The 288358-nt window shown below is 27.9% G+C and overlaps 6 protein-coding genes across 8 annotated transcripts; 5 read left to right on the top strand and 1 right to left on the bottom strand.

Annotated features, from left to right (window-relative positions):
- The first annotated feature begins 121248 nt into the window (after positions 1–121248).
- LOC123291128 (phosphatidylinositol 3-kinase 3) lies at positions 121249–244857 on the top strand. Its single transcript, XM_044871593.1, has 7 exons — positions 121249–121457; positions 143957–144155; positions 233205–233463; positions 234563–234834; positions 239809–240081; positions 240148–240317; positions 241088–244857. Exons 1-7 carry the CDS (start codon positions 121290–121292, stop codon positions 242930–242932), a joined length of 3186 nt encoding a protein of 1061 aa, XP_044727528.1. The 5' UTR covers positions 121249–121289; the 3' UTR covers positions 242933–244857.
- Positions 244858–249496: 4639 nt separating this feature from the next.
- On the bottom strand, positions 249497–259265 carry LOC123303749 (peroxisomal targeting signal 2 receptor). Of its 3 annotated transcripts, none has more exons than XM_044886304.1 (5): positions 259206–259265; positions 251687–251988; positions 251499–251629; positions 250474–250862; positions 249497–250157 (listed from the first exon to the last, which is right to left on the bottom strand). In XM_044886304.1, the coding sequence occupies exons 1-5, from the start codon at positions 259232–259234 to the stop codon at positions 249986–249988; spliced, it is 1023 nt and encodes a 340-aa protein (XP_044742239.1). In that variant the 5' UTR covers positions 259235–259265; the 3' UTR covers positions 249497–249985. The 3 variants fall into 3 exon arrangements, with proteins under 3 accessions (XP_044742239.1, XP_044742241.1, XP_044742242.1); XM_044886306.1 differs by lacking the exon at positions 259206–259265 and adding an exon at positions 252275–252438; XM_044886307.1 differs by lacking the exon at positions 259206–259265 and adding an exon at positions 252076–252209.
- On the top strand, positions 255552–258020 carry LOC123303733 (arrestin homolog). The gene is made up of 5 exons (XM_044886303.1): positions 255552–255857; positions 256566–256904; positions 256961–257266; positions 257335–257575; positions 257638–258020. Exons 1-5 carry the CDS (start codon positions 255693–255695, stop codon positions 257784–257786), a joined length of 1200 nt encoding a protein of 399 aa, XP_044742238.1. The 5' UTR covers positions 255552–255692; the 3' UTR covers positions 257787–258020.
- A 6988-nt stretch (positions 259266–266253) lies between the features above and the next one.
- On the top strand, positions 266254–268134 carry LOC123291082 (the record flags this gene model as incomplete). The annotated part of the gene is made up of 3 exons (XM_044871539.1): positions 266254–266385; positions 267764–267939; positions 268005–268134. Coding segments are annotated over 3 exons (438 nt in total), but the record flags the coding sequence as incomplete, so codon positions are not given.
- Positions 268135–270132: 1998 nt separating this feature from the next.
- Positions 270133–272163, top strand: LOC123291078 (ankyrin repeat and SOCS box protein 3-like). Its single transcript, XM_044871526.1, has 3 exons — positions 270133–270187; positions 270251–270481; positions 270765–272163. Exons 2-3 carry the CDS (start codon positions 270330–270332, stop codon positions 272161–272163), a joined length of 1551 nt encoding a protein of 516 aa, XP_044727461.1. The 5' UTR covers positions 270133–270187; positions 270251–270329.
- Positions 272164–274933: 2770 nt separating this feature from the next.
- Positions 274934–277457, top strand: LOC123291068 (adult enhancer factor 1-like). Its single transcript, XM_044871514.1, has 2 exons — positions 274934–275089; positions 276447–277457. The coding sequence occupies exons 1-2, from the start codon at positions 274955–274957 to the stop codon at positions 277455–277457; spliced, it is 1146 nt and encodes a 381-aa protein (XP_044727449.1). The 5' UTR covers positions 274934–274954.
- The last annotated feature ends 10901 nt before the right edge of the window (positions 277458–288358 follow it).

The raw sequence follows: 288358 nt of genomic DNA, 5'->3' as shown, positions 1-288358 counted from the left end.
CTAATGCATTTAAAATCTTCAAGACTAGGTGTATCTATACATACATCAATTCACAATCGAGGTTATGGTATTGTTATAAATATTTATTTAAGAAACTTTACTTATATCCTTATGTGGGTAACAACTTACTAATGTGCTTAGGTTTAGATACATATTTAATGTATGCCAATTGAAGTGAATTTGGAAGTAGTTGATTTAACAATCGACAATCGCTAAGGGTGCTAAAATTAAATTTCAGTATCCGCAGAAATTAAGTATTAAGTACGTATTTTGAAAAATTATTTTGAAAATGAGCCTCTAAGCCGGAGGTCTTGGGACACTGCCTGGTTTGCCCTATTGTAGTTTTGACTCTGATATTAGCTTCAATTTTTGTAAAAAATTGAATGAACTTGATACCAAAATAAAATTAAAATACCATATAGTTACGTAAGTTATTAATTGAACCATAGGAATGGTATTTCGGTAAATAGTATAAATATTATTATACGCTACTATTATTAATAACTTTTATTGATATTTTACCAGCTATATTTCGCATAGATGATGTAATTGTAAGAAATACGTACAAATTTGTTTAATAAATAAAAATTTACATAAATTATAAAAATTTCAATAAAACTTATATGCCTTAGATATATAATTAGAGAGTGAACCAAAAATTTTAGTCGCCAAAAAAAAGATATCCAAGCGGTCAAATCTTTGAAATTTTTCTCGTAAAACGATTTTAAGGTTTTATCTTGTTTAGCCATTTTTATCTCTATAGGAAAAATTATTTGAAAATTTACATTGTGTTATAATACTTTCCCTGTCCTAAACAAGTATTTCCCATTAAATAATTAATCTGAAAGTAGTTGGTATATTCGACTAATTTCAAAATGGTTCTTTTAATTACTATAAATATACAAAAAATACAAACTGCCGATTTTTGTATATATATTTCGGTAATGCCCAAAAATATACCGTTTTTGAATGAATAAGATTAATTATCAACTAAAAATATTGTTTTAGAAAAATTTGGGCTTTTAAAAATTTTTGATATTAACGAACCTTGAATTTTGAACATTTGAAAAACTTTTTTCTATATCGTTTGTTTGCTCGGTATAAATGTTGTATTAGGAAAATTAAGGTATTTCCCAAATGTGGTAAAGAACTGAAGACTTTAGGCCATGAGCAAATTAAATGAAAATACAATACAAAAATAATATAAATATGGTGATGAAATAAGTGTTAAACGGTTTTAATTTTTTTCTTCCCATCGCTTCCATTATATTTTGATGTATTGTTCTTTTGTTTTAAATGGAAATTTAGTAAAAAGTGCATTTTAAAGTTTTTTTTTTTTGCACTAAAAAGTATAAAACTGCAAGTGACTCAATTTATCGTTCAAAATTTTTTGAACTGTATATTGGTCTATTGCAGACATGGTCGAGTAATTTTAAGTCAAAGTCATCATTGTTATAACTTTATTGTGTGCCAATTAATTTATTGTGTGTTTCTTTATCCAAGTCCACATTACTCATAGAGGAGGAAACACGACGGGTATACGACTCTTTCTCTATATATATCTCAGTTTCTCTAATAATAATGAGATAAGCAGAAAAAATGTTGTCTCTGTGTCTTTCTCGTATTTTTGGTTGTCACTGTTTAGGTTGTCACTGTCTTACTGGTATTTTAGATACAGAAGTCTGAGGGACTCCTTTGCCCATGCATGGTCTATTGTGTCAATAAACAATTAAAAATACTTACTACAAAAAAATGGCGATTTAACCATGGCACAATATTTATTTTCAAGTTTCAAGGTCTAAATGCGTTAAATTCAGAAATCAGAGGGTGTTAAAATAAAAGTGTAATAATTTGTGTTGAATCTCAATTGTTTTGTATGTAATTTTATAACACAGTAAGTGGTCCACGCTATGATAATAATGAAGTAATTAAATAAAATTTCCTAGATAACAAAAACAAATTAAAAATTTTACAAATAAAAGCCAGTAGATAGATAGATCACATAATAATAGAAAGAATAATATCCACAACAAAAACGTAAACAAAAGGTTAACAATTATACAGGTTTTATATTTCATTTTTTTATAACTTATTATTCGTCTTTCATATGGTTTTATTCTTTTTTATTTATTTTTAACTTCCATATGGAATTAATATGGATCTCTTATATAATATTTGTAACGAGTTCTTTATGATCGTACAGAAAATATCATAATAAATCATTTGTCATTTTATTCTGTTTATTTTTATACCCTATTCGTTGTGTGCGTAGTCATGGTAGGGACAATAAAATCGATGCCAGCGCTTCCAGTGAACAATTTTGGCGATAAAAGAGGCTGTTATGACTAATTTGCAATTCTTTACATGTTAATGTTATACAAAATGTCAAATTAATATTATTGAAAAACACTAATTAATTAAACTTGCATTAAAAAATAAATAAATGAATTAAAAATTGTGAAAATAAGAAATCAAATTGAACAATAATATTAAATTTTCAATGTAAGTCATAACAATTATATATGCATCCTTACAATTATATTAATAAAGTAATGTATCGTTACTATGGAAACACCTCCAATAAAACTCACGCAATGTGCGAATATACAGAATGAGGCTTAAGTGAATATCCTACAGTAGTCAAAAGTATAATTTTCTTTATTACTATTGTTGATTAAGGATGTGTGGGCATGGCAACAATAATTGATTTAAAGGCTCAAAATTTTTGTCTGAGTACTTTTACTCAAAGAATATGTGGTTAAAATTTCAGCTTAGGTATCCATGCAAATTTTTAAGAAAAATATTGAAAATTGGTATAAGATGAATGAAAACAAATTGAAACAAACTTTTAATAGAAAGTAAACGTATTAGCAATGATAAAGAACAGAAAAAAACCAAGTGTCTCCATACATATAAGGGATGTACCAGCAGATAGATTTAAGGTTGAAATTATTTTTATCAAATTTTCAACTTGGATGATCTATCAATTTGTAAACTATTTATCTCATTAGTTAATATTTAGAAATAATTTCCTCGCTCAAGTCAATATACGCAGAATGTAAACTAAATAAAGTGCACACATGTATTTATATTGTGTACCTTTCAAACATATTTACTCATAAAATGAGAAAGCTTAATTAATAAGGGCAAATATCTTTCAAGGAATAGTTTGTAGTCTAGCTTACTAAGCAAAACTCCTAAGATTTCTTGTTACTTGTTAGAGTTTAAATGAAATCGGATGGAATGTGTTGTTTGAGGTATTTATAAAATTGTCCAACGATGTTTAAGGTGTACTCTCTCGCTCATGGAGGTCAAACGAGATATATTTGACCCCTACCGATAAGACATGAAAACTAAGTTTTATTTAATATTTAGAAATTTATTATTGAATTTCATGTAAATAATTTAGAATTTGTGCAAAATCTGTTAGATTTTCGAAAAAAAAACTCCAAACAAAAATGACTTCCCGTTAAAATATTTAGAAACAACTTTGGTTCGAAAAATTAAAAAATAAAAATTAACGGGCTTTGCCTCAATTCGAAATGGTTGCTTATCATAAAAAGTAGTACATCTTAGTCAATTTTTATAACAGAATATGAAAATGTGTAAAATTACGAAATATAAAACTTTTGTTTGAACCTTTTTACAATTAACATAGTATCTACCAAATGAAAAAGTCTTGCCTGTTAATCGACAATCAGAAAATTACAATTTTCTAAATGTCGGTCAACGACCACCTCGCTTTATTGAATTTAGCACAAAATCATTTTTCCATTTTTATTCAATGGCCTTTCTGAAGGAAGGAATAATACGAAAATGGATTTTCATCAATTTAAAGCCTGGTAACATAATATTTCTTTGATATCATGAGAGAAAAAGAAAAATGTTTTTATATAAGTTGTCCAACAGAACAAAAAGAACAGATAAGTAAGTCAAAGTCTTAACGATGATGTAATAAGTAAGGTTTTCAAAGGTGTGCCTGTGGCCTATTAAGTTAAAGATAAAAACTGAAATTAAATAATTAAAAAACTTCTAAAGAAAAAAAAAAGTATAATCTTTTAACGTAAAGAAAAAAAAAGCTATTACAAAGAATTTTCGAAAAAATTCCATGAACAAGGCTATATATGTTACAGGTCAAATGAAAAATTTATTTTTTGCATCGTTTTGATTGATAGATTTTTTTATTTGTATATTTTAAAATTTTCCACCGTTTTCATACAAGTTTCTATATAAAAAAACTTCTAGTAAGAGAATTTTTTTTTATTATTGTAAATTTTATAATGCCTTTTGAGATAAAAATAAAAACACGGAAAGTATAAATATTAAAAAATTAGTATAATTTCTCATAAAATACAAAAAAGACACGATTGTCTGTAACCTTAACCGTTGAAGCGGAAACAAAGATTAAGTAATTATTCACTAATTTACTTTTTTTATATTTAAAATAAAAATTTAAATTGAAATGTCATCAAAACATTAATTTTTTTGTTATTAATAGAAAATAATGGAAGTTAACTGTGATGTATTATAATAAGATTCACAAATTTAAGATAAAAAAATTCTGGTAAGAATAACACCTCTATATACAATAATGCCCTTTAATAAAATACAGTATTTTGCTTAGAAGCACATCCAGTTCTCCAGAAGCAAAACCCACTTCAATCATTATGCCCACTTCAGCCACTTTTTCCAAACCAATTAGAAAACCTTGCCCTAAAATTTTCTTATGAATTAATAGTAGCTTGATTATACTACAACCAGCTGCTTTAGTGAGTGACTTGATCGACGCTAGCTGCGGATTCAAAATCCTTATTTACTAATTCTTCTTTATTCTGTTTAATATTAGTACGGTAACATTGATTCCCTCAAACTGAGACTACTTCCAAGGTCTTTTTTTAACTATCTAGTATTTTTTATTTGCTGGGACAAAGGAGCTATGAATGGGAAGGTGTTGCGTACTCAGATCACTTGTTGATAAAAACTATGCCAACACTTGTCTTGATGTCGTGATTAAATGAATGTCCATAAGCAAGGCCGCTTACTTTGTTGTCAAACATGAACGACAGTTTAATCAATTAACCACTCCTTTAATTATATTTGGCAAATTGTCACTAGCAGGATTTAAATCCATAACTCCAGTTCTAATCAAACACAAAGTCATTAAATGGCTTAGCGCTCTTAACCACTTGGAACGATCACTTCCATATAATCGACTCGTACATTGAAGTTAAAAAGCATTTTATTATAAAAATAATATAATCTCCTCTCTATTTATATAATATAATAATATAATTAGTTAAATAAAGTTAAACTAGACCGTGAGCATATGATGTAGCTAAAAATTCGTACTTGATAGTGTCTCGTGTGTCGAATTTATGGGTTGAATACGTTTAAAAAACTGGCTGGCAGCTTACAACTATCGAAAAAGTTCAAAATGGATTAGTGTTTTATAATTTGACTCAATTTTTTAATCGTTTCGACAGTTCGGAAAACTTCTTGCCATTTATTTAACGTATTTTGTTTTGAGTAACATATACGGAAATAGTCGGAGAAAAACACGTAAATAAAAAAACTCGACTTAAATAAATTTGACAGTCGTGACTAGATTAAAATTTGAACTAATTTATTATCAACTTTATTCGTTTCAATCCTCAAAGAAGCAGACAAAAAGAATGATAAATATTTCGATTGATTGTTAGCTCACGATCTATACATTTACGAGCAGTATAATATATAAAAATATATATACCTATTTCTTAATAATAATTATTGACATGAGTTGTCAATTAATATCACAAACGTTCCACTAACACAATTCAAAACACAATTGTGTTTAGTTGTTTAGTGTTTGTTTAGTTTAGATCGTAGTGTTTTTAACAAATTAAATATTACCGGTGTATATTTTAAGATAACCAAGTGTTGAAGTCTATTTGGAATAATAATGATAGAATACATGTGTATTTGAGGGTTTCGATATGTTTTTGTTGAAGGGATTCAAATTTTTAATTATCCCATTATTATTTTAAGTATGTATTGAATATACGGTTGTGGGATTCAGGGATGAACTGATGGTTTATGAAATGAATGTTAGGGTTGTTACAAGGGTAATTAGCTGAAACAATTGGAACCAAGGACATACTGTTATAAAACTTTCCTGGGAAGAATTGCGAATATGCCAAAAATCTGAGTGTGAAAAGGTTTATGAATAATATTACTTCTGGCTAATTCTATTGGATTATGCCAAATAGGAGGTGCATAAATAAAAAAGGAATAATTTTATCCTCGTGATAACTTTGTCCCATATACAGGACAAAATATTTTACAACTGTTGATCACAATTGACAGATGGTTAAAATTTTGTTTTTCTTAAATTTTGAGTTGAACATTAAACTACCTGATAATTTGAAAGTTTAAAAATAAATTTAACCTAATAGTTTTTCAAAATTTCCCGTACATGGCACATAAAATATCATAGTTTTTGATTTTTTGTCATTTAAAATTAAAAAGGAATGTCCCATATTTGGGACAAAAGTTATCAAGTGATGTAAAAATAAACTAAGTGGCTGGTTATCATGAGGTTAATATTAAATGTAAGCGCAATATTTAATATTGGCGGATTATACATTTATTGGCCATAATCTATAATATTGTAATATTCCTGTTTTACGTACCATACTGCCGAAAAACAATATTTATTTGTATTACACTCAAAGGCAAAATAAACCGTCCATCCAATTTTGGCAAATTTATTTAGTGATAAGCTGTAGCTTCGTTAATAATGGTGGTATCAAGATACAATAAAAGTAATTTTTAAGTCTACTTAGTTCTGAAATATTCAAAGAAAAAGGCATCACGCTCGGTGCTCTCAAAAGAAAATTGGGTGAAGAAAAATTCTACTTGATTTTTGTTCTTTTTCAAAATTGTCCAAGCGGTAAAAAAATTTCCTGTCCTACCCAATACTAGAATCACTTTTCCTGATTTTTAGCTTGAATCTGGTTTGTTTTTTGTTCTGTATCTCTTAGACACCATTGAATGAATTATCATAAATCTTCTTTTTCTCATAACTCTCGGTATTTTAGACGAGAAAAAATTTTTTGCACACTGAAAATTGATTAGAAAAAGTGCATGTACCGTTCCATATATTTTTCAAGTTTAAATGATACATTATATAAAAGACTCTACGAATAATGTATACACCTTGAAAATTTAAATGTGATAGTGAATTTAATCTGCTACACTTCAAAAGATTCAGATAGATGAAAAAATGAAGAATCGGAATGATTTTATTACGGTCAATTTTAGGATATCATATGAAATTTACTATTTAATCTGTTTCACCAAATGCCTTTCGTTTGTAGTGACATTATGACGAAATTAGAATATAATTTTATTTGAAATAACTCTTAAAATACTGTTGACATTCATTAATTTACTGTTTATACTAAGAAAATTATTGATTGAATAATATTTACAAAAAGTTTGTCCTCGACTAAATGGAGTGTCACTTGAGATGAACTTGGCGCACTTTAATGAAGTAACTCTTAAAGAAATGCATATTAATTTTTTCTATATAATAAATTTATCTGGCTGATGCCAAGATTCTATTTCGTAACTATTTGGTTACATATGAGACTTGTTTTCCACAATTTACATTCTACTAATTTCATATTTTAAAAGGAGAATATTTCGATTGAGCAAACATTCGTACGGAATCCTAATATAATATTAAATTATGCATAGCATGCAATATTTAAATTCTACATAAAGTTTTAATCATCCGTTAAAATCACATGTTTTTGCATGTTTTATGCATGTATTTTTAAATTCCAAAGGTAAAACATTTAATTACCTCAATATGGTAGGTGCAAGGAAGTTGAAGCTATTTATGAATCAAAGACTGTGAAATTACTCAAAAAAATATGTTTATCATTATATGTTTTCGTCAATTAGGAATTCTATCTTTTTGATTGTTTCATAATCTGAAATAATTTTTTTTTTATTCGTTTACAACGACATTGGCGGATCCATCCATATGGGCATGATGGACATGCCCATCACCTAAATAGACTTATGATTTAATAAAATTAAAAAAAACAAAAAACAAGTGAAAACAAACAATTTACTGACTTAATTGTTGAAATACCATGTATAGACAGCGTTGATTACCTTGTCATATTACATACATACATGTCACACATATGGAATTGATATTCCCATATAATACTATACAATTTGCGCTCTCATGGATAATCAGTGATGTTTACGAAAAAATGTTTCAAACAAAAGTTGCTTATACTTAAAATTTTGTCTTATACTTATGTCTAATGGTTTATAAGCTGGACCTATTTTGCTCAAGACCCAATGGACCTATGTTGCTCATTTACGAATTCGACCGCACTTTTTACGTCCTGAGTACGCTGTAAAAATTTCAGCTTAATATCTTTTCTCGTTTTTGAGTTATCGTGTTGACAGACGAACGGACAACCGGAAATGGACCAATTAGGTGATTTTATGAACACCTATACCAAAATTTTGTTGGTAGCATCAATATTTTTAAGCCTTACAAACTTGGGACTAAACTTAGTATACCAAGTTATAACTATTGGAAGAACATTTACTGGAAAGCCAGTGAGGAGGGTGAATCAGATTGCTTTTGAATAATGAATAAATGGGCATCATTCGAAGGGGTTTATTCGTCGCAGAGAAATGTTATTATTTTTCAGATTAATGATAGATGCCTTTTATTCCGAACTAACTTCTACTGTTACATTAACTGCTCTAAATATCCTAAAAGATTATCGAACCGTTATATAAAAACACCTTTTTCGAGTTTTAAAAATACCATTCCAAAACTAGTTTAACTATTCTTTAAAAAAAGTCTCCTACATTTAATGTGACATCTGTATGTAGTAAATGACATTGCTAGAGACTAATTCAGGTCAATCTTATAGCAGAATACAAATAAAGATACTTTCTCATCATAGTATAGATAAGATATACCAAAAGGTTAAGTGTGGTGTTTTAACATCAAATCAAACATAATTTGTGTGTTAATTAATTACAAATTTTCACAATTAATTACAATTTTCTGTTGTGAATCAATAAATTATTATATTGTTGTTTCCATAACAAGTAAATATTAAAAATTTTTAATCAACAATAAATACAGAGACATCATACATATAGCGAACTAACTAAATAACTACTTGGCTTTCTCTATAATGAATACATACATTCATATATTATTTTGATGCAGGGAGTTTGTAAATAATTAAGACCTACATTATCTATTTAAAAAAAAGAAAAAAAAAAGTGACTACAGTAAAATTGGCCGAGCTTAAACCAGGCATGGGCGAGTTATTTTAAGTCGAAGTCACCATTGTTATAACTTTATTGTGTGCCATAAGCTGTATTGTGTGTCACTTTATTCAAGTCCGCTTTGTTCATAGAGGAGGAAGCGAGACAGGTATACGACTCTTCTACCTATCCCAGTTTCGTTAATAGTAATGAGGTAGGTAGAAAAAAAAAAATGTTTTCTCTCTGTCTTACTAGTATTTTTGGTTGGCACTAGTTAGGTTGACACTGTCTTACTCTACTTTAGTTACAGAAGTCCCTCAGAGATAGTTACGTTTGCCCATGCCTGGTTTAAGCAATGTGTATTTCGAAAGTTTTTTCACTATCACTAAACAATAACAACTTTTTTTATTAGTGTAAAAAGGTATTTTTGCGTAGAAATTTAGTCAAAATATTCTCTGTATAGTATACATATACAGTGTATAGGTATACTATATACTGTATAGGTTACATGAATGCTGGTATACGAGAAAGTATCTTTGTCTGAAAGTCGACTTAAGTTGCTATCATCATAATAAAACTAAGCCTGTCTAAAAACGAAAATGCATCTATCTTATGTATTTATACAAGGTGTTCTATAATTGACTGCAGACTTAACTTCCTAAATAAACTTATAAAGACGAACGAAAAATCTAACAAATTTCGATTTGAAGCCTAGTTTTCAAGATAATTAACCAAATCAATTAATAAATTTATTCCATGACAGAGCACTTAGAAATAGAAGGATATCCTTATTGTTGCATTTATTTATCATATTAACTACCTGACTTTTTAAAATTTTACTTAAGGCCACCCAGTAGTCTGTGTGTATTAATACATAGTTAGGTAATTGCTGGACGGGGCTTAACAAAAGTTTAAAAGTGGTATAGATAATTTGATAATTAAATGTAACGATAAAAACAGAAATTGTTGTTGTCTATATCGTTTATTAATTATCTAATAATGAACGTCTCTTTTTAAATTTTTTTTAAACCCCATCTTCTATTTCTAGGTCTAAATTTCTTTCTTATAATGCTTATTCTAAAATGTATTATTTCATTGCGCTTCCACCATAAAACTATAAAAGTTTTCAACAATCTTATTATTATTAAACAAGAAGTTTGCTGTTTGGCTTAGGAACTTTTTAAATTTTCGATATTTTCTTTGATGCATATTTTTAAATCGATACAATGTGATTCGGAAGATTGTGTCAAATCTTACCATTAATATTTTACAAATTGCCTTCACTTGTGTATCAACATCTAACAAGTTAGGTAAATTAGGTTTAATAACAAGTACCTATAAATAAAAATATTATATACACTAGTGTTGTATTTTAGCGCTTAGTTATTATTACTTATTACTTTAGCTTAAGTAAGTAACTATAAGCTTAGTCTGCTGCTGGTTATAAACACAGCAAAACATACATACATATATTTTAAATGATTGTTATTTTCTACTGCATTATTGTAGGGGAAGGTGTAGTACCTAGAATAAAATTTTTAAATTGTGTGTTTTATATGTCATTAAAAAAATCAAACTATTTAAAGAAATGGTTTTTCTTAACATCATGTATTTTTTGTTGTTGAGAATTTAAATATTTAGATAATTCAATCCTAGCAGTCCAGTCGAAAATGATTTGCTTATTACTCATACTATACGTATTTATATAACAAAGGTTATAAACCAAGTTGTTTTACTGTTACTGTACTTTTACACAAACTGTCTCACACATATACTAGGAATGAATACACATATACGTTCCTCCATTAAAATAATCCTATAAATGTTAATATTTTTTGAAAACTCAATAGTGAATAAATTTCATTCTTTTTTATGATTCGAAATAAAATATTCTTTCAAATATTAGTTTATGTCAAAACGGTAAGTCTCCTTGACTGGTGAAAATACTACGTATGTTAAAACTGCCATTTTTAATTACAATTATCCTGTGCTGGTAGCCTTAAATTGTTTTCATATTTTAACAGCGTGGGCACTAGACTTTTTATTAATTATATTCAAAGTTATAAATTCTTAAAACGTGACCTGCTATCTTATTTAACAACTATTGATAAAACCGTGTGATCTATGGTACATATATGTAAACTATGGTACAACATCATAATGTTCCATGGTTTTATACTCTAACGTACCTAAAATCACCCCTGCGGATTATACCTGAAGGTATTTAACACGTAATAATTGAGAACCCTTAACGTTTTTCTTACAGGTATCCACTACTATGAAAGTCAAGCAATAGCTTCAACTGGTAATTTTAATGACTGAGGGTGATAGAGACTTCTTTTCTCCTCTTTTACCTCGTTTCGTTTACTGGGTAACAACATAAACTTATACTCATAAACAATAAAAATATAATCGTATTATTCAGTGCATACATATTACCATGTATCAAGGTACATCATGATATCAGATTCAAGGTACACGACTTAAAATTTGGAGGTGACTATATTTGAAACTTTACCTCTCCAAAAGTCAATGTTAAGTTGAAAACTGGAATATAGCGTAACAACTTACTTTCCAATAATGATGTATGACTCTAAATAGACAATCAGAAGAATTACAATTTTTTCATGCAAAAATTTTCATTTTTAATTTATTCGAAAAAAACGACTACATTGACAACCAGACTTCAGTCTTCCTGTATTGTGATAAAATATCCTCATTTTATTATAAATGCTGCTTAATTAATATCAATATCTGTCGAGAAACATATATTAATTCTCTCGAGGTACATTTAACTCTAGGTACTACATGTTACCCTAGAGTTTAGAATTTCTTGTGTTCGTTATTAGTTAGGTAAACCAATCAAGTGTATGTATTTATTTGTTGATTAGTTTCTTATTATAATAAATACATATTAATATTCAGTTATGTGTAGAAACAATAATCTATTATTATTATTTGTGATGTATGAACAGAGATAAAAAAAGAATCTGCTTGATTTAATCAAATTGTATTCAATGTACCAGAATTGTGGCTACACTTCTAGATAAATATATTTAAATTTTGGTTCATAGACAGAGACACAAAACAAAAATCATGCATCGTTCACTGATTCTCTCTAATTAATACAAATTTAGTTATTTTCATGAATTTATCGTCGAACTTTGTAATTCACTCACTTTTTTTATTATAATAAAAAACAAAAAACGAAGTACAATTAATTGTTTCATTAATATGCAAATTCTGTTAATCTAAGTTTAAATTGCTTCTTGAATCATTAAGATACTAAATTTAGCTTAAGTACAAAATACACTTGGAGCATGTGGAGCATTTTCGACAACGTTGTTTTAAGCGTTACAAACTTGGGACTAAACTTAGTATACCTTGATATATATTATATATATTACAAATATATATGGTATAAAGATATGGTTGATATGGTTGATATGATATTATACCTTTTTGAAAAAAATATCGTTGACATTTACAAATTTAATTACGTGGAGGACAAGGCTATTCTAGGTTTTTAATAACTTTATAGAATTTGATTTCAATTTTTTATAAAAAATATAAGTTTACAAAAAAACTAATTAATTTGAAAATTTATTAGTAGATGCCAATTATTGGCATTGATTACCTTTTTACAAAAAGTCGGCATTGATTTGAAAAATTCATGGAACCAATATTTTTTACTTTAAATTAGCTCTTTGTCATTGGTAATAAATGAGTTTGGTTACAATGTCTTTGCGTAGGTGAAAATATATTTTACAATGTAAGTGATTTTTAACCCCCGAACCAAATAGAGGTATTATAATAAGTTTGACCGCTATGTATGTCTGTCTGTGGCATCGTAGCGCCACGGATAAACCGATTTGGATTACTTGAAAGTAATTTAATGGGGATTGTTCTTAGCTATGTTTCAAGTGCGAGATTACCTTACCAGAAAAATTTCTCGGGTTGTTTTTTAAATTTTGTAAATATTATGTTTTAATTTGAAAAAATTTGTAAATTTATTTCAAATTTTGTAAAATTTGTAAAAATTATTGAGTTTAATCATAGTTTAATCATATGACACCAGTTATTACACTGGTGCCTTTTTTTTGCATAATAGCGCATGTGGCAATAAAAATATAGGTTTTTTCGTTCGAAATAATTTTGTCAACTTTAAGATAAAGCAAAACTGATGTAGTGGCCGAGCAAATGAAAAAAACTTCTGAATATGATGCAAACATACAAACACATTACAAAAAAACCCAAACTTAAATGCATGTTTTAGGAGTAGGTGAAACTATTTAAACCGTATTTTTTAAGCTTATAGCGCAATTTTTGGTAAAATAAATGTTTGCCTTTCATTTTTTCTAATAAACCAATATATGTACTTTAATACTTCACCTGTAGGCTGTATGTATATTACAGCCACGAAGTCCATATCCTTCTTCAAATATTTTTTTAATACTTATAATAAGTCACATTTCTGAGTCACTCAGTAATTTTATATAATATTACTACAATTCTTTGTAACTAGAAAAATAAATAATAAATATCTCTTCTCGTTGTAATCATAAAAGATGCATGACTTAAAAGATGATTAATATCTTTAATTAACAGCTAGTTCTTCATCAAAACGATAGAATAAAAGAAAGAAGAATTAATTAATAATAAATTAATATTGACTTTTTATTTATAATGTATAGGAAATATCCATATTCTATCTATATAATCACCATCATCTTCTTCATAGTTCTTCATCACCTCAATTTTAAAATATTTTGACATATTGAAAATTAAATAGACACTAACAGAATCCGGGTTTCAAACAATTAAATACTGAATATTAGCACGATTATTATTTTATATTGTTTAGAGATTGTTTTAATTAAGAAGAGGCTGATCTTAAGAAATTTATTAAGTATAAAGCCAGTGTACAGTCAAATTAATAGTTGCAGATATTAGATATAGTAGCCTAACTACATTTGGAAAGAGTATTATTAAGCGCTTTGTTGGTGCAAGGCCTAGTAAGTTTTTAATTGTTATGTTAAAAATATAAGTTTTTTGTCGAAATTATAATGCGATTTTCAAATTTTCACTAATATTTTATGGAAGTTAATGTATGATTGATGCAAAATAAAAATAAGCGATTCTTTTGAGTGCCTCCCTTATGGTCCTAAACATTCAACTTCCCAGATGATGAAAACAACAATCCATATCTACCTAAAATAATGCATTATCAATTAGTAAATTAGGACACAGCTGTGTAACTTATTCGTTGGGTTCGTAATCATGGTAGGGACATCAAACCGACTTCAGCACTCCCGATGGATAATTTTGGCGGTAAAGGGGGCTGTTATGACAAATTTTAATTGTTTACATATAAATAGTACCTATAGTTAATATTAAATTGAAATTATTAAAAAGTAGCAATTAATTTAATTGAATGTTTAATTTGTTCCAATTTCGGAAAAAATAGCAATTAACAATCGTTATAAGCAATCTTGGCATAATTGTTTTTACTGCAGTAGCTTGGATTAATCGATTTTTTGAAACAAACGATTGATTAATGATTTAATATGTTATTGGGCAAAATAAGGAAACTCAATTTTTTTGAGTGAGAAGTGCCTACCTGTTGCCTTCTCAATTATTTTTATCTTTACGCACGAGTTATAGCTCGTGGATATTCAATCTTTAATTAGCAATTGTTATTTATTTACCCAAACATTTTATCAAAAACTAATCAAATAGTAACAATATCAAGGGACCAAGTTTATTAATTGATTTTGATATTTTGAGATTATTAACTGCGATAATAAAATTTTTTTTATTGATTTTGATATTTCGATCCTAATTAAGAAAAATGATTTTTGAAAAATATGATGCGTATCAATTAAATACACAAGAGTTTACTATATTTGTTATACTCAGGTGTACCAATACTTCTTGGTCCCATTTCTATTATTACTCATGATTTTCGAAAACGAATTATATCTACATGGGTATTGTTTTCGAAATATTAAAAATAGTTCAAAATGGAGCCAAAAAATTTTGTAGGAAATAGTTTTGTATATGAAATTTGGTAGAAGATTTGTGAGTAAATTAAGTTAATGGTTCATGCCAATCTTTTTAAAATGTATCTATATTAAATTATTCTTAGAAGCTCAGATTATATGAACGATACCATCCTTCTAGATTGCTAGATACTCAGAGAGTTAACTCACTTTTAGAATTGTTTTCTTTTTGAATCAAAGAATCCATTTGAAAGAAACCTAGAACTAATAGTTCTTTTACTGAACTAATAGTATTGGTTTCCAATAGTTTATTATTGATTATAATACAATAATAAACCATATAAAAAAATAAATTTTCACGTTTCTCAAATAAAAACAATTGATTCATTTTGAAATTAAATATTTTATAATGAGATTAAATTTTGCAATCAGAAGAAAAAAAACTAATCACAAAAAACCACACTTAAATTAAAATCAATATGATTTTGTCAGGAAATTAATAAATATCATTAAAATTCGGATCGAATTAATTAAAAAAAAAAAATATGGCCTTGAATTATTATGGGAAAATATTATTTGGTACCTAATTAAAAAACAATAACACAAAAAGGAGAAACAGATAAAGTTCTAATTTGCATATGTAATCATTTGAATTTGCATTTGAAAAATTTGAAATAGGGTGTACAAAAGTTGATGTGTTTTTGATATTGTACAGCGTTTCTTTGAATGGTATGAATCTTGTTTAAACTAGTGAACAGGGCAAAGAAATAGACAGCCTTTATATCTTAAAAAACCGTTTGTCAGAAGTAGGTAACGTTTAGATAATAATAACTCTTTCAATCGACGGACTTATTGTTACGTGCGGTCACCAACTGAAATTTGGTGTCTCCTCTCCATAACCTTCATTTGCGTTATTCCAAAATTTATTTTTTAATTTTTCGTTGCTACAACCAATGTAAGCTTAGAAAATGTTGTATATAATTTACGCAAGAAATCTTTGGATTAATATGACTATTTTCCACAGAAGAATAATCTAACTATCTATCAATTTTGAATTTTGGAATCATTTTTTGAAATCTTGTATATAGAGTGCGTTTAAATAATTAAATATGCGATTTTATGCAAACTAATGAGAAAACTAGTTTGTATAAGCATATCGCAGAACTCGAATTGGTAAAATCTTTGTTCGTAGATTTATAAGAACATTTTTTTTGGAGATTTCTAGATTATTCGGTTAATATTTTTTGCAATATTAATAATAAAGTCATGATATTTGTGCTCATTCAATGTTTATAAATGGATTAACAGGTATTGATAATAATAATATAATAATAATAATATTTGTTACCTATGTCTTTGTCAATTTCTTAGGAAAAAACATTAAACAAGTTTTACATTAAATAAAATAATTTATAATATAAGGATTGATAAAATTACAAATAATATATATAGAAAACTATAATATAACTTAAATGAAAATTTTTCATGCATTTCATTAAATTTGTAAATATATTTTTAATTTTATCATGAATTAATATATTATATATTCATTTATTTATTGTAACAATTGTTTAATGTGTTATATTAGCCACTTGAAATGTGAATTAATGATACATTCTGTATAGATTTGATAGTAAGATAAAATTTTTTAAAAATATTTTTTAATTGGTATTGATAAATTTTTTATTTCTTATTTCTTTTTAAGTTAATAAAGTTTAAAGACTCGTTGAATAAGATATTCATGCGAAAATATTATATTAATCTCTTTATATCTATTTTGATATTGAGTTTCAACTATGTTTCTTTAGTATTAATTAGAAAAACAATGGCGGTTGGTTAATTTATTTTACATTAGAAAAATTTGTATTTGGTGAATTTAAAATAAGAATTTTATATTAAGTGCCTGTGTTTACGTTTCTAAAAATGTACCATAAATTCAGAGTTCCATTTGATAGTTTTCAATAGATTTTTATAGTTTTTAATTAGTTTCAAATAAAGCGAATTTAGTTTGAAAAATTAACAGTGGTGGTTGCAGTCTAGAAAATGTGCACATAAGAGCCATGAAAATCTGTTGACCTTTAATTTGTATGAGCACAATTTTTTTAGTAAACTTTGGCAACTGATTACTATTCATAGATGGCATTTGACATAAAATTTGTAAAATGTATGATTTGTTTATATTTCTAAAACAATTATAATTAATAATAAAATTAATAATCAAATCGTTATTTTCATAATTTGATGAAAACTTGAAAAAAAATTATTGCATACAATTTTTTTTCGATTCCTTTGTCGTGTTTGCTATTCAATAATACATAATTTATAACAAAGGAGCATAGTTGCAGCCGGGTGTGCTACTACGCTTCTCGTTATGCTTATTAAATTATTTTTTACTTCAATAAAATTTAGTGTTTTAAATATATGTACATTTTATATAAAACTGTCAAGTATAATTTTATAATTTCCAATAATAAGTCGAACCTTACTTCCTCTGTCAAATATAACGTCTATTCAGTAGTTAGATGATTTTGGCGCTTAGTATGTTTTCTAAATTGTTTTCTTAAGGTACAGTAGAATCTCGATAACTTAAACCTCGGTAACATAAAAACCTCTGTTACTTCAAAGAATACTATGTTCCCTTCCCATCAGAGCCCAAAACCTCTATAACTTAAAATACGCAACCTCTATAACTTAAATAAATAATCTCTGTATAGGCCCTCAGTAACTACATAGAAACATGTACATACCTCTATATTAACTAGGGTACATAGAAACATGTACATACCTCTATATTAACCTTTACCTAACATAGACCCTTGATAACTTAAAACCTCTATAACTTAAAATATTTTGTGTTTCCCTTGGACTTTAACTTATCGAGATTCTACTGTAGTACTATCGGTAATAAACTTTGAATTCAGAATTTAATGAAACTTGGCATATTTTTCCATTATTATATCATAATTAACCAGTTAAATTTTTCAGAGAACTGAAAAAAAGATATTTTAACATTGATCCTGATGGGAAATCACAGATTTTATTTTATTTCACAAACTGGACGTTCAGACTTTCAGTTCTCTCAAGGCCCCTAAAAATTTAACTGGTTCATTATGATATAATAATTAACAACTATGCCAAGTTTCATTAAATTCTGAATGTAAAGTCTATTACCGATAGTACTACCTTAATGCAACATAGCAACGAGTTATTAATTTGGAGCAATCATTTCTTTGAAATAAAAATCATATAATTATTAATAGATTATTACAAAATTTATATCGATTATAGTATACCCCAATTAGCATATAAGTAAAACAAAAAAAAAAACGAATTCCTTACAAATAAAACAAACTTTCTCCCATACATATGAGAAATTAAAAAGCGCAATAAATAAATAAATAACTGATACATATTATAATATTAAATTATATGATAAATCTAATTAGAAAATAAAATATATTCGTATTAAAAACAATTTAACATATTGAAATTTCAATTATGTAAAATTATGTTTATAATAAACCAAAGTGTGAATTATTATTAAGTTATTTAATTGAAATCAAATATAATCTAATTTTTTAATAATAAAAATAAATATAAAAACTGTTGTGCGGTTTTTATTAATTGATTTGATCAAATACTTTGAATAAAATATTGATCTACAAGACATAATAACCCGTTGACTTATCATCGATAATATTATTCTTTAAAAAAATTTATATCTGTACATTAGGGGCATATGGAGTTTAAATTATATAAGTTTTTAGATAAAAGAATAATATTAAATTCTTGAGTAAATTTAATTCGGAGTCTGGGCCAGTTTTTCTTGACTTCTAGCAACTTATGGAAAATATTTTTCCAGATTCAGTCAGCTAGAAGTTAGATAATATTATTCGATAATTAATAAATAGCGATAGCCAAGAATTGATGCAAACTTCGTCTTGTAGAGTCACTTTGATGTCACTTTGATTCAGTTCCCGTTTTGCAATGTGAAAAAAAATACCGGGAAAGAACGAATAAAATGTTTTTTAACCCCCGAACTAAAAAAAGGGGTGTTGTAAGTTTGATCGCCATGTGTGTGTGTGTCTGTGTGTTTGTCTGTCTGTGGCATCGTAGCTCGGATGAACTGATGAACTTATTTTAATTTTTTGGTTTAATTCGAAAAGCAATTTAACGGAGAGTGTTCTCAAGAGCGAGCTTAGGTTTCCGTACCCGAAAAAACTAAAAAATTGGCGATGATCTTCAAAATCGATTCAGTTTGGAAAAGGCATGACACATATAAATAATTACTATGAAAATGAATGATCAAATAAACCTGGTTCCATTCATTTCGAAAAGTGAAATGATAAAATAATTAGGTAATTTAAAACAAAGTCAACTCAAATATTTCAATTTCAATTAAAATATTTTCAAAAATTTGTTCAAAAATGATACCTCTATAAGTATCCTTTCCATCTCATCTGATGTCCTTAACCATCTCTGTGATATTGATTTAAGAAAGAGTGTTATAAGTTTAAAGTGTTTATCTGTGCGTCTGTGTGTTAAAAGTAAATTTCAATTACATATATACACGCCAGTTGACAACAAAAAATTGTAAATTTCTTTTCCTTGACAAATCATTTAAAAAAAATCTTCAATTTTCAACTTTCTACCAAATTTTCATATATGGTGTTTTTACGTCGTACGTTAAACAAAATTGTAAATACGCAAATAAAATTAACTGCTTTTATATGATCAAAATTGAAGTAATAATTTCACTTAAATCAATAAAATTTGTGGTTAATACTTTTTATCATATTGTAAAAATTTTTTGTTTGTATTTCTTAAAGTAATTACTCATTCAATTTCCGATATTTTAAAAATAGAAATATTTAATCAAAAATTTTGTGTTTAAAATATGTTTATCGTGGGATTGATAATATTTTGGCTTCTTTCGGAATTAAAAGAAAGAAATCGTGGCTGTATGATTTGGAATGTAGGTTTATTTGTAATAGAAATAAAAATAAAAATTCACCAACTCAAAATTTAACAGTCAGTTATAAAAATGTTATGAAATATTCAAATTTTTATTATTATTTTTTATATTTTATTCTATTTTACTCTAGAATATGGCTCAGTATAATGTCCACATGCTTTGTACTAGAAACTGTAGGTAGGTTATTTAATAGACTAATAAAATTCTATCTGAAAAAATTGGATAAATGGGCATACACGTGCATAAATATATTAACACTGAAATAAAAATCTATGGGAAAAAATTATAGGTATTTTTTTTTTTTGTAAAATTGGAATTTTCTTCGGAAAAAGAAGATCACTATTTACTGTGCTATCGAAAAATTTCTTTGGTTATGGATATCGAATAAGAATTAAAATTTTTTTTCACAATTGCTTAGTAGGTACTATTAAAATAATTTCATTTTAGGATTCGATATTTAAGATATAAACATCAAAATCCTAAAAAATCAGCGAAAATCAACTAATACAGTTTTGAGTGAAAATATTACTGCACCATCCTTATCCCTATTTATTATAAATGTGAAAGTAAGGATGTTTGTTTGTTACGCTTTCAAGCAAAAACTAGCGAATGGATTGGAATGAAACTGTATAACAATATAGCTCATACATCAGAATAACACATGAGCTATAACTTATAAAGATATATAAAAAAAGAAAAAATAAACAAAATTAAATTTATTCTGACATTTTACTGCTCCATCTATGATTATCATTTTAAACCATAAATAAAAGATTTCTGCAAAAATTTATAATAAATAAATGTCAAACAATTAATGGCCTTCTTTTCTGATATACTCAATGAATAATGACTATTTTTCACTTAAAAAAATTGAAAATTGTGCAAATATTTTACCTGTGTAAAACAATTCCTTCGAGTATCATGGAAGAGAAATAAGTGAGATCAAGATAGGTGGAGGCTATAAAGCGGTGGTTTACTTTTGAACCCAGTGAATCGGAGATGGTGCAGTAATAACATTTCAATTTCAACAAGATTTTGTAAACCCTTATTACGTCTTATATTTATGCCAAAAATTGCCCGTAATTTAAAATTTTTTGGATTTAAAAAATTGTCTGTTTATATTTCTATTATTTTCTTTTCTTAATTAAAAACCTATATAAGCTTCAATAAGGGCTTGAAGGCAAAAGGCTTGTTGACATTTATGTAAAAATTTTGATATTTATATGATAATTATGTTCAGTTACTTGCTTACTCATTAAATTGTAAACATAGGAAATTAAATAAATAAAATTAGGCGATTATTTAATCTTTTACAGTGTAAGTAATTTATAATATATGCCTAAAATAATTATATAATTATTGTTGAATTATCGATTAATATTGAACTGCAACATATAAAAAAATCCGTCAATATAGCTACCATTTCTGCAGAATTTAGAAATTCTTGCTTTTCGAAATTTCGAATTCTATTCTTTCCTTACTTTTCAGGCATACGGTTAGTTGACTGATCAAGTGTTGAATTGTAAAAGAGATCATTGTCTGAAAACTTTTTGATATAGGTATGTGTCATCACAATAACACATACCTATATTCAGATATCAATTATTATAAAATGAAGACTTCAACCATTCATAATTTGTTTTGAGAAACTAAAATGTAAATAGTGTTTTACAAGTCACATGATGTATGGCTACGCCAGACGACAGAAGAAACGTGAATACGTGGGTTATAGTTATATTTTGTTTGAAAAAAAAAACGACACTGTTTACAAGAATTAAAATTTATTGATTGATAACAATCAATCAATATAATAAAACATTGTTTTATATTATTAATTCTATGATACATATTCTGAAATTAAAAATATTTGTAATTTAATATTATTATTAAATTCATGGTTTTATATCTAGTTGTCAAGTTGCTACATACATAGTTAATACGAACTAGAGAGAGAGTTATATAATTTGTTATAATATTTATCACTTCAATTCAACTCTATCTAAGGTTGTTTTTGAATTTGTGTAAAAATATTATTTATTATTCAGTACAATAACATGACCATTAGAAATGTATAAGAAGTTTTTTATATAGTGAAGGTGAAATGATTTTGCTATTGCGGATATGTTAAGGTGTGGAATGATTATGATACTCAGGTATAGTAGTGTCAGTTAGCTAGGCCAATTTCCTCAGAGATTGAAAAAAATAATACATTTTCTTAAAATCGAATATTGCATTTTTAATTTTTTAATAATGTTTATTTTGAAAACAAAGCGTTTAGAAAAAATTTATAAGAGTAATTATTTGCTTAAAACTAATCAAAAAATACAAACATATTTTTTATTTTAAGAAATTTCAAAATTTGGTACGATTTTTCTCATTAACGAACTTGACCTTTAAAATACCAAAACTCTTCTTGATTCAAAGTTTTGTTTAAATCGGACTTAAATGGAATAAATTTTTTCAAAATTCCATCATCAGTACAAAAGCAAAAGCAATTTCTCCATTTCCTTCGGAATTTCCTAATTCTTTCTATATGCAGTACAATTTTAACGTCAATGGTCACCCATGGATAGCTTGAGATGGACTTTTGCCTTCGCTTTCAGACTTGCTTTTGGTCGCATGATTATGTTTTTTCCTTAATAGCCACTAGGAAATTTTTGGTCTCGAGCTTTTAAAACTTAAACCAATACAACAGTTAAGCAACCGTCATTACAAACAATGATATAAGTATATGGAATACACTTTTCATATATTTTCTTTTGATATCTTGAAAGTTTAATTTATCTTAACTTTCTGTTACCCCCAAATTAAATATGGCTGCGCTTGGTGGCCACCATTTTTTAATTTCAGAAACACTAAATTGCTTATGTTACTCTTAAAACTCAGACGAATCCAAGTTCATTAAAGATACCTACTATGCCCTGCAACATACAAACAAAAAACTAACAAATTTTACCTCTTTATAATATTAGTGTAGATTTACTTCAGTAAAATCGTTAAAATAAGATCAAGTGTAAGTTTGGTAGTCAATAGAGAGACCCACAAATTAAAGAGATTGGCATATCTATACCTTTTTGAAAATTTGGCTATATTGTCAATTACATTGCAACAAACTACCAATCGAAAGTGAAAAGTCGATTCGAATAAATTTTTCATTGAAAATCAAATAAAACTTAACAAATAACAAAAGTTTTTAGGCAAATATTGGGTTTGAATGTTTCTTAATATTACGAAGTTAGTTAGTTATAACTTAAAATCGTAATCTTTCCACCTATGATAAATATTTTACGATTTGTACCAATTATTAGCTAAATTTTAATCAAATATAAAGTGTAAGTTTTTAAAAAGGTAAACTTCCACTAAAAGCCATTACACGCTGAATAGTTAAAAAATCATGTGTATTTATTAAATACGTGATTGTTTTGATTAATTCACGGTCGACATAGAACAGATAGTTTTACATATTTTATATACATATGTATATTGTATACCTATCCTGTATATTGTATGCATGTTTGAACAAAGTTAAACTTGATCCGATATATTTAGATCGATATCTATTTTTATTTATTGATTAATTTTCATTTTATCGTGAATATGTATTATATTGACTAATAATTATTGCTTACAAGAGTGAGAGTTATTTTTTGATTTTTTTTTAATTATTGCGTAGTAGAATATTCACCGTCTGGTGGTTATTTTTTTAAATAATTTTAATTGTTTTTATGTTGCAAGAGTTTTATTAAATCTCAACTTTCATTGAACAAAATCATTCATCAAACAAGTAATTCAATCTCTAAGAATTGAGCCTTATTTATGGCAATGAATGTCGTTTGATAGTTATGACATTCTTATTAATCAAGCTGGCGTGCAAGAATGGAAAACAAATTGGTGCTTTTAAAACCGGCACCTAATGCTTTAATGATATTGGCATCGTTATAGTGATCGCTCCCTGTTCCCCGCGTTTTCACACAATGAACAGAGTCTTGCCACAATTTCACACAAAAAGGGGTGGCAATTGACGCAACGAAACTAATTTTAAGATTAATAAGCAATTACATATTGCTTATTGCGTTTGAAAAACTAATTGATATTTGGACTTGAAATTTGGGAAGCTTTTTTTACATCACGAAAGTGCGGGAAAATTAAACTTTTTTCTTTTCCACTTCTTAATGCCCAATAAATTTTTTATTTTAGAAAAGAAAGATCTGATGATCATCAAATGGTGGAATAGTTTTTTATCAAACAGAACTACGAAGTATTCGATTAAACCAGTTGAATTGTAACCGTATTTAAATCGACCTATCCACACAGGCAGATTGGTAGAAAAAACTTCAAATTTATAATATTTCTTTTTTATCTCTCTTTTTATTTCATGGATAATTTTATTTCCTTTTTTATTTAGCTGAGGTCAAAATTAAACTGAAGTTTGCTGCAAATCAAAATTGTTGGAAAATTTACCGTTTTTTTCAACTTTAGAAAATTAATTATCTGTTTTTTGGTAGCAGTAATTTTTTGAATCATTAAGAAATATGCCAGTAAAATTTTACATTATAATCGCAAAACCCAATGTAAAGCTGCTTTTTTGGCATGTTATTTGGAACCCTCAGAGAAGTGCGCTCCAAATTTTCGGACTTTTTTCAGTTTTTCACCAATTACGCAGGTAGCACACAACACAAAGTAGATGAAATCTTCTCATATTCAATCTTACTTTTCTAAATTACTTCGACAACCCTTTAGAATATTTAACGGCCATATTTCTCCATATAAATAATAATAATTGTTTAATAGAAAAAACACAGTTTTTTTAATTTTCTATATTAGTAATGAAAAATTGATGAAAAATTTAATCAAGTAATAAAGTTAATATGAATATTTCATATTAAAAACAAAGAATTAATTATGAAGCAGGTGTTTGGTTGATTGGTAGGTTTTTATTTATAGATTGTATTATAAGAATCATTCAACCAACAATATTTATGTTTATCAATGATTAATAAGTCATAAATATGAAATTTTTTGCTTTAAGGCTAACATTTAATAAGCTAGCTTTATAATATGTAAATTTTTAAAATGAAGTTATGCAACTGATGTAAGTTAAAATGAATATAAAATTATCAAAGGTGTTATATTCATATGTTATATTATAAAATTTTAATTTTGCTCATAATGTTTACAATGAATTAAAAAAAGTGGAAGAATATAATATTGGATCTATGATTACTCCATTCAAATCGTAGCTAATATTTTATTTTCATAATACATCAAGATTCAGAACTGCCAAATTTTTATCGTGATCTGAACTTCTTGCATTAGTACCTATACATCGATGACGCAAGCGTTTTGCACTCAATCTACACGTAAGTACAAGTGGCAAAGGAATTACTTCTTGCGTCTTCAAAATGTCGCTTCTTTATAATTTTTATCGTTTTATCGTTTAAAACAGACTCCTGCATATCAATAAAAGCAATTATGATAATTTTAGTTTGGCCGAATTTTTATCAATACAAAAACTAACTCGATTTTAGTCATTATTCTTCTTTTTTCTTTAATTCCAACCAAATTCAATATGATTCATAATTTAAAGTCTGTGAAATTAACCTTTCCTTTTTCGAAATCATTTTGATTTAACTAACAAATTTGACCAATCACACATGCGCTAATCCTTGTTCGTGGGTGTGTTGATTTTATAGTTTAATTTATTAGGTGCTAATAGTTAAGTAGTGAACTTTATTTTGAATCGTAACAAAATAAACGCCATCATTTCGTAATCAAAATCAAAAAAAATTTTTAGTTGGAGTGGTGTCCGATAATTTATTCTTCAATTTTTAACAGAAATTATTTAGTAAAATTTATAGTTTCGCTAGTGGCGTAGTTAGATAAACTAGGCCCCTGGTACATAGAGAAAAAATCGGACCTCTACCTCGTCTTTTCAGCATATCACAATATAAAATATTTGTTATACAGATGAGATCAATGGATCAGAAAAACTTTTTTTTACAAAATTTCCAGTCAAATACATAACCTCTCTCGCTTTGCTCGCTTTAAATTTTACAAATTCGGTTCATATAGTAGAATATTATAGTTTCTATAATAGGTCATTTGTCAATTCAAACTTAAGTTTAGAAAACCATTCGTTACCTTTCGATAAAGTTAAGAATTATCATAGTTATACCGAATTGTGCTGCAACCTGTTTCATATATGTTTTATCATCATAAATAACGTGAAAAATATCACATGCTTATCAATGCCGTCTTAAATTAAGAGTTCTATTGATGTTCATTAAACATCATAAAAAAAAATCCTGTGAGCAGACTCGAGCTAACGGGGGCCTGGTACACTGCACCAACTCGCGTATTATTCTTAAAATCAAACAAGTAATTTGCACATTTTTCTTTAAATAAATACAATTTAGCAATCGATTATAGAAATACGATTGTTTAAAATTCACATAGAAATTAAAAACAAATACAAAACAGGGTGAGGCAGAAAATAAAAACAACCCGACCGTATTCGGACATAAAATGAAATGAAAGTATGTGAGCTAAAAATTTCTATGGTAACATATGCGAATATTACACTTAATTAACATAAATTCAACAAGTAAATTACATACTTAACGACAGTACAGTAAAAACAACATCACTTAAACTAACTAACTAACTCTATGTATGCATTTGGTAAAATGCATTTCATTTACATAAATAAATTTTTGAATAATTTTAATAACTACTAAATACGTGTTTAAACATGTTTCACATCTATTTGTTTATATAAGATTATAATTATTATTTGAGGTTGTTCGATTAGTAATGTAAACGTAATTATCAAAGCTAATTCATTTATATTTCAAATTACTAAAGGGTTTTCTATTAAGAATGTTAGACTTTTAAACTTTAATTAAAAAAGCTGCCAATGATTTATAATTGAAAGAGTGATAATAGTCTACAGTACAGAGAGGCGGTATAGTTTTGTGATTGACACACTTACGAAACTTCGTGAGTGACTTCATTTTAGTGTAACCTACAACATTTACATTCACGAAAACTTTGAAACGTTTTCAATATGGGGAAGATGTTCAACATGTCAATTAAACGATCTATTGAAAAATATGATTAACCGTTTCCTTTTTACTTGAATGCAAGATATATGAATATGATAAGAGAGAATAATAGTGGTCTACAAAAATATTGGCTTGGTGTGACCTCCACCCCCAACATGTTGAAAAACGGGGGAATGAAAATTTATGAACAACCGGCTAATTTTTACCCAATTGTTTAATAAATATAAGTAAAAATAAATGTACATACTGGCCTACATATTTCATGAGCCGATTTCTCAGACCTGAGACCTACGCCTTAAACAAGTTAGTTTAACGACCATATGTTTTATTATGCTAATGCTCCAATCTCCAAAGTTTTCGTAAATAAAAATGTTGCAGGTTACACTGCTGAAATGAAGCCACTCGCGTAGTTTCGTGAGTGTGTTAGTTCGTTAGCTTTGGGGAAAATATTAATATTCGATGACTAGGCATAAATTTAGTTTACTTTCAATGGTGGTAGATCAGGCATCGCCTTTCGATTATGCTACGTGGCCGTGTTTTCTGATTATTCACTGAACCAGATGAACCAGATGAACCAGATGTAAAGAACTTGAAATAAGCACTCATTGCGTAGTTCCTGTTAAATTTGAATATAAAATTATAACTTTATGTCGCACTGAAAAAATTTACCATGATTAAACAAAGCGTTATTAAAAAACACAAAAACTTTGTTTAAAAACATTTTCAGTGCATGCCCATTTAATGAAACGACCTTCGCAATTAGAACCCTGGTAAAAAAGTATATAAATATAGACATACGGTTAATAAATCCTATTGATTAGACAGGATTATACAACATCTTTAAGGGAAACGTTATTCGATGCCATTGAACATATTTCATTTTTTTAAATAAATGAAAAAACTATTTTGTTGTATGTTAATAATTTGAATATATTTTAACATTCGTTCACTTCATATTTATTTTCTTGGCATATTTCCCTAACTATGAGATCAACGCTGAAAATGAATGCCATTTAATTCACTTTTATGAATACAAAAAGTATTGAAGATACGAATACGTCAAATAGGCAAATAGGGAAAGAAAACAGTTCACTTAGAGAAAAGGTAAGTGATGGTAACGTGAGTATCACAACAACGTAAGCATATCGCGGACGGAATTAGTTACGCCTTAACCAACTGAGCTAATAGGGCCTAGGGACTAGGGACAACTAAGTTTACTAAAAAATTAATTAAAAATATATTAAACCTTTATATTTATTATGGATTTTCACAAATAATCCAAACTTTCTAAGAAAATAAAATGCTATTACACTTTTGCTAAAGACGAAAAGCATCAGAAAGATTGTATCTCCAATTTGCAAATAATAATCAATCGAATGAACAACCTTAAACTTGTTTTATTTTATATATATTTGTTTAAATAATTATTGTTTAAGAAGTAGAAAGCATTTTAATATCTTCTATATGAATGTAGTAAATAAAAATCTAATAAACAATATTATAAAATTGACCTTAATAATTTATTATTTAAACTAGTTACCAAAATTGGGTGTATTTTTTTTTATAGTAATAAGACATCCCTAACATATGAAAAAATTAATTAGTTTTTTTATGATTCTTTCTTTTTTTCATATCTTATTAATAATTGAAACAAGATTGATTGGTAATCTAAATTGATATGAATAATTAATTGAAAGTCAATTAATTTGTATAAAAAACGAAATCGATATTCAAGAGCTAGTATTTTAAATAATTAATTTCTATTTTACTTTTGTTTTTAATTAGATTTTCCTAATAGGTATCTAGTTTTCATTGAATTTAGGACGACACATAATATTGTATATAAATTAAACTTTTCGATTGTAATGGTTTTTTTTTAAATTAACATATAGGCACATAATCTTTTTAAATTTGCAGACTCGTTTTTCCCAACTGGCCTTCCGAAAGTTAAAATTAAAAACACATAAACTGTAGCAAAAATAACATAATTCCTATAGGATGCTCAGGAAATTTATTTTATTTAGAGAATCCGTAAAAGCATTACATGTTTATTTACTTCCTTATGGCCCCATAAAGAAGTGAATAAAAAAACAACCAATCCAAACAACTCCAATATTTATTACAAACGATACTTGTAATATGGGGTATGCTCAAAAGTGATGTTCTCAGCAAGTACATAAAATAACAACCAATCCAAGTCGTTTCGATAATGTGACAACCCTAGAACTAAAAAAAGGTGGTTTAATTAACCCCCGAACTAAAAAAAGGGTGTTATAAATTTGACCTCTGTGTGTCCGTGTGAACCGATTTTAATTGTTTTGATTTCATTTGAAAGATAATTTAACGGAGAGTGTTCTTAGCAAAATTCAAGTGCGAGATAAGTGTTCCGTTCCCGAAAAAAACTAAAAATTTTCGATGATCTTCAAAATCGATTCAGTTTGGAAAAGACATGACATATAATTTGAACATATAAATAATTACTATGGAAATTAATGGTCAAATAAACCTGGCTCCATTCATTTCGAAAATTGAACTGATAAAATAATTAAGTAATTCAAAACAATAATTCAAAAAACAAAGCCAACTCAAATTTTTCAATTTCAATAAAAATATTTCCAAAAATATGTCCCAAAAAGTGATAGCATCAGATGAGATGAAAGTATCCTTTTCATCTCATCTGATGTCCTAGACCATTACTTTGATGATGATTTAAGAAGGAGTGTTATAAGTTTAAAGAGTTTATCTGTGCGTCTTTGTGTTTCTCATTGGCATCGTAACCTCTTAACGGTCAAACCGCCTTGATTGAGAACATTTTATAGCTTCCAAAGTTTCCAAAAATCGGTTTATCATTTGTCGGGGGGTTTTTAAATTTTGTAAATTTCCCTTGTTATGTGTATATTAGGTGCTATATAAGACAGTAACCAGTAGAAAATATCGTTTTCAAAAATTTTAAAAAGGTGATTCATCCTCTAATATTGAAAGACCTTTCTATGAAAATTATCACATTACTTACCTTACTTACTTGAACAGTGATTTTTTTATACGAGAATCCACAAAAATTCCAATACTTGGTCAAACCTTCTTGAAGTTAATAATAGAATTTCTGCAATTTGCTAAAATTCGAAACTATTTTCGTTTAACTGCCCTCTGTGTTTATATTTATATAAAATTACCCGATCCGGCGAACTTCGTTCCACCTACCAGTCGATTCTTTTTTTTTTAAATATTATTCTGCTATTCGGGACACCCCGGATCCTCTTTACTAACACTTAAACTTTATGGTATGGCATTAATTAAGTTCAAATTGACTTTTAATTATTATTACGAACCTTCTGTATGGGAATATAGAAAAGTGTTGTTTTTAGACATTTTCAGGTAATTTTTTAAATTTTTCTCTCCGTAAGAACCATCCTCGTACTTCAAGGAGTATTATAAAAAAAGAATTAGCGAAATCGGTTCAGCTGCTCTCTAGATTTGCGCTTAGCAACTCATTCAGCGATGTATTTTTATATTATAGAAGAAGATTATTGCGCTGTTTGTTTGTTTCAATATCCTAGGCCAAATGGTAGTTGCAAATATATGTATAAGATATCATAGAACTGCGTATAAAAAATCAACGATAGATAAACATCTATTGTTTATTTTGTATACGCTATTTTATTATTTCCATTTATTCACATTAACATTTACGGAAAAAAATCAATTAATATTAATTCATAAATTTTTTTATGTTTTATATTTCAATTCCACACCAGTGATTAACATAAATGGATAATTTGAAGGGTGAAAGTAAAGGAAATAGCTAATGAAAAATATATATCTTTTATTTTTAAAATGCAATGAGAATTTTTCAAGGAAAAAATGTCGTTATAAATTATTTTATATTTCTCTTGAATGAATCATTTATGTTATTTTTATGGCTTATTATTCCTAGAAAAAATTTGCATTTGCATTTGCATTTTTTTATGAAAAGACTTTTTATTACTTGTATTTGTTATTTTTTTGCACTTTTACGTAATTACAAAAAGACTAAGATTAATTGAAATTTTTACCCAGATATACAATTTATGTCATTATGTTGTCCTTGATAGTTAAAAACTATTCGTGAAGCTTTTCACAAGAATATTTTTTATGCTTTTATTTAACTTCACTTGTATGTATGCATTTCCATGTCCTGGAATTTTACATTTTCTCCCACTTCCACAAAAGCTCTAGGGCTGAAATTTGGAACACACTTTTGATTCTCTTGATAATGTTATTTGTGGTAAGTATAATATGATTTTCCAATCGTTTCCACCATATTTGATAGACATGCGTTTTTTAATTTTAAATAAAAATAAAAATAAAATACTGCACAACATTTTATTGAAACTAAAAAGAAGTTTTCTTGCATGACTCTTTTTAAATCTAGCACGTCCAATCGTAGTAGTCTAAATGAAAAAATTATATACTTTGAAAACATTTTCCAAATCTGTAAGTTTTTATTAAAATTTTATTTTTTAAATGCGATCTTATGACAAAAAATTCAGGGTTTATTTAAACTATAGTATGTGGTATATTTTGATATTTTTTTGAATTAGTGGTCATTCACCAATTGGAGCTCTTAGGTCGTTTTCCAGGAGAAAATTCTATATTGAATTATATTCCCGGTGAACGAAATGAATCGATATATTCGCGTCTGTTGCGAAATATTGAAAACTAATTACGAAAAGTATTCAAATGTTGTACAAAATATCGTTACATTGTCTTTAATGAAGTAAAAATGTTATTAAATTCCGATTTTTTCCCCAATTTTGTATTAATTAAATACGTATTTCGTACCAGTACTGACCGTCACTAAATTATTAACGACTTACATTTTCACTATTTATAAGAGTTATTACCATTGGTTAATTCAAACGGACGATGACTATATAATAGTCGAAATACGTATTTATAAAATTTGTTCTAGGAAATAAAGTACAAGTCGGAGTGTAATTCGAAATATCCTAGAGTTCTCATTTATCACCTTTGATAACACTTACATTACTTACAAATTGTATGTTAATCCTCCAGAGACAACTACGGCTTTTAAGAACGCAATTAAAATGACTTAATGAAGCTAAAATATAACAGAGGTTGGGGAACCATGAGAAATGTACTGAAAATGGATATTTTAGCCAATTATGGATACGTATGGCCAATTGAATTGATTCAAATTGATCAGGCTATTCATTCAACTACTTCATTTTAATTGGCAATGAGCAAGCTTTCATGAAGAAAATTCATAATTCAAAGTAACAAAGGCACTTGTTACAAACGCACTTGTAGGATTTTCGTTTAATACTAAATCAAGGTTACAATCTAAATAAAAGCATGTTGTATGTGACCTTCATGTAAAATTTGTTTCATGATTTACGCATCTGTTCTAATAAAATCAATCAAAAATTAATTTTTTTTGTTAAAAATTAATGAGCATAAATGGAAATCATTGAATATTTAAGAATTTAAAAAAATATATAAAATAAAATGATTACATTATTAAATAAAAAACAAAAGTTAATAATAATTTTCTTTTTTTTGTTAGAAATATAATTTGTCTTCATTTAATAACATTTTTTTATTTTTTCATTATCAATAACAAAAGCGAAGAATATGCTTCTTTTATTCAAAATAATAAAATGGATAATTAAGAATTAATCTTTGTGAGATGAATACAATTTTTTTTATAACAGAAATTATCTTCTTTGATTTTTGTTTAATTATCCATTATTAATATAAATGCTTTGTATCAAAATGAAATGATCTCATTTCGTTTGAAATATAGTCTCATATGCGTTAGATTTAGAATCTTGTTGACAGTCACACGCTAGCGAGAAGTGGTTGTTTCTTTCTTCTAACTTCCTCATAATTGCTGTGAAAAACATTAGCAAAAACAGGCGAGGCTGCTTCGTAGCCTCGGTGTAACACTAATGTACGCACATATTGGGTTGACTACTAAATCGAAAGTATATCTTTTTTAAACTAATACTACAATTAATCCATTAAGTGTTGAGTAAAGTATCTATAATATTTAATTCTTTAAACAATAAAACAAATATTTGACTTCAAAAATTAATACCTTAAATTTTCTGAAAAATATCTTGTAAGTAAAGGTGTCCCACGACACCTCTCGAGTTTTTTTTAAAACTAGGAATTTAAAAAAATCTATTTTTGTGGATGGGTTTTGACATAAAGACCTTCTGCATGAAGAGCGGGTGAAACCACAACACCATGGTCTCATTGAGAATATTATTAATATTTCAAGAAAAATTTAAAAAAATTGTTCGTCGGTGTCGGACAAACAGTTTAATATGTGTGATGTTATTTGACCTTCTTCCTAAAAAAACATTATTTGAATTTACTTCATGTCTGTTGCTTCAATTTCATTTCCCTTATATTGAAGATTTGATGTATCCTTTAGAAAAATGAGAAGGTTTGTTAAAGAAGTTTCTTCAATTTTTAATTCATAGAAGTAGGTCATAGTGAAACAGGGAGCATTGTGGAACCACAATAATAATTTTATCGTATCCCAATAACATTTTGAAACGAATTACACAAAAGTATTAAGTCTGGAAACTTTATAACTAGTATGTTAATGAATCTGAAATTTTTTTCCACTGGTTTCCACTACCCTCTATTTAAGGTAGTACTATCGGTAACAGACTTTGCATTCAGAATTTAATGAAACTTGACATAGTTGTCCATTATTATATCATAATTACCCAGTTAAATTTTTATCCTTCAGAGAACTGAAAAAAAGATATTTTAACATTGATCCTTATGGGAAATCACAGATTTTATTTTACTTTACAAAACTGGACGTTCAGACTTTCAGTTCTTTGAAGGTCCTTAAAAATTTAACAGGTTAATTATGATATAATAATGGACAACTATGCCGAGTTTCATTCTGAATCCAAAGTCTATTACCGATAGTACTACCTTAAAATATATAAGGCTTTTACGTGAAAACATAATGAAAAGTAGATATGTAAATTAATATATAACTAAACAAAGTGATGAAATATATCTACTTTCCCTTGTGGAATACTTAAAATATTATTATTTGATTTTTTATCTTAGTATTAAATCTGATTTCAATGATTTATTTTAATACGATCCAAAATTATAACAAACAGCACCTTTTTTCTTTGGAGAAAATTTAATTAGTTTTTTTTTGAAGGTCCATATTCAGTGGTTATAATTCTCTTACCAGATAAATTATACGTATATTTTAGTTTTAAATTCGATAATAAATTGTTTTAGTTATGGGTTTATGAACAATGGAATCAAATTGGCAATATTAACTATAGTACCATGTAAAATTTGGGTTTATTGGCATCAATTGTCAAAGTTAATTTTTAACACATCTGGTTTAAATAACTGGCATCAAATAGGGTGTTCTGTTATTGATAGCAGAAAATTATAACAGTAAATTAAGCTTATCCAGACAAATGGAAAAGCTCTTCGAGGAGAATCGATGCCTAATTCGGGAGATGTGGCTATGGGAAAAATAGAAAGATTTGCATTCACAGACTTATCAAATATTAAATTAGAAGGTGTCACTTAAGAATATAGAGGGGACTATCATAAACACTAATTGATTAAAGATTCATTTAATTGGTTTGCGAATACTAAAAAAAAAAAATATTTTGTTGTCTTTATTTATAAGTTAGTATAAATTTATAAGGTAGTATAAAGTTTTTTCATCATAGACCTGAATTTAAAATTTTTATTAATGAGGTGTTGGCAAGTTTCATCCCTTTTATTTGATGAGTTTTATATATAAAATATGTGAAAATATCTTTGTATTGATTCGATTGAAATCCATCATTCGATCGCACAAAACTTTACACCATTTGATCGTTCTAAGGTACCTATATTTGTAAATGTAAATGGATTTATATGTTTCATTAAATTCATTTTGCATTTTTTTAATATTATCAATTTAATCATTTAATATTTTAATCATTTATCGAAAAAATTTTGATCAATTTAACAATCAATAAATATTTGAAAAAATAATTACTTTTTTTATTATTATTTTATTTAAACAATATTTAAAAAAAATTGCATAATATTATATTTAGATCAAGGTGATTTTAATAAAAGTACCTAACGAAAAAGAAATAAAATAAAACAAAACTAAGTTTTAATAAATAATTATACTTAATTTATTATTGTTTCTATATATTTAACCAATTATTTTAATTTCAAATTAAAGCAATGCAACGTCATGTCTATGTTCATGGTAGCGTATATTAATCAATTTTATAAATTTCACACGTTAAGCATTATTGTTTTATTATTATAGGTACCATCTTGAAAGAATAGCTATTGGTAATCATAAGTGATAAAATACATTTTTGTGGATTTCATGATATCCAAAAATTTCTGAAATACTAGAATCTCGTGATACATTAGTAAGCTCTTTTAACAGCATAACATAGTAGATTGGAATTAAGATCAATTTAGAAAAAAAAATGAAAAAATATATATACTTTTGATGAAAAACGATAGAACAGATGTAATCGAGGAAAAAAATTTCCACCCTTATATTTAGAAAACAAAATGATATAACGTAATAATATCATAATATCATTTTAAGAGGAATTAAAAAATTAGAATTTTGTTTTTTAATACGGGAACGTATTATAGTTAGACAGGGGTCAAGCTGGAGACACTCAATTTAAAATTTCGAAGAGCAACAAGTTTTTACACATAGTCTGAGTGATTCATAAAAATAATTCTTTTCTAATTTTTAACTGACTTCAAACAAAAAAGGAGGAGGCTATCAATTAGACTGTATTTTTTTAAATTTTTTTTTATGTTTGTTACTTCAGAACTTTCGACTGGGTGAACCGATTTTTATGATTGTTATCTATTTGAAAGCTAGTGCTTCCCTTGTGGTGCCATTTTGGTCGAGTTCTGACAACGTTATCCATGAGAAAACCATAAGAGTCTTAAATTTGCATTAAGCACGACAAGAGTACGAATAACTCAATATCACGCCAACCGATTTCGACGATTCTTTTTATAGTAACAAATTAGTTAGTGTACTTCAAATTCACTTAAAAACACAAAAAAAAAACTTTTAACAAAAAGAAAACTGACTTCAAAAGAAAAGCTTTTCCAAAACAAATTAATATGCACTAAAAAGTAAAAAAATAACGAAAATATAATGTTGTTAAATTATTGTTATTTTTGGAGTCGGTATCAACCAAAGAAACAACTCTGGCAGAACAGTTTGCTACATTAGCTTGGCTGACACCTACTTCAAAAATAACAATAATTTAACAACATTATATTATCGTTATATTTTACTTTTTAGTGTATGTTAATTTGTTTTGGAAAAGTTTTTTCTTTTGAAGTCGGTTGTCTTTTTGTTAAAAGTTTTTTTTATTAGTATAATAAAAACTTGTCCTTTAAAAAACATTATTTATTCAAATTTTTATTTAAAACTAAAAAGTATGTTTATCAAATGTGGTGGAAGCGATGGGAAAATAAGGTCAGGATGCATTGTCAAAAATGCATTGTCATCCGATTTTTTACATATGTTCTTCTTATCAACTCTTTCATTGGACACCCATATCATGAGAGTGACTAATCATACATTGTCATCTTGACTCAAACGTGTATCCAAATTTTTATCTCAATCGGTTGATAAAACTTGCTTTAAAATTCAATTGCAAGATTGAACCCGAACGTTTGTGTATACAAAAATTGCAAGTTACATAGCTTATAAAAACAAACAAGGTGTTCAAATTCATATTTATAAGAAGCAGAAGAAGAAGGTCTTAATTTTATACGCACTTTTGATTTCAGACTTACTATATTTTTTAAAATTAATTATTAGTTTCAATTTGAAATTTAATTTATTTTGTAATTATTTGTTACACATGAGCGCGAGTGTTTATTTTTTAATTAATTATATAATATATATTATTAATAATTAAATAATTTTTTGAAAAAAATAAAATATTATTTTAAATTTTTTATTTTATTTAATCAGTAGCAGTATACTTCCGATATGGTTTATACTGTACAGGTATACACTCTAGAAACCATAATAATGTAGTTTGTATTTTACTTTCAAAATTAATTCATTCGATGAAAGCGATAGCTATTATATCTAACTGTGTGAATTTTTTTTTTATTCTCTTCAAAATTTTCCATATTTTGATTCAATAGTTTTACCTGTAAGGAACTTTAAAAATATAAGAGCTCTTAGGGTAGTAGTAAGTCCTGCAAAATCTTCGTTGTACGATAGACCTTTTGTATTAGTTAATATTTCAGGCGATAATTTGTGAAGATATAATGCTTCCAAAATATTAAAATCCAAACCTCACTTAAACATCGAAATTCCTAATTTCGAAATTTGATATTATTTACTTACTTTGTTCTTATTCAAGCGACGACAGTGCGATCAATTTATTACCCCATTTATTAAAATTGATCAGACTTACGCTACCTGGATTCGAACCCGCAACCTCTTAATCAGCAGTCAAACTGGAAAAGGCTATTAATGCCTTACTCACTCGGCCACTGAACCGGTAATATGATAATTGTTAATAACACAATTAGATTGTTTCTACTTCAATATTTTGGTAATAATTAATAAATAACAATAAATTACTGCTGAAAAGTATTCCGTTTTTAGTCAGTTAGTTTTCTCGGAAGTATCTACATAGACTTATTATATACATTTTTCCCAAACACTTCCTCCTTAGTTCAAATGAACTGAAATTTGCCAGCCTCCTTAGTTCAAATGAGCTGAAATTTGATGTATGGCTGTATGTATATACTCGACTTTCATCATTTAGAGAGGATTCACATTGTAAAAAACTCTCTAGATTTTCTCACTTACACAGCCCCTTTAAACTAAGATATAGGTTTGAAAACTGGCCTGTGAGTACAATTGGAGGTATCAACTTCCCAGCCCACTCCTTTATACCGCAAATATCTCAAAAGCTCCTTCAAACTAATTTAGCGGGCTGAAAATTGGTATATAAGAAAGTTGACTAAGCAAACAAGGATGTGCTTTGTGTCGGTCCTCCTTTTTATACAACAGAACTATGTTTTTAAAGCAGTTTTTTCAGAAATATCTTGTTGTTGACAACAGTACCATTTCAATAAATAACATAATAGTAAGAAACATTAACGGCTCAGTGGCCGAGCGAGTAAAGTTGCCATCACCTTTAACCGTTTGACTAATGATTGTAATTAATGGGGCGGTAAATTGATCATAGTCGTCGCTTGGATAAGAAGCGGCTCCACCAACAATATAAATTTAATTATTAGGATAGTTCAAAATGAATAAAGATTAAAAATTATGATGTGGGTGGCCTTTGTAATAGATGGATTTCTGAAAATCGGATTTATTACTATTAAGAAACATTAAATGAGACGGAAATATGACTTTAGTGATGCCGCTCTGTTTCTGATGAGTTTTTTCCATAATACGCTGAAGTAAAACTAATCTAAAATAAATTGGGAGTCAAAAAAAAAGAACAATAATAGGTTTATTTGATGACTAGAACTTGATGGAATGAAATTAAAAATTATTATTTTTTTTTTTACATAGACATCTATAATTATCAAGAGTGTGGTATTTGTTGTTCATTATTCTTAATTAAGATGACTACCAAGTGTATAAAAGCATTATTATTTGTTATACATCAGTTGTTTGACTCAATGAAATTGAAATTAAATTAACAAAAAAGGAAATATTAGATATGTAATTATTACTTTTAATTAGGTCTATACTTTATGATAAAAACAAAATACAATCATACATATACTTACATACGTTTTATACTTATACAAAACAAGTGAAAACAAACAATTGACTGAGTTAATTGTTGAAATACCATGTATAGGCAGTGTTGATAACTCTGTCACATTTCACATACATACATATCTGACATATTTAACTGATATTCTCATATAATGCGCAAGTGTTGATGCGCACTCGTTTGTTTTTTTGACGTCACGTAAATAACAAAAGATACTCACTTTGATATTTATACATACTATAAAATTTGTACCTAATAAATGCCCTCGTGGGTAAACAGTGATGTTAACAAAAAAATGTTTCAAACAAAAGTTGTTTATTTTTTGGTAAGGAACATTTTTTACATTTAAACTTTTATTCTATCTCTAACGGTTTACAAGATGGGTACTACGGACCCATGACCCAATTGACCCATGTTGCTCATTTACGAACTTGACCTCACTTTTTACGTCCTAAACACGCTGTAAAAATTTCAGCTTGATATCTCTTTTCGTTTTTGAGTAATCGTGACCACAGACGGACGGACGGACGGCCGGACGGACGGCCGGACGGACGGACGGACAACCGGAAATGGATTAATTAGGTGATTTTATGAACACCTATACCAATTTTTTTTTTGTAGCATCAATATTTTTAGGCGTTACAAACTTGGGACTAAACTTATAATACTATGTATATTTCATATATACATGGTATAAAAAATAGGTAGCTACTATTGCAATGTGTGTGGTAAGATTATGGAATAGATGGTTCAAGTGTTTTTTTTTTTTTCTTTTTCAATTGTTTTTATTTTTAGAAATTCCATCAATTATCAATATAAAATATAACGCCATATTTTTCTATATCGTAAGAGGAAGGAGAATTTAAAAACCATTTAAAAGGAATCAATTTAAAAAAAAATGTAGAATCATCTTCTATTTCTTCTTCGCTCAAGCAAGATAAGTACTTTATTTCTGCTCTGTTTTCTATGCGGCAATTAGTTAATTCCAATATAGTACGTCCAATTTTTGGTCGCATTAGAGTATTTGTCATTTGTTATTCGAATAGCGTATAGAAAGAGAGAGATCTTATCCTGCGTTCATATAACGTAAAATTTGTATCGAACTCGGGAGGATTGCCTATTTCACATTCGAGTGAGGATATACTGGAATTCAATGTAAATGACTTTAATTTCTAATGAAAGGAAGAGTCTTTACTGATACAAACATTTGCTGCTAGACCTCAAGGACATTTATTCTAAAACACTAATAGGTATTTAGGACAAGTACTTTTCGACGTTGAAAATTTGGTATATCAAACATTTAACGATTAATAATACGAAAACTGATGTGGCTAATTTGAAAAGTATATCGACCAGAAAAAAGTTTTTGTTTGCGTCCTTCGCAAAGGTGATCTAATTTCAAACTTTGTTAATTCAATTTTCCATCGTAATGACAAGGGAAGTCTACAATGAATCGAACATCGAAGTCATAATATCCTGAATCCATATAATTCTAAAATTCCTTAACGGTATTATATAAACGGTTTATTTACTTTAATGTTTAATTTTGACTTTTTTGTTTCAGGTAATAAAAGTAACAATTCTAAATTGATAAATGAAAATACCTATTGTAAGGTAAGTTAGAAAAGAGAATTAGCAAATCAATATTTTTGCACATATTCAAGAAAGTTTTTCAAGATCACCTAGCACAAATAAATTTGTATTTGCGGCTCAATACGACGCTATGACTAAAAACTATTTACGACTTTTGTGTTTACTTTAATAAAAAATAATAAAAGTGATAAAAATTTGATAATGTTGAATTTTGAAGATCAAATTTTTTAGTTTTTTCGGGTACGTAACCCTAAAATCGCACTTAAAACATAGCTAAGAACACTCTCCATTAAATTACTTTTCAAACGAAACCAAAAAAATCAAAATTGGTTTATCCGTTTAGACCCTACGATGCCACAGACAGACACACACACATAGTGGTCAAACTTATAACACCCCTTTTTTTTAGGCCGGGGTTTAAAAATGCACCACTTTCTTACGCTTCAATTTAAAAAAAATTGAATATTTGACACCTGACGTAAAAAAATTTGCTATTTTAGTAAGCATACCTACCGTAATAATATATTATCTCATTCTTCTACACTTTATTTGATACGGTATCCTATAAGAAAAGTAATACCTCCCAATAGGTAATAAAATAATTCCGAATGTAGAGAAGTCGAGTATTCAATAAATTATTGAGAAATATGATATGAATGTGTTTTATTATTGATGATAATGTGTGCAAAATATGGTGCTTTTTGTTTGAATTTAATTACTTAATTAAAGAATAATGATCATTTCAATTTCATAAAACAATTTTTATGTTTTCCGTTTTAAACATACTTAGAGAGTGTTTGTTATTCGTTTTTATTGAAAGTTGTTAAGATGTGTGTATAAAGTTTTTACCTCTATATTTTATTACACAGTAATGTAGATGCCAATCCATTCAAAAATTAATTTTTGGATGGATTGATTTTAAACATTTTTTGACCTATTATGTGTGTGTGTGATAAATGAAAACACCTAAATAATAAAACGCTGTAGCTTTAGGATCCAATCATTTGTTAAACTTAGCCAACAAAGCTTTCGGCTTGTTGAAAACAATCTCATATATTATTTTAACATACATTCATGATATATTATAATCCTAAAAGGCCTGGTATGAAAATAGAGAAAAACTAATTTTATGGCTGTTTTAATTTTTTTTCAAGAGATCGAAATTTTTTTTAAATAGAAACCTTCATGTAAGTTTTAGTATGTAAAATTTACTATAGATAGTCTTAGATAGGGCAAGTTGAACATTGAAGAAATTTGATTATTACTTAGCAGAAAAAATCTTTTTAAACGATAAATTCACAGAAAACATGTTAAAAAACATTTGTTTGAAATACCTATAATTTTTAAAGCCAATATATTTGCTGTAATTTCCAGTCCAAATTTAACATTTTTCATGTTTTTTGAGGTGCTGAATTTAGATCTAAAAGAAAAAAATGATAGTCAATCATGGGGACAGTCGACGAAAGTGAAAACTTAAAACTTTGGAATAACGATGTTTTTTTTAATCTTTTATTAATTATAGTATAAATAAATAAAATATTATAATTAATTTGTAAATTGAAATAATTAATGTGTGCATAATTAATAAAATAAACAAATATTATAAATAAATAAAAAGCAAGCACAAGAGCAAGAACACAGTGCTTTCAAGCGGCCTCCCATCTTAGAACTAAATATGCTCAATGTTGCTTAACTTCAGTGATCAGGTGAGAATCGTTTTGATGATGCCGGTCCACAATTTTTTTTTGCACCCAGTGCTAAGCGTGCCTGAAGAAGTTTTCATTTGGAAATTATTACGTTTTATAACTGTCTTCCTCTTAAAACATTCATCGTGTAAAATTTAAGTAGACGAACATTCAGGCACTATGTGCCAAAATATAAGATATATCCTAAAGAAATGCTAGAACACATGTATTTTTCCAAGTCTCCAACCATAGGACATTAGCAATTTTAATGAGTATATAGAGGTTGTATAGCCCTACACATCAGATTTTTTTTCTACTTTCCGATCATATATATTTTACGGTTTGATAATTTTTATTCTAGTTTTGTAAAAATGATTTATTATTCCGATTCAATTGATGTTAAAATGATTTTTTAAATTTATTATAATTGATTTTGTTGGTTTAATAAAGTTTATTATTAAATAATTTGGAAATATATCAAATTCTGAAAGATTACAAACAAATAATTATAGTTTCGCTTGCATTGTCAAAGTTAAGGTAAAAATAATAGACTTCAATAAATTGATTTATTGACATTAGGCTAAAAATAATGTTCTTATTAATGAAATAATGGTCAAATAGACCTTAATTAATTTGCCTATAAGCATTCACTTTCAAAATGGTTGAAAACAAATTTTACTATATTTTTTAATCTGACCATGTTTTTATACCATGTTTATGAAACATACCAAGGTATATTAAGTTTAGTCCTAAGTTTGTAAAGCTTAAAAATATTGATACTAGAAACCAAATTTTGGTATAGGTGTTCATAAAATCACCTAGTTAGTCCATTTCCGGTTGTCTGTCTGTCTGTCGTCTGTCTTCTGTCCGTCTGTCATCACGATTACTCAAAAACGAAAAGAGATTAGCTGAAATTATAGCATGCTTAGGACGTAAAAAGTGAGGTCGAGTTCGTAAATGAGCAACATAGGTCAATTGGGCCTTAAATGTCTTCAAACCGTTAGAGATAGAACAAAAGTTTAAATGTAAAAAATGTTCCTTATAAAAAAATAAACAACTTTTGTTTGTAACATTTTATCGTAAACAGCACTGTCTACCCGTGGGAGCGCAAATTATGCGCAAATTGTATAGTATGTATTATATGGGAATCAGTTATATATGTGTGACATGTATGTATGTGTAATGTGACAGAGTAATCAACATTGTCTATACATGGGATTTCAACAATTAACTCAGTCAATTGTTTGTTTTCACTTGTTTTATCTCACATTTGCACAGGCATAAATTGACGATAGAAATATTAAAATATACAAAGCATCGATCTAAAAATGAGTAACTTTGTTAGCACAATAATTACACCTGCAAACCAATCACTGAACATTACGAATAGTTGAGAAAAATTATAATACCTTATTAATTTAAAATAGAATAATTTAAAGATTTTAATGTTCTGAATCATTAAAATCTTTAAATTTTTAATGTTCTAATGTAGAATAATCTTTAAAGATACACAAAAATATGTGCCAATTTGAGAAAGTAAGAAAAAATTTTAAAAACTTTAAAAAATAAGTAGGTATTATTTATTAATAACAAAATACGCGAATACTTAGTAATTTAATGATTTTTTAAATGATTTGCTGATTATTTATTATTATTATGATTATTATGAGCATTAAATTTTAAAAATAAATACATTGAGAGTAGTCGATAGTGGCGCCAGTATATTGAAAATATTCGTTCACAAGATATACTTCTGATATTATTGTGATGTATACATTTTTTCTTAAATGGCATTGGCTTCGATAATTAACATTCATGATTTGAGTCCCGGTTTAATTAGGCAATCGACCAAATTTCAAACTTTTACCGAAACCTTTTTTGTTTTCTTGGGATTATTTTCCATTAGCCGTAACCGTTTCATACTGGATTAGTTGAATTAAAAAATAAGTTTAATAAATATAAACCTAAAACAGAAATTTGTGGTCTGATCTTGAAAGTATTATATCTTGAGAGATGATGTACTTTCAAGGTTTCACATTATATTTGTAGGAATGATATTAATAGTTTATTATTGAAAATTACAGTGGTATTCAAACTTTAATATTTTTTTTATATTTTTTATATCAATTTTATACAGTTAATGTATTATCAAATCAAAAAGATTTTTACTATGAGATAAAAATATGTGGTTTCTGGTTCAATAAATTGAGTGCCTTAAAATTTATCGTACTCTTAACTATCAGTGACCCAAAACGTTATTTATTGAAGCGCAAAACTTATTGATTAGATGTGCAATTATTACATATTACTTTGGTTTTAAGAAAATTTCCACATTTTTCAAAAACTCAATTGTATCAAAATAATTGCGAAAACAAAGAAAAGCAAAAGATAGAATCTCTTCAAAAGGAAATTAGCTGAATAATTCACTTTGTAAAGAGTGTTTCAAAATTAACGAAGGACTTTAATTTAACGATGTTTGTGGGTTAAAGTATTAACAGTGCAAAACAAATACACGGCGTGACAGTTGACAGTTAAATGACAGTTGACAGTTTATAAATCTAGGGTTACTAGAACAAAAATGTGTTTCTACTTTCATTCAAAATTTATTAACGAAGATTTGATAACTAAATTTTGCAGTTTTTGTACATGCTATGATTAAAATAATGTAGTTAATTGAAAAGTTTAGAGTGATTTTATGAAATTCTGATTATGAGCATCATTTACCGAAACTGTCGTGGGATTTATCGTTGATTTTTATTTTGTGATTTTTTGAATAATGAATCTTCTGTCAACTACATAAGCAAAAATTGACGACTTTGGAAAATTGATAATTTCGACAAAAGATCCTGGAGTTTTATTCGATATGTTCACTAGTATGCTATTCCATAAAAAACAATGCACTGAATCTGTAGTTAGTTAATAAATTTCGAAGTATTAAAAATTTAATTTCATTGCCAACAATTTTTTATTGTAAGAAGAGGTTTTAAAATAAATACCCCTAGTCTATGCAATTTGTGCGTAGCAAAATTCTTAATAAATTATATAAAATTATATTTATTGAATCAAATATTGAAATCAAGGTTTTTATTAAAAATTCAATTACTTTCAATTAGATTTTTGATGAATTATAAATTAATTAGCATTACATTTGAATAATTAATCAAATATAAAAGTAAATTTTTGCATGGTTATTTTATTTTATAAATAATTTTTTGCTTTATTTTTAAAATCATTACCATTAATAGATATTATATTATCATTAATATGGGAAGGTGCTGTGGCTAGAATCAAAATTTACTTTTATATGTATTTTTTAAAGCAATGCATTGAAATATTACAAGAAAAATTGTCTCTGTTTAAAGCACTGTTATTCGTGCACACTATGTATTTTGTTTGAGAATGTAAATTTTAAACAACTCTACGATCAACGTGGATTGAACATCTTTTGTACCTGAGGTGCTCTTTTCAACAAGTAATCTTTACAGTTTACCCTGAGCGTCCTTTACCCTGCATGATAAGCATCGTTTACCCTGAAAAGCTTCAGATTGTATTTTTTATGACTCCGGGTACATGAGACTTTTTTTCCACTCATACTTCTCTTTATGATACTTTCAAGGAGCAACAAGTTTTTAAATTCAAGGTACATCACATTGTGTATTTGAAACTAAAGCTCCACAATTTTAACGTAAGTTTTAAAACTGAAATATGGTATAACAACTTATGCACTTATAAAACAAATGCAATGGTCATTTAGTAAATAGATAGCCAAGAGAATCAAAATTTGTTTCCTTTCCTATTTTTAATATTCAAAAACAATATTGATAATCAGTCTTGAGCCAATCTGCATTGCCATAAATGTTAAAAGTAAATAGCAATAGATATGTATCGAGAAACTACAGAAGATTCAACGTACATTTGACTAAATCTTGGTACTACATCTTACCCTATATATTTTCGATCTATAACTTAGCAAAAATTATTTCACTGTAGTATGTACAATTTTTTTTTTTTTAAATAGGCGATTTGTTGTTGATTACGGTTTATGTCCAATATAAGTAAAAAGAGATTAATGAAAAGTGAATAACTAATACATAAAAAGCATAGAATTTAATTTATCATCAACTTTCGCAAAAATTATAATTGAATTTAACAATTTTTTCAAATGATGTTTTAAATGTGTAGAAAATTGTACAGTTAAAATAGTTATTACATCAATAACAATAATGTGTTAGGTTTTGGCAAATGCGAATCGTGGATAGTTGCGTATATATATGCATATATTTTTTGTCAATTGTTATACGCATTGTGTACAGCAAAAACTACTTAAAATACTTGAATATACCCACAAAAATAAGCTCCTACAAGTTTCATTACGGAATTGAGAATTTATACGTAGTAAATATTCAAAAATCTAATCGTAACGTAAAATATCGCAGATTGTACACGGTAAGAAATATTTTGTGGATGTCATTATGTCAGTATCCGTATGAATGCCAGATTTTACAATTGAGGGTACAGTAACATTGTGCAATAGTTATAACGGATATCACAATTTTTCTGGTGGATAGTCCTATTTAATTTTTCAATATTAACTCATGATAAATGTAATTATTACTTATGCTAACAAAGATAGGATCTGCCTCTATACCATACCATCTTGTACATACAATCGGGTCATTTCGATTTATCGTCATTTTGGGGGATCTTATTTGTATTAGCTAGCGATAAATTTCAAGATTATTTACTTTCAATCATGTTTAAAAAAGAAACTATTTTTCATTCAATTTTTATTGTCTTGCATTTCAGAATACTTTTTACTTTAAATTTTTTAAGCTTTAATTCATTTAAGGTAGTACCAGCATGAAATCACTTTTCGACAGATTTGGCCGAATTTTTTTTCTCGGGTTTATAATAGCTTTATTTATGAATTCCTAAAATTTCATAATTTTTGACCGTTTAGATCGCGAGATATTTAAAGACAAAGTTCGCGATTTTGAGGGTCATGTCCCATTTAAAGCATGTAAAATGTCCGGTCTCTCCAACTATTTTTTATGATATTATTATATATTGTAGAAAAAGTAGAAAAAAATGTTTATACAATACAATTCTAAAAAAAAAATTTAGAAATTAATTTTCACTTTCGAGATATTAATTTTGACGTAAATTGATCGAAATTGGGACGTTGGCATAATTATTTCCCATTTTAAACGGTCAAAATTTCTGAAACTTTGGGAATTAATAGTAAGCATTATTAAATTCTTAAATTTAATTTTTCGTTAAATTCTGTCGAAAAAAAATTTGTACCATTGCTTTAACATAGAAACTGCAAATACCATGCTGGAACATCGTTAATCATTTTTTATATTCATTTGATAATAGTATTTGTATTTAAAATCAAGGCTCATAACTTGTATTGTCTTTATTCGCTATGAAACTGTCGGTATGACCTATTTTTACTCCCAACAATTACGTAATTTGAGCTATCAGATGGCCGTACTGTAACAAATGGTTTGAAAGTTTGTGCTGGCGTTTCTTTGCCTATCAAAGACATTAAAAAGACAAGTGAATGTAGGCAGGCTAGATTTTTAGAAAACTAAACAATATTTCATCGCCCTATTAGCTCAGTTGGTTAAGGCGTAGCCAACTGAGGGTTCGTAGAGGGTTCGATTCCCGCCGTCGCAACAAAATTGACCTCTTTAATAGTTGTGATGGGCTGGTGTAGTGCATGGTATATGCATGAAGGAAGTGCACTCAGCTTCTGAAATTCAGGATCTGATAAATGAAATTATCAGCGGAAAGGTGGTAAAACACATGTATAGTATCACAATGGGCTCTAAAGCTTAAGTGTGTTCTTCGTGGACAGCCAATTTAACCTAACCTAACCTAACCAAACCTAACCTAAACATTATTTTCCAAACAGGTGATGTTAACGACGACACTAGTGAAATCAGGCAGGCTAAATTTTGAGAAAACTAAACATTATTTCCCAAACATGTGATGTTAACGACGACTTGATTTTTTCGATCGATAATTGTTTCATTTACAAGTCTGATAAATAGTTATAAGCAAAATCCATTATTGGGCTATTTGTCAATCTTAACTGAGAAACAAAATTCTTCGTCTTACGTTTTGTTACTTTTGATTGAAGCGGCAACATTAAAATTCAAGTTTGATACTCCAAACAAACACCACTATTTACAAATATTAAAATTATTTAACTGTACAAAATTTAATTGAATTAAACTCTTAATTTGACTATCATTTATTTATTACTGTACCTAGTGGTTTGAATTATCGTTAATTTAAATTAAATTATTTTTATTTCGAATGTAGAATCTATTCTGTACCTTCTCTCATCATCAGTTTCCCATACAAAAATTTATTCACTTATTTTTTGTTTGTGTGTCAATAATATGAATGAATCTTTTCTTTGGTGGTTTGATGATTTAAATATTGTTTGTCATCAATCATCAACATCGTCGTTTGCAGCGCGAATTACATGCACGTATGAGCAGTTAGTTAAACAGGTTTAATTTTATCGAATTATTATTATTATTTAAATTGGAATAAAAAAAATACTGTTATATCGTTTTCTTTTAAGATATCTCGTACGCACTTAGATCAATCATTCAATTTGTGTTATTTTGTTTGTTAGTCCCAGGCTCCTAATTTGGCCATGTGCATGATAAAATGATTAACTATTTCAATAACTATGTCTCAACTCGAAGTCAACAAAAATTCATACTTATATTTTTGAATGAATTTTTGATTTATCGTTTTACTACAAAAAGTGCAGGTATGTCCGGCACGGGCGCGACATCTAGAAACTAATGTTTACATAAATGGATTATAAGACTCAATTATTTTTGCAGTAACATATTTTGAACGTTTTATTAATTTAAATTTAAATGAATTAATAAAAACGTTTCGTTTTATACTTATTTTAGAGCATTTTTTTGTTAATTAATTTGTAAAAATCAATAAAATATAATTTTTTAAACAATTTCAAAATGTTTTACTTTAACTTATTGTTTTTTGAATTTTTATTTAATTACCATAAAAATATTTAGTTTAACAAATTAAATATTGATTAATTTGTTAAAGAAATAACTGGTTTTATAGTTGAACAACTTGTTTATAAAAATGCACACACAAATTTGAATAATCATGTCAAAGGAATTTTACGAAATTGAGGATTTTACTTTATTTCTGTTTCACGTCAATATTATATTTATAGTCGTAACAATCGGTACAAGCGGAAAAATTTAAAAAAATCATCTTTATAAGAAAATTGTAAAATTGGTAACAAAATTGAAATCAAATTTGAAAAAAAAAAGCTTTTTGACAGAAGCGACCATTTTTAGGGAGAAATTTGAATAAGCCATGAAATAAAAAGTTTCATTATAATAACGGAGTTCCACTAAACGGACAGACAAACATTAATAATAAGTTAACTCTTCGCAAACTTTTTGAAGACTGGCGTGTTTTGCAACAGTTGAATAATAATTATAATGATCAAATATGGATTTTTAAATAATTTCACAACAAAAACTCAACTGTCCGTTTAGTGATAAACCGCATTTATCAAGCCCTTTTTAGCTTAAATTTATTTTTGAATGATCATAACATTCAAATTTTGTAGATTGAAGCTTAAAGATATAATTTTGGTATTGGAATATTACAAATTTTAAAGAAGATATGGCGAAAGCTCAAAGCGAGAGATAGTTGAAACTTAATAAACTATAGCGATTATTAGATTAGAATTTGGAAGACACCATGGCTTTAAAATATCTATCAGTTAACATGTCAGATATTTTTTCATTTGAATCTTCTTTATAGAGTTGATCAGCAATTCTTCTGATAAAGTTCACATTGTTCTATAAATTTTCGCCTTAGTTTAGAATTTAGTACTCATTGAAAAAAGGACTTGATTATTTGTACAATTCAGAGAAAATTTTTTTCTTTCATCCTATTTTCGATTCATTACCTACTATTTTTCGTCTCCATAAAAAATGTCATTCTGTGATTTGTCATGTTGTTGGATTAGAGAGTAAACCTGTCATTGTGTCTTTCCCTTTAGGAAATTCCTGTGTGAAATTAAATTAAATATTATTTAGTTAAGCTACTAGATTAAGGAGCTTTTTATACCATGTATATGAAATATGCCAAGGTGTACTAAGTTTAGTCTCAAGTTTTTATACCATGCATATGAAATATACCAAGGTGTCCTAAGTTTAGTTCCAAGTTTGTATCGCTTAAAAATATTGATTCTATGAAAAAAATTTTGGTATAGGTGTTCGTAAAATCACCTCATTAGTCTATTTCCGGTTGAATGTCTGTCTGTCGTCTGTCCGTCTGTCATCACGATAAATCAAAAACGAAAACAGATATAAAGCTGAAATTTTTATGCCGTGCTAAGGATGTAAAAAGTGAAGTCGAGTTCGTAAATGAGCATAAGTCCATTGGGTCTTGGGTCTGTAGGACCCACCCAGAAAAACGTTAGAGATAATCAAAAGTTTGAATATAAAAAATGTTCCTTATCAAAAAATAAACAACTTTGTTTGAAATATTTTTTTGTAAAAATCACTTCTTACTCACGAGGGCGCAAATTAGGTGCAAATTTTATAGTATTTATTATATGGGAATATCAGTTATGAATGTGTTACTATCAAAGAGTGGATATCTTTCTTTGAAACTGCGAAATACCATGTCTATGCATGGCATTTCAAAAATTAACTCAGTCACTGGTTTTTTTTTCACATGTTATTCCTAAAATCGAAATAAACAATTAAAACATCAATAGAGAACAATTATCAACCCTTCATTACTCAAAACAATTTATTTTAAATGATAAATATTTTCATTTTACCACAATTTCCATTTGTTTGATAAACAGAAGAAAAAAACACATCGAATAATGCAAACATATTTGGAGGTAAATGTTTTAAAGAACAAAATCCTTATGAAAGTAACTATGACGCTCATCACCCCTAAATATACTCAGTCTCCCTTCTAGCAGTAACAGTAATAATAATAATAATGTTTATGACGCATATGTGAATCCATCCATCTCTCATCCCTTCAATGTCTGTTTTGTTTGGGTGATGCTTAAATTAAATTCCCGTGTTAGCTTCTACAATCAATGTTAAATATTTTCTATTTATTGTTGGAAGATGAAAATTAACCTGATACTCCAGGTAAACCATTTTTCAACGAGGGGTTAACAATGTTGCATAAGGGCAACATTTGTAATATGTAAAAACTTTCAAGGTAATAAGATTAAGAGAAGGCCTGCTTTTGACATCTTTTGAAATTTTCGGTCTGTTCAGACCAAACGAGATTTGTGATCTCGTTTGTGACCAACCTAATCTGAGAAAATACTATTGAAATGTAACGATAGTTCGACATTTTGTCTACTTCTTTCTCAAGCTACGTTCAATCCACTAACTTGTCAATGATAAGTCATAGCTTCATCGCAGAAAGAATTCCTTCATAGTAGTACATCGGGTCGAAAAATTCCTTCAAACATTTCTTTGTAATAAACCAAAGAATTTTACAAGCTGCAATTTCCAGAATTCTTTCAATGTTTCCATGTTTTCAAAATAGTTTAAATTTATTGTTTGAATAACAATTTTATATTTTTTGACGCAAGCTCCAAAAAAAGGGCAAAGCACAGAAACATTCAAGGACATTATCTTATTTTTGTACGTTTTCTCTGTCGACAGGTAAACTTTGCCTCCAAGATGTTCTAAGAAGAGATTTTTACCATAATATCTCAACCATCCGCATAAAATCCAATGAGGACAAATTAAAGGTGGATCATTAATTTATGCGTAAAGTATTTTAAGAAGTTTATGCAATGTGTTTTATAATTGACTGCAGAACTCTTGTCTTTCTTATAAAGACGAACGAAAAATAAAAAAAATTTTTCCAATGACAGAGCACTTAGATATACAAAGATGTCTTTGTAGTTGCATTTAATTATCATTTTATCTTTCTCACTAATTTTTATTAAACCCAGCACGGTAATCTAAGTTTATTATTACATACCATGGTAATTACAGGATGGAGCTTAGCAAAAATTTAAATGTGAGGTAGATTATTTGATAATTTAATGCAACGATAAAGACAGCAATAATTGTTATCTTATTGTTGTTGTTATCTTTATCGTTCAACTTATTAATCAAATTATATACCTCACTTTTTTAAATTTTTATTAAATCTCACCCAGTCACGATAAAGACATCATTCACAATCTCGGAAATTAGGCATCAAATCGAAATTTGGTAAAGAGCTTTTTGTTCGTATTTATGAGCTTATTTAAGAAGTCAAGTGCTTTGCAGTCAATTATAGAACACGTTATTGACTTTCCGCAAAATATAAGTCCTACACTCAATACCAAGTCTATCAAAACTATCCGTGTCATAATTAGGTATTAATATTTGACTTTGTAGACATAAAGCTTACTGTTTTGTCACACTGCTATTATTACGAGATACTTCACGTATATTTTTGATTTACGTTGATTTGTAATTGTTATTAGTCTGGTTGGTGTAACTGATGCACAAAAATAAGCAGTACCTATATTTTTTAGTGTTAATAATATTCATTTATTATATTATATAGCTTCAATTCTCAAAGGTTTTGTTGTTGTTGCAATGTATCAAATTTAAATTTTAAATTGCGCTTAGTGTGTTTGTTGTCTCAGTGTAAGCAGAATTAACAGTTGTTAAACACAACTTTCTTCAATACTACAAAAGATTATTTCAACGATAATTTTTTTATTTATTGATGTTAACCTTTTTTTAAAACAATATGGCAGTAAATAAATATACTGGATTTTGTAGGTTAAATTAATCATATATAAATTATAAATTTCGAGTCCTTATTATTTATCAATTGTAAACAAATCATATTCAACTTTCACCCTATGGATTTTGAAAAATTCAAAAAAGGTTGCATTAATGCTAAATCAATAAATTTTTACTTTCGATAATTATTATTCACTCAGAATCTTTGAATTTGATGAGCCTTTATTTTACTTACTAAAAATTTTAAATTCTATAATAAAGTGCTTTAATTCGATTCATTTTGGACAGTCGGGTGCCCCAGACTAAAGGGTTTCATTTTATTAACCCCCAAACCAAAAAGGGGTGTAAAGTTTAATAAGGAATGTTGAATAAATAAGTTTGACCGCTATGTGTGTCTGTCTGCCTGTGTGTCTGTCTCTGTTTTGTTTGAAAGGTAATTTAATGGGGAGTGTACTTCTCTATGTTTCAAGTGCGAGTTAAGGGTTTCGTTCCCGGAACAACTAAAAAATAGGCGATAATCCTCAAAATCGGTTTAGTTTGGAGAAGTTTCTAAGAAAAAAGATAACATGTATATTACCTAGGAAACCTAAATTTTTTTAAATGATTTAGCTTGCCATGTATTTTGAAAATATGCAAAACATTTTAAAATCTGTCAATTTTTATTTTTCGTCCAAAATTTATGTTTTTTCATTCAAAAAAATTAACCAGTGAGTTATCAGAAGTTAAAGATTGAAGTACAAGGAAATTTTATGTTATGTCATATTAATTATTCTGATTAGTCAAATTGTGGATAATGTACGCACATATTGGGTTGAATACTAAATGAGAAGTATGTGTTTTTAAACTAATATTACAATTAATTCATAAAGTATAGAACTAAAGTAGTTATAATATAATTCTTTAAACAATAAAACAAGTATTTGTCTTCTTAAATTAATACTTTAAATTTTTCAGAATTACAGATGCACAGATATGCAAACAGTATCGTGCAAGAAAAATACCAAAATTAAACCTAAAATTACCAACGCAGAGAAATGCAAAAGTGTCGAATGAGAAAAAAAAAACAATTAAAAGAAACTAGTTACATTAAATCTGCAAGTTAGCGTACCTCGAACTAATGTCTATAATTAATTACTAACACAGTTATGTATACGAAAGGAACATAGTTCCTAGCGGATGTCCCACGACACCTCTCGTTTTTTTTTCTGTTATTCACAAAAATCTTTGAATTTGATTAGCCTTATTATTTAACTTACTAAAAATTTTCTATTTTACTTACTAAAAAGGTCGAAAAAGAATGAATTCATAAAAAGTTTTATTGTTGTTTTAGTATTTTTGATAATTTATCTAATACTTGCACTTTTTGAGGAACGCGAAAACTAAATGTTTTTTTCGTTTACTTTATTATAAACCACAGAAAATTTTTGTACAGTTTGCCAATAATTTCCATTTTAACCCTTAAATATCCGATATTCATATAATGTATGTTTGGTACATAAATTTTTCCCCTTTGTTAAAAATAATAAAAATAATTCCCAAATAATACGTCGATATCAACACAACGAAAGATGAATTCTCTCGTATTCCCTTACTATTAAATTAGATTAAATATCCATTCGAGTGGTCACTAGGGTATTTACGTCTATTTATGGTTTACTCTACATGGGTTGGATAGATCTTTTGATTACTAATAATATGACTGAAAAATTTTTAATTGTCGAGGGAAACTGAAAAAAATAAATATGAAATTTAAACATTTGTTAAAAAAAATTTAAAAAATTCGCTAAGAAATTTGAGATTAAATATTAGAAAGAGTAGAATTTGTTGCTGAATATGAGATTAAAAACTTTCTTGTATGAAACTTGAATATGCATATAAAATTTTAAAATTAGGCGTTTAAAAAGTTGCTGAAATATTTTAGCTTTAATTTAAATTTTAACCAACCAAATTTAATAATGAAAACTTTGTCATAAGCTAGAAATAGACAATTCTAGCCAACTCATCTCTTATAAGATTATTATACCACATGCCTGTAACGATAAGTTGACGAAAATCATTGCTAAAGTGTAACCGTAGTGAACCTTGCTGTTTTGCGAATGTTTGTGCTTCTGCAATTATTTTTCAACTTTAAAATAAAAGTATGCTTTATAAAATGATGCAAATGAATTTCTATTTGTATAGTTATAGAGCTATAAAAAAAACAACAACGATAAAACCTTGAGGAGGGTATCCCAGAATAATCACTCATATCTAATTAAATGATATAGAAAGTGAAAATAAACAATTTACTAAGTTAATAATCTACAGTTTGAAACGAATTTTTAAATAAAAAGCTTTTCTCTCAAAAATCGACCACTTTGACTCTCTTTAGAATATCGTATGGGCTATGAAATACCAACAGACCTACTATTTAAAACTCACTACAAATTTTTAACTATAGTGTTTATAGTTTTTGTGAAAATGAAAACTTAAGTTTTGACCTAATTAGAATACTAATGGGAACATAAAGATACTTATTAAAAATGTTTAAAACGAAAGTTGTTTATTTTTAGATAAGGAAGCAATATTTCTAAGCGTTACAAATTTGATACTAAATGTAATATACCTTGATATATTTATTATATATGGAGTATAAAAAGTTGAGCAGGAAAGTTAAAAAAAACGTCATAAACAATGATATCAAATGTCATTCACATTTTTATGTATCTTGGTTTGTTTATTTCTTTCTAAGACTGTACCAAAGCATATTTTTGGTTACTTTTTTTAATACAGTGTCTCAACAAGAATGTAATACTTATTATGAAAACAAAATACACTCTTTATTACATAGCATATTCGCATATTATAGCACATACCTTATCTTATCAATCGTAATTCTGGGATGTCTAACAAATCTTGATTCCAGTTCAAGTTTATGGTTCATCTTTGCATAGATCATTCGGTCTAATAAAATAAAAAAACTGATAGATATGTTTAGACTGTTTTAATTTTGTAATACATTTCAAAATTTCGGATGTTCACCCAAGCTCTGTACTAAGAATATCTAAAACATTATAATATAATCATCTTAATGATTAATTTTTATCACCAAAAAAGGTGATCATTTTTAATAACTAATTATCAAAAAATATGTATTCATTTAATATAATTTCATAACTGTAGTTTTTATATGGTAAGAAAAATCGATTATGACCCGTGTTGTTAGTACCCGTGCTGTAAAATTAAAAATTTGGTAAATAATAGTATACAGTGGAGTATAAATCAATAGTATTTATTTATGTCAAAATTGATGAAGGTTCATTTTAATTAATAATAATACTAGTATGCTTGAAAGTTTGCGACACATACGTTTAAAACACAAAAACCTCCGAGTAATGAGTTTGAACTGATTATATAACGAATTTCCCGAAAACTCCAAGAGACGACGGACATCACTATACCACCCATTTGTAAATTCAATATATTTACGGTCAATTTAAAATGCATATTATTTATGCTTAATGCATATTTTTAATTTCGTATAAATCAATTTAGGTCACAAAATTTCCAGACGCTCTAACGAATGGAATGCAAAAATCCGTACTCAAATCCATCTTACTGTTCTGCGACTAACAATAAAATACGGTAACTCATGTATGTGCAAAGGCATATGTACCGGCACGTCGAACGTACAACGGATCATACTTGTATATAGCCAGCCAGTGGTGTTTAATAAAAGGGCATTAATAATAATAATTAGGTATCTGTAGACGACTCCGTTGTAATGTTTTATATGTAGGCACAATACAATCACCAGCCGACATGGCATAAACTATCATCCTTCTTCATTTTGTTGTCATGACTTCCGTTTGTTAATATTTATATTAATTATTTTGTTTTGTGTTGATTATACAGCAATGTTTTTAATTAAAAATATTATATAACCAATGTATGCAAAATGGCGATAGTTATATAGACCATAAAAAGCTGATATTTAACGTAGCTTAACGTAATTGTGTCTGCTTTGGAAAAAGTTGAACAGTTTTTCATGGAATAACATATAGAAAATTTCGTCAATTTTTTTTAAGGCGCACGATATTTATTTTCATTCTTTTGATTGGCATAAATTTTTAAAACGTGGAAAATTACCTTTAGTCATCAGTGGAATTATTTTCAGTACCCTTCTGGGCAGAATTGAGAAAATTCAAATATACCAATATCTTACGGTCTAGTAGTTGGTGGCTCAGGTAGGAACGTCGAAGGTCAGTTTCCACAATACCGACTAGAGGCTCAATGTGATACCACTTTTATGGCTATTAATTCCTCATATGGAATACATTCTTTATTGCTTTAAGCATTTGAAGCTCGAGGGTTGGCTTAGGGCTTAATTTTGGATAATATTCAATTTTTAACTATTTGGAAGCATATTCCATACACGATTCAAGCAAAGTTTACCGAGACCTTATGAGCGCGTTTTCATAAAACAACTTAAGTTTTTGCATAATTTCAGTTAAACTTGGTCCGAAAACTAGGTCCTACAAAGTTTCAATAAAACTGCAACAGTATTGACATTTTAAGGTATTCATTCCTATTGGTGTTTATATATTACGTAATAAGATAATATTAGTAATAAATTATAATCTAAATTTTGGCTGTTATACTTAAACATTCTTTCATGAATTATTATATGAACCTGTCAAACTGTATATATATTTTGATACTGGTCTTTTATAGACATAGACAAGCAAATTGTTTTTTGACTATCAAATGAGACTTTTTTTGTTTATTTTAAGTGGTTTAGCTTCGTTATTCAATTTTCGGTACAATAAACAGACATTATGATTTCGGGGAATTTCAAGAAGATGTTATTTCGCATAGTTTGCCTTCAGACTCATAAGCAATCATTTCGTAGAATTAGGTTTAAGTCAAAGGGGAGGAGTCTAGCAAAATTACATTTCAGGTTGTCGTTCGGTCGATTGTATATTCCATACTTTGAAAATTTACTAACTGGAATTGGCAACAAAATGAAAAACATCTCTCAAAGAAGATTGAGAAGGATAATAAATGTGAGAGCATGATTATTGATGCGCATGTCCTAATATACAATATAAAACCTGGCGCGTATTTACAACATAATAATTGCCATTTAATAAATATTATTTAATAATTAAACTTAACTTACCTGTGATACATGTCTACTTTAAAATATTACTAGCAAATAAAACAATCGAACCATTTTTTAGAACTTTAAGCAGGTGACTTCCGCCAATACGAACATGCGCATTGAATACCTTTCTCTTTTATTGTGTTTCTCTGTCAGTTGTTTCAATATTGCACATACTTGGTACACGTTGGGCCTATTTAGTAAAATATATGATCTAAGATTCCATACATAATTGCATAGCGTACACAATTTATGGAATAAGAACCACGAAAAAGTTAATTTCAAGAAAGTTGTAGTTTTGATATTTTTTCTTAATGCAATAAGATAGGAATGGAGCACGACAACAGCGGTTACGTCTACTGCGTTTGCTGTTCCTGAAAAAACTGCGAAAATTGCTGATTTTTAAATCATTTTAAGCCAACTTGTTTAAAATAATTTTTCTTGCCCTTTTAGCAATATAAATTACAATTGCCAGGCACTTTGCTGTTGTCTACACAGCGCCTGATATTCTAACAGTTATCTCACCATGGCAAGCCGCGTTAAGAAACTTCGTTCGAAAAAACGCTTTAAAAATAATATAATTTTAGTATGGTATAGTTTTATAAATAAGCAATGAAATTTGAACCGCTCTCAAAAAAAAGTTTAAAAGCTCTCAGTAGATATTTCATACCTACCTAAGTTCAATAAGGAATGATATATCCAAATTTGAGCTGTTTTAAAATTAATTGTTGAATACTTTTCTAAATCTCGTACATCTCCTTCAACAAGTTTCACCTCGCATCGCGCATGTAAATAATTTACATAACATAATAAATATTTTGTATACCCTATTGTTTCAATGAAATAATAATATAATCATTCAAAATAGTAACTTTTAATAGCAATTTATAAGTACATTGCATAATTTGAAATATTCATATACAGTTTTACTAAAATGGAATTCAATTCATAATTCAATTTGAATTGTAGTCAATTTTTTATTTATACATCAGATGTTGTTGCGTATTTTCAATTGCTTTTAAAATTGTATGTATGCAAATATACATTTTCATAATTTGTCTTAAATTTTTGTAAATTTAAATTCAGTTATATAACGGTGTATAGTGATATAACTTTTGGAATAATATGCTGGTAGCTACTTAAAAAAAACCGTTCGTGATAATAGACGACGTCCTATTTTTTATTTGACAGGAAATTAACGAATACTTTATATTTAAATATATTTAAAAGTTGATTAAAAACGAACTTCTTAAAATATGATTATGTCTAGACATAATGGCCAAAATAAAGTTCAATTTTGATAATCAGATTACGCAAATATCGCTCCACGGTCTTCAGGCAGTCAATCACTAAATCGGACGCAATGAATAATTCTTAAAAAAATTTTGCAAATTAAAATTGAAATATGAATTGTTTGTGTATTTATTGTAAACATCAATTTGAAAATTTTATGAAATAAGGCCTTTTTAAGTTTTTTTGTTATCAAAATAAAAAAATTTCGTAGTTTTTTTAACATGTGATTTTATTTGTTACAGGTATGTCGTGGCTATCGTGGCTATTTGATTACATTTCAATATTTCTTGTTTATGGTGGGCATTGAAAAAATACTGTTTTAACTTAGATCGAAGGTAAAGTAAGATGTTTTGTACTTTTGTAAGCTTCCCGAGTAGGTGTACAAGGCTTTCCGTTTTCTTTTTCATAGTAATTTAAATTTTTAATAAAAAAAGTAGTATTTAACTTTTTGTTTGGGTGACAAGCCACGGTAAAAAAATCAGATAATAAATAAATGATCGAAACTTTTAAGGACACTTATATTTGACATTGAATTTAAAAACAAATATAGAACAACTATTCCATTATTGATCACTTGCAAAATTTTTATTGATTGCAAAATTAAATTTTATTGATTTGCGAAATAGATATAGTTTGGTATAAGATTTAATTATAAAAATAAATCGCAGATGAGGACTAAAAAGAGTTCAATGTGTCAAACCCTCATATATTTCAGGAAATTACAGTATGCGTACATTAATAATGTTGTTATCCCACTGGCATCGCGAAAACTTAACAGAGCTAAATAATGTGTATATTAGATATAAAATACTTTTTCCTGATGTCCAAAAAAAAGAAACACCTTTTTTATATGAGAATTGTTTCAAAACAAGTGAATCTGAGGGACCCTTTTTATAACATATAAAATAACCTATATAGGTACTTGTTGAAAATAAATTACGCTGTATTTATTGAATTGTCCTAAATTTAAAAAAAAATTATAAAGTAAAAAAATTTATTAAAATAACTGGAAGCAAAATAAAATAATAATAAAACAATATTCCTGAGTATATAATTTCAATATTAATAAATATAAATAATAAAACAATTCGTTGTTTATTAAATAACAATAAATACATATTTGTTCATTTTGTAAAATAATTGAAAAATAACACGTTTTAATATATAGCTTGTATACACCTTGCTTACTTTTGCAAGAGTTGCTCATAACAGCTTCCTTCAGCTACTAATTTCAAACATTTATAAGGCAAACAAACTTATTTATTGATAATAATCCCATGTAATAAATGAACACAAATAATAAATACAATAATTATTAGTATTATCGATAACTCGACACAGTGTATAGAAATTTATTATTTACAATAATATTATTGATATGATTACTTTTTTAAGTGGGTTCGAGCAAAAACTGTAAAAGAATTTCAATTTTACTTGTATCTACGGTAGAATTGAATGGATAAAACTAAATATGAATGTAGATAATTTTACAACTTAGCTTGTAACAAAACAAAAATTATGTCGGCCCATATATAAAAATTCAACAAAAAACAAAAAACAACAAAAATAAGTTCGAATTTACATTCAAAAAGTTAAAGCAAGTGTTAAGAATGAAGTGTATATTTGTGGTACATTTCACAGCCGGATTGACGATTTCAAAGTGGATTATTTTCTATTGAAAATGAGCTTATCAAACTTTATCCACCCTTACCCTGGTTGTTCATGAGTATGATAATGTTTAAGCTTTGGAAATAATAAAAAATATAGATTACTATTTTCAAATTAGCATATATTAAGAATTTTTGTTTGTTTGTTTATTCTTTGCACTCCCATGGCAAAAATTCGAAAATGTCTCACCTAGTGCATTTGCTATTTCTTCTAAATCAGCAGAAAAAAAGGAGCCAATAATAATAATAGAGACTACAATGCAGTTTATTATATTGAAATAATTTAATCAGCGGTTCGAAATGCATTCGCTGTTTTCATGATTGTGTACGAAAAAGAATCTATAATATGAGAAAGCGTTGAAAGAAATAAAATCTGTAGATTTCTAACTTGGTTATTTTAAAATTTATTTTTCTCTGCGCTTCGAAAATTCGAATATTTTTAAGTATAGCAATAGCTTGTGTGAGACAAGTTAGCTTCTAAAAATTTAAATATAAATACAATTGACGTAGAAGAGACTCACTTTTTGGAATAAGCAGTATCTAAAGTGATATTAATATTCTTTTAGTTGAAATCCTACACTCTGAAAACTAAATACCCTCTTTGTAAGGATAATCCCTATTATATTTTCTCAAGAAGTCTAACTTCTGATTTGCATTTGAAAACATCTATTAATTTTTCGACTTTTAGAAGAATATAAAAACTTTTGGTATTCGTACCGTGCGCGAGTTTCGTTTCCATGACAACGATACACTACTTTAATTATAGAATTGTATGGATGCATATATAATTGTATGGATTGCATTTATGACTTACATTGAAAATTTAATATTATTGTCTCACAAATTTAAATAAATAATTATGATAATTTATATTTGAAAAATAGTATTTGTGCAATTTGATTTCTTATTTTCACAATTTTTAATGCATTAAGTTTAATTAATTAGTATTTTTCAATAATATTAATTTGACATTTTCTATTACATTAACATGTAAAGAACTGCGAATTAGTCATAGCAGCGTCCTTTATCGCCAAAATTTTTCACTGGTAGCGCTGGCATCGATTTTATTGTCCCTACCATGGCTACGCACAAAACGAATAGAACATTTATAGATTAGCAAAAGAAAAATTTTTCTATGTAGCGATACCATTTCAAAATGGTTTCACTTGAACCATTGAGCAAAAACATTCATAAGCAGCATTATTGTATGGTTGCTTTGCTTTGTGATAACATTAAGAACTCACAACTCAATGGAGCACTGACCTCTATAATATACTTATACTATTATTATTAGCTTATCTACTATTAGCAATGGATACCATGTTTACTGTTTAGGTATATCGAACTAAATATTTTCAATTTAAAATTTTAAACATTTTATGTGACATTTGAACGATTTATTTTTGTTATGAATTTTTCTCCGAATTAGTCTTTAATTATGTTTACTTGTGCATTAATGACTATGGTATGAAAGACTTTCGGTATATTGAATACCCATAGTTACGGGTTTTGAATTTTGTTGCAGTGATTTTGTTGAAGTTCAGGAGAGTCTGAATAAGGTAGAGGCCATTTTTAAACATGATGTAACGTGATGTTTTATACGGTGGGATATACAACGCTCCAGAATGTGCAATATAGTAGAAAAACTAGGAAAAGCTAAAACTGCCCTTCAGATAAACTTAAATATTGTCTTTTATCTAAATATGTATAAAAACGACATTGAAAATAAGGGGATAGCAAAAGAAACTCATATTTCAACTGTTTCGACAGTTGCAGATCGTTTGTTTTTTTTCATGTATTTGCATCTTATAACATGACTTGCACACAAAAAAATTCTTAAAAAACACAAAACCGAAAATTACTTCGATTTATTTTTCCAATAGTGTACAAAAAAAATAAGAATTGTTTACGTAAAATGAACGAAACTTCTGCTAGAAATGGTGCTTGTTATAATTATTTCTCAGATGATAGGTTATGGTACTTCATTAAAAAACCATAATTAAAAATTTGGTTTCAAGTCATTTTAAATACTTTTAATCCAATATTTCGTAAAATTTTTAATTATCGACAAATGATAGAATTCGGCATCGTTTTTTCGTCTTATGTTACGAAAAGAGCTCTCATATAGTGATAAAAGTTGAGGGCGGCACGAAGATTGTCAAGGTTTGAAGAAATTACTAATAAAAACTGATCTATCCGATATTTCCCCGATATTTTTATTTGAAGCTTAATTCATTTCTTATTCATGTCTTTTATTTTACCTATATTTAATCAAAACCATGACGGGTGTTTGTGTATCACCATTTCTTTTCGAAATGATGTAGGAATCTGATGAAAATGTGTAAACGTGGAGAAATGCAAAATATTTTTTATTAATTTATTTTTATAAATTTTAAAATGCGTTATTTTCACTTTCCTTGCATTTCCACCATAAAAATTTAATAATTCTTAATATTCGACCCATAAATGGATACACAACCAAAATTGGTTAAAACGACGAAAACGAAAGGTCCCAGTTGAATATCAATCTAAAGACAAACAATAATGCATCGGCTCTAACGAAATAGGTTATAACTACATATCGGTTTAAGTGACCAATATTCATTGGAATTATGAGCAAATGGTGAACAAATATATCGACTATAACGACCAAAACAGTTGAAACCCACTTTTATATATACATACTATGTTAGTCATCATCAGTATGAATTAGTTATTACTCTTATAAATAGTGTATGTTACTCGTTTCTAATTTAGCGGCAATCTACACTTTATTTTTAGCCTTATTAACTTTATCGTGGACTTATTCACTCATACATCCTTTAAAGCAACGAATTCTTATTGGGAATAGTCCCATATATAGTACATACTTTCAGTTTAATATAAAATGTACATATCGGTTATAACAACTATCGGTTATCATGGCGAAATTTGTTGGTCCTTTAAATGTTGTTAAAGCAGATTTTGACTGTATGTCATATTTTTTTAAGGTGTTTTTTAATGAAATTGCTTCCTAGTGATTTGTTATCGACAACTTATATTGGAAACTATTTTATGGAATACGTATAGGATCGTACACAACCGAGTGAAACAAGTTAATAATTTTTTTAAAGAAAAAAATTCATTCACAATAAGTCATACATATATACAACATAATATTCACATAATAATAATTTTTAACCTTCTGTGTCGCTTCGATGCATGGATCGCTTAACTTACTTGCATTTTACTTTTATTATTAATTTACAATATACCTATATAGTACCTACTACCTATTTATATGACTTGGAAAAACATATATGTTTCTGTTGAGTCTTTAGAAATAAATTATTATGCAGTGTTTGAAGAGAGAATTTTAAAAAATATAAAACAATAAAAATATTTTTAATAACAAGATTTTAATTTAAATCAGGTACACTTATGGTCTTATCAGTCGAACAATAATGGTTTTAAAATAAAAAAAAAGATGTAAGATTGTAAAAACAATGTTATATAACTATTTTTTTGTGCGATAAGTTTATTTTCAAAAAGAATTTTGAAGTATTTCTGTTTAATCCAATCCATAAACTTATTTAAGAGTTGATGAAATTTTGTGTTATTGAAAATCGTTTTACTCATGCATACAGGCGAAGTAAGATATAGTTATGTTTCCCTTGGAATCAGTTCTCATCGATGCTCATTGCAAATAAGTGTTACTTGTTCGACCCGTGAGGAATTCCGCTCCCGTAATTACCGTAATACGTGACTACCTTTTACCCGTGGCTAAAAACAACCAACAACCAATTTTGTAGAAAAGTCGTGAAAAAAGTAAAAAATCAAATTAATATTTCGAGAACAAGTACTAAAAATAGTAATTATATATCGAGAGTATTTGTTATTTAAATTTATGATATTATTTCGTTCAAATTATTTGTCTAGCGTGTTTTTTCCTAAGCGGTACATGAGTATATTTTTCGTCAACCTAGACGTAATAAGCTTGAAAATGAGGGGTTAATCATGGAATTTGATAAAGGGATAAGGAAGATAAGAGTAGGACAGATAAAAATTTGCTAGAGTAATAATAATATATAAGATTCTACGGACTAAGCAATTTTTCGTTAAGAGGTTAAATGCAGCCGATAGTATATTCTTGTAGAATAGAAAGTAGAGTTTTATAGTACTTTTCCATGTTATCCCGAATTTTTAATATTCGCAGGCAATACTGTCATTTAAATATGTCCAGCTTTTTATTTATAAAAATAGCCACATTTTTCGATGTCACCTACAACCCAAAAATATGCAATCTTTAATATACAGGAAGGCGATTTATATTTTTTCTATTTCACAAAAATTTACTAGCTCTTGGTATAATTATTAATACTACTCATACGTTTGTGAATTTAAAAAAATAGTTTTTTACGGGAGAATTTATTATTGAAATATGTGAGCGGGTTTTATAATATTGCAACGAATGATACATGATAATCAATAAAACCTGTCACTTCGGATTAATCACCTTTTAATTTAGAAGAGTATTGATGTAGAATTGACTTGATAATATACCTTGTATTCCAAAAATACAACATTTTCCTACTATATCAAACAGAGTAACTCAAACAAAAGTTGGTTATTACGGAGTATCATAGTGACTTGAGATTTGACATTTTTGAAAGGCAATTTCATTTCTTTCGCAGATAGGAGACAGAATCCTAAAAATCGAAATTATGTAATTTCTGAGAAAATTATGCATCCGCAAATATATATGAGCATATCACAAGAAGTGGAGTACTTTTCTCTACAAGCATCTCAAGGAATTGTCCTTCTCGATTCACCTTCTACTCTTTTGATTGTAGTTGTTTTTCTAAAGATCCTTCTTTGAATACTAGGATATTGTGAATCATCGCTTGATAAATTAGTTGTTCAGAAGGCAAACATATATTAACATACCCAGAATGTTTTCTGCTCCCTGCAGTTTTCTATGCAATTAAAACTTCACTGGTAAATTTATTGCAAACTACTAATTTTCCCATGTTCATAGCAAATGCTAATAGAGTCAAAATGCATTTTTTTATAATCAACATGTGTTCCGAAACGCCCCTATTCAAAGCTACGTAAATCAGTAACTGTGTATATGGTTTCGTGTTTGTGTGCAATTGGTTGGGTTTTATCAAAAATATTTCAAAGAAAATTTCTTGATATTTTGATATTGTTGCGATTAAAGCTTTACTTTATGGTTTGGCGGCAAGCATGCTGAACGCCTGGGCCTGACACTGTATGACGACTACTGCAGGAGCTGTCACAGTGGAGACGAGGAGGAGATATTGTATCACCTTCTCTGTCACTGTCTAGCTCTTGCATGAGGAAATGGACTTACTTGAGCCTAAAGTCCGTCGACGTCAAAGCACTCCTGTTGTTCTTCAACAGTTCCAAATGGTTAATGGAGTAGTAGTGGCAGGGGATGGGCCAACGCTTTTTCGATATCCCAACAAATCATATGGCCTAAGTGTGTCCCACCCCGGGACAGGTACTCTAACCTAACCTAACGTAACATTTGGCTTTAAAAGGAGAAAAATTTATAACACGACTTCAGAAAAAAGAGCAACACAAATCTAACGAAAGATACGTTGAATGCAGTTGTTTACATTTTAAGATATTCGCAAGTTACTATTACTATTATTACTAATTTCACTATTATCAATCCTCGAAAAATCAGACAAAAACAACCATAGAAATTTCGCTGTCTAATCGAAGATTGTGTATTTAATATTGTATTTCGTCGAAAGGTATTTTGATAAAACGTATCGAATATCTTTTATTTTTCAATAAAAATGTTTAGTATGAAATCTGTATGGTTTAGTATGAAATCGTTGGAATGCAAATAAAAAAATTGTATGCTAAACAAACAAAAAAATAAAAATACAATACAAAAATCCAAAATAAAGTTTGCATTTAGAAGTAATATTTATTGGCAACTTGACAAAAATTTTAATCATTTAACAAACAACAACCTACATGCAGCCAGCAATGACTACTAAGGTAATTTATATGTTGTGTATGCAAAAATTTATTTTTACAAAAATTTTTCAAATTACTTTGTAATGAATAATTACGTTAGAAGAATGACTGTGACTGCAGTATGAAAATAGGGCATTAAACTTTTTGTATGTAAAAACAATGTATTTTTAAAATAAAACCTCATTTAAAATATTTTTTATTTGCATATATAAAATATTTAAATAATTTGATCTTTTTTTTTTAAATTTTTTAAGAGTATTTCTTTTTTTTATAAAATGTAATAAACAACTAGGTTTAAACATAGGTATCACAAGTGAAAACAAACAATTTATTGAGTTAATTTTTGAAATACCATGTATAAACAGTGTTGATTACACTGTCAAATTACACATGCATACAAGTCACACATATATAAATGATATTCCCATATAATACACACTATACAAAAGTTGTTTATTTTTTTATAACAAAGATTTTTTACATTTAAACTTTTGTACATCTAAACTATCTCTAAGGGTTTACAAGATGGGTCCTACAGACCCAAGATCCAATTGACCTGTGTTGCTCATTTACGAACTCGACCTCATGTTTTACGACCTAAGTACGCTATAAAAATTTCAGCTTGATTGACTGATCATGATTCATACTACTTGGTGACTAAGATAATTAATTTTCATCTTTTATAATATAAAAATTTATTTATAGATCTTTACATTAGTTTTAAGTTGCATTAGCATCATTTGAAATACATCATGAAAGAGTTAAAATTCTATCAAGTAAGGAATCCGTAGATATTTTCGAGCCTAGAGTCCGTGGATGTAAAAATAAATAATTGTCAAGTTATTTACAGTATTTTTAAAAGAATGTGTGTTTGGACCCGCTAGCTGATAATAGGTTGGCTGATAAGTCCCCGGTCTGACACATAAATGGCGTCGCTAGTATTAAATGCATATTATTTTTATATAGTACCAACCTTCAAATGATTCGTGTCAAAATTTGACGTCTGTAAGTCAATTAGTTTGTGAGATAGAGCGTCTTTTGTGAAGTGTTAGTTGCGTGTAAGCGAGTTTTAAGTCAAGTTTACGCGTCGCACACATTATTTTCTTAATGAAAAGTAAATATATTGAAGTAACGGATATTGATTTCTTTAAGTGATACTTCTTAATAGTATTGTGATCTCATTATTAATTACCTGATATTTCTTATAAGTTGAACATTGAATATGTTATTCCATTTATAAAATAATTACCCGTCTAAATAATGTTAACTTAACTGAAACTGTAACTTAGAGTTAGAAATATGAACAGATTTTAGCCTGCGTTTTGATTTCTACAAAACGTTGCTTGAAGATTCGGTGGTAAATTTTGCCATGGCTTTAGATATAATAAGGCCACGTATACTTTCTTCTAAAGCCAGTATCTTCCTAAAAATCTTATTTTAATAATTCTCACAAAGGCAAAAAAAGTTATTTTAATAATTCTCACAAAGGCAAGATCAACTCATAAGTTTGCATTGCTCTTGTACACTCAAAGTGAACGTAAGCGCGGTAACTTTTAGATATGATTTTTTGCGATTCAGATATAATTTTGTATCATAATTTTTAGATATAACTATTTCATTCGTTGATCTCTAATAATTCCCGAATTTAACGAAACATTTTCCGTTTTGTCTGTGATACGCATTGCTTTATTTTTCATGGGTTTATTGCATTCCTTTGTATCTCAGATCTACCACGTGAATGGTTTGATGCAATGAAATCGTTAGCTAGGAAGTTACGAAGAGATTGATAGAAAAAATTCGTAAAATTTAAAATAAAGAGTTATAAAAATGATTAAATCAATTTTTCCATCTTATCAAGCAGAAGCCATGTTTTTGCGATCATTTTCTGTTATTTAGTACATATAGGTATTCTATGAAATACTGGAATAAACAAAGCCACAAGTTTTGTTTTATTTATTTGGCAAACTATGAATCGAATTCAACTTTTATTTCTTTGTATTCATTTTTTAATTGAAAAATAATTTTCATTTTATTTTTCTAATTTTTAAGACACTTTACAAAAGATAGAAAGAAAACTGAGATGCTTTTGTCCATTTTCTAAATTATAAAGAACTTTAAACATTTTTAAAATTTTCTTTGCGATTTTGCACAAATCTGAACTCCTATTACGTGCTCTTTAATTTTCATTATGCAAGGGCGCAATGCATAGACAAAATCTTTATCTGAAGTGCAATTGTGAAAAAAATATTCAATTGAGGCTTTTGACACTTGACTGCTGCAGTGATAAGTAAGTCCAATAACTGATAGAAGCTTTGTATTAATTATATTACGATTAATTTATAATATATGAAATAGCCGTGGTTAGTTCGACTGAATATTGTACATGTTACCAAATTAGATATTTCCTCTTATATTTATGGATATATAAAACGTTTGTCTGTCTGTTCAATAGTATTGTATAAGTATTACCAACTGTAATTATTATCAATACCAAGTGTTGTTGATTCATCATCATCGGTAATAATTATTAACAATAAATAAATAGTCAATAGCCAAACGTGGAAAGGTCAATCAATTACTAGCTAGTATTAATAAACGGAATAAAAAAAATCTATTTTTAAATGTACATTAGTCTCACCCAAAATGGTATGATAGTTTTGGAAAATTATAAAATCAATTTTTTTGGTAACTAACATCAAACTTACTAAAGATAGTTCAGACTCAAATTCAATATTTACAGGCTGCTGTAAATCACTGAATTAACTAGAACTTATTGATTCCTTATCGAAATTCTAAGACGGAAAGTAATTGGATATTTTTCGATTTATCGTACTGTTAACGATTTAGTCATTATCGTTTTTGATTTTAAGAATTTTTCCACAAATATTAGGAAAACTAAAATTTTTATACTAAGTTCAATTATAGGAATGAAAACTATAGTTCATCATATATTATTTTTTCGCTCCAGGCCAACAATTTGAACTTTTTTTAATTTAATTTTTATTTAAAATTTTTCGGAAAATATTAAACTTGAGGAAAAATTGTCCCGCAGACAAATTATTTTAAACATAATTTTTTACAATTTGGTTTCATATAAAAAACAATAATTAATATTACTAGTTTTTATAGGCGTCAACTACACGTCAGGTCGAAAAAGACAATGAAATTTTCTTAGAAGATCTCTAGTTTTTTGTTTGTCTAGTGATTCAGGACATTATAATAACGATGTATTTTTATTTGGATTTGAAATGACCGGTATCAAAAGTCGATGACTTTGTTAAAATCAAAATAACCTTCTTTCTAAGTCTCTTTAGTGTTAAAGTGTGCAAAGCTTTTCTTGGTAAAATTATGTCGACCTTATTATCAAATACACAATATAATCTTTTAAAAGTCTCAATTTCTTAATCATTTTCGTGCGATAGATTCGATTGGAACAGCGCAAATTCGTCCTGTATTAACAACACAATCCGCTATTATTCTCATATGAATATTTATATGAATAATAATAATAATTAATTATTTATCACTAATTTTAAATTTATATCTTATGTAAAAGTAATAAATTTATAATAAAATATGAATAAAAAATATTTTTTATAAACTTTGCAGCACTATAGTATGTATTATGTCATGGTTTAAATTTAAATCAAGTGGAAAACATTACAAATCATTCATACAAGGATTTATTTTTGAACCTCTTAACGTGCCCAAAAGGCTACATACATGTTGTTTTATTTCCCATAAATATTAAGCAAAAGTCGCAGAAGAGTCAAATTTAACGCGCATTTGTTTTTTAGAATTATACAGTAGTAAATTAATACTTTAACGTGCATTGGAAATGATGTTCGTATTGTTCGCGTTGTAAAAAACGGCAAATGCATGATCGACGGATCTTCTGATATTAGCATTAATGTTGTTAGGTTTTGCTTCCTTGTTTTGGCTTTCAACACAAAATTTCATTTTGACTAGTTTAAACCACTCGCATTTGAGGCGCTTATCTGCACGCCCGATTTTGTTAATAGTGCAATATATGATTATTTGAATTATTATAACGATTTGATTTTTCTAACGAGCAAAATTAATACGGATATTGTAAACATAAATTTTAGTAAAATAGATATAGTTATTCATAGACTACAAGCTCATGCTACCGGGAATCATGGCCACCGGGAATCATGTTGAAAAAGATGTTTCTATATGTAAAAGTAGGTTTAAGCACCATCGCGTCAGTTTTGCTTAGTGTATCACCCCTGCACCACAAAATATGTATGGTGTTGCTGGATACTTGCTCTACATGGGTATTCGAAGAGAATTACATAAAAGCTGTACAAAAATGAATCAAGTAAGTTCGGTACTAGAAGTTAAAAAAAAATTTGTTCTCCGGTCAATTTTCGAAGCTTTATGTGATTTATTTCTCTACGCCATTTATGTAATTCGCTTCGAATAATAACGCCGTACATTTTTGCTGGTGTGGGATTCAGACACCAAGGAGTGTAATATTCATATTTGAACTTTACTTTTACATGATTCCTGGTGGGTCATGTCACCCGAATCCCCGAAAAATTTAAGCATAGGCTTGCAGTCTATCATCATAGACTGAACAATATTTGCATGTTTGTTAAAATATTAAATTAAAATACCTATTATCAGATTTGGAACTTTAGATAGAATGATTTAGTAAGGGCACGGTGATATAGATCCTATTTTAAAAATATGAAATGCTTTGCCCAACCTTCTAATTTTCAGATTTGATTTGTAAACTATATAAAAAATCCAAGCTTTTTAATGAAAGTTGTTACCCTATTGATACTTCCTTAACCAAAATTTTTTATTATTAATGAAATTCCCAATACAAGAGCTGCGTAAGCTTAGTAAGTTTTAAAACCAAGATGTAGAACAACAAAAGTTTGTTGATAAGCCGGTCCTTCCGTTATCATCAAATACCAATGCCTCTCTTTTCGATACTGGTCACATGTTGTCTGATTATTTACTGAATCAGTAGTCGCTTTGTGATCAAAAACCCAAAAACGAAATTCTATAATAATTGAACAATTTTTTTTAAAATTATTAATAATAATTGTATGTTATAGATACTTAAATTATTTATAGACTGTTAATGATTTTACATTAACCAATATTTAAAATATTATAAAACTTTCTTTAATAGCATGTTAAAATATTATAAAAATCAATTACTTTTCTCCATCATCAACACACAAAAAAAGACGATAATTTGCGTGCAATTATTTTAATCATACTTCCAGCCTTACTTATTAAAGTTCATTTATAAGTATTTAATTAATTAATTATTTAATAATATATATCATTTTTAATAATAAACGATACGGAAAACACATTCAAAAATCATACTCGTTTCAATGAAGCATGATACTCGTTTTTGAGTCACGTTTTGTACGTAAGAATTTAATTTTTAATATTCTTGGTATAACTTCCAAAAATGGTTATGTGCGCAACTTTTCTTTACAATAAATATCTAGCGCGAGATCAAATTAGTTATAGGTAGTTGTATTCGTGTCATAAATTTAAAATGTATTAATTAATTATTGAAAAAGAAGAAAATATTCAGAGTTATACTGCACAAAATATCTATGCTAAAATTGTTTCCCTTAATCCAATATCACTCCCGTCATTCATTCGGTAATCTTTAATCCCATGATGAATTTACTGAGAACGAATTTGATAAAAAGAATAATTTTTGAAGAAAAATCAAAATAATTGTGATCATATTCATTAATTAGACTATAAATATTTATTGACATATTTCTTTGCAAATTAATAATGATGATTTTAAATAGAAAATAAATAAACATAGAGGCTATGTACCAGTAAGAATGCTTTCAAAAAAAATTATATTATAAATAAATAATAACAAAAATTAATTACTACAAAATTATTTGCATTTATTAAAATTAACAAATAAATAATTCTTAATAAATTATTTTGACTAATAAATTTCAACCTTTTATTCGAAAATAGATAAAATCATATAAGATACAAAAAGTATATACGATTTGAATATACGATTTGAAAAGTAAATTATGTTTTAAATCGAGCGTAAGTGCTGACGGATAAAATATTTTTTCCAAAATGAACTTAGCCGCTTCCTGTTGATCAAAATGTGGTTAAATAATCTCATTCAATTCTTTGAAGGATATTGGACAGCGGACATACAATTAAATTGGTATATGCATTTCAAAAATCAGTTAATGCTGGCTTTGAAAAGACATGTTTTGTTTTAGTCAAATAGATTTTTAATAGGATTTTTATTTTTTTTGTGGTAAAACCAAAAATTGAGTGTTGCTTACAGGTTTACGTATATATATATATATATATATATATATATATATATATATATATATATATATATATATATATTTTTTTTTTTTTTTTGAGAATAGCGATATTTCTGAATTGATTGGTCATAATCACAATTTCTCCCAATCCCAGTCTCAATTTCTGAATTGATTGGAAATCACAAAGTGTGTTCTTTACAAGACTCAAAATATCCATCACAATTTCAAAATTAACTGCAACCTTGAAGTAATTTTTAATAAAAATGTGAAAAAATTTTGTTTTGTGTGGGTGTGTTTCTTTGTGAAGTGCATTGTATTGACACAAGTATATGATGTTGGATATGCAGACTCATGTTACAATGACTCATTTTTTTCAAAATTGTTTTTTTATAAGTCGTATTTTTAAGGAGCCTTAAAATCATACTTGTGACCTAATTATATTTAAAAAAATATTATTTTTGAATATTATATAACCTTTTTTTATAGTTTTGTTTCTGTAACTAATTTCCAATAATATTAAAAAAATCGAAAAATTAATAGTTAAAAATAACTTGTCAACTATATCTGTTAACATTTGGTGAAGTGTTGGTTCAAAATAATGGTAACTTAGCTTAATTTTCTAGAGTATAAAGTTGTTTATAATAAATTCAGCATTATTTGCGTATATCGTATTCTGATATTGGTTATATAGAAGCTAGTTACTCTTGTCCATAATGCACTTAATTACAGGAGTTATTTTATTATTTAAATATGTTCAGTATCACGTACTGAATGTAAATGCACAAAATCCTTACAAAAATAGGCGGGGGGAGTGCCTCCATTTTAAGAAAAACCGTTTTAGGCTATATCTTCATAACCATTCACTTTATACCAAAAATGGTAATAACATTTCCCACAATTCATCTTTATATGTAAGGATATATTGTGCATCATTAGTTTTTTTAATGACATGTTAATGAATTTAACTATTTTCTACGCTTCATAAAAAATTGATGCCAATGTTAATTAAGCCGTAAAAAAGTTATAAAGGTTAATGCAATTATGTTTGTGAATATATTGATTAAAAACCTAAGTAGCTAATTACTAAAAATATAATGAAAATAATCCATTTTCCAAAAAGAAGCCCCAGTGACTACGATAACTTTCAGTGACTACATTAAACACAAGAACTTATGTGATTGCAGCTGAATAGATATGTGAAGTTATAAACACTTAGAGAACATGCATAATTAGTATATGAACTACGAATACAAAATAATTTTTAGGATCACTTAAAATTAAATGTAAAAGAGCGTGGCGGTCGATACCTAACAAATAGATTAATGATTATAACTTAAGCAAGGTGGCCAGAGCTTTTTATACGCTGTGTATGAAATTTATCATTATACCGTATATATGAAATATGCCAGAGTATATTATTTATAGTCCCAAGCTTGTAACGTTTAAAAATATCAATGCCACAAATCAAAACTTTAGTCCACAGCTGTACCAACTGAGCTAGCGAATATTTTTCAAAAGACTATATAAAATGTGTCAAAAAAATTTAAATTTTAAATGAAATGTCTGTAATTTTATTACAGAAAAAATTCATTAATATTTTAAATGGTACTTATCGATGAGATATTTTAAATTTTTTTAACTTATTTTATTAAAACAATAAAATCACTGATATTCAACATTATTTATACCGGGTATTTCAACAATTAACTCAGTTGTTTGTTTTCACTTGCTAATATTGAATTTTATATACTTGAAAATTATTTTTGACTTGTTTTTTAAGCATTTTTCGGTGATTTTAGAGTAGGGTTTCATGTGATCATGAACATTAAATATTGTGTTTTTTGAGAGCCTGCAACCTACATAAATCTCATGGGAGTGTACACACACATATCGTATCTTAGCTAATAAATGATAAAACACGAATATTTTCTCTATAAAACCAGAATTGAAACAGTTTTATTAATAGTCTGCAATCTCCTATCAATACTATGACTGATAATGATTGATTTATTTCAACTATTATTTTTATAAAACAATATACTAAAAGTTGTGCATTTAACCTACTTTAAGACATCTGGTGCAGAGAACATGTTTTTAAAACTGCTTGTAGCATAGGAAGTTTATTATTAACAATCGAAATTAACTTCATATATATATATATATATATATATATACATATATATATACATATATATATACATATATATATATATATATATATATATATATATATATATATATATATATATATATATATATATATATATATATATATATATATATTTGAAGTGAAAACCAAATATTAAGAAAACTTTACAAGAAAGGTCGTTACAAAAATTTCTCTTGTGGTTACATGACTTAATACTCTTTCAACATGATTAATTTTTCAAGTGTACAAGGTCGTTCAGAAAAGTTAAATTACTTAACTTTTAAAATCATTTAAATGTAATTTGCAAGACAACAAAAAATTTATTTAAGTGTTAATCGGTTTTTATGTTGTGAATTTTTTATTTTTAGACGGCATTTATCAAAAAAAGTAAGGTAACAGCGATGTTTATTTAATCAATTAACATTTAAACATGAAAATACTCTTATGAAATCAAGTTTTTCAATGTTGTTTTTTTCTTATTTGAATAAATACAAACTATTTTTACCTGGTGAGCTAATTTAATTCTGAAAAAATTTAATGAAGCAATGTTTAGTTTTAGTCTGTAGACATGTCATTTTAGAGGTAAATTAATAAGACGCTTAGAATATAAACAAGATTTGGATGGAAACAGGTTCAGCAAGTAATTTAAAGTCAGTTGGGACTTGGGTCGACAATCTTTTTTCGTCGATGTGGATTATAGTGGGCCTCTTACAAAAGAAATAATTTTAAGGACATTCACGACATTAATTCTTGAAAATTTTCGCATCATTTTTATACTTCCAAATACAACATTTTTGACACGCTTTTATCAGCATGGTATGTATCTATAGAACGGAATCTTTTAACGCGATTTTCATCCACTGCAAAACGTCGGATTGAATTTAAACTTTGCACACTTATCAAAAAACTCATGCCAAACAAAAATTGAACATTTATTCTATCATGACTAGTATCTCCAAGATTAATCAATGACAAAAAAAAAATTTGATGGTGGAAGCGCAGATAACATTCCATGATATTTATAAATAATTAGTTTAAATAACTAAAAAACAAGCTGAACTTAAAAATAGAAAATAAATAATAGCTTAAAACAATAAAACTATAAAAACAATCTTTTCTAATTAGCTGAAATAAAAAGTAAATAGTAATTTCTGTAAGATCAAAAAGAAGTTCTTAGTATAAAGAAAATCAATCTATCCTAAAATAGTGTGGGGTGCTTTTTAAGATATAATGATTTTACCAATATCTGTCAATAAAATATTTGCAATAATTGAAATCTAGCACGCTTTTATAGGATAAAATGATTATTTTCTGAATCACCCGTTCTAATTGAACTTATTTTTTATTTTTTAGTTGAGCTACTTACGAAAACGCGCTTTTTTTAGTTTTTTTAACTATTAATTATTTTCAAAGCTAAATGAGAAATTGTTAGTTTAGCGATTGTTAAAATTTTTTAACAATTATTTCACATTATTTTATGTTCTGAAATATTATAATCTGTCTTGCAATGGACAGACGTATCATTCGACAGGGTTGGAAGCGTGTTTCTAAAGTCTGCGATAGTGTACTATCGTACGTTTGAATTGCCGATTCTAACAATTAGTGTATTTTGATTAAACCTCTAAGAAAAATACTCACTTATTTTACAAGAAAATTATTTATATGAAAACATATCAACTGGCCATTATAATGAAAATTTATCAAAATTATATTATAATATTGTACATAAATATGCCAAACTGTCAAATAAATTACTGAACATGGGGAATAAATGAAAATTTATGTCTAATAATAATTTGAAGATTGTTAGAACAGGTGGAGTAAGTAAATTTTATTCTTTTAACTCAGTGCTATAGTTTCCATTAAACAATTTGGGACAAAAAATGAAATTAGAGAATTTTTTGCTTGTTTCCTTATTTGACTATTACTTTTTAGATATAAATATGTCCAATGTAACTGATCGACCATATTCACAATAATATCCATTATTTCGAAAATTTCAACCTATATCTGGAAAAATACGCTTTCCTGGCCATAAGTTTACTGTGAATATTAACGTTATAACGTTACAATTTGACGCTGCAGCTGTAAGATTCACGTTTTTCTATGTAAAACATATAGGAATTTTTCATACTAAAGCTAACTCAATTTACGTAGGAGCTTACAAGCAAAGAGGATAAATAATATAAAATACATATGCATATGTAATTTTTCTTTTGTCTCTTTGTTTGTAAAGTTCAGCATAAATTGAGTTCTCTCCATAGGAATTGTAAAAATTTAATACAAGCAAACAAACAAAAAAAAAAAAAAAAAAAAAAATAAAAGACCAGTATTAATTGCGAATAAAGACGAAATACAAAACAGCTGTTTTGGTTTTTTGTACAGTTTTTTTTCAAAAAGAATAAAAAAAAACTTGATATTATAATTCCCCTCTTTGATGTAAAAACATGTAAATTGATGACTGATGAGTCGAAGGACACCTTGCACGGATCATATGGCATGACCACAAATAGTTTCCGCCATGACCGATTAATAATTATTGTATATATTTATAATAAAATATATGGGTCATTGTAACTTTTATTTAATGTAATAAAAAAATCGATCATTGAATTGAGAAATTAAAAATACTTCGATTTCACTTTCGATTAAAAAATAATAACATTTAAAAATCGTCTTCTTTATTAAATTGCAAAAGATAAGCTTTTATTACAAAGTTATTATGAATAATAAGCAAGGTAATACATAGAGTCATTTGGGGTATCGCAGTGAGTCCATATTCAACCTAACGAAATTTGGTAAAGGGGGGGGGGGTTCATGGGAGTGAAACAAAGACGCTGAAATGGCGAACTTGTTTTGACATGACAATGCACCGTATGAAGTTTTATTAACATTTTATTTGCAATAAATAAAATTTTCTAATTTAACTGGTAAATTTTAACATTTTGGCAAATCCTGTCGCTTAAACGTTCCGGATTCTATACTGATAAGCCGTATTTTCTTTGTTTATGAGTAAATTTTTGTTATGAGAAATATTATTTAGGTTATGTTTGTTGCTTGACCAGTATTAAGATTAATTTGGAATTTGGTTTCTTGCGGAAAGTATGCGTACTTACCCCATGCGGTTGTCTACAGTACGAATTTCGAATTTGATTAAGCTTGATTAAAATATATCAAACCAGAATCTATAAAAGTAAATTATAAACTGTGTAAGCTGTGGGTAATTTAGAGAAAGCAATGGTTTTGTATTAAACTCTTTAAGCAAATTATAAAATCGACAGTATTCAATTTACTTCGATAGTGGGTAGTCAAAAAAATTGTACGAGAATACGTAAAACAACATTCTACAAATGTATAAGGTTTCGAATGAAAATTGTATTATTTGAAAAATAATTTCTGCAACCATTTGTTTGCTTTCAAATTCCTAGAAAATTACAGAAACAACTTTTTCTCATGTTTCCTATCCTTAATAAAAAGCAGCGACACTACAGAAGTCTATCCTTCGGTAGAAGGACTAGAAACTACAAGAATTGAATTGCGTTTTGGATAATCCCAATAAAAGGGTATATATATCTTCCTTTCTTTTTTATTTGTATTTTTTTAAACCGAAGATTTGTTTGATATCGAATGTATTACTTAATACGTTATGGAACACTATGAAATAGCTTAGCTCGTTTTCACAATATCAAATAGCTTTCAATTTCTTTAATAAAATTTTCCACTTTCTTTATATCATATCCTCATAATGTCGTCTGAATCAAACGGAAAACGTAATTATCAATTATATTTAATCACTATACCTACTCAGAAAGTCTTTTTATTGCTTAACAGTTATTTATTGCTTAATTAGTATTGATTTGCAAATTGATTACACAGACAAGATGAGAAATTCGTTATCTACTAAATCAAATTTCGACTATGGTGGTCCTCCTATCATATCAACAATATAAAAAACAACCAATATATCCGGTCCTAATATATTATATGTAATTAGTGTTTTTGTTGTCTAATAACCAATAATTTTTATTAATTAGTGTACATGTATTTATTCTGTCAAATTTACATATACTTATAAATAGTTTTAGTCTGGGAGCCATTGAAGAAATTTATATGAGGATAGAATGATGAGGGACTTGCTATGTGACTGTCTTGCACGCCATAACAAACGTTTTATAATGAAAACTAATGGACGAATTGACAGCTTGGATAGTTTTTTCTATAATCTGCCCTCTAATATTTTTGTACCATCTCTTGTCGACTGTTGTCATATCTAATCAAGTTTGCATCTTTATTATTTTATTGATCAAAATTATGTCGAACAAATGAAAAGGAATTGAATCAATGCATAAAGTGTGATATTGAACATAGACTCTCAGTCTATCAACTTAATAAGAAGTAACTCTTTCAAAAACTGTCATCTGACCATATGAACCGTTAATCAATTAAATAATATAAATTTATCTCGGTTTTATATAATAACTGTTTTTATAAAAACTTTTTTATTCATATATTAATTCGATTTCCCATATAAGTTTAAACTAGTTTCAATTTTTTTTTTCTTGCATGAAATGTTAATTTAATTTTTTATCTCAAATTTTGTGCAATATATGAATATAGTACAATACTTCCGATGTAGTTTATTTATTTTTTATAAAAGGCATTAATTGATTCATATGGGATAATAGATAATTCCATTTTATTATGTGTATATCACATTAAGTTGGGTTAATCACAAAGTTGCCATAAGAGCCAAAAAACTTACAATCCCATTCGAATTTGAACCTGGTGAAGACATGGCCAATCCGTAGTTCACAGGGTGCACGTTTTTATCAACGTGCATCCTGGTCACAAAATTTATTTGAAGTTTTATGTGAAAGTAAAACACCAGAAAAAATCGTGCTAACTTGACTTCAAGACAAAGCCAACGCTTAAATCAAAGAATGGATGTAATCACAGAGTTGACTTTCAACATATTTTTTCCGATATTTGATCTGAAGGAATTTTATCTGCAGATATTTTTATCATAAAGATGACATTTTAAAAATATTTCTTTATTGAGTATTTGGGGAGTCATAAAAAAAATTTATATAAGCTTCTTATATAGTACTTGCTTTGATGATGTTTCTTTCTCTGTATTTTAAAGTGATTTTTGAGCTAAATGCTTTGAGCTAGAGCGTTGTGATTTTGTATCTTTGAATCTACAAGCTTCACAAAATTGATATTATTAATATAGTTTGATAAGTCAAGTTAGAAAATAGAACTATGGTGGCAGGGATCCGTCGTGAAGAAGAAAGATATATGAAAAATGGAATTTGATAAATTTCACTCATAAACAAGCTTTTATTAGCTTGGTATATAGCTATGTATCGGAATCCTTAAAAAATGTAATAACACAAAGTTTTTCCGATTATCCGGACCGGGATCTTCAGGATAAACTATTAATTAATATATAAAATAAATACAATATACTATAAATGGTGGAAGAGCAGATAACATTCCGTAATATTATATTTAAGTAATTATTTAAAAAAAAATTAAAAAACAATCTTTTGTACCTAGCTGAACTAAAAAGTAGAAAATAAATAATAGCCATTACCATCAATAAAATATCATGATACTCTTTACCAAATCATGACAATTTTTTAAATTTCTACGTCTTTCTCAATGCAGTTTAGTTTTTTGATATAATAAAATCATATCAATTGTCTTTGGACATCCATTTAATTGGTAACAAATATTGGAAGTAACAAGAAGTCAATAAATAATAAACAAAACAAACAATTTAAAATACCATTTGTTTTAATTGCAAAATATTTTATATTATATAACAAGCAACATTATTAACAACTGAACTAATATAAATAAATACCCACATACAAATAATTGTACAAATGATTTAGTGTCAGAATTGGACAGACGGATAGACGACATAGCAGTAAAGGACGCCTCTTCACTTTAGTTTTATACAGGTAACTATCAAGTGTGGCTTGTGAATCGAACGTAGAAGATTATGTAATGAAAATTACTTCAGAATCAGAAAATTTAAAAAATTCTACTAGAAATTGAAAAATGTGGTCTTTACCCTCCAAAGAGATTTTCCTTCTAAAATATGCCCGATACAGATAAATGTTACAACGAAAAGTTGTTTATATAAAAGGGGCGCATGTTTTCTGTACTTTAGATTATACCTCTTGTTTTAGATCAGTTTAACTCATTTCCGTTACAGGTGACAGCTAGAGAAATACTTTAAGTTATAAAGTTCTTACTTAAAAAAACACGAACATCTTTCCTTGAAACGTTTTTTCGAAATATCATTTTCTGGATTTAATATGTAACACAAAACGAACTTTGGTGCTTTTTTTTCTAAAAACATTCCTTTCAACTCTCCTACTTTTTTTCAATTCTGCCGAGATAATTTTTTAATATCGTAAAAGAAAGTGGATAGGACAGTGAATTTTTCATGCTTTTGGTGGGAACATTATTATAAATCTGTGAAAAAAATGGACCTAATCTGTCGACTATTACATTCATGCTTAAAATGCCTGATAATGATAAATATTTATTTTGATATAAAATATGTATACGAATTTGTGCTTCCATTATTATACCATGTATACATATATGAAATATATCAAGGTATATTAAATTTAGTCTCAAGTTTGTAATGCTTAAATATATTGATCCTATGAAAAAAATTTGTTATATGTGTTCATAAAATCACCTAATTGTTCCATTTTCGGTTGTCTGTCCGTAAGCACGGTAACTCAAAAACGAAAAAAGATTTCAAGTTGAAATATTTATAACGTGCTCAGTACGTAAAAAGTGAAGTCGAGTTCGTAAATGAGAAACCTAGGTCAATTGGGTCTTGAGTCCGTAGGACCCATCTTGTAAATCGTTAAAGATGAAACAACAGTTTAAATGTAAAAATTTTCCTTATAAAAAATAATATAAACAGCTTTTGTTTGAAACGTTTTTTTTTTTTTTTTTTTTTTGTAAACATAACTGTTTACCCACAAGGGCGGAAATTGGTGCAAATTTTATAGTATGTATTATATAGGAATATCAGTTGTGAATGTGTGGCAATCTTAGAATGGATATCTTTCTTTTCTTACGTGACGCCATAAAACAAATAATTGCGCCATCAACACTGTCTGTACATGGTATTTCAACAATTTGGTAACTCAATCAATTGTTTGTTTTCACTTGTTTTAATTCATATAGCTGATGGAATGCCACTGAATTGACAAAATGGGTACTACTTGGCCTTTAAAATTTACGTGTATGTACGATCTGAGATTTAATTTTCTTGTCGAGTTATGTGAAGTTTCTTTAAACGAAAGAACGGACGACGTGGATGACCAAACCATCCTTGTTTTTTTCAGATACGGAATCCTTATCAATAAAAATTGAAACAGCTAGTGCTAGAGAACATAACACAATAATTACATACAGCAAACAAACGAAAACAATTTATTCAGGTTGACAATAAAATAAATATTATATTATAATATAAAACATTTGAAAAAAAGCAGGTGGCCATGAATAACCTTGTGCAAGTGTGTGGTTGGTTGATTCATTCATGCGCAAGGGTTTTTATTTTAATTCCTCATTCATCCACAATAAATAGATACTAAACATAACCTTGTATAATTATAAACAATTATTGTTACAATTATTCGAATTACTATGGTATGAAATGTTATGTATACATTTCATACAATGTTCTTTTTTTGCTCCAGTTTTTTGTATGGACATCTTTTGTAATTTTTTTTATCCTTTTTTTTTATCAGCGTTATTAACCTTTAATTTATTTGTAAATGCCACCATGCTGTTGTCATCACTGTAATATATCATTTGGCGCCGCCATTTAATTTATTCGACCTTAAAAATGGTAATTTCATTGTTTTTAATGCTATAATTAAAATTTTATTTGGTGATTTATATTTGATGTATTTATTGACACAAAAAACATATTTGACACGAAATTAATGGATTACTGAGCTTCCCTTGAAAACGTTTTTCCAGTCATATTCTCGATTTTAAACTCTAGATAGATTAGTAGTTCTAAAAGTACAAAAATGTTACATGTTGATTAGGTTCAGTTGATCAATAGGGTTTTCCACTATTTTGAAAAAAGTACTTCAAAATGTTGATTTTCAATTTGATGACGTAATATGGGTATCATTATACGAAATACCACAAATAAGTTTGACAGATATATTCGTAGACATCTGATTATAATAAATATAAATACTCATTATCTATGTATACATTATACCCAGCTGTCTACACTGAACTAATTGATTGTCTATGACTCATACCGCTATGACATCACAGCAGAGCTTACCCGCGTTTTAGGTCACGTGATATACAGTTTAAAAATTACGATTTTTAATTTTAATATTTTGAAAGAAAAATGTGCTTTTATGACTCGAAATCAGAATATTTTAGAACATTTTTACATAAACTTTAACTTTTTTCAAATTTCATGATTTATTTTTGACTAACGATAATACCCAATAGGAAAAGCTTTTGCATACAGTTTGTAGTATATAAGGGTCCTACGTTTAGCCCAAAATTAGAACAGGTAGAAACAAGGATCGTAGAATGTCAGCTTTGATAAAGCATTCCTAAAATATCATAATTAGATCAATTCCATTAAAATAACTGTTTAACAGGATTGGAGACAAGATGAGACGATAATTTTTTAAGGAATTTTTTTGAGGAATTTGAACATCGTGGTGGCGCAAAAATCATGTCGTCTCTGTATCATCTTACCTTTTTCAGGAACAAAACTATACCGAATAAGCAATTTTTGACAATATTATGCGAACAATTAAATCGAGACAAGACCGATTACAGTACCCGTCTCTACTGAAGCCCTGCGAAAAACCCAAAACGAGCTTATGATCTGACATTTTAAATGAATGTTCTTGAAAATAAGTGGTTTAGAAATCGTGAACTAGCAAAGTTCTACCTTTTACAGGAACCATATTGATTCGTAAATTATTAAATTCGCATACTTTATTGAAGAAATGTTAAAGGTTGCCAAATCAATGGCTTGATCTCGTATTATTTTGGAGCTTAATACAAAATTTTACATTTTGTTCGAAGAGCATACTTTGCTGAGGACATAATAAACTGCAGTGGTTATTCAAGTGCGTCATTATCTTTGTAAAAATATAATGACTTCCTTGGTTACGGTTGAAAAATTTAATTCTAGGGTTAATTTTATCATATAATAATTCAATGCAATCGTGGGAAATTAAAAAGTACAGTCTATCAAACTCTTCTAGAATTTTAACATTCATATAAAAAGTAAATTGTGGCGATTTTTAACAGTCTTGTAAGAAAATACGAATACAGAGTCTTGAAAATGATGTTTTCCCAACAAAATTATGAAAGTAAAGTAAAGCTAGCGCTATTAATTTTATAATTATATCCATAGCTTATGTTACAATATATTACTTGTATTTTTTCTTTTGTTACAGGTAACTATCCATAAAATAAAGAAATAAAACCTTTGCACCTTCTTGTAAGTATCACCACTGAAAAAGCAGAATTAAAGTCAAGGGCGAGAAAATTATGCGTGGTAAATTGAACAGGCTAAATTTTTTCATACGGGCATTTTTTTTTTAAATAAGTGAAAGTCAAAATAATTATACCGAATAAAAACGATTTTTTATTTGAAACAATGTAATGGACCATCAAAAATTAAGATTTTTACGCGTTTGAATGTTGATTGAGAGGTACAATAAAATTCAAAAAAGTTGACTAACTAAATAAATCAATGTTATCTTCTTGTAATGGCCAAAACTTATTTATATATAACTTTCTAGAAGGAATAATCGTATGTCTAATTTTATGCTGACTTCATTGTACAGTAAAATATTTAATGAATAATTTTTCATAAAAATTGAAGACTTTTCGTAGATATGTTAATGGATAGATATGTAGCATAGTAGATATGAGTCATCTTTGTGAAAATTGTAAAATTGAGTCGTCTTTGTGAAAAAAACTTTTTTCCATGGTAAAATAAAAACCATACCTACAAATTTCTTTGACAATCAAACACTATAAACAGATAGGATAGATATTTGTTTATCTTGATTGTACGTGCACTAAAAGTAAAATTCACATGTGTCCAAAAAAAATACACAATATATCAATATTTTTCATCAATAAAATTTATAATTAACCAAAATCTAATCAAAATGTTTTTATTAAGCGACATGGGCCACACAACAAAATATTTCCCACAATTATATTTATTCTTAACATACAAAGCTGTTTATTATTATTTAAAATATACATGTGTTTTCTAAAAATGTGTCTGTTACATTTACTTTAATAAGATTTCTTCTTTTTCTTTTTTTTTTTAAATGACAATAATTAGTGAGTAAAATACTTCTAAATGATTCGTTTTTGTTATTTTCTCATCACTTTTTTATGTGATTGTAGTTTTTTCCCTGTGGTTGTTTATTTCTTTTTGGAACAATATGAGATTAGTTCTTTAAAAAATTTAGTTTAATAAAATACGTAGAATTTTAGTATCGTGTTTATGTTAATGTAAACTGTTATTGTAATAATAGTTATTTAAATTGTTATCTTAATTAAGAGGTTTGTTAGGTAGAACACGCGTATACATATAATGGACAGATAAACAAAAATTTCTCTAATTATATAGCGTTGAAAAACGGATAATCTATTTTTTACAAGCTTTTATTTAACTTGCAATGTAGTATGTATGTGAGTCCGGGTTCAACATTGCATCACAATTTTGAACCAGTTTCCAGTAACCGATTGAGCTGAAATTTTGCATACACGCTTAGTTTGGATGACAATATATGATAAGTCCTGATTTTCTCATCGCTTTCATCATATTTTATATACATACTGTTTTTAGTCACAAGCTTTTATTGTACTTAAAAGTAGAAAATAATTTATTTAAGAGTCACCACATACATGACTATCTTTAAAAGCTTGAGGCGCTCAATATCATACTTAAGTTGCAAGATTCCACCCAGGCAAACATAGTTATATACAAACATTGAAGTGCTTCGAATCATTATTGATATTTTATATTGAGCACCTCAAGCTTTTACAAATTTCTACTTTTTAGTACTTTAGATTTAATATAAGCTTTCTATATTGTGTAAGACAGGAATTTTTCAACGCTTAGGTGGAGCTCTATAAATATCCTTCTAATCACAGAGAGTCATTCAGAGTCGCGACAATGTTTCTAGTCCACGGATAATTTGCAGCAAATTTTAAGCCAACCTCGTACGAGTCTCTTTTACGTGATGCGGGTATGGTCTTACTCCTTTTTCTAGAGAATTGTATATCGTGAATTGAAAGATTAACGATAATATAAACAATCCGTGAAAATAAAAATAAAGCACGGCCCTGAGCACGATCATATAATAAATAACCCATATACTTACTTGCGCTCCCTCCATATTGACTGAATCGTTAGCAGGGCACGTAATTGAGCGATATTATGATTCGGGGTATGATTCAAAAGTATGAGTTTCACTAATCACTCATCCAGAGTATCTTAGAGTATCCTCGCCGAGTATACTCGTCAAAGTAAGCCCAAGTGAAGCTCACTACCACACAATTGTCATACTTCGCTATCTCATTGCTATTGCTGACATCGAAGTGGCAACACCTACTGAAGTAGATTTATATGTGTCTTCCTAGAGCAATTATCTTCATGTTTATTACAATAAAAACATATAATTTTTTTCATAAAAGGATCATCAAATCGAAACAATTTTTTTGTTTGTTTGAAAAAAATATCTCCAGAAATTAACTGCTATCAACAACACAACAGTTTTTTTTATGTAAGTCACATTTGCTACAGAACTACACACGTAATCATGAGAATGCGAAGACGAAGTTCGCTTGTACTCGTCTGACTCGCCCCGTATTGGCTTTGACTAAGGTATAAAAAAAAGTCGCTTATTCAGCGAAGTCGAACAAAGCAAGGTGAGAGCAGACGAGGACAGTGCTTGAAAAACCAAGTCCACAAAATTAAATATATTATCTATCCTTCTTTAATTTGCTCAGACTTTTTCTCTGCCCTGGTACTATAGTAATTCATATTACATTGCACTTAAAGGTATGATAAATAAGAATTTATAAAATTAACAGGATTTTCGAAAATAAGTACCCAGCCTTAAAAGCACACGAAATATGTTCTGGAGTAAGTCCATCTCGTCTATGCCATCCAGAGATTTAAAACTGTCGTATTTAACCAACAATACGAATTTAAACACTTCATACTAAATTACTTAGTTTTATTTTATCTAAACTCTGAAAGTATTAATACCTAATATAGTTTGAAGCCCTACAGTTACAGGATGGAAATCTGTTAAACACTTAAAGCCTTCAAATTAAAGAAACATTAAAATTTTATACCTATGTATAAAAATTGAATATTCGTGTTCCCTTAGGGTTGTTTTAGATCAAATAATTACATGTACTTCTAATGTGGGAAAAATAGTAATTATCATAAAATAGGTACTTTCCACAACGAATAATAATGATTGTTTAATGTCTGTATTAATTATTTAAATTAAAATATTTTAAATTTTGTGTGTGTGAGTGCATGTGTGTAGAATAGAATAAAATTTATCTTATACCCATTGGCAACGTAATCATCTATTTCCGATAATCATTTAATAGATAAATAAATAAATATATACCTCTTAAATTCATAATTTATAGTGAAATTTATATTTCAATAGAAATATTATTGAGCAATCATCACTAATTTGTTTGATAAATGGTGGTACAGTGTAATTCATCAATAATTTATTGATTCTTCACAAAAAATTCATTTTAGTTTGCTGAATTAAAACTAAGTAAAATAATTTACATTTTATTGAAAGAAAAGCCACTTATAATTGATAATCTAACATTAAGTAGTATGTCGGTCAAGAAAATTTTCGGCATAGGATGTGTGTCATTTCAACTAGGTTTTTCACTGAATACGAAAATATTAAAGTTGACAGCGATTTGACTTTTTGACCACCGCTGACACTTTGTACGCTTCTTATTTTAACTGTATGTATTTAGTTGAAATTTTTCGTGCTGCACCATTTGAGTCGGAGAAAGGGGCTGTGGCCGGCGTGACATGCAAAATATTTAACTTTACCACCTTTAAAATTTGTATGTATGATTATTTACACTATGTGTCACAAATATAATGTAATGTTCTAGTAATAACACTTAGAATATTTTAAGTTTTGCGTTATTTTGACTTAGTATATTATTTAGTCGAATATATTTTTTATCTAACCAGAAAAATGACTCCTGCCACTAAGCACTAATTCACTATGATATAGCCTTGGCAGCAGTATAAGTATAATGTTTATATTAGAATTTCGAATCTCTAGAGTGTCTTTTTTTGATCAAATAATGTATCGTAATCACCCTACTCCCAATTTAAAGACGATCATGTGCCGCAAAATCCTCAAACGTATTGTAACCTCTCTGCAGGTTCAATAATTGTCAGGAGCCCTGTATCCCACTGAAAATGAGGCAGGGCAAAAATTCCAATTAAATACACATAAAATGTAAATGTTATATTTATGATATTAATTATATATTTTTTTAATTCTTCTATTTTCCATAGCGAATAACGTTTTATAGTGTATTTCCATAGCATTTTATAATTATTATGATTATAGTATGATACAGTAACAAGATATTTCGAATCATTAAATTTCAAGCAATAATAAATATATTACACAATATTTGAAATTTTTTAAATTACTCTTTGCGCCCACGATATTCAGTACAATCATTAACTTTAAAAACCATTGAACTGAAAGTTTAAATATTTATAACAATAAAAATATATTATGTAATAACGTGGAGATTATAATTTAATAACTTTAAATGTATAATTTACGGTTGCTAAATCGACCGAAAATACGTATTAGTAATCATTTTTAAGCCCATTTAAAAAAAATATATAAAGCAATGTTTTACTATTTTTCTTTTATTAACAGATTATAAAAAGCAAGCCGTTAACGTTAAATGCTTTGTCATACAAAAGTCAACACTTTGAGCACTCAAATCGTGAAAATCTTTGAAAATAAATATTAGGTTTTGGAAAATAGGGCAGATGATAAAGTTTAGTAAATTATTTTGTTTCAGCTTTGATCAACATTGCCATTTTAACAATTTTAACAGATAAATTTCAAGTTTGTATAAACAAGGAAACGAAGCCATGAAGTCGCAGAAGCGAAGTCATGAAGCTCGAAAAATTTTAACAGAAAGTCGGATTTAAAGGCGATTTTCGGCATTCGATTCGTTAGAGCGTCAGGAAATTTCGTGACCTAAATTGATTTATAAGAAATTTAAAATATGCAATTTGCATAAATCATATGCATTTTATAATTGCATTTTAAATTAACCGTAAATATACTAAATTCACAATTAATAGGGATGAAAATGATTCCAAACTTGTTACCCGAGGGTTTTTGGGGTCGTTGAGCACGAATATCGTGACAGAATGGATCTCCAAGGTACTTGGTGCTCCATTCTGTTGCGCACTCCAAAAACCCCCGTGTAACGAGTTTGGACAGATTATATAACGAATTTCCCGAAAACTCCAGGAGACGATGAATCGAATGCCGAAAACCGCATATAAATACTTACAGTTCAAATTTTTCGAACCTTAATCGTTTTTAGTGTTTCGTCTCTGCGTCTAGAGATATTGTTGCAGCCCTAGAAAAGCATATGGTTTTTTAATACTTTGCTAAATTTTGTTCGTTGATGAAGTCTAGATGAAACTAAAATAATTCTCATGCTGAATTTTTCTTAATTTTTGTATTTTGTTTTGGTATGTAACTAAATAGCAAGGGAGAAATGAAGGCAATTTAATCTTTCGTTTTGTTATCTTGCAGAAAAACTGTAGTTGTACAAAACACCACCTTTAAATCATTTTTAGTAAAAATAAAAAATAAGCTGTATGCACAAATCGCAACTCACTGTATATTTAAATCTAATGATATTCAATTAATTTTTCATCACCAGTTTTTTTTCTTCATTATTTTCAAAATCAATGTCAAGAGATTTCAAAATAAAACTGTGTTCAATATAATTTTTAATAATATCTACTAGTACTTTTATTTAATATACAAAATAAATAAGATTCGTTGAACGGAAGGAAGTTATAAATTAAAATATCTATTTATTAGTATATAGTCTACATTATAATTATATTGTTATTTTTATTTTATTTATCAGAATAGGTTTTCTTTTCAATATATTTATTTATAACTAAACTAATAAATCAATATCAATGTTAATTATAAAAATTTTCATTTTTTTAAAATGCCCATCATATTTTTAATAAATCATAAATAAATAACGTTTTTAACAGAAGCTGTTTTTTATTTTATTGTAATAAATGTGTTTTACTTTTTAAAAGTTTTGTATTCATGTCTAGTATAAAACGGTGTTTACTTGTCGAAATCGTAAAATTGTAATAGAGATCCCATTTTGTATCATTGCATTTTACTTTAAAATTATTTAAACTTTTTATTACCCTCTAGCGACTCGCCCAGACTTCGCACGGGTGCAATGCTTATATTTACTAAATATGCTAGAGAATCTTTTTGTATACAAACATGTGTTTATTAACGACATCACATTAGAAACCACTAAAATTATCAATATTTCTCTACTATATTATTCATGCATTATACATTAAAACCTTCCTCTTGAAATCACTCTATCTATTAAAAAATTTAAAGATCTAAGCACACATTGGCACAGGCGGAAGAAAGCGACTTTGTTTTATACTATACTAGCGACCCGCCCCGGCTTCGCATGGGTGCAATGCTGATACTAAATACACTACAGAAAACTGTGAACGTTGTATATAAAAACATAGCGGCCCGCTCTGGCTTCGCACGGGTATAAAATATATAGCCTATGTGATTAAAATCGATCCAGTAGTTTTGATTTATTCATTACGGCCCGTGGCCCGCACGCGTTATTTGGAGTAAAACAATCCCCCTTTCCCTATACCATGAAGATTTCCTGCTATCTTTGGAATATCTAAATTCATACACTACATTTTTAATTATTTACGACATCACATTAGAAACCTCAAAAATAGCAGTACTTCTCCACTATTTAATGGATGTTATTATACATATAAACCTTCCTCTTGAATCACTCTATCTATTAAAAAAAACCGCATCAAAATCCGTTGCGTAGTTTCAAAGATTTAAGCATACAAAGGGACATAGGGACAGAGAAAGTGACTTTGTTTTATTCTATGTAGTGATACTCATGACATGACAAATTATTAATAAGAATGCACAAAGAGAGCAGCCACAATTAAAAAACCGAATTTTAAATTTATGATAAAAAAAGTCACATCTGTCAAACCAAAAAAGGTCTTCCCGTGACCTCCTCCGTGCAAGGAACCCTGCAATATTAAATATGAAAATGGTTTTCAGTGAAATCGTTACTAACCCACCCTTAAATGTCCTTTAGATCATTCTGACCAAAAGCTCTCACGGCCACAAAATTTTTTAACGAGTAGTTTTCGAGCTACGGGCTATATAACTATAATGTATGTGTAGCCTTGATTGCCCGTAACTCGAAAGCTACCGGTTAAAACTTTTTGTGGCGGTGAGAGCTTTTGATCAGAATGATTCAAAAACATTTTAGGGTAGGTAAGAAACAGTTTTACAGAAAACAAAAAAAGTTTTTAGGTAAGAAACAGTTTTCCTATCTTTTATTGCGGGGTCCTTCCGTATTGAATTAATTGTATTTCTTTTCGTATCGTTTTTATGATTAAAATTATTGACTATCTGCACATATCATTAAAAAAACAAGAGCCGTCACATACTGGATTATGCCTCTTGAAACTATGTTATACATTTAATTGTTTTGTATTTTTGTTTTTATAGTTTTAATAGTTGGGTGTGGTGTTTTTTATTACACTTTCAGCGATCGTAATTAACTACTTGTTTTAAAAATTTTAAGTGCTTTAAGATAGATTAACAAAAAACTATGCAGAACGAATAAAAATGCCAAGGGTCATAACGATTACTGTTCTGACACGTGTGCTGGTTCAAATGTTAAAATTACGTAAATATAGAATTTGCCGTCAAGTAGTTTACGATTAAAGAAGAATTAAAAATTGTATTTTAAGATTTTTTTTTTTCACTTTCAATATCGAAAACTGTTTGTATTAAAGTTTATTAGATTTTTTACAAACAATATCTTTAAACCAAAACATATGTTCAAAAATAAAAAATACGCTAGTTTTGAAGATATTAAAATCGAATTGAGGGATTTCCAACAAATAGAGATGTGTATTAATCCACCATATATTTATCGAAATTATCTGAAACTAGTGAAAAATTTATGTAGGCATAGCCTTTAAGCCCACGTGGAGTTCCTTAAGACTATCTACCGTGATAGTGACTACTCTCCGACACTAAATCAGGTTTGATCGGTCGATTCGTTTGTGGCATCGTATAGCGAATGAAACGATTTTATTTATTTATTTATTTTTTTTGAATGATAAGCGCTGCCGTTTGAAGTTCATCATTTTTTTCTACTTGTTTCGAGTACAGAACCATAAACTCGTGCTTGGAAACATAGGTAAGAACACTCTCAAACAAATTACTTACGTTCAAACAAACAAAAACAAAACAAAATCAAAGTTGGTTCATCGGTTTATGATGGCACAGCTACGATGTTACAGACAGATACACAGAAACGTGAAACTTATTAATACCCCCATTTTTAGCCAAGGAAAAAAATATGTTAATTAGGATAATTCAGACATGGAAATGTGAGGTAATTTAAAACGAAAATAACTTAGTTATAACTTAGAGTCTTAGACGAAAAATATGGCTATATTGAAATTAGAATTTAAAAGGACATTTTTATTATTCTGGTCCTTCTTTCTTATGATTAATTTATACAGGAAAAAATACTTCTTGAACCAATTTTTTTTCTTTCAATTAGAATTTAAAAAGGAGAAAAAAATATTTTTGAAGCCAAGAAAAATTGCTTAGTTCAATAAATTTTTTTCTTCTCTCAAGAAAAGAATTTCTTAGGACAATAACTCTATTTTTCTTGCCTAAAGAAAATTTATTTTTCTTTTAAATATTCTAAGTCAAGAGCTAAGAAACTCATTTTTATGTTCAACAAGTTCATTTCAAATGATAAATATTAAATATAAATGATCGTTATATAGTTCTGATCGATAGTCAAGACCTGATCGTATTTTTTTGGAGTTCTTAAACCTATTATTTGAATCGATGTCATTTTTTTATTTTACAATTTAGTTTATGGGATCTAAGAGTGTATTTTTTAGTAATTAGTAAATTTTTGTGTACCTTTTATGTAAGTCATTGTCCTTCATGCATGTTATTTTAATAACTTTTTCCATATTAACACATTAAACCACATAACATATGAGAGGTAAGTACCAGAATCCCAGGCCGCATATTTCGAAGACCCGGACTTGAGTCCCAGCTTCTGAATAAATTTATTCGTTTCTTTCTATTTATTTAAAAGATTTACATAATTAAATGTGCAATGACAAATGTATAAACTAACAACACATAACAGTTCATTCTCTTTTTTAGTTGGTGGTTCATCATATTAATTAAACTTAATAATATAAACTTATTTATTACATTACAAATTTACAATTGTAATAATCAAATTTAACAAGAATAGAATGAAAAAGTTTAATAAATCTATTTAATAAACAAAATAAATAATAATAATATTATTATTATTATTATCTCATCGTGATGTGAATTTTTTCTAATCATTTAAATACAAAAAATTGTATTTTTTTGAGAGATAAAAATGCAAATAAAAGACACAACGAACGGAACTTCTAAATAAATACCTTTATAAAAAAAAGAGTTATATATTTTTTTACAGTTAATCGTAATAACAATTGAATTCATTTCACTTGTTAAATCTCTATTTAAATAATTGAATGTTAAATTTATTTAAAAAAAATTGAATATAAAATAATGAGTTGTATTTTTTTGTTTCCTCTAATAATTATAGGGGTCTTGTTTCCGTTTGAATATTTACTATTTCTGTAGATATATAAGAAACTAGAGTGATACCCACCCGCTTCGCTGGGCTTAAAAGTAAAGATTGATAAAGATTGCTCTCGCTTATCACCTTTCTATAACACTCGAAATAATGGTAAGGATTGTTTTGCACAGGTAAAATATATTTATGGTTTTCTATTTTTTAAAATGTATAATAGTCGTAATTATTCATTGAGTATATCAGAAAAGATGGCCATGAAATATTTTATATTGACGATTTTTACAGAAATCTGTAATTTATGGTAATGCCAAATAAAATTAATTTTTTTTTATTAATATATCTTTATAAATTATATCTCATATGTTATTCTGGTATATCACCTATATTGCTGTACAGTTTCATTAAAAACCATGCGCTAGTTTTAGCGTGAAAGCGTAACAAACAAACTAACAAACAAACAAACAAACAAACATGCTTACTTTGGCATTTATAATATATAGAGATAGAGATTTGTACAAAAAATGCGACTTGAATTCAAAATACTATGGTAATTTCTTTACTTGAAATGACTACTTAAAGGCTATTGATTATGTCTTAAAAAACAGGGCAATAAGGAACTAAGGCATTCACGGATTTTTGTTGAAGTAATCGTTCAAAGAGTCATTGAAGAAAAGGCTGCAGAGTGTTATTAAATTAGAGGATGAAAATTGAAGATAGGATTAAAAAAGCACCCCTTTTGGTTTTTTCTAAATATCTCGTAAACTAGGAATCAAAATTTACATCGGATCAGTATTTTTCAAAAATTAAAAAAATGTTTTCATGCAAAAACAGTTGAAACAAATAGGAAAAATGTTTCTTTTTTTTTGATCAGAGATATATATGTATAGACATTGCAGACAAAAGAAAGATTAAATTTCCTTTTAAATGGTACGCAGAAAAATTTTGTTGTAAATTTTTCTGTAAAAATTGACCGAGATAAAGAAATTTCAATCTGGTTTTTCGCATCAAAAAATTAAAATAGAGATTACTTCGAATCCGTCAACGAAGTAAATTCCTTGGTTTAGTGAATTTAGGCGTATTTTACATTTATAAAAGTCAACATTTTCCAGAGATGAGTGGCCACGTTTCTTGATATTTGTCTATATCGAATACATGCGTATTGCAAAGAATAAATATTTGCAACATCATACTAAAATATTCATACCATGGAATGACCCATTAACGTTTTTAAATCGTGAATATAAAAACAAAAGATGTTTAAAATACCTACATTTCCAATTACACTGTGTTTATATAAGATAAAACAGATCTCATAATGTTTTATTAATCGCTTATAATGACATTAAATCGTGAATATAATCGACATAAATCAAATATGTTTACCTAATAAGCTATCACCTATATCGATGTATCATGTAAACATTGTTTATATATAAAATACAACTTTATGAGTTTAAACTTGCACCTCCACCTAAATTCGTGTATTGAGTATTTTCATACATCTCTTTTACAGTAAAACTTCTTTTTTAATTATACTTAAATAAAACTTTTTACATCCAAGCCGCGAGTTTCATTTTTTTTCTAATAAGAGCTAATCCTTTTAACGACCAAAGCAATTCATAATTCATATTTTTCAAATATTTTTTTTTGTTTAAGCAAATATTTGTTTTAAGGTTCTACGAGCACCAAACCTTTGGTTTTAACATTGGTTTTATATTAAAATGGTGGATAGATGATATTTTTTCATAGATTTTTACAAAACTAGTCGGAGGAAATTAAAATAACTATTTAAATTAAAATTAAATTATTGAAAACACAAAAAAACACGCTGTGCCCGACAAATTAAGGATGCATAAGCACGGTAGTAAGTACACCAATTTAGAAAAATATATTTTTGCAATTTTGATAGTGCATTAGGTAGGTATGTTATAAGTTGATAATATATGACGAAAAGTAAGAATACCAAAAATTTCGAAAACCAAGGCAGATATCGAAAAATTTCCTTCTTTTTTTTTGTCTACATTCATGAAGTTATAACAAAATTCATCATCAAAGTTGAAAATAAGAGACAAATAATTTCAACCCAAAATCAAATACCTTGGTGCTCGTACTACCTTAACTTTTACACGGCATACTATTGTGAAGAGTTTATACGAAACAAAGTTAATTTAAAGAGCAGCAAGCATTTTTTGACAGCAGAGTTATTTTCTATCTCTTACTAATTTTATGAGTGAATATCAGCTTAAAAACCTGTAGATATCCAAAACTCCTATCTATAAATCAATGGCGTTCTTTCTTCAGAAAAATTGTATAAAGAAAAGAGAATTAAATTTTGGTTCCATCCATTCATATATCCGTACCGATCTATATAGTTTAAAATAGTATTTTAGATTCGGGGATTCTTGAAGCGTATAGATGCGTTAAAACTCTTTGTCAAATTTTTGGGTAGGAACATTGTTTCATTATATTACGAACTATATATATAAAGAATAATAAATTACATAGTTTCAAAGTTATACGGAGAAAAATTTTTAAAATTGTAATTAGCAAAAGTTCGTGGACAATTTATAGTTAAAAAGTTTTCTTTTTATTTTTCAATTCTTTTCTTGTTATTTTTCAGTGAACATGGCCTTTTTATACCATGTATATATGTAATATATATAATAATAATAATTAGTCCGTCCGTCTGTCAACACGATAACTGAAAAACGAAAAAATCTATCAAGATATCAATTTTACAGCGTACTCAGGACGTAAAAAGTGAGGTCGAGTTAGTAAAAGAGTAACATAGGCCAATTTGGTCTTGGGTCCGTAGGACCCATCTTATAAACCGTTAGAGATAGAACAAAAGTTTAAATGTAAGAAATCCTTATAAAAATAAACAACTTTTGTTTGAAACATTTTTTGGTAAACATCACTGTTTACCCGTGAGGGTGCAAATTAGGCTCAAATTGTATAGTATGATTTATATGGGAATATCAGTTATGTATGCGTGACATGTATGTATGTGTAATGTGATAGAGTCATCAACACTGTCTATACATGGTATTTCAACAATAAACTCAGTCAATTGTTTGTTTTCACTTGTTTGAAATTAGTTTTAGTCTAAATCTAAAATAGGTTTCACTATATAATATAAATTATAACATTCGACCTTATTATATTTATTAAAAATAAAATAACAATAAAAAACATTATATTATAACAATATTATTATTTTATAAAAATGAATGACAACACATGACTTTGATCCGATCAGATCGTATCGAATTATTAAAAAAATATTTATTCATAACACAACAAGAATACATTATAGATGGATATATAATATACATATATAAAGCATTTTAATTTTAATATAATAATATTTATTGAATTTTAATACACGTACAATAATTAGAAAGTGAATTCTCATTAAGATGAAATGACTAAAAAAAAATACATTTTAAGATTACAATATTATTATTGAACACAATCCATAATTGTTTTTTTATTATTAAAGTTTTTAAAATATAATACTTACAAAAAAATTATTTATTTGATTATTTTGACATATATGGTAATCATTATAATCAGTATCTTAATAATATAATGAACATAACAGACTCACTACTCACATGTGTACAAGATGCTACAAAAATTATGTACGCTCGTCAGATAATAAATACTTGTCCACTCATTTTTTGTGTGATAAATAGTTACCGCACTCATTTTCATTACCGCACGCATTTTTAACTAATCAAATAAGTCAAATTATATTTTCAAATTCTAGACTAATAACAAGCAAGTAACCATGGTAACTTTTAATGTTCTAGTTTTCTCAATAACTGATTATAAATTTTAAATTTTAATTATCATTTATTTTCAAATTTTAGACACTTGTATAAAGTTTCGTACGATATACGTGTGGTAGCGCATTACTAACGTATTTCTACAATTTCACAACTCCTGCCGTTCAATAAATTAAAGTTTTAAAAACTTAAAAAAAAAAAACACGTTTTATTACAATATAAAGGTGATAGTAATTTTAATTGTAAAATCAAAAGCGTGGGGTGCCACGCTTCTATATTTTTATTAAAATTAGAATTATTCTCCAGTTTTTAGTGCAAGAAAGCGTGCTTTTTTTTATAGTTTTTTAACCCATAAATTATTTTCTTATTTTTTAATCTCGCTAAGATATTGATTGTGTACTCGATATGAGTAACAAGATAGAAATCAAAAAAGGCTGTTAACGAAGCTGGGCTTGAAACTAACGACCTTCCTAATTCGAGTACTAAAGCTACTAAGCCTTCTGGTCGTTGAAATCACTATCAATATTTTAAGTTAGTATTATCAAAGTAATAAAGAGAAGAATACCGGTCCTCGTGATCTTGGTCTGAATACTAGGACAAAATTATTAAATTATTGTATTACCTATGGACCTTGATATTTGTGCAAATTTTCAAGTTAATTAAGCTAATTTTATTACATAACTAGTTACAAATGATATTGTTATTGAGATTTACGTTTAATTGTCAAGTTTCTATTAGACTTTGCGATCGTACGATTTTAAATCAGAAAAAATATTAAGGTAAGCAGCGCCTTATAAACTTTTTCAACAAAAATAAATTAAAATAGAATATGTAAATTTAAATTGAATATGGGAAGAGGCTTTATTTCACGCATACCATTATCGATGCTGCTTTTTTAATTTCGTAACGGACCCCTGTAAACTTAAATTTCAAAATTTGATGACTGTGTATTTAAGGTACCAGTTTCAAGGTCGCAACTGTAAAATGAACCTCGAATGTGCACTTTTTAGGGATTTTTAGCTTCAAAGAAATTGAGGAATGATTTATTTATCTTATTTTTTGCAATTTTAATGATCGCATACACTATTGGTAATCGTGAAAGATCGTAATCCCCGGAAAGTGAAAAAATACTAAACGCAACTTATGCGGGTGAACTATTACGCACTAAATGTGTTTTAAATATTTTTGATTGATGTGAAATCATTCTTTGATAGGATAAATAATTTTTTTTAAGTATCGTCTTAAATTTATTGGTGGAAAAAAAATTTATAAGGAAAAGCGACTATTCAGATAAGAATGATTAAAGTTACAATTGAATTTCAAGCACTGCGATTTTTTCCTTTATTTTTATATTGTATTAGGTATTTTTTTCTAATTCCACTGTACCTGGATGTCAACAATGGAGAAGGTAGGTAGAATATGAATACCTATGATATATCAAAATTTCAAATAGATAAAGTAAAGTGTATGTAAAATGACAGTGCTTGAAATTAAATCGTAACTTTGACCATTTTTCTCTGGAACACCGCTTTTTTCTTAAATATTTTTTTCACCAATTAATATTTAGGAGGATTCTTAAAAAATTGCAAAGTTTCACGCCAATTAAAGATGAGTATATAACAGACTTAAGCGGTAAACCACTCACTTTGTGTGTAATTCCGAATTTTGATTCCGAAAATAGGCACAAATAACTTGCCCTTATCCCAGAATATACTCTCGTGAACTATTTTCAGAATATTTTCATTTCAAACAGAACAATATGGAATTAAGAATTTACGTTGTAAATTTTGTAACATTCAGTATATAAACAGACAGACATATGGGCATTAAATATGATTAAGTTTGTAAATAAATTGTGTGTGTGTATTTTGTATCGGTTAAATGTCTCTCATCATACCTATAATAATGTATGCCGATAATGATGTACCATTTTTTTCTGTGTAATATTTATTTTGTATAAGGTGGATCAGAAAAATAATTCGCTTACACAATTATTGTTTTTTATTGTTGTATTATTTATTATTTAACTGATGAATTATTTAGCTTTTTTGCAAAATGATTTTTTTAAATAACACTTTTTGGATTCACAGAAATAAAAAGAATTAAATCAAGGATTAAAACAGGAAGTTAAATTTATATGTAAATTCGGTGATTGAATAATTGTCACTTTTTGTATTTTATTCCAAATTATCATCATACAGCATAAATAATATCGAAAATCGGAGAAAAAAAAAGTCATTACTTATTAAATAGAAACTAATTAAAGTGAATGAATAAAATTTATAACATATTACATAATAATATAAACGACCCACAGGCGAAAGCGTGGCATGTTTTTGACCGTATAACGTTTGAAGTTTGTATGAAGGTCGCAAAGCAACTGTAACTCCATCTATTAAATAATGTCAATTTTACCACTTGGGTGTATTTTTGTAAATAAATGACACGTGAATCAGCTTTTCCGCTGATTAAAATTATGCTTTTGAAATATAAGTCTTCGTTTTATCCTGACCGCATAGGTATACATATTACAGTTGATTATAATAATAATGGGGTTTATCCACCGTTTTTCATATATCTATCTATAACAGAGACCACCACATTAATATTTTTTTATTTTATTTTAAACTACATACAATATACTTAAGAAACTATACATTAATTATAATTTCACACTTCCGCTGCTTGGATTCGAACCAGTACCCTCCCAGTCAGTAGCCTAATGTTTTGAAGACGAAAAATGAATAATAAAATATTCAAGAAAAAAAAATGAAAGCAGATGTATCAAATTGTTGTTTCGTAAATATTGGTAACTTTTTCAATTTCTGCCGAGTTTTCATTATAACAAAGTATCATTTACTTTCATCATCAAATACGATTCATAAACCAAGTATTAACGCATGAAACATGTAAGTATATCCTATATGAAAGTCAGACCATAAGTTTTTTCCGGACCATAATATATATTGATATATTGTGTTTTATACCACTCATCATGTCAAATCACATCAATAAATGATCGATTAATCGCGATCAATTGATGCATCATCATATGCTCACATACCAACAAAAACATATATTGAAAGCCGCAAATCATTTCAGGGCATCACTTATTTTTTCTTTTATAAAAATATTTAAAAAAAAAACAATTACTATATTCATACCAACTTTCAAAAACAAAAATTTGTTTGTTTTAAAAGAAAGTTCAATTCCTTTTTTGTTTGTTGCGCTTTGTTTGTATGTTTATAAAACAACAAAATACAAAACAAACGCTATTTTCATTTATTTTAGAGTGATTATGAGAACATATGCGAATAAAAATTATATTTATAAATAATATTATTGGCGCCTACACATTGTAACCATATACATAAGTAGTTTTAATGTTTGTCCGATGTACAAAGCTCGATGATCTTAGTTATAAATGAACTCCTAAAAGTGGCTCTTTCTTTATTATCCACAATCAGCGAAAATTTTTGCTTCAAAAATTTCGTTAAATTATATGATTTATGAAACAAAATTGTTGATATGTTCAACATTCCTATATAGAAAAGAGAAGAAACAAGCTCCAAACACCGGAAATACATCCAAAAACTTGTCTGAAGAATCTCGTTTAACTTAAAAGCTACAAAATTTTTTTACAAACGCTCAAGACTTATAATGCCACTTGTTACAAAGATTTATTTTAAACGTTCGGAAGATAAACTTTAAGAAGTCAGAAAATTTCAAGAAGCCTATGAAAGAGATAAAAGGTATAATCATTACTCCCTTTGATATCTTATAATTTAAGGTTTTCGCCCATATTTCTGGAGATATTACACGAAATGAAACTACTAAAAATGGCATTGGCTTTATTTTGTTTTATTTACGTTTTACATTACGTTTTATTTTAAATATAATTATTTTTCAATTTTTGCATTAGAAATTGTGAAAAAAGAGAGAAATTAGCATGAAAAATACTTTTTAAACGTAAAATAACAAAAATGTATTTATTATACAAACCCCATTATTATATGCCCATTCAAAAAATTATATTACTCAAGAAGTGTGTCATTGCCTTAAATTTCCAGAAATAATACTCATGCACAGTGCAAATAAACTTATTAAGATTTAATGGTAAAAATATGTATTAAATTCACAACTATCTGTTAATTATATTACTAATTCAAAACAAATATCTTTAAAGAAAATTAAGTAAGCATAAGTATCCAGAAAAGTCATGCTTAATACGAACCTACACTATATGTGACATCAGTAGTCATTCCTCCTGTATTTAATACTGATACCGATATATTTATAAACTGAAATTATCTTTTTATTGTTGTTTAACTTTTCAATAAATTGAGCAAGAAACGTTTTCTTAGTTTCATAATTTTAAAAATTAATTAATTAATGTGTCAAAGTTGTTTTGGAAAAAATCTGTAGAATAGTTCTTTAGTTATCATACATTTAACCCATGTAGGTATCCACGCGATCTCTTTAACTACACGGAAAGCGATTTATATTTTACAAAAAGATGAATTTTAGAGCATACTACCTTAAATAAAAAATAATATTACCAGATAATTTTGATAGAAAGCTAAAAAAAATTATATGTATATATTTAAAATCGTAATGCAGTTTATGTGTTAATGAAAGAGCATCACTGAATTTTCAACAGGTTTTCCTTTTAATAATTCAATAAAAGTTCAATTAGTAATGCAAATTCTATATAAATGTAGGTACAGTTAGATTTTATGAGTTCATTTAACTTATTAGAAAATTAAATATTAATTAATGTAACATGACACCTACTATAATTGATTTGTTTGAATATATTAGTTTAATGTAAAGTGATTTCTATATATATTTAATCGATAGAAATTAGCTAAATTGTTGTTCAAAAATGTTGTTTAAAATTAATACAATTAATTATTGTTAAAAACTACATGCAGTTCTATTATCGCTAAAAAACTTTTAGATATATTTCGATACTACGTCATTCTTCGATACTATACATGCCTACATGGTTTTTGCTAAGTGAGTACAAACAATTTAAAAGGCACGTTCTTGAGAGATATGTCCACTAACGCCAATGGTAAAAATTTTTAAATAATTGTCAAAATATGCTTCATGGAAATTATAAAGGATGTCCTAAAATTAACACAAGATTAGAATGATTACCCAATTGCGTGTTAAATTGTTGACAAAAAAAAAACCAGAGACAGCTTGTCAGCTAGCAGAGTTTCAGTTACAGCTCTGGATTTTCGTATGAACTGCAATTGAAATAGATTTAGCTTATCATCAAAAAAATTTTAAAAATTCAGAGAGATTAGACAGATTACTCAAATCATGGGGTTTAACATTATTGGACTTTTATTCAAAATATTTCTATTCCTTGGAAAAAATTAGAAATGGTTCCGAAGAGGAAAAAATGATAAATTGGTACGCATTCATATCTCTATCCGTAGAGTTGAATTATCTCCGACCATAGCTTTACAAAGTCTTTGTTATATTTTTGTTTTTAACTTCGAACTAAAAAAAAGGGTTGTTATAAGTTTGGCTGCTATGTGTGTGTGTGTCTGTCTGTTTGTCTGTGTCATCGTAGCCCCTAAACGGATGAACAGATTTTGATTTTTTATGATTCGTTTGAAAGATAATTTACTGAAGAGTGTTCTTAGCTCTTCTTAGCTATGTTTTAAGTGTGAATTTAGGGTTCCGTCCCGAAAGACTAGAAAATTGGCGATGCTCTTCAAAATCGACTCAATTTGGAAAAAGCTTTAAGGAAAAAGGTTATTTAATGGATAGTGTTCTTAGATGTGTTTCAAGTGCGAGTTTAGGGTTAGGGTTCCGTTTCCGAAATATTTTTCGGGGGCTATTTAAATTTTGTAAATAAACTTCCCACTATTAGTGCTAGACAGACACTACAGACACAACAGACACAAATAGAGCAAAACATGGAAAAACTATATTTGAAGATGTTTGATAGTTAATCCAATGGATACCGTGCGTAATATATCCACTTATTACACACACATTTTCATTAAGTTTTTGTGTTTTAATAGTTTTATTTAAAAAGTATCCTTGAATATCTAACCATAAAACACATTATTGTCAAGTTTATGGAAAATTGCATTTACGTAATAATTTTAATAAAAATATCTTATTTAATATGTTTTTAATTTTTAAGGTTCAATGTTTAAAACGTGTTTATTTTTATCAAATAATAAAAAAAAAATACATTAAAACAACATAATAATAATAATAATAAAATAATAATATATACCTAATTAATATAAAAATTTTTAATTTAATAATTATGTAAAAAACCAAAACACTATTAACTGAAGTCAGACAACTTTACTGCTAATAACATAAAAAAAAGTTGCAAAAAACAACACTTAGGTATGACCTTTAAATCTATAACTTTCTGAATTATTGAATTAGGTATTGATAATCCTTTCTTGGATCTTCACGTGACATACGCACACCACGTTGAAAACATAAGTGTGTTTCCTGAAAATCAATATAAATCCACAACAGGAAAGTAAACAATATCAACCTTTGTAATACACCCCCAAGATGGAAACCCTGTTTACAAATGTATTTTTTAATTAAAAAATTTTAAAGAAACATTCACGACCGATCAATGAAGTTAAGCTACATTGAGCACAATCAGTACTTGGATGGGAGATCGCTTGATAACATTGTGTGCTGTTTCCTTTTTATTATTTATAATAATTTGTTATATCCATTGTATATCTCATAAATAAAGATTAATCTCACGTAGGTTTATGCCCGTAAAATTCGTAAAGTTTCATTTATACCCAGGAGTGTTAATGCAAGTTCTCAAGGGAACGAATATTTAAAAATAAGTGAAAAAAGGAAAGGAACTGTTTTTATTGAATTCCCTAATAATAATTGATATTAGACAAATACTAATATGTTAACAATTTCAATTTTCAAACTAAGAAATATTAATTATTCATACCATAATTTATTTAAAAGTTTAAAAATTTCAAAAAAAAAAAAAAAACGAAGTTTTTCAATGTCGATCAAAGTATTCATTTTAACATCCTAGTTTGATAGTAAATATAATGGGCTCATTTTATCATAGATCCTCTCATTTTCTTTAAATTGATCTCACTACGCTGCAAAAATTAACAACTAATATATACTTTTTTGAAAAAGGTAATATACCATTGAAAACCTCAAAATGCAAGACAATATCAAAATACTATTAATTTCGGATTTCGGAGCGAATACAAGAAGTTTCTATCAGAAATATTATTATCTTATAGCCTTACATAAATTTATTGATTTTTTATTTAGCATGTTAAAGTGAAATAAATTTCACATGTTTTTTTTTTTTTTTAATGACAACTTTCCATTTTAATTTTAAGCCGAAAAACTTGACAAAGCACATCATTATTAATAAATAAATTATAAATTGTTAATTATCTGCGAATACTGATGTAAAATTCTATAATCTGCTTAATAAATTAAAAATAACCACTTCGTATACGTTGATGCGATTTTAATGTCAAATGTCATTTGAGAGAAAACTTTTCTTACATTAACGAGCAAAGTGTCAATCAAGTCACCCAAGATAGTGTGAAAAGGTTTCTAATCCCTTGTCAAAAATATTTAAAACAAAGGATTAAATATTTCTATATATATATTATTTGTAAAATTTTGTCGGTAATTTTTGTCTCTATTAATACTTCAATTTTAATGAATTTGGTATCATTTTGAAGATAATTTTCTCCAATTGTGACGAAAAATAGTATAAAGTCCAAAATTAATGTTTTTTTTTACAAAAGAACATTTTTCCTAAAATGAAAAGAGACCGATGAGTCTATAATTTTATTATAACCATTTTTGTTTAATTATTAGAATATAGTTATAGTTTAAAAAATAAAGATTAAAAATAATGTTGTGTCTGGTTTATATTATAGAAAGACGTGTCTGAAAAACGGAGCTAAATACACATTATTGTTAGATTTCTTAATTTATTCCTTCGATTTCATTAGTATTTATATCGATCTTTATTGATTCATGCTAATAAGAAAGCTTCTATTTTGTGATATCATATTCTTACTTATAAGTCCTCCGTCATTGATGTGACAAACTTGTCCATGCTATTTTTTTTTGAAATTGAATAGAAAATCCTAGGAAAACCCACGAATTTAATCGACATAAATAAATTAACTAACTTATATCGAATTAATCAATGGTTGTTGTATTATCAATTGTCTCTAAAGTTTAGCATATCGAATAACGAAATCCTCAAAGTAACTTTTTTCAATAGTTTTTTGTATTCAAATGTCTATTAGCATTTACTCATTATGGCTCGATCACAGGATGAAATTTTTACAGTTGCTATTTTCTCAAAGTAAAATTCATTCAATCTTAGTATATTTATTATAATAACATTTAAACAGGAATAAAAATTCCATGAATCAAGTAGATTATTAGTTTCCAACTAATTTTCTCCAAAATATCAATGGACTTAGTCTTAAGCGCGTGCTATCACCATTGCTAAAATATTTATTACATACAAAGTCTATAATAAAAATAAAATAATTAATATATGTATATAAGGAAATTTTCAAAAGATTTCATGTTAAAATACTTTTAATCGTGATTAAAGATAATCTGTAATAACAACATAAATTTTTTAAAGATTCCAAACTAGAATATGCGATTCTATTGATTATCATAAAATAATAAAATGTAGTATATTATTTTTAGTTTATAAAACTGCAATTTATTAATAAATGTACACGATTAATCATAAAAAAGTGTTCTACTATTGGTAGGTATGAATCACAATTATATACTTATTATTATCATCCAACTGTTTCGACTATATTCTGTCTTCTGCAATCCTTGTCCAGTAAGGTCCCAAAGTGAAGCGTATTTCATCCTCCCATGTTCTTATTGGACGACCATATCTTCTGTTACTGCTTCTTGAGTACCATGAAGTAAACTACTTGCTCCACTTATTTTTATTACACTTATTTTTATGGCCGGTCCAACCGCATTTTTGGTGATCAATACAGTAGAGTTTATCGGTTATTTTTGTCCTTTTCATTATTTCAGATCGTCTGATTCTGTATTTGGGCTTTATTCTAGATATAGTTCTCTCCATAGCTCGTTGACATCTTACTAGCTTCTGGCGATGCTTTTAATGAGTGTCAAAGAATCACACCTATACGTTATGCAAGGGAGAATACACGTGTCAAATGTTTTTATTTTAATTCTACTGCTAAGTTGTTTGTCCTTCATTACTTCTTTAAGTGTAGGTTGTAGTAATCCATTGGATCATATTTAAAGTATAAGAGTATACAATAAATATCTGTAGTACATTATTTTATGTGTACATCTTTTAATAATAATATAAAATGAATACAACAATAAATATCCAAGACTTTCTTTTACTTTAAAATATTACTAATGTTCTGTTTAGTATCTACTACAATATTATTTTTAAAAAAAATATATATTTTTATTACGTTATTTTGCATATTAGAATGAATCTTATTTATATTATTTTATATGAAAACAACTATGATTCAAGAAGACATGTGAATTCAGGTCTGTAGCTTAAGAGCTATAAAAAGAGGGCGTATTATGAATATTAGTCTGGTCAGATAACAAATATATACAAGGGTGTTCATTTTTCGATGAATTCAGTTTAAGAGAAAATTTTTTGGACAATTTTAAGTTGAAAGTTTTGGCCTAAACCCCATAGTTAATATAATATATCTATCTATGTCCCAAAGATAATAGTCAAGAGGAATAAACTGAATAGTAAATTATTCTGGTAGACAATGTAATTGTTTTGCCATATTGTTGTTATGGTACATTTGACTGTTTTTTTTTTTTATTATACTGTTTTCTTAAGGATATATGCAAGGATTGAATAATACTAGAGATTTCAATAAAACTTTATAAATACATTTTTTGATTAAAGGTCATGGAGCTTTTTATTGTTATCTTATCGTTCAAATTTGGCTGAAAAAATGATGAATCATATAGATTATTCTTTTTAATTGGATATTTCTATTTCAAAAAATTAAAAAAATATAGAGTGTGTGATAAAAAACTATCTAAAATATTTAGACAATCCTGTAGTTTATAATAATATTATAAAAATATAAGGTTGCCGATGATATTATAACCAAATTTTAATTTAATTATGAGTTCATCGAAGAGCCATCCTTTGATGAACAGAAACGACTATGGTATAAGTATTGATGATTGAAGAGCGATATATATTATCAAATTTATAAGCAGCACTTGCACACAATATATTATATATTTTTGTAGTTGCGTAGTAATGTAAAGCTAACAATAACTCATTACATAACTACAAAGCATGTATATGGTTTATATGTATATATCGTGCAATAAACCAAAACTTTTTTACAATACTGTAGGTTTTCAATCACCCTAACCAAGTTTGAGTTTTTTATTTTTTAAGTTTTAATTTTAAGTTTAATTTAATGGCTAAGATTACAAACCCAGAATATGCAGATATCCATTTTATTTACGAATATTGTGAAGGAAATGCAAGAAAGTCAGTGCGGGAATATCAGCGGTTTTTCTAAAGCTTATGCACAACGTACTGAACAGAGACCTTTCCGTAGAAAAAGCTACTCTTAACAAGATCAAAAATAGTCTCTCTGCTAGTGTACGAAGAAAAAATTTTAATTAATAAAACATTAAACTACTTGACTCAACAATGTCTTTATCGGTTCAATTTAATAATGCATGCCTTGTTATCAAATAATGTGTTATTTTTACCTATAATGTACGACGCAACATATTCTCGTAGTATATATTGTATATCAAGTATGTATTACTATAGATATCTCTCTTCAACTACCAATACTCTATCTATAGTCGTTTATGTTGTTGAATATGATTTCGATAATTATTTTTCTTAAGAATTAAGAATTATATTTTCTCTATTTTAATATTTTTGTTACGGACTTGTGTGAATTCTAATAATAATGAAAATATACCCTTTAGTCTTTTTAATAACGGAATTAATAAAACAAATAGATGGTATAATCGTGATTGGTATTATACGATTGCAAATCATTTTGAAAATGTCATTTATCTAAAAAAAAAATTAAAACGTTTCTCTAAATGTTTTATTTTTTAATTGCTATTGTTTTTTTTTATATTTTATTTGGCTATATATGGCGATGCTTATCTAAATGATATCAAGATTATTTATGTCAGATATTTTTGATAAATTTTTGTGTATTAATTCTAATAGTCTTATAACTGTCAAGTTTAATGTTTTTATTAATTTAGATTAATTGTATTTTGTGAATTTTTTCTCACATTTAAATTGTATTCGGTAAATGATAATAATGATAGTTATTATACAAAAGTATGGAAGATATTAGGAAATAAAGTAGAAATAGAAATTTTGTAGTAAGATTTTGCATGTTCAATTTACTGGTGTAGAATAAATTATTGAATGATTTTTAGGTTTGTTTTCTAAATTAATCAAATATAAAATTATTGCGCTCTACAAGAGCTGCGAAACAGCGGACAGCGTAGTCTTAGTAATAGGCTACCGTTGGATAGATACCCTTGGGGTACGGATCCCAAAAAAATGAACAATTTTAATAAAAAATTACTCGTGTGCCCTTTAATTACTATTATAGACGGTTTTAACCCACTTCATAAAATTCGAAAAAGTATCATGTGTGTTAAGTGAAAAATAGTTTTTCCCACGTCTACGTTTGTAGAGTAACCCATACTAAAAGTTCTAGTCATGGTTAATCTGTTTTTTTTTTTTTTACTATCCAAAAACTAAATTAAATTAAAGAACCGACAATAAACAAGTACTTACATGTAAATAAAATCGATCAAGTGTGATAGATTATGGTTAAGGGTTCCGAATGTATTGATATATTTATTTCAATGCTCATTTCAAGGGAATATATGTACATTTAAAGCACAAATCATCTCTAGTCATCACACTCGTTTCAATCTGTATAAACCGACATAATAAACAAACTGTTAATTTCTTGTATGTTTTAAGAAATTTTAATTTGAATTAACATAATTATATCATTTGCTAAAATATATCTGTCTAAGCTTAGTGGCAAGCTTTTTAAATTGGTGAGAGAATTTAAATAATTTAGAACACTGTAATAATTCCAGAGTTTGGTATCTTGAGCAACAATTGTTGCAACTTAAGGCCATGCATTACCATACAATACCTTCTTTCCGACCTCACAAGTAAACAGTAATGTTTACGATAAAATATTTCTAAAATATAACAAAAGTTTTTATTTTTTTATAAGAAAAATTTTTATATTTAAATTTTTGTTATACCTGTAACGATTTACAAGATGCAATTGAGCTATGTGCTCATTTACGAACTAGACCTTAGTTTTTACGTCCAAAGCACGCCATTCATATTTCAGCTTGGTTTCTCTTTTCTTTTTTGAGTTATCGTGTTGACAGACAATCGGAAATGACTCTTTAGGTGATTTTATGAACTCCTATTCCAAAATTTTGTTCCTAGCACACATATTTCTAAGCGTTACAAACTTGGGACTAAACACAATATACCTTGATATATTTCATATATCCATGGTATAAAAAAAGATAAAATTAAAATATTTTTATGTTACTCAGATCCACGAACATTTTGGTAGCCCATTTGACGAAAGAAAGAACTTCGTGATGCTACTGTCAAGGGGGTGTCCATAATCGAAATTGTGACTGTTTTCATATCTGAAGTTTATAGTTTGTTTATTGATACAAAATCCTAAAAATAAATTTTAAAGGAGAGAAATTTGTATAAAAAAAAAAAAAAAATAAATAAATGATTGTTTAATGAGTGTACTTTAAAATGAAAGTAAGTTCATTAATTATTATTAAACGCATAAAAATATTCTAGTTTATTGGTAATTCAATCATCCTGTCAAGTTTAATCATATTTTGTTTGATATTAAATTCTCTTGTCTTTATACACATTCAACATATTATACGGCATGGCATACATACGAGTATGTAGTACCAATACTTACAGGTTGATTTTTATAAAATTTGTTCAGCTTATTTTCAAAAACCATTTGGGATATTAAAAAACGGTAGAATTCTGGTCTTATTATTTTTGGGATAAAAAATTGTTTCTGGTTTTATTTACCGAGGGCGCTTTTCGAATCAGACGAACTTTGTATTTGGCCTTAAAAAATAATTTTTTTTTTCACGTTAATTTTGGGTACCTGATTTTACGTTTTTTTTTTTTTAATCTGTGGGAGTAGTGCACGGAAAAAATTTTGTGAGCAATAATTACTTGTTTTCCGTTAAAAGAATCTATATAAAAAAATTCCTATTTTTAAGGACCCAAAAACTGAAGTCTACAAAAAGTTTGCCAGTAGTTGCTATTTTGGCGTCAGAGAACCAGAATCTGCTACAAAAAGAATGTGGCCACATTTAAGAAAATCGAAGGTGACCACTATTTTTTAACTTAGAAAAATATAAGCAGGCACATTATTCTCATTCCTCCAAACATAAGAATACGCTTATTTTAATGTTTTTTTATATTCAAATCCGTTTTTGAAAGAAGTAGCTGGAAACATTTAAAAAAATCATTCTGTACACATGTGCACTATTCTATATTTTTACTGAAATAAAATATATGTAAAAAAAATTAAGTAAGACCGCCACACAACCTCTATATTTTAATTTGGATCTTTTTCAAGTACCTAAATTTTTAAAGATAAGCGTCACAAGGTCAATATTATTGATTTGAGACATAAGGGAAAAAAAAGAACGGGATGTTGGGTAAATACGTATCATTTTTCAGACTTATTTGTAAAATGTTAGAAATTTGTCCATAAGTAACCCTTCGGTAGTCTACCTAGATATTTGACTCTCAATTATCCATGTTAGACTTATTTAAATATTCAGATAATTGACTCTCAGAAATTCCACAAAGCGCCATGTCTGACCTCCGATTTTAAAAAATTTTACACTTTAAAGTGTTGAATGTCAGACATACCCCTTTGTTGAATATCGAGTGGAAGTTTAGAGTATTTTCAAAAAGATTAACTTTCTCAAAATAAGAAAAAAAAGCAAATTTTCATGAACTTCAAGCTGACGGGGCGGGGCAATTAAAAATTTTCCTGAATATTGTTGGTGTATATATATATTTTATATATATTTTGCCTTTGTAGGTGTATATAACTATAAATTTGGAAACAAACTAAAATGTTATTTTTCTTTAAGATTACGCTTCTAGACTTTATTTTGGTGCTTCTTTTAATATCGATTTTAAATTTTGAACCAAATTATCTGTGTATTTTATGGTACCTCTTCATATGCTTCGCATATATAGAGGTAAAAATAAAGAAGTAATTGAATCAACCAATTTTAAAAAAATGATTTGAAGAAAGATGTACTTATGGTTGGGCTATGTCGATGATGGTTTCTAATTACAATTATTATTATTTTTAAATTAATTGGATTATTATTTTTCTTGGTTAGCTTATATTTTTGATATGTTCACGTCAAAAAATAAGTTTAATTTTTTTTTTTTCAATTTCATCATCTCTACTGGGAATTATTTACTTAATGTTTTTTACTCTCATTAGTTAAATTTTATTTTCATTAGTGTCTTTCAAATTGATTTTGAAGATTTTCACTTTCTTTGTGAAATGTTCTCAATTGATATGAGAAAGTGATTGATCTATTGAAATTTTGTAAATATTATCAATAAAATTAAAAATGCTACGAATTTAAAGTTTGAGGTGGAATATTTAAAATTATCATGGTAATTCTATTTCAAAATGAATTTGAACATATAATATTTTTTGATTCAATATCTGTATTAATCAAAACACATGTGCATCTAATCAAAAAAGATTTAATTGATAAAAGACAATGATTGATTTCCAATTAATTTCTGAAATTTTTAATGAATGACTAAATCATAATTTTATTTTCTTCATGCCTATAAATTACCTACACTTTAGTTTTTTAATGAGGAAATAAATACGAGTTTTCACAATACTTAAAACAGTCACATTTTTGACCTTCAAATACATGTTTCAGCCACACTTAAGAATCTTTTCTTTAATATATTTTGGTAGGATACGATTTCCAAATTACAAGTACTGTAAAGCATGCAGTTAATTAATAACTTTAATATCATATAATAACAAACTGCGATGATAGTGGAATTATTTGTTATTAACTATCCAAAACGATTTTACAATAATCAAATTTGTATACTTTCCACTTAACCTTTCCGATCGGTCATCAATAATATTATAATCCCAATCTCTTATAATAACAAGCACAAAAATGAATTTTTTTCAACACTCTAGAGAACTAGATGCCATTTGTCGGATAAAATGGTTATTTACCAATTGTTTATTCCACGATTTTTCATTTCAAATAAAAATAGATGTCCCCTATGTTTATCCGTCACTTTAAACACCCATATACATTCCCATTCAGATCTTTTCTCTCCTTAATAAACGTTTTCAAGTCCACTCTCCGTATGAACGCCTAGAGGATATCATACGCTGGCGGACACGTCATGTATTATACACTTCTTGCCGAATCTATTGAGGACGTTCTACTCGCAACGTTCAAATAAAAAAGTTCCTTTCCAAAATACCGAAATACAAATAATGTAACAGAATAAGCACATTCAAATTATTAGAAGTTCCTATTTTTAAATTTCAAATATCTCTATAAAATTTATTTTCTATCACCCTATAACGGCATTAAAACGCATATTTTAAATTTACTAGTAATGGTTTTAAGTATCGGAAACACTTCAAAACGTGAAAATATTATAAAAATTTGTAGTGCGCTTTCAAAATGAAAAAAATATCAGAGAGCTAATAATAAACTGCTCCAAATAAAAATTTAACTGAAACATATGAATTAAATTTCAATATAATTTAGCTCACATACCAAAGTATAAAATGGCATAACAATAATAATATTCGAAGGTTAAAACTTAAGTGAATTCTTATTCTTTTATTTTTATAATATTTATTATTGATCTGAGAAAAAAGTATTGTACCTACTCACTGTGTGTCTCATGTAAAACAATCTAGATATGTACGTTTCGATTTCATTTCGTAGCTATATTTGTATAGAGGGTAAGTAATGAAACATCATTTTTAAATCGATTGTTGTAAAATCGATTATTTTATTGGTTATAAGTGAAATTCAAAAAATTACACCTGTTTGTTTTAAAATATAATCCCTTCAGGAACCACAATAAAATATTTACCGAAATTTTATTACTAATTAGCTAGACCGGTTTCGATTGCTTTGGAAATAACTTTCATGTAGCATTAAAATATTATTAATCATAAAACACGTAAATATCATAATCAAATCTTAAAAATATATAATTAAATATATATATATACAATATATATAAAGGCCTGTAAAAAATAACCAGTTAATATTAACTGAACCAGAAATTTAAATATCAAAATAAATCGTTTAGTATTATTTTAGTAATAAATACTATTCAAAAAACATATAAGCCCTGCAAATAAATCAATACACCCACAAAAATGCTCATAAAGGAGCATAATTTCAATGAATCCACCCTCCAGCTAAAAGAAATACAATTAAAGTATTTCTTTTACTGTTTCTTCTGATATAGACAAGCTACTCAATGGATTTAAGTACAATATTCAGGACAATATTCGACTTTGAAAGAATTTACTAGCCATCAAAAACTCCGAATGGCCATTCAAACATAGATAATACAAAAGCGAGTTGGATCGAAAAAAGGTTGGATAAAATGACTACAGATAGGACAATGATAAAAAAAAGTGAATACTTCTATCAATACCTTTCGACCATCAAAATGGCTGCAGGTGTAAATCCGAACTTCTTTCAATAGACCGAGGCTTTTAGCCTACATTAAAAAAATATCTTTTAAAAGAGTGAAAGTATGGTGAGATACCCACGAATAGCAGTAACTACGTTCTTTTCGCTGTAATTTAAATTAAAATGCTGTATAATTTTTTTTTTTATATTAACTTTTTCAATATTAAAAATTTATAAAAATTAATAATTTGGATGACTTTCGACCTGATTACCTTCCGCATGAGAAGCAATCAACATTACTACAAGACCACGACTTCATTGATAAAACTATTAATATTTCAAGATTGTAAACCGTGTCGGATTATTTTTTTTTGTTTAGCCGATCGCACGTTAAGGAGCATCCAACAATCTTACTATTTTGAATCTAGTGTTTTAAAATACCGAAAGAGTTAGTGACTTCCAAACAATAATCCAATTTTATCGGAGGTGTATTTTAAAAGGAAGTATCGTTTTCGCGGTTACCCACAATTAAGTCTTTCTTTTAACGGACTTTTGAGAACAACTCGTAGTTTTGTAAATAGTGTTTTGTAAATAGACAAAATCGTTACTGATATAATTCTAGTGCACTCACCATTCTACTTTCTACTGCATTGTACCGCACCGCTTCGTATATTACACCCTGTATAAATATTAATATTAATTTTTATTTTTATTCTATTTTAATTATAATAATTAATGATTTTATTATTATTGATGAAATATATGATAATGGTAATTAATGATTTACGATTTTTAATTTGTGATTAATGATCTTAATTTGTGGTAAAGTTATAATATTTTGTGGGTTGCGTGCTATACATTTAGTTTTTATTATAAAATTAGAGTGAATAGAGTGGAGTTATTCACTCCACCAATTTTAGACTTTTACCCACGCAATGTCAATAAGGTTCTTTTGTTTTATTTATTATTTAAGTGTTAATATTTATGAATCCAGTGTTCGTTAGTATATTTATTTTTTTAAGTGGTCTTACATAAACTGTAATTTTGAACACGATTTTTACATTAATTATTTATTGTTGAAGTATTACCGAATACACAATTTTAAATCGAGCTACTAGGCTTGCTAACACAACCTCAACATTCTTATTTGGAAACATTCATGTGATTCATATTTTGCTCATTGCTAGCTTAAAAAATAGGGACTCTCTCTAAAAGAGGAATACCTGCAAATTAAGAGAACAGGATAGGAAGTACGTTGTTCAACATCCTAAAAATTTTAAGTTGTCGGAAAACAAACAAGCGGGGAAAAAAGATCGCAATGCAGTGTCAATGTTAAATTGCTCCGCGGAATGGTGAAATTGAAACGTATGTTAAATTAAATTTAATACATTTTTTAATAAATTAATTTTTTTAAAAACCTATTTATGTTAATTGTTCAGTGTCAACACAAATTCTGAATTCCTGCAAATAGTTCCAATAAATGTACACTGGCTTTTACCTATAACTTCTTCAAGTCATATCAGTATTAATTTAACACTTAAAAATGATGTTTTTTTAGAGTACAAGCGTTCATTGCACTAAAAAGTATAAAATAATTTTTTTCCTCAAATCATTTATATGATTTGTAATAACTTGAGGCTTTTTTAATTTAGCATCTCAAGCGAATTACATGTACTTTTACAACTAAATGTTTTACTAAATGGTGAATAATTTTTACACATTCTTCCAAATATTAGTTTTTTTGTCAAAACTGTGTCTCCTTTAAAGAAAAAAAATTAAAAAGAATGTCATGTTCCTACGCTTATCTCATATGCTGCGTGTGTTTACAATGTCATTTTTAATTGCAATTATCAAATTTTAACAGCGTGTGCAATAGGCTTTTAATTAGGTATTTTTGTTTGAATCTACAAAGTTTTGAAGATTTTACTTGCGTGACCGAACTATCTCAATCAAAAGTTCTTAAAAAACAACGCAAATAAGAATTTTTGTATGAAACGCGTAACTCATCATTTCAGTAATTAACTCCATAAACTGAGATACTATTTTGTGACAAAATTGAGTGTCCTTGACTGGCACATGTACTCGAATCGTATCAAAAATGATTCATATGACATAATACACACATTTCTATGTCGGAATTATGTACTCATATTTGTAATTTTGATTGTACAATTAATAATTTTACCTGAATATTTATTCCACGCAATATAAACTTTTTAGTGTTAAAAATTTTTATTTGCCTGATATGTGATTCTCATGAGTATACCTAACATATTTTATAAATCGAAATTTTAAATTTAATATTTAAATTACGTGAAAATAAATTATTTATTACATTTTGCTTGAAATAAACACTGCTAACAAATATATTACTATGCAAACCTATCTCGGTAGATAGTCCAAGAGTCAATCATCAATTTCATACATAAAAGTCAAGTAAGGCACTATTAAAATCTAGTAGAAATAAAAATGGTGAGATTACGATGTATTGTCGAACATAGGTATTGTTTGAGGTGAGATGATTAAATGAAATATGATGCTGGCCAAATAACTAACTTGAAAATGTTAACATATTTTGATCTAAGGAAGATCACAAAAATTTGCAAAAATGTGCTGTTATTAAAACATTTTACTTTTAGAAAAAGACGTCGCAAGTTACTCGGATGGAAATATATCCTATCAAATATTTTATTCTCAAAGACATTTTTCAATTATTGATAGATTATAATTATTGATAGGCCATCAATAATTTAAACATCCTGCATCATCATAAATCACTTACAGCACAATATTACGATAAACAAATTTATCATTGGCTCTTGGACTATTTAGTGTAATAATATATTATATAATATTCAATTTTTCAAAAAAAAAATTGCACATTTTTTAATCAAATTCAATAATTAAATTTGTTTGCTACTTTGAACACATGAAAGTTATTAATAAAATATATTTAATTTAATTAATATTAAATCGCAAAAATGTGTATATTTTTCCGTTTTGATTTTAATTTAATATTGATGATAATCTAGTATGAAACGGTACAACTTTATATGAAACAGTACAATTATCTTTGGAATATGATCGAGATAAACAAAATGTCATTCATAATCAACTGTAATTTTTTTAAACTCATTGGTATATTCTGTGTAACCCGTACGCCAAGATGATAATGAAATCATCATATAGTTGCTTATTTTATTAATATACATTTCATTTTATATTTTACTAGAGTGATACCCACCCGCTTCGCTGGGTTTAAAAGTAAAGATTGGTAAAGATTGCTCTCGCTTATCACCTTTCTAAAACACTCGAAATAATGGTAAAGATTGTTTTAAACAGGTAAAATATATAGTTTCTATTTTTGTAAATGTATAATAGTCGTAATTATTCATTGAGTATATCAGAGATGATGGCTGTGAAATATTTTATATTGACTATATTTTACCGAAATCTATAATTTATGGTAATGTCAAATGACTACTTTTACAGAAATCTGTAATTTATAGTAATGCCAAATTAAAACAATTTTTAATATTTTTATTAATATATCTTTATAAATTATATCTCATGTGTTATTCTGAAGTATGAGCTATATTGCTGTACAGTTTCATTAAAAAAAATTCGTTAGTTTTAGCGTGAAAGCGTAACAAACAAACAAACAAACAAACATTCTTACTTTGCATTTATAATATATTTAGATTTTTAATTGTTGCCGTCTCATACTCTTCTATAGGTAATGAATTTTTAACTGATTAAAAATCAGAGAGTCGTAGAAAGCAATATAATATCTGTTTTGTTTATGCTTTGTTATTAAAATTAAACAAAAAATCTAATAATTGGTAGAAATTGAAAAATTATAAAAATGAGCATGCACTGAGTGGCACACTTATTGCATTGCAAAAATATTCGTAGGATATTTTTTTAATATTATTTTGCATGAAAATTAGCGTGCATTTATTGGCATACGTATTGGTTGTAGGTGTAGGTACTCTACACTGGATACCATTAAACTCTACTCTGATAAAAAATATTATACATATTATAAAAAATATTTGCAATTTTTAGTTTTATTTAACGTTTATGTGTGTCATGAAAATGAAACAAACAGTAAAAAAAGAAATATCAGTGAAAACAAAACAAAGCCATCAGTAACCATTTTTTAGAAAAAAAATTCGACGAATTTATTCGTTAGTCTCTTAGTCAGCTGAAATTTGATAGCTGTTTAATATACCTACATTTCTTCGGAAGTAGTAATAACAATTGAAAAAAGAGCAATTGACTGAGATATAGAAAGTGTTTAATATCAGCGCTTGAAATATTTTTAATTAATAAGAAGGGTTTAAAAAACCAACACAATTATGGTGTCACAATTATTTGGATTTGGAGAATATTGACAACAAAATTTTGCACAAATTTTCGCCCTCACGAGTAAAGAGTGATGTTTACAAAAAACTATTTCAAAGTTGTTAATTTTTTTGTATGGAAAATTTTTTACATTTATACTTTTGTTCTATTTTTTACCGTTTACAAAACCCAATTGATCTTTGTTGCTTATTTACGGAACTTAACTCAATTTTTACGCCCTAAGCACGTTACAAAAATTTCAGCTTGATATCCGTTTTGGAATTTTCGTGATCACGGATAGACGGACAGAAGAACAAACAGAAATGGAGTAATTAGATAATTTTAGAAACACCCATGGCAAAATTTTGTTCGTATCATCAACATTTCTAGACTTTACAAACTTGGGACTAAAGTTAGTATACCTTGGTATATATATTAGATATATGTATACAATATATAAAAAGGCTATAAAGTAGAGTCTCGATAATCGGAAACGTCCAGTAATCGGAACACTTTTCGCACGCCCGCACTAAAATATGTAAATATATCTAATATGATTCATTGTTATCTAATATCTATGCTTAGATATAGGATGACGATGATTTTACGTTCAAAACTTGTAAATAATACAGAAAACCATTAATTTAACAATGCAAAAACGATAAACTTCAATATAATGAAGGACGCCTTATACTATATCTAACAAATATATTTAATAATTAGAATTATTAACCAAAAAAAATTGAGAAATTTTGTACACTTAAAAAAAAGATTATCCATTATTACAGCTTACTTAATAAACGATATATATTTATAAAAATGTTACTAACAAATTATTACGAAATAATACTTTTTTTTTATAAATGAAATTTTATTGTTTAAAATAATTAAAATTATTACCAAATAAATTATGTTATTAACTTATTAATAAATTTAAAATAAAACTCACTGAATAAAATATAGGCATAATGAGTTTATGGTCCGGGAGATGGTCGGGTAAAATCTGTGCAAAATTGGTGAGTCGAGATTCTTTTTTAAATTTAGTTCTCCAGCAATACCACCACCTCTTTTCGTTTCCTTATTGAATATTTGCTAATTTCGTTTCGTTGTTGAATTTCAAAACATGAAATTGTTTCGAAAACTCCAAATTTATCTTTTTTTGGACAATTACATCTTACCTCTAAAAAAAAAAAAAAAATTATGGTGGCCTTAAAATTTAAAATATTGAGGAAACCGCGAAGATTGTCCTTTTTATGATTGCATGAAAAGTTATAATTGACGTTAATTATTCTTCAGTTTAATTCTAGTTCTATTTTATAATTTTTATGTTTCTTTTTGTTTCAGATATTTTTCTTATATGAAAAATAGAAAAGAAGAATATTTAAAAAAATATAAACAAAAAAATGATTACTTAAAATTAAATTTTAAGTAAAAATTTTGTGATTCAACGTAAAATATGAGTTGTAATAGTTCAAATTTAATGGGATCAACATCACGTCCATGCCAATTAATATTACAACAATGTTTGGCATTGACATTACGTAAAATTGGCGCTAATGGTCAACCATCAAATATTGAATCTGGTGAATTTTGGATGTACGACAGTGGATATTTATTGTTTCAAGTAAGTATCAAAACATTCATCATAATAAGATTTCTCTAATCAAAAGTAACTTGTGTTTTGTCTTAAAAATTAAAATGACACGCTGATGGAAACTGCACGTAATACAACTGAACATAATAAAATTAATTCAAGTCACATAAAAGACTATTTAGATTACTTAATTTAAGTAAAATGTAGAATTTATACATAATTTTTTTTACTTTGCTTGGAATTGTATGCGTGCACACGAAATAAAAATTAAGTACATTTAATTCTGCTCGTAAATATAATCATAACTCGACTTAAACATCATGATCTGACTTTTGTTGATTGCAATAAGTAAAATCGCAACAAAAAATCGCAATTATTTAATATATTCTACGATAATAAATTTAATTGTTTACACAAAACATAATAAAGTTATGAAATTTGATTTAATAGATTTTTAAAAAATATTCTCACCAAACAACCTCTATATGTTTACTAGACTGCATCCTAAAATCATCATCAGACAGGGGCATATTTAGAATTCGGATGCTCTGGGGTCAAAATTTGGTGGGAGCCTCCAAAATTTTATCGTATATGAGAAATATACTCAATGAAAATAATATGATTACGTACAGCATATGAAAAATTTTATTCTTGCATTATATTTGCACACTGACAATCGTTGACTAATTCTAAAAACTTAATTCTAAATAAAAACTGCAAGTGATTTTTTGTTAGCAAAAGTGTCGAAAATATCATCAAAATTCATAACGCGGAGAATGACGTATTCCAAACTGAGAAGCATGTGATTCGAGAAGCGTTCTTGAGTCATCGACGTTCGCAATCTGTTCTTTACAGTCTTTAGTTTTGAAAATGATCTTTCCCCAACGCAATTGTTGAGTATCATCATCGATAAATAAATACGAAGTATTACTTCTGCATTACAAAAATTGTAGATTGCACATTATTTTGCAAAATTATCCGAAAGAGAATTGGGATCAATTAAAAAAATTCCAATAATTTTTTTATATTATCCGAATTGATGGGGGTCGTCAATTAGTGGTGGATCTGGGACCATGACCCCGCTGGCCCCGTCCTAAATTCAGCCCTGGTTTTTGATATATTGATATTAATGATGTTAGATGTGAAAGTTAATTGGAAGCTTGGGGAGCTAGAGTGCCTTATTTAGAGTCGCTAAAACTTCTAACTTGAATATATATATTGATCAAAATTTCAAATTTTGGTATATATCGTTTGAATATTATTTTAAAATCGTAAGGGTATTAGATCGTGAGCCAAAAAAAGTGTTTTGATAAATGATTAATTCATACTTGAAACTTCGTGAATGGCTTCCTTTTGGCGAATCTACCAAACTTTCTCTCTACGACTTTTTTCGAGTGCGGCGTTTTCACATGAGCACTATAACGGCATATTTAAGGTATTGGTCGGAAAAAGCGTGGCAAGGAATTTGTCAGACACTATGGCCATATGATAACATAAATAAATATTAAACAATTCAGCAAAAGTGAACTTGTGTACCTATATGTATTGAAAAACAAAAATACTTAAGTACGGCATGTTCGAGGTGGTAGACAAGCTCGTTGGTGCAGTATTCTTACCGGAAAAATTAAATATGACATCATGTCTATTTGAAAACGCAGCACTTTCGAAAAAATCGTAAAAAGAAAGTTTGATGGATTCTCCAAGAGAAAGTCACACACGAAGTTTTTAGTATGTATGCATTGAACAAAGCACATTTTCTGTCCCACGGTCTAAATACTGTACAAGTAACCACCTTCGAATCTTTGTCTAGACTTTATAAATCAGGAATACTACACACCAATTTGTATATGGATGTTAAAAAAATAAATAACATTTGCGCACATCTTTTAATTTACTCGAGGGAGCCTCTCTTATAAAATTTCGTGCCGACATTACATTCTTTGCACGTAATTTTTAATATAAATGGATTTATCTTTTTAAATTTTTGTCACATTTTAATGAGAAACGACGGAAATTCTAAATAAATTTTACTAATGATTTCATAATAATTTTATTATAGTCAATGGCCTTGGTTTTTATTAGGACGTATGATTTTATCGTGTGATGAAATTCAGTTTTGTTACGAATTTCATCCAACTGCGTACGTATCGGTGATAAGATTATACTTTTTAATTGTTTTCATTTCAAAACTTTATAAGCTTAATTACGTGTTGGTGATAATGTGACGACAAGGGCAACATATTTCGGAAATTTATTTCATAACTTTCTTCGTATTGACAGAATATTTATTCATTGACTGTTCTTATATTGTATGAAAATTGTTTGTTTTTGAATGCATTTTTTACCGGTTTTTTAGTTTTCACCAATAATTCATCGTCGATCAAAATCTATTAACAGTTGCCAAGGAATTAAACAGAATGGGTACAGACTACAGACCGTTAGTCCGGCGAATAAAAATTAAAAAAATTGAATATTTTTGTCTACCTTTTGGAGGATAGTCCGAGAGGGATAGACGTAATTAACAAAATTTTGTCTGATCATAGCTTGAGAGTTAAAATTTACGATTTTTGTACTTCGTGACTAATTTTGTCTTAAATTTTTTAAATTCATATAGTAAAGTTATAAAGATTTCTTAACAAACTATTCCAAAAATAATTTCGTCAAGTGCGAATTGGTCTCGCACACGAAGGTTCCGTACCATTGCACAAGATGTAACACTAATTTTTGTAAAGTATGAAGTACTACGGGTACAGAACCCTAAATTCGGACTTGCCCGGTTTTTTAATTGTTGTTATAGTAATACACATTCCGTCAAAATTTTAGCTGACAGACAGGCAGACAGACGGGCAGACAGGCAGCAGAGTATTATAAACATCTTACTGTTGGTTATTCTGTGGATTCCGTAACCTTCAAATATGAATATGTTGACTAGAACCTTAGCTATAAGGTTTTACAAGTTCCACAGAGCTTCTAGGATCTTTTCCCATAGTTTATATCACGTAAATAACTCATTCAAGCTCTCTTAAAATAAATCATAAAATCTATATTCTTGGAAAAGCTAGATTTCCTTAGTCTTACATTCATAAATGCTTCTTATGTACCAAGAGAAGAGAGCTTTTAATTTCTCAACCCAAATGACTTATTGAGTTGCCGTGCTACCACTGTTTCTTAGTAAATGTAGAAGAATCTAAAATCCACTTTACACAAAATTTTACAAAGCCATCTCTCAAATATACGAACATTAATACTTAAGCATTAATTTTACTAAAGAGGAGTTAAGTCTTAATCTACATTGATAATTGTTAACGGATAAAAATTCTTATTAGTGTAGAACCTTCGTTCAAAGTAAAATTTTAGAAGTGATTTGATTGAAATGGCAGTTCAATATCCCCTTTATTAGAAGATTAATATTCATAAGACAATAAGCAGAAAGAAGAAAAAATTATTAAAATGCAAGTAAAATTTTCTTTACCTAATTCATTAAATGTAAATAAATTAATAAACAATTGATAATTAAGGATAACCCCAATAAAAATAAAAACAATAATAAATAAATATTCATTAAAATCTTATCAAAATGAAAAAGAAATCGATTGAATTTTTATTATTAAACAGAAAACGTTATAGGTAATATCAAAGAATTTCTACAACAAGTACCCAACTTTAAAATAACAAATATTATGATATTTTTGTTTCACATTCATGTAAAACAAGTTAACCTCTTTCCCATATACGGTGTAAATATTACAAGGTGTTTTATTTATAACCTAATATAAACAAAACACTCTTTAAAACTTATTTTTACCTGCCTACAGGTTAAAGTCATTTAAAAACAAATAACAAACAGTAACAGTGGATTGGAATTGTAAACAAAAATTAATGTTAATTATGTACATGAAATCTTTGGTTTTTTTTTTGTTACTTGATATCAGCGATATTTTTCACACCTTTGAAATTAATTCGTTTTGATTATAAATTTTTTTTTTAAATGATGTAAGGTGTTTGAGGACAACACGAAATATAATTTGAATAACAAAAATTTAAAATTTAAATCAATGAGAAGCGGAATTGGGTTATATTTTATATAATATTTCTCATATTTTGAATAAAATAAAAGTTAAAAATATTATACACTATACTAGTAGGCATAAAGCGGAGTCTTGCGTTTTGACACGAGTATCGGCAAAAAAGTCTAGCCTATCTTAAGAATCAATCGATCGATTTCATTTTTTTATAATGGTTTAAAATAGAATTTTATGCCCTATCAAATAATGGTTTACAAAGTAGGAAGTGATATTTGAAAATTTAAAGTTGGGGTGGGTGGGTTGAAGGCCTGAAACTTAAAATTTTCTCCGTACCATTTTTTAACTTTCCCGTCCGTACCTAAATCGACGTGTCTTCACTCAAACCAATTATCACATCAATTCAAGAGTTATTAATGGTGGATACCATCTTCTATGTAGTCTATATTGGGAATCTTTAGCCAAATTGATGGCCTTTTAAATGATATATAAGAAGGTAGGAGGTGCTATTTGAAATTTCAAAGTTGGAGTGGCTAGAGGCGAAGGGGTTAAACTTAAAATTCTCTAGGTATTATTTTTGAACTTCTCTCTCTCTAAATCGACGTGTTTTCACTCTAAACTTTATTCACATCAGGTCCAGAGTTATAAAGGGTGGATACTTTTGAAATGATCACACTGTATGTGGACGGTCAGTAGAAACGTATTTTATTTCTACCAAAATTTTATGTAATACAAAAAAATTTAGTTTCCACTTTGCAATTAGGAAGAAAGTTCAATGCTTAGTTGTTCAGAATACATTACAATCATGATCGTCGCAAAAAATGCAAATTTTCGACAACATAAAACTTAATGGTAGACCATCTTGTATTTGAATCTATTTCATTATCAAAGTTTTATTTGTGTGGAAGCAAACTATATAAAAATTGTACGATTAAATTATTTAAGTCTGTTATATAACAATCGATTAGGAAAACGCGATCCACAGGTTTAGCAGAGCATATCAAAGTCGTTAAAAACTCAAAAAGAATCAACGGTTTATTTTAGTCTTGATAGCAATCCACCTTATTTATAGTACAATAAATCAAGGTTTGAAACTAACTTTTTTGAAAATACATATAATCTTAAAAGATTTACTTATTCTTCAGCAAAAAAGAAAAGGCAAATGCTTACATTATCCTGAAAAATAGTCATAAAATTGGATAGCTCTTAAATGAGAAATCAATAACTGAGAAACAAGGCTATTAAAATATTAAGATAATAATAGGATCAACAAGATCCTACAATCTTGTATGTATGCTCCCCAAATTGGTGCACCTTTTAGTTTTTATCCACATCGCTAAAATGTTGAATTTTCTGATTCAAATTTCAATTGAATGACTTCGAAATGTTGCATGCTTCCATGTTATTATTAGAATTTCTTATTCTACCCTATTTTAATATATACATTTATTGCAAATATTTATTCGTTATTACAAATATCAGCTATATCCACGGGAACGACTTTTTTTTCTTTCTTAATGAAACAATGGATAATAATCACCTGTATTTTCTCGTACTTATTTAAAATTTCACATTCTTCGACGATATATTTGACTTCAGCTACCTGCACAACCTCTTTGGTAGTCTTATTTTGTGGTTAATTTTTTTTTATGATTTTTATCCTAAATTTTTTTTTTGTTTATTTCATTTCCTGCACTATTTTGTTATCAGCGAAAGTTCAATAAAATCATTTACTTTTAATATTAAATTTACTTTAGTATAAAATGTAGTTAGTTTAAACTTGAACCAAACAATAAAAGCATACAAATTACTTAAGTATTTCCGGTGCGATCAAATTTTATATAAATGTTTATTTTGGAAATACAGTATGTCTAATATTAAGAAATCAATTTAATAAAATTATATTGTGTGCATCGAATTTAATAATAATGTAATAAAAATAACGGAGTTTATCCTCCGTTCCTCAGACATAAAGGTCTATAACAGAGGCCACCCACATCATTATTTTTAATCTTTATTTATTTAAACTACATCAGAATAGGTTCGAATGGCTGTCCTGGGGTGGGACACACTTAGACCATAGGGTTCGTTACATCATAATATATACATTTAAATTTTTATGATATAGGTGGAGTCGGTTACTTTGTTTTTATTCAAGCGAAGGCAGTGTGATCAATTTATCACCTCAATAAATACAATTGATCAGACTGCCGCTGCCTAGATTCGAACCCGCAACCTCCTGTCTAAGTAGTCAATCGGCAAAAGAAGATTACTATTTTGAATGCATATTTTCCATTTTTCAATCCGATACGGGGTCATTGTTATTATTATGGTACATTCTGTCAACTACCTATATCTTAATTTTCATCGATATCGAGAAATTTTCAAGCTTATGGTGAATTTTTTACTGTATTTCCTGTTCTATACCCACGATTTATGGCAAAGTTTTATGTCACAGATTAAAAAAAAAATGTTTATAGTTTATACAGCTTCAATGGATATAATTACAACGAACCCTATAAATAAATTTTTATTAAATATATTATTTGAAATCATAAAACTATTAATAAATTTATGTAATTATTCTATTTAGTACGTGAGAGTTTTAATATCAATGATTTTTTTGCGGCATTTATAGAGCACGAGCTCACTGCATCACAAATGTGCTCCATTATCGCTACGCAACAAGTCGTTTAAAACTCAATTTGTATGTTGTTAAAAATGAGATTATGGCAAAATCAGCCATCATAAGTATATTATAGTTAGAAATTTAGGAATGTTATAGAAAAATGTCAAAAAGTATATTACCAACAACAGAATTGAAAGAAGTATTAGGAAGTTTTCTCCTATGCTTTTATACATCTGGTCAAAATTATCCATTTTACCATTTAACCATACCGTCTAAAATGTCTTCCTAGCGGAAAAAAATATTTTACTACCCACAGACATATTTTTCAACCAGTTTTGGATCGAAGGGAGTGTATATTAAATAGTATTTCTGTAAAAAGTTTGCAAATTTGTTTGTTTTTACCTTTTTCCTCGCCTATAATTAATACAATCATAAAAATTATCATATTTAGTTTTAACAAGTCGAAACACACAATTGAGTTAATTGTTGAAATTAGTAGAGTTAAGTGTTGATTACTCGATCACATTACACATATACCTATACATGTCACACATACATTACTGATATTCCTATATAATGCCTACTATACAAAATGTATCAAACTAAAGTTGTTTTATTTTTTATAAGGAACATTTTTTAAGTTTAAACTTTTGTTCTATCTCTAACGGTTTACAAGACCCAATTGACCTATGTTGCTCATTTACGAACTCGACCTCACTTTTTACGTCCTGACTACGCTATAAAAATTTCGTCTTGATATCTCTTTTTGTTTTTGAGTTATCATGTTGGCAGACAAACGGACAGACGGACAGATAACCGGAAATGGACTAATTAGGTGATTCTATGAACACCAATACCAAAATTTTTTTCGTAGCATCAATATTTTTAAGCGTTACAAACTTGGGACTAAACTTAGTAACCATGCATATTACATATATGCATGGTATAAAAATCAAAATGCACAAATATTTTTTAGTTTAGATGCACAAGCATTTAAAACCAACTTTAACTCGAAAATGGATGTATGTCGATGTAAAAATGGTTGTCATAGCAAACAATAGAACGGCATTCTGCTATATCATTGGTTTCGGCTGGAGAAAATTTCTTGAATGTTACATTTATGAAATTAAAAAAGGCCAAAACTGAATTATTCGGTCTTAATCATTTTATCATAAAAAAGCGTGGATTGCTAAATATCAATTATTGTAAATATTTTATAGACAGATATTGGTAAAAGTAAAGCCATTATAAAATATCTTAAAAAGCACCCCACTTGTTTACGATGAAATGATTTTTTTAATTTAAAGAAATTATTTTCTATCTTTTAATTCAGTTAGTTACAAAAGCGTGTTTTTTAGTTTTTTAAACTACATATTATTTATTTTGTGTATCAAAAAGGTTAAACTATCAAAAACTTAGTATAAATATGGTGGGAGCGCAAAGAAAATGTATATATTTTTAAATATGGAAATCGTTTATCCTGAAAATCCAGATCAGGATAATCAGATAAAATTAAATTATTGTATGTTCATCGGTCTTTGATAAACATGCCAAATTTCGAGTTACCCGACGTTTTGAATGGAGTCAAAACCATGTTCAAAGTTTCCGTTACATACTAACGTACTAACATACCTACAGTATGAAGTTAATAAAAGCGTGTTAAAAAACGTTGAGTTATAGGTCATAACTTAACCAGATTTTTTTGAATCTAGTGTTGGGACTTAGTTTTGTGTATGTAACATCCTGCTCTAGTAGGTAGGTATATCTAAATAACAATAATGTTTACGACGTGTTTGAATTATTATTGAAAATATTGTTTTTATTGAAGTTTTTATTGTATTTATGATTATAAAAGACGCCAAATAAATTGTTATAAAATAATATTAGTTAGAAATTTCAAAGACTAATTAAATATATCATAGATTCTTAAAAATATTGTACAAAGCTTGTGCTAAAGCTGACAAACTGGCCCAACGTCGATTCCATCGGCTTTCTTGGCATTTCCTACATGAATGTGTTCGTACTGTCAGTCCGTGAACTCAAAAGGGAAAAGGAAAAATACCCACTGAAAAAAAAACATGCTGCTTTCACTGTTATTTTATGTACATTGAACATAAAAAGTAAAATTAATATAAAAATATTTATAATACATGGATTTCAGGAATAAATGAACAAAATGAAAGTTCAAACTTTCATGTTCCTAAGTTTTTCCCGAGATAAGATGGTGATCGATTGAAATGACTAAAACTGTTGTTTTTATTGATAATTTATATGAATTTTAAAAGACAAAAGTATGGTATACAAATTTAAGATATTGAAAATCATATAAAATAGTATCTATTGAATGTAAATTGGTAAAATAGATTTCTGTTCCGGTAGAAGTCTTGTAAACTTAAAAAAATCCTACAAAAGAAATCTTTTAAATCTTTTTGAGATGCAACATTTTGATCTTGGATAGTTTCCAAGAAAATCCTTTTAATTATTAAATAAAACTTCACCATGTAAGATCGACGTAAACTGACCAACTTATTTAACAAAACTAAGCAAAAGTCAATCTACCAATTTTGAGGCTACAAAGGCGCATAAGAAACTAAAATATGCAGACTTATGTTAACTACAGCTTTTTTGTATGAAACTTTTTAATTTATTTAAGAAAAACGAATTGTTTTTACTGTTAATTTTCCATTTAGAGTACAAATTTCTTTGCATTGTATTATACAGGGTTATAATAAAATAACTATCTCCAAATTTTCATCTTCTTCACGTAATTTTTCATCTCAAAATGAATATGTGAATATATTTTGTGTATTAAAAGTATTGTAGTGATCGGCATTATATCATAGCTTTAAGTAAAAGTATAGAATTTATTAATCGTATACTATAATAGTTTACATTCGTACATCTAATTCTATGTATACACACTAATGCCATGTGAAATTAAAAAAAAAGTAATAATATAGGTATTGTAATAATAATAAAGTATGTATAAATAAATTGGAATTGGATTCTAATTAAAAAAATGTACGTAATTATTATAATTAAATAAAGGATAAATAAAAACAATGCATATACAATATATACATACATTATTTTAATTTATTTATTGTTTAATTAATAAATAATCATACACATAAAAAATATGTTGAGCATACGATGTCAAATGACCTTCGATTTCTCAAGAAATAGGTTAGTATAGATCTAATGAATTACTGAGGAAAGTGTGTTGTTATTGTATTTTTGAACTTATAACTTATTTATGAACTTATATTGTATTTTTGAACTTATAACAAGAATGTTACATATTTTATGAGAATAAATGCCTATGGAATGAGAAAATTGATATTTCAATATCCAAATTGGAGTTTTATTATTATTTCTGTATTATTAAAAAAGATTGGTGAGAGTCGGTCGCATTATTTAAACAAAATTTTAGCCATGATTTATGATGTCACGTTTTTGTTATGGATCATTATTTCTCCAGGCAAAGGGAAATTATAGAAGTAACTACATACATTGAAATTTATATGACTGACATTTTTAGCATATAATTACTCTCCATATTTTAATCTGACGCCTGCTCTACGTGTGTCCCCTATATCAGGGGCAAATATTTTGCGGAGGAATTAAAGACGTTTAAGGAACTCCTGATATGTTAATCTGACGCGCTTAAGTTACTACACAAATCCCCTCTTAGAATCCCCAATTATTAGAAATATACAATTCGTTGGAAAAAAAATCAACATTATTTTGCGTTTGAAGTTTGCAATAACAGAAGTTTTTAATGAGATTACGGACCTATTTCAGTTTTTGCAGTTAAATTCAAAAACTTTGACTTTTTCACATTGGCTGCTACTATCATTTTGAAAGTTTATTAAATTTGAAACAATTAAAGCTAATTCTCAGCTACATGTGTCTCATAGTTTCTGAGTTATAATGCTTGGAAAATTTTCATTGTTTTCAGAAATGCTAAAATTTTGACTTTTCCTTATGTTAAACCATTAGAGAGAACAAAAGTTTAAACATGTAAAATCTTCCTTATAAAGCAGATTAGGGCAAAACTTTAGTGTACATTTTCTCCAAAAAATAAAAGATAGAGATAAAAATATGTAGATATCTTTAATTAGCGAGCCTTATGAAAAAATTTTGGAAAAACGAAAAAACATTTTCTAGAAAACACTTCGAAAAAGTAGAGCGATGTAACGCTGCAGCTTTTTTGTTATGTTATTTGGATCCCTCATGAGAGTGTGAATCTACGTTTTGTAAGCAAAAAAGGTTGTACTATATAATTAAATAATTATACTATAACTATATAATACGCTCAAAAGTTTAAAAAAATGATTTTTCTTATGCACTTGTAGCCGTCAGGTAAGTAAAATAAATTGCTTTTGTCTCCTAGCTTAGTTAACACCATACGGCATGGCAGTCGGAAAAGTAGATAGTTTATAAGAGCATAGGATACCATTAATTTTTCAATGAGCTATCTGCGTAGTCTTATTCATAGATATTAAACTTTAATATGTGCAGTTATATTTACAGCAGACAACTATAATAAAACATACTTACTTGCACCAATAATGTAAACCAAACATTTCACTTTCAATTGTGTTTTATTTTATAATAAATAATATTGTACGTACTTTACTTTAAAATTATATACTAAGTAAGTAACTAACTTATTAAAGGTATGTTTACTGACACCGGAATACATAAACATGACAGTTGAATGTATCATCTTAGTACACCTAATAGTTATTATTATTACTATTATTAAATGAAAATCTCGTGTGAATTATTTAATTAGAGAAATAAAAATCATTGAAAATGTACTTTCAATCATTGTTACTTTAATGAGTTATGTTTAAAGAAAGTTTACTGCCTTACTGGAAATTATGGAGAGAAATTGTATAGAACAAAGTAGATAACTGTCACAAGACTCTAACGGATAATTGAATCCAACGAACAAGCAGCTCTTCCAGCATGAAATGTTCTCTCTTTAGTCTGTATGTAGAGTGTATCTTCGGTATATGAATGAATGTGTCCTGTTTATGTATTTTACAGGGTGGGTCATTTTAATCTATAATGGCTAATAGTTCGTTTTGTCAAAAATTGTAAAGCCTGGATATCATCTTTTGACACCAGGTTGTGCCTAGTTATATATATAAGTATATATATATATATATATATGCAGGGGGTTTTAGGGGCGAAAATAGATCTAGCTAGGTTTCTTTTTTAGAAAATTTCGTTTTATCCGTGTTTTCAGAAAAAACTGAAACAAACTGCATAATACGACTCTTCCTGACATCTATTGTAATGTGTGTAGTTAACGAAATAAAGTACACTAGCGGTACATTCAAATTGGTATTTGTGTGGAGAAATTTTAAACGGTTCTTATATTAGTGATAAAATTAGTGTCCTTTTAACTCGAGCAAAGCGGTCGGTCATCCAGGTACTACCACTTTAAATGCAAAAGTTAATCCCCATAAAAAAATAACAATTTTTGTTTAAAGCATTTTTTCGAAAAAACGATAGCTTTTGTGGGGAATGCGACTTAAAAATATGTCATTATTGCATTTAATCGAAAGAAAATACGCTTAAAATTTATCTTTATTGTAGGTCAAAGTTATTGACTCAGGTGAATGTCCTATATTACCCTTGACAACTTTTGGATAAAGTATTTCTTCGCAGTTATCGTGTTTTCTTTTGATTAAATGCAATGATGACATATTTTGAAGTCGCATTTCCTCCGAAAGCTAACGATATTCAAAAAATAGTTTAGATGAAAAATGGTAGTTTTTCTATAAGGATCAACTTTCTAATTTAAATTGCTATTCATTTCATCATTTTCCGCTTAGGAACTTAATTGGTTATTAAAGAAACCCGAAGAACTAGGTCCAATTTGATGTCAGAACATGACGTGCCCCAACAAACTCTACAACTTTTGTTTAAGTTATTTTTTGCCTGGTTAACTGGAAAACGAGCTATAAGCCATTATAGATTAAAATAACTCACTCTGTATATATAAAAGAATCTCGAAAGCTTAATCCCGTGTTATAAAATATTTAACGTAGAATATGAATAAGTTAACAATGAGCTTGCCCTTAGAAAAAGGAAGATCGATATCGTATTGACGGATGTACATACGGATAGACGGACGGGCAAACGAAAATGGACTAATTTAGTGATTTTTATGAAGACTTATGTCAAAAATTTGTTCGTATCATCAATATTTCTAGGCGTTACAAATTTGGGACTAAAATTAGTATATCTTGGTATATATTTTATATACACATGGTATAAAAAGAATAAATTGCTTGCAGTGTTTTCCTTGTTTCCGCATCATTTTCACTTCTATAGATACGTTAAAGTAAAAATTAAGAATCCCAAAGTTTTATTAATAATAATTTTCGCATAAAACAGGAATGCATATATTGGCTACGTTCAGCACATTTCTCTCTTCTGGTCCTTATTAACTGTTATGATGACCCTATTTAATTAACAAAAAAACATTTTAAAACATTCATATCTCCTGGGTACAATTGAACTGTTAATTTGACGATATATAACAATTTTTCAAACGTGTTACCTTTTTATTATTATTTTTTTAAAACAATATAATTTCTCTTTTGTGAATCGTGAGCAAAGAGACGTTAATTAATTAATTATACAAAACAGTGATGTAATTTAATATTATAAAAATTAATTAATAATCATAACAATTTGTGTTAATTATTTAAATAAAAAATTATAAAATTTATATACATAAATTTAGTAATTTATGACTATTCGCGTTATGTGAAAAAATTCAAAAAGAATCGTATCGTATATTTGTGAGAATTAGGAGGTACTTAAACAACATAGATGTACGGTAAAACTACCCACTCAAGTTTTTGACATCCAAAATATAGTTTTTATACCATGTATATTAAATATACTAAGGTATACTAAGTTTAGTCTCAAGTTTGTAACGCTTAAAAATATTGATACTGTGAACAAAATTTTGGCATAGGTGTTCAAAAAATCACCTAAGTAGTCCATTTCCGGTTGTCTGTCTGTCTGCTATCTGTCTGTCGCCTGTCTGTCCGCCTGTCATCAAGATTACTCAAAAACGAAAATCGATATCAAGCGTGCTTCGGACGTAAAGAGTGAGGTCAAGTTCGTAAATGAGCAACTAAGGTCAATGGGACCCAATCTTGTAAGCCGTAAGAGATGGAACAAAAGTTTATGTATAATAAAAATAATAATTAATGTTCCTTATAAAAAAATAAACAACTTTTGCTTGAAACATTTTTTCGTAAACATTATTGTTTACCCGTGAGAGCGCAAATTATGCACAAATTGTATAGTATGTATTATATGGGAATATCAGTTATATATGAGTGACATGTATGTATGTGTAATATGATAGAGTAATCATCACTGTCTATACATAGTATTTCAACAATTAACTCAGTCAATTATTGGTTTTCACCTGTTTTTTTTATATTATATCTTTTTTTTAACTCTAGATGTAGGGAAAGTTTTGGAAACTTGTGTAGGTTTGTTTTCACAATCTTAATTTTAATTAAACTTTGAAATTTTAATTCATTAAAAAATTGCAAGTAATTTATAAATGGTTTTACTACTAAAATTTTCTTTGCCACCAAAGCTTTTTGTCCAATTATTAAACTCAACTGATAAGCAAAATTGATTCTCGAATTAGAAATATAAACCGTCAACAATTTAATAATGTGATCCTTATGTGATCACAATTGTTTTATATAACGATATAAACAATAAAATCTTTGGCTATGGGCGATAGAAAAAATGTTTTAAAGGAGTTTTCCTCTTAAAATTTATTGTAGTTTCAACATGGCATATTGTTTATTAATTCCACAACTTATTGTCATCCAAATTAATAAATGAAATTTAATAAGGGCTTACAAATAAAAGTGTACATAAAAATGCATGACAAATATTTATCTTTGATGTAAATCAAATAGTGTTTGAATTATTGATTGAAATCTAAAGCAAAAAATTACAAAACAATCACGTTTTTATTAATCACCCCATTTTTTTAAATTCTAAACAGTTTCTAATTAGGGAAAATATGTTTACTTACCATATTATACAACCCTCTTTTTAATATTGATAGTATTTAAAACAAGATACCCTTTTAGGGAATATTATCTGAAAAATCAATTATCCTATATAACACAAATATAAAAGCATTTCTATCTTTCAAATTCAGAAATTGTCTCTCTAGTCATGTATATTTTAATCCTTCAATTTTTCAATGAATTATATGCATAAACATGTATGTATTCAAGAATCGATTTTCGAAATATAAAACCGACTGCCCTGATGAGAAAAAAATGTGCATTTAATACATTAACTATATGCTAACTTTCCAAACCTTATATAAATTCAACTTGGCCCAGAATTGAAAATACCATTGAGTGACTTGTGTTGAGGCCTTAAAAGTTACCTTTAAAAGGTAAGCAAAGTCTTTTAAACGTTTGAAATTCGCAAATGTCGAAATAATATCCATACCTCCGCATTATTTTGATACTTATACCATTTTTTACATAGTTTGTTCTCCTTTATTACTGTATTTTAAAGCTTTATCATATTTGGCAGTGGGATAATTAAAGTTCAATTATTTCAGCACATTTGTTGATGCTTATAGCTCCAAAGTTGGAGTGTCCGGATATATATTCTTTATACCAAAATTATTGTCTGTGTACCCCAACGTTGACTTTTTACTATGGGTAATGTATGACAATGACATCCTGAGTAACTATCTTTGTATGCATTTAAACGCACGAATTAAAGTTAATTGTCGGTTTTATTTCATTTTTTAAACGGTTTTATAAATTTTACTATACTAAATTATTTTAAAATTTCAATCAAATCATTCTCAAAGAACTGTGCAATGAGGCACAAATCACGTGTGTGTCAGTTTCTCAAACAATGTACAGTGAAGAAGGGTATAAAATATGGATTTTTATCTATAGGTACATTATTACTTTAGTAGCATATTTCACAACTAAAAACCGATAATATGAAAAAAATGACAAGTATTTAACACAATAAACATTAATTAGAACGTCAAAGTTCATTACACTTATTAGATAAAATACTTGCACACCTTTTTGCATAATTTGCATATTAAGCAGACAAAGAATTTAGAGTAAATTGACTTGTTTTTTTTTTTTATACAAGTTTATTTATAAATTTTAATAAGCATTCTTTTATGGTTTGTTTTGGTTTTTTATTATTTTTATGTGATATACCTTTTTTTAAACAAAACAAAAATAAAAAAACTAGTACAAATTTACATTTAATTTAATAATAATAAGAAAATCAAACGCATTCTTTCATCACAATTGTACTTATGTTATGTCTATTAATAGTCGTGTCATTTTAGCATTTCATAGAGAATTTTTTTGTACCTCAACCTACCGAGCCAGTTTTTTTAAAATGATCAGGAAGGTCCATATACCGCAATCTACATCTCACTTTTTTGCTATGGGCCCAATAGGAAAATCATTAGAATACATTTATGAGGTGATTTTTGAAAATTTTAAAACCGGGGCCTTTTTCGGGGTCTCTGATCACTATTCCGAAATCAGTTTTTCGATATAATTTCCCCCTCTTAGGGTAATTTTCAAATGGGTAGGGTAAAATGGATCAAAAAAGGATACTCAAGGGTTTTTGGGGTCACTGATCACGATTCCGAAGTTAGAATGAAGATGTACTCCCCTCTTCTGGGGTTATTCGCCCCCGTTGGTCCAAAACAGCAGGATTCTATCAATATTCGACAAAATGGGCCAAAAAAGTATGCTCAGGGGTTTTTGGAGTCCCTGATGACGATTGCGAAGTTAGAATGGAGATATACTCCCCCTTCTTACAGTTTTTCGCCCTTCGTTGACCTAACACTTCAATTTTCTGTAAATATTCAATTTGGACCAGCGGAGTGTATTTTCCCAGAAAGGGGGGAGTATATCGAAATTCTGACTCCAGAATAGTGATAAGCGATTCCAAAAACCCCCAAAAGTACGTTTCTGGCCCATGTTGTTGCATATTTACATTGTTTTGAAATTTTCTAAAATCACCTCATAAATGGATTATAATAATGGGCTTTTTTGGTTCATAGCAATGGCCAAACTTCCTAGCGACAACTAGCAGGTTAGATGTGGATTTTGATATATGGACTTTCCTGAACATTTAAAAAAAAAACTGACCCGGTAGGTTGAGGTACATAAAAATTCTTCATTTTAGCTTTTTTGATTTAAAATGATTCGTCTAGAATGAGATTTAGAAGAATTTATTTTTTTTTTAAATTACCTACATATAAGTTTATTATTAAATAAAATTAATTTTAAATGACCAATTCCGGACAAAAAATATTTCGTAATTTGAAAGTTGTATTTATATATTTAATGTTACTTATTATTATTTCATATGCAAAAAAATACTACCCATCCCTTTTTTATTTCTTAAAATAAATTATGGTATTAAATTTATTTGTAGGTAAGAGCTAGATTAAAAATTTCTCATCGGATCTCTTCATTCATATTTCGAAACAAGTATCAACCATTATATAAGAATAATTTGCTAAACGGCATCTCATAATAATTATTCCGTAATTGCGGAATGATCATTATTAAAGAAATTCGTGGAATAAATAATCACTAAAAACTACTCATTTTGTCGATCCTAAAGATTGCATTAAGGAATTAAAAATTAATGCCAGCCACAAACGTTCGGTGTGAGGATTTCAGACCAGCACGCCCTGCGCCGTATGTCACATTATTCTACTCTATTTATATTTTGCCAGAGACGGCAAAAAGTATATTTTCTCGATATATCAATATTAAAAATTGGTTCAAAGTACATTGCCAACCAGGTGCTACCGTCTGGGGAGACCAATTTCCTCTATTATACGCATTTTTCATTACCATACCTTTTATTAATTACTTCCAAATACATTTCTTTGTTAAACAACCCTTAAAATAGAATATAAATGAAAATAAAAAGCAGAATAGGTAAAAATTTGTAAAAATATTCTAAGCCGACATTTTGGAGAAACTGGGGAAAGGGTTGGAAAAGAAAGGAAAATGGTAATATATAAAATAATAAAATAAAAAACGTAAAATTTAATTAACATTATGGGCAAAACTTTAATATAATTGTCAATTTTCCAAAAGGCAGAACAGAACAATCTCAAGTTTTTTACTTGGCTGGTGATCACATCTGGTATTACTTAGATAGGTCATAATAGCTAGTTTATACTGCATCGAAATGATCACTTTGCAAGACGTTACAATTCCAACCGACAACATTTATAGTCTTACCACTTTGGTTATTAGAATTTTAAATGTCTGTGTACGTTTTTCTGACCTAAAGTTTCAACAAGAAGAACTAATTATACTTAGAAATTGCTATTCGAAAACATCCTATTTTGAAAGCATCAACCATAAAAATAAAAAACTATCAGCTAATAAAATCTGTCTAAAACTGTCGTTAGATTAGACAATATATAGTTTCGTATATGCAATAGAAAAACTATATACGAATGAATATATCTATAACAAGGAAATTCATTTAAACAATATAATATTTGAGTTGAGACAACGAAGATTGAGAAATGCATATCGTTCGTTATACTCTGTCGTCTGTACCAATACCAACACACATAAAAAATAACAAAATAGTTACATTATGATGAAGTTAGTAGCAAGCGATAACACGGACGTAAACGAGACATTGCAATATGAATGAATGTTTGTAAGTATGGTTTTTGTTGAATAGCGAGCAGCAGCCCGGCATTCAGGCGCCACAATGACTTTTATAGCTTATATATATAAATTTCTCAACGATTTGTAAATTTTAGAATCATATTGTTAACGTTAATACCATACATAAAAATTATTTTTTTTATTTTTCGACAAAAAAAACTTATTTTGTAAAACTACAATCACAATAAACAATTTTTAAAAATATTATAGCTTATTTTGTTTCACGATGCTCTTTTTGCGGAAAATATGCTACGGAAAAATGTTCAAATCACTTCAACAAAAGTTTATTTTATTTTAATTCATTTTAAACCGACTGCAAACAAAAAAGAGGATGTTATCAATTCAACTGTATTTTTTTATGTTTGTTACCTCAGAACTTTCGACTGGGTACATCGATTTTTATGATTTTTTTATCTATTTGAAAGCTGGTGCTTCCCGTGTGGTCCCATTTCATTTTGGTCCAGTTCTGCCAACGGCATCTATGAGAAAACCACAAAAGTCTTAAATTTGCATTAAGTATGCACGACAAGCGGACGAATAACTCAATATCACGCCAACCGAATTCGATGATTCTTTTTTTAGTGACAAATTAGTTAGTGTACCGACTCCAAAAGAAAAACTTTTCCAAAGCAAATGAATTTGCACTAAAAAGTAAAAAAATAATGAAAATATAATGTAGTTAAAATTATTGATATTTTTGGAGTCAGTGTCAGCCAAGCTATTGTAGCAAACTGTTATATCAGAGTTATATTATCGTTATTTTTTTCTTTTTAGCATATTAATTTGTTTTGAAAAAGTTTTTCTTTTGAAGTCGATTTTCTTTTTGTTAAAAGTTTTTATACCTACTTATTTTCATAACAATATTTTAAAATTAATATTCTTATTTTCCATGGGTGAAGCCTTAAGTCTGGATAGGTTATTAAGTATGTTGACAATCTGAAAAAGCGTTTTAAAATGGCTATCATTTCTTAGTTCAGTGGAATTTTATTTGCTAGATAATACAAATATGGAAGCACTGAGAAGATTTAAGTTTCTCTTATGATCATTTTTATAATCTGCCAGTGCCTTACAATATCAAAAAAGTTAATTCATCAATTTTTGGTGCAATAAAGAATTGTCAAAATCCCGTGGTTCAAAATCGTGGTTGTAAGAACCAAATAAATCTATTTAAACTTTTGATTTTATGCAAATAACTATATAAAATTTACACACTGTTTTCTCATTCAAATCGAGTCGATACCATTCTTATAAAAATGATGAGTGACAACTAGAAAATTATTGACAACAAAATCAAAGCATATTAAAAGAACGAAAAAGCAAGGAATTCTGATTTATCGAACTGCTATGAAAATGAAATAGATCTAGGTAAATTATATCTATAGATAATGTAGTTGTCTTAGGGATTGGTAAGTTCAGAACCGATGAAAAGCTTCGTGTCCTGTGTTTAGTCTTTTTCACTCGAAAGATACAATAGTTTATTATTATATTCCTATAATAATTTTAGTATAATAACAAATTAAAAAAGAGTATTTACGTTTGCCAAGTTTTATAAAAGCAGGAAACAAAACAGAAAAAAAAACGATTGTTTATGATTTTCAATTTGTAGATAACTTTTCATAATAATAAATTTGCCTCAAGTTGTCTTTTAATATAATTTTAATAAGTTGAAAATAAAATTTACTGTTTATTATTTTAAGTACTTCTTGAGTGCTCTTTTGAAAGTTTAATGATGGGTAATAAATTTTGAATTAAATTTAAAACGAATTGAATTAATTACATGTATGCTAATTTTATTGAGTCTAAAAGCTAAAATCAAAATAAAGGAATTATGATTCTTTAGATGGAAAACTTTTACATGGGGAATAATAATTTGGATTTAAATAATAATTTTTTATAGTATTCTGAACTAAATATCCAAAACAAAAAGTTAAAAAAAAGGAAGAGAGATGTCGTGGGACACCCGTTAGGAAGTATGTTCTTATCATTAAAATTTATTAAAATAAAATTAAAAAAAGGACGTGTAGTACACCCATAAAGGGATGTTGCCATAGGACCAATAAGAGGAACTATAAATATTCATTTGATAGGATTTTTCGGGAGGTATAATATACTTCTAGAAGCACCATTACATATCATTGAATGGGTTTTTAAAATGCAATAATACTTATATGTAACGAAAAATCAACTCTCAAAATATTTAACTGATTGTAAACCTGTTTTCATTTATAAATAATGCATTGTGTTCAAAATAATTTTTGTTTTTCGTTGAAAGTGGTGGTTGATAAATACTTTCAACACATTTTACAATTTTTAATCACGTAAAACGAAAAATATAACGAGACCATTTTTATTTATCTTTATAAGACCTACCGAATCATGTTCTACACGTAGCGCTACGATCTCTCCCTTCCTTTTCTAATTAATGTATCATATTCGAAATAATTTCATTTAATTGTCTTTATTGGCTACTATTTACTATCGACCCTTTTTTCACGCTTTTATATCGCATGGCTTAAAATTTAGAGGAGGGGATACAATTTTTCATGTTTTGGAACGTCGTATCTAGCACTACGTTTATTTGGTAAAAAGAAACGATATACAGTTCATTAAAACTAGAACAACAAATATAGCAAAGTTACAATAGTCTTAAGATTATTCATTCTATGTTCAATTCGGGTACAATGAAAAAAGTTCAATGAAACAATAAAAAATCGAAATAATATTTGGTGGAAGTAAGACAAATTTTGGAAATATCAAATTACAAAAATTATCAATTTCAAAGTCTGAGCCCCTTCACCAGAAAAGAAGAAACATAATAGTCATTCTTCAATAATTTTCCGAAAAATAACATGATGTGATTTACTTAAAATAAAAAAGTTATTTATTATTTTTAATTTATGCCTCAAAAATCAAAATATTGTCCTAGAGTTTGAAGCTACCAATAAAACTGTCGTATTCGTAATGAATTGCTCCAATTTTAAGCAAGATTTAACAACAATTTGATTATTATAAATATATTTAAAGTGAATATTTAAGACAGGATGTATTTTTAAACTAATACGAAGTAATAAATTACCTAACAGTATATTATATTTTCAAAATTAGATAATTTATCTAAACAATGTATTTAATACGGTGCATATACAATGTTTTACATTATTTTTAGAAATAATTTTGACAGTCCTGTTAAAAACATGTGTTTTTTATCAAAGATGTAATGCATCCCAACTAATATATGTTAATTAAAATGTGTATCTATTTATAAGAGTTTCTAAAAACATTCTCATTTTTAAGATCTATTAGATGAACCAACGATGAAGAAATATTGTATTATGTATACATTGACAAATATCGGTAATAAAACCCAGTATAAACAAATAAGATTTGTCAAATTTTGATATTTTTAATTAGAATTTTCGACACTTATCGTATTTTTCACCAGGTCAAGATATGCACATCCTTAACTTGTTTATTATTTCGAATCTAAAGTACAGGTTATATAGAAGCTAGTTAGTCTTGTCCATAATGCACTAAATCACAGGAGTTATTTTATTATTCAAATAGGTTCAGTATATCACGTACTGAATGTAAATGCACAAAATCTTTACAAAAATAGGCGGGGAAGTGCCTCCATTTAAAGGAAAAACGTTTTAGGCTATATCTCCCTAACCGTGCACTTTAGACCAAAAATGGTTATAACCTTCCCTTTATAAATTACCTACCCTTTTTGAAACTAATTTATTTTTTATCATTAACCGTTTATGACTTATACGACTATGACGTTTTGCTTATTGACTATTTGACCGATGTCTTCTAATATTTGTTTAAACAAGAAAATGATAATAACTAAACTTTTAAATCTACAAATTTCCTAAAACATTTACTTTAAACATTTTTTCTAAAATTAATATTTATGAAGTTATAACGCGTTTATAGACCTCATTATAATCTTTTAACCGACACCGACGATTTAAATATATTAACTTTGACCCAAACAATATGACAATTGGGCTTATTTGAACGTTTAATCTTTCAAGATAAGACATTTATAATTATTTCATTAATTTAATATTAATTTTTATCTTTTTTATTTTTCAGAGTTTTCTTTCATCGAATTCAAAATGTTGGTGGAATAAAGGCCTAGTAACAGCATGCAAACAATTACACTATGTTGGCTACGTACAACATGGTATGCTATTAATTGGTAGCAAAGATGCATGCGCTTTGGAATTAGTGCGTGCTGCATTTGCACGTGGTGTATTAAAACCACCAGAGGGTCATATCATTCATGCACTTGGTAAGTTTATTAATTTTTATTAATTTCTTAGCTATATCTACTTTAACTTACTATTGATCTCATTATATTCTGCGAAAGTTTAATAATTAATTAACTTTAGTAATTTCAATGTAATAATAATAATAATTATAAACTTTATTAGCCCAGAAAAATAATGATTTTTCTGCTTAAAAAATCCAAGTGAAGTTTAATATATTTAAAACTTAAAGAGCTAATAATAAATATAGTCGAAACTTAGATACAACTTAAATTCGTTTCTTATGAAGGTGTGAAAGGCCTTTATAAGAAATGTCAAATAGTAAAGTTCTTAAACTTATTATGATTTATTATTTTAATATTACAAGCTTTCTATGGTACGTTTTTAATATTTTGAGGAATGAAGTTTTTGTATTGTAAACATTGATCTTTTCAACACTTTCAATGAAAATTTTTCAATATTTCCCAACATTAATCGAGCAAATATCGACACAAATTTATATTTTTTGAAAGACGCTACCTTAGACCTTCGAGTAACGAATTAACCGCTGGTGCAAAAACGTGCCAAATACCTCACCCTACATATGCGAGGTTAGAGTTTTTGAGTGTCTCCTAGGGTCTTGCGCTAATAATGAATATCAGACGAAAAGATTCAAATCCGTAACGCAACTACAAACTCAAATTCAAGTTTTGTTACAAAAATTAAAACTTTACTTGTATATACATACTCTAGCCATAAAGAAACGAATAGGACCTGTAAGTGGCGGTGTTTAACAAACATTCATGGTATAGGTAATGCATTTACAAGTTTCTGTTGAAAATTGATTAAACTTAAAATTGAATATTTTAGAATCAATAAAATAAATATAAATAATCGTCTATTTATTTAAATCGTTAAAATGAAGAAGAAATAATAGTTTAATCATAAATTTGACATAAATGTCTTTATTTTCATATAACCTTTCACCTATATATAAAAAATTAAAGTGAAATTATAGATTGTTTATTTATAAAACTATATAGATACAAAACTCTATTTTTTCTTTGTTTATTTAAATATATTTAATTTGCATATATGTATAATCTAAGTTCGAACTTTCGCGAATACATATTAGTATAAATAAAGTTACGCTGAAATTGGCATTGGTATTTTTAGATATTTTTTGGTTGAAAAGCTAAATCTTTCAAAATTTTCTGACGTAAATTTTTGAACATCGAAGACAAAGAATGCATACACACCACATCTAAGTATTGTGCACAGTACCTTGACTGTTGTTCAGGAACATGATTGTTACCACTATCTCATGTTATATGAGCATGTTTTTATGAAGTGAACTTAACACACTGATTTTTTGTTGGCTTCACCGAATCAAACTCTCAATTAACATAGCATTTCGAAGTATCTACGAAAACGAAGATAACTAATGTTTCCTACTACAATTCTTTGGTACGTTAGACATACCCATCCGCCTACATTGTATCTTCCTTGACCATGCATCATCTTTCGAATTCCTTTTCTTGTTGGAGATTAAAACATTGGTCTACAATAGTTTTTGTAATTGCGATATTCTCATAATAAGTATTGATTATTGTATTGGAAATATATTATTATAGAAATAAAAAACTGATTTTTAGTTGAGGAGTTCCGCATAATTTTGTCCTTCGCAAAACCGTCATAATTTTAAATAAACTGATTTTCCACTTTTAAAGAATTTTCTATTGACTGTCGAATTTTTATAGTATACTAGCAAACCCGGCCACGCGTTGCTGTGGCTAAGGTTCTTGTTCATTGTAGTAAACTATTCAAGGGGAACAGTATTAGGACGTCAGTCATGAAGACCACCATGCTTTTTTACATATATACCATTTTAAAAAAATATGGCAACCACCATGACTAATTTTCTACTACCGTTAAATTGTAGCTAATATGGAACGTTTGTATTTTTAACATAGTGCCATCTATTGAATAATAACAGATAATTGTGACTGTCAAATAATACACACAAAATTTGCAATAAAATAATAATATTGCGACTATAAATTGAGATGTAAGCTATCCTATCTTTCAAGTTGGATCAAATTGCACACGGTGTGCAAATAAAATTTAAAATCGGTTCATTAGTTTAAGAGTCCATAGCGGACAAACAACGTGACAAGAAATTTTTATACATAAAGAATTCTAATTTCCGTCTTAGAGAGTAATCTTTTTTTATAAAATCAATTGTATGATTAAAGAGTAGGTACTACTGTGCTTCTTCGTTTTCTTCTTGTTTGGTTTTTTTATTTTTCAAAACCGACAATTTGATTGAATGACAGACAAACTAAACAGACTGATCATGAATGATGAGTTAACTTGTCTAAGCATCTGACGTTGTACACAATTTGATTTCTTTAACATATTCTATAATACCAGTACCAGTATATTTATTTAAATATTATACATTTCTCTAAATATGATAATAATTTTTTTTAGAACTATTATTATATTATTTGTGTGTTTATTAATAAAGTAATGCGCTTTGAAACAGAACACACAAAGTATAAAAAAGTAAAATAAAAAAGAAATGAGTTTTTTTTGTTGTTATTGTTTATATTCTCTCTGATATGGTACTATTATTTTTTACTAAACATGACATTGATTAATGATTTTCAAACGATGATTTATGTAAATGAAAATATATGTATATCCATGCAAATCATTTTGTTTTTAATATGTTATTATGTGTATTAAAGGTATATACATTGTATTAGTTAATGTATGTTTTTAATGATATCACCCTGTAAAAAATATACCAACAAAGTTTAGTAGAATTATTTTATTACAGTAAGATATCAAATCAGCCAAAAAAATTGTATTTGGTTATGCCAAATACATGTAGCCAAAAAAGTCATAGAATTATGAGAAAATTTTAATTTTCCATTAATAAAGCATACAATATCTAATATTTACAGATTTTACAATGATCAGCCATAATATTTCTGTTTTACTCAAAATACCGGTGAAAAATCAAATTTTTTTTCAATATTATTCAATGGTCTAAGAGACGGCATAAGGTCGTTCTTCACCCATCTGATAACCAGATGAGATATATTGATTTATGAAATTTTATTGATTTTTAAACATGCCTATCATAGTTTTTCTATCGAAAAGTGTTCATGGCTATTTTTAATTTAATTAATTTTTTCCATGAACGGATTTTTTCAGGCAAGCCTTTACCATTAATTTCTTAATTAAATTATCTTTCTTCTGAGACTAATTTCGATTAGATAATAGATTGGTGAAGTTATCTCATCAAGTATAAACAGATAAGTCAATATAAGTAACTAAACCAATCTGTTTGCTAATCGAAATTGGTATCAGAAGAATGATAATTTTATAACGAAAATAATGGTATACTCTTGCCTGAAACAAAACGTTCATGGAAAAAATTAATTAAAATTAATTAAATTAAAAATAGCCATGAACACTTTTCGTTAGAAAAAATATGATAGGCATGTTTAAAAATATAATTTCATAAAAAACATGTCTCAAATGGTTATCAAATGAGTGAAGATTGGCCTTAAACCGCCTCTTGTACTAAAATATCTAAATTTTTCACCGCTTCCATCAACACTATACCACTATACATTTTATATATTATACCAGTACATTTTGTATATTTTCAAAAATAAAACTTAATTAAAGTTATTTGTAAGGTTACGAAGTTGAAATGAAGCTACATGTGAAGCGTTATTAAAAATAAAACTTATCTTATAAATTTGAATTTTACTAAAGACGTTCAAAAATAGAAAATATATTTTGCTGAGACACTCGGTATATATTATGTATTTTATGTATTCTATCTTAAATTTGATTTAATTATAATATACGTATTTGTTTTAAAGCGGTAATTATACTTTTCCGATTTCTAAAAATAAAATAAGTTTATATATTATGCGTGGGTTGAATTATTTGAGTACAATTAATTATGAATATATAAAAACACAATAGAAAATATCTGACACCTACTGTTTTTTCAGTTTGATATATTCTCGAAAGTGAAAATAGTAAAAGTGTTCTTTAAGCAATGCTACTGTTTTTATATATTTTTGAAAATATTATATTATATTTACTTTTGTAAGTCGAATAAGACGAATTAAGTTCCTTATTTATTTTACAAAAAAAGTATGGTATTCAACGCCTTTAAAGTTGTGTGTGTTCATTGTTGTTTATAAATGGATGGGTCGTTTTGATATGATTGTTTATACTGAGAAGACTGATTCAATTGCGGTGATTCTTAACCAAACGTTTGATGAAAATCGTTCAACGATCTTAGATTTTTCCTAGTCTAAGCTTAATAACATATGTGGCAACATAAATTACTCCGTTCAACGTATATACATACACCACGGAGTGTTTCATGGCTATATTCGATGCATTCCTGCTTAGTCATTTAATGATCTAAAGCAGCTCTTTTCATGGTAAGTAAACATTTCTAGCCAGTCATACGATGGATATATTTCTTCTTTTTTTTTTTTAATTTTGCAAACGTTAGTCAATATTTCTGTATTTTTAGATGTCGGCTATTTTGTGTCGACTGATATTAATTTGTTTATTTAGTCTTCTTTTTTGTACTTTAAAATCCGACAGTAAAAACAGATTTTTTATTAAAACATAAAGCTATGCAGTGTCTCCTCTTCATTTGTTTTTTGCTGATAAGTGGTCTTCTTTTCCAAATACTTAAAATTGGGCAGAATATTGTAAGCAGGACAGGATAAACTTTTGATTAAAAAAAATATACAATCTGAAAATAAACTACTAACGGATATACACCCAAAAATTGATAATGATTTTGTTTAATAGGAGCAATATATTCTGCTTAATAATCTTAATAAATTGAAAAAAATCTTTATTTCATAACTCTATCCAAAAAAAGCAAAGTAACGTTTCCTAGCTACAAAAGATAAGGCTAAAATTAAAAAAACAATTTTCTAATCACAAGTTACTTTTGAGAAAATAGAGATTTTTTTTTTACTATGGTAACCCTTGAGTTGTGTTCTACTCATAGACCAATATCCGGGTACTTTTTCCGGTGAGTGAGAGGGGTTTGAGCCGCCATCTTGGAAAACAAGTTTTATCAAATACCTCGGAAAGCGTAATCGTCTGACAAAAATAGTACGAATCTTTTTCGTATGTAAAAGAGATTTATTTATAGCGCTCCAAAATTTTTTTTTTAATATAGCTCGCTAAATATATAGTTAACGGTTGATGATACATTCAAAATAGTAAAAGTTTGAAGCGTTATAAATAAAAATCTATGTATTATGCAGAGAAAAGTTTCGAATACAAGTTATAGAAAATGCTGTAATCTACGAAAATGTTATCTGCCTTTTTTTGTCGTACGATGCACGGTTTACGAGATATTTGATAAAACGTATTCTTCAAGGTGGCGGCTGAAGCTCCTGAACATATTCCAGCAAGAAAATATGTATAAATTGCATTTTGATTCTACTTTTTTTGCTCTGGCTATTGGGGTATCATTGAAGAGGAATACTAATATAATCATACTATATAAACAGAGACATAAAACCACATAGATAGGTACAAAAACATTAATCTAACAATAGTAGCAACAACATCATAAATAATATAATTCCAACCTGTTACTTAAAATTATCAAAAGTAAGAACTTGTCACCGATTCATTGATGCATGAACTTAAAAATAGTTATCTAAAATTTATAATAATAAAGTACTAACTAAAACAAGGCAAGTCGTTAACAATAGCAGGTTAGAATTAAAAAGTATATACATTTTATGTATGTAGGCAAAAATATTTTATTACATAAATAATTTTTATTAAAGACATTTACAGACAAATAAAAAATAAAACCAATTTCAAATAAAAATTAACTAAAGCCCCAATGATATTTTTTTAACTGATAAGAAAATCAACGGTAAAGACAATACCTTACCAACATTTTGGATAAAATGCCAATTGTATGATTGAAGTTCACGGTTCAATCCTTGCTATTTCTCAGTTGAAATAAATTAATAATACACAAATAAACCAACCCTACTTCTGCCTCGAACATATTCAAAAGTGATGCAAAATGAACCCACTCAAAATATCTACCAGATCCTACTGTGTATAAAGGAAGATATTCGATGCATTGCGTCTATTAACTATTTGTCAGCTAGCCCGAAAAGGAATGATTCTACCTCAATATACATCAAAAATACTCGTGGATAATTTGGAAGGAAGCGATTAGAAGATGAGCACGTGAATAAGGCGCACCTTGCTTCATTGAGATTACAATGGTTAAAAATAGTGCAGTGATAGCATTTAATTATAAATTTAATGAATGAAAATTACATTCCTTTTACAAGTTTGGAACATAGAGTTTGGAGTAATTGATACCAGCCCCGAACCGGAAATTTTCAATTAATAAAACGAAGAAAAATTGGGACAAATTTTAATATGTACTACTATTGAAAAAACTAGAGCTCTGCCGAATGTGGTACATAAAAAATTGACAAGATAATGGAAAATGCAAATAGATTAATAATGCACGCTGCAGTGAGGCACTAGTTAAATTTAAGCCCCATAGTACAGCAATAAAACGGAAATATGTCTACATGATCTTTTCGCATATTTTCTTCCTCAATCTGCAAATCCCACACAACACTATTCAAATGAGAATCCCGTCTTTTGATGTAGGTTTATAATAAATAATATACGAATAAAATAAAGTAGCGAACTCAAGTAACAAACACAAGTCAAGTCAAATGTATGCGGATAATAATAATCAGTTTTGTGAAGCATGAGCTGAGCAGTAAACAGCAGCCACTAGGCAAACTAACAACACAAGCTTTGTAAACAAGATAGTAAAATATTTTCATATTTAATATTTAAAAAAAAAACATAATAATAATAGTAAGTAACTTAGATATATAATTATATTATCTTCAGGCTAAAAATATTTAATGTACCGTTTTTAATATATCTAATCTATGGTGTTTATAGTACTCACTTCACTATATTATAACAACTAACAACATTCTCTATAGTACAATAGTAATAAAATATTATTATTTATGAATTTATAACTTTAAAGTTCTTTGTTTGTTAAACTCAATTTTATTAAATGTTTGAATTGCGTTGTAGGTACTTACTTATAAAGTAGATACTATTTCATTCATACTTTCATTGTATATTGTTTTGAACCAAATACACTACTTACCTAAACAAATAGGGAATCTTACCTTATGCAGAGCTAATCTTAGATTATAGTACCACCTAAATATATGGTAAACATAGTTATCACATTCGTTTGATTGTGTTGCATAAATAAAAATTAGAAATTTTAAATCTAAATTTCAAAAAAATCTCACAATTTTAGATAAGAGAATGGCTTTCTATGAAACTTTTTCTAACCCACTCTAAAATTTTTTTGGAACAAAAGCTCTCAGGGCCAGAAAAATTTTTAACGAGTAGTTTTCGAGCTACGGGCGACCAAAGTTAGGAATATAATGCAGTTTTAGTATATGACTAGGAAAATGGGTTTTCGTGAAACATTTTCAAACTGTCACCAAAATGTTCTTAAGATCGTTCTGATCAAAAGCTCTCTTGGTCGCAAAACTGTTTAACGAGTAGTTTTCGACCTAAGGGCGACCAAAACTATACAAATATTATAATTATAGTACCTACATGACTAGGAAAATGGCTTTCTATGAAAATTTTTCAAACCCTCTCCAAAATATACTTCGGATTCGTTCTGATCAAAAGCTTTCACGGCCAGAAAATCGTTTCAAAAAATCTAACGTGAAACAGCAAAACTATTTCTGGTAAGTATTAAATATTACGAGTAAAATCGTGATTTCCCAAGGAACCAAACCATTTTGACCCACTTTATCGTATCTCGAATTAAAGATATAATACAATGCCCTTTGATTTTAAAAATCATCACGTAGGTATATTTTACTAACTTTTTATTAAATTACTAGCTTTCAATCCAGCTTGTAAATCCACTTAACAAACAAAATTCCCTACTTCTACTACCACCATTATGCGACATACATTTAATTAATGTAATATGATATCACTTTCAAAATATTTGCTTAAAATAAATAAAAATGTCAAAAAATAAATAATAAAAATGGTGGCTTATCATTACATATATTATAAAATAAAATATTTTTACTATAAAATACACGTTTTTAATTATAATAAAAATGTCTAATGTAGGTACAGTAAATTAATAATAATGGGTTTATCATTTAAAATGATAGAACTTTAAACTTAAATGAAATAACTTATGGTGACGATATCATAATTTGTTTTAATTAGAAAGAGTATTTAATGAAATTTTGTGTATATTATATTGATATAATTAATATTGAAAAATCATTATGCAATGATGAACATTGCATTCAAATTATTGAACTTTTTCTCAAAAAGAGTGTTCAGTTTGAGCTACTTACTAAGTACCACATGATATTCATTGGCTCAAACCATCATTATGTCGTCTTATTTTATCAAAATTTTTAATAAATCGATTCAGTAAGTAATCATACTGCATGCGAATGTCATTGAAAGTTATGTTTAAATGGATTGCCCTTAAAAGTAAATACAAGCATGGCCGTGGATAACATCAAACTTAATATATGGGGCCGAAAAATCAAAATATATTATTTTTCACTTACTTGCTTCCCAGAGAAGTTGTAGATTACATTTGGTTGGTATCATGCATCACAAAACTTTCCTTGAAATACACTCTGGAATAAGAAAAAATTGTTAAGGATATCTTATACATCGATATTTTATTTTAAGTTATCATTTTAAATGGAGAGAGTTATATTTTAAGTTATCCTTATTTTAATAATGCAATATTATAATTATTTATGGAAATTATTATTGTGAAATATAAGTAAGTTTTACATACATAAAATCTTATATTAATGTAATTATTTTGATAAAATTCTTATTTAACACTTTTGACTTTTATTATTGCAATTATTTTAGTTTGTTGAGGTTAATAAACAATCACTACTTAAAATTAACTCTTAAAATATTTTTACATTAATAATAAATAGTGCAACTAGTTTTATAAATATTAACTATTTTATTTTATTAAAAAAAAACCATATGAAATGTTATTTGTAAAATAAGTAAATGCTTGGTAACTTTAAAACTTGATTATAATTGTACCTAACTTCTATAAAAATTTCCAGCATAAGTAGCATTCTTAAATAAAATTAGTGCCAAGGAATGGGCCAAATTTTGTGCGGTACAGATCTGATAATATGAGATGTTTCAGGAAGAGCAGATACTTATTTCTCATAAAATGTATGATTATTACTCTTCCACTACATATATAAGCTTACGTTGTGAAGCCCTGCATAGATGTAATTTACCAAAGGAATTAACTATTCTAGAGTAACTTTGGAATGCTAAGATATATTTATGATATTTGGTATAGTTAATTTTAGTCAATTTTGATTTATTCAAAATCAAATTTTCAAAATTCTTTGAAATATTTTTCACGGTGGAAATTTGGCTGCCCACTGTATTTAATGTAGTAATGGAATGTATTTAATGTGAACACTGAAGTGTAATGTATGTACATTTTATATTTCATAAAATATAAAGTGATATTTATATATTGAATAAATAGCTAAATATTTTTTTTAGTAGGGTCTTTAGCAATAAATTTTAAAAAACTTTTACAGCCATGAGTTATTCAAGATTTAAATACAATTTATTTAGTGCAATTGGAATTTTCAATTGATCTTTAAACATCGGTTGATTTTAACAGAAAAAATGCAATGGAACAATACTGTCTAACCTTTTAAATATATATTCTTTATAAAAGAACTTCGGACTTAAAAATAAGTTTCAAATAAAACTTTATTTACAATTGATATGAACTCTTACATTAATCATTATTAGTAAGTATTTCAGAAATTTAATAGGATCTAAATATTGATTTATTTTTTCCTATTTGAACCTTGATTTCAAACTAGTAAATAATTTATGTATATCATTAATTGTTATGAGACGTAAAATATATTTCATGCTGAGCAAATGATATCATTTCAATTTTTTTTTTGTCAAAATGATTAATTTATGATTTTTTTGTTTATAACAGACATTGGAAGGTATTTGATAATTAAAAAGTAATACCGTATTTAAAAAAAAAAAGTAAATCATTAATATTACTTTTCAATTTGCAACAATTTTTCCTCTATCAACCAACATTTAGCCAAAAAAAATGATTCCGGGCCCAATCAATCGTCGGGATTACTTTTAAAATATGTTTATTGAAAGCCTTTTCCGGTAATTGTGATTAAATGAATTTTACTTCGACATTTAACGATTTAACCATTATTTTTTTTAACATTTGCTAATAAGATCTTATTCAAACGATAAAGAATGCAAGCCTATGAACTTACAAATTTTCAGTAGCGACAGTTTACTTTTGAAAAATTTTTTTATATCCGTCAATTTGAAGTTTGCGAGAGATTAAAAACTCTATGATGACCCCTTTATCATAGAATCCTAATGACATTTATGAAAAACATTATTTGTTGACCGACACTTTGAAATTTGCAATTTTTTGATAAGCCGGTTTGTGGTATATAATGACTCATAAACCATGAAATAAGTACTTTTTTTAACTTTGTATTGATATACAAGACGCTAAATTTTAAGCAAAAAATTACAAATCGTTAAATTTCGAGGCAAATACGAATCGGAGTTATCCCAGTAGGTCAAAAAGGTTTTTTGCAAAACTGTCCACAATTTTTGCATCAAAATTACGAACAAGAATGAAAAAAGAATTTCTATCGCTCATTTTACGAATTAAATTCCCATCGAAGTGAATATATTTGTCAAATATGATTGCAAAAGTCGCTAAATTGGTCTGAAACAAAACACTATATTAACTATATATTATTATATTTATTACTCTATAACATTCAGCTGGTTACTGTTCTAAAAGTTCTAAATCACGCTTGAATGAGAGTTAAAGTTTATTAAATACGGAATGCTTCAAATAAAAAGTTGTTGTTGTAAATGATAAGTTATAGAAGACAACTTTAAATTGTAAGTAGTTCGTCATGAAAAAAGCTAAAATTTTCTCGTATTTCATATTCAAACAGATTTAATGTTTGAAGTTTGGTTGGAGACATAGAGACATAACAATGTCGTGTAGGTGACTTTTCAATAACACTGAAGATCAAAGTGAAATTCAAAAGTTCAATTTATATGGCCTCAATTAAAACTTACCACCTTTTTTTTTGTATCTAACTCCCGCACAAGATATTTCGTACAGTGTAATTTGAGACATACTGTATATAAGACAACATCAAATTTTACAAGCATCATTGCAATCATCTCACAAATTAATTGTAATAATAGGCTTACATAATATATAATTTATTAAACAAAAACAAAAAATAACACCTTATTATAATATAGATTGGTAATAAATATCAACAACATGTACTTATCACGTGAACTAATAAAATGTTAACTAAATTATAATAATAAATACAATAATTATAATAAATTATTTAAATAATACTTTTAAACAAATATATATTTTTTTTATTATACGGTTTAATAAATTTTCCTTTTTAAAATATTAATTCGCATATCATATGTTATGTTTGCGTTATCGATGTGGTGTATCGATTCATAAACATCAATCATATTTGTGCAATCAGGTATTATTGGAGATAGTTTAGTGTGATATTTATGTATTGATACCTATGTGTGATGAATATAATATATTGTTTATAGAAAACATGAAAAATCAATCATTTTAATAATTTTATAATAAATAATTTATAATATATAATATTTATATACTTTTTAAAATTATTTATGATTTCCTAAAGGTATTTGTATCCTCGTGTTATTTCATTTATCTATAAATGAATCGGTTTTGTTTTTATTCGTTGAAAATTAACAACAATCTTCTTCTTTATAAAAAATTCTTATAAAAGTATTAATATATTTTACTTAAAAAAAACATGTAAAATGTATAATTGAAGGGAATAATGATCTTTTTACGGGCCGAAATTATGCTTACCCAGTACGCGTCATGTTGAATTAATGACTCTCTCTGCTTTTTAACATCTCTGTAGCGACTTGGGTTTAATGTATTTGACAATATTATGGCCAAAATTATGTAAAGAATAAAGCTTTGTAAAACAAAAATTGGTTATTACGATAAGATAGGAACTTTTAAATTGTAGAAAAATGAGAAAAAAACATGCTTTCATTTCATGTCGCCAAGGCTAAAGAGCTGAAATTAAATACAACAAGTGAAAACAAACAATTGACTGAGTTAATTGTTGAAATACCATGCATAGACAGTTGCTAATTCCGTTTACATTTTACCCAGAATTGCTTTAATCTAAGATCCCACTTTCCCAAATGAAAGCTTACCCTGATAAAAAATAGAAAGAGTATTAAGTCTGTTTGAGTCTTGAATCACTTTTGTAAGATACTTGAACTATGGAGGCGTGCCATTGAATTACACAAGAAAAATTTAATTAAGATAAAAATCAAAGTATCAAAATATTTGGAATAAATAAGAAAGATATCTAGGACATATCGACAAAGAAACTGAATTTGAAAGAAAACAAATAAAAAAAAAAGAGTCTAGTAATCAGATTAAAGTAATTATCTTGTAATAAAATTAAAAAATTTGCCCCGTACAATAATCATGCACAATGCCAACGGTGGTCGATCGACGTGCTATGAGTGAAAGTAAATAATTTTGTTAAGACCTACTGTGTTGATGCCGGCTCAGCTCGACTCGGCTCCTATTTATAAATTCATGATATTCATAATTACATATTTTGTTTCAAGTATTAAATAATGCCCTTAATTTATTACATGTACTGCAACTCTGCAAGTCATTTTATTTAATATCAAGTATTTTATAACGCAATTTTACTGTAATTACCTGTGAATGACATCGGTAAAGATCGATTTAACACGATCTTAAGAATTCAGTGCAAATTTTAAATAAAAAAATAATAAAAAGTTTAAAGCTTGTTTCTTTCTTGACAATCGAAGATACAAATAAGGTTTTTTATTTCGCATTTTATACTATTTTACGCATATAGGGACTGATTAATCTAGTTGGGAAAAATGTTCTGGGAACATGAATTCTGGATATACAGGGTAGAACATTTTAATCTATTATGGCTAAAATAGTTCGTTCAGATTGAAGCTAGTTTTTGGGGTTGCTTTATTAATCAATTTTAATCCTAAAATGTAAGAGATAGCATAACACATTAAATTAGGAAATTGGTTGAAAATATTCTTTCGAAAATTGTAAGATTTCGGAGGAAATACGACGAAATACGAAAAATATATCATTGTTGCATTAAATCGAAAGAAAAAAAAACGCAAGATACAGAAAAATGCTTAAGCAAAAGTTGTCCAAATGTTAAAATAATAAAATAATATTTACAACTAATTTAACAGCACTTAGAATCGATATCCTAAGCCAATATTTATTTTCTAGTGATCAATTAATAAATTATTAATTTATAAAGAAATAAAAAGCACAAATTTTATTACAAATTTTATATTTTCCGGCATTGAAACTTTATGATACCTTCAAATATAATTTATATGAAACAAAATATTGAATCACGAAAACCATTGAATCTTGTTGAGTTGGATAAATGTTGTTTTGGATGACTTATTTACAAGAAACATAAAACAAATACTCACGTGTGCTGTTAAGTCTGTTGTTTGTTTAAATGTTTGTTGATATTATTTATATTCGATGGATATACTTCGAAGGAAATTTTGGCAGATCGTTGCATTTTTAGCCAAGATTGTCATTTGTAACCCAAAATTCTCACTGCAAAAGAAAATTTTATAAAAGAAATTTGTATCCGTTTCCACACTACCATTGAGGTAGGATACATCAGCGCGTTTTTTTTTACGTGGTATCCCCTATAGGCCTAATCCACGATCTTTTCCTTCTATTTAAGTGCATCCGGTTACATTTAAACAGAAGAAAAAGATAAATAATCATCCAATTTGTCGTGACCGGAACATGACAAATTGGATAACATTATCGCAATTCCTAAAAAAAAAAATTACAGGACAGGTATTCCTAAAATATAAGAAAGAGATAAAAAAAACATAAATATCCCTGGAAAAAAATTCAATTATTTCAAAAAGAAAAGGAATAAATAAAAATTGCTTAATTTACAATAACCTTTATGCATAAATATTTCTGAAGGTCCATTTGACTTAACCATATCAACCTAGTTATAAGTAGACTTACCCCAGAATGAAACCAATCCAAAATATCACAGGCTATAACACAGGCGAAAAATCCATGCAATCAAGATCATTTTTTCCGTACATTATCTGTCTAGATATACCTAACTCACTTTAAGTGATGACTGCGCACGTTGCAAGTTCCGTCTCAACGTCATCATGAGTTGATACAATCCCCTATCGAGGCGCTTGGCTTATAGACAGACATAACGAGAAAAAATTGATTTTTGACTACACAATTTCTCATAGTGTTATAACACATGCAACAAATCGAACGAGTTTTTCCTGAGAAACATCATACTAACCTTAGTTAGTCAACGTCGCTTCTCAGAATTTAGGGCAGACCGAATTTACAAATTTAAAATAATATATTTAAAAAAGAAAATAAAAAAAATTTAAAAAGAAAAATTAGGCAATTTTTCAACCCAGTTATAAGTAGACTTACCCCAGAATGAAACCAATCCAATATATCACAGGCTATAACACAGGCGAAAAATCCATGCAATCAAGATCATTTTTTCCGTACATTATCTGTCTAGATATACCTAACTCACTTTAAGTGATGACTGCGCACGTTGCAAGTTCCGTCTCAACGTCATCATGAGTTGATACAATCCCCTATCGAGGCGCTTGGCTTATAGACAGACATAACGAGAAAAAATTGATTTTTGACTACACAATTTCTCATAGTGTTATAACACATGCAACAAATCGAACGAGTTTTTCCTGAGAAACATCATACTAACCTTAGTTAGTCAACGTCGCTTCTCAGGATATAGGGCAGACCGATTTTACAAATTTAAATTAATGAACTGATATTTAGAGTAAAATAAATTGAAAAAAAGCAAAAATATCTCTGGGCATAAAAGTTAAAAATTGCTTAATTTGCAATAATATTTATACATAAACAATTAAAGAAAGTTCTAGGATAGGATATGATAAAAAAAGATAATTCTAGGATAGGATATGAATTTTACAAGTCACAAACACAGAATTATACAAATGACAATGTCGGAGATGAAAAAGCATAAATATCTCTGGAAAAAAATTCAATTATTTTAAAAAGAAAAGGAATAAATAAAAATTGCTTAATTTACAATAACCTTTATGCATAAATATTTCTGAAGGTCCATTTGACTTAACCATATCAACCTAGTTATAAGTAGACTTAACCCAGAATGAAACCAATCCAAAATATCACAGGCTATAACACAGGCGAAAAATCCATGCAATCAAGATCATTTTTTCCGTACATTATCTGTCTAGATATACCTAACTCACTTTAAGTGATGACTGCGCACGTTGCAAGTTCCGTCTCAACGTCATCATGAGTTGATACAATCCCCTATCGAGGCGCTTGGCTTATAGACAGACATAACGAGAAAAAATTGATTTTTGACTACACAATTTCTCATAGTGTTATAACACATGCAAAAATCGAACGAGTTTTTCCTGAGAAACATCATACTAACCTTAGTTAGTCAACGTCGCTTCTCAGGATATAGGGCAGACCGATTTTACAAATTTAAATTAATGAACTGATATTTAGAGTAAAATAAATTGAAAAAAAACAAAAATATCTCTGGGCATAAAAGTTAAAAATTGCTTAATTTGCAATAATATTTATGCATAAACAATTAAAGATGGCTCATTTAATCTTAATTTACCTTTATTAACATAAACTTACTTAGAAACAAACCCAAAAATGAAATTTAAGATTTGGAATTCAAATGAAGGGAATAAATAGATAAATGTCAAATAAATAAGCTATTCATAGTGAATAGTAAAACACACACTCAAATTAATTATATTACTAAGAATAAATTATCACATGAGATTTAGAAAATAAAAATAAAAATTTTACTTACCTGGATTTTGAACTCCATACCTGTGTAAGAGGAGTAGGACTCACTATACTCTCTGCCACACGACTTGATGTAAAACTGGACCAACCTAATGAATAAATATATTTTAGTGATAAATAATTAAAATAATTAAAAATAATTTTATTATTAGTGTATGTACAAATATCAGCCAATTGATTCTCTGTAGGTGTATGTTCAATTTTTAAATTATCTTTTTTTAATTCTGATCGAATGAAATGGTATTTAATGCCAATATGTTTACTTCTTTTACTTTCCCAATTCTTAACTTATTGAATACTTGATTGATTATCCTCAAAAATTACTGGTTTAACGATAATATTAAAACATTCATTTTACAAACCGCAGCTAGCTAATGCAGCAATATTCTGTTTTTTAGATTTTCAAAATATATTATTTCCAAATAATTGAAGGGCGTACATGCGTCAACGATAATAGTAGAGAAATAAAAAACAATATGGTAATGCGATAGTTTAAATGATTTTCTATGATTTAAGACAAGAAAAAAAACCTGTTGTCGAATTATTTTCATTGAATTTTAAGTTTATATCGATACCAATACTTTTTTTTACAAGCTTTTACCAGGTAATAATTATTTAAACTTTTAATAGAATTTCAAAAAAATTTCTATTAATTTAAAATTCTTTAAAAGTTACATACTGTTTCCCTATGAACGCACGTAGCAAAACAGGTTCACGCATGTACGTGAACTTAAATAACATTTCATTCGATCAGAATTTTAAAAAAAATTGATTATATACCTACAAAAAATGAACTGGCTGATATTTGTACCAAAGGTTTATCAAATCAAAAATTTCACAAATTTGCTAAGTCCATAGGAATCTGTTTTGTTTGAATTGAGCGGAGTGTTGAAATCAATTGAATACAAGTTTAGTTTTATTTATTATTTTGATAGAATTTTTTTCGATATTTAGTAACGGAGTTGTTGATGAAAACAATAATATTAAAACATTTCATTAATATTATGAATGTTCAAGTGATTGTAGAGATATTTAGTTATTCATTTAAGGACGTACATTCATGAGACTTGTAAGTAGCGAATAAAAATAATTATGATGATAAAAAAGTTTAAATGATTTAAGAAAGAAAAAATATACAATTATATAAATTAATCGAAACGTAATTAATGTTAAATTTTAAATTCAAAAAGTGACAAAAATTAATCTTTAACATAGGTATAAATGGAAAATATAAATCGATATTTCTCAAAAATTATATCGATAACTATACTTGAAACTTTTATCAGTTAGTAATTATTAAAAATTTTAATAAAATTTCAAAAAAAATTTCAAAATTATTTCAAATTTAAATACTGTTTCCATATAAACGCACATAGCAAAACAGGTTGATGAATGAACGTCTTTAAATAAAAATTATAATTATTAATATTAAAACTGTGTGTTTATTAGTAAACTCTACATCTAAAATAACACTAACGTCAAAAAATTTTATCGAACCATAGTACATATTCATTTTGTTATATTTATTATAAATAAATTTTGTATAAATGAGATTGAATCTCTTGGGAATAAACGCAAGCTCGAAAAATTTTGAAATCAAATAAAAATACTTGTAGTCAATCACTAATAATAAAACAACTAATTCTAGAATGTGATTTCAATTAGAAAAAATAAACAAATGATTCAAACATAATTTTTTTTAATTAATATTAAAAGTTTTGTGTAAAAAAGTATTTGGACAAAATGTGAAACAAATTAAATATAATATAGAATTTTACAATGTACAAAAAAAGAATTAGAAAAATGTAAATTAAAACAAAAACTTACTCAGAAACAAATTCGAAAATGAAATTTGACGTTTGGAAGTCAAATGAAGGTGAAACACAAAGCACAAATGTAACCAACTAACCACTATGAACGATGAAACACTACTGACCTAATGAATAATTTTGATTGACCACACCCGAAAAAAGCGCGGAAATTTAACACGCATTTAAATTAATGAAATTAATTTGAATAAATCAGAACATAAAATGTAGAGAAAAAATTTAAAATTTTTAATTGCCCGAGCTTTGAACCATAGACCTTCAATCTACGAGTCGCACCCGCTTAACACCGAGCTGCGACACCTCTTATATGATGAAACAATATCAAGAGACATTATCGGTGAAAGCTGTACAAACCTAATGAAAAACTTTGAGTGACTAAAACACCTGTGGGATTGTTACACAAACTTAAATTAATAACGTAGGGAAAAAAAATTTATTTTTACCTTATTGGGTTTCGAACCCACGATCTTAGTACTAAGAGTCGGACTCGCTCACCACATCGCCATATGACCCGACATATATAAATACAATTTAAACAGGCAATATCAGTGAGAAAATTATATTAACCTAATGAATAAATAAATTTAACTTATTCCAAAATAAATGCGTATTCAAATTAATTTAATTGATTTGCAAAAAATCATATTAATAAATAAATTAAAAAAAATTAAAGTTTATACTTATCCGAGATTTGAGTGAGAAAACCGAATAAGTATAAACCGAAAACACATGCTTCTAAACCGAAACACATTAAGTCATTCGGATACAGTGTAGTAATAACTATTCATAGACCCTATTTATTAAGAATTTTTGGCTTCTATTATAAAATGTTCTATTACAAATATCAGGTTTTTCCTCGGTTTTTTTACTACATTTATGTTGTAGTTAATCTCTTATACGAAAAGTTTTTTTTACAGATTTCACATGATTAATGCTTTTTTTTCCACTATAAATGATTAACATAATGATTATCATTAAAATTTTTCGATATGTGGAGTAATTTTTAAAATATCGAAAATTGAAAATTTTGTTTAATTATTTATCTTTCGATATTTCGATAACCAAGACAAATAACGAAAAATTTCGTATTTTCATGATCAAAGTTGAAAATAAAGAACAAATAATTTCAACCACGAATCTCAACTTGATATTACTATGGGCCATTTTAGGAACCGGACTCTCTTAGGTCAAGGAAAATCCCAAATCGTTAGAAATATTTTCTAAATCGATATTAATGTATTATTTATGTATTTTTATTTATTCATATTCCAAAGTATTTTTCTTATTTTAAATACACAGTTCGTTAAAAACTTTTCCTTCATTCAATTTTTTTTTCTTGATACAATTAGAAAGAAAACCAATTATTTGTGCACTTCATTAAAAGGGATGACTTTCTCTAGATTACGTACCTACACTAAGATCAAAGTAATCAAAAACAATATAAAAGAAAAAAACTCAATTTTCAATTACTGTTATTAAAATTATTATGATACAAAGAAATATAATCACAGTTTGAATTTGATTTTATAAATTTTATAAATTCTATTTCTAACGGTTTACAAGATGAGTCCTACGGACCTAAGACCCAATTGACCAATGTTAATATTTTTAAGCGTTACAAACTTGGGACTAAACTTGGTATATTTCATATACATGTTATAAAAGGTTTTTTGTTTTTTACTTGCAACCATTTTACTTGATGTTGATGATTTTATAATAAAAAAAAAAACAAGTGAAAACAAACACTGAGTTAATTATATTAATACATACTATAAAATGTGCACCTAATTAACGCTCTCGCGGGTAAACAGTGATGTTTACAAAAAAATGTTTCAAACAAAAGTTTTTTATTTTTTTATAAGAAACATTTTTTACATTTAAACTTTTGTTCTATCTCTAACGGTTTACAAGATGGGTTCTACGGACCCAAGACCCAATTGACCCATGATGCTCATTTACGAACTTGACCTCACTTTTTACGTCCTGAGTACGCTGTAAAAATTTCAGCTCGATATTTTTTTCTTTTTTGAGTTATCGTGTCCACAGACGGACGGACGGACAACCGGAAATGGATTAATTAGGTGATTCTATGAACACCTATACCAAAATTTTTTTCCTAGCATCATTATTTTTAAGCGTTACAAACTTGGGACGAAACTTAATATACTATGTATATTTCATATATACATGGTATAACAATTATTAAACTATTAAAAAATGCGAAAGCCAAGAACAGTCTTAGGGAGGCTGTTTTAAAATTTCGCTTAAAAGTACATGTATGAAATATATGATAGTAACACGTGCATCAAATTCAATTCAAAATTAATTTAAGCACTTTAATCAAATTCTATTTGCAATCCCTGTTCTAGGCAGTGAAAAGAAGTTTTGTTCCAATTTCTCCATCAAACTTTTAATATTTTTTGCCAACTACTATAAGGTAGTGGCTGCTTTCGTTTAATACTTCTCTTTTAAAATCAACTGAAACAAGGTATTTATAAAACAGTCAAGTCAAACGTTTCATTTAGGATTAAATGGAACACGTATTTTACGAATTTACATAATATGTTCTAATCGTATTGAAATTTATATTTTATGACAATAAAATTAACTTTCTGTCAGAATTTTATGAATTTTAAATGTGTTAATTTTTTCAGTTTGTCAATTTTAATGACAAATTATCGTCATTTTGTGAAATATAATTTTCTACACGATTATAACTTTCTCATTTCGAATAACGATTTGTTAACTCATCGTCTATATGTTCATTAATAAATCATTTCACCTGTTTTTAAATTTCGAAAAATATGTAGAAGGTGTTCAAATTTTTTAGGTAACTTCTACGTTAAAACTATAATTTGCCGCAAATATGCAAGAGTTTCAGTAAAATATGTTAAATTTTTTTAACATGGTTTTTAATCTCAATAAATGTATGAATGATATTTTCAGTAGAATGCACATGACCTATTGGCCTCCAAAAATTTTAAAATACAGAAATCTGTCTCATATTTTAAACCTGTTCAATTTTTTAAGCTGTACAAAATATTGAGACAAAAACCACAAATATACCCAATTTATTATCTATTTAGATATAAAAAATCATTTATATATATATATATATATATATACATCAGCATAATTATATGATATCATTTTAGATAAAACAGCATGTGCAAAATGAACTAATTTACATAATACAAACGGAAATGACACACAGTATGTCTCAGACTTATTCTGTCTAATTTTAACAGTGCTTAAAGTTTTTTATCTTTTCTAACTAGAAAAACAATTCAAAACTATGCAATATACAAAAAATAATAATATTGGGAAAAAATTTTGAAAATTCTACTAAAAATTTTTTCGCAAGAATTTATTAAAACTACGATTGGAATGATGAATTTTTTTTAAATTATTTTTAATACTTAATATAAAATTAAACCAATAATTAACATGAAAATCAAGGCTTTCTCGTGATGATTGTTTGAACAAATTTTCGTTAATAAAGGGCGAGCTTTTATTGTATAAAAAATTAGAATATAATTATTTCTCTTTTACAATTAGTCATGTATAAGTGATTCATAGAAATAATTGAAACTAAAAAAGGTATGTGTATCAAATATGATGGAAACAATGGGGGTATCAGGTCAAACTTACCATAAAATGTATATTTACATACGTAATTCTTCTCAGCAAACCTTTCCAATTGATTTCCATTTCATGAGAGTGCGTAAAAAACGTCTCTATGGTAATAAAAAAGACTGTGCTCGTTGGACCTCATTTAGGAACGAAGTTACTTACGAAATCTGTACAAAAACAAATGTAAACGTGAAATAAATATTTTGTTAACTTACTTTTCTAAATCTCTCTCATATAATCTGTTTTCGATCTCTTCATATAATCTGTTTTCGATTGCTCACGTACATAAGGATATAAATTAATTCCTTATAATAATTTATTAATTATTATTAACGTTCATAAATTGTTGTTCATTTGACAGATAACAGAATAGTAAAGAATTTAGTTAGTGTCAAATAGGTGGACAAATAGTGGTTGCCATGAATACAGCACACGCAGCATACCCCCCACTGTTACGTGACGTTTTCTGACGTGACGATCGTTCCAATAACTAGTCCGCCATCCTCAGTAGTGCGCCATATTGGATTTAGAATGATGTCACTTAACTCATCATGCATCCAAACTAAACGTGCATGTAAAATTGAATGTTAAATAGAAGCATGTGTAACTGTTATAACTTAGAATTGTTATATTCTAAGACACACAGTACAACCATCTCAAATTATGCAAATTGGAGTCAAATTTTAAAAATAGAAATGTAATAAATTTTTAAAAACAAGGCTATTAATCAAACAAATTTATTTGCTTTATTTCAATATATAACGTTTTTGTGTTTTAAAATTAAGATAAAAATGTTTTTATAATCTGTCCCTCGACGCAAGGACATTTTAAGCAAAAAATATTTTTCGTTTTTGATTTAAAATTTGACGTATGCAAAATATGCAAAATGGCCATGGAAAATAAATAATTGTTAATAATTATTTATTTATTTTTTTATAGAATAATATATTTTATTTTATTTTATGATTAATTATTATTTAATTTATTAATAATATTTTTATTTAAATATTATTTTTATCATCATGTCAAGTCGGTTTTACCTAAAACCAAATAAAATATTTTTTCATAGTCACAATTCTTTTACCTAATTACTTTAAAAAATTTCTGTCTTTTTAATTTTCAAATTAATTTTAGTATGAATACTTAAGGATGTTCCCTCGCCAGTAATAGAAAAAAATAAATTAGTAGATAAGGATCCGAATTTTTAGTATGTTGTAGTTAACGATACATATTATTAAATCAAATTGTATATTTAAAAAAAATTTGGGTATCTTATCGATCAATTAAGAGAGTTTTTATTAATTAAAAATACACTAAATAACATACCATCTTCATATCATGCTATGTTTTTAGTGTATTTTTAATTAATTAATTACTCTCTTAATTGATCGATAAAATACCCAATTTTTTTTTTTTTTTGATTTAATAATATGTATCGTTAACTACAACATACTAAAAATTTGGATCATTTTCTACTAATTTATTTTTTTCTATTACTGGTGAGGGAACTTCCTTAAGATTTCATAATTTAAAAGTTTAAATGATTAATATGTTACGTAAATTTGAGTATGTATCGCTGTGATTTTGTCTGATATTATTTATTATGGGAATAAAAATTGTCTAGAAACACCTTTTCATTTTAATTAAATTTATTAAATTTTCATTTTTTCACTTCACATTCGATCCCATGAACTAAGACCTGCAAAGTATTTATAAACACGCTTGAATATAAATGCAACCAACCACCTGTTGTCAAAATTTCCAGTCAATCCATCGACTACTTTTCGAGTTTTGGGGCCATAGATTTTTATATATGAGACATATAATGGATATAAAAAACTAATTTAAATAATAAAAAGGCAACCGAACACAAAGTGGTCTCCCATCCAAGTGCTGACTGTGGCCAATATTGCTTACCTCCATTGTTCGGTCGTTAACCAATTCAATTCAAAATAAACTTTATTTAATACTAGCCTGATGCCCGTCCGTTTCACTGGGCTTAAAAGCCAAAAACATCGCTTTATTGCCTCCACTTCTCTTAATGTACAGAGTTTTCAATTTTGTTAAATGTGAAATATTCATAACTCATTGAGTATATCGGAAAAGTTGGCCATGAATGGTTTGACATTGACTATTTTAAATTTTTACAGAATACTTTAATTTATGGTTCAAAATGATGATTATAGATCTACTCCATCTATAATCATCAATTTGAACCATAAATTACAGATTTCTGTAACAATTGAAAATAGTAAATGTCAGATTAAATTTTTTTTAAATATATCTTTATAAATTATAGCTCATGTGTTATTCTGAATTATGAGCTATATTGCTGTACAATTTCATTAAAAATCATTCGCAAGTTTAGGCGTGAAAGCGTAACAAACAAACAAACAAACATCCTTACTTTCGCATTTATAATATATAGAGATAACAAATAAATCAAAACTACATAGAAATAGATTGGCATAGGCCGCATAATAATGAAATTTAATCATGAACCAGTGTTTTAAACAAGTGACCACCAACTAGAATTTTTACCCATAATAAAAAACTATTTTATAAAATTACTCAATATAGCTAAAGTAGTTTTCACTTCAGAAAACATGGCCTTTGATAAAGGGGATATATTATTTTTCATAAATAATAATAAATTAATTGATTCAAATTTGGATTTACAATAAAAACTGTTCAAATAAATTTCTAATTTAAAAACGAATCTTTTTATAGATTTCCTCTCACCTTCTCGCTTGATATCTTGATTTTTGATGGTCATTAGATTAGAAGAAGGCGTTAAAACAAACCTAATTAAGTATTTATGAATAATTATTATATTATTACTTATTATGTTGAGTCATATTTTATTTATAATTTATTTTATTCAAAAAGGAAAAAAATATTTTATTTATATCTTTTGTTAAGGTCATTTCTACTACCTGTGTATATATTATATCTAATTTCCTTGTATATCACAAATTCCAAAGTTAAATATTTATTAAAAGCAAAGTGCACATCTTAAATACAACAAGGTCTGCATCGAATTGTTTAAGGTTAGTGTTTATTTTATTGTTAATGTCATTATTAAAACAATTGATTTTTGATACGGGCAATATGTCAGAAAACTACCTTGTTGAAAATTTTAAAAAAAAAGTACTTAAGGAGGATCCCTCACCAGTAATAGAAAAAAATAAATTAGTAGAAAATGATCCAAATTTTCAGTATGTTGTAGTTAACGATACATATTATTAAATTAAAAAAAAAATTTGGATATCTTATCGATCAATTAAGAGAGTAATTAATTAATTAAAAATACACTACATAACATAGCATGATATGTGGATGATTATGTTATTTAGTGTATTTTTAATTAAGAATTACTATCTTAATTGATCGATAAGATACCCAAAATTTTTTTTTATTTAATAATATGTATCGTTAACTACAACATACTAAAAATTCGGATCCTTATCTACTAATTTATTTTTTTCTATTACTGGTGAGGGAACCTCCTTAATATATAAACACTTCATAACAACTATAAATATAAAAATTGAGGTTGAAAACACGTATCTATATACAGCTTTTTAATTGCTTGAAAGCTAGTTATGGCATTACAAGCCAGGGGTGGCGTACCTTTATGTATTCACTAGATTGATACCCTCCCGCTTCACTGGGCTTAAAAGTAAAAACCACCGCTTTATAGCCTCCACCCTCTCTTGATATACACAGTTTTCAATTTTGTTAAATGTAAAATAGTCATAATTAACAAGGTTAGAGATATGAATTTAAGACTTAAAAACGTAAAAACTCTGAATAGACAAAAAATGTTTAAATATAAAGCAGAAGATCATCTCTAGACGGTTTTCTTAATTACAACTTGATAATCTAGTTTTGCCTAACGTTTATAAATATTTTAATAGATATTTTTAGCTCAAATCAAAGGAGACTATAAAACTGCAGTCGATATTTATTTGTAAATATTATTTTAATTTGGATTTCAACTTGATCATGCAATTACAACTTCGTACCACTCAAAATGTTTATAAAGTTGTCATCACTTCATAATAAAATGCAATTTTTGTAGTCTTCTGTATGATTACATTTCCAAGAATGTTTGCCAGTCGGTTTATCCATAATAAACATAAATATATTACTTTTATAAATACAAAAAAATATTATATTTTAAGTACCTACATACTTAACTTAAGGCGTGTAGGCTGGCAGCAGGATGAGATGATGTTATTGAAGGTTTTATTTTTTTATTTTATTTTATTTTTTAATATTTTAGTATAAAACTTATTAACCATAACGAATATGCCGATTTTCTGCAGAAATATTATCGCATCAGTAAATATGGCACGACAAATATGTAGGTGGTAGGTGGTTTCATATATGAAACATAAAAATGCATTTTATTCACATATTATTTAATACAATTTTGTTAGTAATTAAGTGTGTAGCCAGTCAATCGAACCGTTAATAGTTCATGTCTCTTTACACGCTTTAAATGATTGTTAGCATGTAATAGCTTGTTAATTATTGTTATTAAACGAAAGATTTTTTTTTTGAAAGAAAACTAAATATGGTTTTTATGCAGCATTCGATAATGAACGTTGTAGTCAAGAAACTTAAACAATACACCCACAATTTATTTGATTATAACTATTAATCAGCGATTATTAATCTTAATTAACCTACAGATTCATTAATAGCTATGTTTAGTCCGATTCCGATTTTTCGTACAATGATAAAATATAGTTTCAGAATTTCGATTTATAAAGAAACATTTTTTACATACTGCTAGTGAAAAGAGTAAAGAATTCTCTTTTTTGAATATTGTTAATCACATGAAGTAAAGAAAATCTTAGTAACATTGACATTATACCATACATTAATCTATATTTGTCTATTACATTATTTACATGGGATTTTCATTTACTACCCATCTTCTTTTTTACCACCTTAAGGTGGGGATGGAAAGATGAAAAATTGTTTACCACAAGTTTTCTCTCTCCCCTGAGGAAAGTCTCAACTTTAATCTCGCTGTGCCGAGCAGAAAAATAGTATGCACTCCACGGGAGCAAGTAAAGAATGTCTCTGATTTCATGGTCCTTGTCGCCCGAGGCGAAGACAAGGGTGACAATCATTCTTCTTAGATGTATTTATTTGCGTGTATTTTTTTATGCTTACAGAAAGCTTCAATTTATTTGCGTAACTAGTTACTTGAATTTGGAGTTCAAATCAAAATTATACTTCGTTAAAAATTCAACTTTTATTGATGTTCTTCAAATCGGGATATCTCTTAACCAAAGGTTGAATAAACCATTCTGCTTTAATATTTTCTGGTAATTAATATTTTCTTAATCTTGGTAAAATATATTTTCCATTATCTCCAAGGTGATTTATTATTTTAAACAGTTCGTTATATCACCAGTAACTAATTATCATAAATTATTTTACACAGACTAAACATTTTTTTTTTGTTCTACAATCATCATAAAAGAAAAAATACTATCCATAAAAATATCAAGGTAAAAAGAAAATTCATTATTAATTTTTTCTTTATCAGAATCGGTCAACTGGAAATTGTGTGGAAATTGAAAGTAATTATTTTTGTTTTGTAAATAATTTTTTAAATTCATATATAATAAAACCATTGTTTATAAGTACCACTTAGAAATAATACGTTTTTAAATCACCAAAATTTATTTAATCAAGTGAAATTTAATAACCTGAAAATCATTTTTTGAGTATGAAATTTGATACGTTTTCTTTTTTTATTAAATTATTGTTCTTAAATTCAAGGTCACATAAACATAAAAATGTCAATGTTATTTGTGACAAGATCGAAAATAATTTGATAATCGTCTAATAAAAATGTCTCCCATAAATGAGGGAAAATTATAAATTCATTTTTAGATTACTATAATTACTTTTTTCTTTTAATACGCAAAGTGAAAATATAGCAAAAAACAGATTTATCCCTCTTCTAGGGCAAACAATTTCTAAAATCTTTCATTATAAACAAATTCTGAATCCGGGTTTCGATTTAACACCTCAAAAACTAATTAGTAATGTTGTCAATTATTCCTTTTCAATCCTATAATTTTACATTTTCACTGGAATACAATTGTCTTCTTGCCAAAATTCATCTCTTTAACTCTCACAGTTTTTGGTATCTTTAGGTCACATATTTTGAAAATTCTATAAAATTTACTATTCATGTGTTATCGGAAAGGGTTCAAAAATATTTTTTTTTAAATTCTTTTTATAATCGATTGGAAGGTTATGAAATTTATTATTAGAATTACAATTTCGTGGACGTTGAAAATCGGTTCACGTAAACATCACCCGCAAGGGCGCAAATTAAGTGCAAATTTTATAGTATGTATTATATGGGAATATCAGTTATGTGTGTGTGGCTTTTATTTAAGAATACAGTATTAAGTAACTTAACACTGTCTATACATCGTATTTCAATAATTAACTGCGTCATTTGTTTGTTTTCCCTTGTTGTATTTATTTTTTGAGATTGAGCTTTTACTATTTTTATTTTCCCTTATTTTTAAACTCCATCTATATGAGGGTAAAATGTAAAATGTTCGAAATGTATAATTACACTACTTAGTAGGTGGCTAAATTGCCACCTTCCTCTACCCTGAAATTCAAAATAAAGAAATACTAACTTGATTTATAATTTTTCTATCCATAAGAGTAAAATCTATATAAGTCAAAAAGAAATGTAAAATTTGTATTCATAGCACTTTATCTAAATACTGCTGAATAACCTTAACCTGTCTGAATGAAACACATCCACTAGTTTAATTATTAATAAAATGAAATAAAAAATAGCAAAAAAAAAACAACCAAGCGGTTTTAATATAATGTTTGTGGCTGTTAACTTGCTATGTTGTGTGAGTAATAAAAACCACACCGCCACTTTAAAAATAAAAAAACAAGTGAAGATTAAAATCCATTAAAAACGAAGTATCCACAAGTTCAATCTTTGGAACATTTAATAACAACAACATAGGTATACACGCAACCTACGCAAATATTAAACATTTTCAAACTGAAAGAAATCTTCCACAACGCAACGACACAAAGATCATTCACACTTCTTGACTTCATCTACTGCTTATGTACGTATGTACGTCTATATGTCTGTCTACTTGTAGAAAATATAGATCCGAATAAAATCAATTTTTATACCTTGTGTATTTGTGATATTCTATCCCTAGGGTATGTTAGGTTACATTAGGTTCAATGGCTGTTTTGGCAGTGACGAATCTGACTCGTAGACCTATTGTTGGGGCAGGTTAAAAGAGTACAATACTATGAAAACACGAGCACATTACTTCTGTCGATCGATGAGTAATTATTTCTTTGACGATGATTCATATAGCATACAATTTTTTCGGTTTTTATACCATGTTTATGAAATATATCAAGTCATACAAAGTTTAATCCCAAGTTTGTAACGCTTTAAAATATTGATGCTATGAAAAAATAAATTTTGGTTTAGGTTTTCATAAAATCACCTAATTAGTCCATTTCCGGCTGACCGCCTGTCCATCTATCTGTCCGTCTGTCATCACGATAACTCAAAAATGAAAAAATATATTAAGTTGAAATTTTTATATCGTGCTCAGGACGTAAAAAGTGAAGTCAAGTTCGTAAATGAGCAACATATGTCTAATGGGTCTTAGGTCCGTAGGACCCATCACTGTTTACCCGTGAGGGCGCAAATTAAGTTCGAGCATTTTATAGTATATATTATATGGGAATATGTGTGTGACATGTATATATGGTTGGCTATTTCTCTTTACTTACATGACGTGTAAAAACAAATGATTCCGTAATCATCACTGTCTATACATGGTATTTCAACAATTAACTCAGTCAATTGTTTGTTTTCACTTGTTTGGAATTAATTGTACCTATACATATATTTCAAATAATTGTTTTTCATCAAATATTGAAAATTATTAAATATTCTTTACTAAGATGTATTTAGAGCGATATAAAATAACCAAAATAAAAAATTAGTTAAACCAATATTCCTCAAAACAGATTGCTGCCCATCTAGTAAGAAAACTGATAATTTCCAAAATACTAATAAAATTTTTTATCAAGCATAACTATGAATCATTACCACTTGCCCTCCCTTCTTTAAACGGTCTACAACACCAATTCTTGTAATTTTTCCCCATTTTCGATAAGGTTTATTTCGTTTAAGGAGAGGTTTTAAAATATTAAATTATTAATCATAATTAGTAAAAAATAATAAAATTAATTTTTTTTTCTTGTTTCAGGTAAGCTTCTATCCAAATACTTCTATCATTTTGTAATAAGTAAGTAGAAAAGATTTAGAAAAAAACTCTAAAAAACCTATCAATTCGTTAATTTTTTGAATTTGTAATTCACACGATATGTTTAATTTTTTGCTAAATATTTAAGCAACAAAATACAACAGAACAAATCTAATGTCAGGATGAAACCAAAATTACATTACAGTCGTGACGATTCTACTTTTCATAACCATTTTAGATGAAAATATTTTCTTTTTTTCATACTTTTTAGAGCTTGATTTTGTAGATATCGGGGTTTTAGTTTTTGAACTTTAATTTATTTTGGAAATGCGTTGCTGCTTTCCGTCGCTAAAGTATACGACTATAATTAAGAAGTGCTGTTTCATCAGCTCAAAGACACAACCATTCAAAAAAAATTTTATTGATTTTTCAACAAAGTTTCAAAAAAAAAGTTTCACAGCAAAGTATTTTTAGCACTGTCAAAACTAAGGAATTGTTCATAAAAACATTTCACGCAAACAAAAAGGGGGCATATTGCAATGTTTTTGAATTATTTTGCTTTCTGAAATATGCGGAAAATATGGCATATCGATTAAGAAGGGGTTCATAAAGACGAAATTTTCCATGGCGTTAACATATTTGATGAAGTGAGACAGACAAACAACCCATGGAAACTATACTTGAGTTGTTTTATTTTTGAACTTTAAAGTGTGTTTTTGAGATCAATAGTACAATAATTTAATTGATTTGAATTTATATTTTTGCTAAATATAAGATATTTTAAGTCAGAATTAAAAGATCGAACTACTTAAATGATTGCTGTGTGCTTAAACTGTGTGCTTTAAAAATTTTCTTCGAATTCGATTTTCGGGCAGTTTTGATAAAAAAAAACTAGTTTCAGCTTTAGTATTCGTAATTAATCAAATTATAAATGCAGCATTTATTTTTAAATAAATATAAAGAATTGAAAAAATTATTATTATTTTTTTTCAATTTTCTTTAAATAAGATGTTAAAATAAGTTTCGATTTCGATTTCGACCCAACTAACTGAAACCGAGGCCAAATATTTCCGTTAAAAATTATATTTCGGTATTTCGGTTGAACACTAATACAAACATAAAATAATGAAATATTCCTCTTGAGATTTATATCATGGGGTATTCAAATAATATGACTAAGTCCAATTGTTGGTTAATAATATCAACTTGTATAAAAACTTGTATATGCATAAAAATCGCCGTTAATAAACTTGTTTTCTTATTAAACAAGTTTACATGTAATAATCTAATTTATATTTTATGGTTTAAAATAAGAGTAGTTTGAAATAAAATTTTTGTTGCTGTATGTTTGTTTATTTTGTTTGAGGTTGTTTGTTATTCATTCAATAAACACCCACGTGAAAGTTTATACTTTTTTTTTTTTTGTTAGAATTACTTCCGACATAGATATATTATACACAATGGCACAGATATTGGGATTTAAGACAAATATTATTCTATGCATAATAAATTAGACATAAACCAGGCGTGGTTTGTTACTTGAATGTCGTGTTAACATGACATGACAAGTTCTATTGCGTAATAATAATCAAAATGTAACAAAAATTAATTATGTTTTTGGGAAAAAATTTTGTTGATTGTTTTGTTGTTGACAGACAATGAGTGCATTTTTTATGAGGCATATGCGAACAAAAAAATGTATAAATGAATTTAAAATATTCCATGTGTTTGACAAATTTCATTGAAAAAATTTTTTAAGTTTCATTTTAAAATTTTTAACTGGGAGAAATCCTTGTTCTCATATTGCAGTTTAATTATCATCGCAATTCAATTCAAGTTGAATCAAACCAAGAAAAATTGTACTTGTTATTAAAAACTCTTTCTACAAAACCTGTAGAAACAATATGGAAAGTAAAAATTTCTACATTTAAAGCAGATTGTATGGAATAACTGTTCGCTTCAAAATCCACCCAACGCTGTGCGAACAACAAAAGATAAGAATCCAAAATAATTAGATTGAATGTCAACAAGTAGTGTGTTTGATAAATACACACCTCTATAAGTTATTGTGTGGCTTAATTATTCTTAGACCAACATTTGTTTAGTAACTGGAGCCCCATAAGCTTTAAATACTTGAATTTTGGTTTTTTCAATTTCTTTTTTCTGGGTATTAGGTGCTAACCATTGCACGAGAATTGAAATGATATATTCTAACGAAAATGGTAGAGAAAACTGTATAGAAAACTTTCCAATAAGAGGTTTCATTTTGAATAGCCCGTTATTTGAACAATTATCACTTTTGAAGCTGTCATTTTTTAAATTTGACAAGTTACTGAAAATGGAAAATGGATTTTTATGGCCAGAATTGGAAAATATTGATGTGGACGACGGTTATTTTCAACTAGATGGCGCTACGTACCACACAAGCAACGAAACCATCGCAATTTTACAATAAAAGTTTCCTGAACGTGTTATTTTTCGAGGAGGTGATCACAATTGCCCACCGAGATTTTGTGATTTACACGTTTTTCTTTGGTGCCACAAGAAAGGTAAGGTCTATGCCAACGCTCCACAGTCCATTCAAGACCATGAAGATAGAATCCGTGAAGGTATCGAGGACATACAGCCGCAAATGTGCTAATTGGTTATTCCTGGAAAATTTCATGAAAAAGATACGGAATTGTAAGCGTATCCTTGACGGCCATTTGACTGATATCATTTTCCATTACTTATGGCACACCTTCCTTTTTACAATCAAATAAACATCCATTCATTTCTCTTAAAAATACTCATTTTTTTAAATATAAAAATGAAACCTCTTATTGGAAAACCTCGTGTTATACTGGATATACTTAAAATTGAAATTTTAGATATAAATTAATATGTTTGGTATTTGAAGAATGAACATAATAATTTCAAGATTAAACTGAACCAAACCTTAAAGAAACTGTTATTGAAAACACATCTTTTAGTAGGTTGGATAACAAGTATAAGGTATTTTATTTTCGTTTAATTGAGTATTACGATTATGAAAATGAAACCCACCAACGAAAACTTCACAAAAATATAATTTATTATTTACATTTAGCTACAGCTACAGCTACACAGACTGAACATGATAATAATTCATTTTAAGACAAAAAATGAAATTTTAATTTATGTACTCAGTATCTAGTAAATAAATACTCAAGTAGATATTTAAGTAAGTGCATTACACTTGCTATGAATAGTACAGTATGATATGACCCTTACGAATATCCAATTGGATGATATATTTTATACAAGCCTACTAGTACAAAATACGAATTAAGGTCGACCTTCACACATCTGTTTACTGAATGAAAGTTATTTTTTATGAAATGTAAAATTTTTACAAATATTCCTGTAGGTTGCTTAAAAAACTATGGTTAATATTAAAACTTGTAAAGCTTGTAAACTTTACTTTTTGATTGATCTTTTGTGGACAATCATATAGCAACGTATTTGCAATAAAATTATCTCTATTTAGATATGCGAGTCAATGAATTAGCAGATGTACGTATTTACTATTCACAACCTTTATAAATGAAATAATAGTGAACGAAAAGGGGCAGACAACATAGCTGCTGCATATCAAAATTCGTTAATATGCAATTCAGTCAAAAAATTCAGAAAATTTGACACTTGATATTTTCACTAAAAGTAGAAAATATCTTGACCACATTTTTTTAGGCAACCCATTGCAGGGATATTTGTTAACATTTTATATTCACTTTTGTGATTTTTTTTCACACGAAATAGTGAAAAGTATAACAAATCACTAATTTGTAGTGACTATACACTATTTTCAATATTTCAAACTTAAGAGATCATGGAATATTATCAGTATTTTTTCGGTATTCGTATTACCGATGGAAAATTTGTTAGCAAGACGAATGATAAGACACAATTTTTAAACATTAAATTGAACAGGAAATCGTTCTAATCAAAGTAAATTTGTCTGGCCTATACTTTTCGATAGCTACTCCAGTATTTAACAGATGTGTATGGAAACATGATATTGCTGAAAAGAGATGATGATCAAATGGCTGAGCATATTTTCATAAAAAAATATACACCCATTACAATTTCATCACTTTTTGATTATAATAAATTGAGATCGGTCCGTTTATTTAAAAGTTAGAGTCAGAAAACCTTTCAAGCTTGTAAAAGCTTTCTTCTATTTAACGATTCTGAGGGAGTTAACACATTTTTTAACAGACTTTTTCTAACACTTAATAATTTCAGTAAGTTCAACTTTGAACTGACTTTATTCTAGAAACAAATCTTTTATCAAATTAAGTTTCTATATTTGCACTCAAGTGTATCCTCTATCAAATTTAGTATGATTCGCCTTTGAAATTTATAAAAGATAATAAAAGATACATTTAGCTAATTTTTTTTCTATGCTGACTAAACTTTATAAAAAGTGACCATAAAGTAAGAATTTAGGTACTTATACCAGTCTGTGGTATTGCTGTCTATGCAGTCTAAGCAGATGCATATTTTTAGTGAAAATCTTATCAATCTTTTGAAATACAGATGTTGGAAAGTTCTATAGAAATATTGCAAAGAGTGGTTAAGCCAGTTCAATCGTGAAATAGCTTTTCATGGGATTGCATTAACATGCTGGAGGTGAGGTATAACAAGTATACAAAAATTGAATGTTAAACACAAAACTTATAAATTTGCAATTGAGTGTGTATTGATTATTTTTATATCTACAATGTCTTAGTATTGTACACCGTCGTCACAAATAGTACACAAATATTGCAATATATATATTTTTTTTTTTAGTTTAAAATAAATACCATGGAAATTTTAAACGTATTAAGAATAATTATATTTAAAAATCTGGAATAATTTGAAAATCTTTTTTCGATGAAGGAATGCCATTTCATACTGAACGTTTTCTACCACTTCATACATACTTTGATATTAAAATAATATAAATAAAAATATTTTCATATACCGAATAATTACATATTATAAAATAATTATGTTTTTGTGGTTACAAAAGGAAAGGTCAACAGTTCATTAATTCGTGTGAATAAAATTATTATTTTATATTTATATATTGTTATTATTATTATTATTTTAATAATTGTTATGTAATGTTTTCATATATATATCCATTTTAATTATATTTATATTAATTTTTTTACTGAATCCACACTTATATTTAATATATTTTAATATTTGTAATTTACTTTTATATATGAATTATATTACTCGGTTAATGCTCCTTTATTCTATCATTTTAAAAATTAGCATTGATGTATGTAATTAAATCATTTTAATTTTCCTATATAATAATTATTTCTAATATGTAACTAAAATATATAAAATAATTTTAAAACATATAGGCCAAAGGCATTTTTGGAACATTTTAGGTATTTGTGGCATCGTGAAAACACCAACGAATCCGGACACCCAAATATTAGTGGAAAAAAACAAGTGAAAACAAACAATTGATTGACTTAATTGTTGAATTACTATATTAAAAGTTTTGATTACGCATATCGTTTGTTGTTTTAGTTTTTACGTCATGTTGGTAAAAAAAATAGCCACTTTTAGAAAACTACGCATACATACATGTCACACATATATAACTGATATTCTCATATAACACGTATTTGCGCCTCACTTGCACTCTCACGAGTAAATAGTGATGTTATGAAAAAATTCAAACAAAAGTTGTGTATTTTTTTAGAGGAACTTAAAGGCTTAAAAATAGGTCCTCCGGACTCAAAACCCGATTGACCTATGTTGCTCATTTACGAACTTGACCTCACTTTTTCGACCTCACAAGTCCTAAGCACGCTATAAAAATTTAAGCTTGATATCTCTTTTCATTTTTGAGTTTGTTCGTGTTTACAGACGAACAGACGGGCAGAGAAACAACCGAAAAATGGACTAATTAAGTGATTTTATGAACACCTATAGCAAAATTTGAAGGATCAATATTTTTGAGCGTTAAAAACTTGGGACTAAACTTAGTATACCTTAATATATTTCATAAACGCATATTATATAAACAGGTATAAAATATGTGCAAGGAATTTCTACACTTCATTCAAATTGAATAATAATTTTATGCGACAATACTGGAGTAATTTTCAAAACTTCGAAAATTGAAAATTTTGTTTAATTATTATGCTTTCAATATTTCGAAAACCAAGGCAGATATCGAAAGTTTTATTCTTACTTTTCGTCTACATTCATGAAGTAATAAAAAATTCCTCATCAAATAAATAATTTCAGCTACAAGTCAAAACTTACCTTGACGCTAGTATTACCTTACAAATCAGTTTTAATAGTTTTGTACATTACTTTCCATGAATGCGGGTATGATAATTATTAAAGGTTAGAGAGTCCACAGGGCACACAAGTATATCGTACATGAAATAATTATTGTCACAATTTTATTACTTTATTTTATTGTTTTTACAAAATACTAACTTATTTATATTAATTATATTTAATAAATATATATACCTACACAATTGTGTCGTGTACCAACACTGTAGAGACGAAATAAAAACAATATTTTCTATCTAAAACTTTAATTAATTTTAACTTTCAAAAAAATATTATTTCATACTTAAAGAAAGTTTAGGAACGGTTAAAGGTAGGATTGATTATAAACCATCCTTACTTAGATTATTAAACCTCGGGGAAAATATCATTTTTAAGACACATGAGCATTCCAATCTGACAATTAACTTTGTTATATACTTAATTTGTAATATACTTAACTGCAAACTTATCATCCGTTTATAGATCAGCAGTGCTGTTCGACGTTGTACAAGGATCTGATAACAAGCCGTGGACAGGGTCGGGTGCGACCCTTGAGGTCCACACGAATAACTTCTCAAAATAATAAAAAAAATTTTAAATAATAATAATAATGAAACTCGACCGAATATTATGAAATTCTTTTGGATCATATTGCCGTTAATAGGCTTCGCTCGACTCCTATTCGACTCGACTCGAAGTCGATATCTTTTTGTACGAACGATATCGATCAGAAAAAAATTTTTAAAAAATCGGCCGATTCAAAACGACTTGACCTAATATTATGAATTTTTTTATCTTATTGCCATTAATACTCGTCAACCGACACCTCGATGAAATCGATATCATTTTTTATTCAAGCGATATCGATTAGGAAATAATTTAAAAAAAAACTCGCCCGGCTTGAAATGATTCGACCGAAAAAGTCACAAAATCTGCACTGAGCAAATATAAAAATGGTGCCATTTTTTTTTCTCTAAAATATATTTGATGATATACAGGGTCCCTCACCATATGTAGAACATTGAGTATTTTAACTTGACCGCCTTAATTTAATTTAGTGTTTTCATTGGATATATATATATATATAGATACACACACATAATATTTGTTATTTTTAAGTAGTGGGAGATTTTGGTACATAACAAAAAATAAAAACTGGTATTTCATTGGATATATATGTATGTATATAGATAGATATGGACACACACTATATACACATACTATATATATAATAGTTTTTATTTTTTGTTTTGTACCAAAATCTCCCACTACTTTGTGTGTCCATATCTATCTATATATATATATATATCCAACGAAATACTAAATTAAATTAAATTGATACCGCCTTAAAATACTCAATGTACCACATATGGTGACGGACCCTGTATATGTGATTTATACGTGTTATAACTATTTGATGATATACATGTGATATATCTATCAACAAGACCTCAGAATTTTTGCTGATTTAATAAATATGGATTATTAACTTGTGCAGATTGTGACGCCGAGTATACGTACGTACAAACACACATACTTTTTCGAAAATCGGACCCATTACAATAACTTCCTATACTGGGAAATACTAGAAAGAGTAAATACTGTCGAAATACTAGAAAGAGAAAGGATTGGAACTTCATTTTAGTAATTTGAAAATTTCTTCATAATTTTTTTAATAGAAATACTCTTCTGTATTAAATTTGTATTAATTTAAAGCTGAAGAAGAAGTTTCTCGAGAATATTTTGTAAAATTACATTTCTTTTCCCAATTAAATTAAGTTAAAAAGCCGTTCCATGGCGTTCAATCCTTTAACATCTTAACTGAACACAATCAATATCAGGTTTCTTAGAAATAATCAAGTTTGATCATAATTTTACATAATCGTTTTCAACGCATAGTTTTGACCGAAAGTCCAATTACATTTCTGGATGAATTTAAATCTCTAACATAATTATTACTGTTGTTAATTATAACGATTACCACAATCTAGATAACGTTCCTCTGATGACAATGAATTGCAAAGTTTAAGGATTACGTATATTTATATACATTCAGAAATAATAAGCAAATACGTGATCTTCCCTCAATATTAGTGAAACTTTTTGTACAAACCTAAATAATTCGTTATTTCCCAGAGAACTTCTTAACTTTTAAAGAAGTAACTTTATTACTTTTTACATAGGCATCTTATTGAAATGTTGTACTACTTAGGTACAATTTTAAAATGAAAATCACGTTTTAATATTGTAAACTTTACTACTATGATTTAAATATAATAATATTCTGTGGATAGATAGATAGACCTCTATGAGTATGCTGCTGCCATTTCCTTGTGAATATATGACTTTTTGTTTAAGCGTGCGTGTCCATATAAGTACTTATGTGTGTTATGTTGTAATATCATGTGTAATTTATCGTATAGGATTTGCTTACTATTGTTAGTATGTATATGTATACGATTATAATGTTTTTGGTGACATTTCTATCTCTATTTTATTTACATCCGGTAAACTTTTTATTAGCACAATTAAAACAATCCATAATGGATTTAGTGTTTAAGCGACAGACCAATCACTTACTAATTAAATTGGTAATTTCATTTGATTAAAACAAGTTTGCTTATAAAATGCAGTTCCATTTATATATCATAGAAAGATATCATCCTTTTTAATCAAAAAAAAGTTAAATATGTTAAGTAAAAACAAGTCAAATTATTTTTTTTTTCGAGAATGTCTCGTCGTTTTCGAGAATGTCTCACAAGACCACTACTTGAAGCTACCTGCAGATTTCAACTCTCTATTTTTTATAATTTTTGAGAAAATGGATACCAAAATTTTGTCTTAATATACGCCCTCACGGATAAACAGTGATGTTTACGAAAAAATGATTCAAACAAAAGTTGTTTATATTTTTACTAGAAACATTTTTTATGTTTAAACTTTTGTTCTATCTGTAACGGCTTACAAGATGGGTCTGTAATGGAATCAAGTTACCCACTAAAAAAAAGTACACGAATAAATAATTTAAATATTAATTTTCGGTGTTATAAAATGATTCCGATACCGGGAATCGAGCCTCCTGGGTGAATCCAATAGACCTATGTTGTTCATTTACGAACTTAGCCCCACTGTTTACGTCCTGAGCACACTATACCAAATTTGTTCGGCACATCAATATTTTAAGACGTTACAAACTTGAGACTAAACTTTATATACCTTGATATATATTACATACATTCATATATACATATATACAGGGTATAATAGAACGTGTATATATGTCTCTCTCTATGTATAAGCCTTAAAAAAACCATGAATAAACCAGGAAAATAATGTTAAAAACGGCCTTTCTTGCAAAAATCTAACAGTTGCTTATATTATTATCCTTTATGTTTTAAAGGCTACTGAAACTGTTAGTTATCCAACAAAATTTTGTGTCTCGTTTTGAGAAATTCGATAAAGCCACGCAATTTGCAATAATATTACTAAAATTTGCTGAAAAATTTTGAATTATCAAATACAACAATTTTTTTAAATAATATAACATCGTAGTAACCTCATATCATAAAATTTTTAATTTTGTTTTCCGGGATGGAAAGATTAACTTTCTATCTAGGAAATTAACAACATGCGATGATATGATTTTTATTGGCCAGTTCAGGTGGCAAAAGACAAAAAGAAATTCTTAAGTATATTTTATTGTTCTCTTGATTGGAAATCAGGAAATAATTTGGTTTGCATGCAAACATTTATTTGTGCTCAATGATAACGCAAGTCAATTTTTAAATATATGAATGGTAACTGACAAAATTTTAGATAAAAATTTACGAAATTTTGAAACCTGAAAAACGTTTTGAACATAAGAAAAATTCAGAACGCAGGCTGTTCTAAACATCCACATAAATGCAATTCCGGTTAATTTTATTTTTAAGATACGGTACAAGTAAGAAATAGGAAGTGAGAAATAGGAAGTAAGAACACTCTCTAATTCGTCTTATGAAACCAAGAACAGACCCGATATTATACAATGAAAACTATTTCGCTGGGACTTGAATATCAAGGCAATATTTCTCGTAAATTTTTATTGCATAATATAGATAATTCATAAAATATTCAAAAAAATTAAAACAAACGGTTTCATATCATAAAAATATTTACTTTAACATGAATCTTACGTTTTTTACAATAGTTTTTTAGTGATTAAGTTGTATATTTTTCTTTCACTTTCCTTGACATATCGTTTTTATGATCACTAAATAAACAAATATCTATCTAGTACAATAAAACACACCTTTTGAATTTTTAGAGTTAGCTAGCTAACAAAAGTACTTAAGTTAGGTTCGCAACAACAATATGTGATCTCATATTTATTATTAAGAGTGTGATCGTTTAATAAAAGTGAAGGTTATACACCCGATCTATAATAAATAAAAGTCTTCCAACATTTGGCAAAAATTTATACTTTCTCATGTTTTTTCAACAAGTGAATTTTACTACCAAAACATCATATTTCTTACTGATTAATTTAACACAGTTATTTCATTCATTTAAAAAAATTTTGAAACATTATTTCTTTAAACTTAAACGATGTCTCATCTTCTTCACACTACCCAGCTTTTGCCACTAAGAGGTGGACTCACTTTGGCCAGCTTTTCTTTAGCGATCTCTTTGACGTCAAAAATGGTTCATGGAGTAGTGGTCGGAGATGGGTCCACGCCCACCCTCTTTCCGTATCACAACGGACTTTATGGTCTAAGTGTGTCCCACCTCAGGACAGCCTCTCTAACCTAACCTAACCTAATCTTCTTTAAAATTTCTGGAATAGCAGTGTAAAAAGCAAGAAAGTAAAGAAAATAATACAATACAATAAAATCTTTATTTCTAGTAGAAACAATCTGCATTTTATTTCAGTAAACTTATTCTTCATACATTTATTTATTTTATTTATATTTTTTGAATTTTTTTGTTGATATTAATGGCGCTTAATTTCAAACTTTCCGTGTGACTGTGTATAACAATTATCGAAATAAACCGGAATTGTTACTTGAAGAAATTCCAATTAGAGAAAAGGACACTCGAAAAAACCAATACTAAAACTGATTCAGAGCAGTGACGACATTTAGAAAATGCCCAAGAAATTTTGTCATAAAATAATAAAAGAAAATCAGGTGATTTCATAATAAAGAGTTTTTCATTTAAAATGATAGAACTGAAATTGATATATTTTTATTTGAAATAGGTTTTTATGGCAATTTGAGTGATTTAAAATTCCAGGAAAATGTCACTCACAGCGTTGCCGGCACACTGGGAGGCTCTTTTTCGAACAATACAATTTTTTCGATTACTCAACCTTCAACATTCGGTTGCGAAATAATCGATGACATTTGTGCTTACTTTTAAAGGCGCTCCATCAAATGTCAGGTTTCGACAACGTTCGCATATTGATCTTTTACTTAACTGATTTAAAATTTATTATATAAAAATTTTTATGATATTCCATACACAAGTCGTTTAATTTAAGTTTTAAGTTCTAGCATCTTATAAGAAACGATCTTTGATGATTGTTAAATTTGGACTTCCATACATGGAGGAATTTTGGTTGCAAACTGGTTTGCTAAAAGCGACAAACCAGTTTTTTACCACCAAAAACCATAGAAATCATAAATGACCACAGAAAACGGTATTTACGTTTATTATCTGGTTACAAACATGTTTCGAATCAATAGCTGTGCTTTCATATTATTTAGGCCCTGTAAACAATCCGTGTTTACAGGGCCTAAATAATATGAAAGGTGTTTTTCTGACGTTTTTTCTAAAATCTTTAATTATATAATCACATTTTTCTTAAGACAAAATTATAATAAAAAAATTGTAATTAGAATAACGATGACAGAACATAAAACATCTTAAGTAATAGGTAATATGATGACTCATTATAGTGACAAAAAACCATGACTGATACAAAATACAATGCTTAAAAAAAACATGTAATTGTTTCTACTTTATTGTTACTATTATATAATCTCTAAGAGGCATGATATAAAACGATTAAGTGTGAAACGGGCTAATGAAATCATTTATTTTTTAAATTCATTTATTATAAGACAGAAATAAAATTTTGATAATTTTAAATAGTAACACAATAAAACTTAATATATACAGGATTGTTCAATAAGACCACATAGGAGATATTGTGTCGAAAATTGTATGTATTTTAAGAACACAATATAAGGTTTACATTTTATTATACAGAATGTTTGATATACACTGTATGACAGGGTACATGCGTTAAGCAATGCATCTAAGTAAGGGGTATTATAGGTGTTATATGAAATTGCAAAAGTGACTTGTATCGTGGCTTATATGTTGTAGTTCATCTATTGAACTAAGAAACTCCCACTCTCCAAGCGTCTTACAACTATCTCAACGCATGTCGAAGCTTTAACACATGTATATAACACCTCTCACTTAGATGCATTGCTTAACACATGTATTCTGTCGTACTAGTGATATTTATATGCCTAGATGTAAATCGAACATTTTGTTGTAAATTGAACAATCCTGTATGCATGTAACTTTTCAAAAGTAGCTATTACATAAAAATTTGCAACGTTGAAAAGCCAAAATGCTTGCGGTACAACTACGATATGCGATTGACCTAAAATAAGCTAGAGAGAAAAACACTAGTACTTTGAAAACGAACCACCGTAACTACGATTAGAATGCATATCAAACTAATGGGGAAGAATAGACTGCTCTCATAGCAGTATAGCCAGCTGGTAGTCAAAAGTTTTCCGGAAATTTTGAAAATGGGTAAATTTAAAGATTTTGAAGTGCTCTTTTAAAATTTCCACTCGCACCAATATATTCGACAACAGGCGTCGGAAAGCAGTTTTTTGACAAAATCTTCTTTCCGGGTCATGTTACGAAGAAAATATCTACACACAAAATTAAACTAGAAAAAATTTCCTACAATTTATGTCTAAAGAATTTTTTTCGTAAAATCAATAGTTTCTGCATATGAGCGCCGCAAAGTGTTTTCGTGGAATAACTCGTTTCCACACCATTTTGAGGTAGATTTAGCGTTGCATTTTTTTTAATGTGGTTTTAATCCTTTTTTATTTAATCCTTTTTTATTTCTTTCAGCTACATCACCGTTAGTTTCCTGTATTAGAATTCATGGCTCAATGAACGCAACCTAATTATTCTATTGAGTTATACCGACAGACAATTTTTTAACAGTTCAATCACATTTTACTCGATTTTTCGAAGCAAAATTTTTTGAGAAAGAAAGGGTATTATTTGTTCACAATTTAAATGCAGCGTGTATTTGTTAAGAGTTTTGACTCTTTTGCTAGTTAAAAACCTATGACTCAGACTAGAAAACAATTAATTATTTCATTATAACCGTAAATTGGAAGCAGACAACAAAAACATAAAACTTGTTTTATAGACAAATCATCAAAAATTTATTTTAAAAAAAACGTGTTTGAAACGGAATTATAAAATAAACACTCAGTCAAGGATATATTCACAGATTCTTAATTCATAAATGTAGCGACTAATTGATTTTAAGTTGAATGTAATAATTATTTATTAACTATAATAAATTTAATATTTTATGCTTAAATATTTATTTTATTTTTTTAAATAAATATATTTAAACAAATTAATAATTCTATATTTCAATTGTAATATTTATCAATGATTACATCACAATAAAACATAACATGTACCTATGTTGTGTATTTTAATAAATTTGCAAGGTAAAATATTAATGTGTTTACTTTTATTAAAATTATAAAAAATTTTATTAGATAAAAATATATTGTTCATTTGAAAAATATTTAATAATTTTGCATATTTAAATTATATTATTTTATTACAATGTATTTAAAAAGTATAATACGTTACGTAGGAGTTAACAATATATATGTAGTAGTAAAGTATGTCTTTTGAATAAATTTATCTAAAAAGTAATTCCATTTTATACCATTTATATATGATATAATAGTGTGATACCCACCCGCTTCGCTGGGTTTAAAAGTAAAGATTGATAAAGACCACCGTGCTAAAGCCTCCACCTCTCTTGCACTCACTTATCCCCTTTCTATAAAACTCAAAATAATGGTAGGGATTGTTTTACACAGGTAATATATATGTACGGTTTTCTATTTTTTTAAATGTAAAGAGTCATAATTCATTTGATATGTCAGAGAAGATGACCATGATATGTTTTATATTGACTATTTGGACAGAAATCTGTTATTAATGGTAATGCCAAATTAAATTTAATTTTTAATTTTTTTTTCTTTAATATATGTTTATAAATTATAGCTCATGTGTTATTCTGATATATGAGCTATATTATAGTTAAGTTTTATTCAAATTTATTCATTAGTTTTACTGTGAAAGCGTAACAATGTATGTATGTAAGTGTTTGTTTATAGCATATGCTATATCCTCTGAGGAAGTGAGAAGAACTGTACTCTTATTACTTCGTGTGTAAGAGTGGATATCTCTCTTTCCTTACTTGACATAAAAAATAAAAACGATTGCGTTATCAACACTGTCTACACATGATATTTCAACAATTGACTCAGTCAATTGTTTGTTTCCGTGAACATCACACAACATGGAAGACATTTAAATATCCAACAGGATATAAACATTCTATTACACAAAATGAGTGTGATAGAAAAGATTCATGTTTTTTTATTTTTTTATTTTTTTATTTTTCAAAAGATTACTAAAAATTATGAAGAAAAATTAAAAAGCATTTTAATATTTTAAACGGCAGTGACGTCAAAACCTCCCTTTCGCAAAATTTTCATAGAAACCGATTAGCTCATAGCCTAAACGGAGGTATATGTAGAGAAATATTAAATTCTACAATAGTATAGTATAAAATAACACCCGCAGTATAAAATATTTTTTTTAAACATATAATTTACTCACACGTTCATTGAAATCACATACATTGCAGCAACAAAAAATATTTTAAACAGGTTAAATGAATTTATAAAAAAAAAAGAAATATTTCACTTTAGTTTTTAAATATGTATAATACTTCAAAGTGTAAATATTTGCTTTTTTTTAATGAAATTAGTTCTTCTTACACTTATAGAATGAAAACACACAGCTAAAAATAAAAATCGTGATATTAACAGCCTTTAAAATATGAAAATAAATGTTTTTTTAAAACTTTACCTATATGATTGATTTAATTTAATAATAATAATCTATCATACGTTATAAATCATATGGTTTTACACTTTTACATATTAAATTTAAATAAAAACGAAACTTTTCAACGAATTTTAAAACAAATAGTAAAAGTGAAATTATTTTACTGCTTTCGCTAGTAACTTAAATATTAGATTTGGTAATCATAGGGTATAGATTTCGATAAAATAAGTATAGTTTTATCTTACTTAAGGGTTACATTTATTTTGACTATTTGTAGAACATAATTTATCCATAGGTGAATTTCAACGATTTACATGGCTTTGGCATAATTTGTAAAACACTAGAATAAATTAAATAGTATATAATTTTAAAAAAAAGTCTGTTCGCTCTAAAGAAAATAGAGTCTAGTTTACTGTGCTAAAAATGCCATGCAGATGAAATAATCTTGATGATTTCAAACTTCGCCCTATCTATAACTATAAAATCGTAATTAATTTTTAATTAAATTTCAACTCTACGCTCAAATTTAAACGCAGCTTAGTGAAGTGAAGTGACGTGACGCATTTTTATGTAGATGGATTTCAGTGGATAACGCGGATTTATGTATAGTGAGTTCTGTATAGTGAAGCATAAGCGATGACTGGTCACGAACTCACGGCGTATAAAATCCGTTACCTTACTATTCAGAATACTCTTTCGTTTGAAAATATTAATTCTTACTGGCTAGACACATTCTGCCATAAATTTCTTTCAAAAAATTCTATGAATCAGTATGATTACCAATATTAGAACACAAATGATTATTTGATATTTTCAAAAATTTGATATTCGTAGATCAGCTTTATCTGACTCTTTCTGAAAAATTATATCCGAATGTAGATGCGATGTTTTTCCTTTATTGCAAAATATTTAAAATCTATATTTGCGAAAATTTGATAAGGACTAGGTTGGAAAATAATTTGTTTCAACCGGCTAAAAATTTATAATGCAAGTAATTAAAAACGTGTAAGTACATTATTATACCATGTATATATGAAATATATCATAGTATACTACGTTTAGTCCAAAGTTTGTAACACTTAAAAATATTGATGCTACGAACAAAATTTTGCTATAGGTGTTTATAAAATCACCTAATTAATCCATTCCGGTTATCTGTCCGTCTGTCTGTCTGTCCGTATAGGTACGATAACTCAAAAACGAAATGAGATATCAACCTGAAATTTTTATAGCGTTCTTAGGTCGTTAAAAGTGAGGTCGAATTCGTAAATGAGCAACATAGGTCAATTGGGTCTTGGGTCCGTAGGACCCATCTTGTAAACCGTTAGAGATAGAGCTTTTGTTTGAAACTTTTTTTTAAAATATCACTGTTTACCTACGAAGGCGCAAATTAAGTTCAAATTTTGTAGTACCCATGTATTATATGGGAATATCAGTTATGAATGTGTGGCTATCCAAGAGTGAATATCTTTCTTTGCTTACGTGACGTCAAAAAACAAACGATTACGTCATCAATACTTTCTATACATTGTATTTCAACAGTTAACTCAGTCAATTGTTTGTTTTCACTTGTTCTTCTTAAAATACTTTTAGTGTCGGATTATTAACATAATAAAATCAGTACTAGATGTGACTTTTTCAAAAAAAGTTAAAACTTTCTTTCTTAGAGAAATTCGAATATATCTATTCGATTCAGTTCATAATTCATATTTTCCATTAATAAATTACACCATTTATTTAAGATTTACAAGTTCAATGACATATATTACCATTCCTAATAACACCTAACAAAACCATAGAAAGTGATATGAAATAAGTATAATTTTTTGCAAACATATATAATACAATAATATATAATAATCTTCGGCTCAGTATCTAATTTGCAAAATACAAATAAAAAGTCTCAAAACATTTCAAATTTTGTTTTTAAAAAAGATGATTTATTCGTTATTACTTTGTAAAATATTTTCATTATATCGTCTTACTATTGACATAATATATATAATTATTGAGTATATTCACCGATAATAGCAATTTCAAGCAAACACATTCTCTTATATTCAATTACTATATGTACAAGCAAAAATGGCAAAATATGAGTAATACGTTCCCAAGACCCGATTGATTTATATTGTAGACCCGATTGAGTTTTATTTACGAAATGAAACTCACTTTTTACGTGTTCTGAGAACGGTTTTTTTAATTCTACCTTACCGTGTTGACTGTGTTACTATTTAGATGATGTTACAAACTTGAGACTAAAATTAGTATACCTTGATATATATTAAATATATCTAGACTAGACAAATAGAAACGTAACACGACACTCATTTCGTAACGAAAAGTGTTTATCATCTTATTTCATGATTAACGCCTTTAACAATATGATAATTTTTATGTATCTCAATATATTTTATTTGTTTGTTACGGCTTCACACGAAAAAAAATAAAGCTCATACATCAAAATAACACATGAGCTATAATATATAAAGAAAGTGGTAAAAAATTAAATTAAACTAATTATTTGACATTTCACTGCGCCATCTATGAACATATTTATAAATCATAAATAAAAGATTTCTGTAAAACAGGTGAACGAATTACAATTTATGTCCATCTATTCAACCAGGGTTTTCTGTTATACTCAATGCATAATGATTATTTTACACTTTTTTTTTTAATTGAAAACTGTACATATACTATTACCTGTGTAAATCAACCCCTATCCCTATTTCGAGCGGTATGGAAGGGAAGTGAACAAAAAGGGAAGTGAAGGTTATAACGTGATTGTCTTTACTTTAAAATATTGTTATACAATGTCTAAAATGACAAGTTTGTTTATTTTATAGTTGGAATTATCAACGAATCAGGTGAAAGCAACTGCTAGTTTTATGTTAAAAACCTTTTCGTAAATTTGTAATACATTTTAATGCGTAAAAACTGTTGACACCATTTACTAGACCCTCCTGTATGTGTATGATTTGTCGCTGGTACATAGATTTTTGTCGTGACAATAGTTAATAAATAATAATACATAATTTAATATTGCCTTATTATTATTATTATTATTATTGTTATAATGTTTAAAGGTATATTATTTTATTAACAAAGTCGCTATGCTATTACCTTTTAAGATGATTAATAAATTGAATCTCCGTATCAATACAATATTCATATTTAAATTGTATGCTTTGTTTGTTTATTGATGATATTCAATATAGGTCCATAATATTCTTACCAAGTGGATTGCATTTTACAAGCTGGAATAAAGCGTTTGTCTTTGAATACATTCTATGACACTGCATTTCACTTTTAAGCCCAGGCTTCCTTTTTTTTCATTTTTGTTCAGCTTCTCTCGACGCCATCATTTCTTATGCTTCTAACTAAAATTTTTAACGATTTTCAACTTGTAGTTTTTGATCTAATTGAAATTACGTAACTGCTTTGATTCCCTCGAATAATAATAATAGCATTTTTTTCATAGTGAAAACGCTATGAAGAAGGAATCAAAATGGAAGAATTTAATTGACCCAGAAATAGTCCGTTTGTTTTAATTGATTTATAATCAATTAAAACAAACTTTAAGTTTCCTTTGAAGTTTGCACCAATTTTTCCAAAACTCTTATTACATATTCTCCGATTTAATTAGCATACAAACCCTATATTGACCTATTAGTTGTAAATGATATTAAAATAAGTTTTATTTTTTGGCGAATTTTTAATATATTTTACGATAAGAATTAAATTGTAATATAAAAATTAATTTTTTATTCAACAACCAAATTCTAAAAAATATTATACCTACATATCTTATTATTTGAGACATTTCTAGATAATCACAGGACTCTATCGACGAATATCCTTTTGGGGTATATATTTGTAAAGACTTAACAATAACAGCTATTTCCTACAAAATCTGAATGAATTTTGCAATAACCACACTGTAACTGTACACATTTAAAATAATGTATCTGAATCCATGAGTAAAACCTAGGGTTGCACATTTCTTCCTTTTTGGACCACAGTCTCCAAGCAATGGTATCTAAGCAAAATTTATCCGGATTTCAATAAAAAAAATATTTTATTATTTCTAAAAATAGTAAAAGCTCCTACTTTTCATGCCATAATTCTTAAATTTTCCTTAAATTTTGTCAACCAAATCTTAGAGTTTTTTCAAATTATTCTAAGCCTTAATTTTTAACGAAAGTCCCAATTTTTTCAATCTAGTTTTCTTCAAGACAGCAATTTTTCTTATTTAATTACAGCAAACTAGTTTAATAAAATTAAAACTTGCGCTAAAGGTTTTAAATTATAATGAAATGGAATCTTGCTCGCTTAAAAACTTCATACGATTTTTTAAATTTTAAACTGTATAACTCATAATGGACAATTTAAAGAAAAAAGGTATGGAGTCTTTGGTAACGAAAATTTGAAAAGACTAATAAAATTCTCAAATTTCCGGAACTTTTTTCAACCGGAGTCTCCGGTTTTGAAAAATTTTGAAGTTGGCAGGCAACCCTAGTAAAAACTGTAAAATAAAAATCATTGTATGTAATAATGATTATAATAAATAAAATTTTGCTTGATATTTTTAATATGATTTACACTTTTACTTAACAATATAAATACAAAACATTTAACATTATTATTTAAAAAAAATAAAAATCTATTTAATAATAATAATTGTCACTACAACAGCTCATACTATATCGTAGTATATTAAATATGTTTGTATACATTTTATAAATAAATCACGATTATAGACGAGAGAAATACCAGCCTATGTTGTTTATTAGGTCTGTTTTAACTTCATTTTTTGTACCATTATATCACATCTATAAATATATTAATTCTCATTCAGTATTTATGAATAATATAATCTCTTTAAATTTCAATGTGCTATGCTCCGTCATATTTCATACTCATTAATACTACATTTATATAGTATCATCTGTAAGCGATCAGTATTATTTTTAAAATGTAATATTTGAGAGAGAAATAACAATTAATTGTTAGTATAGTAAATAATACAAAAAAATATATATAAAGTACTCTGCTTTCCCGTAAACAAATGCAAATTACCCATAAACCTAATTTTCTTCTAATTTTCAAAACTATTTTTTATAATTTATGTACTCTCCGACTTATTATACACGGAGGTAAAGCATTTATAAATGCAAGTTAAAATTTAGAAGAAATTCCAAAATAAATAAATTCCTTTGCATCTTGAAAACGTGATTGCATCTTATGAAGGTTCCTTGTGCATAATAGAAGTAGAGAATCACCTAAACTTGTATATTTAAGGACTGATCGATGTTAAAAGAAATGTTTTCGTTTGGAAAAGTCATGCCATAATGCAGCCAGTTAAAATAGAACTAGGATAACCTGCTCAAACTGAGTTTCAGCAGACGTTGGATGGCTAGAAATAAGTACATTAAGAAACAGTAGTAATTTGCAAAATACTGATCAAAAGTATGAACCAAAAAAAAACGAAAAAGCATTAGTCCACACGACTGAAGTAAAACTTTTTAAGCTCAATCATGTGGTGTAAAAATACATGTTACAAATATAATAAATATTTGTTATAAGATTATTAAATACTTAAAACAAAAATGTTTATTTAAAGACCTGAGCTGATTTCCAACGCTGTTCTCTGGTATCGGAGTCCAGTGTTCTGCCACTAAGCTACTGGGTCTCTTTGTTGATGAATAATATTTTATATACTTATAGTATGACATGGATGTTGTTATGTTGTTGAAACGTAACTCTATCTTCACTAACTTATATCTCCCTCTCAACTTGAACACACTTTTCGTAACAGCTTGATCACACATTTTCGTAACATTCTGATCATACATTCTCCATTTTACTCCCCGAGTCAAGCGTGCCTATAGAAGTTTTACTTCGAAAAATATCCCATTTCATTTAATGGTCTTACTATTTCATTGACCAATGCTGTTTGTTTTAAGATTTAAGATTTAAAAGCCTGTTTATGATTGTCATATTGACTGCTTGACTTCATTAATGATGTTCAAAAAAAGCTAGAGGATGGGATTTGATAAATGAAGTGCAATTGAGCTGGCCTCAGAAGCTAGTATAATATTGCGTAAGTATTGTCTCGAAAATTCCAAATTTATGAGCTCCAAGCTAGCAAATATTAAAGATGTGTTGATCGATTTTCTAGAAAGATAATTATAGAACAGGGTATTCGTTAAAAATGTTAATAAATCGTTTTTCCTTTAAAAATTACTTTTTATCTTATCTTTATCCTCTTTTACAAAAGACATTGCAAAACTTCCTTTTGCTTTCTATCAATAAAATCAAACGCCTAATAATAAAATATTTTCAGTAAGAAGAATACACAGAAAGTGTTTAAAATCATGTATCGTCGTTTTCTCAACGGATTGTTCGTCTCATATACATATATTACATTATATTTATGCAAATTTATGATAGTAGTATAATATTTTTATGGTATGGTATTTTATGTAACAAAAATGTCAAGGAAAAAGAAATTTATAATTAGTATGATGATGTAGTCTTTATATATTTATTGTAAGATAATATAACTAGACTGTTAAAGGTTTGTTTTATGAAGTGATCATATTATAGTTGCGTCAAGCCCATTCCATTATTGAATTCTACGTGAATTTTTTCACATAGCTATCAGATATTTTATCTATTCTATCATAAATCTATAAATTATTATTATTAAATCTTTTAACGAGTCTTTGTTACTCATTTTTATTACATAATTGAATAATAGCACGGTCAAATAAGGAACTCTTCCTTTGTTCAAGGATTCGATCCTTATTATTCCATTTATCGTGTATGTGTGAAATACATTATAGAGTAGAACAAAAGGTATTTATTATGAAATTTTGATGTCCTGTTTCCATATTAAACAGTAACTTGAAGTAAGAGTTATTTGAGGCTACATGCAAATTGTTATTTTCAATATTGTTTAAAACAATTTTCCTAAAACGATTTATGATACATTTGTTAAAATTTCGGTTCAAACTTGGATAGGCATTACTTGAATATTATATTATAGATTATATTATCAGTACTAAATTTATCTATTTATTAACAATTTTTTTTATTTTCTTGTTTCAGGTAAGCTTATCACCATTCATAATAATTCAATCGAGTAAGTTTCCGGAGTACTTATTTTGAGACAGTCGAAAATTATAATATATTCATTATTCAAATTTTGGATGAATTTCTAGAATTAATTCAAATTCTTTTCCCAAAAGGGTTATGATTTTCAAATATTTATTTTTAAGCCTAGTTTAAGCTATTTTCTAAGCTATGTTTGATGGAATTTGTTTAGCCAATTGTTGTTTGTAATTCGTTACCTGTTTTCTTGTTATTATAGAAGACACACTAAGTTTAAAAAAAATAAGTCTATTACAGGACTTTATTTAACCTATCGGATGTCTGATTTTACCTCCCCCCCCTTGAATATTCCTCCAATTAAGCGTTTATTGAAAAAGCCACTAATGTTTATGTCGTTCTGCTTCGAGGGGGAAGACTCTGCTTACACTGACCTTGAATTTCACCTTAACTTAAGATTGGATTTTATAAATCAATTATATTTTTAAGACATAAGAAAATTTTTTTAAATACATAACTCTATAAAATAGAATAAAAACTAATTTTGAAAGCTTTTTTTTTAAATGAGTGCCAACAAAAGTCTGGAATGTTTCTGGAATATATTTTTTATCCGTTACGAATTTCCCTTTCAAGCTAAACTACTCTTACTTGGTTAATATTCTCAAAGAATTTCGTTAAAAAAGAATTCAATTTTTTTTCCAGTTTAAAGAAACGAATAAACAGCTTGTTTTTAAAAAGTCATGACAACGCTACCTAGAAATGAAGATAAATTAACTAAAGCTAGTTAGTAGTGCCTTTCTAATGAAATTAGTTTCATTAAATCTATGTATTGTGGAGCCACAAGGAAGATTTTAGAGTTGTAAAGCTCTACTAGACATATTATGTAAAATAAACATGACGAATTAAATTAATGCTTTTAATTTTTATTAATAATAGTTTGTATTCGTGTATTAGATACCAGCGCTTCCAGTGAAAAATCTTGGCAATAAAGGACGCTGTTATGACTAATTTGCAGTTCTTTACATGTTAATGTTATAGAAAATTTCAAATTAAAATTATTGAAAAATACTAATTATTTAAACTTAATGCATTAAAAATTGTAAAAATAAGAAATCAAATTGCACAAATAATATTTTTCTAATGTAAATTATCGTAATTATTTATTTAAATCTGTGAGACAATAATATTAAATTTTCAATGTAAGTCATAAATGCAATCCATTCAATTATTTATGCATTCATACAATTCTATAATTAAAGTAGTGTATCGTTGTCATGGAAACGAAACACGCGCACGGTACGAATAGTAATTAAAAGATATTGGATATAATTCTGTTTACGATGATATAAAAAATGAATGAATATGTAAATATATTTTAAAGACAAAACAAACCTTTCTTTTTATAGGTACAAATAAATGAATAAAACACTTGTTAAATATACTCTAAAAGTTTAGAATACAAAACAACATATTCATTAAAATAATTACTAAATATAATAATTTCGTTATTATTATTATTATTATTATGCATAAATATTTTCAATTTCATTACAATATTTACAAATTTACAATTTACAATAATAATAAAATAATGTACAACTTTGTATTTATATTTCAAACTTCGTTCATATTAAAATTAACTTCCTTATATATTCATCATTTATGTTAGCACTATAGTACTTAGTAAGTATCTTTGTGATATTTTCACTTTTAAAAGTTTTTTTTTAAACATTTGGTGTGATTGTCTACAAAAACGCTCATATATATCAAACATAGTAATCTTATGGTGGAAACGCAGAGAAGAATCAATTTTTTACATATTAAGCACATTTATCAAGGCATTTACTTTCATTTAGAAAAATGTGAAAAAGGTCTATTAAAGTAAGAAATCTTATGGTGGAAACGCAGAGAAGAATCAATTTTTTTCATATTAAGCACATTTATCAAGGCATTTACTTTCATTTAAAAAAATGTGAAAAAGGTGTATTAAAGTAGGAAATCTTATGGTGGAAACGCAGAGAAGAATCAATTTTTTACATATTGCATAATGAGTCCAGCAGAGTGAAGATATATCATTTATACCTAATATGTATCATCACTACATAGTATAAAACAAAGCCACTTCCCGCTGTCTGTCCCTATGTATGCTTAGATCTTTAAAACTATGCAACGGATATTGATGCTGTTTTTTTATTAGATAGAGTGATTCAAGAGGAAGAATTATATGTATATAATATATACATGCACATTATAGTAGAGAAACACTGATAATTTTAGAGGTCTATCAAATTACGACATCTAATGTGATGTCGTAAATAAACACATTTTGCAACAAAATTTCTAACTTCTAGACATAGATATGAAAAATAATGTTAATCGATACTGCAAGTATCGATTGGGCTGTTCTTGGGCTGTCGACCCTGGCTCTTTGGGCTGTGATTAGTTGAACGACCCACTCTACTCGAGTTTATCGCTTAGTTTGAACTCTGTATACATAATAAATAAATAATTAATAAAAATAAAAAAAATTAATTAATTGATAATAATGCTCGTTACAACTATAGTGTAATAGTAAATTTCACTTAAAATTTTATTATTTTCGTCTAAAGAAGAACCTCGACATGGTTCGATAAACACACAAGATTTTTTCATAGAAAAACATTAACAAAAAATTTTGTTGATATAATACGGTTTCAAAAGCCTAGCTTCAGGCGAATTCATCATTATTTTTATTTAAATTCACATGTAAAATAAATAATTCATCACAAATAGCGGACATAATAGGTTATAGAGGAATGCGTAGGTTAGGTTAGGTTAGAGTGATTGTCCTGGGGTGGAACACACTTAGACCATAGGGTCCGTTGTGATACCGAAAAAGGGTTGGCCCATCCCCGGCCACTACTCCATGAACCATTTGGAGCTGTTTAAGAACCGCAGGAGAGCTTTGACGTCGACGGACTCCAGGTCGGAGAGGTCGTCAAGGAGAGGTTTGCTCAAGTAAGTCCATCTCCTCATAGCAAGAGCTGGGTAGTGACAGAGAAAATGAGACATTATTTCCTCCTCCTCACCTCCTCCTCAGCTCCTGCAGTCGTCGTGATACCAGGCGTTCAGGCGTCCCAGAGGTTCAGCATGCCTGCCGCCCAACCACTGTCCTATAATAGCCGCAATAACTTTGCAAACAGAGGCCCTTGGAAGTGATATCAGATCTTCGGAACGCCTGCGATTGTACTTATACTATATCTGTCTTGTAGTACCACAAGTACGTTCCTCCCTCCATGTGTAGGTATGCGTGAAATTATAATCACCTGAAATCTTGTTTTTTTTTGCAAACAACAATATGACATTTAATTATACTGATAAAGTTTTCGTAATTAAAAAGCTGCATAAATAAATTAAATTTTTATAATTTACAAAATACACAAAATATTTTGTTTACATGAAACGCATGTTTAGTTTACTTGTCATTGTTAGGGTCAATAACCGCTACCTGTAATAATACAAAACTTTGCATTTAAATATAATCTTATATATTTTAGTTAGAAAAAATAAATGTAAATATTCAAAGCTTTTGTACATTAGAAAACAGAGAATACCGACTCTATGCCAATGCAAAAAAAAAATTGACAATAAATTAGACCACGAGCCCACACAGAAGTAAAAATTATATAATTTTTTTTTACCTATGTCTTTTGGAAAACTGATAGCAGTTTAGTAACGAAATTATTTATGGTTCCATTTATCCATTTGTAAATGGAAATTAGTATTTCGATTTTCATCTTCTGTTCGGTTATTTATTTTTTCTGTCATGATTATAAAAAAATCATCGAAACGCTATTCGTAAAAAAATAGCAGGAAGTTTGCTTGTTATTTGAACTGAAATAATAAGGTCCATTTGGATAACAAGAATGGGAGAAGATGCTTATGTTATTCAGACAGTTGTTGATTAAACAGAAACAGAGTAACTGAGTTATTGTACCCTTAAAAATAATAAAAGCTACATTTTGTATTCTTGCTACAACAATGAATTACTTGCACGAAATTATTTCTTGTCATAAAATCAAAAAGTAACTATCGAACACAATCATGAAAATAATTTGACAATTTCTATTCGATCCTGCAAAATCATAGCCGAACAAAACATCATAATAAAGCTACTTTCATATAAATAATATTTTTAAAAATTTTACACTTTGATAAAGATTTATACATTACCATAGCAACCGGAGAAAATGAATGAATATACGTTTTGTACATGGATGAGGGGATAAAGAAAACGTGAGCAGAATTATTCGTAGTTCAAAAGAAAAGATCACAACATGGCAACAACTTCTTCTTTTGGTAGGTATATATAGTGAAGTCGACAACGAAAATTACAAATAGAATATCTTATGACAGTTATATATCTATTTTGGTGGTCGGATAAACCATCTTTTGTTATAAAATATAAAAAATGATTCATTTAATTCTTTATAAATCGAAAATGGCCTCACACATCGACGATCATATTATTTTGTATTCTTGATAGAAAGCTCTCAATATAAAATAAATTATACTGATAGTTTTAAATGAAATTCAAGTTTTTTTTACAAAAAACCCTTTTATTTAAATAAATTGTTTTTGTACGTGTTAATCGATTTTAAATCGTCAGATACTGTCGTCGAACTTGGTTTTTTATTATGCTGTTTAATAGAAGGATTACACAATGTATAACAAGCGTGTGAGGTGACCATAACCTTTAGAAACCAAAGCAATATTTTCTTGATTGTCGAGATCATTGTATACAGGATGGAGCATCTATTAGACTTGAGTTGCAAAGCTTGATGGGGGATATCATATTCTGGCATCTAATTCAACCAAGTTCCCCAGGTTGCCTTAATAGCCACTTTAAATCCCAAAAGATAGGAGAAAGAATATTGAAGAAGAAATTAGAAAGTTGATTCTCATAAAAAAAACCAATATTTTTTATTTAAATCATTTTTCGAAAATATGTTAGCTTTAGGAAAAATATGTCATTATTGCAATTAATCGAAAGAAATAACACGTAACAGTAAAATGGTTTTGTCAAAATTTGTCAAGAGCAATAGAGGACATTGTCATGTATTCATGAATTTGTCCTGATATTCAAGTCTTCAAAGGATCATGAAAATTGACTTTGGCTTAAAAATTATTTACACAGACAAATGATTTTTATTACCCTTGATAACTTTTGTTATAGCTTTTTCTACAGCGTATTTTCTTTCGATTAAATAAATAAAAATAATGGCATATTTTTAAGTAGTATTTCCTACGAAAGCTAACGTTTTTTTGAAAAAAAGGTTTAAATAAAAAATGTTAGTTTATGAGGATCAATTTTCTTATTTAAAGTGTTATTCTACCCCTTACCTTTTAGGATCTAAATGGACTATTATAGCACCCCGGAGAACTTAGTTTAATCTAATATCAGAAGATGATGTACGCCATCAAACTATGCGACTTTGAAGTTTTTTTTTAGGTTAGCCGCAAAACGAGCTAGTAGCCATAATAGATTAAAATGTCCCACCATGTATGCTTGTAAATTTTATTAAATGACAAATGCAGGTTTACGTCTTTCAAAAATTATGATTCAAAATTTAAAAATTATCAGTCATTTGAGTAAGAAATATTAATAAACATATTTTGGTAAGAAATTAAATCTAAAGTGCTTGAAATATTTTGAGATTATTTCAAAATATTCCAAAAATAAACCTTTTGCATTCGGAGAGACTAGCGTTGCATCTTAAGAAGGATCAAAACAACATTTTGGACTGAATAAATTATAAAATTCGATTCAAATGTCTCGATAAATAACCGGAATATCCCTTTGAAATACATCAACGCAGGATAAAAATGTAATTTTAATAATACTACCCATTTACAGACATAACAGAAAATTCATTGATTTTTTATAAAGTTGGAAAAATACATTATTTTTCTTAGTAAAACTTATCATCTATAGATGAAAAAAATTCAGACATATCAACAAATCGGTCAAGTGCACATTCATTTTAAAACCACATTTATATAAATGAAAGGGGCTCGTGTGTTTTTTTTTTTATTTGAATATACTTCTCAAATACGTTACTTTTTTTAACAAAATGTAAAAATTGGCATTTATCAATAGCACTAAAAAACATCACTATGAATTTGGAATCAATATCAAAGAGTTGCAATCAAAACTCTACGCTCGCGGTAATTGCTTTATTCCTGTAAATAAAAGCAATCAATACAAAAACCAGGAAAAACAGAAGTTGTTATACTGTGAAACAACACCCTAATAATAAAGTTGGAAAATTTATTTTATTATCACTAAAAGCTATCATCAATTAAGTTTTATCTTTCTAAGAAAAGAAACGATAAAGTTTAACAGTTCAATTTACAATGTATTCAAAAAATTTGATATTCAATTAAAAAATTTGTTTTCTTTTTTAAATACCTACAAAATATTTTGCTGATACTATTTTTTTTAAAAAGTCGAAAGCCGTCCAAGATAATAAATTTTGTTTAATTTTTTTTTTGTTATACAAAGAGTAGATAATGCTTTACTTAGCGAGACTAAAAATAAGAAGATAAATTATAGTTTAAAAAAGCTAAAATGCACGCTTTATTGCATTCACTAGTTTATAGTAATTTGTCTCCTTTACATTCATCTTTAAATTATCTGATTTGGCATATATCGGGCACCCCACGCTTTGTAATTTTGCATTACAATTAAAATTATTATCCAGTTTTTAGAAAAACAAAGCGTGTTTTTTTTTATGTATAAATTATTAGAGTAGTTCAATTCAAAATGCATATTTAGTAAAATTTATTTCAGGAGATTTTCTTAGTAACTTATCCTTTTTAATCCCCCTTTCGCCCCGTTTTAATACAATTTACTGCGAACACTATTGTATTCTCTTTGACCATAACAGGTTGGAGGTGATAACGTCATATTTACATGGACTTACATCATCACTTAAGGTCACCAAAAATAGATTGTAGTTCTTGACCTCTGCTTTCAATAAAAATTAGTTGGCCTTTTAATAGCATATCATGATAGAATTAACTTTTGAAAATCTTTGTAAAATATCTACATTGCAGACATTATGGGGTAGATTGAAAATAAAGATAATAAACAAGGGATAGTCAACAAATTAGTCATGATTATCACTAGCTGCTACATCCCTCTAAATAATCCTCCACCAAACCATACACAGATAGATATATAATGCAATGGATAAAATTACTCAATTAACGAAACATCACATTATCTGTACTAATCAGAAACAAATACCAGATACAGAATTAGTTATTGTCGCCACAAGTCTTGTGTGTGTATTTTCTATATTCATGGCAATAAAAACAATTCATAAAAATTTTAAATGCAAAAAAAAAAGAATTTCAAATAGGCACACAAAAATTATAAAATAACTGTAAATATGATTATTATAATGAAAATATTTTAATAGATTCGACAATAATTATATGTTTTGTTTTTTTGATATATATTTGAATGTCTTTACCTCTATATACATAGTAATAATGTTTTACATAAAAACGAGTGAAAACAAACAAAAGACTGAGTTAATTGTTGAAATACCAAGTATAGACAGTGTTGATTACACTGTCACATTACACATACATACATGTCACACATATACATAAAACTGATATACCCATATAATACTATACAATTTGTGCTCTCACGGGTAACCAGGGGCGTTTACGAAAAATGTTTTAAACAAAGGTTGTTTATTTTTTTATAAGGAACGTTTAAATTTTTGTTCTATCTCTAACGGTTTACAAGATGGGGCCTACGGACCCAAGACCCAATTGACCTATGTTGCTCATTTACGAACTTGACCTCACTTTTTACGTCTTTAAAAATTTTATTGGAAGGGAAGAGATGTTCCCAGGATACTTGACTTTAATTAAGCATCTTGCATAATCTCTCTATACAGAGGTGTTATGAGTATACCAAGTTCGATTTTGTTATCTTTTATTTGAATGTTGTTGATACTAATAAACATGTTCGTGCACTGCCAGGTGTATTAGCCCGCGTTCAATACGATTAAATATCTACGTACACATTAAGTGAATGTTTTTTGATATAGTTAAATGAAAAATTATTATTCATATTATCTCATGGTTGTTTGATATATTACAGCCATCATATGCCTAATCATATCAAGTACAAATTTTATTTTATTCGAGGCATGGTCATATATGAAGGTTTATTTATTAAGGACTTATATTTATACAAATACACGAAACGAAAAAAACGATGTTCTAATTTTTATACCATGTATATATGAAATATATCAAGATATACGAAATTTAGTCGCAAGTTTATAACGCTTAAAAATATTTATGTTACGAACAAAATTTTGGTCACAAAATCACCTAATTAGTTTTCGGCTATCCGTCTGTCGCCACGATAACTCAAAAATGAAAAGAGATATCAAGCTTTATACCATGCTTAGGATGTGAAATGTGAGGTTCGTAAATGAGCAACATAGGTCAATTAGCTCTTGGATCCGTAGGACCCATGTAAACCGTTAGAGATAGAACAATAGTTTAAACTTTTGTTTGAAATACTTTTTCGTAAACAAAACTGTTTACCCGTGAGGGCGGAAATTATATAGTACGTGTTGTATAGGAATATTAGTTATGTGTGTTTAAATCATATAATATTCTTTGTATATCAATATCAAAACTCAACCTATCATCAAAAATTGTCTAGTTTAGAAAACTCTCGTTAAATATCTATTGTAAAAGTTTTAAGATGTCAAAAGCATACCTAAATAAAATAAATAACTCAAATTTATTGACAGAACTAAATTTTTGAATACAAAATATTACATCAATAACAAAGCGAAACAAAACAACTAAAAACATTTCATGTCAAACAATAATGTATATAAATCCAGAGACTATATGACTATACTATGAGAGTTGATAAGTCTCAATGAGTATTTTGTATGAATGGGGAGACCACCAGGAACGAACGTACAATGTTGAAACAAACTTCAAAACATTTTCTACACATTGTGTCTAACACAAAATGTAATCAATAATGAATGCCACCAATAAATTGCCACACTAAAGAGAAATATTATTTTTAAAGGACAATTCTATGTATTTTATAATTTAGGATACTGTACCAAACGTTAACTTTACTATAACTAACATAGGCATGTGCTTCCAAAGAAATCAAACCCACTCCTTTCCAGAAACAACCCTAATCTATTTTTAATTTTATTCTCGTATTATCCTGCGTTTTTTCATTAAAAAACACCTTTTAACAAAAAGAAAACCGAGTTCAAAAGAAAAACTTTGCCAAAACATATTAATATCCACTAAAAAGTAAAAAAATAACGATGATATAATGTAGTAAAAATTATTGTTATTTTTTGAGTCGGTGTCTTCTTGTCAGCCAAGGAAACAACTCTGACAGAACAGTTTGCTACATTAACTTGACTGATACCGACTCAAAATAGCCATAATTTTAACTATGTTATATTATCGTTATTTTTTTACTTTTTAGTGCATATTAATTTGTTTTGGAAAAATTTTTGTTTTTTTATTTTGAAATCGGTTTTCTTGCTAAAAGTTTTTTTATTTTGTCATTTTTAGTGAATATGAAGTACAATAACTAATTTGTCACTAAAAAAAAATCATCCAAATCGGTTGGCGTGATAATGAGTTATTCGTCCTCTTGTCGTAAACACTTAATGCAAATTTAAGACTTTTATGGTTTTCTCATGGATGCCGTTGTCAGAACTGGACCAAAATGAAATGGGACCACACAGGAAGCATCAGCTTTCAAATAGATCAAGAATCATCAAAATCGGTTCACCCAGTCTATAGTTCTGAGGAAGCACACATAAAAAAAAATACAGTCGAATTGATAACCTCCTCTTTTTTTGTTTGAAGTCGGTTAAAAATGTTTAAATAGTGTTGCCCAAGCAATTTTTTTTAACAAAAACAATTAATTTTTTAATTTAGAAAAATTTTTGGTGATCGGCGATTAATTTATTGTTGCGATTGTATCTCTACTTCCAAAAGAACGCTTATATAACACCATTTTCATGTGTTAAAAAAGACTTTACAAACCAACTGATTGACAAATTAATAACAAAGGAACCATTTCGATTCAGTCTTGACACAAAGTGAACCATTACTTTTATAGTCTCTTAAATAAATATAAAGGGGACTTAAACTGTTTCTTTATTTCGCCTCTATCAATCTTAAAAGTGTTTACGTTTTCAATCAAAGAAAATATATATCCGTATTTAATTATAGCACCCCTCATACACGTATCAAACCAATGAAAATGGAAAAACTATCATTCATTTTTATAACACGAAAATGGCAAAATTTTTTCCCTTGCACATAAAACCATTCTATATATCATTCATCTATTAGGAAACAAGCAAATTATAATTTCTAGTTATATTTTTAGTATATTCACTAGTGTAGTTATTCTAGCCAACCCGAAAAACCCGGATGGAGACTCTGATCTAGGCGCCCCTCGGATTAATTATTAGAATTGCTACAAAAAACATTTTCCTCCATCCACATTATGAAAGATGAAATGGAAAGTTCAAAAATAAGGATATGATAAAAAACGCTCAAACGAAACCAAACAGTGTTGTAAAAACAACTACGAATTTAGATTTAAGGCGAAATTCTCAAAGATTCGCTTATATTATTTTTGGGTGAAAAGTAATCATCTGATTTTTCACAATTTTTCTTAATCCTCCCACATACGTAATCTAGTTAATGGTAGAAGCATCGGTTAATTAAGATAAACAAATTTTACTAAATGATTTATCTGCACTCAGAATCATTTATCAATTTACAGTTTTTAATTTACAGTTTTGTGAATTATATCGTTTGAAGATTTACATGCTTATACATGCTAACTTTATTTGCTACTGGAAAAGTCGACGACTTGAACCTTCAGGATCTTTACAATCTATTCAATTCCGTAGGGTAATTTATAATACAACAACTTGAAAAAGTTAATGAACCATTTGAAGAACGCCAGTTGAACGACCAGACCAATAATAATGAAATAATTATTCATTTAATAAAATTAACATCACTCTTTGCTGATTTACATACCGACTTTGATTCTTCAAATACTACAAATTAACAAGAACAAACTCTTAAATCATCTTTATATTTAATTAATTAAGAACTTTATATTTTATACTATTAAAATTATTATTAAAAAAAAATTAGATTTCTAAAACTATAAATATATATAAAATGTATATAATTATTATTAAATTCAAATTCATTGAATTATTTTATTATATTTATTTATCTATGAGAAAATTAATTATACATTGCGATATGGTCGGTCAAATGAATACAATTACTTTAACTAAAGTTACTTACGTATTATTTACTTTAATTTACTACCGAGTTGTAAACTTTTCATAAATTTAACAGTATGATATCTGTCTGTCTGTCTGTCTGTCACACTAAATGAAGAGTATATACAACTAATTTTGTTATTTTTTTAAACTTTTTTTTGTTTAAAAATTATAATATAAGCTGAAAAACCTGTTGAAATCCTAACAGTAGATGATAACGTAACGGAGCCTTCTTTAAACGGGTATTTGATATATACTGTGCCCAAAAAATAAGGTATAAGACATTGTATTTATTTTGAAAATTCATTATTTATTCTTCCAAATCAATTTCATCCCCTTCAAAGTAACCCCCTCCCGATGCAAGGCACTTATGCCAACGGATTTTCCAATCTTCGAAACACTGGTTGTAGACACTTTCCAGGATTGCCTTCAGTTCCGTCTTCGCTGCAGCTTGAATCTCCTCTATCGTATCAAAACGGTGTCCCGGAGCGGTCTTTTGAGCTTGCTGAACAGCCAGAAGTCGCACGGCGCCAGATCAGGTGAATACGGTGGTTGCGGAACGATATGGGTTGAGTTTTTGACTAAATGATCACGAATTATGAGTGCAGTATGGGATGGTGCATTATCGTGGTGTAAAAACCATGAATTGTCTTTCCACAATTCCGGCCTTTTTAGGCGGATAGCGTTACGCAAATGACGCAAAGCGTTTAAATAATATTCCTTGTTGACTGTTTGGCCGGCGGAAGGAATTCATAATGCACAACAAACGCGCGCAGTGTAAATTCAAATGTCACCTTATTTTTTGGACACAGTAGATTTAATATACTCTATAATATCGTGAGCCCATAATGAAGCGGACTTTCTATTACTCTTTTTGTATGTCATTTGGAGGATTTATAAAGGTTAGTTTGGTATTAAAAAAACTGAGTTTTTAATTGTAGCTCGTGTGTCAAACTTATGGAAATCGAGTCATTCGATTTTCGTGTTTTTAGAAGATTTGTTTTTGTCTACCGTATATGTTACTAGAAAGTCATTGTCAACACAATAGTTGTAAACAAATGACAAGCAGAAAAAAATTATTTATTAACGAACTTACTTTTATTAATGCCACAAATCGAAGACAATCAAAGTAGAATAAATCGCGAATATCCACCGTTCATATTTTTAATAAAAATGTCATATAAACAATTAAGAGATTTTCCCGATTTTGCTTATTTTCCGGGCAACTTTTCTCTCTATAAATTTGAATATTCAGTTCTTCTTTATTCGTACAATTATCAACATTTCCAAATTTAAAATATCCAACATGGTCTCGTTCTATTTTACCCATTTTAATACAATCTAGAAATATATCTTATTACCCTTTATTATATTTATACAGATGTGTATTTATACATCGGATATTTAAGATAATTACATAAATATTATTATAATTATTCTAAAAACCTCTATCTATCAATCTTCGTTGCCATAGAATTTATTTGATCTTTTCTTTCAAAAAAAAATTTTCTTATATTGTTGTCAACTTTGTTAGTAAATATAAAATATAAATAAATAAAAAAATGGTATTTATTATAATTTCTACTTTCACTGTAATTTAAGTAAAATGATATTTAATATCTTCTGTATGAGAGATATTTATTAATATGTGCAGCATATACAGTTGTCATGTTTGGATAGTGATTTGCGAACAAATCAAACCTATTATTTATAGCGCTTGTTGTTTTTTAAGACTATGTAGTTTTGTAGATCACTGTGATTTTTTTTGAAGATCGCTAAAAGAAATCAACTTGATTCAATAAAAAAAATCACACAATAAAAAATATAGGGGATATATATAGGGTAAGATTCGCAGATATTAAAACTTACACTACAAATTATTTACTTAAAATTTGTTCCCTAGTTTAATACTCATGACGTCGTCCTATTAGCTCAGTTGGTAACCAAATCCATCCGCGGTAAGCATAGGCGAATGGGTTCGATTCCCGCCGTCGCAACAAAATTAATTTACCTACTAGTTGTGGTGGACTGGTGTAATTCATGAAGGAGGTGCATTATCAGCGGAAAGGTGGTAAAACAATGGTATCACAATGGGTTCTATAGCCTAAGTGTGTCCTTCGTGGACAGCCAATATAACATAACCTAACCTAACCTTAATAATTATGAACGTTCGAAGTTCTAAAATATTAAATTTGCTATTTTTTGACAAAAAAAAAAATCTATATAGATATTATCTAGTAGATTTTTACGTTTAAAAGACAAACTTTGACATTTTCTTATCGAAACATTTCTTTTTCTAATCTATAAACAAAATTTTTATGGGACTTTTTTTGTGCTACATAGTTTACGCTTTGTATGCTTTACAAAAGAATATAATTCGTTAATATTAATTACAAATGTAAACATAATATTTCAATATTTATACTATTATACTTTATACAAATACAAATGTCTGCAACATCATTATTCTATTTATGTTTGAAGAACAATTCAGTTACATGTACTCCCTTTCACTGCTATGGTAAGAACAGGATTAATTTTTATATGTTTGACTAGTTTTTGCTATTTCAATCATTTGAAAATGATGGTTATTGGCATTTAAATACAAAATATATGACTAAAGCTCAACCAAATATGAGCAGAAAGGCAGACGCTTTTATATCACATAAGATAATATAAAGAGAAGGTATTCCAATCTTGCAATGTATGATGGGAACTGAGTCCAGCGATTTAAATATTAACTGTCAACTAAAATACTTTCATGCTTACTCCCATAAAAATAAAAAAATATTTATCATTTTAAAACAGGTTGTTATAATATTGTAATATTAGTGCAAAAATCTATACAATTTATTTGCGAACAATCTTTATAGAAGTGCGCATATATGCACATCGAGAACTAAAAACAACAAGATTTTGTTCTCTGGTTGCATCGTTATAACTTTAGCAAGAATATGAAGTTGTAAGGAATTGAATTTCCCCAAAAATTTGCCGCACTTTTAAATTTTGTAATCGCTAATTAATTATTTAAAATATTTTTATTATTATTATAGGAGTTAGCATGAAAGTACTTTATTGATAGTTGGTTAGTATGCTAGACACATTCGTGGCGGCGCTTAAAGGATTTTTTTTACATATGCGAAAGTGTTGTATCTATATAAAAATAAATATAACTTGAATGATATTAGATATACACACAAACAATATCATTTTTGAGTGATTGTTAGAATGTTGTAGAAAGTATGGGCGGGCGGAAAATGTTTCGATTACTGGACGTTTCCGATTATCGAGGCTATACTTTATATCATGAATTAAGAAAGACAATAATGTACCATAGCGCTTTTTGATTACGCTATTCTCTTAAAACCACCTTCTTCTTGGTGCTTCCAGTAATAGCTTCTAATCAACTTATAATTGAAACGTTAATTTATAAATTATTGAAATGTCAATGAGATGAATCAACAACTAATAAATGAAATGAAATATATTGATTACTTTTATTCTATAACCCAATTGGCAAATAAAAAGTTAAACACCTTGATGCCAATTTTCAGTTCAAAGAATGCCACTAACATAATAAATTTACCACTAAGAAAATGCCTTAGAGACATTTTAAATTTAGACTAAGTATATTTTTCTAGTTTGACTGATGTATGACCTTCTACTATTCAAATAGAATATATACTTAAAGGTGTTTGATTACTGCTTAGAGAATAATCATTGGTATAGGATAACGACTCGCGTTATTTGACACCTTCTGAATAATAAATAATATTATATATTAATAAATAAATAATTGAATCAACAATTTATTACTAAGTAAATAATGAAGCTTAGATGCTAAATCAACAATAAGTTTTTTCTCATTATCATTTCTGCAAACGTTTTCATAAAGAATCAATATTTATTTTATCTTTTATTGACAATTTGACACATTCGAGTATCAAATATAGCGTTGTTCTTTGATGGCGTGTGATTTAATTTATGTAACTAATTACGTTTTAAAATAAATATTCTTATTTTGGTTTTCCTTTCATTACAAGGACATGTTCTGCATATTAATTGATATTTTAAATATTTGTCATAAGTTTTGGGTTAACACCTTATTGATAATTAACCAGTGATATTTATCAGATGATTTATTCATGCTTATCTAACGCAGATAAGAAACGTAAAATTTCATTGCTTTAAAAATATTATTTTAAATACGAAACATTAACTGATTAACAAAATGCCATTAAATTGAAATATAGCGAAATTCTTAAGCAATACTCCCATTTCGGTAATAATGAAACTAAATTTTCTAAAAATGGGCACTATAAAAAATGTTTAATATTACTTATATATTGAATATAATTTCAAGAGTTTAATTTTTCTCTGCAATATCTGAAAATTATATGCGCGTGTAAATCATTTAAAAAATAAAAAAATACCTGGGAACAACATACCTATATCTATTAAATATAGCACTAAATTTAGATTTTTCTAAGCGACGATAAAAACTATGTCACAGAAATTGGATAAGGGTAAAAATTATGATACTTAAAAATCAACTAGTTAATTTAATTATTAGCAAGACCTGTGGGTATCAGTAAAACTTCATATGGTAAATATCATATTTTTTACTTTGTTCCCTTATTTTCTTCTTATTGTACTACTGCTACTTTTTTGGGAAAAGATCGATTATATTAGATATGTCGTGGTCTATGTACACGGGTGTCAGGTCTCACGTCATGTAAGTTCTTCTACTTAGTGTAGGCGCTGAGTGGGTTTCGTATGCATTAACAGGTTCCACCGTACAAGGAGAGTATTTTGACGTATTTTGACCCGCCGAATTCGAATTTTCAACTTACTCATCGTTCAGAGTGGGGTGAAATTTGTTATAAACAAAAGTTTTTACGGCCATAGCACCAAAATTAATAAAAATTTGGTAAACAATTTTGATACGACTTCATTCGTTTTGATAAGACCAATAGGACCGGAGATATGGTTAAAATTGTAAACAAAAATGATCTTGCATAAGGTGGACGCGCAGCGCTTCGTTATACTTTAAGGTATTCATTTTAAAAGTATGAATCTATACTTTAATGTTATGCGCATAAAAATACGTTTTATGCAATAGCAACGAAACTAGCACGATTGTAAGTACTTATTGGGTTTTATCATTTTTCCGGTCCGATTATTGTTTATAAGTCGAAAGCGAGCCCGTAGCGAAAAAAACCCTCACATAATTATATATAAGAAACTTGAAAATTTGTTCAAGTCTAAGAATCTTTTATTTTTTTCAGATATGTCTGTTGAGTTATTGCAGCCGAACGTATATGGGCAACTGGGCATAAAATCGCATATGGGCATTGACTCGTCCGCCGTAACTATTGCTAATGTGACTATTTCTTCAACACAGTACACATTGTGGCATTCACACCGATACTGACATAGTGATATCCACAAAAAATTTCTTACAGTGTAGTATCTGGAACACTAAGCGTTTTTGGTACCTTCATTTTTGAGCTTAAATTGTTTTTTTTTTTATGTCTTCTTCAAACTGTAGCAGATTATCGAAATGTTTATGAAACCCCCCGTGTAATAAACTTTTTTGTTATATTATGTTTTTCTCTATATGAAAATAGATAAAAATACAAATGGACGATTATTAGCTTGTCTGGATGAAGTGTTGTGTTACTTTTTGAATTCAATACTTTTCTATACAAATAAATAATTTACTCACACTTAGGTATTCTAACTATTAGCATAATTAGTCTCAATTATATGAACATTATTTGTTTTTTAATTTTTCGGTATAAAACATTACAAAATCATTAAAACCATCAAAGAAAACAATTCGTATATCACACATACACACATAAACAAACATATACATCTTAGATTTATAAAAAATACATAAAATTTATTTAATTAAAACTAAAATCAGATAAAAATAAATAAGTAAGTTGAAAAACATTTATTGTGTAGATAGTTCTCTTAATAGATGACAGATAATTATTAACTATTATCTTTATAAGAACTCTTATTTACCATGTGAACTTTATTCATCTATTTTTATAACAATGAAAAACTATGTACTATAACAATGCAATGGAAAACATTAAGTACTACACAGTTAGTGATCATCATTTAAAAAAATTTAACAAATAACCTCTATATATTACATATTAGGTCTTACAATTCAGATTCTGTTTTTTCAAATTTTGCAATGGTACGCATTAACCAACCAAGTCATCTAAACCGACCATAAATACAGGCTGTTTTATAAATGACTGGAGAACTTTTCCTTCCAGAATAAGCTGAGAAAAAAAAAGAAGCAATTGTTCTTTACCAAATTGGCCTAATTGAAGAAGTGACCTAAATGCGAAGTTACTACCAAAAAAAAAACTCTAAAAAAAATCTTCTAACTAACAACTTCAACACAATATACATAGTGTGGTTTGCCTATGAAAACTAGGTCCGTTTTGATGAATACATGTTAAGGTACAAAACTTATTTTACAAAGAAAGGTAGTGTAATAAAACTTGTTGACAATGGACCAACTTTATTGTGCGTCTGTTTATCCAAGTCTGCATTGCTTGTAGAGGAGGAAACGAGACGGGTATACGACTCTTCTACTTATCTCAGTTTCTCTAATAGTAATGAGATGAGGTAAAACAAAAATGTTGTCTCTCTGTCTTACTCGTATTTTAGGTTGTCGCTGGTTAGGTTGCCACTGTCTTCCTCATATGTTAAGTTAGGAATCCGAGGGATTTCTGTAAGTCACGTTTGCCCATGCCTGATATAAGTAACCAAATAGAGTTTTTTTTGTAGTAATTTTAAGTAGTCTTTTATTGGATGAATTTTATTTTGATGAATATATTTTTTATTAATGGATGAATATAAGATTAGGTTAATTATCTCGTAAAGAAGGCCTCAGATGCAAATTTGGTAAGGAACATTTTCTAGTTTTTCTAAGCTTATTCAGGATGGGAAATATTTGCAGTCAATTATAAAATATCCTGTATATATCGACGTCATATTGTAATTTACGTCAGATTGTAAACGAGTTACAGAAAACCACTCCAACTAGCGCTAATTAAACACCTATTTCGGAAAATCAACTCGTTATGTTTAGTTAGCCTGGATCGAATTAGCACGGGTTGGGTGTTAAGTTAATGAAGATTACGATATTTGTTTTTCTTACTTACCGTAATATTTTCTTTTCGGCTTTTTATGTTATAACGGTAGTAGGTACAGATCAAGCTAATAAAAGTGTGTTTATAAAATATGAATTGTCACTGATGGTATAGTTAAAGACGTTACAAATAAAGAAAATGAAAGAAATCGCTCGCATTTTGCTGAAACCTCATTGAATGTGTTTCTTAGGAATCAAATATCATAAGTAACGGATGCGTTAGTGTCGCGTATGTTTTTATTTGTTAGTAAACTATAAATTGTTAATTCAATGGAACGGTTAATGTTAAAGTTGATTAACAAAATTAATACATAGGCAACTTGAATTACGTATACGTTATTAATTTGACAAATTGATCGTTTCATTGAATATTAAACTTATTGTTTATTAGCAAATAGAAACACTTGTGCTACTAACTAATGCGTTACTAATGATATTTGAACCTAAGAAACACATTTCATGAGTTTTTACCAAAATGCGAGTGGTTTCTTTCATTTTCCTTTATTAGCCGAAATTTGTAACATTTTTACTTTACTATGAATAAGCATTTGAGATGTATTATTTTAGTTGGAATTATACATATAGAGGAAGTATTGTCTATAAAATGTGTAAAACAATGTAATGGAAAACAGTAAGTGATCGTCTTTAAAAAGAATAAAAAATTGAATTTCACTGTCACTTTTTTTCTTATAAGTATTGTGTTCTGTTGGAATAATGAATAAATGATGATTTTTTTTTTAATAAACAGGTAATATAATAATAAAATTGTAATACAAAGTATACTATTTATTGTGAAATTTTTAAACATGCAATTCATATTATATTACTTACTACCACTATGCGAGCATCTGTATGTATGTATAAATTAAATATATATAAATCTTTATTTTATTTATAATTATTAATAATGAACAAATAATATTGCTGTATACTTTTTATGTTTAAACATGATGTTTTGATTGTACAAGGAAATATTTTAGTTTTTCCGTATTTCTATATTTCTAAAAAAAAATTAAAACATTCAACTGGACGGCATGAATTTTCTCTCTATAAACCGTTGGTAATATCAAAATATAGTAATTACAATAATTATAGGCTCTTGGCGCAGGATATGGTGGAAAAATGAAATTGAAAATTTTATGTGTAAAATGAAAAATTTTACGAAAAGAATGTACTCAGTTTTTTGGCATTTATAGACAATCATTTTATTATGTTTAGGAAAAGGATAAAATATTCATGTTTAAAATATTTATGGTTAGTTTTAAATGATAACTCATAGATATTAATTTTGAATTTAATACAATTTTGTGATTCAAATGTGCTTATTAAGCTAACAACTTAACACTATTATAAAATTACCTAGCTAGACCGATCGATTGCTTTAACAATCCTCTTCTGTAACATTAAATATTTAAAACAAAAATAAAACCAAGCAAAACAAAAAAAGATAAATGAACAAAATACAGTTTATTCGCAAAAGTAAACTAAAGTAAATCCAACACAAATTCCAAGCATACTTGTCTGAGAGCCACTGCTTGCAATAAGAGTTTAAACATTTTAGAGACTCGCTGAAAATTAATAGGTTCTAATCATTACGAAAACCAAGGGTGGAGATACGAATGTGTCATAACCCCGTTTCGAAAAAATCTCTTACGCCGCTCACTTTATTGAAAATGAAAGAACACTGAACGTTATTGTATTAAAATGGGCTATGGAATTTCCATGTCTTCATCGCTGGTTTTTGTTATTTATGACCATAGGCTTCAAATCAAGAATCCTTAGTTCATACTGTGTGCCAAATATCTAATTTTTTCTAATCAGCTGTTTTGACAATAGCCGCACAAAAATATCTTTTTTTTTCAAAATTTCAACACAATGTATCTAAAAAAGCAGGCTTAACCGGCTATAAGTTTATTGAGAAAATTTGGTATTGTTGTTCATAAAATCACCTAATTAGTACATTTTCGGTTATCCGACTGTCCATCTGTATGTGGACACGATAACTCAAAAACGAAAAAAGATATCAAGCTGGAATATATAGCGTGCTCAGGACGTAAAAAAGTAAAATCGAATTCGTAAGTGAGCAACATAAGTCAATTGTGTCTTCTTGTAAACATAAAAAAAATCTTGTAAACCGTTAAAGTTAGAACAAGTTTATCTATGGTTTATGAATGCTTATGGAATGTACTTGTATACCGTGAAGATGCTGTCATCTAATTATCAACCAGCCGATTTTCTTTCTGTAAACAGATCCATTAAACATAATATACATATTATTAGAATTGATTGATTATGATTAGAGGAGACCTACTTCAAAAGTAATATGTAAATGAAGGCGCGGTTTAAAGTTAAGTCAGTTAAATAATTCACCAAATCAAACCTATTTTAAATAAAATACTATGTATGTTCAAATTCAAGTACATCTGTACAAAAACACTTTCATAAAATATACTGCAAATAACCACATAACCACACATCAATCCATCTGATAATTTCTCAAATCAAATAACGATTTAAAATACTATGTTCAAATTCTCATAATATATACACATATAAATTTGTTGAATAATTAATGGAATGATTAATAATATTTTATTCTCTTTTATGATCTTATGCAAAATCAATAATTTTGCATAATGTTAATCTTAATCACATTAAATTATAATAGATCAAATATTAGTAATCAATCATAAATTTCACTAATTAATCAATGAATTATGTTGATTTTGATTAATTTAATATTCATACTTTCTAACAGGTTTTATACTGTTATACCGTTATACCGTTGACATACTGTATGGTATTAAGTGAAGCTACATGAATAAAGTGTTTGTAAAAATAAATTAGCAATTACTTAAAATCCAAAAAATTTTAAAATCAATATAAATAACGATAGTTAATTTCTTTCGTGAAAGTGTTAGAAATTAGGCATTTATTTAATATTTAAATAAAAGTTATTCAAAATCTTATACTTCAATAACCTAAAAATAAAAATAACATTTAGGTATTAATTTAATCTTTGAGGATTTAAAATTTAAAAATTATTGTGCAAAGTTTGAAGTGTATTTATCCGAAAGTGTGGACTTGAAAGTGCTTAAAAAAAAAAAAATAAAATAAATTGGGTGAAGGAAAGTCATCTAATTTTTAAAAAAATCTTAAAACATAATTAAAAAAATAAAAAAATAGTGGGTCATTCAAATAATTGAAGTTGATTATACAAAACTATATTGTTTGTAAGTACCAGTGTGGTTGTGTGGTTAAGTGATCGGACTTGAAAATAATACACAGTGACCATTGAAGGTTCAAATCCATCTGAAGTAAAAAAAATTTTGTTTTAAGTTATTCTTTTTAAATTATTTTTGAAAGAGCAGCGGATCATAAAATATTGTTATTATATACATAAAAACAAAAACAAAAAATTAACAATGAATTTAGAATTGATATTAGAAGCAATACAAAAATCAGAATCGAATGTTAGACAAGATTTAAACAATATTAACATTAATATCTGCAATCAAATTCAACAAATTAATGAAACCCAAGCCTTGTTTGCAAAACAACAAACTGAATTAAGCAAAAAATGGGAAACTTATGACGAAGAACGTCGAAGGAAAAATATTGTAATGTATGGAATTATGGAATCTGAAACAAACTACTTCGAATTAGATGCGTTGATAAAAAAAGTATTAAAAGAAAATTTGGACATAGAATGTAATCGGCTTGATATAGATTTTGTCAAAAGATTAGGCGAAAAATCTGTGGGAAAATGTAGACCTGTATTGGTTGGATTGACAACTTGGGGCATGAAGCTAACAATATTACAAAGAAAAAAATGCCTGAATGGAACCGATATCTTTATAACAGAAGACATGTCACAAAAAACATTACAAAGACGTAGAGAATTAAGGCCAATTTTAGAAAAATTTCGAAACGAGGGCAAAAAAGCCATTTTCAAAAAAGATGATTTGTGGATAGATGGGATTAAATGGAATGAAAACAATTTTAAATATCAAGAAAATGATAAAATCAAATCACATATCATAAATGATAAAAAGAGGCCTAATGAAAATAGCCCCGAAAAAAGTTTTACAGTAAAAACAATTGCACGAGAGTCCAAAAAAAAACCACAAACCGGATCTCTTTCACAAACATCTATTTCGAACTTCGCAAGAATACGATCTAATTCCATGGGTTCTTCAACAGCAAATAATCTAAGTAATGAAAAAGAAAATGAAAAATCAAATAAACTACAAAAAGATACATAGCCACCATCCGAGGTTCCCGGTATTGAAAATAAGACGAAAAGAATTTGTCAAACGGATAAGCACATGGACTGGATAACAAAAAATAGATATAAACAATTTAACAATCTCTCAAGACGACTGGTAACCGTGAGAGATCATAACCAAATACCTCCTCCCAATATAAAGGTAAAGCAAAATGCTGAAAACACACGAAGAGTAGAACCAAAAACATATATATGCACACTTAACGTACGTACTTTAAAAACGGAAGATAGAATGATCGAGCTGGAAAACGCGTTAAATAAATTAAAATGGGATGTATTAGGTATATCAGAAATAAGAAGAAATTTTACAAAAATAGAAGAAACTGAAAATGGTAACCTATTTCTACACTCATCTGCGATAAATGGGCAATATGGTGTTGGTTTCCTGGTAAATAAGAAATGTAAAAATGACATTGAAGAATTTATACCAATTAATGAAAGAATAGTTACGCTAAAAATAAGAATTAACAAAATGGTAATATTAATTATTCAAGTACATGCCCCAACAGCTGTATCTCCAAACGAAGAAATAGAAGAATTTTATAACAAATTGGAAGAAACTATTAAAATATATAAGAAAAGAATATATTATTTTATAATCATGGGAGATTTTAATAGCAGAGTGGGGAGAGCTAATCCAGGAGAAGAACACTTGATAGGGAAATATCATTTTGGCGAAAGAAATGATCGTGGTGAAAATTTATTAAACTTCGCGTCTAGTCATAATTTAAAAATTGGCAATACCTTCTACCAAAGTAGGCAGAATAAAAAATGGACTTGGTTATCTCCAAATAAAGACAAGTTTGAGTTAGACTACATTTTGATAAAAGATCTAAAAATTATAAATAACATTGAAGTGTTGAATCGTGTTGAATTTGACACTGATCATAGAATGTTGAGAGCATCTTTGGCGATGAATTCTAAACATACCAGAAAAGAAATGCATAAACAGAAACAAAGTTTGTTTGTAAATAATATAAATAAAGATGAGTATACCGCAGAGATAAGAAAAAATCTGGATATACCAATGGATGAAAAACATATTCCTACAAACCAATATTATGATCTGATAAAAAACGGCATTATCAACAGTGCTAAAGAATCAAACAAATGTATGCAAAAAAACATCAAAACAAATAAGTTAACGGAAAAAACTCTCCATATCATTGCCAAACGAGAAGAAATGAAAAATATTAATCCGAGAACATCCGAGCTAGAAAAGGAATATCGTGAAACCAAAAAGCTTGCTAAAAAGGCTATACGTAAAGACATTAAGGCCTATCGTGAAAAAATTATTAACGATATTCTAGAAAAGTGCAATTCGTCAACTAAAAAAGTTAACAAAGAACTCAACTATAAACGCTCGTGGATAAAATCGCTTAAAGATTCCAATGACCAAGAACAATTCAATCGCACAGAAATAAATCTTATAGCCACAGAATTCTATAAAAATCTATACAGCCATGAAAGGGAGTCAGAAATACTAGAAACAAAGTTTGATCTTAATATTACTGATGAAGAAATACCCCCAATTTTAAATGATGAGATAGAATTTGTATTGGAAAATTTAAAATTAGAAAGAGCAGCAGGGCCAGATGGAATTACAAATGAACATTTAAAGTTTGCCAAAGATGTGTTATGTGAGCCGCTGAAAATTCTATTTAATAAAATATTAATAACTGGTAAAATTCCTGAAGAATGGCGGTTGACAAAAATTACACTAATTCATAAAAAAGATGAAAAAAATAATATTTGTAATTATAGGCCAATTAGCCTCGCATCAGCTGTTTACAGAGTCTTTAGCAAGGCTATACAAATACGAATTTCTCCAATACTAAATGAATACCAATCTCCAAACCAAGTTGGATTCAGAAAAAATTTTTCAACATTGGACAACATCTTAACTATAAATCAAATTATTGAAAAAACAACAGAGTACCAAAGAACAATATATATGGCCTTTATAGACTTCAATAAAGCATTTGACTCTGTATTTCATAAATATATGATATATGCGTTATATAACAGCGGATTACACTTCAAATATATAAATCTGATCAAAGAAATGTACACCAATAATAAGATGTATGTAGAAACAGAAATATCAGGACCAACTTTTGAGCAAAATAGAGGTGTGAGACAGGGTGATCCCCTGTCCGCTGATATTTTCAACTGCATCCTAGAAACTATATTCAGACATATGGAATGGGATAGTTATGGCTTAAATATAAATGGAGAGTATCTATCCAATCTCAGGTTTGCAGATGATGTAGTAATCTTTGCTGAATCAGCTGAAAAGCTGGAGACTATGTTAATGGAACTAGCTACAGAGATTAAAAAAGCGGGGCTATCCATCAATTATAATAAAACTGCAATCATTACCAACGGTACACACAGAAAAATATCAATTGAAGGGTATGAATTGAAATACACCGAAGATTACATTTACTTAGGACAGCTAGTTAGTTTCGTCAACAAGGAAACAAAAGAGGTGCAAAGAAGATGTATTACAGCTTGGAAGAAATTCTGGTCCTTAAAAGAAATTTTAAAAGGAAACTTTCATTGGACAATTAAGCAGAAAGTCATGGATACATGCATCTTACCGGTAATGCTCTACGGATGTCCAACTTGGTCTAGGAAAGACACAACAAACACAGCAATAGGAGTGTGTCAAAGAAAAATGGAAAGAGCAATACTAAATATACGACTACGCGATAAAATAACAAACAACAGTATCCGTCGTAAAACAGATCTTAAAGATGCGGTCTTCATGGCAAAAAAACTCAAGTGGTCTTGGGCCGGTCACATTCTAAGAACGCAAGATGACCGATGGACTAAAAAACTAATATATTGGACACCTAATTACTGCAAAAGAAGGCAAGGAAGGCAGAATATAAGATGGATGGACGAATTTAAACGCTATGCTGGTAACGAGTGGACCAGATTTGCAAGGGACAGACATGCGTGGAAAAATGCCATAAAAATCTTGCCAGCAATCTAAAAACATAAAAAATTTAAAATTACTTTTCCTTAAAAATGGAGGAGAGGCCCATACCCACTTAGTGGGTCCAGTGGCTAATTATTATTATTATTATTATATTGTTAGCGCTAATAAAAAAAAGTGATTCATAATTATTGTTATTGAAAAATTATTATACTTACAAGAAAAATAAGTTATTAAACCTTAAGAGAATAAAGTGACTTTGATCAAAGTTAATGAAAATTAAATGAAACAGTTTTCAGTTTGTAATGTTGTTACTTATAAATTATACTTTCTAGATTATTAATTCTATAAAAATAAGCCTTACCCCAAAAGAGGCATTAAATGTCTTTGTTCGGTCGTCAACTGACATTTAAATACAGCATACTGCAATTCTGGAAACTAGTAGCTTGGCATGGTTGAACTTGCCATCGATTTCTTTTTTTAATGATTCATTAGAATTTTTCCGTTTGTTTTAAGAAGTTTGGTTGTTTCAAGGACTTATTTTGTCTTTAAATTATCACTAGTCTCATTATTCTAAACAAACCACAAGATACCTTGTTACAGAAATGTACTAAAAAATATATAAATAATTTTCTTTAAACGAAAGCACAGCTCAAGTTTAGCATACGATCAAAATTTGGAAGGTTTAATTCTTGGTGTAGGTAATAGAGCATTAATTGCTTCTTTTTTATTTAAGGGCGTTTAAATTGACTAGAAACTAGAGAGGCCATCTCAACCGGTGATGCAAGGAGTGCGTGACACCCAGGGACAACTTACCATTCGTAATCAGCTAGTTTTATAAATTACTTAACAGGCATTCATTATGTTGCCCATAAAATAGCCAACAATATTCTTTTTGTCCCAAGATATGGACATAGATCGGGTATTGATAGGGAAAGTCTATTTAATGAGTTGAACTGATTTTCATTTTTCATATTTAAACTTTTGTTCTGTCTCTCACAGTTTATAAGATGGGTCCTACGGACGAGAAGACCCAATAGACCTATGTTGCTCATTTATAAACTCGACCTCACTCTTTACTTCGTTACCGTGTCGATAGACAGTCGGGCAGGCAGATAACCGAAAATGGACTAATTAGGTGATATGAACACCAGTACCAAAATATTGTTCGTAGCATCAATATTTTTAAGCGTTACAAACTAGGACTAACTTTAGTATACCTTGATATATTTCATATATACATGGTATAAAAATTAATTTATAAAAATTTTATTCGTAGGTACGTATACGTCTTTATTACAAAAACGTGTAGATGCAAGATTAAGATTTTTATAAATAGTTGATGTTTTAAGAATTTTACAACTGTCAACTTTGATTAAAAGTAAAATAACAAACTTTGTGGTTTTTTTTTTCATCACTTTATAAAAAAATAAAGTTTATAATGGCCTTTCATTAACGTTGTACGAATTTTAAACACAAATTGAACTAGGAGTTTTTGAGACATCATTTAAAGTATTTCATTTGATAAAGAATTTCATGCCATTTTATGTTATATATAATACCTGCCAAACGACAACCGCATTTTTGCTTAGTACAGTTCTATTTAATGAATATTGGAAAAATCGTCTCGCAACATTACATGTAGGTAATGTGTGAATTTCTGAACACCCATAGCAAAATTTTGTACGTAGCATCAATATTTTTAAGCATTACAAACTTGGGACTAAACTTAGTTTACTTTGATATATATATATATGTATTATACATGATAGAATAGCACAACTTGCTTAATTTAAGTTTAGATTTCGGACACTCGTAATGGAAAACCTCTTATATACTTAAGTTAATTTCAAAATTTACTGTTAAATAGTTTTTACAAACGTTACTTACATTGTAAGAAGTTAATTACATTATTTTCAAAACAATTACTTTAATAGAACACAGATGTTGTATAGGTTTATAGGTACTTAATTCAAGTCATAAGTTACTGGAAGAAATATTGTTCATAAAAATATTTTTTATAAATAATGTGACAATTATGATTATTTTATATGAATTTTTATTAATATTTAATGCATATTTATTCGAAAGAAACATTTTATTATTGCAATATTATTCGATAAACTAGGAAGTAATATTCTGAATATTTTTACATCATATCGAAGGACAATGACTTAAAATAGTTAAAGAGCAATTTATAGGCATAAAGCCAAAGCCACTTTAACAGTTGTTAAATTCTGTTTGTAGCATGGTAACTCCAATACAGATGTTCCAGTTCCAATATGTTCTTAGTTATGTTTCATAGCTCTAATCAATAGTGTTTAAAGAATAGTCTTACGATAGTGAAGAAGTTCTCCAAAAATAAAAGATAATCTGTGTTGTTTATTTCTTAAATTTTCTGTACTGGCAATTTTAAAGCGAAATATTTTTCTGCACTTTTATAATAAAAATACAATAATTTTTAAAATCTAGGCAAATGTTTTGATAACATTCATGGGGTCGTTTAAATATTACGAACTCAACTTCTTATTAAATTTAAGAGCTTAAGTATTATCTAGATATTGGAATTAAGATTAATTTGCTTAGTTTTTAGAATTATTACAGCAATTACTTTTTCCTATGGTCTTAAGATTATTATTGCAATAAATCTTCCCATCGAAAGAGTTATTATGGTATAAGTAATCTACTGGGCAACTCTTGTATTGAAATGAGAATATTTTATCACAATGCAGATAGGCTGAAGAATAGTTGTCAATGTGGTTTTGTTCTCAAATAAACGAAAAACAAAATTTTTTGAAAAAATTTGGATTCTTCTGATTGTCTATTTATAAACTGCTAATTACAATTGTTTTCTAAGTCATACTCAACGTAAAACACCAGTTATTAATGAGTAAATTGTTAGACTGTATTCCAATTGTAAATATAAGATTAAATTTTGAGGGTATATAGTTTCAAATATGTGTGTATTAGATCTTAAAATTGAGAAAAAGAAGTTTCATTATTCCTGTTACGTTAAAAATAACAATTGAAGTTGTTGATGGACGATCAAAGTATTGGATGCCCGTAAGAGAAACATGTAGGGCTTTATTGTTTCAATCATATACATTTTATGGCGATGTTCCTTGGGGTTAACTGTAATAAAATCATGTTTAGGAGAGCGTCTTTGAAACCTTAACTTCGGTGGGAGTGATTCTATGTACATTAGGGTATGTGCCAAGGTACAATATGATGTTGTACCATTGCCCAAACATATTTATAATGGATCATACTTTTTTATCGATAGTTGATTTGTAATTAAATAGTTTATCAAAAAATGCATAGTCTTGATAAAACAGTGCTATATACATCTTCGCCTACATGTGTGTAAAAAAAGCACTGCGTAGGTACCTTATAAAGGTTAAAAAAGTTTGAAGGAAGTCAAAGAGGGTTATTAAGAGATTCAAGAGAATTGACGAACGAACAGGTAACGGTCAGTGTGATACACATTAGCAAATATGAAATGAGTCCAATAAAATAAAGATCCTATTTTTTTGTATACAAGGAAATATTGCAATGAAATGTGATAATATTAACGGGAAATCATTAATAAACTGAAACAATACACTTTTTCAACATATTTTTTTATAAATATTTGCAATTTTTTTAAATATTTTTTGTGTAAGCACAAATGTGCAACCAACTTTAGTATAAATATTTAAAGAAGCTATTTATACAGATGATAATGATACTTACGAAGATATTTATGTCAAAAACAGGTCGTTTTTATTTATATGAAATCATCTTCAAAGGCCATCAACATTTTTTTTTTAAAAAGCTGTGATGCAGCTAAAGTAAGCTAGCAGTAAGTTAGCTGCTACACATCATATTCCATAAAATATTATATGCACTACCTAGTTCATATTTTTTATGCCATCATCCATTTGTATCTTGAATTACAGTTGTTCTCCAAACAAAGCATTTCATCTGTTAAGTTAAGTGTGTTTATGTAATGATAATATGAGTAGTGGTTACCTTGTTTCAGTTAACAGATAGGTCAAACGTTCAACTTTTGATATTTCACTATTTAACCTGTCAGATTTACATATTTTTGTTTCTATTTTAAAAGTTATACTCCATTTTAAATAACTTTATTTAAACTACAGCTCGTGTTCTTTATAAAAGAAGATGTTAACATTGATACATGATCAAAATTATTATTATAAGAACCTTCAGATAATCCAGAAGTGTTAAGCACCATGCTAGTTTGAAAATTTTGCAAGCAATACTGACTGAAAATGTAAAGCCAAAGTACATACTTTTTAATCGACTTCAAACAAAAAAGGAGAATCAATTCGACTTTATTTTTTTATGTGTGTTACCTAAGAACTTTCGACTGGGTTAACCGTATTTGATGATTCTTTATCTATTTAAAATCTGGTGCTTCCCCTGTGGTTCCATTTCGTTTTGGTCCAGTTCTGACAACGGCATCCATGAGAAAACCATACAAGTTTTAAATTTGCATTAAGGATGCCCGACAAGAGGACGAATAACTCAATATCACGCCAACCGATTTCGATGATTCTTTTTTTAATGACAAATTAGTTAGTGTACTTCAGTATTAATAACGATAATTTTGTTAAACTGTTCTTTCAGAGTTGTTTCCTGTCGAGGCCTCGTGGGTTAACAGTGATGTTTACAAAAAAATGATTAAAAAAAATATATCAAAATTTTGAACGTAACATCAATATTTTTTAGCGTGATAAACTTGGGACTAAAGTTAATATACTATGATATATTTCATATATACATGGTATAAAAACGAAGAGGTAGGGCAACTAAAAATTTAGCAGCCTCTGTATAAATACTTACAAAAGCTGGACGTCATATTGATGGATTCCGTCAATATTGCCAGCCTAACAAAAGACGCCTACACAAATGTAATTATACCATGTATATATATATGAAATATACATAGTATATTAAGTTTAGTCCCAAGTTTGTAAAGCTTAAAAATAATGATGCTAGAAAAAAAAATTTGTCATAGGTGTTCATAAAATCACCTAATTAGTCCATTTCCGGTTGTCCGTCCGTCCGTCCGTCTGTGGACACGATAACTCAAAAACGAAAAAAGATATCGAGCTGAAATTTTTACAGCGTACTCAGGACGTAAAAAGTGAGGTCAAGTTCGTAAATGAGCATCATAGGTCAATTGGGTCTTGGGTCCGTAGGACCCATCTTGTAAACCGTTAGAGATAGAACAAAAGAGGCTCTGGGAAAATTAATGAAATTTCATGTAAACATTTATTTTACGATAACTACTTTTGGATTTACTAATACAACAGTAAAGACGAATAATTAATAAAATTTATCAGTTTCACTTGCAAATAGCTCCAAGTTACATCTAATTTCGTAATAACTACAAAGTAACTTCCTATTAAATATGCATGAATGAATATTCTAATTTATATTATTTATATTCAAAACAAAACATCAATATATGACATAGTCGAGCTGCATAAGTATATTTTCAATGACATGTTAATTATAATTATTTATGAATATCGCCTTTTTTGTTATGTTCTGTTTTTTTTTTATTAAAGTCTTTTTAGCTTCGTTAGCATATATAAATCCGTGAGATTATTAAAATGTTGCTTATTAAATCATAAATAATAATTATTAATATTTTTTGTTGTGTTGTTAATATTGAAAGATGCTGTGATTGCACTTTCATACGACTAAGATGAGATGTTACCTTGAAAATCACATCAAATAAGAGTTGGAGATCTAAACATCATACATATTATGCATGTATTTAACATGTTATTTAATACAGAGGCGTATTTTATTTGTATAATTATATGGGTTTGAAAATTTCTAATTTATAATGAAATTCGTTTAATGTATGTACCAATCAATTTCTATCATCCGGTTTTTTACATAATTGACTATTTTTTGCGATTATGAAAAATTGAAATACCTACATTAACGCTTTTACGGTGTTTATCTTTATTTCTATTCGTTGTGTTCGTAGTCACGTTAGGGACAATTAAATAGATGCCAGCACTTCCAGTGAAAAATTTTGACGATAAAGCAGGCTGTTATGACTGATTTGGTATTCTTTACATGTTAATGTAATAGAAAATGTCAAATTAAAATTATTGAAAAACGCCAATTAATTAAACTTAATGCATTAAAATTTGAGAAAATAAGAAATGAAATTGCACAAATATTATTTTTCAAATGTAAATTATCATAATTATTTATTTAAAGTTGTGAGACAATAATATTAAATTTTCAATGTTAGTCATAAATACAATCCATTCAATTATATATACATCCATACAATTCTATAATTAAAGTAGTGTATCGTTACCATGGAAACTCCTCCGATAAAACTCACGCACGGTGCCAATACGTTACTTAGTTACAACCTGTTTAAATGTTTGGTCGCTGATTTGTATCGCAAATCCAGCATGCCTTATCTTTGTTGTCAAAAAAAAACAGTAGTATTTTAGGCAGTACTACTAGCTTGATTTTTTTCAAATCCCTAAGCTAAGGTGTCTTAATTTGCTATTACCACTGACGGTTGTGGGTTCGAACCTACGCAACTTGAATAATAACGAATAGCGAAGTAACCGACTCCATCCACAGAGAAAATGTAATTGTATATATTCGAATGTAGTTGAAATAAATAAATATTAAAAAATAATTATGTGAGTGGCCTCTGTTACAGACTTATACGTCTGAGGAACGGAGGCAAAACCCAATTATTATTTTTTTTAAGTACAAGGTTTGAATGGGCTGTGATAGCTTTTTAAAAGTAAAATTTGGTGTACTTGAAATTATCCTTTAATATTGCTGACATGTACCTATAAATGTTATTATAAATCTAATCATTCTTAAAGCTTATTCAGATTAATAACACGCGACATAACACATTTACTCTTTAAAATTGAAACCTAAAAGAATACTCAAGTAAACCACAGAACCATATTACATACACCATAAATATTTGAATTATATTTAATTGCATCATAATTCACCAAAATAGTAATCATTTTTTAATTAATCAACCAATTTCCTTCAAAAATACAAAATGACCTGCTTTTTTTTTCTTCAACTTACTTACAAAAAATATAATTAATTTAAAAGATATGTACGCGCAGATACCTATCTTATTTAAAAAAAATTAAATATGACCGAATTACAAAATGTATTGCCTCATACGTCTTAAACATTTTTAACCGACTAACAAAAAATATGGTAATTCTTGAATCGATCCATGGATGGTTTACATTGAATATACTAGAGGTTTTTCTAATAATTCAAGCTTTCGGTAATAAATATGATTAAATGTCTAACAAGAACCTTTCTAATTGTAAAAGTTGGTCGAATGAATTATTCAAAGAATGTGGTCAGTCAATTTTTTTGGGGATTGGCTATTTCGCTAGGCAAGTAACTTATAGGACGAAATGTGATAGTTATACTTGTAAAAAGAAAATAGTTTGACGCAAACAATGATAAAAAGCGAATGAGCAATGAGATTGACAAATGAGTGTAAGTAATCGGGACACCATTTACAAATGAAACACTCGGTGAATTTTTGAAATCCATTTTTGGAAAACAATAATTCATGCTGATTATCAAAGTTTTATATCACTCATCTCAATATTTGTTTTGGTAAATAAATTCTGGTTTGCAGTCTACTAGAAATATTCATATTTTGAGGTTAGCTTTTAATAAATATCCACCCTTCCAAACTGTTGGTGGAGGCAGTGGGAAAAGCTATAATGAATTAAAATAATGAATGTTATGGGAATAATCAAATAAAGATACAGCTCAATCGAAAAACAGCAGAAAAAAGGAAAATTTCTCCTTTGAAATCAACGCCTAAAAATGAATTTATTTATTTCTAAAGATAACGATTATTCAAAAGAATCTATGGATAGTAAATTAAATAAAAAATTTTTTTTTTTTATTTTTTTTTTTTAATTTAATGTAGTTTTTTAAGTTGATTGAATTTTTTTTTTGTAAAATATATATAAAATTTAAATTTTATTTGATGAAGATGAATAGTTTTGGAATACAGGAAATAATTACCTATATCAAATTTAAAACAAAAAACTTTTACTTTTTATATTTTTTAAATAAATAAAAATATATTATTGTATATAGTATAATTTATGCACAAATTAATATAATTACATTATTAATTTGACAATAAAATGTTTAAAATTTAATGAACATTTCAGAAGAAATATTTTAATAGAATTCTTTTCTTGTTAGATGAGATAAAAAACGATATACGTATTATACAAATGTTATTTATATACACGGTGAATGGTTTTTGGGAACAATTTACAATAGCAACCCCTTCAAAACAGCTTGATATATTTTTGAAGTATCCATTGCCTCTATCGGCATAAAACTTCGCCGCACTACTCTGCGAAGCTGCGATTCGATTTGCGCTTGGCTTTATCCATCACATGTTTGGACATTAAATGAGGAAATTTACGCATGTAATGCCCTGAAAGTAAAGAACAGCGTAGATTAATATATTTAAAGGGGATCTCAAAATTAATGAAACAAGGAATTAAATAGAAAATACCAGGGTTTTTAATTAAAAGTTCTAACTTTTTTATTGATTCGTAAAGTATACAGTTATACCTATATCGACTAAAATTCCAAATATTTGCCAGAACTTTTAAGTCAAATAATTCTTTGACTATTTTGCATAAAAATCGTCTTAATAGAATGCTATTTTGGTCGTTTACCACAATAAATTTTTCTAAAGTCTTCTGAAGTTTTTTTATCTTATTACTATTGAATATTTTTAAAACATTATTTCTGCCGCTGTTTTTCCTTGACTGGACTTTTTTTAATTTTTTCTTAAGTTTAATTACTACATATAACGACTACATTTTAGAATAGCTAATTATTTTTTAGAATTATAAGAGGTCCAACAAGAAATTACGTGGCTTATTAAGAATAAGTTTCTATATGTACGGTTTTACCAGAAAAATTTCTCCGTTTATATTATATTTATCGCATTGTTTATTTTTAAGGTATTGTTATTATTTATTTTAGTTTCAAATTTAATTGTATTTAATTTAATTAAATATTTAATAATATATTCGAAATTATTTTACTTCAAATTATATAAAAATAAAGACTTTTTCGTTTGAATCACGTGCATCAATACCTATTGATATGTTTTTTTAAAATTTTAATACCAAAAAAATGGTCGGAAAACTTTAATTTAATTTAATATGATTAATAAAAATTTAATCAACTTCGTAATATGGTAATTATTAATTAAAAAAATAATAGTATTTTTTTATAAATAGAAAACAATAATCTAATACTACTGTAGTGCAAGGTGACTGACAAATATCCCGTGGATTTTCTTACACAAAGTTAGATTCTAAATGTGACTGTGAATATAATTCAAAAAATATTTCTTAATTGAAAAAAAAAGTTCATAGTTTTGTTGCTGGTTAGGCACTATTAGAATATGAATAGATAAACTTTTTACCCATTTTCTTTCAAATCCGGAAGTCAAACTTTCACTACATAGGTAATTTGCTTTCTACAATGACCACTAACAAAGCTATTGATAAGCTATTTAGTAAGGATCGCCAATGTATTTTCCCTAAATGGTTCGATTTTCTCTCGAACATACATTTTGCACCAACCAATCAGAGAAAATCTTGTAGAGGCGGAATAAATAATGACAATAATTACAGATCTACGCAAAAAAAATTTCCGATTATAAGATTTAGAAGACATAAAGTTTCGGTAATCGGTAAAAGTAGCCCCCGAAAAATAGCCATGGAAAAAATAGACCCGCAAAAAATAGATGCCCTTGCGTTGAAACACTATTATAGAAAATGAAACACTATTATAGAAAACAAAGATATAATCGTAAACGATATCCACTCGATATTTTCTTTGTGCAAATAAAATTGTTTAATTTTGATTTTGAAATATAATATTTATAATAAAGGTATAAATTCAAAAATTTGTTACATAAATAACGATGTTGATTAATCTATAAAGACAATTTAAAATGAAAAATAGTTTTTGTGAAAAAAAATTTTAATTATTTATGTTCATATCGTTGCTATCGAATGCATTCTTGTCAGTTACTTTTTTTTTGTCTTTTTTTCCATCACTATTTTTCCGATTCGTTTCTTTTTCAGACCTATTTTTCCGGATCTATTTTTTCCGTCTCCATTTTATCCGGGGCTATTTTACCTAGATCCAATGTTCTCACGTCGGTGACGTTTCTAAAAAACTTTAACTAAGATAATTATAGTCTGCAAATTCCTGTGTTTGTAATCAATTCTGGAATATCCCTAGAATAATCTGCTAAACAATATTTTAACAATATGCACTCCCTACTTTATATATACTACAGATAGTATGCGACGAGGATGATACCTTTATATCTATTAAATGACCATGCATAAATGAAATAAATTGAATTTTTTTTTAAATAATAACACAATCATATTTTCCCTCGCCGCCAGACATTAATAGGGAGATATATCATGTTTTATATACTAAATAGTATAGACAAGTCTGATTATATCACAGAGGGATCTCTCATTCCGCCATATCACAAACTGACATTACAAAAAATATACTTCGGAAACTTTTAGATAAAATAATAAATTATGATATTTTTTATGATAAAAAAACCATAAATAACTTTCCATTTCATTTGTTTCAGGTGATATTGAAGATTGTATTGTTACACCCTGTATTCAAGGACAATTCACACCATTACCAGAAGCTTTATGCGATGTCATTCTAGAATTAACAACAGCAGGGAATGATGCTGGTGTTGAAACAATTCGAAAAACGTTGTCGGAACGTTTTCCAAATATTCAGATGCCAAATCATGAAACTGTTTATGATACACTGGCACAATTAATTGCCGAACGAAAAATTTATCATACCTCCAAAGGTTATTTTATCGTCACACCAGAGTAAGTACATTTTATTTTAAGACACTTTATTTTAAGAATGCTTAGTGCTTGTAACAATTAACCACATTGTGATCTTTCATCAGGATATTTTCTTGAGTTTTACCTACATTTTGATCTGAAACCTTCAAAAACTTTTTGCTAATCTTATAGTGTAGTATATGGTTTAATTCTTTTTAAAACATTCAATTTTCCGTTGCTTTCATTCGTATTCAATTCATTTTTTGTAGCATTCTATCTTGAAGCTGTGTCGTAAAATATAACCTTGATTCAAAATAATGTTGAATTTTTTTCTATCCATTCCTTAACTATATATACAATCATCACAGTTTGCTTATTTTCATTAATTACACTAATATTGTTGATTGAATTAATGCAAAAAGTTTTATATTTTTAAATTAAACAAATGAATTTTTTTTAATTAAAAATTATTTAAAACGGTAAATGATTTTATCTCAAAATGACCTTTTAGAAATACAATCTCTTATCCTTTTATCAAAACAATGCAGCATTATACAAAATGTTCGATTTACATCTAGGCATACAAATATCACGAGTATGACAGAATACATGCGTTAAGCAATGCATGTAAGTGAGAGGTATTATATACATGTGTTGAAGCTTGTATATGCATTGAGATAGTTGTAAGACGCTTGGAGAGTGAGAGTTTCTTGGTTGAATAGATGAACTACAACTGATACAAGTCACTTTTGCAATTTCATATAACACCTATAATACCTCTTACTTAGATGCATTGCTTCACGCATTTACTCTGTCATACTCGTAGTATTTATATGCCTAGATGTAAATCGAACATTCTGTATAGCGCCTTGTGAGTATCATTTTTAGGTGATGTGATCTCATGATTTTGGTGATGATTAGATAAAAGTGATAGTCAATCATAAAAAGCCTAGGTCATGTTCAAACAGAATTTCTAACTTGCACACTTTTTTTGGTTTTCGAATAAAAATTCTTCCATTGATTCTATTTCATTGCTAATATAAGTTACTCATTTTTTTTTTAAATTTTCCCAAAGAAATGAAATATTTATTACACACTGACAATTAGAAATATTCATATTGATTAAGTATAATTTTTATAGACGACGACGTAGTCGAAGCCATTCAAATGGACGATGTCCAAGTAATAGCTCACGTTCAACTCCATCACATATGACGAATGGAATTGGATCTGGATCATATTTACATCATAAAGATGAAGCAATCGACGAAGAAGTGATTGAAACTCGTCGTCGAATGTTATTATCAGAAGATGAACTTTTGGTAATTGCGCATGGTGATATGGCCACACTACGTGATGGTCATGTGACACATCAATGTGTGCAAACTAGTCTTCGGGACGTTATTTGTGGGGGTAAGTTCATTTTACAATTATTCACACATACAATGTAAGATTTTCCACGAGAAAATTATTTGAAATTTTAGTTGAAGCTGTTTTTAGTTGGCTTATTTGCCATGTATTTCATCAGCTTCTATTTTGCAATAACCACAACTTAAAGTTTACAAAAATTTACTTGTTTATATAGAAAAAAAATTAAAGGATAAGGCAAAGAAAGAGCAATTTGATTTACTAAATTTATTAACTTACGATTACTACAAAGCTGCCATTATAAAACCAATCCAAATATTTTCTTTTCCAAATAAACCAATCTGAATACAGTACTCAAGATATGAATACGCCCAACACGACGGGAAGGGTAAAAGCTTTTTCGATTTCCTAAATCTACCAAAACCAATCTATCTTTTAAATTATCAAAGATGATAATAATAAAAACTCCAAGTAGTCGAAATAAAATTTCAAAACCCCCCATTTCTAAAAAATTGCCGTGTTTCAGGAAATCATGTTCTTATTTCAATCCTTGTATCTTACGCTTGCCAATGTTAGTTTCTATCATAGAATTAATTCCTTCAGAAAAAATTGCAGACAAAATCGTGCCTTTTAATTTTGAAAAATAGAACACGTTTTTTGGATGTGGTAGCCACTTTGAAACATCGGAAATTTTTCCTGGGCCAAAATTTATATATTTTCCAGATCCATCTGAACCAGCAGCAAGAAAATGGGGCACCTTGATCTGTCACCATCTTACTATCTGCTACTTAATTTATGTCTTAGAAAGTTAGCAGCACCCGCCGTTAATTTGTTAGCACTCTCACGAAGGTTATAGAATACTCGATTGAATGCATTTTAATCTACATAACATGAATGTTACTCTAATCCATGTTTATGTGTGTAGAAACAAAATTAGCCTGTGAAGAATAAAATTTTTATATTGAAAGAAAAAAGGACAATTAGACTTAATTAATCTTGAATAATAAAAAAAAAAAAAAAAAAAAACGAACAAACAAAAATTTAATATCCATACATAATGGCAATAAATAAATAAATTACAAAATGCATTCAATATATTAAATTGTATTTCTTAGAATACACCACAAGAACAGAAGAGATTCGCCACTTTGGAGGTATAATCATAATATAAAAGTTAAGAACTATGAAACCACTGTCCATATATGGTATGGTACATATATAAAGGTTGTCTTTTGTTTGCCTGCGGGAATCGTGTGAACAACGAGCCATATAACCACCGCACCGATCCGATCCGTGTCCCTCTTCTTCATGCAATATCAATGTGGTTGTGGAGTCATATCATTTTTATGGAAGTTATACGATTATAGAGAGTTTCTGAATTATTGCTAAGGAAATTATCTCTATTTATTATTAAAAGTTTACTTAATCCAATACACCTTATTTCGGGTAATCAAAATCGATGACAATGGAATAATACGGTGCCATTTATCTGATATCATAAAGTGATTCGTAAACGGGAAGTACGGAATGACATGGGCTCGATTAGCGTGAGCGGTGATATTTTTGACTTGAATTTGAATTATAATTTCAAAACCTTAGAAAAAATGCTTTATTTTGTAAAAGTAAAAAATGATTTCACTTGTAATGTAAAATTCAATATTATAAAATGTGGGGTATTCGATATATTAAAAATGAAAATGATACCAAAAAGTTGAAATTTTATTTATCAATTAATCATCCTTTTATACATCTTTTGTGAAAAATTCGTATCGTTTTTTTGTACGGTTTATATAAGAAATTAACTATGAATGTCAATATTTTTACTAAACAAGTGAAAACAAACAATTGACTGAGTTAATTGTTGAAATACCATGCATAGTCAGTGTTGATTTCTTTATCACATTACACATACAAACATGTGACACATACATAACTGATAATCAAGTATAGTACATATTGTAAAATTTCCGCCTAATTGGCGCCCTCACGGGTAAACAGTGATGTTTACGAAAAAATGTTTCAAACAAAAGTTGTTTAATTTTTGATAAGGAACATTTTTTATATTTAAACTTTTGTTCTATCTCTAACGGTTTACAAGATGGGTCCTACGGACCCAAGACCCAATTGACCTATGATGCTCATTTACGAACTTGACCTCACTTTTTACGCCCTGAGTACGCTGTAAAAATTTCAGCTCGATATCTTTTTTCGTTTTTGAGTAATCGTGTCCACAGACGGACGGACGGACAACCGGAAATGGACTAATTAGGTGATTTAGTGAACACCTATGACAAAATTTTTTTCTTAGCATCATTATTTTTAAGCTTTACAAACTTGGGACTAAACTTAATATACTATGTATATTTCATATATACATGGTATAAAAAAGGACACATTTATCATAAACCGTACTGAGAATCGATATTAATTTTCCACAAATCATTTTCATTTCAACTCTTTAATTATATTAGTCTAAAATTATAAAGTCTAAAACTTTTCACGAGTTAATATTACGTTGTGCGCATTGATAAAGTTGCCTTAAGCTAAGAAACAGATAATCAGTCATTTAAATAATATATCCCACACTTTTGTGTTCATTCCACTTGCAATGTTTTAGAAATTCCCGATACAATATATCTATATTATTATTTAGTCATAAACGCTGTAGCAAAAAGTTTCACACGACTTAATAATAATATTAAGATATTTCTTTAATGAATAAAATAATTAACTTTTTTTTCCATCGCGTTGATTATTTTCAAAGTGGAAAGTCTTTAATCAATTAAAGTTTTCTTTGATTAATGACTTATAAGGTTAGCAGTGTCGTAAGTTACATTGTTTTAATTAAACATTGTATTATTTATATTTATTAATATTTTTACATTTCCGCTTGTCTTAAATGAATTCTTTGACATTGAAATGAAATCAAGTGCAATTCTATTTACATTATACATTGCACAAATATGAAACATGCGCTTTAAACTATCATTTTAAACATTGACATGATATATTATTAAGGATTTGAATATAAACCATAATTCCTTAATATTCACATCAATTTCATCATCAATGGTTCTAAATTCTAAAAATATCTGAGCCGCTTGCATTCATCTATATAGACCAATTAAGAACTTATCTCTATATACAGGAAAACGACTATTTGAAACGTAGACCTGGAATCACTTTCCAAAGCTTGGGTAACCAAACAGTCTTCTCCGGGACTTTAACGAAAAAAAGAAGGAAATCAAATCAGTTCTTTTTCAAAGAAAATCAATATGGATTGGATACAGTGCTAGAATGAAAATTGGAGAGCCATAATAGCTTCTTTCGAATCCCTCAATCTTCCAAACTTCATAATTAGTGTCTCCAGCTTTATTCTCGTTTCTTTTCTTTTGTCTATTTTATATAATAAGCTCCGTAATTAGCCCAAAAAATAAATCCTGATCAATTATTGGCACTCGTATTAACATAGCATTTATATAATTTCAAAATGTATGAGTTAATATAGATTTGTCTTAAATTTGAAACGAATTCGAGAGTTTAAACTCCATTGAACTTTTTTACGACCCACCACGGCATAAAGTAATAAATAATTCCATACGCCGTTTATCAATTTCGTTTCGGTTTGAAGTTTTAATTCATTTGCAAAACCATAATGATAATAATTCCAGTGGGCTAGAATTTTGTTAGAATGAATTCCAGCAATTAACATGAATGGCATTCAGGTGTGACCCATTTTGGAGATAAAATCCGGACTAATATATATTTACCAAAAGTAGACAAACAACGCATTGAAATCTATGACATTGAAATGAGGCCACTTCCACGCATGCCAGAATGTAATATATTTAAAAGTACAGGAAATATATAAATTATTTATATTTCTCGTAGGAGGTTTATATCCATACTCCCTGCTGGAAGAACAATTAAAATACCAACTACATAGTATTAAGATTAGAATGACAATAGATATGTTAATTAGGCATGACTTCCTTGTTAGCATTACCAAAAATAAACTACAATGTATTTTAAAAGTGAAAACTTTTTAATCCTAAGTGGGTCCTAACATTTGAAGTCAGTTTATCGACCTCTTATAATACAGACAAATCGAATTGGTATGAATCAAAGACAAGTTAATTGGGTCGTCTCTGGTCGTCTCTCAGTATATATAAAATTGAAACACATTTTTAAATCCGTCTTCTGAATACTTATGAGTACATTGCACTCACTGTATGTGTTATGCCACTGACTGCCTCAAATATATCCTAAATCATTCCAAAAGGTTTTTAAAAAACTAGAATTGATTTTATAATTAATTTTTGCTCGTTCCAAAAAATATAATAAAATCTTTTTGGACACTTGTCGTTAGGGAGCGTTCATTGGTCAATATTAATGGCTATTCAAGGTCGACCGGTCACAATATATAAATTCGCGAACCTGATTACTAACATCACCGTACATACTTTTACCTGAAATACTTTGTAAAGCAATCAACTTACATATGGGGACATGGCGAGCAATGTACTGCATTCCAAACAACAAGTACAGTCAAAATTAAATTAACAGATAAAATTTTTATCTGTCATAATTTATTTATTTATGAACATATGTTTCATTTTATACGCTTATTTTACGGAATTTCCAATGGCAAATACGTGGCAAAAGTTAATGGTGATTTAATCTCAGACTCTTAAAATAATTGAGTAGCTGATAACTGAAATTATCAGCGAAAAAGATTGAAATACACATATAGGGTATCACAAAAAGCCCTACGGCCTAGGTGTGTCCCACCTGGATAGCCATTATAATCTAATCTAATGGTGATTTGAAAACAGTATATTTTATAAAAATAGGATTCAAAATGTGGTATAAAATACTAAATCTTAGTTGTCATTTTTTTTTTATCACTTCTAATAATGAAAATTCGGTTTTTGGAATTGAAGTACACCAAAGTCCCTCCCTACATAATATAATTTTTATACAAAGAAATAATAAAATGAATTTTTTTTAATTTTTCAGGAAGTCCATCCGATAAAATAATTTATCCAAGATCAGCAAAACGACGATCAGCATCATTTCCTGTAGCGCCACGTAATGGATCCAGTCCAGATCGTCGAAGATCCACTTCAACAGGTCGTGGTGGCGCTGGAAGCACGGCATTACGACTTTGGGGCTCCGCCAGACGTTTACGACGCTCGGCAAGCACACGATCGTTAGCACGTGATAAGCATCATAATGCTACAATGACTAGTACTGATAGCAGTAGTGGTACCGAATCAAATGGTAGTCCAAGTATGTTTTTATTGCAAAAATATTAAAAAACTTCATAAAACTAATTAAAAATTCTGTGTTTTATAGAAAAAGCTTCGCTACTGTCAAGACTATTTCGACGATCAACGAAAAGAAATCAACCATTAGGTACATTTTCCGCACAATTTCCACCACCTGAATGGTTCAATTCAACAGCAATTCATTTACATAGTGTTGGAACTCAAACTTCTGTTGCGGATATGCAGCGTGCACAACAAGTACGTAATAAACATACATAAAATCTTATAATATTTGTTTTTTTATTGTTCTATTCAACTATTTTGGATTGTTGTAAAATAAACGTAGCAAAGAGAAATACTGATGGGATTGCAATCCCTATATCGAAATATTTTTTTCGAACTCTTTTCAGTTAGGACTTCTAAAAAATAATCAACTCTCAAAAGCTTTGAGTAGAATTTATTCCATCATTCTTCACATCGAGAGCTAAAGCATTTCTAATATTTTTTCTATTTATTGGGTGCGTTTGGCAGAAAAAAGCGCTTGAGAGCGCTTACTAGCGCTGAAAAACAAACTGTACAGTTTTCGGCCAGGACATGTTTGCTAACTAAATATCTTCCATCTCTTCTTCATCATTCACAACATTATTTAATATATTATTCATTATTGGTAATTTTTTAATATGAATAATTTACAAACATATATTTAAATTAGGTTAGGTTCCCCGCTTAAAGCTAACTTAGAGTCCTAGAGGAATATAGCTATTTACTATTTGACAGCGCTTACCGCTTAACAATCGCCATTTTGCTTACAAGCGCTTCCTAGCGCTTTTTTCAGCTAAACGCACTCATTTTCTCTGTATTGTGTTTCTTATTTTTATACAAGCCCTGCTCGTACCGAAATAAAATTCTTGTCTCAATAATCGGTAATTAATTTAGTGATCAAGTTACTTAAACACTTTACTTTATCTTTATTTTCCTTATCCTTTACTTTCTACACACTGTATTAAATTTAATAACTTTCTTTCTAGGAATATTATAACTGCAACAATTCCGAAACAACAGAATTAGAAATTCATTCATCAGCTCGTAGTTCAACTTTACCAAGGAGTCATATAAATCGCCATCAACGACATTTATCGAATGAATCAAACGGATTAACAGTATCCTACGTAGATTCACGTGACCAGTCACCAAATCCACGCCGCTTATCACCAATGTTAATGCGAAATTATAATACAAACTCATTACCAAGATCACCAAATCATAAAGCACGAAAATCGTCAAAAACTACGATCGAATCGTCAAAGAACAGTATCGAATCGGCCAACAGCCGATTACAATCATCAACAGATATAAAAACAAGCGATCATTCGAACGATCGACTATCAAAAACAATTATTGATTCTAGAAATCGTACAGTTCGGCAACAAAATTTACAAAATGGTGATTGTCGAAATTCATCTGAATATCGTTCAATGCGTGATAATACCCTTGAAAAACGACAACGATACTCAGTTGAGAGTCGTTCTATGCGCGACAGTAATAAATCAACTTTAGAACGAAAATCGAAATCAACTAAAAAAACAGAGACGCCATTCGAATCACCAAAATTCAATGGTAGTATTATTAGTTCCGATTTTGGAACAATTAATCGTCATGATAGCATTGATAATGGTATTTTTAGTGGTCCATCAAGCTTAGAAAGTCACAAAACATCAGACTCATCAAACAGGAGTAGTGGTCCCACTTCGTTAAATACAAGTGGACCAAGTAGCTTAGAATCCCAAAAAACTGTAATTTCATCACCAACAGCTAAAAATAAAAGTGAAGTAAAAATTACAAAAAACGAATCATCGAAATTGAAAAAATCAAGTAAATCTCATATTTCGAAAAGTAATTCATTCACATTACAAGTGACAACCAATAAAAATGGCGTAAGTGTGTCCAATTACACAGGGGACCAAATTGATGATACCACTACAACGGCAACCATAAACGGGACTAATACAAAAATATTTGTACAAAATTCTCCAATTCGTTCAGTAATCACTTTTGAAAATGGTCAACAACAACAACAACAAGATTCTAAGGATTATATAATCATAAATAATGACGCAGAAAAGAATGCAAAGGAAGAGGCAAAAGATACGCACACTCCTTTGCGTGAAAAAACTGTTAAAAATACAAATAATCATCAAAATGGTTCTTATGAATCATCTCCCCCTCCAACAATTTTAAACAATTCCAATATTGGTTTAAATGATTATGAAAATTCTATGAATAATCGTAAATTATCACTTCAAATGCCGACGACAAAAGATAGTTTAAATTATAAAAATGTCTTAAAAAATGTCCAACCAACCAATCCAATCTCAAATTCTAATCCGGGATCACCAGTAATTAATTTCCGTGATTTTACTAAAAATACATTTGCAAATAGTAATCCACCAAGTCCAACAAAATCATTTGATAGTTTTAGCGGATCGGTTGGTAGTATTTACTATGAGAAAAATTCTGATAAATTAGCCCGACATAGTTTAGATCAAACAAAATTATATCCAAATGGTTTAATTGATAACAGTTCAAATTTAAGTATAAATAAAATCCAAGACATAAATACGTTAGGATCAGAGCCAAATTTATGTTTGGATAAAATTGATCGTGATAAGACACTAACTCGGGACAATGTTGATGGATATAGTTTTCCAAGTTTAAGCGATTTAAGTTTTAATTTTACTAGTTTGGCTGCACAAAAAATATTAAAAGGTGTTAGTATTAACAGTGTCGACACTCTAGTAGAATTAAATATGGCAGCGAATGCTGAAAAACAGAATAATTGTGATGTACAACATACCGATTTTGGAATTGTTTAAAATACATCCTGAAGGACTATTTTATTGTTTTTACATTACACGGAGTGTAAGTGAGTTTGACGTAGCTTTCAAGAGATTCGAAAGAGCCGAATCTAAGACGGTTTGTAATCGCCAGCAAATTAAAAAGAATACTGTAAATAACCAAACGTTCAGACATTCCTCCAATCGAGCTATTCAAGTTATAAATAAATATTTTGCGAGTACATGTCGTATCGATAGTAAAATAGAAGAACGTTCAATTTTTTCAGTCGTCGAAATACCATAAATATTAAGAATTTACTAAGCTGTCCATTCCGTTTCAGAGTCCGTTCTTTTTATCCCTATCAATGTCAAACGCACTTACATTGAGTGTAGCCCGAACATACATATTTATTAATTTAACCAATATTTTAATTATTTTTAGCAATTACTTTTTAAAATTAATCATTTACAGTTGTACAGTTCTTTGTTTCCTTCCTTCAGATAATTAAGTAGAACATGTATATAAACAAATCTGTGTATAAATTTTATTTTAATGGTCCATATTATATTAAGTCAAATTTTGGCAATTAAAAACCTAAAATTACTTGTCATTGTACATACAATTTTAAAAAACAAGATACACAAACGATAAATCATCGTGAGAACGTTTTTGATTTTTAATTAAAATTGTTCCGATTAAGACACTGTCCCAAATGGCATACTTTTTTAGTTGAATCTCAAACAATAAAAAGGAGATTTTTTCAAAATAAAACAAAAAATACGTAGCAAAGACGGTGTTAATTCAGCGATCGTTTTCAAAAATTAATAATTAAAGTATTACATCGCCTATTATATTTTCATTACAAAAGAAACGTTTTGTAGGAGGGAGTTTTAGTAAAGATTTTCCATGGACAGTGTATATCGATACATAATGAAATACGTCAAATTTGCTAAAAATCCAAGAAGGAAAAATGCAAGAGAAATGTTGTTGAAAACTGAGTTTATTTTCGAAAAATAATAATCACACATTTATTTAAACAAAATAAATTAAGTTATATATTATTCTTTGTTAATAATTTCTTTATTAATTAATCAGTTTATTAATTAAATAGCACAAAAAAACATAATCAATAATTCTATTTATCAATTTTATGTATTATAAAAATATTTTATTGAAGAAAAAAAATCAATCAATATTTATCTACTAACCAATAAAAGACAGAGTGATTGTTTGCACGCTAACGTCCAAATAATTTCAAAAATTATATCCGTGATAATTTTGTTCGCATAAAACTCTTCATTTAACTGGTTCAAATCCGATTTTCAATAGTTTTAGACGTTAAACTTAAAGTTTCTACAGACATTTATATGTTCTATAGGTGATTTTAAGTTTTCACCCTTGCATTTCTAGGACGAAATTAGATGATTTTAAGTTTTCACCCTTGATTTCAAAACCGAAATTAAAAATTATACAACTAGAAACACGTATCGAATAATTCTTAGAGAAAACTAAAGTAAATTATTTAGGTTTTTAAGGGATCTTCATGGTCAAACGGGAGTCAACTTTGTCTTTTCAAATTAAACAAAAAAACAAATTGAGGTCTAATGAAAATTTTTTCAAACAAAAGTTAAAACAAAGCCGGTATGTGTTTTTCAGTTTTTTGATTTTCAATTCCAGTTTTGAAATATAGTTTCTTCCAATTACTTCAAATTTTTATATTTTGATGATTTTGAAATACAATTATATTTGCAAACAATATTTTTGAGTTTTTCAAAATATTTGTACGTTGGAATGTAAATAGACACGTCGTAGAAAAACAAGAAGTATAATAAAATCTTATAATTTGAAATTATAATACAGTCATTTTTCTTAATTAATTAATTATTATATTTCTAATCAAATCAGTGCCAATGCCAATATTTAGGATTAAATTCAATATTTAAAAAAAATAAATAAAAACTTGCATACCATTATTACTCAAAAAATTTATTTTTTTTGAAAGTAAGTTTCAATTTTGAAATGAAATATTTGTTGATTTGCAATTTATTTATGTGTTCACATTAAAATAATAAATAAAACATATTATAAAATTAAATTTTTCAGATTGTAATTTCAGAGAATTAAGTTTCCAGATTTTAATTTCAGAAAATTAAGTTTACAAGAATGTAATTTCAGGAAATTAATTTTCAGATTGATATCTATTTGTATATATTTTTTGCAGATTTTTGAAATTAAAGAATTTAAAGTAAGTTTTAATAAAATTAGACTAGTATTCAATGGTAGTTCTATCTGGGGGTTAAAATTGTAACTATAATGTAACATGGGTAGATTTGAGAACTATTTATAAAGTACAAAAATTTGTAATTTTTTCATTACTACCACGCTTTTTCAAGCAGATCTAGGTGTGAATGTGGAATAACTTTTTAATACGAGCATGTACACTCACTGTCAAAAAAAGTGCCACAGTTAAAACATTCTAAGCGTACTCATCATATGTTATGTTATAATAGTAACACTTAGAATGTTTTAAAACGAGCATTTTTTGTGACATTGAGTATACCTATAGCTCTCAATAAAAAGAACTTGCATTATTGTAAAAGGATTTGTATCTGTAATTTACCACAAAGTCAAAAGGTGAATTTTATACAAATTTTTGTAAAAACCACCTTTCAATCACATAATCATCTCTTAAGTGCATAACAAATTAGAGAGCAGCCATAAATCTTTCAATAATAATGCAAATTACTATCACTTTATCGTTAGTATCTACAATTATTTACGTTGCCACAATTTATGAGGATTAATGTACTTACATGAAAAAGAGATTAATCAAAAACTGAATTCGTTACTTTTTTATGGATAGAACTACCAAAATTTTCGTGTGTTAATAACAAGACGAATTTCAATCATTTTAATATCAGCTAACAGTTAACATTTATTATAATTGTGTTTAACCAATTCATTATTATCATAAAACAAATATTTCATCACATAAATGGCCACTTACTATAATGAAAATTTTTTGCATAAAACATTTTATAATTAATTACAAAACTGATAAAATTTTTAGTTTTAGATTTAAAGTTGAAAAGCTCATAAATTAATGATGCCTTAAAATATAAATTTTGTCCAAAATTTGTACGAAAAACAAAATTATTGTGAATTTTTTAAAATTTTTGTAAGAACCTTTTGAAAATTTTTTGTTTAGCTGAATATTGAATTTTGATAAATCCAATGTTTTAGCATACTTTTATATGCTGATAATTAAAAGTATTGACTAAAAACATTTTTTTAAATAATAATTTCAATTATAAATTGTATATTTAACTTTCTTTTTTATTTAATGTGTATTCTCTTTCCCGCCTTAATAGCTCGACGAATTTTGAAGATTATTAGCACAAGTTTGAAGGCCCTGTAATAATAAAAATCGTGAATAGTATATTATACAACAATTGGATCAATATTTTTTGTTCGGACAGTCATATATATACTTATATGACTGAGTTTGTCCATGCAAAGTTAAGCGAGAGTGGCTGATACGCCCAAGTGGGCAATCGAGAGCAGAACGAAGTGACATTAGTTAATTTTTTTATTTACTACTGCAGGATAAGTCCACGGAACTACTTAGTATATACGTTAATTAGAGATCCTCAAGTATGAATTAATATAACACGATCCAATTTTCATTTGATTGTTAATCCTCCATATGCATTAAACCCCCATACATCATCCATGATTAGTCAACGCTACGATTTTTATAATAAAGTTTCGTTGGCATTATAAAGTAAGTGTTTTAAGTACTTAATTTCTACCACCGTTGTCTTAATATCTACTTGGGGCCTCATTAGTAGAAGGAACAATTAGCTGTATTTACCGACCCCGACAGCATGCACTAACATAAAACTAATTTACATGAGTAAGAAAGTAATGAATATTGATTTTCTATCTATATATATGTTTGAGGTACTTGTCGATTATTTGTATGGATGCAGGTTCAAATCTCTATGCCAAATGCGCCAAAGAGAGCCATAAGAAAGACACAAAACTTGCGAACGACAGTGAACAGATAATTCCAGATCTTCCGCTACGCTATCACTCACAGAAGGAATATTCTTAGCTGAACGCACGCTACGATTTCACAATGTTGAATTGTTTGCTTAACAGGTCGATTAAATTGGCCATAATCTTCTCTTCTGAAACATATGATTCTGAAATTTAATCATCCTTTAGTAACCGTGTCAACGATTTTTCATTTTTATATATAACTTACCAACAACATCAAGAAACTCTGTAAGCATGTACCTGAATATAATAATGAAAACAGCCTACCCTGATTTTTCCTGAGCCTGCACTGATTACACAGCCTGGCTATTGCTCTGGTAAAGCATGTATTGCTCGCCCAAAAATTGCAATATTCTTGCTTTAATCAAACTTTCGGTTTTAATCACATTTATGATTACAAAAGCACAATGTCATAACAAAAAGACATTAATTAAAAATTTCACCATTTTGTTATGTTAACGTTGACTTTTTGCAACAATGTTCTGAAAGAAAAATTACTCAATAACTTTTTTAAATTAAATTCAATGTTCGCCGCAGGCCACTATGAGTTTAAAAGGAGTATGTATCCATAAGATTTTGTAAGATACAACCGACAAAATTCTTCAGAGATGTTTTAACCAGAACCCATTTCACATACGAAATTATACAAGTTTTCCATATTCGAAGACTTAAATTTTTTGGCGTCTCTGGATTCATGTAAAGAGTAGATATTCAATATCGGCCGTAAAAATATTAACATCTTCTGTGGGTTATACATCCAGAATAATAATACCACGATCTTCTGAGCAGCAACATTGTGTCAATAGCATACTGTGCCTACTAAAATAATGATATATAATATATCATGTATAACATGCGGATTACGGTCATCAAGATCTTTCACCGCGAAATGAGCTAAATTTTAATAGAAATTCAAGTCAGATTATTTTTATTTAATTCCATAATTAATACAAAAATAAAAACAATAATAATCGATTTTTCATCAATAATAATAAATTTTCAGATACAATTTATTGTCCATATTTTTATTGGAAAAATAAATTATATCTTTACAAAAATGAGTTTTTCATTTACATTTTTTTATTTTTATTTGAAGACATGTTGAGTGCTTCAATTGAGAAATCGATCAATGTTGGCACTACTTGAAGTAAAAAAAATAATTAAATCAAATTTAATGTATTTGTATACACTCACGGACAAAACGTTATTTTATACGAAACCAAGGTAAAGCATTAAAGAGAGTCATTACCATCTGAGCCAACATAAGTAAAATCTATTTTTAATATCCTAATTAAACTTAGTTATCCCAATTCATTGCCAAATATTCGCAGGAGAAAACAATTAGTAATAGGCAATTTAAGATGATAATTTATATTTATTCCAGTAAAATGTATCGAATTATCGGACCACCTATCGAGATTTTTGATATATTTAATCCTTTCAATGACTATTTACTTGGGAATAAATTTTTATCAAGTAAAAGGGATAATTAGTCATTTAGATACAATGTACTCTCAAAATGATAAAATCCACTCCCAAATTACACCGTCCTCTTGTACGAAACCTCCAAAATCGATTCCTCTTTCATAACAAAAATTAAGAATAATACAAATAAAAATTGTTGTGCTTTGTATACACACGTTATTGAATCTCTCAAGACACAAACATACAACATAAAAAATTGAGCTTTACAAGAATTAATCATCAGTCTAAAAGTCTATTTTTACCGTAAGTATTACCACTTACAATAAATAATATGCCGGTATTTAATGACGAATTACATGTTATAATCATGGGTTATCATTTTCGCGATTCTAGCAAAACATTAATCAAATAACACAATTTAAGCATCCGATCAGGTAGACCAAAACACTTCACAGCCTTTTAATCTTAATATTTACAAATCGAAGTTAGATTTATTAATATTATCTTACTTGAGTTTCGTGCTTCAATTTTGATTAGTAAATTTTGTTAGTCTGTAAGTATGTTAGTTAATGAGCTTAAAAAGGCGCATCTACTCTCTTATCAACCCACATTAACCCCAATAAATTTAGTTAAAAATTTGTATAATATTTGAAACATTTCACCACAAATCTGTAAGATTCTAAAAGAATTTTGGTCTATATGATAGCAGAACGTAAATGATGGCTGCTGTGAAACTTCATATTTTCTGCTAGAATATCGCAAATTAGAAATTCAATATTACAACATTTTAGATTCATCATTAGTTCCCGAACATTAATAAATTAATTTAAAAATGCTTTTTGAAAGCCAGAAAGAAGTATAAATATATTTCATATATGTATATGATTTTTTTAAATGAATTTCAGTCATTCTTTGCCAATAGTATTTAGTACAAAAGTTTTGAAGATTTATAAAAGGATGTTCTAATTAAAATTAGTAATTAACAATAATTTTTAAATAAGCGTAATTTTAATTAACAAATGAAACTAGAATATTTAAATAGAACATCCGATATAATTTAAATATCCATGAATTTTATAAAAAGGCAAAATTTATAAATTTACGCAACTCCCCCAATAAGTTAAATTTTGAATTTTGCAAAATTGGTTTATTTTTAATTGCACTTTTCATTATTATTATTTTTTTCTTATTTACACGTGATTATTTTTAATCACTAGACTGTCACAATCAACTATCATTCTTTAAGCTACGAAGAAGTTTATTAAAAACATAAGAGAAAACGACGGATCTCAAGGGTTTATTGTTCCATACCTCAAAACAAACTCACCGACGGGTAAAAAAAAAATTAAGAAACCCTCGACGATTGAGTTTTTTTAATAAATGTACGGAACACTTAAAAACATTTTTAACAAGACAACTAAACTTATCGAAAAACTATTGCTTCACGATTATGTTAAAAGTCGAAAACCTAAAAAACTTCCATTACATCCAAATAGTCTAATAAAAAGTTAGACCAGACACTAATTTTAGAAGGTGTACCCCTCAGAATCCAATTTTAAAAGAATAATTTAAAAACGTAATGAAAGTTTGGTATAAAAATCAGATTAACTAGGCATTTGTGCAAGACACCTAGGAGAAAATACATGAACTAAACTATCCCATCCACAATCGGCAATTTGTCCTTGCCTGTGTGTATTCCAATCTAATCCATACACAAATTCGGAATGATGTTTAATAACTTCAATTGCTTCGGAACTTTGTTTAAAGTCCCAAATCCTAAAAAATTATAAAGAAAGAGTTCAAAAATTTGCTGTTATTATTATTCATAATTTAGAGCTTTGTTCTTAGCATTTTGCAAAAAATCCAAATATTTCAAAATAATCGGGTCTTTGAATTCTTATTTAGAAGCATATTTTTATTTAGAATAGTGAAATTAGAACAAATATTGTAAAAAAAAACATTAAACTGAGTAAAGTTTTTTGTGTCTCTCACTGAGTGGCGCATTAATGTTCATAATATCCGAAATTTTGCCTATGCAAAAACACGAAATATTCTTCACTATATGCTAAGAACAAAACTTAGATAAGCTTACCGTGTTGTAAAATCATAGCTAACAGAAGCTAATACGCTTAAATTATGTGGTGAAAATTGTATTCTTCGTACAGCATATTCACAACCCTTTTGTTCAAATATCGGCTGTGTGAAGTTTCTTAAATCCCATCCACGAATTAATCCATCTGAACCACCAGTTGCTAAAATGTTTTGATCATACTTACACCAATCACATGATAATACCTCAGCATCATGTGCCTTTAATGTTGCACTAGCCCGTTGAGTATTTAACGAATTCCATAATTTCAGTGTACCATCACCAGACACTGAAGCAAAACAATTGGGAACATGTGGAGACCACATAGCGTTATAAACAAGTTGAGAGTGTCCCGTGTATGTGCTTAAAGATTGTGTTCGAGTTGGGTCCCACTAAAACAAGAAATTTTAATTATTACTGATAGAAAAGATTTAACTATAAATAGATACGGTTCAACCAAAGTTTAGCAAAATTAAAGTTTTTGTTTTGAGCTATTTTTAAGTGTATAGTCTATTTGTATTCGGAAAAATTTTTTAGAATGCGGCATTTTTTACAACCTTCAGCAAATTTTTAAAGTAATGGCAAGGCAGTTACATTTTTTTGTATTTGTCCGTCATGCGGCCATCATTTTGCAAAACAAAATGATTTTTATATTATTTATTAAATTACCTTATTTAAAAAAATAACTAAAAAATCGCATATTCATTACTTGTCACATTTCGTAGAATTTTCTTAAGCAAAAATATTTCAAGCTCATAATGAATCACATACGAAGTTTTAGATGGATGTTGGAAAATTTTATGGTAATACTTCAGTTTAGGCACTTTACTTAAAAGTCATTTTAGAACGTCAGGAAAAAAACCAAATTAAATCATTTTTTACGTTAATTACGAATCCGCTGGCGGAAATAGTGAAAAATCTACAGTTTTTCTTTAACTAAGGAAAATAGTTTCAATTTTCATAGACGTTACAAGATTTTCCGATTTTATCGAAGGACTATATTTCGAAATACGATTTATAACACTTACTAATTTCACTGTACAATCCCAACTAGCACTTAAAATTAAATGTTCAGTTCGCGTTCGACTCCAATCGACACTGTATACTTCTTTTTTATGCTCTCTTAAAATTCTTGGAGGCCGTTCAGGACCTCCAGCACCTAGAAACATTTATTAAATTAAAAACATATTAAAAATAATTTAAAAATTTGTCTTACCACTGTTTGTATCACCGACAGAATGTGAAAGATCCCATAATTGTAAGCCACCATCGCCACTAGCCGATACAGCTAAATTGGGATCATTCTCCGACCAAACTACATCAAATAATCCATCAGACCATTGATGTGTTTGTATTTCAATTATTTTTCCATCTGGTGTAAGCTCTAATACAAATAGCGTTCCACCACCGGCTAATCCAAAATATTGACTTGTGGCCACAACCAGTCGTGAAGGATTGTACGGAGAAAAACGTACACTATAGCCATGCCTGTTTGGTGTCAGAAATGTAGCGGCCATACTAAAAGTAAATAAAATTTACACTTTATTAGATATGCATGATGCATAAGGAAACCTTCATAAAATTCTTTTTTTTTTTTGTTATAACCTTTAATTAACCATGAAAATAATTTTTAAATTAAAAAACATATTTTTAACTTTCTAAAAATTTAACTTATTTAAGTTTAAAATAATATCATAGATATTTAGAATACTTGCGACATTTGAACTGTCAAAAATATGTCAAATGTCCGGCGTTGTGTTATGTCACTTTGACAAGAATAATAATAAGCATTCAACATACACACCTTAATTATTATTAGATAATAATTATTCTAATTACATAATTATTCATTATATCACAACATTTTAGTGCACCAAATTTTTATGTTTGAAAATTCGTTAGTTTATTTCAAAAACAATTTTTAAACCATGACTTTTTCGTATTTAAAGTACAGTATGTTGTTTGTGTAAATCAAATCATGTACTTAGTATTGGTATAATATCCATTATTATTTGAACTGATTGTACTCTGTACTTCTGTACTTTGCCTTTGCTCGCGACTTTTGTTCATGGACTTTAGAATTCATAATCTCATTCCTAAGGATCTTAGAACATTTTGTATGATCTTTTTGCCTATATGTTGCAATTTGCATTTTATATTTATGTTAAAACTTGAATTTTTGACTAGAATGAGGGAAAGTTTCCGCGTGGCTAACAAATAAAAAAAAAACTTCGCACAAATTAGATGTATTTTGCATTTCGGTCAAACTTTTTCAAATTTTGAGAAATGATTGTTTAAGCAATTCTTAAGAAAAGTTCCCATAGTCACAAGGCTAAATTAAAGTTGGAAAATGTACTCATTTGTATAATATATCCCTATGTGTGTATAGGCAAATACATATACACATATGTATAACTACATGCATACGTGTGTTGTTTAATGTTAGGATGTTGTTTTTTGTTGAAGAACATGTTACGAAATTCAAGGAAGAAGCAGTGTTAAATGTTCAGTGGATCAATAATATGAAGTGTTGAGATCAATATTTTTAGCTACATATATACGTATATGTTTTTTGACAATTAAATTACAATAATTTTTGTATACAATGAGTAAATTTTCCAACTTTAATTTAGCGATTACTTAAAATCCTGTCATTTTCGTGGTGACTATGGGAATTTTTATTCAGAATGACTTAAACTATCATTTCCCAAAATTTTAAAAGGTTTGATCGAAATGCAGATTACATCTAATTTGTGCGAGGTCCTTTAAATTTTTGAGTTTGTCAAAATATTCAAATAAACTTTCGATTTCTCTTAACAAAATCCTGAAAAGTAAATGCAAATTACTTCATTCTAGAGCCTCTCTTTTTAATTGTTTAAAAGATGCTTGAATTTTCAGAAATAGCAATGTAATGTTAACGGAACGGCGTCTATAATGAGTAGCCAAGTTATTATAATTTTTATTTAAAAGTAGTAAATACAGAATATTCACTAGTTGACAGAGGATCAAATTAGCAAGCCTCAACCTATTTTCGAAAACTTTTTTTAAACATATTTAATCGTGAACGTTCCATTGTTGCTATAAACATTTACATTCCAAATAAGTTTCAAGAATAAACAGACTTTGTTCGATTGAAATTGAAAACTGCATTATGAAAAATCCTATTCACAACCACTTAATGTTAGTTGTCCTTGAATTTTATGTAAATTTTAATGAATTTATCTAAAAGCTCTAGTTACTGTGGGCCGAATAACTGGCCCTAATTGTTATCGTTTTTGTGGTATTCACAGTGAATGATGAATGTCTTATTACTATTATCTAATTAACAACAAATTATTATGAGATCATAAATAGTTTGTTATGAACTTAATTATGTACCTAAGTATTTATTAAGTTCAAGTTTAATCATATTTTTGTTGTTTAAAAATAATACAGTCACCATATTTCTCAACATTATCTTTGCAAAGCTACCCCCTTTATTGAATGGGTGGAGCACTTATATGGTTTCATTTCATTTATTTAACTATTTTCCACTGTACTTAATATACTAAATGTAAATATTTTTTTCATCTAATAGGTTTCGTAATAATTATTATACTATATTTTTTTTAAAATATTGTTTTTATCATAATAATAAAATTGAATAAATTTGGAAAATAGAATTTTGTTTATTTATTTTCTGCCATTTTTCCATCATCACTTGTTAAAAATAAAAATAAAAAACGGATATATATACTTAGTCAAAAATAAACGAAAAACTTAAACCAGTCTAAGTGTTATTACTATAGCATTACATGTGATTCACATATAATGTTATGGTTATAATGTGATAGTTATAACACTTAGAATAGTAAAACACGAGTTTGTTTTTTATAAAGAGTGATAGTGAAAATGATTCCAAAAATTTAAAATTGTATTTATTAATTAATCACCTTTTTATGCATCTTTTCACATCGATTCTCCACATGGTTTATGAGAAATGTGCCCTTTTTGAAGTGAAATTTTTTTTTGACATGTTGAACACTTTTTGGGTGAACAAAAATCATGAAACTCGCGTCATTGCATGTCTGTAATTGAAATAAATGGTGGAAACGCATATAAATAATATATTAAATTATATCTTACTATTCAAATGTGTTTATTTGCGTTTCCACCATATTTATCTAGAATTTTGAACAGCTATTTGTATAGTATTGAGATATTATTTATTATTATTTAGGTATTATGAATAGGTATTTGAGTTATATGCGAGCGTAGCCGAAGGCTCCAACCAGACCAAGGCCAGTTATTCCAAGGTTTTAAGTTATCACTTTCGTCGGCATTCCCCATGACTACCTTTTCTTGGTAAAAACACTGACTTATAGTTAATTTCTCATAAACTGTGCAGAGAATCGATATGAATTTTTAACAAAAGACGTATAAAAGGGTGATTAATTGAAAAATAAAATTTAAAATTTTTTGTATCATTTTCATTTTTACGTAAATATCTGATGCTAAGTGGGTATAGCTTTCATGTAAACTCTAAAAAATTTTGCTCTAAACAGACCCGTCACTTCTGGAATAAAGCTAATTTGGCTCTGTAGTTAAGGTTTCACAGAGTATTCGCAGTTCGATTGACAAAAAATTTCATTTGCTAGCTGTTGGTTATGCAGCTGCAGCTACTAATGCGGTAATTGTTTATTTGTTATTTAGTGGTGTAATACACAAACATTAATTCTATAACAAGAAATGTTACAATTTTTTGATATTCAAAAGTATTGTTTTACTTTTTAAATTAAAAATATTGTATTTTTTTAAGATTTCTACCTGAGACAAAAATAACTTCTTAAGGCATTATTAATAGGCATTTAATACGACGATTACGTCATCAAATCGACGTCATACAATAAGAAAATCCGATTGTTTTCAACTGTGGAATATAAATATCACATTCATAACAAATACATTATTGATCTTGATCCAATTAAACATAAGGGGCATTAAACTAATCAAATTACATTGACAAGGATGCCATAGAAGTGACCATATACTATTTGTACTATATAAAAATTGAATCCAACTAAAGTAAAATCACTTCTGGACAACACTCAGACTAAACTCAGTGAGCTTCACAGAAACTGTATAATATAAAACTTGTGCATAACAAACTCAACTTATTTCAATTACATTGCTTGGTTCTTTTTTTGTAACACCAATTGTTAAAACAAACCGTTTAGCCGGATATGGTTGTAGCTGTTAAAGTATTCAAAAAAACAACACCAAATGGTAAAGTCACCATCTACTTGGGCAAACGTGATTTCATTGATCATTTAGATCATTGCGATCCCGTTGACGGGATTGTAGTAGTCGATAATGATTACTTAAAGGGGCGCAAGGTATATGGTCAGGTAAGTCAAAAAAAAAATTATAATATTAATTAATGCAAGTTTTTCTGTACCTTTATTTAGATTTAACCATTCTTAATAAAAATTTAAATGTCGAAAACTTAATGTATCCAATAGAATTTGAATTCTGAACTTTTGGAAATTCGAGATAACGCTATTTTTAATTAACTTATTCGATTGCTCTCGTATCCACGGACTCTTGTTCACAAGATGTTAACGTTTTATAAATCGATTTTTTTAAACGTTTATCCTAATCAAAAATCATGGCTATAATAAGTGAAAAATAGTTAGAAAAAAGAAAAACTAAAGTAAAATTTTTAATTTTCCCAGCATTACCACCAAAATTTATATAGCATAGCATTGACTTTTATTTAGAGATAAACTGGATAAAAGAATCAATTCATACGATGTTTCATACGATGATCGCAATATTAATAACAAAATTACTCTCGGCGCCAGAGACAGTAACCTAATAAAATCAAATAAAAGAATGGAACTTCAAATTAATCTATTCACGCTCAAATTAGGCCAATCAAATAATAAGCGTAAAATTACGTCAAACTGATGCTAACAAATATTTGATGATGCGAGTAAATATAAAAACTTATCTATATACATATATTATGCACTCGTATTCGCATAGAGTATTTTCCGGGAAAATTCTTACATTGCTTTTATATTAAACAACTTTTTTTGTTGATGTTCATGTAGTTAGTGACCACATACCGATATGGACGAGAAGAAGATGAAGTTATGGGGGTCAAATTCAGCAAAGAGATGGTTTTGGCCCGGGAACAAATTGTTCCATTGAAGAAACAAAAGATGGAATTGACCCCCATCCAAGAACGTTTGTTGAAAAAAATTGGTGCTACCGCTTATCCATTTACCTTCTACTTCCCAGAAATGGCACCATCCTCAATCACCCTCCAAGCTGGTGGGGATGATAATGGAAAACCACTTGGAGTGGAATATGCCATTAAAGTTTACGTGGGAGAGAACGAAGATGACAAGGGGCATAAACGTAGTTCCCTCAATCTAATTATCAAAAAGGTAAATGATATTTTTATATTAAAATTGAAAACGTACTAAATTTTTTCATTTTATAGTTGCAATACGCACCACCATCTCGTGGACGTCGCCTTCCAAGTGCATTAGTTAGTAAAGGATTCACATTTAGCTCAGGAAAAATTAATTTGGAAGCCACTTTAGATAAAGAAATTTATTATCATGGCGAAAAAATAGCTGCTAATGTGATAATCACTAACAATTCACGAAAATCTGTTCGTAATTTGAAATTGTACGTTGTACAACATTGCGAAGTGACAATGGTCAACGCGCAATTCTCTAAGTACATTGCGAGCTTAGAAACACGTGAAGGATGTCCAATTACACCAGGAGCATCATTCAGCAAAGTAAATTACAAATTGCAATTGAATTAATCACACAAAAAACAGTTTTTATCAAAATTTTTTGATTATAGGTTTTTTATGTAACTCCATCACTAGCTAGCAACAAAGAACGTAGCGGAGTTGCACTTGACGGATTCCTTAAAGAGGACGATGTGAACTTAGCTAGCTCCACTTTAGTAGCCGAAGGCAAGTGTCCAGCTGAGGCTATGGGTATCGTTATTTCATACTCTGTACGTGTGAAAGCTAATTGCGGTACTTTGGGTGGTGAATTAGTCACAGATGTGCCTTTCAAACTATTGCATCCAGCACCTGGTTAGTTTTTTTATTAAAACAAAAAAAATTATCCATTAATTGATTACTTACAAAATTTTCAGGCTCTATTGAACGTGAGAAGGCTAATGCTTTGAAAAAACAAAAAACAATTGATCGTATCCGCTACGAAAACAATTGCTATGCAACTGACGATGACGAAAATATTGTTTTCGAAGATTTCGCTCGACTTCGTCTCAACGAACCAGAGTAAACAAATGGACCTGACGGACCATTGAAAAAAAAAATGAAAAAAATACAAAAAAATTAGAAAAAAAAAATCTTAGAAAAATCACAAAAAAAATATGCGTAACCAAGAAAGTAATTGAAATAAGAATGAGTTTGTCACCATAAATAATGAATTTATAAATATTTCTAAAACGTGTAAGGGGTGGATTTTTGGATTCTGTAGAAAACATTTTTGGAAGTATTTATTTATTTTCCAGAAGTGAAACCATATTAATTATTGGAAAAAAATTGGCTCTATGTTAATATTCAAAATTTTAATTAGATTTATTACGCTTTTAAAATTATGAATAATATACATATATCTAATATTTAAACATATTAAACTATTAATTAATTATTTAAATTTAATTAATTAATATGTTTAATCAAGAATTAATAATATTTTATTTTGAATTAAATTTTGTTGTTTAAATTAATTTATAACTAATTATGATCATTTCCAGTTATAAATTCTGAGTTTTATTATTTAATAATTCATTTTTGCTAAGTTAGAGTTCTATTTGGTTAAAATAAGTTATATTTTTAGTTAATTATAAGTATTTTAATTGTGCATGATTATAACAAAAAAATAAATAAAAATAAATAAAGTCAATAAATTTTATTGGAATTGGGAAAATTTGTATGTCAATATTGATTTTCCCACAATATCAATTTTTCCACAAGTTATTTTATATTTGAAAGAAGAAGGTTTAAAAACCGAAAGTGTTGAAATCTTTAGACAAACAGTAAACTCATGAAACGAATAACAGATAAAGTAAACTGATAAAATTAATCAGTAATTACAAAATAATATCCCCTTCGTTTGCAAAAAACAGCTGGAAAATTTACCAACTTCACACTCTCATTTATTACAATATATAGGCAATATTATTACATAAATGATAATAGTGTGAGCTTGTTTATATTCTCATAATATTTAAAATATTTAAATTCAAGACCGGATTTACACTAAGCGCTGCCCTAAGTTTCTTAAAGTACATATAGTACAATTTGAACTTGAAATTTCCACGCTAATCTTTTTTATCGATGCTAAATGCTAAAGAATTTGTCATTATTGCAGAAAGCGTACGAATCAGGATTTAAAAATTATACGCTTGGTTGAGAATATGTTTGTGAAATTCAAAAGTATAGGTGGTTATATAAATATTGGAAAAAATTCGTACAAACCCTGTTTAAATAATACATTTTTAATTAATCATAAAGGCTAACGATATTATAAAAATAATCAATATTAAAAATTTACCATTAAAACATTTTTCAAAAATTATTGAAATTCAAATTTCACTATCGAAATTATTCATAGAATATTTTAGAATTTTCTTTTCCAAGTCAATTCAAGGATTTAAATTAGACAAAATGATTTTAAGTAAAATTGAATACTTACCAGATAGGTTCACTTTTTACTCCACACATAGAAGAAAAACTAATTGAAAAACTCACTTAAACGAACTTTGAAACTCTTAAAAATTATTAATATTATTTAGTAAGAAAATTATGTTGATAAAATATAAAATAAAAATATTTGGAGAAAATTTTTAGTTAGCTTAAATTTTTAGAATATTGCAACTAGTTGCTTAAAGCGTCTTAAGAAACACTAAATCTTCAATCCACGTGCTTTAAACAAGTAGAATATGATTCTTATTTTTTAAATATGTATTCGATAAGATACATGTAAACTCCGCCCTTAAATGAATTAAGTATAACCCTTTCGTATTGAAAATGATCCCTACCCTGTTTAAGGGGTGAGTGTTATTATGCAATGCAAATATTTAAATCATTTTTTGACATTTAATTAAAAAACTATCAAAAAATTTCTCATATATTTTTCTAACGAATGTTAACGGTCATTGCATAAATGAATATTTGTAAACCAGTTTATTTCTTGTGGACATTTAAATATTAAAGGTCTTGCCAGGACACGTATAAGCTTTTAGGCATTTCACTGAAATATGGTAGATAACAATAGCCATGGTTACCAAATACTCCGCGCTTTTATAAAGCGGACGTTAACTCTATAAATTTGCCCTCCGACATCCGGTATATGTTTTTTCTCTAAGAAAATTTAGAATGTGAATTTTAAAATCTTGTTTGTTTTATTATAACAAGAACCTTGGATGAAACAAGACATTTCTCGAAAATTACCCAAATGCTGATATGGGATAGAGACAGATACTATAGTATCTAAGTTAGCATAAGTAATATTACAGAATTTAATAGCGCTATCCACCAGAAGTATTGTAATATCGGCAACCAGTATTGGCCTGGGTTCATACTGCATTCACTTTCCCGCCATAACTATTGCTAATGTTACTATCCCCTCAATTGTCAAATCAGTATGGCGTTCACACCGATACTGGCATAGTGATATCCACAAAAAATTGCTTACCGTGTATTTAGAAAGTGCTACCCTATCCTTCGTAGTACATAGTCTTAGCACTTATTTTCAAGAATTATTGTATCGTAAAAGAAGAGTTTGAGAACACTCAAAACATGTTCCAGCCTAGCAATCTCATAATTTTAATTATGTAATACACGGAGGTAGAAAACTACTGTCACGAATATTTGAACGTGCGCATGGACTACAAGCAATATTGCGTCCATTTTTTAACTACCGTGCTCATAAAATGTGAGCAAGTTGAAAATTCGGATTCAGCAGTTCAAAATACTCCAACATACATCCCTTGGTCGGTTGGACCTTTAAATGCATACGAAATCCACTCAGCGCTTACACTATACAAATACTATCAACGAAAATTATTACGAACATGAACACGTTAATCAGAGGCAGGGCTCGATCTAGTTATTTAGCCGCTCCGGGCAAAAATAATATTTGCCGCCCTTCGCACTCATACAATATAAAGACCGTTTTTAAGTAGACATATGCTTGAAACTCGATAAATTTAATCGAGAAAAATGCTTCAAACGAAAAATATTAGTTTTGAAGGGACACATCTTAAACCGGCATTGAATTTGATCTAAGTTTTTAAGTTCAATTAAAACCTCACTCTGATTCATAATTAACAAACATTAGATGAACGCTTTAAAGTAGAAAATTGTTCTTTATAAGTATGCAAACACTTTTTGTTTGAAACTTGTTTTTATAAACCGAATAGTTTAGACAGTAATTGATACCAAAATCTAGCTATTTGCGCGTTTTTTAGTACAATTTTTAAAAAATGTATAGAAAAACGACCGGCCATGGCATGATGGGAGGGGAGGAGAATGGAGACTTAACTAAAGATTTTGTTTACCAATTTTTGTGGCTCGGTAGGTCTTTGAAAGATGTTCATTATAACATTAAAAATGTCCAGTAAGTCCCATTGTTCAAACTTTCTAGTAAAAAAAAAAGAATGGAAACAGATAAAAAGGGAGTAACATGTTGCCATAAAATAATCATTATTTCTTAGAACCTCTTTTCCTAAACCGATTTAATTTAAACATGCTAAATAAGGCACACAATTTTTAGAAAACTTACTAATTTGTCAAAATTATTTAACACACTAGCAAAAGTTTGTTTGCTCACAATAAGTTAATTAAATCGTTTAAATGTTCTAATTTTCACCATATGAGTCATATTTAACTAAATTAAATATTAATTATGAAGCAAAGTTTGCGAGATTAACATTAACTGAACTTTTTATATAAAAAACAAGCGTAGTCAAATAAGTACGCGTCTACTCTGCCAGAGAAACAGTAGCAGTTAAAACATAAATAAAGTCATCAATTTAGGAAAGTATTTCAATTATCTATACAAAATTATAGCCAAAAAAAATTAGAAAAAATCAATATTAATAGACTTTTTTTGATAAATAACCACAAATTAATAAACTTTAGAACAAAGCGTATTTAAAAACCTTTTATTCATTCTTCAAATTTCTCAGACCCAAAAAACAGAATTTTGACAAATATTGTCTAATTAATTATACTATAAATATGATAATGTATGCAAAGGCAGGTTCAACATATTGAAACCCCCTTGTATTATTATTACAATTGTCCCCCATACCTATATGTAAGTACATTATTCTTAATCCAGGTATATCTTTCTTGACCCATCATTTCCTTGAGGGAATATTTATAAGTAATAGCTTTTGTAATATGTCAAGGGTTAACAGGTAGATGGTCAAACCGGTTATTTTATTTATTTTGGGGTCATTTTAATAACATATTATATACACAAGGAAATTGGATCAATATTGTTATCTTTTTATTAAAAAAAAAAAAGTTGTCCATCGCAGGGTTACATATTTTATTTTTGTAGATTTTTGATATTTGCCTATATATTGATTATAAAGTCTCTTATCATTACAAATTTGTTTGTTAAATTATGGGATCTATTTTTTGAAATGGTACTTTATTTTTCTGAAACGAAAGAAAAAAATTTTCGTTGAAAAAGCCCCAAATCTTGGTTAGTAAACCTTTGGATCAAGACTTCCTGGCATCTTTTGGATTAATCTGTTTTTCATTTACCATTATACTTATTTAGTACAGTGGGATTTATTTTCAGGCGTATATTCGATGTGGAATTTACTTATTTGCCTACCACTTTTTTTCTTTAACAATGGTCAGCATAGGTAGCTCCTGTTATGAGCTAAAATATATTCTCCAATGTTATGAGGGATGGTTCAAGTTTAATTTTTGACTTTTTATATATTTTTCGCATGTCTAACTACACTTGGGGGATCCTTTTATGAATATGGATTGCAGCTTTCAGCCCAGTCATCAAATAAGAAATTTGCTTACGTCTTTTTTGTTATTATTTCGAGAATTTTATAATAATCCTGATTAGATTAGTCCATCCACAAATGTGTACAAAGCGCCAAGCTTTTCCTTATCTATGCTCAATTTTTAAATATTTCAAGTTAGGTGTTTTAGGTACCGTTTAAATTTGAGTAACATTTCGTTTTTTAAATCTTTGAATATAGAATCGGAGACTTGATAAATACGAAGTCCCAGTCCCATAAAATGGCCTATTCTTTTTACAATATTTTTTCTGGAAGTTTGAACTTTAGCGTGCTTTAATTAAATTTATTTTTTGATAAATAAAAATTTGAAATTTGCACGCAATAATTTCTAAATTTGAAAATATTAAAATTTCAAAATACCTCGATAATTTTTTTTCAAAGAACTTTGGAAATTTTAAAATAAACATTCCTCAACAATAAAAAATAAGGTTTGCCTCCACAATCCTTCAGCCATTTCCTCGATTTTATATCAGACAACAACAAAAAATATTACTCAAATCACAATAGTTTAATGTCTAAAACCACGAAATTTAATAAAACTATTCGAAATTTGTTTTTCTTTCAACGCTTTGCTTTGTTAAATGAAAAATTTTTGATTGCATTATGTTTATTTATACCAGTCCATTCTGATATAAAATCAGGAAAAATTTTAAAATAAAAACGGATAACTTAAAGACCTGGGGCAATAAGTAATCAAAAATTTCTTCCCATCAAAAATGACTATGAAATAAAACGATATAATATTTAAACAATAGAAAAGATAAGAAGGGTCATACCTATACATACATAATAAATACAAACATAAAAATAATTGATATAAAAAGGGTATAAAACTACCCCAAAACTGGTTTGTCCAGTTTTGACCGTGTGAGAAACACGGAAGGACAATAATCACCACTACCAATTGTGTTATTATTATAACCCGTATGACATTAAAGACATTTAGTTGAACCCTTTGGTCTTCGCGAGGGTATGTAAGTACCTAAGTATATTACAATGTACATAGATAGTGACCTCCTTTTCTGGTAAAAGAAAAAAAGGTATCTGTTTTTTTTTTATACGTAATATGTGACCAAACGCTGACCGGTTTTAAAAGGACATTCTTACTTGATTTAAAACCGTTATTTTAATGATTGAAGAAATATTCATGTATTATAGAAGACCCAAAAACCGCCAGTTCGATGTCCGTTGAAAATAAAAACTCGCAAATAGATTTTCTGTTTTATAACAAAAATAACAATACCTATTATTTTCATACCATGTATATATGGAATATATCAAGGTATACTAAGATCAGTCCCAAGTTTGTAACGCTTAAAAATATTATGTAACGAACAAAATTTTGGTATGGATGTTCATAAAATCACCTAATTAGATCATTTCCGGTTGCCTGTCCGCCCGTCAACACGATAACTCAAAAACGAAAAGAGATATCAAGCTGAAATTTGTATAGTGTGCGCGGGACATAAAAAGTTTGTTTTATTTCGTAAATGGGCAACATAGGCCAATTGGATCGTGGATCCGTAGAACCCATCTTGTAAACCGTTGGAGATAGAATAAAAACTTAAATGTAAAAAATGTTTCTTATAAAAAAATAAACAACTTTTGTTGGAAACATTTTTTCGTAAATGCCATGGTTTACCCGTGAGGGCACAAATTAGATAAGAAATATTATATTATACGTATACATGATTGTATATATTTTAAATTTATACGTTACATATATTATATATGTGTTTGTTTGTAAGTTATAGTATATACTATATCCACTGATGAAGTGAGAAAAAAGATACTCTTATTACTTTGTTGCAAGAGTGGCTATATTTATTTCTTTACTTAGATGACGTAAAAAAATTCTGCAAAAATTCCTAATAGTGTGGGTAATGTATAGTGGGCCGCAGATTTTTGTATATGAGTTTCTTATATGCAAATTTTATAATGTCCGGATATCCTAAAAAAATCACGTATCAGAAAATAATAAGCGAATGTACCAAAACTTTCTGCTCTTTCAAATGCTAAAAATACCGAAAGTATCATTCTAACCGTGATTTTTGGTACAATCGTATATAAATCATTATTATTTTATTTCCAAAAAAAATTAACCTTACACAAGATGACACCAATTGTGAAAATATCAATGAAGCAGAACGATTTACAATTTCTATATGATAAACATTCACCCAGATCACAAAAAAATAAACAAATGAGCCAATTTTTTTTGGTATTAATTAATTTTTTTGTAATAAATGAAATCAACATTTTTATATATATTAGCATCTAAGAGAAATTACGTTGTTTTGATGGTGGGTGCTAACTAAATTTTTTACATCAATAATTTTAATCAAGTATATAAAATCAATCCATAAGATGAAATTAATCAGTAAATCATTGTTACTCAACAAATAATAGTCATCATGTATTTACAAATTCAGGTAAGTCACAAGCAAATTTTGTTATTAAATTTGATAGAGGGGTAAGCAAAATGTTCATTAAAATTTACACTTAGGATTAACTTAAAACAAGTAAATTACCTCTAATTCAAAATTTTAATTACTTACAAGCTAATTTTTGGGCGGCTTTAATGTCATTGATTGCTAATAATATTAGTTAGTAAAAATTTCAAAAATGTGCGGAAAGCAATTATTCTATTATTTCTTTTACGTTAATTTTCGGACGAATTTAATGTAGATTGATTGCTAATAATACCTATTAGTAAAAATTTCAAAAATATACCTTGTTAAATATGTGAAAAATAACTATTACAAAAATTGTTGAGAACAGTTTCAATAACTCTTGTTTGAAATTTTTATTCAAATTTTGAACTTTCAAAAAGTTATTTATAGAGTTTCAAAAATGATAAAGTAATCTGTTAAAAATGAGACCTTCGAAATATATGAAACAGAAAATTACTGTATTTATTTGATATTCTCAAAAAAATCTAAATAAATAGGCAAAAATTGAAGTTTCCGAATACCTACTCAGATTTCAAAATATTCTAATCCGAAAGATGAAAGGGACAGTACATATAGACACATTTTAAAGTTTATCGTAATAGGGAATATTCATGTCAATATTCATTTTTTTTTATATTTTTAATTCATTGTTTACACGGTTATAATATAGTAAACAATATAAATACTGTTTAAAAATGCTGTAATTAAGTGTAAATCACTCTCTATTGATGTCGTATTAATATGTGAACTGTCAGTTGGTGACAGTTAAATGTACTGTTTACTACAAGTAACCACGGATGTAGTAATTATAGTACATATCCATGGTAATACCATACAGTACGTCAACAAATCTGACAAGCTACATACTATGATGTCACGTCTGTTTTAAAATTTTGAATTTCTCTTTGAACCAAATTTAAATTTCATGAATATTCTCTATTATGTACAAAAATAAATGTGTACAAAATGAACTGTCAATTCTAATTTAATTATTATTCGATTTTTTTTTTTTACTTCCATATCTTTGTAGACCTTGGCAGCTGTCGTTTTAGCCCTTACCACTTTTGTCCATGGCCAACAAAATAAACGACAAGTGGGTGCTAGTCAATCAGGTATAATAAACACAGATGAAGATCGGGATGCAGCTGAAACTGGATTTGGAGCAAATATTGGAGGCCACGGCAAATATTTTCAGTAAGTTTGTAAATAAGCACAATATTAACAACTAAACAAATATATTAGGGATATTTATTCCGTTCAGTTGGCTCCGGATAAATTAGAATTTGGCCATGTTTGTGAAGGTCCGCATGATTGGGAACAACGTTATGAACGTAAAGATTTTGGAGCGAAGAAACACCAAGGAAAGGTTAATTAATATAATATTTTTGTTTCATGTTACTCTTTTGTGCGTCTTCTTCTGGAATGCTTTTACTAATTATTTCTACACTTACTAACATGATAAAGATATGTGCATGTACCAGCAAAAGACCATTATGAATTTGGTCATCGAAAAGGAAATGAACATCATTTTAAGGAACGTCATGAAAAAGCACATCCACATGCAGGAGAATTTAAAACAAAAGTATATATTGTTTAATAACTTAGGGGGGCCAATGATGAATTTCATGCTTTAATATCGTTTGTGATCAACAAGAGCATTTTATTTAGGTGTGTCCCCTAAATTTTTGCTAAAAATGTAAATAACTTTCGCTCTCGTAACTTATTTGAAAATCGATTAAAATCAGCATAGATGAACTTAAGTCCCCTAAGTCAATGCTAATTGGGATATGTATTACCAAAAAAAAGCCAAAACACGTACCATACAAAAATTTAGTATTTTCGCGCACGAATAGCTTTAAAAACAAGTGAAAATAACATTTGAAGTTTCTTTTAGAAAGAATTGACAGTGTTTTTATTATTATTTATAAAAAATAACAATATTCTATTTGTGGAAAACTTTTTCGAAATATTTTCATAAATGCTTTGAAACGAATTTTTAAACAAAAAAATATTTTCCCAAAAATTGATCCGTGTGATCACTCTTAATGTTATGGGATGAGTTTGATATGAGAATAGAATTAATAGACTCGCACTATTCGCATCTCAAATTTTCAACTCTATCTTATATAGTTTTGGAAAAAAAATTTCCGTTATGGAAAAATAATGATATTTAATAAAAAATGTTTCAAACAAAAGTTGTCAATTTTTCACAAAGAACATTTTTTTAATTTCAACTTTTCTTCTATCTCTTTTAGTTTATAAAACTGGCCCAACGGGTTCGCGAAAAATTGCTTATTTGCTTTTTACCTAGGTTATTTTAACTTATTTATGGTAATGTATAATTCTACAATTGTTGATGTCCTAGGAGTCTACAATTATTGATGTCCTAAACTCCTAACATTGTATTTTTATAAAATAACGACCTTGCGATTTAAATTTTTGACCCTGGTTCCTACATTCTTCAAACTAAAATTCACGTCGCTATCGACGGGATAATTTCATGAATATTATGACAAATTATCTCGATCGAAAATGATTTTATAGATCGAATAAATAATTTCAGACATGTTAATATGTAATGCAACTTAATTTGAGTGAAAATTCAATTAAAATTATTCAAAGCCAAAATTACTCAAAGGTTTCAATTTTTGTCTCTCAAGATTTTAATATTTGAAATTCATTTCTGGCTCTCGAATTGTTCAATAATCCGAATTTAAAATTTAACATTAAAAAAATTAATTTAGGTCCGTTGGGGTGATAAACATGGAGGATATGGTGAACATTATTGGGATTACAACCACGCTGGCCACGATGGTGATGGCGACGGTGAAGAATCACAAGCCGTAGAAGAATATGAATCATATGAACCAAGTGAATCTAACGCTAAAGCAATCGTTAAAAATAACAATGCAGGAATACGGTAATTTCTCCTACGCGTATTATCAAATAATGTGAATCATTACTTAATTTGGCATTCAATTTTAGTGAGTACACTCCCAGAGCAAAACGTCATGAACATTTAAAGGAAAATATGAAATTTGTATATGATCCTGAGACAGGAGTATTAATGGATGAAGTATCGGGGAAAAGGTTTAAATTACAACCTATACATTAAAATAGTTAATTAGAAAAGATAATTAAATATATTTTTTATACTCCAATTTATAGATTAATAAACGTTATTTTTTTATTTTAAATGATTTTGTATTTTTTACCGGACCATTTTTACTATACTAGGGCGTATAGCCCTCATAGACATTATATATTCTATGTTCATAGGCCAATGAAGGAATAGTGTCCACAGATGATAGTACTTTAAACAACTTTAACTTTTCCCATTTTTTCTTTATCTAAAGCTTTGGTGGTCGTTATGTATTGATTGGTAGTCTAATTAAAGCGTTTATAGGGAGTGAATATAACTACAACATAAAACCATATTTAACCTCTAGAAAATGCTAATGAAACGGCTCTTTACCGCTTTTCGTTTGCTAACGGACGAATTTTTGGAAATGAATTAATTAAAAAATTTTTAACCACATATCCACACATTTTGTTTCTATTATCAATATGTCTAACCATTACAAAATTTGAACCTTTATGACATACACATTACGCAGATTGTATTAAATTCTTTACAAGTGACTGACATCTTCGAGTAGAATTTATCATTCGTTTAACTACGAATGAGTCTTTAATACCCCCTGGTGAAAAAAATTTTTGAAAAAAGAATAAGTCTTCAAAAGTCTTAGAAACTCTGAATAACTCGACCTGAATTTCTAACTAGAACTTTGAATTAGACATAGTCCAAAAACGTTTTGAAATTCTCAGAGTTACTCAGAGTTCCTAAGACTTTTAGATTTTCTAAGACTTTTTCAGAGATTTTATGACTTATTTTTTCTTCAAATATTTTGCCACCAGGGCCAGGGGTTTCATTGAGTAATTAAAAAATATTATTATGTAAAAACGTCCGATCTAGGATAACAAGGCAGAAGCAAAGAAATCTCAATTTGAATTAGACTATTTAGAAGTATACACTTACGGGCTTTATTTTAAACTTTGATGGTAAACTGGCACATATATTTTTGATCATTAATATAATAAGGGCCCCCGCAGACTGCAGACTTTTTATCGGCCGCTAGTTTGGTCGGCTTCTTAATCAGTATGGAGAGGAATGCATATGCGCACACTACAGCGATTTTTATCGGCCGATAAAAAAGTTTGATGTGGTACCCAATTTCATTCAAACTTATGTGTCGGCCAACTATCGGCCGACTGTTTAATCAGTATTGGGGCATACACGATCGCGCATACATGACGATTGTTTAGTCGGCCGATAGCTCAGTTCGCTCTGTGATTTGGCTCTTCCACAGGTATAGGAAGTCTTAAATTTGTATCCTCCTTCGCTATTGCTGGTCCAAATAGCTTGAAAAGTTCATTGAAGCTGGTAATGCTCATTCAATAATAGGCGGAAATTTTTTTCGGGTAATCAAGTAATTGGGAATGCATAGTGTAAAATTTTCCACTAACTAATCTATCACTGAGAATGGGATGCACCCGATACTCTCGGAATCTCTTGTTGATTTTCCTCCTCCGGAGTATGATAAGACCAATAATTTTCCTGGACAATATTTTCATTGTGCGACCGCTTCAACAGTCAGTTACAAACTAGTTCGAGAATAGTCGGCCGGCTGTTGGACTAGTGTGCGCCCTGTTCACCAACCAAACTGTTTAGTTGGCTCGGTGTGCGCACTTTCAGCCCAACCCGACTAAACTATCGTCCGATAAAAAGTCTGCAGTCTGCGGGGACCCTAAGACTTACTTAAAATATACATGTTCTCCGCCCTTCCTTGATATAACTTGTACATAACTAGACGTTATATATTACAACTTCATTTTATTTGAATTTTTTATTGTAAATTTTTTGTTTTTGAACATACTTATTTCGAGTCTGCTTGTAAAACGTATTTTTAGATTTGTTGTTGAAACTATTTGTATTTATTTTATTAGCTACGGTGCTACGGAACCCTTAAATATGCCACCCGCTATGGAAATATTGGAAAATTGAATTACTTACTTTGAAAAATTAATTATAAAAAAAGGAGTATGCCTCAGTACACGTAAATTACACAGTTAAAAAAACTGGTTTTCGTCGTTCAAAAAACAATTTTGTAGGTTAAAATAAATACAAATACTTATGAAATGGCAAGATTGATTTTATGTAAACATTACAGTAACAAATTATTCAAACATTGGAGTTGAATGAAAACTGGCTAAAAAATTATCGAATTCAAAGTTTTAATAAACTAAAAAATGGAAATCTCCGATTGCCCTAGTATAAGTGTTGTAGCTAAAGATGGAGATTTAAATTTACTTATGTATTTAATAGAACAAGTTGGAAAAAGTGTTAATTCAACAAATCCTCATGGATGGACTCCATTGCATTTAGCAGTGTATTATAATAGGTACATTTCATCAAAAAAATTATAGATATAATATAATAACTTTTGGGAGGTACCAATGTCCTTAGGTGCTTTGGGATTTTATAAATTTTTCTAAACACCCAGGGACCTTCAATTCAATTACTACATTAAGTTTTGAACAGTAGAAAAAATTTTTTTCGATGAATATTTCGATAAATAAATCATTTGATCTCAAGTTCTAGAAGAACATCATGCCACAAAAATTGTGGTATAAATTCGTAAGCAAATAGTCGTTAAGTATTCGTTTAATGTTTCTATATTTTAGGGAAGAATGTGTGGATTATCTATTAAGTTTAGACGAAACTCGAATAGATGCTGAAACTCATGCGGGCGAGACAGCATTACTATTGGCATGTCGAAATTATTACACGGTTCCTAGTTCAATGGTTCAAAAACTAGTATCAGCTGGAGCAGATGTGAATATTGTACAAAACGATTCTAAATCACCTTTATATTGTGTTTGTGAAGGTCCAAATAATCCAGGTGGTGAATTTTATCGTGAAAATTTAGCAAAGGCTGAAATTTTAATCAACAATGGAGCTAATTTAAACACACCAGAATCTTTTGAGGGCGACACGCCATTATTTGCAGCCATAGAAGAGGAAAATTTAGATTTGGTAAAAATGCTTCTGTATGCGGGGGCTGATGCAAACTTTCAACGTGAGTTTGAAGATTGTGCGCCGATTATAATCGCTGCCCAAACGGATAACTATCCTGTATTTAATGAATTAATCCCATTTGTTGTGGATGTGAACGTAAAGACATGTGATGGGCGAACAGCTCTAATGCTAGCTCAAAATGAGAATATCATTAAAATTTTGATGGAACATGGAGCAGATCCAAATATCATTGCCGTGGATAAACCAATTACAGCTGTTCATTTGGCTGCTTTTAGACATAATTTAAATAAATTAATTCTTTTGTTACCAAGAACTCGCGATTCAATAATCTGTTCTTGTGAAGAATACAATTTAATTTCGTTAATTGTTGATACAATCGATGGTCATCACGATTTAAAAATTGTATTCGACTGTTTACGATACTTAATGTCGTTAAACATCGATAGCTCGATATTTTTCATACCCTTTTCTCATACATATTCCTATCCTCCAATTGCAGCTTTATTCATACCATGTGCCGTCACAGCCAGTGATGATCTTTGGGATGAATACTTATCATTATTTTATCTATTTCTTTCGAAAGGTATAAACGTGAATGCAGAAGGCAATCAAAAATGTTTGTTAAGTTATTTTGTTGAAGTGTACACTGATTGGAATCCGAGGGTTGAACAAATTTTAAAAATTTTAGTTGATCAAGGATTGAATGCCGACAGTTTTGTAGCGTTTTTCTTTAATAGACATTTTTTATTTGAAACAAGTAAATATCAAATGCAATTTATTATGCATTTGGTACCATATTTTTTCACCCATGGTTATCGATTTTATAAACATTTTCAAAAAAGTGGCCAGGATATGAAAGATTTATTATCGTGTAGAGAATTTGAACGAACTTTTGCAACTGATAATTTAAAAAATTACTGCCGTAGTTTGATACGAAAACAAATTAAATTAAAGTGTAATACAACGTCTGATTATTTGCAATGTGTGAATAGTTTACCGATACCGATATGTTTAAAAGATTATATTCGTTTTAAATTTCATTAAAAATTTAATATTTTATTTAATGAATTATCAAAATATGGATGGTGAAATTTTCTTTAATTAAAAAAATTTAGAACAATTTAATACATATTTGCTATGACGCTGTCTTCAATAATGAGCTCATAAAATTTTATTAATACATGAGCTGTATCTTTAGTGTGGCGTCAAATTATCGACAGAGTTTTAAAAATGAGCGTATTTTTACAAGGCAAAGGATAAAACATATTGCGAAATAACACAGCTTTCGTGTCTCAGTTTAGTATATTACCGCTAATATTTTTCAAGAGTCCTCAATTAAAAAAATAATTTATGTTAAAATTGTATGATTTTTTAAAAGTTTGTTTTAAAGTTAACTCTTGTTCGCAATTGATAAGAAATAATAGAACACCTTAAATAAAACATTTATTCCTTATAAAATAATTAAGAGTTCTTGTCAGAAATATTCTACACTGATTCTACCGATACATGATTAAGATAATTTTACACTGTATTTTATTCTGCCCGTTTCTATGAAATGTAAGCGGAGTTGTTACGAAAGAAAATTTACTAACTAAAAATTTATAAGGAATAAATAAGGTTTAAGGTGTTCCACTATTTCTTATCAATTACGAACAAAGGTTAACTTTCAAACAAAAAATCCCAATTTTAACATAGATCATTTTTTTAATTGAGGGTTTCTATTCAAAAATATTGACGCCAAAATATTCAACTGAGGCACGAAAGATGTGTTATTGTTTGTATATATATAAAAATCTTTAAAAAACCTAAAGCTAGAAATAATTTAAAAAATTTATCAATTCCAATTTACAAGATAAAAATGGAATAAACCGAGAAAATTAGTTATTTATGTCAGTATATTCAATTTTTTAAAAGGTAAACGATTACTGAAATTTGGCGTATATCTTGGTATATCGTCACAACTATTTAGCTCCGTTTATAAAGCTTCTCTTAATTCAAACCCGATTAGCGCGGATCATTTTATTTTATTAATAGTTTACCAACAAAATAAGTATCTAAAAAGTTTATCTAATCATTTAGACCGGGAAAATTGGGAATTTGGCTCGTTCAATTATGAAACGAGCAGTTTCTCAATGTAAACTGTAAAGTAGTTGGTTTTAATTTTTTTTTAAATACCTGGATCCGTAGGTACTCTTACAGCACCTGGCAAAATATGTAAATTGGAATTTATAAATTTTTTTAAATTAATCTTCCTTTAGAGTTTTAATTCGGTCTATCGGATAATTTAGCACTAATTATGGGTTTTGTTATGCTGTTTGGTGAATTAAGACCGAATGGGGTATATTGGTTGGTTTGATTTTGATGAATATCAAAATAAAACCAACTGTTTTTATATTTGAGTCTCAAGCATAAATAAACACATAATTAGTCTTTCAAATTTATTCGTTCTTAAAGTTCATCATTGTACTATTAAACTGTTGAACAGTCAAATTATGTAAGATTTTCAAATAAAAGTTTATTAAACCTGTTTCTTATGTCCAAATCATTTCGCCACCTCAAAAAATCTTCAAAACTTAAATCAACGGATTAAAAACTTATTAATATGGAGATTTTAAAACTTTTAATTAGGTAGAGACACCTCTTCTATCCCCTCCATTTTTATTTGAATCTAGAAGCTGGTCTAAATTCATTTAAAAGTGGAAAACTGGAGACTGAATCAAATCGGGAGTGATGGCAGCCCAACCTCAATTTTTATTTCCTTTGATTTCATACACCAGTTTTGTTTAATTAATCCAGGATGTATCTAGATCATATATACAAATTTAACATAACTTCTTCTGCAACGATTTGGATTCATGACTCTAAGGGGTGTATATTAATATACACCCCTTTGATAATTATCAACAAATTTCCTTGTCGAATTAATAGACTTTTCATTTTATTTACGATTCATAATTGTTTCGGGCAGACAGTAATAAGTTAGATAAATATACAAGATATTTGTTATTCATTTTATCACGTTAGTTTTTTAACAAACTGTACGAAACAAAAAGTAATCACTTTTTAAAATGAAAAGGTCTATTAGTGCACGGTCTTATATAATTATTACAACTTGGATAGCTTTAGATGGCAGTAAATTTCAATTTTTTTTGGAAGCATTAAAAATTTTTGTTCAATCTCTTTGTTAGCGAAAAACTCCCGTAAGGGGTTTTGGGGCTTTGCAACTTTGGTTGCGTTTAGTTGAACTGTTGAAAAGATTTAGTTTAGTTGAAAAAATACATTTCTATAGATAGCTGATACTGAGCGATCAATTAAACTAAATGCAGCCTTTTTTAGTGTAAACACCAAACGTTGGTAGAAAGATACTTGTTTCCCAAGTTCAAAATTAGTACAACTTACCAAGCTGTGCTAATTCCATCAATGAAATTAGATAAAGAATTGTTTCCTATTTCCTTGTTAAGGTAAACACCCCCTTACAATAGCAATGAATTCAAATATTTGTTGGTTATTTATAATTATTTAGAACGGACCCTTTTTATACAAACAAATATGAAGTGATGATAAATTCCAAACTTTCTCATGCGCTGAATTGTTTAAGCTGTGTAATTTATGTTGAGTGTTTATTACCATTTTAAGATCAAAACTTTCTTTAAAAAATAGGATTCAAAAAAATTTAAATGTTAATCAAAATAGTTATAATTGTGAAAATTTAGTTAAAATCATTAACTAATCTACTTGAAAAATGTGAAATAATTGGAAAATTCAAATAATAAGTTTGTAATAATTATTCGTACATTTTCATTTAATATTTAATTATATTTTTAACATAAAAACAATGAATTTTCCAATTAATTATGATGGTATGTGTCGAACATGCTTACGTAAAGCAGAAAATTCTGCTGATATATTTGCTGTTGGTAAATCAAATATTACATTGTCATCAGCCATAATGGAATGTGCGCCAGTTCATGTAAGATAATAATTTTTATTTCCCAAAACAAACATTTGTAAAAAGTTTTTGTCGAGTTTGAGAAATTATTTTTGATGAAATTCTATAGATTTTTAGGATATTATATATTTTAAAGATTTTAATCTAAAAATAATATTGGCACAAAGCTTGATTTTGAGTAGGACCAAAATTGGATAAGTAGATAACATTTTGAAGTTTCAAAATCCATTCATAGTAAATATTCTTCGTCATTTGAATTTTGATGGTACCCAATTTTGGACCACCTCTACAAATTATTTAATTATAGTAAACGAATTTTCCTAAATGTGTCGAATAAAAATTCGAAAATTTGAGACCTAGACATATTCACATTTTGTGCGAATTGTAACTGCGTTGGTACACGGTGTAATATCTATAATTTCTCAAACTCAGTAAATCTTATAGAAATGTATTTTTCACAATATATATGTAATGTCAAGGATGCACATGCCATTTAAGCACAAAGAACGTAACTCTTTAGAGAATACCCGCATAATTTTTGCAACTGATTGCGACAAAACTACTCCAATCGAATTCATCAAAGTTGATATCCTAATTAGCAGTAATACTAATTTCTGCCTATGATTATTTTAAATAAGAAAATTGATCGTATAGCACTTAAAATTTCAAATGGAATGATCACTTGAAAATTTTTATCTTCACAAAATTTCCTGCTTTACAGGATAGTGAATAAAACTGTAAGGATAAAACAAAACAAAAAATATTTAATAACAGCTCTTACAGTTTTTCTCATCACTTCAGTAAAGTCGGTTAAAAAACCGCAATTTCGGCTATCTCCGTAGATAAACTGTGTTTTTAATGATATCAAGTAATCATTGCGGTACGAGAGACGACCAGTCTGATGGATTAAGGTTAGATTGTAATTGGGTTACCAAAAACCACTCCAGCTAGTCCTAACTCAACACCTATTAAAGAAAATGAACACATTGCGTTATGTTTGGTTGGTCTGGATCGAGTCACGTCAGTTTAAAGCTGAACCATATAAATATTTATTCTACATAGTATTTTTAAAATACTTTCTAGGCGTAATATTAAATTTATTATTGAGTGTGGGCAGTTAGTCACATTTGTTTGTAAATATACACGAAAAGAGCAATACTTTAATATCACATGCCATTTCATAGGAATGAGCTAGGTAAGACTGAAACTGTTCTAGTTACTTGTAAATGTAAAAATACATCATCTCCGTGCTGAAAATGAGTATGTTGCATAGTAGAAACTTTAAAAGATTCTTCTAAAACACGTGTAATCTTGGTTCATGATTTATAAAATTACCTTTCTTGGCAAAAAATTTCTTAATACAATTTTTTCAAAACAGATATTACCCGGCGATGGAATGCCAACACAAATTTGTAGCGATTGTATCGATAAATTACAAATCGCACATAGATTTCGTGAAATGTGCTTACAAGCTGATCGAACATTGCGACAATACTTAACAGCTATAGCTGGACCAATGAACCCACCACCTATCGCATCACCTCCTATGCATCATACCATAAAACAGAATCGAGCTTATGAAATGCCTGTAAAAGTGGAATTAGTAACACCCAGTGAAGATGATCCTTCACATCAATCAATGCAACAATATATGCAACAGCAACCTCCTCCTCCTCCTCAACAGCAACAACAGCAACAACAACAGCAACAACAGCCGCCTCCACCACAGCAACAGCAAGCTCAACAAACTCAACCTCAACAACCAATGAACAATAAACCAGTAATGAACAAAATGTTACCACAAGTTCAAATGAAAGATCCATTAACAAACGAAGAAATAAAATTGGAAACCTTGAAAAATGTTAATTATAATCAACAGACGCCAACGAATCCTGTAAATAATCGTCCAATAAAAACGGAACAGAAACGTTTTAGTTGTGATGTATGTGAAAAATCTTTTCCAGTAAATAACGCATTAATCAAACATTATCGAATCCACAGTGGTGAACGTCCGTACAAATGTAATATTTGTGGAAAAGATTTTAATTGTAGCAGTACATTATCGGTGCATATACGTTTCCATAACAATGATCGGCGATTTAAGTGCAATTTATGTGATAAAAGTTATGTGGTGAAAAGTCATCTTACCGTACATATGCGATCACATACTGGGGAACATCCGTATAGTTGTCATGTATGTGATAAACGTTTCCGTATAAGCAAAAGTCTCACGAGACATTTAAAGAATAATACGTGCGATCGTGTTGTTAACGAGTATACGTTACAAAAATATAGTGTTACAGGCGTAACAAATTTAAATAATGTACAGAATGTTACAAATTTAACGAATGTTACAACATTGACAAATGTTACAAATGTAACGATGTAATTTTTTATGTTTTAATATCTTTATATCGTCATTAATCATGATATAAATATTTTTATGAGTATGTCATTTAGAATGTGCAATTATGAACCATCTATCATTTAACTTCGGATCTATAGCAAAGCTTTTTGTACCATCCTTTTGAAAAATGACTTCTGGTCAATGGCCATTTAAGAAGCTCAAAATTGTTAGTTTTCGAGATATTTTACCTAGAGGCTGAGAAATAATACAAACGATGTTTGTGTGATGTTATAGTTGAATAAACATATAATAATAATGCATAAGCATATAATAAATACGAATTTAGTTAAGTTTTTTAGGTTCTAGATAAAATTTATCGAAAGCTAACAATCTTTGAGCTCTATAAACACGAGCTTTGTTCTACTAACATGTTGCGAATGTTTACAAAGTTTGACCGAAAGCCATTTTCTATATCGATACTGCGGGGCTCTTATTTCAACAATTAGGTGTCAGTTAATATAATAAATAAAAGTATAAAAAAATAAAAACATTTTATAAACAAAGAAATTTTTCACTTAAATTATGATTTAACAAATTTAATTGAAAATATTTTTGTTTTCAAATTAGAGTCATTGCCCAAAAATTATAATTACTTCAAATTAGCTATCCAAATTTAGATAAATAAACACTAATATTATTTATGTGCTCTAGTTTACGTTGCTAATGTTCAGTTTGCATTACCAAAGAAAACCAATTTTATAATGACGTACCTTTGAAATTTTTATGTCATGATCAATAGTTTGTTTTGGGATCTCATGCAATGCGTTTTATATTTTTTTTAGTATTAAAAAGCGTTAAGTCTTTTTTATTTACGCGCTAAAGAGAATAATAGAAGATACAAATGATAAGAAATAAGAGAGATTTCTACCTCCGTCTAATCGATTCAATGCAAACACATTCACAACAAGTTCCGAAAAATCGATTATATAAATTCCTAGAAAAATTTCGAAATGATTTTTCATAGATAATTAAGATAGATTGTTCTTTAATCAGCATGGGGTCTAAAAAGCGGTATACTGATCGGTGGGGACTTTTGGAATTTTGTTTTGAACCACAAGTAGAAGGTTCATGCAAAATTCCAGCCTTTCGGAATTTTTTTCGAAGTTCGATCTTTATTGTTTGTTATCTGGATTACTAAGTTAAAAATTGTGATAAAGCTGGATTCGATTCTTTTCCTAGCTGGTAAAAGTCCAGTTTCTATTGTTTTCTTTGGTATTGTTTATTTCTATTTAATTAGTTAAATTTTTATTTAAAAAAATAATGGAATGATGTGTGTTAAAGATGAAAGGCTCTGTTACGAAAATAGTACACTTAATTTTTTTTATATCAGTGAATAAACACAATTTGTTTTTAATACTGTACTCAGTAGTCGTCCTGTTTTAGTTGCAAAATCAAAGACTTCATTTTTATAAAAAAAATTTCGTATAGTGTAACTAAATTATAAAATTGAGCTATCAAAATAATTCAAAATTGGCGGGGTAACAGTTTTTATAAGCGAAATTAATTAGACATGCAAATTTAAAGACTGATATTTATTAGTTTATGTTTTATTAATGTTTAGAATAATCGTTCGATCACACTTGCAAGCATTAGATCCCATTATAACAAGTTAACATTTTTATTATTTGTATATCGTAATTTCTAAAACCTTGTTTATCTACACAATTTGTACACTTATTTGCAGTGAATAAGTGAATGCAGTATTATTATTTTTTCGAAATTGAAGATTACCACAAAGTTGCTTTTTATTTTCCTGATATAATTCTCCAACATTAAGAAATTAATGTTTATACCTATCAAAATATTAAGGTACTGTCGATCAGGCGCCATGTCAAAGATAAGTTTTCATAAAGCAACTTACTACAGACTGAACCTTGAAATGAGGATTGGTTGTTTGTGGCTTGCCTTAAACAATTTTTCCCTAAATTAAACAATGACTGTTGTACAGGTGAAATATAGAACAACATCGTTTTTAAGACGTAAAATTTATATTGAAATTTTGTATAAATTATGATTTTTATGCAATGCAATTTTATTATTATGTAAGAATTAATAGGTCTCTCAGAATAATTCTCTTTTTATTTTTAGGGTGATAGTTTATTAAAATAAACAACTATTATATTTTAACTTTTGTCCGAAATTTGCTTTGAAAATATTGAGATAAGTAATTTAAATAAAACAGTTTACACATATGTTTTCTCCACTTTCGGTCACTCTAGAAATTTAAAATCACTTATTCTGAAAATACCCCGTATAAGAATTTATTAAGAGGTATAACATACGATGAAATTAATTATATTATCTAGTAATCATTTTAAACGTATAAATATAATTATATATAGTTGATTAGCGAAAATTTTATTTAAGAGTTTTAGTTTTATTTCAAAGTTTTTTATTATTTTTTTTTTTTTAAATAGTTAAGTGATATTTTGATAATAAGATGATTGTGCAATGATCTACATAAAATTATATTGTAAGAAATATAAATTATTGTTTCTTTGACTTTAATCGAAAAAAATGTACTTCTTTAGTACATTTTCATATAAAATATTTTTAAGTTATGTAAAGGATTCAAAAACTCATCGTTGAATATACTCGTTAAACTACTAAAGCATCGTTATATTTCGATGATTTATGTTTTATGGTTTTATTTTTTAGAATCCTCAAACGAGAAATAAAAAATCTATTTTTATAATAATAATCAGTCCTTAATTTTTGACAAAAAATAGTTGTTATAAGCCTCTTGGGTTTCCTAGATTTTATGGGACCCGACTCAAAATGTTCGTATGAGTGTGTAGAACAAAGTCATATTGAAATATGAAATTTAAGGGAACAGCCATAAATTCTTATATTTTGGGCTATTCTAAGCATTTTTATCTCGTGACATTTTTTTCTAAAGCTCACCGTTTTTGAAATACAAGTGAAATATCTGATTTTGATGAAAATTTTATATTGTTGAAATTAAAGATTATTGTGTGGTTTATGATAAAATATTTGAAACTTGAATTTCATATTTTGGACCATTTTATTGGACAGTTTTTGTATCTTGATTTTTTTCATATTACCTCACCGTTTTTGACATATAAGCGTTATAAAAATAAATTTCGCATTTCTAAGCTAAATTGACGATTATCGTATGATTGTGCTCAATTATTTGATTTAAAAACAATTGAAATTTATAATTTGGACTATTCTAAGCACTTTTTGTGTCTTGACATTTTTCGCCTTATCTCAATATTTTCAAATCAAATAGTTGATTTCAATCGTTTTATTTGATCACAATCATACGATTTTAGTCTATTTTGTTGACAACAAAATTTTAGCTTAAAAATGCGTTTTTTTTTTATATCTCAAAAACAGTTAGCTGAGCTGTAAAAGTACAGATACAAAAGTTGTTTAAAATCGCCCAAATGAGATACAATCAAATCAAATGTTTGATGGAAACCACACACAAAATTTGTATCAAAATTAGGTTTTTTTTATCAATCACTTCTACCTCAAAAACGATGAGTTTTAGGAAACAAATTTCACGAAACAAAAAATCTATCCCAAAATATAAGATCCAAATAACAATAAATGTTTAAGCACGCGCGCGTATGGCAAAATAATTTCTAATCAATATGACTTTGTTCTACACATTCATACGAACATTTTGTGCCGGATCCGATAAAAACCATTTTCTTCCATAGAATTGCAACCTTAAATATTTCATTTCCTACAGTAGTAGAAGAGGTATTGGATTTTGTCAAATGGGTGTGATTTAAAAAAATAAGGGAATTTTCAAATTTGAAATCTAAGTGCAAATATTTGGAAAATTAAAAAATAATAATCGTTGTATTGCCGATCGAACTGTATTAACGGCAATATGATCAGATAAGAATTTCATAACATTCGGTCGAGTCGTTTCGAGTCGGTTGAGTTTTTATTGTTTTTAATTTTTTATAACTTTTTATTATGCTGTGAAGTTATTCGCGTGGACCTCAAGGGTCGCACCAGACTCTACCCACGGATTGTTTACTTTTTTATTCAATGAGTCGCTGTCATATTACGATCATTAAATAACGGCACTGCTCCCCTATGTAAACCAAAATCTCTCACACATATTTTTTTTTGCGTATTGGTTTTATCGGAGTTGCTTTAAGAAGAATCTCCTTTGTGTGGAAGAGATTCGATGAATATCAAAGCACTAAAAAAAGTGAAAGATTTGATTTTCTATTTTAGTTATTTTAAAAATGAAAATTGTATTTGTTTTCTGTAAAATTTTATTTGTTTGTTTGTGAGATGATGGCGCTAAGGATATTCTATCATGAAATCTATCATATTGGATAATTCAAGAATATTAATTTTTTAATGGATTTTAAATAAATTATTAAAATAGATCTTTTCTTGGCCGCTCCATAAAATTTTTATTTATTTTTTATTCAAATTTTATTTTAGAACTTGAAAATTCTCATTTACGCTTTAAAGACGTCAACTATTTTATACCAACAAAATAATTTATTTTTTATTTTTATTTAAAAAATTATGAAAAATTATTTTTTATTTGTCTTTTTAAGAATGTAATTTTCTGTAGATTCATGTACCAGTCAGTATATTATTTTTCTGTAGTCTAGTATGAATAAGTACTGATATCAACAAAGTTACTCGGATAATAATTTTTATTTAAATTTCAGATATAATTCTTGCAACATTTATTTTACCATTCATATGCCTGCTCTGCAGAGTAGGCCTTTTTATTTTATCGATACAAATATTTTCGAAGGCAATAGTAAAGATCTGATATGAACATCATATGACTTCTTTGTATGCTTTTTAAGTTCCATAATATAAACTTTGACTGCACAAAATTCATTGAAAAAAAATGAAATTAAACTTCTTTCATTTGGAAAAAGCTAAAGTATCAAAACCAAAACTCTGTATTATTTAGAGACCTGACTGCGAGTAATCAAAAGAAGAGGTGCCCAATCTTAGGATTAACAATTTTTGAGTTAAGTAAGATAAGGGTCTCTAAATTAAAAAAATCCTATAAAGATTAGATACCAAAAAAATATCGATGCTTTACCATACACCAATGACTGATGATACATCAATGTTTTCGATGCTTTGGCATCGAACTGTCTCTGCATCGATAGGCAATGTATCGAAATTTTCGTTCATTTCTATAATAAAAATTAGAAATGTAAGATAAAAAGTTTAGATAGTAAACATATATGGTTGTTATTACTTTTATTCGAGAATTAGAAATTTCACAAACTTTAATAAAAACTTAGGTAGATGTGACGCAGAGGTAGACTGCGTCACATCTACCTGAGTTTTTATTAAAGTTTGTGAAATTTCTAATTCTCGAAAATGTGCACAGAGTTTACCATTCTAAGTGATATTACTGTATGATATGTTACAGCTATATCACTTAGAATGGTGAAACCTGTGCACATTTTGTGACGCAGAGATACATCGATGCATCGCTAAATATCGACAGTATTTGACTAAACGGTTTAATCGAAAGGTAAAGATCGTTATTTTGTATACATCGATACACATCGAACACCCCTAAGACAGATTTCACAATCAAGTAAGTGAAATCTATGCCAATAGTAAACGGAGCAAAAAATTTCTACTAAATATTATGCTAAAACGTTTTTATTTTTCGATACACCAGTGCTGTTTTTTTACTAGACTACATATATGTAATTGCAATTTTTTAATGAAACATTATATTATGTTTTCATTTAATTAAATTAAAAACAAAAATGTTATAAAAATAATAAATATGAATAATAAATAAAATAATAGTTGTTAAACCAGTGACGTATAATGACATATATAAATAATAAATAATTTTTGTATTTTTTTTATTGTTATCCAGAATTTAATGAAAAAATAAATATATATATATTATATATTATATTATATTTAAAATCAATTTATAATTAAATTTAAATAAGATACATAAAATACGTAACGAAATAATAAAAGTATAATGTTACATTTGTTTTTCAACTTTTACGATTACAGAGTGATCCAGTAAAGATCTACATAAAGTGTGCAATACTTTAATGAAAATAGATTTTAAGTTTAAAGAAACATATCATATTGATTGCAAGAAAGATCAGGTTTATATTTTAGAAAAATATAAACTAATCGTTTATACCTCGAAATTTGAATTTGGATTAAGCTGCTCTACTATTTCAATTTTTATTTCGTGCATTTTACTTCGAAGTAAACGTTAACAAAAATTATCGAAGTAGTACATTAGAATTGTTGTTTGAAGGAATCGCAACAACAGAAGTGAATGGCATTATAAATGAGAGTGCCGACCTACTTTTCGGATTAGATACCACCGGTCCATAAAACTAATTCATAAACCATGTAGTCCCATTTAGCAACATTTTAACAAATGTAGGCAATTTTGATTTTTTTCAAGAGCCTTTCTACCCACAGAATACCGAGAAGAACAATTTTTTTTCCAAATTACGCATACAAAAAAACAAAATCAAACAATATTTAATGTTTTAGAGGAAAAATGAATACATGAACGCATCATAAAATAAAAGTATTTTTACTGTGGGAAAAATTACCTAGCCTAGCTAGGCCTTCTCCTACCACTTAACCTTAAGGTAGGTTTTATTGCAATACTTTCGCAAATTCGCTATAGTTTGGGTACGGCCCCTAAGTGATGTCTAAGCTTATACTTTATATATAGGCGTGCCTTTTGATTTTTTTTCCGCTTTGGTATTGTACAAAATAGTTGCAGTAAGTCTGTATCAGATGCGGTATGGTTATCAAGGAATGCGAATGATCAAATGTGACCTCCATCCCATTAGTGCTTCTCACTCTAAAATTAACTTTAATAAGCGAATCATAATTATTTAATATGAAGTTTCCGGATGTGGATACGATCATAACTGGAACACTGTGTAATGATAAATATAGCGTTATATAAAATATTTAACAAGATATCATTTTCATTTAAAAAAAAGCCATATTATGTAATAGTATATATATGACTACTCCTAAGAAAGATAAATAATTATTTTCTTTTTAGTTTGTAAATAATATTGTAATCTCGAATGCAGTTTTTACATAATATTTTTGTATAATGAAGCTGTAAAAAATTTTGATAACATAACACACATAACCTTGACTATTTTTTAAAAACATTATCGTAATACATACTTATAAAAACCTTTTGGAAAATAATTTATTAATTTTTTACAAATATTATAATTGACGACAAAATGTTGTTAGCTAATTCAAGCCTGGACTTAGGAATTTGGTTCATAGGTAGACAATTTTCGTTCCTTATCCAGGGGTCCTCACTAGCACGAAACCTACTAAATACTGCCTATAATAAGAAAATATGTACTTGTAGCCCAGGTTCTTTCATTAGCGAGTAGTGTTTTCCCATTGGATAGTCTTTGAAATTAATGAATTAATTAAAAAAAATATAGAAATGTGGGATATGCGACACGCAAAGGTTTTTCGAACTGCAGAAATCAGAAGTTTGCACAATTTTGTGTAGAACTGCACGTTAATAAAAGCTCTGATGGATTCAGCCTCAGCAAAAGAAAAACAATTTCTTTAAACATGATCATAGCCATTTTTCATAAACGCTGAGAATGAATCAGTTCTACTTGCGAATTCACAACAGATTTTCATGGTAGGAATGACAGCAGATATTGCATCCTTAACATTTAAAATTGCCATACTCTCTCCCTAAAATTTAATCTATCTCATTTCATAACTAGATCTAAATTCTACTCTAATTGCTTCAAATATTATCTGTGGTGTTTAACTCCTTTGAAATTATCCCTAAGGCAAGGATTCATCCTCAGATTAAGACATCTCAGATAATTTTTGTAGCCATTAGACCAGAATTTAGATCTAGTCATAAAATGAGATAAATTAAATTTTAGAGAGATAGTGTGACAATTAAAAAATTTTAGGAATACAATATCTTATTAGTTAGAATCAAGGTCTGAAATACCTGTCAAATATCTGAAGATCCTTGCTTAACGCGAACTTGACTAAGCTCCATTTTTATATCATGTATATATGAAATATACATAGTATATAAGTTTAGTCTCAAGTTTGTAACGCTTAAAAAAAATGATGCTAGGAAAAAAATTTTGTCATAGGTGTTCATTAAATCACCTAATTAGTCCATTTCCGGTTGTCCGTCCGTCCGTCCGTCTGTGGACACGATAACTCAAAAACGAAAAGAGATATCAAGATGAAATTTTTATAGCGTACTCAGGACCTAAAAACTGAGGTCAAGTTCGTAAATGAGCAATATGGGTCAATTGGGTCTTGGGTCCGTAGGACCCATCTTGTAAACCGTTAGAGATAGAACAAAAGTTTAAATGTAAAAAATGTTCCTTATCAAAAATTAAACAACTTTTGTTTGAAACATTTTCACTGTTTACCCGTGAGGGCGCCAATTAGGCGGAAATTTTATAATATGTACTATACTTGATTATCAGTTATGTATGTGTCACATGTTTGTATATGTAATGTGATAAAGAAATCAACACTGACTATGCATGGTATTTCAACAATTAACTCAGTCAATTGTTTCTTTTCACTTGTTATCTTTGTTATTATGCTTGAGTCTTGTACAAATGTATTCGACACACAAACTAGATATGAGAGAGATGTAGTCATCTAGTGATGCATAAAAATGGTACGATTCTATTATCCATCATTAGCTGCTACCTCTTTAATAAAACACATTTACCCAAATACTGTTTACCCAATAACTAAGTGCAGTATTTTTTATTTATGATCATTTTGTATAGCCTGTTAGATTAATGCTTTATACATAGACAACTTTATTTACATAACTATGTTGAATAAGTATAAATCTAAATTATAAGCTGCAAAATTTTGTTCGCCTTCCTTACAACAAAAGAGCTCCAATGATTAAAATATTATATTATAAGTAGTTAAGCAGTTCAAGTTGTCCTGCAAGAGGCTTCCCCTTTAACTCAGTGTCCGGCAATAAGATTTTTACATTTTATTACTCATATATCTCGTTAATGGATTAACATGTAGATATCAGTCAAATTTAATCCTGCGGTGGTGATCAAAACTTTCCGAGCTGCGTGGCAAACAACGGTCGTAGATAAAACAGTTTCTAAGCATAATTAAGCCACTTACCAACTTCTAAAGGTGTATTTATTTATCAATGAAAATATATGCTTATGTATCCTTTGAACATAGGAGATGAAAGTGTGTATATTCGATTGTTTTTTAGACGATTAAAAATAAAAGTTATTAATACTAAAAAAATGTTATTTTTCCTTTTTAAGATTCTTTTGAGAAAATGATTCTCGTTTTGTTTTTATGCGGCTATTAGCAAAACATTGTTCTGTAATGACTTTTGAAATATTATTTAAAGTGCTTAAAAATAATCATCATATAATTTATTGCTCGTCCAAATGCTTTGCAATCCCAGTTCAAAAAATACTCGACCTTTTTGTTAGGCTTCAGCGTTCTTATTTGTATTTTTTTTATTGGCAAAAATTTTATTTTTTTGTCGTCAATTATTATGTTAGACAAAAACAAAAATACACAACGTATTAGCGGAACAACATTGTGAGATAAAACAATTTTTTTTGATTTATGTAATTTTAGATTCATTATAATTTTGATTATTAATTTTATTCTTTTGTTTTGTTATAAATTATGATGAGTACTTATTAAACAATAAAAAAATAAATTTGTATAAATTATTAAAAATGATGACATTTAATCTAAAAATAATTATAAATAGTTTACAAATAAAGTTATATTAATAACGCTAATTAATTATTCTGTAATTTATTTACATTTCAATTTTATTTGTCTAGAATATTTACCTATTTAATTCGTGGAAACGTTAATATTGACAGTCTAAATCTAAACACATACTTATTGGTCATGAAAGTATTATAACAATAAAAAAAATTGAAACTCATGTTGGATTAATTAGATCCTCGTAGTCAAAATACAGAGGAAATATATAAGAAGAATATAATCAGTGAAAATTATTTTTTTTCTCAAGGCTTCATTCTGAAAATGAAAACTTATTTTAAGCAATGTTAAAGCGGAAGTGAGTGGGTAATTTCGATTTTCAGACACCCTCGTTTGTACTACGGCATGCTTTCAAAGCGTAAACATTTTGACCGCCGAAAGTTGTTGTTTTTCAGCTTCAACCTTTTAGTTCAAGAGCTTATTGGGAAGAAAATAACTAAGCTCGGTGTATTAAATCTTAGGTAAGTAGCTCGGAAATTTTTATTTTTATACAACCTCGCTAATTTGTTCTAGTATACTTAAAGATTAAAGGATTTCGACTTCCTAAAAGTTGTTCCATGAGCTGAATTTTGGTTCATGGCATTATTCTGAACATGCTTTATTCTAATCAAGCGTGTGAAAGCGAGAATAAGAGAATTAATATTACTATGGGAATTCATATCGTATCACAGTGCTATCATTTTTACCCATTAGTTTGTATGTCTGTATCGATAATAAAAATGCCTGTATAGCTAATATTTAATATATTAGTTTATAGAGCATATGTAAAAATAAACATATGAACTTTTTGGTCCAAATAAAAAGGAAGAAGAAATTAATCTACAAATTGTGAATTCTTGGCCGCTAAAAAATAGACAGAAAAGAAAGGCTTTTATACGTTAATATGTTTGTATATACAGGTCTTATCTGTATCTGATCTCTACCTGTGTCTTATCGAAGATAGCTAGCTATATGTGCCTCTAAAATCTGGTCTCTCTCTACAGCGATCAACCCTTTGGGCGGCCATTTTACGGCTCTATGTTATTATCTCTATGATATATAGCATATAGATAAACATTTAAATACTTTAAATAGAGTTCCTCTAACTA

The sequence above is a fragment of the Chrysoperla carnea genome, chromosome 1, assembly GCF_905475395.1.
Source record: "Chrysoperla carnea chromosome 1, inChrCarn1.1, whole genome shotgun sequence".
Taxonomy (NCBI): Eukaryota; Metazoa; Arthropoda; class Insecta; order Neuroptera; family Chrysopidae; genus Chrysoperla; species Chrysoperla carnea.
Note: the sequence above shows the minus strand (reverse complement) of the source record. Positions and strands in the feature narration are given on the sequence as shown.

What these genes read in the sequence shown, in the direction of transcription:
- LOC123291128 (XM_044871593.1), top strand. Translation starts at nt 121,290, where the DNA reads ATGAGTTGTAATAGTTCAAATTTAATGGGATCAACATCACGTCCATGC. An exon ending in GTGGATATTTATTGTTTCAA is followed by an intron (nt 121,458 to 143,956) that starts GTAAGTATCAAA and finishes TTTATTTTTCAG; the next exon opens with AGTTTTCTTTCATCGAATTC. An exon ending in ATATGCAGCGTGCACAACAA is followed by an intron (nt 240,318 to 241,087) that starts GTACGTAATAAA and finishes CTTTCTTTCTAG; the next exon opens with GAATATTATAACTGCAACAA.
- LOC123303733 (XM_044886303.1), top strand. Translation starts at nt 255,693, where the DNA reads ATGGTTGTAGCTGTTAAAGTATTCAAAAAAACAACACCAAATGGTAAA. An exon ending in GGCGCAAGGTATATGGTCAG is followed by an intron (nt 255,858 to 256,565) that starts GTAAGTCAAAAA and finishes ATGTTCATGTAG; the next exon opens with TTAGTGACCACATACCGATA. An exon ending in CAGGAGCATCATTCAGCAAA is followed by an intron (nt 257,267 to 257,334) that starts GTAAATTACAAA and finishes TTTTGATTATAG; the next exon opens with GTTTTTTATGTAACTCCATC.
- LOC123303749 (XM_044886304.1), bottom strand. Translation starts at nt 259,234, where the DNA reads ATGTGTGGAGTAAAAAGTGAACCTATCTG. An exon ending in TGTCGGTGATACAAACAGTG is followed by an intron (nt 251,630 to 251,686) that starts GTAAGACAAATT and finishes AAATGTTTCTAG; the next exon opens with GTGCTGGAGGTCCTGAACGG. An exon ending in GGGATTGTACAGTGAAATTA is followed by an intron (nt 250,863 to 251,498) that starts GTAAGTGTTATA and finishes TTCTTGTTTTAG; the next exon opens with TGGGACCCAACTCGAACACA.
- LOC123291078 (XM_044871526.1), top strand. Translation starts at nt 270,330, where the DNA reads ATGGAAATCTCCGATTGCCCTAGTATAAGTGTTGTAGCTAAAGATGGA. An exon ending in TTAGCAGTGTATTATAATAG is followed by an intron (nt 270,482 to 270,764) that starts GTACATTTCATC and finishes TCTATATTTTAG; the next exon opens with GGAAGAATGTGTGGATTATC.
- LOC123291068 (XM_044871514.1), top strand. Translation starts at nt 274,955, where the DNA reads ATGAATTTTCCAATTAATTATGATGGTATGTGTCGAACATGCTTACGT. An exon ending in TGGAATGTGCGCCAGTTCAT is followed by an intron (nt 275,090 to 276,446) that starts GTAAGATAATAA and finishes TTTTCAAAACAG; the next exon opens with ATATTACCCGGCGATGGAAT.